The sequence below is a fragment of the Phoenix dactylifera genome, chromosome 2 (assembly GCF_009389715.1).
Source record: "Phoenix dactylifera cultivar Barhee BC4 chromosome 2, palm_55x_up_171113_PBpolish2nd_filt_p, whole genome shotgun sequence".
Taxonomy (NCBI): domain Eukaryota; kingdom Viridiplantae; phylum Streptophyta; class Magnoliopsida; order Arecales; family Arecaceae; genus Phoenix; species Phoenix dactylifera.
In genome coordinates, this window is record NC_052393.1 from 6,961,924 (window position 1) to 7,199,204 (window position 237,281).

The following is a 237,281-nucleotide window of genomic DNA, read 5'->3' on the forward strand; positions in this document are numbered from 1 at the left end:
CTGTGGGAATGAGACTCCCTCCAACCAACTGGCTGGAATGAGAGCCACTTATTCCTATTTTTATTATAGAGTCCAACTTTCTCCAACCAAATATGTTCTATAGTTAACGATGAAGTATAGAAGTCACTATAAGTCTGATCTCTAACCATGAAATTAATTATGAATCGAGGAACACATTTTGGAAAACATTTGAGAACTTAGATGAAAATGCAATAAGCAAAAAAGAAGAGTGGGGAAGGGGAATTAGACTGGTTCTGGGCAAATCTAATAGTTATACCGAGCTTTGCACATCTAAGAGCATCATCGATCCTGTGCCCATCTCCAAGCAAAGAGGAAGTGAGGTTCTCAAATTTTTCACTAGATCACAAAAAAGATAACAATGTGCGATCATTGTCCCTGCCCTGTTCTAGAAACTCTAGATTGTGATGTAAGAGATTGAACGAACCAGGTCAGTAAGACTTGGAAACAAAAAGATTTGGGTTGTAGCATCAAGCTGAAAGCTGAAGCACCAGACGTCCTGCTATGAAAATAGTATCTTATAAGCAGCTCAAATTGAAGCTGGAGGTTCTAACTGACATTTTTTAAATAGAAGAGAGTTCGTGGGGAGTTCTGTATAAATAGCTGAAGAGTTAGGGGGCTAACTGTAATTTTGTGAAAGTCGGTCCGCCTTGCGGATTTTATGTTGGACCTTGTACAAATTAACCGCTCCGGATCGCGCCAGCTTCGGTGCCGGCAAACCCAATATTTCGCTCCTCTCCCCTCGCACGTGCGACGGCTAGGGTTTCCAGCTCTCCTGAAGAAAAGTGAAACTAGGGTTTTATTCTCTCCCTCTAGCGCTCCTCGGCGTCTTGGATGGTTTCAGGTTGTCGGTTTTATTCCTATTTTTTCCCTCCTTAAATTACTCGAATATTACATTAATTTCTTGTCTGAGTTCTTATTACTTTAGAGTTCAGAAGAAAAAAATTCCGTCGATCCGACCCCTTCTTTTATTCTGATTGGAGTTTGCTACCCTCTCGCAGTTTGTTCGGAGATTAGTATCTGCTACGAAGAAAATGGCGGAGGTGGTCTCCATGGCCGATATAGAAGCAACTGCTCAGCGTCATGGAATCGATCTATCTTCTGTTGATTTGGATTCGATCCGACTACCCCCGGGAGAAGATTTCGGCATCAAAAGGTAATCTTGGCTCCGATATGAGAAAACCCTAGCCCGCTGTTATTTATATTGATTCAAATCTCATTCGCGACATTACTAAAAGTTGCCTCCTCTGTTGTTTACTGCGTAATATCAAAAGGTTTTTGTTAAAAAATTAAATTCGTCGCGATGGTGGGGAGGATGACTAGCCCTGTTTAACTAAACCCTAACCGTAACTCTAACCCTAATCCGCTGTTATTTGCATTTCTATCTAATTTGATTCGAAAAGTATTGGAAGCTGCATTCTCTCTTTTTTTTTCCCCGCTGGATGTTTATTAAACATTTTAATAAAAAATGAATTTTGCAGTGATGATGATGAGGATCCCCACCAGGAGGATCCTTTGGAATTTGAGGCTGGGTTTGGGAACACCATTGTGGTGGATAATCTGCCGGTGGTCCCTCCAGAGAAATTCGAGAAGCTTGAGGGTGTTGTCCGGAAGATATACAGTCAGATTGGCGTGATAAGAGAGGGAGGACTTTGGATGCCAATGAATCCGGAAACCCAAAAGACTCTAGGATATTGCTTCATCGAGTACAATACCCCTCAGGTAATCTATATTGAACCCTTGAAATGGTTTGTTATGTCTTTCTTAGACTTTTTAGATCATATGCACTCAGTACCTCTTTTCTGTTATTATGGTCATTGATTGTGAAGTACAAGGGACTGAAATACCATTATCCATTTGATTAAAATTGAGGAAAGAGGTGGATTTTGTTAACTATAATTTGTTAAGTTGTTTATTAGTCCCTTTACGTGATCATTTAACGGTGATTTTTTGTTGTTTTTATCTCTCTTTTGCCATGGTAACAGGAAGCAGAACTTGCAAGGGAAAAGACAAATGGTTATAAGTTGGACAAGTCACATATATTTGTGGTTAATTTGCTTGATGACTTTGAAAAGTACATGAAGGTTCCAGAAGAGTGGACCCCTGCTGAAATTAACCCATACACTCCTGGGGTAAGCTTCTTTAGCACTGCTTTGTTTTTTTGAGTTTATATTGAGGATCAGAAGGTAGTAATCTCTATTTCAATTTCTCGAGTAATAATTGTATTTTTCAGGAAGGCACACAGCCAAGATTCGCATGATTTGTTTTGTTTTTTATTGTCAATTGCTTTATAGGGATTGTCTGCATTGTTCACCCGTATCTCGATGTGCTTATGGTGATATTAAACTGGTATTTCTGCATAGAGGGAAGCCAATAAAGTTCACAGTTTGTAACTCATTATACACAACAACTGATGTTTTGCTGACATGATGCAAATTGGGAAACAATGAAAGCTTGTGGCAGGACATGCCGATGTAGAAGAGTGTAAACATGTGTTCATTCCCTCTTTGCTTCCCCCCTCTTCTATTTTAAGAATATTAAGTAACATAATAGTGTATCAAAAGATTTACTAATGCTTTCAGTCCTTAGCAATGGTAAATTTGAGCTTGATAGTGGTGAAAACTCGGCAAGATTTATTTAGAACATTTCCTACAAGAATAAGGTCTGCTACTTAGTTCTTAGTTAAACTGTGATGCAAATTGCACATGAACTAGATTTATCGTCCTTGTAGCATTTTATTGGTACACAAATGCACAAACATAGGTGCAACTTTTACACAATCAATGGATATAGGACTGATCCAGAAATAGTAGTAGCTACTCAAATCATGAGCCACCGTTGAAATGAATTTAGGTGCAAGAGTAGGGAAGAGGAAGTACTTAGGAAAAATACTATGTTTCTGATACTACAACTATAGTAGTGTATATTTAAAGAATTCAAGAAATCATGAAGCAATTAGCAGTACATTTACTGGCAAACTCATAATAATAGTAGTTAGAGTCAGCTTGAAGCTTGACTTCCCAGGCCTTAGTGCAAGATAGGCTTGGATGGGTGGGACCAGAAATATTATTTATATTACATAATATTACCATATGCATCATGCTTAGACATGGTAGATGGTATACCATATGAAGCACCTACAGTAATTCATATTGCCTTTTATCTTCCTTTCTCTCTATTTCTTTCTCTTTTTTCTTTCTCTCTCCTCATCTTTCTTGCCAGTCTTCTTGACTGATTAGATGATGGAATGCTGTATGACTGAGCCCAGCCAGTTAATTTAATCGACCCAATTGAGTGATCGTTCTCTTCTACCATATCTTAGATTCTGTTAAAATTGGTAAATGCTGTACTATATGCCACTGGTCTTTGACTTTTTCTGAAGTATTTGATATTGTTGGGTTTTAACTAATAAATTATTATATTAGTAGTCTATTTTAATGATAGAGGGGGCCTATTCATGCATAGCAAGTTCTTGGTTGCAATGTCATCAGTAGCATATTGCAAGTCATCAATTTTCTCACCTTCTCAGTAAGGCTCTCCATGGATCATTTACCTTGTTTTTCTGCATCCTGTTGATTTCATTTATAGTTTTGTTTCTAATTCTACTCTGATATGGCCTGATTGATTCTGTTCAGTTAAATGTCTATAAATGTTTTAAAAATTTTATGATATTTTTGTACATTTTATTAAAAATGAACATTTTTTTATTAAGAAATAAAAGAAAGCAATTTTCTTTCTGGTATTTCGTTTAGTCCAATGGCCATGTTGCATTGTTAGAAAGCTCTACAATGTCAGGGTTGCTAGGAAAAACATATAATCAAGAAACCATGATACTTCAGACTTAATTGATAAAGATGAACAATATGGATGAATTTTATGGATAATTTATAAAGATGGATGAAATTTAGACGTGTTATTTATCCATGAATGTAGTTGGTTCCCGATCAAATTCTCCATGATGCTCTAACCTTTTTTCTTTGGGGGGTGGGGGGTGGGGGGTGGGGATCCAGTATACAACTTTTATAAAGGTTATTTATTGTTTCAAGATATAAAAAGAAAGATGTGAAAGAAATATGAAAGATGAAATGCATGCTTTCAATATCTGAAATACGATTGGGATGAGGAAAAGATCATTGTTGTTACAGAATATTTAAATGGTGTTAAGCACAGAAGGTGAAATGCATTCTTTTGATCTTTGAAATATGATCAGGATGAGAAAAGAGTGGGTGATGATGTGGTAATCATTGATGCTTTCCATTGTGGAAATAGTACATTCCAATTTGGTTTGCACCTAGTGCCAAGTTGGACTGAGTAATTGATATTCAAGATAACTTTTTCCTCATCAGGAAGTTTAATTACCTCTATTTAGTGGGTAAGTTGTGTCCCCTATCATGACAAGTAGCAAGTGCGCCCTTGTCCATGTAACTATTCATAATCAAGTTTCTTTATTAAGGATACCATCTTGGTAACTTTAGAATTAAATATCAAGCTGGGTGCATGTTGATGCATCCTTAATTCAGAGTTCTTGATGAAGATATTATGGTGGCATTTCTAAACATGCAACTGCTATGTTACAGGAAAATCTACAGCAGTGGCTAACTGATGAGAAAGCTAGGGATCAATTTGCTATTCGTGCTGCTACATTTACTGAAGTTTTCTGGAATGACTCCAGGCAACTGATGCCCGACCTTGTTTATCGTCGTCAGGTAAGCATTTGTTCTACTCCCAAATTTTCTGTGCTGTGCCATTTCTTCCAAGGCAAGGAACTTATGTTTAAAAGAGAGTGACCATTTGATAGTATTGTGATCTTTTTGTGATTGCAAGAATCTTTTGAACTAAATTATCAGGGGCATGAGACGATTTTATCACTAAGAAACTCATTGCTGCTGATTTTCATGTGATGATCATGTGTTGTTGGTGCTTTTTTTCTTTATATGTGGTGGATTTATTATTTGCACTGAAAAACTTTAAGCATTGATTTCATATATGAGGAAATAATTCATCGTATGCATATATATACACATATATATGTATATATGTATTTGAGGATTCAACTGTCATTATATAATCTCTTACATCCATTGGAAATTTAGGAATTTGTTTGCCTGCTATCAGAAAGTTACTTTTCTTATTTTGTTTTAGTTTTTGCCTCTGTGCCCATTATAAGGCAATTAAGGATTGGTTCTTCTCTTCTCTTTTTGGCAGTACTGGACAGAGAGTTTTGTCCAGTGGTCTCCTCTTGGGACATACTTGGCAACAGTTCATAGGCAGGGTGCTGCTGTCTGGGGAGGTGCTACTACATTTAACCGTTTAATGCGTTTTGCCCATCCACAGGTTGTTCACTGCTGTTAGTTTTGCTTTTGTATTTACTAATTATTTGCTTATGTTGCGGCTGATACCCATATTTAACAGGTCAAACTGATTGATTTCTCTCCTGGGGAGAAATACTTGGTCACATACAGTAGCCATGAACCTAGCAATCCTCGTGACACACATGTGAGTATTTTATATCAGTCTTCTCCCTATTCTTCTATTCCCGGTTCCTCACTCTCTCTCCACAGTCAGTCATCTCTGATGTCCCCATGATTTTCTTTTAGAGAGTTGTACTAAATATTTTCGACGTGCGAACTGGAAAAGTGATGCGAGACTTCAAAGGAAATGCAGATGAATTTGCAGCTGGTGGAAGTGGTGGTGTTTCTGGAGTTTCATGGCCTATATTTAGGTCACTTCTAATTTTATTTGAGTTTGTCTCCATTCATCGTAGGCCCTCAATCGCTGGTCCTTACAAATGTCTTCCAATATTTCAGGTGGGGTGGTGGCAAGGAAGACAAATATTTTGCTAGAATCGGGAAGAATATTATTTCTGTTTATGAAACAGAGACTTTTACACTGATTGATAAGAAGTCTTTGAAAGTCGAAAATGTGATGGACTTCACTTGGTCTCCTACTGATCCTATAATAGCACTGTATGTTCCAGAGTTAGGGGGTGGAAACCAGCCTGCCAGGGTAACAAAGCTCTTCTTCAGATTATGTTGCTTACCATTTTTATGTAATCCAGTGAACTTTAGAGTTCTCATTTTGCTAACAGGTAAGCCTTGTTCAAATTCCTGGCAAAGAGGAACTAAGGCAGAAAAACCTTTTTAGTGTCAGTGATTGCAAAGTGTATTGGCAGAGCAACGGAGAGTATCTTGCTGTCAAGGTTGATAGATACACCAAAACAAAGAAGAGCACCTATACTGGCTTTGAGCTCTTCCGCATCAAGGAAAGAGATATCCCAATTGAGGTCCTTGAGCTTGAGAATAAGAATGACAAGATCGTTGCCTTCGCATGGGAGCCTAAAGGCCACAGGTTTGCAGTTATTCATGGTGATGGTCCTCGGCCTGACATAAGCTTCTATTCCATGAGAACTGCTCACAACACTGGCCGGGTCTCAAAGCTTACAACTCTCAAGGCCAAACAGGCTAATGCCCTGTATTGGTCTCCTGCTGGTCATTTCATTGTACTTGCGGGGTTGAAGGGTTTCAATGGCCAATTAGAGTTCTACAATGTTGATGAATTAGAGACTATGGCAACAGGCGAGCATTTTATGGCCACTGACATTGAGTGGGATCCTACGGGAAGGTAATTTTATAAGCAAGTCCATTTTGTTATGGATGCATTAACTAATTTTTTAGGATCCAGTTTCCTCTTGAGTGGATGTGGATTATGTGTTTAACTAGTTGCAACTGTGCAGGTATGTTGCAACCTCCGTCACTTCTGTCCATGAGATGGAAAATGGTTTTCATATATGGTCCTTCAATGGGAAGCTGCTATACAGAATTCCAAAGGATCATTTCTATCAGGTAAGGACTTCACTCCTAGTCCTAGGCATGAAATTTTAATTTGGCCTCTGATAGTTTGCATTCTGATGTTTTGGAATTCTTTTGTCCAATTAACTGAATGCAACAGTTCTTATGGCGTCCAAGGCCACCATCATTCTTGAGTGCTGAGAAAGAGGAAGAGATTGCCAAGAACCTGAAGAAGTACAGCAAGAAGTATGAAGCAGAGGACCAGGATATGTCCTTGCAATTGAGCGAGCAAGATAGGAAGAAGAGGAAGATGTTGCAGGAGGAATGGGAGGCATGGGTGGGCAAGTGGAAGCAGTTGCATGAGGAAGATAGGGAACTGAGGGTACAGTTGAGGGAGGGGGAGGCCAGCGATGAGGAGGAAGAATATGAAGCCAAAGAGGTGGAAGTTGAGGAGGTGTTAGAAGTTCAAGAAGAGGTTGTTGCATTTGATTTGGATGAGGATTGAGTCTTAAGAACAATTCTGGTGGTTTAAGTTTTAGACCCGTTTGTACTAAAAATTTTCACATAAACCAAAAGCTGTTAACAAAATCTATTTGACAATTTTATTTTCCAGCTACTTGCGAGTGCGTTACTTGAACAGTGGCTAGAGTATCGGAACTTGAGCTAAGTGGGGTTTGTGCTCAAAGGCAATTGGTGATGCTATCTTAATCTCATCATTTTTTTCTTAAATAAACAGTCTGTCAGTGGAACCAGGACCTGTGTAAGCCAAAGAAAGACGTTGCAGTGAGACTGTCAACAGGTTGATCATTTTAATTGCTTATGCTGCCGTGATAATCATATCAGGGTTGGAGTAGAAGTAATCAATATATTTTGAGACCCATTGTCGTCGAACAATTTGATTAGGGTGGTTGGGTTGTGATTTTAGCCCAAATTCTTTTCTTGCAGATAAATGATGTGATTGTTATACACGGTCAGACAGGTATAAATTCCATGATGACAGTAGTGGTAGAGTGTAAATTGAAATCTGCATCATTGAACTTTCAAGATAATTTGGATTGAAAAATGATAGAACACAATGTACCTCCATTCTTTTTGTTCAGATGAAAAGTAATGATGAAAACCAGTATAGGTACTTCTAAATTTTGATTTAATTATTTATGAGTGAAAGCATTCTCAACCAAACCTAACTTGATTTCAATTATTTTGTACATTTACAACTGGCATTCATTAAGATACAATTTGAAGTATTACGACTCGAGAGCTTGTTGGAGTGGTCGCGCTGTTGATGATTTTAGATTTGGTACCTTGTACCTCCAAAAATCTAGACTTAAATCAAGTTTTCCATCTGCATCAACATGTCCGCTTGCATTGGTACTGGGCACCAAACTGATATTTTTGATCTTTTTTTTAGTTGAATAAATTTTATTTATTAATAAATCTTGAAATCACGTTTAGATATAGTTCTTCATCTCGGATTTACTATGTTGATTGAGATTCTAATATCTTGGTTCGAAAATATCAGCCAAAATCTTGAAAAGTCTAAGCTCTCTCTCAAAACTCTCCTTATCATATCGATCAAGATAAACTAAGGTCTCAATTTATCTTGATTGCAGCCACTAATCGAGATAATTGATATATTAAGTTTTACAAACTTGGCTTCGATAATCTCATTTACTCTTTAAAAATAAAGATATTTCTTCACTTGTTATGTATACATGTCATCGGGCTCACAATCGACAACTCCATAATCAATTGGCATGTTGTATTTGATAACAAGTTTGTAAGTTGCACCAATCTCTTTTTATAAAGAATTGTTCATACATATGTAGTTGGTGCCGCATAGCATTGCTTAAAAAAGAAAACTAAATTAACTCAAAAAACCTCTCATCTGGTGTGTTGTAATGCCATTGCTAACTCCAAGCTAGCATCATGTTTGCCGCATAACAAAGAAAATTGATACCTGAAAGCAACTAGGGATTTTTTTGGGTGAAATTTCTAAGTTATCATTATCATTGCTAAAAAAATATAGATATTGCGGGGCATACACCCTTGAAGAGCGCAGAATGGGTTTAATGCCTCATTTTTGGTGGAACAAAAATCATATGGCGCAGGCACTAAAGAAGAAAATACAGGACATGATTTTTATTTTGCCACATTTTTTCTTTGCTCATATTAAAAAAAAATCAAAAGTTAAAGACTTTTTTTTTGCTAACAGAGTCGTTAGTGTCATGATTCAAAAAAGCCAAAAAAAAAAAAAAATCGTGTATGACATTCTCTTTGTTTTTCATTTCTAAAATATATTTTTTATCGGTATATACTATATTGCAAGATAATATTCATTAAGCAAAATAGTCATCTAGCAAACTAATACATACAACAAATCATGTACGGTTTGTAGAATATGGTGTTCACCTGTACATAGCACACACAGTCAAATGATATATACTTAGCAAATTAATCATCTAGCAACCTAATATACATCTTCAAACAAATTGATACACATTTTCTAAAATATTACATTCACTGTTACACACTAGGTAGCTAGGTAATATATACTGTCGACTTTCTATTATATATTGCAAGCTCTTTGATAAAGATCTATCAGTGATTCAATACATATTTTCAGATAAATTGATATATAATTTCTAAAACATACTTTTTACCAGTACACACTATATGGTTAAATGATACACACAAAACAAATTAGTTATCGAGCAAACTAATGCACACATCTAAATAAATCGACACATAGTCTTCAAAACATGATATTCATCAATACTAGTACACAATTTTCTAGTTTTGTCTAACATAAGAAATTTTATCTATATCTTTCTTAAATTTCATGAACGCTCGGGTGTGATCTAAGAAAAGAGAATTTAGAGGAGGAGAGAGGAGTAGAAAGATATCACAAATAAGAGAGCTCAAAGAAGAAAAATGATAGATGGAGAGGCTTGATGACAAAGAAAGAAGATATAGATAATATTTTTTCATGAACGGTCTTTTTTGGAATGCTTATTTTTTTTTTTATTTTATTACTTAGTTCTATCTCTATTGTACAGTGCCTGTCTTTTATGATTTTTGTTCTTGTTTAAAAAAAAGAAAAATCTTTCATACCCATCATTTCCCCGCGGGTTCAGTGGAGAACTCATTATTCATAAAATATATATTTCGACCCTCTCGGCCAAATCTAATTTTGGTTACGTGCACTCAGCCGGCTTATTTGATCAAATGGACCGCTCCGAAGCAACTGTGCCCAGCCGAAACCCATGTCCGTCGCACGTGCGTGTCCGTGCGCCGAAGACCGCAGTCGCCGAACCTATATATCGGTTTATATCCCATCACCGCGCGGTGAGAGGTTCGGGTCTACGGCCAAAGATTCCCTCAATATCACGCTCCAACGGCTGCAAGGGTTAATTCCTGGGAGCCCTAGCCTCCTCTCTCTCTCTCTCTCAGCCACCGCCCCGCCCCCTCGCTAAAACCCTAAAAACCCTGAAAAAAACAAGATTTTTACGTGAATAAAAGAAGAAGGAGAATGGGGATTCCCGCTTTCTATCGTTGGCTCGTGGATAGATACCCCCTCTCGGTCGTGCCGGTTGTAGAAGAATTTCCCAAGGTCATCAATGGCGTCCTAGTCCCTATAGATAGCAGCAGGCCGAACCCTAATGGCGTGGAGTTCGATAACCTCTATCTCGACATGAACGGTATCATCCATCCTTGTTTCCATCCGGAAGACCAGGTGAGACATAATCTCAAATTCTTCCGTTTGATCTCTCAACGGCAAGATTTTTCTTTTAAATTTCTTTTGTTGTTTTCCAAATTTTAGCCTGCTCCTAATTCGTATGAAGAGGTGTACAAGGCGGTGTTTAAGTACATAGATCACATCTTTTCCTTGATTCGGCCTCGGAAGCTTCTTTACATGGCAATCGGTGAGTGGGAGATATTAAAAAGGCTGAAAATGTAGCTTTTCAAATCCGAAGCTGATTTTTTTTTAATTTTTATTTTTATTTAGATGGGGTTGCGCCGCGAGCAAAGATGAATCAGCAACGAGCAAGGAGATTTAGATCTGCTAAAGATCTGGCTGATGCTGTGAGTTTAATGTGCAATTTTAGTATTACTGTTGTTTAATAATATATTCTTAGTGATCTTTGATGGGGTAAAATAATTTGCCAGGCGGCAGAAATAGAGAAGCTAAGAGATGAGATGGGGTCAGATAGTGAAAAATTAACGCAATCAGAGAACGCTAGCACACTGGATTCAAATGTCATAACACCTGGAACTGAGTTCATGGCCTCTTTGTCAGTGGCCCTTCGGTACTACATTCACTTAAGATTGAACAATGATCCTGGATGGCGGGGCATCAAGGTAGACCTCTGACTGTTGCCCTTGCTTCGCCTCATGTACTTTTTTATTTATATGGAGTGTTTGTGCAAAATTCCAAGGTCATCCTATCTGATGCTAATGTGCCGGGTGAAGGGGAGCACAAGATAGCGGCATATATCCGGGCACAGAGGAACCTGCCTGGATTTGACCCTAACACAAGACATTGCTTGTATGGGTTGGTAAAAATCTTCTTCCCTTTTTACTGTTCATATTTATTTCTTTCTTCCTTTTTATTCCCCCTGTTGGCTTTTGTTTCTTTTTTGATGTTAAAGGAACGTGATATTATACTATGCCTATGTTGTTTTAGGATGCTGACTTGATCATGCTTGCACTGGCAACACATGAATTACATTTCTCTATTCTTAGAGAGGTAAACACTTGATGGAGGTTTCACATAATTGTTGTATCTAATGAATTCTACCCACTGATGGTGATTGGACTTTATCATGCAGGATGTTCGTGTGGCACGCAATCGTGAAAAAGCTAAAAAATTTGGCAAGGATATTATACTTTCAGGTAAGGAAGAGAGGAAGGAGTTGAATCGGGATGTTAATGATGACATGCCAATAAAAAAATTCCAGGTAAATGGTTCTTTTTCCCCCTTATATGAGGCAATTGCTCAACCAGTATATGTTTTGCAACAGTTAAATTATTATTGAAATATTTGTCTGTTCTATGTATTTCTGCTAAAAATAGCATATTAAATGGATAATACTACCAAAAGTATCACACTCTAGCATATGAATACTATATATTATACTACTCTTCCGTGTTAGTGATTTTGAAATGTGCTTACCTTCCTCTGGATCCAATGCCTCATGAACTTGCAATTTGGAGGAGGGTTCTTCCATTTGTGTTCATCTGGTCAGTAATATTAAAGAAATATTTGTTGCTGGTATAAATTGTTGCTTTTGTTTGGGCTCATCTGATACATGAAAACAATATTGAGAAGGATCCATGGGGCAGACTATTTATACGAAAACTATAAGTGTACATTCCTTTCCTAGTATTTGAGATTGGCTTTATGGATCCCTATTCATTGCTTTATCTGACAGGTTAAGTTCCATATTATTGTGTGCTCTTTCATATGCTTTTTCTTGGCTTTCCTCCATGCTTTCTTCTTTTTAGATACTTCAACATAGATTCAGGCATTGCTATTTCATGGGGCTATTTAAATCTACATTGCAAATGCACATATTATCTAAAATGGGTTATATATTACTTTTCCCTTAATCGGTGCAACTCTCATGCATCGCTCATGCTATTCTTACAGCACATCCGTCTTGACATTTCATTTCTGTTATATTCTTGTTTTCCTGAGCTTCCTTTATTGCCCAAAGTTATGCGACAAGTAACATTGCAGGCCTCAAAACATTTCTTATATCATCAAGGAATATATCGGGTCATGTGGAACATCCCAAAATCAACTCTTTGCTTCATGCACCTAGCTTTAAATTTTTTGTACATATCGTAGTAAATCTCTCCATTCTTTTGTATAATATATTTAAGATAACAAACCACTCATACTATGGTGTCTTTTGACCATCAATTTACTTAGGGCCTTATTTTTATTTCCATTTTTTTAAACTGCATTTAAAACTTCTTTTTGTTGATTTTGAGGCTCTTATTCTCGCCAAGATTTCAATTTAGGATATAACTGTCTTATTGATAGCAGCTGTTTGTATTTAACATACACCAACATTATATCTTCTTGAATATTCGCAGTTAGTTTATTAATGAGAAATGTAAGCTTAGTGTTGACGTGGAAGGCAGAGATAGTGTTTTATTGCACAAAATGCACTATTGCTGAAGTATTACATGATTGCCTTGCTATTACAGCATCTTCATAAGTATATTTTATATTGTCACAGTCCTAAATATTATCCTGTTGTTTGCATATACTTCTCCAGCTTCAATTCTTACTGTTTGTTTCAATACTTATAATTGATCTTTTGGGAATTCTAAAATTTTGTTAAAGGTTACTTATTGGCTTATTGGATGTCTTGAAATATCCACTGATTTTCAGAAGGTTCTTTATAGCCAAGTTTGTTATGAAGAACTTATAAGAACAGCTTCTCCTTCAATTCTATCCGTGTTGGCTGCTTTCTATCTAGTTATTCTTTTTTTTTAATGGAAAGCTGATATTTTCATCAAAGACCATATGAATATGCAGTCTGGGAATTTCCAAAATCTGACCTTACTTTGAAAATATAAGTTATTTACTTGTTTCATGTTTTTCTGGCACCATCAGTTATTTGATTCTCTACCTTTTGTTATTTTTTCTAAGATTTTGCATTGTAGCACTTAAAAAGTGTGGAGTTCATATTGGGAGCTATCATCTTTTCAAATATTGCATAAGTTATACTATGGCAGTTACTTTAGAGCACAAGTTTTCATATATTAGTCTGCTTCACTTCTTTGCCAAATTGTCAGATCACAAATATATGTTTGCAATGTTGGTTCTTTTGCAGTTCCTCAACATTTGGGTTTTGAGAGAATACTTGGCGCACGACTTGAGAATATCTGATGCACCACTGAAGATGGATCTGGAGCGCTTTATTGATGATTTTGTCTTCATTTGTTTGTTTGTTGGAAACGATTTTCTTCCCCATGTTCCATCACTGGAAATTTCTGAGGTTTGCAGTGGCAGAATATTACTCTCCCCTCTCTTTTCTTTGCTATATTTGATATTAAACGTTGTCTGTGATGCATTTTTGGCAGAACATTACTCTTTACTTTAAGTTTTAACTGCTAAATTTTGTTAAACTCTTTAACATGTTATTGATGACTGAAACATGCTTTCATGTATTCTGTCTTCATGCAATCCACTTATTATTTACTGCTGATGTAGGGTGCAATTGATCTGCTAATGACGGTGTATAAAAAGGAGTTTGCTAGGATGGGTGGTTATTTGACCAACTCTTTTAAGGTTTGTTGTTAGATTTTGCTTTGATTGCTTAAGCTTTTAAAAACATTGCCTTATCCTCAATTTTTTTTACCATCCTTAGTTCTAAAATGTAATACTGCCGTCTGTCCTTATAATATAGTTACATTTTTTTGATTAGATGGTATATGCAGAAAAATTGTTCTTATTGATACCCCGAATATTATCTTTGTTGTCGGATAGTTGAATATCTACTAAGAGACTTGAAGCTTAAGTAGTTCATTCTGTATCTCTTCTATCAGTAGACTTCTCTGAATTGGACTTCATCAGCCATAACTTCATCTTCATTCAGCCAAATCAAAAGGTTAGGAAATAGTATCTTCAAAGGCAATCCTCCTAGCTATATGTTTTTGATCTCACATGTTAAAGTACCCCCATCTCCCATCTCCCACTTGGAATCCAATCTATTGAAAAAGAACCATAAGTTATGAGATTACTTTTCCAAAATGCCATTGCCACAAGTTTCAAGCTTCTCAAGTAAGTATGCTTTCTTCTTGTTCTTCTATAATATTTAGTCATAATTTACTTTAACTGAGGATGGTCTGGAGATTACAAGTCTCAACAACCACTTCACAAGATTGTTTTGGAGTCTTTTAAATGTCCGGTCCTCAGACCACCTTCTTAGATATACTGTAACCACTACTCGATATATAGTATAAGATCTGGTAGCCAACAGAGACGCACACATAAAGAGAGAGTGAGACTTTCTATCCCTCTGGTAGGATTGAGGCATCAATTGTACCTGTCAGTCTACATTCTAATTGAGGGATCCAGACCATCAATCATGATTTGTAGCATCAAAAACACCAAGAAACTACAGATCTTTTGTTCTGGAAGCCATATGCCTGTGTAAAGTGGTTCGAAAATAGACCGTTTAATGGCCGAATATGATATTTCCAATGATTTATGGTTTAGAAGCATTGTAATCTGTTGGATCTTGGTTCATACATGTTTTTTGATGCCTAGATCATGATCATCAGCTTGGGATATTAAATATATGCCTTATCCTATAGTTTAAGACAAAAGCACTCTAGCACTATTAGTTTTATGTGTCTACTTGGTGTTATGAGGAGGCCTGCAAAACACATAATTTTTGGTTTTTAAGTACCTTTCAATGATGTTGATTATTGTCCATAGATTATCTTTTTGGAAGAAGATCAGGCCCTCTGCGTGTGTGCATGCATGCGTGTAATATTGATCTTTTTGGAGATTTTTCTCTTTTTTGAAAAAAAAACATAATTTTTTGGAGATTGCAATGAATTTTGTGAGACTCAACCCCTCTGCAATTTTTTTTTGGTGCTACATGAAGTGCATGCGTGCTATTACATGGTCTATAGTTGTCATCCAAATTACACTTCCTCAAGCTAACAAAACTAAAATGTATGTATGGAAGAAGATACGTATAAACTTAAATAAAAATGTGTACGAAAACTGAAGTTTTTACATATCTGCTTCGAGGTTTAGGAACACTTGGAGCAAGCAAGGTATGTTACTTTGTCATGGATCAATGTGCAACCAAGTCATATCTTTACCTAATTTAGTTTTTACTATTTTCTTTCCTTTTTCGTTTTATAAAGGTAATTCGATGAAACATAAATTCTATTTCTTGAAGCTCATACTTTCCTTCTAAGTCTACAAATGCATGTACCTTTATACCTCTGACTCTGACTTGTTTTTGACATGTTGTCTATGCCTTCCCACCCCCCTCTTTTGTTTTATAGGTTGATTTGGAACGCGTTGAGCACTTCTTACAAAAAGTTGGGCCTCATGAAAGTGCCATCTTCAGAAGACGTAGCCAGGTAATTTCTTGTTGCTGATTCTCAGAAATTCAGTTTTTGACTTATGAAAAGTGTTAAGTGAATCAGTATTATTGCTGTTCAATATCTATTGTTTTAACTTCACAAGGGGTTGAAACCTTTACTTTAGGAATATTTATTGGTCTTACAGTTCCCTTATGCCTGGCAGAAAATTTGGAGGAGGGGTTTGACCCCAAAAATAATTATTTGTGTTTCCCTTGTTATCAACTATAAAAGATAACATGTTGTGAAAGCAATCATTACTAAGTTAAGCATAGCTGGATGATGGAGTTATTCCAAAGTAAGCTTATTTTGCAGCATGGGATGCAATGTGTCAAGGCACAGTTTGTACTAATATGCTTGTTATCATGAAGCACAATGGCTTTGAGTATGGAGATAACAGGATGGATACAACCAACTTCAATAAGATAAGGCTTGTTGGATATGGTTATGAGGACTTATTGGTTGCAATCAGGCTTGATACTAGAAGTTGGAACAAAATAAAATAAACAGAAGTGTACATTTTCAGGATATCTAGATATTTCTGTTCTAAAGTTTCTGCTTCAAAATGTATAATGATTGATTTGGCTGTTTCATTAGATGCTATGTCAAATTAATAATTGACGAGAGGCTTCATGCTGGAGCATAGTCCTACCTTCTATATTGTTTCCTTTTTTTAGACAATTATCGTATGCTTAAGAGAAATGGATGGATGGGGCTTACTTTTTCCAAAGTGAAAAAACTTTTCTAGCTGTTCCTATATGCGTGGAAACACAAAAAAGGCACATGTGAATATGTTAAAGAGAACAAAATAATACAAGAGGAATAAAATTCTATATGTCTTTTAAATCTTGTAATTCACAGCTGGACTTTGTTAAAGGTTCTTGGTTTTTTTAATGATAATGGCTGATAACACATTATTTTATATTCAATTATAAACCATCAACATGCTTGATAACAAGTATTTGCACAGTAAACATTGCAGATGTCAAGATACATTGTTGATCTCTTGAATAGTGTTTTCATGTCCCACACTGTAAGTTCTTTTAAGTTCACTCTAGTTAATTTGGAATTAAGTTTTTCAGTCAAATTGCTTTTTTTCAGGTACAGAAGGAAAGAGAGATTCAGTTTGGGGTAATTTCAACTATGATGGGGATTGAACAGAACAAAGCATCTGTAAGTTTTTGCTTTTTTGTTGTGAGTTCCTCTCCAACATCTTACGATTCAGAAATTATGGGCATGCTCTAGTCTGTTTTGCTCTAACAACTTTTGCTGATCTGAGATCTACTACTAATGAGAACCTTGTATTCATAATAATGTGAGAATCATACTGATGGAATTTTCTGTTAATGCTGCAGAGCTGGACTAGAAATCTTCAAAAATCCACAAAATTCTTCAGTAAAAACCTATTAAATAGTAAAAAATCTGATTTGGTAATTCATGATCAGGTTTGTTTGGAATCTTTTGTGAATTTGGTTCATTGCTAGTAAGTTACATAATTTTTCATTCCATTTGCTAATTTGAATACATGAAGTACAGGTAAAGTTGGGAGAAGAAGGGTGGAAGGAAAGGTACTATGCAGAGAAGTTTGAAGTCAAGACTGATGACAGCCGTGAGAAACTTAAAAAACATTCGGTGAGGAAATTTTATAAATGCAGTTCCATTTTTTAGTGGTTTTGTGCTTCATACTCAATAGTGAGCTGCATGGCTGTCTCTCATTTGTGTTACATACTGTTAGTCTTTGTGGAAGTAGCAATATGAATGCATTGACTGCTCTTGGTGTTCACTTCCAGATGGACCACTATTACATTAATTCCTTTTGGCCCTGTTTGGATACTGGCTAGGGGGGATGGCTATCCACTTAATCAGCCAAACAAGTGCAAAAAGATGATCTATTAATTTTATTTGGTGAAGACCTCAAAAGGTGGCCTAACCAGGTTAAGTTAATTTGATTGGGAAATGTGAAATAGATTTATCCACTGAAGCTCTCCCTTCTCTCTCTCGCTACTATTTCACTTTTTTCCACAACTTATCCTGCTAACCCTTGAATGTCAGCCAAACAACAAATAATTCTTTGTGGTGGTTAAAGGTATCTCAGCACTGAACCAAATAGGGCTTTTACGGTTAGTAGCTGCTTAAGAAAGAGCTCCAAGCTGAGCTGATACAACATCTGTATTTAAGACATAGACATTCTCTTCTTCCATGATGTACATACCATGTTCTTACCTTTCTCTTGTCTTGTTTTATATATTAAATCTTGTTATATCTGACTTGGTGCAAATCTGTTACTTGGTCTCGGACTAGGACCAAAATAATTCAGATGCCAACTCACATGTTTATAGTGCAGGTCTTGAAATATGTTGAAGGGATCTGCTGGGTCATGCACTATTACTACCAAGGAGTCTGCTCCTGGCAATGGTGTGTTCAAAATCCTACTTGATACTTTTTTTTGTGCTGGACATATTCTGATGGTTCATCAAATTGTTATTGTACTTTTCAAACATTCTCTGTTAATCTTATTTTTAATTATTAATCTACAAGTCTCCATGTCAAAACTGTGCATTTCCTTGCAGGTTTAAATTTAGCTTGTCCATGTTGTGAATGTGCTTCTGGTTATGTGAAAGCATTGTTTCTTTGATGATTATAATGATTTAATTTGCCTTGATGGTCTTCATGTTTTTCAGGTTTTATCCATATCATTATGCTCCGTTTGCTTCAGATTTTCTTGATTTGAAACACTTGGAAATTCGTTTCACACTTGGGGTTCCATTCAAGCCATTTGACCAATTAATGGGTGTACTGCCTGCAGCAAGGTTTTTTTTTGGCTTCATCCTGTCAAAGTGGAGAAGACTTTTCTTGCTTACTGTTTACTGTGACTATGTCAGTTGATTGTTCTCGCATTGTACCTTTTGCAGTGCACACGCACTGCCATTGTCTTACAGGAATTTGATGACTGATCCATCTTCAGCCATAATTGATTTTTATCCTGAAGGTTTGCCTGTACTGTGAATATGCACATTTCTACTACAGTTCTTTGGTGTTTTTGTTGTATTGAAGTTCTTATATGGTTTTATGATTTTGTCCAGATTTTGAGCTTGATTTGAATGGCAAGCGTTTCTCCTGGCAGGTAATGGAAGATGTCCTCCATTTTTTATCGCTGTGCTTCATATTTTCTTTTTCCTATTTCTTGTGGCCGAGCCTGGCATATTTCTTCTTAGCCACCTTTTTTTGGTGGTTCTTCCTGATCAAAGGGGTTGGTAGCTGGATTTATTTCCTTTTGGATGGTCTTGATGGTTAAAAACATTGTAGATGCATTTTCATGATCACTGTAAAAGATTTAAATCCTAATTTTTGGCATGTCTTCTTCATTACACTTCTGTTTTTTGCATTGTAAGATACCTACACATCCCTTAGGCAAACATAATCTCTGTTATTTTTTCCTCAAGTTTTCTCCAATTATTAACATGCCTGTTTCTCTTGGCTTGGTTAACAAGAAATGCAACTCCATGAGTACCCAAGACTTTTTTGGCAGTTGCATATTTACTCAACTTTGTTTTCTAATGCCATAGGAGATTTTGTATCCCATTTTTCACTTATCTTTGTTCCGATTGCAGGCTATCTGTAAACTACCATTTGTTCAGGAATCCCGCCTTCTTGCAGAACTCAAAAAAGTGGAACATACCTTAACAGTATGTGCTATTTGTTTATTACCGTCAAGTTGGCCATCATCACTGTCATTTGAAGTTCTCAAATCATCCTTGACCTCAATCTCTGCTCTCTAGGATGAAGAGAAGCAAAGGAACAGCTGGACATTGGATATGCTATTTGTTCACATTTCACATCCGCTAGCGTCAACAATTATTTCTATTTACAGGCGTAAAAAAGATCATCCAAAATTATCCAAGGCCAAACTCAAAAGAAAAATTGATCCAGAAATCAGGTTTGTTACTAAAAGCCATCTTTATTTCTATGAATGCATCGCACGATCCTAAGAAGCAAATGTTATGTATATATCCCTTTTTAATGAAAAAGTGCTTAACAAATTTAGTTGCTTGAAAATTGAAATATCAGCATCAATTTGGTATTTCTTTTAATTAATGTTGGGCAGGATTAGATGCATGTGATTGTATTAGTGCATGAATAATCCAAATTAGAATCACAAACATAGTTGGTCTTCTTTACATAGCGATCTATTAGTTAAAAAACACTCCCTTTGCAAATCTCTTTCTTTAAATAGTGTTATGAGACATAAAAAAGGAATTGCATTATGAGCAAATTGCAGGATGGGAAGTCAACTTTTGAATATATAAAAGGACGTATGACTTTGCAGTGATTGTGGAATTCAGGAGCCACGCAGGAGTTTGCACTGGAAACTGATGTGGCTGTTACCTTTCCTATGCTTATTATGATACAAGTTAACTAGTTTATTGAAGGGTCTACAGTTGCTTCATAGCTGGTTGGCGCTTGCTAGACTGAAATAAATTACATCGGGCTGTGGATTTCTATATTAGACTAGAATTTAGTTTAGAATTGACGTCATTGCTGAATTAAGATCTTAAACATTATTTCTATGCATTAATCATCCACAATCTTGATAACATGAATCAGGAGATCTTAGAGTGCATCATCTCTAGTTTCACATCCCTCACATAGGAAAGGATTGAACCATGGGACATCTTGGCCTTCAGATCCACTAAAAAGCAAAAGAGCTCATCAGAGAGGAGCAATCAGCGGGCAGAAGCAGTCTTCAAGAATCCTCAAACGTATAAGCTCTTCTGTGAACCCTTGAGTTCCATAATTAAACACTTACAAATGATCAAATGATTAGGGATTCCAAAGGTAAAGGAATACATGGTGTGAAATGTGAAACAAGAGACAGGAAGAGGTACTGATCAAAGAAAGGGGTGGGGAAGAACTCTTACCCACCAATATGGATGCAGGAAAGAAAGTGCAAGGGTGTTAGCACGTGAGAGAAAAAAAACAGGAGAGTGAGGAGGGTTGGTCAACTCGACTGGGGCTAGGAGAGGGGCCATATGGTTTCTCCTGATTAACTCAATCAATGTAGGCCCTTGTTTTTTTTTTATTTTCCTTTTAAATTTAGTGTTTTCATGCTCTGCATAATTGTATAGCCATGTCATCAGTCACATAAGTCATCATGTTTTTGACATGTATTGACTCAAGTGGTTAGGACATCCCCCACACAATTAGTAGATATGAATGAAAACTAGCTCAAATGAAGTCTGATTGATGCACCAAAAGTACATAGGATATTAAATACTCACTGAAAACCAAAGCTGCAAGTGTGATACAAAAGCAGGGCACATGAAAGTAACCTAAACCACCCTATGCCCTTAAGAAATCGCCCCAAAAAGTTGCTGATAAGAGTACAAGAAAGTACTCTGCAACAAAATACTAGGGACTTGCATGAACAAAAATAGCCAAAAAACACGTTCAGTTGAGAGAAGCCAAGCCCAAGTACACTGTCCCAGGTACAGGTTAACAAAATCATTTTGTTCAAATATCCTTAAATGTGGAGTTGGAGAAAACCCTCCAACCTCATTGCCCTGCAAAATCTTGAAAATGCTAGTGCAGTGATTTGCATGTTTTCTAGTCTCTTTCCATATCAAAATGAACTGCAATTACAAAATCTCACTTTTGAGGAGCTTTGAAGAGGAAGTTATGGTTGTTATGCCTCATTCTTCAATATGATGCTATTCTGGTGTACTATAAGTCACAAGGCCATGCTTATTGCCAACATTGTTAAATCTTGTCACCGGGACCCATATTGGTCAATTATAGTATTGCCACTCTCGTATAGCATGGTATTGATCAGCACTCGAAGAAAACAAAGAAAAGATAGGTGTTCCACCCTTTTTGACTCCACATCGGTCAATTCTAATGTTCTAGTAGTATTGTATTGCACCTGCTGGTGCAGGTTAATGCTGCTTGATGCTGAACAGTTCCCTTCTGTTTAGCCTGGTTTGTCTAGAATGGGATACTGGGTAGGTTTCCTGAATGCAGGTCCTTCACCATCTGGTCTTTGTTACAGCTGGTTCGGACCAGTATGTACTAGAATCCTTGCTCATTGCTAACTTGTAAGCTTCTCAGTGTAATTCATGAGGTTGTATCAAGAAAACATGTCATGATGCTTAGCTGTAGCCGATGCTTCATATAGTTAATATGTTGCATACTGTGATCACGGTGCTCATAGCGTGTTGGAGATTGTGTCCATTTTCAAGTGATTTAGTGGGCTTAATAAAATGATCATTGCCTGCAGCGGTGGAATGAATGGAGACATGTACATTTCTGATAAATCTGTTCACGCATTTGAAATCTATTCACCTCTTGGGGGCATGGAGACCATAACCAAGAATAAAACACTGTGAGTATCCTTATCCTTGCATTTTCTGTACTTTAGATGCATCAAGTAATTAGAATATTCTTTTACCATCTCCCACAACCTAGGAACAAGCATTTACTTAATTGTTCGCCTGCTCTCTTTCCCTGTATCATGAAAGAGGAGGGCCAGTATTTCTGTTGGAAATTATTTAATTAGTTTAATTTTAACAGATTTGTGTACTACAAGGTCCCACCAGTCCAGGAACACATCCCCAGATTGCCAGGAGGAGTGATCTTACCTAAAAAGGTATAATCTTTTTCCGTCACTTTACTATTTCAGTGATGCTTGTGGCCTTGAGTAAGTTACGTATGCTCTTTGTATGTAGTCAATTACCAAGCAAGATATGCAACCAGCCCCAGTATTGTGGCATGAGGTAACTGCATTACGCCGACGCATCTATTCTGAAAGGTGATTCTCCACTGCCCTTTCCATTCTTTCTCTAGTTAAGCATTCTTTTGGTTGGTGTCTCGTATTTCACCATTTCCTGGCACTTACGATGATAATTTTTCTTGCAATGGGTACACAGACTTATTTCTAATTCCATAGCTGGCCCTCACTTGTCAAAAATGGCTCGCCGACTTGTATCAAATTATTATCATGAACAGAAGCAACAAAGTGATGCTCATGTACTTGATGACCATGCTATGGGTGATTCATGTCACAGGAAAAAGAGGATCGTAGAACACAAGATTAACCATGACACAAACAGCAAGCACAACATCCTAGGGAAAAGGAAACGAGGGGGTCGCAACAACAGGAATAAAAGGATTTTAGAGCAGAACTGTGAAGTCAGCATCAATAATAGCAACCTAGGGAAAAGGAAACGCAGAGATCGTGGCCGCAGGAAAAAGAAGATCGCAGAACGAGAGAACTCTGAGAACCATGAGCACGAAAGCAACAACAGCAGAAGGAAATGCAAAGAGAACAGCCACAGGAAGACGACGACTGCAGAAGAGAAACAACATGGAGGTAGCAGTAATGCTAGCAACATAAAAGAAAACACAGCAGTAGCAAAGTCATGAGGGCAGAGAAGCAAATACAGCAAGGGGCAAGCGCTCTTTTTTGAGGTGTTCTTTTCAGTTGTTTTATTAGTTGGTAATTGGTTTTTAGTTGAGGAGTTGGAGTGAATGCTGGTCTTCTGGTGGCCATTTACCTGAGTCTGCTGTACTGGACTTTGTAGTTGTAACAAATGTAATAGATTATGAAGGGTAGATAACTATATATGCATCGTACTCAATTCGATTATACATAAAATATTCAAGCTATCTTTGGAAAGAAGCTGTCTGTTTTCTCGCTGCAAACTGGCTATTTGTTTCAAGTTTTTTGTAGATCTATTTTGCTAGAACTTGTTAACCAACAATTCTAAAACTTATTTGCTATTATTCGATACATAAACTTCCAAGCAACAGCTAACATAATATTTCAATGCATGCCATATTTCCCTTCGCTGTGCGCCTGTTGATCGAACATCTGAAGAGAAAAAAGAGCAAGAAGGGGAAGCGAAGTAGGTGCCTTCGTCGCCGGTCGCCGTCGCGGCTGGTGGTGAGCAGCCCTCGGAGGACTCTGAGCCTTCTGAAGGAGCGGCGGGCAGTGTCTATATTCAATCCTGTGGAGAAATCCCCGGGCTTTGACGAGGCGCATGGCCCCAAGCCCTCTGAGGTCTACGGGCTCGCCAGTTCCATTACAACCGGTGCCCCTCCTCCTATGCCTCTTCTCTCTCCCTGTTTCCATTATTATTCCTTTGAGTTGATGATAGGACTTCTTTGGATCCTTTCATTCTTTGATGCAGTTATCTTTTTGGTGTGGGCCGTTACCCCTGAATCCTGGTTACTTTATTTGGGGATCACCTATCATCCCATCAACTCAGTAATTACTCTCTTTAAATCTCATTCTTATATGATATTGCGGATTCTCGATTGCCACTTTCATTCTGTTGTTTAGCTTGGCATTATGTAAAACAGGTGACTGGCAATTTCATTGCAATTTGTGTCTTATCAGGGTTTTGTCATGCCTCAAGCCCAGAGCACGACAAACGCCGCACACCCACATGGCGGACCGTATAGGCATGCAATAAATTTTTAAAATTTATTTATTTATTCAATAATTTATTCAAAGCAAATTTTCAAAGCTTCAGCATAACATATATTAACACAAATCAAATGTTCTAGCTAGTCTAACTAAAATTTCAATAATTGAGCAAAATCTTCCAAAATGGTTCCTTCAAATCTGGGCAACTTAGATTTTCTCATGCCTTCATCTGGGTAATTATGGGAAAACATGAATGATATATGAAGAAACAAGGGAACCGTTTCTCAAGTTTTCTCATGCCTTCTTCTGTTTATTATAAGTTCTCATGCATTGAGGATGTTTTCCAACGATTTTTTTAGCTTCCACTTTATGTGCGGCTTGTCGCATCCATTTCTTATTGCGGCAACTCTGAATTAGGTTCTAAATCTGCATCTATGTAATAATTGGTGATTATTTAGTTATAAATACCTATGAGGACATAACAGCAGTTCCATTCACACACGCAAACATACACAGATAGAGAAAAACAGAAGATTCCAGTTTTGGAATGTTGCGAGTCCGGTTATATGTTCATTTGTCGACCATTTGGAGAATCTGAGGAAACAATGTGTATATGACCCAAATGTAGGCTCAAGGAAGCTGGATTTCCTTGATGATGGTAAATGTTTTCTCAAGTGAGTATTAATTGAAAAGCTCAGAACAATATTTCAATCTATCACTTAATTTTAAGCCCTACTTAAGCTCAAAGAATGCTTTACTTATAGCTAAATTATTGTATTTATGTCTCATATGCACTGCACGTTATACTTTGTAGTTGTTGATTTCTGCATCTTACTATAGCTTCCATTAACTTTTGTCTCTGAAAAGTATGAAGTAAAACTGTATCTATGTTTTGTGATCTGCCCTAGGTTTGGTATATGTTACTTTAGATCTTCTACCCTCTAAGAACTGTTTATTTCTTTGCGGTGCTTTGGTTTATCAATTGGAAGTCAAATTGCAAATGTCAATTTTATCTTTTATTATGATCTTCTCAGGTCAATTCCAAATTGGGCTTATAAAATTTGATATATCATTGTGGAGTATCCAGACCTGGTTTCTCACATTACAGAAGGAGCAGAGCTGATCACTCGAGTTGGATACCTACAGACTTCTTGCTAGCTTTCCTGCAGTTTACATTTCTGTGATGATATTTGCAGTTTGCTGATAAAAAGTGCTACCTTGTGAGATCGACAACGCCAGATCCGCGCATCATGGCATTTATTCCAGGTTAGTACATCAAGAGATTCTGTATATGTTACTAATATTTCCTGGTGGTTTGCTATGCTGTTATAGAAGCCATTCCCCAAGCTGTTTTAGTTGACACTTGCAATCTTAAATACTTAACAGGTCCATTTGGTGAATTTGATCTGATTTCATTTCTAATAGAACGACAATGGTAGTATCACTCTTTGGCATCATTAAATACATCTCGATAAACAGCTTGGTATTTCTTAAATACAGGTTATGATAAATTTATTTCTTAAATACAGCTTGGTCCTTCCGTTTGTTTTCTGGAAAGCAATCCTGGAGATAGGGTGCGGTACCCTGCAACAAGACGTTTATTCTATCTAAAACCAGCAGGCACCCAGCCGAAAAGAAGTGCACTAGGTAAATAAATACAACTCCAAATGAAGACCGGACCAATCTAAATTAGAATTACTGTGTCAGCTAACCAAATTACAAACATGAAATACTTTGAATGCTTACAAATTATGTACTGATAGCCACTCTTCTCACTTTGACCACAAATATTGAATCAGAAATAGGCACCAGCCTCTGGGCAAAGTCTCTACCAGCCATTACTAGTTTCTAGTTATTCTAGTTCTTTGGATAAGTGATACCAATTGCAATGTCTCCATACCAATTCCAAGGAGCAAACCCAATGCACTCATTATAAACAAGTACTCGAAAAATATGGTGTATAATTCTAACTACTGAAGGTTACGCGGAAAACCTATACTATACCATCTCTTCTAGGATTGTATAAAAGGCTATACAAATAATCCAATAACTCTAGAGACTTTCATGTACAACAGAAGCACAAATCACAAGAATTGCTTCTAACATAGAAACTTCAAAGATTCACACAATTTTTTCCCCTGCTCTTTCGATGCTCTTATTTGTTGCCAAGCCGTGCCCCGAATGATGTCTCATTTCTCCTCAATCTCAATATCAATGATGTCGGGCTCAGAAGTTTTTGCTGAAGATTCACCTCTTCCTCTTGAGAAGTCATCCCTTGGTTGCCATACAATGTTCCTGCAGCTGGTGCAACGGATGACCTGGTTGCGGTAGCCTACGAACCGCCTCTTACAAGCTGGGCAAGCACCCTGTGAAACATAGAAATAAGGTTTTATTCAGGATCTGAACATCATGGTTCAATGACAAGCTTGATTAACTTCAAGTATTATACAATTCAGGATAAAAGGAGAGGAAAAGGATGATAATCTGTAACTAATCCTTCTGGAGAAACAGAGACATAATATGAGAATCATCATAGCCCACGACATACCGAAAGTTCTGGACTACTGGTATGATACTTCAAAGCGCTGCAATTCATACCATGTTTTCAACGTTAGCCAGCTGCTTTAGGTGGGATAAATCCATTGCACTACTAAACTTACAAAACCATTGTCTTCGACAATCTGATTGTGCCATGATAATGAATTGTAGAGTGACAGCAGGTTGGCTAAAGGTACCACTTCATAAAACCTTCTGGTCATAGATTACACTACACAATTTACTAAGAATGTCATGATTAGATGAAATTACAACTTTGACCTATGATATTCAGTAGCATGGTTTGAAGTACTAGGTTTGGTACTCGTATTGGTACCATGCTGGTACGATGTCAGTATCAGTTGGTTTTTTGATACTAACACTCGGTATGCCCCCTATACTAAATATCAGTTATATATTCCGGTATTGAGAGTTACAGTTCAGTATGGAGAACCATCTTTACTAGTCTATAACATTAGACATTATTGAGAGGTCAATCACTTAAAAGGCAAAAACACCTGTGATCCATTGGTCCTTGCTCACAAGAAAAACTTCAGTTTTTTTTTGGATAGGTAGTAGCTTCATTATCAAAAATGTAAATAGGAAAAAAAGGGCATACATGGAAAATGATGTCCCAAGACAATGCTGTCGAGATCAGGATGAAGTAATGAATCTCAGGGGGACCATGTTGGCATCGATCATGATAAATTTAGAAAAACAAGAAGATACAGGAAAAGATGGAAAACATGAGCCAACTGAAAATTAGTTGAATGAAGAATAAAAGGCATTCATAAACATATGAACTTTAATTTCCACCACCATAAGCCCATATTTAACATGTCCAAAGTAACAAACATCTCTGGTTGTTGAATACATACAACATGTATGTATCTAAATTTGACCATTAAAAGAAAAAAATAGTTCCTAGACTAAATGATGCCGGACAGCAGGAAAAGAAAGAAAGAGAGAAGGAGAGAAGAGGAAGATGAGAGAGAGAAGAAGAAATAGAGAAGGAGAGAGGAGGGAAGAGGAAGAAAAAACTAGGCTTCGCACCTAGCCCTACTCAGGGTTTCACACGCCAGAGCTAAAAAAAGGAATTCAGAAATTTTATTCATAGCATGACCCTAAACGATGTATGGTCCAACATATTTATAAGACGCAGAAAATGCAAAAGACCCTTCAAAAAAAACTAATTCCACAAAAGACCCTCAAAATAACGAAATACCAAAATAAGCCCTAAAGGCTGTCAAATAACAAAATACCCTAATAAGCCTAAATAACATAAAATCACTCCAAAATAAAATCAAACTGGCTGGAGCATCCTCCTGCGGCGACCGTAGACCCGAGTGACGGGTGACCTAGCACTGGTGTCCGCACCAGGTCCTCTCGGGTGGAAAGAAGACCTCGACGAGCGCGATTCGGTATAGCTCTGGTAGTACTCCAACAGGTCTGGATTAATCTGCTGAAACTCCTTGCACGTGAGCCAAGTGGAGTCGGACGCTGGTCGTCCTCGCCAACGAACCAAGAAGCGTTGGATACCTCCATCACTGGTAAAAACTGTTTGATCGTCTAAAATAACATCAATGTACTCTTGTTGTGCTCGGTGGAGAGGTAAATGAATCGAAGCTGGTATGCAATAATAACAAGAGAATCATCGGGCTCAAGAGATGGCTCAACAAAAAGGTCATCGAGGATTATTTGTGGGCCCTTGTAAGTAACCAAATCTTCAACATTAAAAGTTGGGCTAATATCAAAATCAGAGGGGAGGTTAATAACATAGGCGTTGGTGCCTACCCTGTGCAACACCTTGAATGGCCCAGCACTATGAACCTGCAATTTCTTAACAGTTCCAGAAAGAAATCGCTCAGGCCGAATACGGATCATTACGTAATCCCTAGTTTGAAATTTCTTAGCATGAGAATCAGCTTGCATCTTGTATTGAGCAGTACGTGCATAAATGCGCTTGTAGATTTTCTAATGCAACTCATGAATGTGTTGTGCAAATGCATGTGCAGACTCAAAAATTCTAACATCGGATGACATGGGTAAGAGATCTTGAGGTTTTCTAGCTTTGTAACCATGCACTACCTCAAATGGACTCATGCTTATAGACCTGTTGACTGAATTATGGGGGTGAACTTTTTGGACAAATAGAGTGAATACCAAAGATTCGTTGAACACTTTCCGCTCAAATTCAGTAGGACGCAGGATGTGAAGATCTTTGTCCTTTGACACTTCTCTTCTCTTGTTCTTGTCAGGTGCCTTGGGCGGCAAAGGATTGATCTTAATCTTTTTGCCCTCGAACACGAAAGAACAAAAATTGGATCGACCAGAGATGGTGACATTAAGGTCGAACAACCAGGGTCTCCCTAAAATTAGATGTCCTACATCCATCGGAATTACGTCACACTATATGGTGTCTTTGTAAGAAAGGATGTGAATGGGCACAAGACATCTCTCTTTGATGTAAATAGAAGTTGTGTCAATCTAAGAGACCTTATAGGATTATGGTTAGGAAACGGAAGTCAAACCTAAGCGGGAGACGATGTTGAAGGATATTGCATTAATGCAACTCCTGCTATCAATGACGACCTTACAATCTTTCTCTCCGCACTTAATACAAGTATGAAAAATCGAAGTTCTTCTTAGTGATTAGTTTCCTCAGGTTGTGCGAGGGCACATCTGACTAAACTCATAGTGGACTGGTCAAACTCTCTCTCTGACTATGCAAATGATATAGGTGTAATGCGGATGCATCCTAGGGTATCAGGTCCTTCATCACACGCTTCTTCATCAATGTCCGGAATGTCATCGATGTTTGGTTCATAGATTTTCTCCTGCAAGTCATCTATATCACCTTCCTGCTCTTGTTGAGCAATAACGAGAGATTTGTTAGCGCATCGAGAGAAAACGTGACCAAAACCTTGGCATTTGTAGCACTGAATTCTGGAATATGGTTTGGGAGGCTCACCAAGGATTTCCTTGCCGTTGGTGTCTCGGCTTGGGACAGGGGTGGTAGAAGGGGTTTCAGGGGCAGAGGATCCCACAGAAGGTCTGGGCCCCGAAGAATGAGGATTAGTAGAAGTGCCGAATGTTAGGGCGCCTCACAAACATGGACTTGGAGACCTGCTCATAGTTTAGTACGAATGTATAGGCCTGGTCTAACGTTGACACCTCTCGAAGAACAAGTTTTTTTCTGAGTTCATCATTGAGACCTCTACGAAACCGGCTCAGGACCATTCTCTCATCCTCAATCACATTACATCGCATCATGTATTCATCAAATTGTGCGATGTAGTTAGTAGCTGATCGGGTGCCTTGTCTTAAGCTGTTCCATCGGTCAAGAAGATCATCTTGGTAGCTAAAGGGCAAGTATTTTTTTCTTAAGTTTTTTTCTTCATTTCTATCCAATCAGTTATGGCAAGCTAACGTCTCCTAGCTAGGAGTTGTTCAGTGTTTTGCCAAAAAAGCTTAGCTCGACTGATGAGCTTCCTTCTGGCAAACCGAACCTTCTTTTCTTCAGACAAATTATACTACTCAAAGAAGTGTATTTCGTGCAACCAGTCTGAGAAGACTTTTGGATCAAGACGACTATCAAAGGTGAGGACTTCAACCCGAATGCCTTTCGTCACATCTTCATCATGGACACAAGGCTCTCTAGGTTCTACATTGTGCCAATAACCCCAATCGACATTAGGGATTGAACCCGGTCCTTTGTGACGAGGGTAGGTTGGAGGGTGGCTTGGAAAATGATTAGGGTCAAAGTGGCCCTGTCGCACAGATCCTAGATGGTTTAGAGTTTCATCCTCGATCTCTGAGCCTTCCAAATAGGACGCACTACCTTCTTTGGATCTCATAATCCTCTGAAGGTTAGCCTCAGCTGAGTCTAGTCGGGCGCAGGCCTGGGGGGACACTGTGGTCAAGTCTTGGACAGCCTTTAGCAAGACTTCGATGTTGGGATCCATGGCAAGTTGGGATTCTAACTGGGAGACAACACGACCACTACGAAGGTGCATATAATGAGTGTGCAAAGTTATGCGTGGCCCTACAGTGCTACGACATTGATGGTTCCTAGGCAGACCTAATACATAAAAATGATGCCTAGAGCGTAATGTATATGCTCAATATAAACAAAAAGCTAATTTTTTTGCAAATGAAATCAAGCAGGGGATCACATAATTAGTGCAAACAAGTAATTGCAGTCAAATAGCGCTAGTCTTCTATGTGTTGCAGGGTATCACGGAGCCTCCAAGAACTTTCCAAAGAATAGGCAGCCCTATAATTAATGGCAAAGATGGGCCCCTACAAGGATTTTAGGGTTGTTTGGGGTGTATATGGTGAATTCACAGTAAGATAATTCAATAAAGCATACAAGAGTTTCTCGATGCTGAATGTAGACGAACAAAAAGATTTTTCAGAAAAAAAAGAAACTTGACCAGGGCTGGAGGACGACCAGAAGCGCGGTGCAGCAAATAGGCTCGTCGAATGGCACGAATCGAGTTTGATCACAGCAACTCAGATGGTTTGATCTCAACAACTCGTGGGGCCTAAGTGGCCTGCGAGTGGGCCGGTGTGTAATTGGCCTGATGGGCCTGATGGGCCCCAAATTAGGAGGCAGGAAGGGGGAGTGGTGTGGATCTGTATAAGACAAGGCCTGTTGGGCCCTTAAATTAAAGAAGGGGGAGTGGGGGTGAGTTGGGCCGGTGTGAAGGGTTGATGGCACGTGGGCTTGGGCCCATGAGAAGGGAGGATGGGACGTTCTGATGTGTTGGGCCCAAGGGCCTGTGAATGAAAAAGAAGTGAGTTTGGGGGGTGAAATTAGGGGTGCGGGCCAGATGGGCCCGTGAACAAGAAGGTGGGGTGGGCAGGGGTCTGTCTGGTGTGTAGTTGCGCTCGAAGAGTTATCGGGCTAGAAGGGAGTTGGGGTGTGTGTGTTGGGGGGGGGGGGGGAAGGCGGAGCTAGTGGGAAGAAGAGGAAGGGGACGAAGCGCGGCGGAAGGGGAGGAGAGGTGGCGGCGGAGCTTGGGCAGCGACAGGGAAGAAGCGGAAGAGGTGAAGGGGGAAGGGGTGGCAGTGGAGCTCGTGAGGCTGTGAGAGCCGAGCCGAAGCTCGGGCGGTTGCGTCCCCTAGGGCTCGGACGGCAGAGCTCGGACGGCTACGTCCCACCGTCCGACGCTGGAGGTGGTGACGAGTCGGCGGTGGCCAAGCGAACCACGCCGCCTGCGAACGCAGTGAAGGGGGAGCCGCAATGCAGCGGGGGGAAGAACCTCGAGGCCGAAGGTGAGTAGTGCCCCCTTTTTCCCTCTTTTTTTTCCTCTTGTTTTTCCTTTTTATTTCTTTTCTCCTTTTTTTCTTTTCTTTTTGGATTCCTACCGGGCTTAAGTTAACGAGCGCGGCTCGCTCCGCTAACCCTCTACAACCCGATGAACCTCTCGGGTTGTTGCCGGAGTAGGGCTCGGAGAAGGAAACATAGAGGCTACGACCGCGTGGACTTATGCTTTTCTGAACCCGGCACGCGGTGGCGTGGTTGCAAGCGGTGGCAATAGATCTAGTGCGCGTCGGCATGCAAGCAAGGGGATGGGAAGGGAGACATAGAGGTTGTTCATAGGAAGAACTTCTCTTCCTCTTTTTTGTGTGTGTTTTGGTGTTGCTTCCTTGTGAGGCCTGATCCCCATGGGACGACCACGGAGGAGAACTTGGCAGCACCGGCTTCAGAAGGAGGGAATGGGGCCCTTTCTCGGCTAAGGGAGTCGTCGCCCAAACCGCGTGAAGTCTGAGTCCTCACATGAAGAACGATGCCACAGTAGGCCAGAAAAGGTTTTGTTGCCTTGCTCTGATACCAACGCTGATGCCAGACAACAGAAAAAGAAAGAAAGAGAGAAAGAGAGGAGAGAAGAGGAAGAAGAGAGAGAAGAAGAAATAGAGGAGAGAGGAGGGAGGAGGCAGAAAGAACTAGGCTTCGCATCTATCTCTGCTTAGGGTTTCACACGCCAGAGCTAAAAAAAGGAATTCAAAAATTTTATTCATAACATGACCCTAAACGATGTACGGTCCAACATATTTATAAGACCCAGAAAATGTTAAAGACCCCTAAAAAGAAACTAATTTCACAAAAGACCCTCAAAATAACGAAATACCTAAATAAGCCCTAAAGGCTGTCAAATAACAAAATACCTTAATAAGCCCAAATAATATAAAATCACTCCAAAATAAAATTAAACAGGATGACCTGGCACTAGTGTCCGCACCACTAAATATAGTTGACAAACAATCATATCCCTCACGAACATTATCGGATTTGAATATCAGACCACCTTTTCTTTTGCTACTGAGGAATATTTTCTTCCTCAAATTATAGTCCAAGCCCATGGTTTTATAAGATTGAGTTTTCATGCTCCCAAGTCTATGGCATAAGAAAAGCCAAGTTTTGGATATGCTCATCAGAGCATAATTGACCATTCCAAATGTAGTAATTCTAATCACCCGTTCAAACAGACCATTGTAGGTGAAAGAAATTTTAACAAATGATAGCAGGAATATGAAGATCTGCCTCTAGTTTTTAGCTCCTCAAACTTTCAATTTTTTTCCCCCACCCATATAAGCTTCTAGTTTGTTAGTTGTATAGTGGTATAAGCTACTCATTAAAAAGTTGGGTAATATGTTATTTAAATGTATCCACTTGATTATGTTGGATACAATGATCAATGGGATCAGACAATCCATGATACAAATCTAGATCTTATAATCTTATCTAATCCAAATCCAAGCCCTAGATTATTTGTGACCAAGGTTTAAAATAACAGTACCGAGCCTTTTAATGGTCTTGCCCCATATCGTGATGCTACATCCTAGATCTTTGGATAGTCTAATATCCTGATATTGCACTGGGAGACCAATTTTTTATTATTTATTTTTTGTTTGTTCAATTTTTTTTATGTTGAACTTTTTTATCCTAAATGAGTATTTGAATGAACAATGATATGCTTTTTAAGTCAAGGATGGTGCTGGTATTGCCACCGACAACCATGGAGGAGACCACATTGTTGTAAGGGCAAGCTCCTTTTCTCTTTCTCTCTCTCTCTCCTCCTCTTTCTCTCTCCCTCTCTCTTTCTTGGTCTCTACCTGCACTGGCCCCACCTCCCTTGACTAAGCCAAAGAGAAAGAGAGCATGCCCGCCACTTCTCTCTGTCTTTTTTCTATTTTGAAATCAAGCAACCCGGTTGGGTTGTAGCTGATACTGGCCGAGTTGGCCTTGGTATCGGCCAATCCTAAATGGTTTCAAATGGGACGGGCGGGATGTCCCAACCCATTAGGAGATCAAAGCTCCATAGGTGTCCCAGTCTTGGTATCCTGTCAAAAAGGTATTATACTAACAATACTGTCCCATTCCGATGGGACTTAAATCATCGTCTTGAAACATTTTGAACTAGATCAAAAGATAATGAGAACGATGCCAGATGCAAAAGCATTTCCCTAGAAGTTTGTAAACCATCTCCACCTACTCTCTTACATGGTAAAGCAACATGTGGGAATTGTTACTCAAAAAATGTTCAGGTGCATTCAAAATTCATAAATGATGAAATGTCATACAGTTTCATGCCCAGCTAAAAGGGGATATTGTGTCAAACTTGAACTAATATAATATCATGGCCTAGAAAAAGGTCACAATTTGTCCTCCAGAAATTTATAACAAGCGCCTATCTTGGCATAATAAGTTTTCTTCAATTTGCATTATAGAGACAATATATCATACAAAAACAAGGGTTCCATTCTAAATGAATTGTAAATAGTAAGATTATTCAGTTTTTATAGAAATTAGATTAGAGGGGACAGATAAAATTCTATTTGCTAGTGTGCTCTAAAACCTAGATAGTCAAAGATAACATAGATAGACATAAAACTCCAATGAAAAATGTCTTCCAATCTTAAAAGTAATGCCTTTTTTGCATCTGATATGAGGCCCTAATCTGACAATTGACACGAAATAATAAAAAGGGGTGGTCTAGTGCACGAGCTCTTGCCTTTGCGGGATCTAGGAAGGGTTAGATATACATAGCCTTTTCCTGCCATCGCAGGGTCTAGAAAGGGTCTTAAAGGTAAAACAACATGTGGCATCTTTTACTCAAAATTATTCAGGTGCATTCAACATTCATATATGATGATATGTCATACAGTTTCATGCTCGACTAAAAGGGGATATCATGTCAGACCTGAACTAGTATGATATCATGGCCCCACAAAAAGGTGACAATTTGTCCTCCAGAAATTTATAACAAGCACCTATCTAGGCATAATAAGTTTTCTTCAATTTGCATTATAAAGTCAATATATCATACAAAAAACAAGAGTTCCAATCTAACTGAATTGTAAATAGTAAGATTATTCAGTTTTTATAGAATTATATTAGAGGAGGCAGATCAAATTCTATTTGCTAGTGCGCTCTAAAACCTAGAAAGTCAAGATAACATAGATAGACATAAAACTCCACTAAAAATAATCTTAAAATTAATGTCTTTCTTGCATCTGATATGAGACCATAATCCTACAATTGATACTAAATAATAAAAAGGAGCAGTCTAGTACACGAGGCTCCCGTCATTGTAGGGTCTAGAAAAGGACAAATATACACAGCCTTTCCCCCACATGGGGAGGGGTGGTTTCCGTATTTTAAACTCATGACCTCCAAGTCACAATGAAGCAGCCCTGCCAAGGCTCATCCTCTAATTCATACGACATAATATGATCAAATAATTCTTAGTTTTGTGTTTTGGATTTTGTCACATGATTCCCTGAAGTTTAGATACCATCTCCAATTCAACCTATCACACCTATCATTTTACGCAACTATGTGACTTGATGTGAAACAAAGACAATCTGACAACTTTGCTCAATACTCTGACTTCGAATGAGCATCCCATTATACCATTAGTTGCAATGGAAGTGTAGCCACATAGCATGTGAACTTGTGATCAAATAGGCATATACTTCTTAAGTCTGGAAAATCACACCAATAAGAAACACCAATAAAAGGGAGAAGTTTCACCTAAAATAATTAATTCATGAGGCTTAAGAAAAGAAAAATATGTTTCAAGACTGAATATTGAAAAGATGAATGTGAAATTCATTCCATCTGTTTGTGATCAGCAAAACAAGTCCTTCATCCTTCATGTTCAAGAGATACACAAAATGTAAGACAGCCATATCCAAGAAAACTTATCCCATCTATATAATATCACTTACAGGAAATCAGAAATAAAAAGAAAGAATATCAAATTTTGAACTAAAGAAAATAGTTCAGTTTTGGAGAAGAAATCATATACCTCAATAGCAAAGTTATTTGCAAATGTCCCAATGAGAAGAGGAGCAGCAAATGGTAGCACCCATATACCTAAAATGATAAACCTGAACATCCACCCAGATAATGCAAACCAAAGAAAGAAGATCGTCTACAAACAAGTAAATGTGTTAGGACATAAAGAACTAAAAGTAAGATGCAAGCAAAACCGAAATAAATACTTAAAGTTCTTGTGTCACATAAATAATTGATTAGGCTAAGAAAATGACACATGAGATCAGCACAGACGAAGCATATTTTTGTTAAGATAATCTGGATATTGTCATTTCCAATCATGCCATGCAAGTTCAAATTAGACAAGAAATTACTTCATGATAATGTACAATACGACTTGTTAAGAGTGGAAACTGTGCGTAATTGTAGCAAATATTTACCTATTTGTTCTTATGTCTTCCAAATACTAAGAACAAAATGCATCATCTATAGTTTGAGATTATCTATCATTTTTCTAACAAAGCTGGTCTAAACTCCAAACTAAAGATTATGATATCCTTGTCACCAAACTGAATAATGGGCCCTGAAGTTCATACAAGTTCGGTTATTGAATGCAGTTCATATATTGCCTCTAAGATCCTTTTCACAGAATGAGCACTCCTCCAGTTAAAAACAATGAAAAACAAGCAAATGCATCACCTATAGTTTGAGATTATCTATCATTTTTCTAACAAAGCTGGTCTAAACTCCAAACTACAGATCGTGATATCCTTGCCACCAAACTGAATAATGGGCCCTGAATTTCATACTATTTCAGTTATTGAATGTAGTTCATATATTGGCTCTAAGATCCTTTTCCCAGAATGAGCACTCTTCCAATTAAAAACAATACGCTGTAACTTCACTGGATTACTGAGAAGTCAGCATAAATGTATACCAAGCAAATATAACACGAACATTAATTTAAAGAAAAAAAAGCATGTAGAGCATTGGAAGAGTCTTGCTCAGCCACTTCTAATTTTTCCAACACTTCTGCAATGAAGCAAAGTACATCAAAAAGGACACTCGTGTTAGGATTTTTGATTATATATAAAGGAACTTCATTCCTGTTTCATCCATTACATTTAAGTTGTTGCCAAATCAGAATGATAACTAAATATAAAATCAAGAAGTGATCCAATTTCTTATAGTTCCTATATGCCTTCCTTAAATTAATTTCAAGAAAAAGGACTAGCAGTATCAGGAGCGGCCCAATACATTTGGAGGCCTAAGGCAGGTTCAGTGAATGAGGCCTTTTTTTTAATAATAAATTTTTTTAATAAATATAAAATATTTTAAAAAAGGATATGAAAATAGATAGCTATCAAGCACGTTATTTCGACAAAGATACATGAATGCAACAAAGACCGGCAAAAAGCTTTTTCAGTTTAATAAAATTTTTGAATAAAGGTACGAAATAGTAATTATGCTAAAGAAAGGCCCATAAAACTAATTAAATAACTGAGATAATGCTTGGCAGTACTGTTTACCATGTCAAGCAAGAGCAGAATAGGAAAAGGTTATCCTACGGCACTTCATGGTCAAGGTAAAGGAAAGAATTTGTCCAGAAAGGAACCTCTCTATAAGAGAAAGTAGGGGCATTATGGGAAATTCACTCCATCTAATTAATAAAAGTCCCATCCCACCATCTCCCCTTCGAGCGAGTAACCAAGCAGCAACTGCAACATCACGGCATAGCGGCCATTCAATCTCCAACCTCCCTCCTTTTCTCTCTCTACCAACCAAGAGGGGAGAAAAAACCGAGAGGAGAAAATTAAAAGAATCTCCACCCTCCAAGAAGTCCATCTCCAATCCCCATATCTTTCTTCCTGATGGCCCAGCTGGATCAGGAGTAATGTGAGGGAAGGAAAACCAAGACCAAAACCAAAAAAGACAAGGGATGAAAGATACGAGTTCAGACGTGTATCAAGCCAACCAAATCCCTCCTCTCTCTTTCTCTCCACCCAAAACAAAACTACTATCCCCAACTTCCCAAATTGCCCCTCTGCAGGCCAGGAAACTCTCTCCACGTCCCTTCCATCAGGGGGGAAGACTCGTAGCCAGCTCCTGTTCCCGTTTTATGTGGGGCCTTTGCTTCCTTTTGGTCATTGGCCCGGGGCCTTTGCTTCCTTGGCCATTGGCCCGAGGCCTTAGGCGGCCGCCTCGGTCGCCTAACGCTTGGGCCGGCTTTGAGCAGTATCATAATGGAATGTCAAGATGTTAAGGAACAAGATAGAAACAAATCACTACATATTCCCATCAGAATTGCAACAGCACAATTAACTCCAACTTTTTCCCAACAATCTATAGAGACATATCCCATAAAAATTTTCACCACAGCTAGAGAGGGAGAGGCCCAAAGAATCACAAGCCTAGTTTCAGAAAATTACTAACAGCATATGACTACTTTTCTGAACCTTCAGCATTTCTGCTAATAGTAGCAATGATGCAATCTTTCCCATCACTAGTGTGACAAAGATATAACAATCACCAGATAAGAAACGAATTTTCTTACAAAGAATGAAGTTTATTAGACTCCCATAGAAGTTATCTTTTGTCCCTTTGTCAAATCTTTGATTTTAAAATCAAGCAAATGCTTGAGATAAGGATTTAAATCTTTGCTAGTATACAACTCAAGCAATTAACCTTTCAAAGATACCAAAGAACTCAAAGTCTTGCTATGTTCAGATTCTGGAAACCAGCAGCCTCTCATTGTCTAGCAAGAAACTGATCCCTAGAAGACTGGCCAAGAAAAACTTCAGATCTTAAAGCAGCAATAGTTTGACTTCAGAAAGCATGTCACAAATCTCCACTCACCAAATTGTTCACTACACTTAGACACCCTACAGTATATATGTGGTACACAATCCTATAAGATCTTCAGACCAGTCTTTCATCTGCCTTGCTTCAGAAAATCCCAATCCTCAACATTCAACCCCATATATGGCCTTCAACATTCTATCCAACATCCTATTTCTTTGTCCCTCGAACACTCTACACTGATTTATAGCACAAATTTACTTACCTTCTTAGTTTCCTTTTGAAGCAAAAGAATTTGGACCCTCTCAATGTTTTAAAACACATTATCCTTTGCTACCTAGGCACCCACCTTAACGTTCTGCATCATGTTTGAATTAGTACTAAGTGTTGCTAAATTTGTACTTCCATTAAAATAATACATCATAATTTATATATTATATTCCATTTTTTGGATTAAAATTATTTTTAAATACATCCTCGGTTTTGCAAGTCTCTTTTGAATTGATTATTTGTGGATCACAACGTAGACACCTGTCTAATACCAAATTTTTTAAAATATTGTATCCTCTCCATCATTTCCACCATAATGGAGTATTTGAAGGAGTGCCAATAGGATGGTATAGTTGAGCCAAGACCAAGATTAGGCACTAGTGAGGCCAAGGCCAGGATTTGGCCTTGATGTAAAACCTTATGCTCGAGCCTAGCCTAGCTTAGATTTCTTAGGCCTATGAAAGACCTGGATAACAATGTTAGACTTGACCATGCCCAATCTCTATTTTAACCACCAGTGCTTTAAAGCAGCAGACCATGCACCACAGGGAAGACAAGCAAGTGTCCAACAAGATTACAATTAAAGTAATTCTCTATAAGATACAACATATAATGTCATACTTAAGCATCCAAGACACTTTCCATTTTACATGATCATAAGCTCCTTTTATAACAACCTTTTGAATCACAATACAATTTTCTATAGATTTGAAATTAATACAATTTTCCATTGATTTGAAATTCACACAATCCAGAAAATTGTAAATGTGTTAAATATATCTACGAAAGAAACTCAACCTTGCCATTAAGCTGCTTTCCAACTGCTTAGCGCATTTTTTCTCAAGCAAGAGGGAAAAATTAGTAAAAACCTCATCTTGTATTATGCCACCACAGAAATGTTATTACATTGAGCAAATCATGCAAATACAGCTAGTCGGTTACTACTAATTGGACACAAATATATTGATAGCATTACTCCAAAATAGATTTATGTTCCTAAAGGATGTTAATTTCATTATTAATTTATGGATTGCTATTTTATTATATGGTGTAGAATGCAGCTTCAAAATGATTTTTATCAAAATCATTGATAGAAAATAAAATAGTTTCTGATTACCTTATAAATATTCCAAATTAACAATATTCACCATAGTACAGCTAACAAAACGTCTATATGTAGTTTATGTATATTTTCAGAACCCTTTGATAATGTTCTACATCATTACATGAAAGAAAATAAGCACGATGTCCCACCATTTAGCATGATATACAAATTATGCCAAGCCCCTGTTAACATAAGCATGATATATTCCTTAGTTTTGCCCCTGCATCCATCCATCAACCAGTGTTCCCTTTGATGCCACTTTGGAGTGCATGTTAAAGGAGAATGTAGCTGGTCTGCATTTGTGATATTGGGCGCACATTATACAGATTATGTTGAGCCATAAATGGTGCAGCACGAGCACGTGTAGGAAGAGGTCCGCGATCGAACATGGGGATGTGAAGAGAGAGAGAAAGAGAGACTTACAAAGGAAGTGCAGGGGTGACGTGTAAAACCGAAAGTAGAAGTTTCCTATTAGAGTTGGTATACAAGAATGAAAGATTGGTCCTAGCAAATACAAATCAGCCTTGGCACAACATTCCCCATCTTGAACCTAACTGGAATGACATGTCCCTAGTTCAAGCCAGGCCAATTCATAGACCAATGTGCACCAATGCATCCCTATTTAAGATATGAGAAGAAATTTTTGATAATACGTTAAAGTAGCAAGATGATCTCAAGTATATATTATAGAGTCTTCATGCTAGGATGCGATTGTTGGACCGTTAGAGACAGAACAAACATGATAATGAAACCTCTAAGATGCTAAAAGTGGGCCCACCAATCCAGGACTTGCCCATCTTGTAAAAAAACCGGTGGTGAAAAGAGCCAAATATAGTGCATTTAATAGACATTTCTTTTTTGAATAATGAGATCAGGAAAAGTTCTTTAGAAAGCTACAGGAATGAGTAGTGTGCATGAAATCATTGTGTTTTCTAGGGGAAGTATTAGCAGCATATGATCTTTGTTCTATGATTCTCACCCTTTGTGAGATGAAGAACGTGACCTATAATCCTCCTTCCGAATAGAAAGTTTATATTTTGTCGGATATTCAAGTGCTAGCTATTTGGGCAGGGGAAAAAAACACATTGAAAAATAGATGATTACATACAACGACATTGTATAGAGCTCATGGGCTTAGTGTTAGTAGCAATGGTGCAAGCATTCAAGTTCTCCCTCCAATATCTAGTAGTGGGATTATTTTGTAAAGAAGCTTCTATATCTGCATGAGGACTGTAACTATGAGACCTTAGACACAAGATTAAGCAAACCTATGCCTCAGAGATTTGAAGGTAGAGGTCAAGGAGATTCAATTGTTCATGGAAGTCTATGGTTTGTTGTGCAAGTCATACAGGAAAGCATTGCCTAAGTTGTCATGGGCGTTGGTAGATGGACTAGTTTCTTGGATACTTAAATTTTGAACAGTTCAATGGTTTCTAGTTTGGAACCTTATGTGTAGAATGAAGGAGTTAGATAGTGTTTTCATGTTAGACCTGTTGGATCAATTTATTCAAAAAAAAAAAAAAAGCTCCCACAGACAGCCATTGAAAGGAAAAAAAAAGAAAAGACAAAGAAACATAAGAAAGATGAATGGTTTTAGGATACTAAATTTCTTTCTTGAATTATAATATATGCATGAGTCTGTGTTTTCAACTATTAAATCTAAAGAAAAAGAACGGATACTGCTGAGCTAACCTCCATTCCCAGTATATGCAAGCTTGTTCATATGCCTTTTCACAAGGACACATTAGATAGGTACCTTGACAGACAATGAAGTGTTCAAAAACCAATTAAACTTTTACGGTTTTACCTACGTGCTATGAAGGCAAAATAATGGGGAAACCAGAGAGCAGACCATACGAAGGCACAAGAAAGCCACAAAGCAAGTCGTCAGAAACAATTGCTGGTAAATCAAATCAGAATCAAGAAAAGCAACCCTAAATCAATGGAAGAAGGATCCGACACATATGTAGTTCAATATCACAACCAAGAAAATAGCAAAGATAAGTAACAGATAAATCGGACAAAAACTCACAACAAAACTTCTGCCGATAGGTGTCTCAATAAAATTATTCAGCTCTTTCCTGTACTGCAAAAAAAACGAAATTGAAAACAATAAGAATGACGGAAAACAAGAAAAGAGGGAGAAGGACCGATCAAGAAGGAGCGGGACCCTAACCCTAGGCCAGTTTCTTGAGAAATCCATGGAGAAGGAGCGCCACTGCCGACCGATCCCGAGCTCGCAGTCGAGTTCTCGGGCCCGGGCGGCGGCGGCGCGGGCGGCAGAGCCTACGCGCTGGGAGACAGTGAAGCGTCTGTCGAGTCGCTCGGCGGTCCGGCGGGCCTCGAAGACGAAAACCTCGAGGCCGTCGTTGACGCTCCGCCAGGCGTCCCGCAGTGCCTCGCCGGAGGCGACGCGCCTGGCGAAGCCGTCCAGATCGCTGCGGCGGAAGGCCTGCACGGGGGCTGCGGCGTGGTGGCGGCCGGCGAGGAGCGGCGCCAGCGAGGGGTGGGGCTTGGGATGGAGGAAGAGGGGGTGATGCCATCGCACGGTCGACGTCGCCATGGCCACGGCTGCGACGGGACGGGAAAAGATTCAGGTAGAAGCAGTAAAATAATGATGTGGGCTTGAGAAGAGGTGCTTGGCAAACCCCGGTTTGGGGTGTTGTGTGGCGCATGGCGGCCACAACGGGAAACGAAACGGATGGCAAAAATTTAGATACAAGAAGTTTGTAAAGCGGGAAACGGAAACGGTGTGTTTGCCTGCAACGAATAGGAGGAAATGCGTGAAAAATGGATTGAGGCGGTTGTGGAAAGGAAGCCGCCGACTCGTCTCATTCGCAAGAAAAATTTTACCTTATTAAAATATTCTTTTATAAAAATAATTCTGATGTACCTGGTTTATCATAGAAAAATGATATAGAAAATAAATTTTTTAAAATAATTTATATTTGATGGAGCATCAATTTTTTTGTTGCATAAAATATTTTTTACGTCCTAAATAAATTGACTATAAGAAAACAAAAAGGGCATAACCCGCTAGAATTAGGATCGGGAAAAAAAGAGTTTTTTGTGTGTGCATACCCTCTTAAATATTAGAATTTGCATAAATATCCTTCCAAAATTGATATTTGAATAAATATTTTTTTTTGTGCATATATAATCATGTCATCTAACGTCGTTAAGAAGTTAGCGGTTTAAAACTAAAATAAAGAAAACACCCTTAGCGGATAAACATGCAAAAAGAAACGTTAATAAGGGTATACGTGTAAATAGCAATTTTATATATTTAGAAGGATATACATGTAAAAAAAACTTATATTTTTGCATAAGTATCCTTCTAAATATTAGAATTGTATGAATGCCCTTCAAATTGATATTTAAGTGCATGCCCTTACAAAATACTATCTTTGATATGGTAATTTAGCTAACGTGATTAGCCAAAATTATATTTATTTAAATTAAAAGTAATTAAAATTATGAAAGAATTTTTTTTATTTTTAAAGTGGGTAGTAGGTTAATAGGTCTCACTGAAAACTAATATATTTACCTCTTCTGAGAAATTTTCCAATCTCTCTCAACCATCTCTTACACTTCTCCGTCCGGAATCAAAACCATTCCTCTCACTTCCTTCTCCACCATAGACAGCTCTTCCTTATATCCTATTTTTACATAAAGATGGTTGAGTTCTGCCGTGAGCTTTATAAATTATTTAAAAAAAAAGTGTAGTGAGATATTTGCAATATTTATCTTTTAGTATATGAGATTTGCAAAGTTTATCTTTTAGAGTTAGAAAATTTCTTATGTATAGGCTGGTGCCTGATTTAAAATTACTATAACAAGATGGGGCCCATACACTAGATCTTTTTTGTTTTTAAAAATTTGAAATTTTAAAAAAAAGTAGCTTAAGGTACGCAATGTAAGAAGTAGCCTTCTACTACATGGTCGCGGAGGTTGTTAGTAAGTGTAAAGGGTTCAAAGTCCTTCAATGACTTTATTTGAGAATGATTGATGTTATTCTTCCACCCATGAGCATAGCAATAGTAAAGAAGCTCGATCATTATAATCTATCGTGTATCTTTAAGAAATTCTAATCATTTTTTATCTTCTAATACATGCCCTCATATATGCATCTATAGCAATAAATATCATAAGCTATGTTTCGATGAAACAAGATATAGTAATTGTTATAAATAAAGAAAAATAAAGTAGAATAATCTCATGATTAGTAAAAACTTCTCTAACTCTTTTCGTTATCTAATCGTCGAATCAATCTTTTCTTAAGCAATATTTTTACGAAAAATATTAAGGAGCAGACATTAGACAAATCCAAGTGTTAAAACAGGTTGAAATAGAAAAAAATAAAATTAGAAATTTTTGCTTGGAAACCCTTCTACAAATACGAAATTATGTAAATATTCTCGCAAAGTATTATTTGTATATATACCCTTATAAATATTTCTTTTTGCATATCTGCCCATTAAAGATATTTCAATCATTTTTAATTTAAACTGTTAATTTTTTGACGACGTTAGATAGTGTGGGCATATATATAAAAGAAAAATAGAGGGTATATATATACCAAACAAGTGTTTTATAAGGGTATACATATAAATATTAATTTTAGGAGGATATTCATGCAAATTTTAATATTTAGAAAGATATGTACGTAAAAAATTTTAAAAAAATTATCTTAGTTCTAAGCTTAGCAGAAAGTAGGCTTTCCATATCCCACATAGTTTTCTATTTCCCACGAGAGATAGAAAACTTATTCCCATCTCTTTCATTTGAAACCTCCAGCCAAACATAAGCTACTTTGTCATTTTTCTGTTAACCATACTTTCCTCCTCCATCCCACGAACCAAACGAGTTCTGAGTGGTATGATACCACCTAGGCTTGGCATTTGTGGTTCAAGTTTAATTATTTTAAGTTCTAAATTCTAAGTTAAGACTTTCATCATATCGATCTGAAATTATTATTATTATTTTGCAATCCACTAGTTTTGATGTTTAGTTTGTTTATGGACCATGCTTTAAAATCTGTTTGAGCTTGATTTTTTTCTAATTGAGACGAGTCCTTGCCAGGTGCAGTCAAGCCTACTTCAAATTGCTTATGAGTAAGCCTTTTAGGGTTGTAAGAAGTTTTTGTGAGCTTTATGAAGATTGAAAAGCAAAGTGTGATATCCTCTCAAAAAATAGTAAAGTGCAGTCTCTTAAATTCATGCTTCTAACATGTTTTGCTATTTGGAGATGAGTTTGAAAAAGCAGCTTAAGCTGGCCAACTTGATTGGGATGTGATTCAACCCTTGATTTAGGTTAAATTGTGAAGATACATATATTACTTGGATCGCACTTGCATTTCAAATTCTCAACCCAATCTTGAAGTCGATTTGGTTCTAGGTTGAAAACTTGGGAACGAACCACTCCAAACTAATATAACTCAAATTGATATAAACTAGAGTAAATATTTACAGTCAAAATTCAGTTAACATTTATATGAACAAAATCTAAGGTCTAAACTAATTAAATTATGCTCGGATTTTAAATTTAGAGTTAGGTAGTCATAATACTTGGTGATTGAATCCAAATCAGGTAGGACCAACTTAAGGTCAAATATATATTATTACTTCGGTTATAAATTTGCTAGGTTTAATTTGATAGGTCCGGAATGGCCTTGGTTGCACCAAAATTAAGAAGGTCTATCGAAATTGATAAATTGAGTCAAACACCCTCATTCTTGTTTTTTTTTTTTGGGGTAATCCTGCAAGGGAAAAAGAAAAGTGTTCCATTTTGGTTGTTCTATTTTATTTATTTTATACTAGTCCAGAGACCAAATCGCAAGAAAGCATATCTGAGTGATTTCCATCTATAACCATTCTAACCAAAGTATCCCATGTTTAAAGATAATTAAACACCATAGGAAAATCTTCATTTGAAAAAAGGGTTATTCATTCAGCTTCTGTTCAATAAGGTAGTATACAAAGTGAGAACAAAATCTCATGATAGAACAATGTTATCTTATACTTCTCCAAAGTAGGAAAGGTTATAACAACAACAACAATAACAACAATGATAAGCATCAAAATTCAAAAAGCTCCTAATATCAGTATATCACAATATAAGAATCTAAGCATATTTTAGCCATAAGGTGTCAAAATTTATCCTTTTGAGATAAAGGCAAAAGTCTGAATGGTCACTTTCAGTCTTCTCTGAAAATAACATGCACTAGCTAAAAGCCACAAGAGACAAGTCCTTTAACTAGGAAAATTTCAAAACCAGATGGTTATCTCTGCTGTGAAACTCCTCTGAGAACCAATCGGTCCAGTGATTAACCTCCATTAGGCTACATTTTTTGTGGTAGGATTGTCCAAAGGGAGGAATAGAATTTTTTTAAAATTTTTTTTCCATGGAAGACCCTGAAATTGCTATAATATCTTTAAATACTAAATAAACTTTTTGAGCCTTCCTTAGAAAAAAAACAAACAAAAAAATTTCTTGAGTCACCCAATTAGTAGTATGTATAAGAAATTGGCATGCATTTATCAACATATTTAACTTACAGAATTAAACTCGAAAATTATCCATCCTTCCATGTCCACATGACATGCGTGCTCGATGCCAGCATAGATTAACACATCCATCGAAAGAACAATATCTTTGTTCAATAATATGAAATCAAAGTTTATTGGTCTATTACTAGAATAGTATTTATTCCAACAAGGCTTACATAATTAAAAGGCAAAACAACAGAAGGAATAATAACGAACACATTGATCAGTGTCATGATACAATAATTTTAGGTGTACTATCAGCATCTACTCCGCTTGTACTCCTGAATCATAGATTGCTCCAGCCGTCCAGTTTTGTGGTATATTGTTAGTTGGCACCATCCATGTCTCATCTGCATCATCTCCTCCGCTCAGTAGCATCCTTATAGACAGGGGTCCAGTTGGAGGAGAGACCACTGCCCACACGGCTCCATGGCTCCTCTCCAATAGCTTGCATGTTAAATTCACAGTCTGCATCCATTCATCCAAAGCTAAGTTCCTCATGCAGCAAAACTTAAAAGAAGTACAGATGCATCTATGAAGCAAGAGATGGTTATGAGGTAATACCTCACATAACTGAACAGCAGTAATGTCCTGATTTCCTTGCTGATACCATATTTCAAAGGCCAAGTAGTATGGGAAGTTGCTGCTCCCATCAATCTTGAAAGTGATGTTCTTATTTGGGTAGCTGCATGAAACTCTGGAAGTCCATAGCAACATGTCATTTATACTGCGTCCATGTCTCATTTAATTAATCACAATATATGAAGTAGTATAAGCACTGAATGACATGTTTATGAGATCCATTTGCTAAAAAAACAACTATAGAACTCATCATGAGAGAAGCACCAAGCTCACCTCCGGTACTCGATGCCGACCACGCCAAGAGCTAATAGAGAGGCTCCTGCATCAGCAGTCTGACCCATCTTAGCGAAAGCATGTTGGCTAAGAATGAAGTCGGCGCCGTCGCTCGCTCCTGAGTCTGTGATCACGATTGTTACACCATCGGTCGAGCAGTAGTTACTATTAGTACATCTCACCTAGCAAGGATATATGAAGAAGAGTTATATAGAGAGATAGAAAGAAGATCTCATGCTGGACTAATGGAGAAGTTTGTAGATTACCTGATAGCACGCACCACAACCTACACCATTCCTATAAAGATTGGATGCAGCCGAGACATCCCCACCATTGAGTGTTGCACCAAATGAGCCATAACCACATGCCCCATCTGAATTTGGATTGAACAAAACTTGGACGTTACGAGATTAGAAGTAAAAAAAAAAAAAAAAAGAGTTCAAGTGTCAAAACAAATTCTATTTCATGCAAGTGTTAGTGCTTTACTCTCGGTTCCCTCTTTGTCAGAGTTTGGGTAGTAAACTGCCCTCGATTGGGTGAAGCAGTTGCTGCATGTAGCTGCCGAGGCCAGAGATTGGAATAAGATGAGAGGGAAGAGGAGGAGGAGGAGGAGGAGGTGTTGAGAGGAGAAAGCCATTGAAGCAAGACAAAGTAGTTTTGAGTGCAAGGAAACGGAGAAGAGAAGATGGTGAGGAGGGGAGGCATGGGTGGGAGTCTATATAATGAAACTGGAGGTCACCTACCAAGTGGTAAAACTTTCAGATTTTGACCTTCTAATTAAAGATTTGCAAGGGAATGCCGTTGTTGACATTCAAATGGAAGGGTTTGTCCGCAGCCAAACACTTTAGGACTCGAGCAGTCTAGGTCGTTAAGAAACAGCAATTGTCTACTTAATTGGTCCCCCTACTTTATTTTATTTATGCGCACACATGGTGGTATCATGTGTCCACATTATAACCACCTTCTACATAGGGCACATATAAATTAATTTATAGTCCTTGAACTGTACCTTGCATGTCTAAAAGAGGTAACATTGTCTGATAACATTAGTACAAATAATGTGTTAGTACATGATGAGTACCGTATAATAGGTTTAATCTCATGTTCTCATTTCAACTATTTGGTGTAAACTTTACGAATACTTTGCCCAATTTGCTCCTTAAAAGTTCTGCTAGTTCTCTATGGTTGTTCTCATTTCTGACATCTTCCGTCCATTCTATTATAAGTTTATCATTGTACATGTCTATATTGTTTCGATGAGCTCTCTAGCTGCAACTCCTCTTAATTTGTAATCGTATATGCCACATTGTTTCAATGAGTTCTCTGCATCGATCGGTTCATATCATTGATTCGATAGAAGAGATTGGTTTTTGTCGACCATTTCGATTAGTGTCTAATAATGATTAACGGTTTCTGGAGTGTGGGAACATAGTTCATGTAGAGGCAATCACATGTGTAGATAAGAGACAACTTTGCTACATTGCGAGAAGATTCAGCGTGCAAGAGGCTTGCATTTTTGCATGCTGTATACTTAGTTTTCTAATTCAAAGTTATGATGAACAATGAATAATTATCGCATGATTAACATCGAAATATCGCTTATCTAAAATTTGACATACGCTCATCAAATTAATCTCTAGAATTTAAAACTTCGATGGAAGAGCTTCCAAAAGATGAGTTGGTAGAAAAATGCCAAAACCCAGTTGGAAAATCCCTGGTATTGGCTTGACCCAGACCTTGATGTTGGCAAAAGGTTGTTGGAAAAAGCCAAGTGCTTTTATACCAAGAAGAGGTAGAAAATTCTAAAGGTGGTATATACACATGGTATGCTTGATAAGGCTCATGTTAGGCAGATGCCTCACGAGCCATCCCTATAACCATTCCCACTTGTGCCTATAATCACTATAGGTTCTTTGAATTCATGGGTGAGGAAGGTGAGAGGAAACATCAGTTGTAGTCATATCAGATAACCATGATGTCCATATCTGCCTTTTCTCGCACGCCCATGGAGAAGATGAGTATCGACCAAATGGTTCCCGATAAGATTTATCATTTCGGTACCAGACTCCGTATCAGTGCCACACTAGCACAATATCAGTACGGTACGGTATGAAATTTTTTTGGACATATTAAGTATTAGCATGCCATCCGTATTGAATACCAGTACCTAATCGGTACGGTACGCTATGTACTGTGCGGTTCAGATCGATATGGCATATCTTAGTCTTACGCTAATTAGCTTTCTTTGATTAGGTACACTCTAAGAAGGCGATCAAATAAATATAAAAAGCCGTAGCTAATCTTTAGCCAATATGAACTAAATCGTAAGGTCTAAAATCCTTCAATCCGATCGAATCAGTTAGGCTGATCAAGCACATCGACGGTAGGCCATGGGAGAAGGACGCGACTCAGTCATGAGATGTTATTGCATCATGCGTGACAAGGATGGCATTATAAGGCTCGGTAGCATCATAGCACAGGAGCCAGAAATATCTCTAACCGATGGTAGGCCATAGCAATGATAACGTTGCTATACCCAGGCATGGAATTTATGTGCTGTTGTGGCCTCACTTGATTGGCGGAGAACAGGGTACATTTAGGAAAAAACAGAGTCTATGCGCAAAGGTCCGAGCCTGGAGTCCTTTATGCGTGGGAACATCATTTGCAGCCATTGCGAGTGCTCCTAGTTGGGCTTATTTTAATTAGCTAGACATAATCAACGCCAACTTCCATGTGTAGAAAAGGGTCGACATTTAAAGAGTAGAAGCAAGGATTAAGTGGACCCAAGCCACTTTACAAGGACTAATCCCAGCATGGGATTGCAATGGTGCTGCTCCTCTTTCTTTCCAATGTTTGGGGTCGGGGTCGTATCTTCCCCGCGAAAGAAGGATTCACCCGCCTTCCTTCCTTCGCACGAATTCACTATTAAATCATCTATTGGTCGTTTTGAGATATGTGTAGATGGATGAATGATCATTTGAAGTGTTTTGAGATTTGTGCGATGAGTTATTCAATGGTGGATTCGTGCGAAAGAAAGAAGGTGAATGCTTCTTTGCGCACGAAAGATGCAACCCAGTCCATGTTTGAGAGCATGCCTACTTTGAGTCCGGCTACTATGGCTGCATATAGAGCTATAACCTGATATTCTCTCTCAAATCAATCAATGATAAGTGGAGTGCATCCTAAGAAAGCCGGAGGACATTAATAAATCTCCAGTCATTTGTCATAGCTTAACCCTAACGTTGGTCGAAACCATTAGTTAAGAGAGTTTTCTACTGGAAAGACCCATATAACCACATCTTGATGATTGAATGAAACAGAAGCAAGCAGAATCTACTGGAAAACTGGGACCATAAGGCTAAGAGAGTTTTCTTTGATATAGTTAAAGCTGAGAGAGTTAACAATCTCAAAATTCCCTTCCTCAGGACAGAAGACCCCAAGCACATCCCTGTTATACCTCCACACAGCCCAAATTGCTAGTGAATAAGAGGACAAAAGCCCAAACCCCGCTGAACATGTCCAGAGGAAAAGGAACTCGAAAGCAAATACACTCCAATTTTATATTGGATGCAAGCTCCTTGTGATTATTTTTATTGATATAATAAACAAAGAGAACGAAGATGCATATATCAATTCCTGTGGGATTGATTAAAACAAACTCATGACATCAGGAGTAGAGCACCAATGACCCCAACCCAAGTTTGGCATTACAAATAAAGATTTATAATTTCTCTCAAAAGATGTAAAGATTTATAGTTTTCTTCTGTTAAAACTTCATCATCTCTTACTAGATACTCAGACAATTCTCGCATCTCTTTCCTCCCACTATACTGTGCATTGCTCTGGTACTAAAGCTATTGACAGTGTTGTTCCAATATAGTTAGACAACGTATCCCAAGTCATCATACTGAAGATAAGTTTCTTGCACAAGTCAGCAGTCCTTGGAGAGGACCAATTCTCCACCATCCACTTTTTCTATGTCATTTTTGTCAATCAATCTTCCAAGTTTGATGCGCTTGGATGCCTCCCAATTGCATATGCTTGCTCATTAATAGAAATATTCCATGAAAATGACAAATTTTATGTCTATATGTGCATTCGAGATATATTTTCTTTTTTTCATGCATCTAAGAGAACTTTTTTCTTATGCCAAGTTTATCGTTCGATCTTCCAAATTTGAGGTACTTGGATGACTCCTAATTACATTCGCTTCCTTATTAACTAGAAATATCATATGAAATTTTATCTATATGTGTATTCGAGATGGATTTTTTTTTTAATGCATTTGAGAAAAAATCTTTTTTTTATGCCAATTTTACCCATCCATCTTCCAAATTTGATGCACTTGGATGACTCCCAATTTCATTTGCTTGCTCATTAACTAGAAATATTCTATAAAAATAATATATTTTTTTATCTATGAGTGCGTTTGAGATGGATTTTCTTTTTTTAATTCATCCGAGAGAAAACTTAAAGACATTAATTTGCACATTTGTTATGAAAAAAAAAGTAAAAATCCTTTTTACAAAAACCAAAGACAAGCCATTATTTTCATAAACACAAATATAAAAATATAAATAAATTACATAGATTAAGATTTATGACCGAAGTTAACACTGCCACATGATTAACATACACCATGATGCTTGTTTTGCATTTATTTTATTTTATTGTTGTTTTTTTTTTACTCGAGATAGTCGGTCAAAATAAGCTCGGTGTATCATCCTGCAGGAGAACTTACTGAAGATGGTTGACTGTATTCTACAGGAGGAATTGGGGGTTTTCGATCATCCACTTCTAGAGAACGTCCAACGGTTACTGCATGAGTGTGATGTCTTTCAGGTTGACCATGTGTTTCGGAAGGCAAACAGAGCTGCTGCTTGGATCGCCTTCTTTGCTACTCATCATTTTGGAAAGATTTTTTGGATTTGATATGTTCCTGTCCCTCCACCGCTGTCGAGTATTTCGCGATCAAAGAGGGCATGCGCCACTCAAATTAATGCACCCTCGCTGCCTAAAACTGGGGGAAAACGTTGCGTATGGAACCTCGATTCTCTCGGGGAGAAAAAGAGAGGGGAAAAGTGGGGAGAGTCGCGGAGGAGATTCCACAAGTCTCTTCTTAACTCCACCTCCTCATCTCTCTCCTCACATGCTATCTTTTCTTTCCCTTCCCGTGTCCCACACCACAAGCACCACTAACCTCTTGTAAGAGTTAGAAGAGACCATCACCACATGACTAAAGATCCAATTGCGAACACCATTTCATGCAGGCCCACAGCTAAAAAGACGTCGACTGCATCCAGTTCCCACTCAGCGGAAAGGTATCGATCTTCCAAAAACTTTAGTCCCTTAAATTCTGAAACATTGACAAAAAAAAAAAAATCGTATTTGACAAATTGGATTCGATCTGTGCTCGTTTTCTAAGTCATTGTTTATTTTCTGTTGAGATTTTTTTTTAAAGAAAAAAGCAAAACGCTGGGTAGTCTACAGCACATTTCATTAGAGATGAAATGAGATCATATATGGGTGAGTTATTGCTTACTTTGCTGTTGAGATTCTACATGACTGGTCGATCCTACATTACAATTAAAATTCAATCCAGCCTTAATGATATTGTGCATGACGCATTCCATGTTACAGAGCCGATACAAAGTCATTGATGGTTACAGATGGATGTTATGGTAGTAGGTGTTGGTGTTAGAAAATAGAGGATCTTAAAATGAGAGGTAGCGGCTTACGTGAGCCTGCAACTAAGGATAAGTTATTGAACGATGCCAGTATGGAAAAATCTGATTTGATTTCACTTATGATACTTGGTTGATGATAAGTTGCAATGCTACAAACTGTGCAAGAAAATGGGAAATATAAGCTATGTTTATATTTTTCTTATGCTTGTGACTTCTATATGAATATTAGTTATGTAAAACTCGAGGGCTAGTCTACATAATGGAGCTAGTCTACGTAAAACTCGAGAGCTAGACTTCAATGAATCGTATACCCTTTGATAAGAATGATGATGGAAGCTTAATTTGTAAAATCTTAAAAAATTATCAGGTTATCTTGGTTTTGTTAGCAGATGATGTAATGTCCGGGCCCAGAACCTACTAGGCCCAATAAGAAATGGGCCCAGTTAAGGGTTGGGCCCAAATTTCACTGTGGGCAGTGCTGTTATCATATTTAAAAAAAAAAAAAGAAATAAAAACGAAGGGATAAGACCGACAGGGAGGGGTGACCCTCACCCCTGCTGACAGCCGCTGCCGGCGCGCCGGAGACAAGGGGGGGCGGCGGCCAGTCCCGAGGTATGGAGGAAAGGAGAGGATGGGACCTCTCAGAGGGGGGTTTCATCCTCTAAATAATCAATTAAGCCTCTGCCGGCAACCCCAAATCACAGACCCCCCTAAACACCGAACGAGAGAAAGAGAGAGAGGGTTTGCCAACCTACTTCCGTCGCCGGAGGAGAGGCTCGTGACTTCTTCCAAAAGCTAGGTAAGCCCCCTGCCTTCTCTCCTCCTGATTTATTCAAGATAATAAAGAAAGAAACAAAGACAGAAAAGAAAGGGGAAGAAACAGGGCTCACCGCGTGCGGCCGCTCCCTTGGTCTGCCAGCAGCCGACGCCCGCGCCGACGGGATCAGCCGCAGGCGCGGCCGTGGGCTCAGCCGCAGGCGCGGCCGTGGACGCCGCGAGCTCGGCGGTGGCACTGCCGACTGTGGCTCGGCCCTCCCAAACCCCCCTTCTTCCTTCACAGGGGAAAATGGAGAGAGGAAGAGAGAGGGTTTGGGAGTAAGAGAGAGAGAGAATATGGGGTGGTGCCGGAGGGGAAGGACCAAAGAAAAGAAAGAAAGAAAGAAAGAGAGAGGAGGAAGAGGCCGTAGATCCGGCCGGAGGAGAAGAAGAAGACCGGAGGACCGGCCGAAATGGCTAGGGCTTCCGATCGGAACCAAGGAGAGAGAGAGAAAGGAGAGGAGGAGGGGACTTGCCGTGTACGGCCGTGAGCGTCGCCGGTGCGGGCTCGGCCGGGGAAGCCGAGAGCTCGGCCGCGGGCTCGGCCGGGGAAGCCAAGAGCTCGGCCGCGGGCTCGGCCGGGGATGCCGCGGGGCTTGGCCGCGGACGCCGCCGGTCGTGGGCCGTCTCTCTCCGCTCGCCATCCTCCCCTCCGCTCGCCGTCCTGCCATCGTCGGAGAAGAGAGGAAGGGGGAGATCGGGAGAGAAGGAAGGAAAGAGAGGAGGAGGGGAGGAAGCTTCGGGAAGGAGAAGAAAAGAAACAGTGAAGAAAAAGAAAGAAAAAGAAAAAGAAAAAGAAAAGAAAAGAAAAAAAAATAAAAAAGAAAGAAAAGAAAAAGAAAAGATCCTATCGGGTTAGATCTGGGTTCGGGTCCGAAACCCGTTAAGCCTAATTGACCTATATGAACCCCATCTGGTTTTAAATCGAGCCCAAAGGTTCCAAATTGGGTAAATTGGACTTGGGCTAAATCCTTGGATGGGATCCAAGCAAGTAAATTCATAATATGATGAACTAAGAGATTTTATAATAAATAAATAGGGAATAATGTAATCCCTATTATGTTGTTTTAGGTGATTAAGGATTTGTCACCTGGACTTGAGCAATTTGGAAAGCGAATTGATGTAAGTAATCTGTCTTAATCTTATCGTGGATCTTGTATTACGTTTTATAAGATGAACCAGTGTTTTTCATACAATTTGAATTGTATACATGATTTGTGAAGAAAGTAAGTAACCTGTCCTAATCCTGTTATGGATCATGTCATGTTATTAATGTTTTCCTAAGCATTTATTTTAAGTATATATGTTTCATGCATGATATGTTACAATGCATAAGTAACTTGCATGATCCCAGAAGCTATGGCTATGTATGTGACATGATGATACTGATATTTTAATCATGCATGTAAGTTTGTAAAGCCTTAGCTAGCCCAGAGGCACTATAATGGGCTCAAAGATGCTACTGTGAATGACTGAGCCGCCAGTGGCTGAATAGTAACTGAGCTGCCCCGCCAGTGGCTGAATAGTAACTGAGCCGCCCCGCCAGTGGCTGAATTGGAATTGGGCCTGCCCCGCCAGTGGCTGAATAGTAACTGAGCTTGCCCCGCCAGTGGCTGAATAGTAACTGAGCCTGCCCGCCAGTGGCTGAATAGTAACTGAGCTGGCCCCGCCAGTGGTCGAGTCTGACTTCGCAGTAGCATCCAAGAGAAAAAGGACCACGGTATGCCGGTGGCACGATTTTTCCTACATGTGCATATTACATGATTCCTTGACATTGTAGGATACTGTTTTATTTACTCAGCATGGATATTTTATTGATTTAGTAGTATTTAAGAGCATGACCACGGTATGCCGGGGGCACGGTTTCATATGCATATTTATGAAAATGATATTTGAAGCATGGTCATGAGGCTCGTTTCAGAGATTGGGTATATGAGGCGGGTGCTTCCAAATCCTGCAGATGTATTTTTGGGGAGAAGCAAAATCGGTGAGGGGTGAAGGACGCTTGCGTGAAGCCCCGGAACCGGCCAACATCTGGCAGGGGAGCCCCGTGTTTCCTCCTCATGTGGGCCCGATAGTCACGTGCCCTGTGCAGGCGGGCCGTGACATTTATGAACGTGCCTGACCAAAGCATACATTGTTTTACAACGGGTTTTGAATATATCGTTATGAAATGTTGTATTTTGCTATAACCGATATCTCCTTTAAATTGCATACATATTATGCCATGAAGATGATTAGATAAATATGCATGTCAGCTTCTCAAACCCTGCATAAACATGGTTACCGTTATGTTCGATCCGGTAAGATTATGTATGATTACTTACTGAGCCGTGTAGCTCATATCCGTTCATTTACTTTTTCTTTCAGATCCTCACCACTGATAGCTGCCAGAGACACGTTAATTTGGTATCAGGGCTTCTGGGGTAAAGCAAGTATACTTTTGTGTACATAAACTATGTAGAAGCTCTGTATTTGGGTACTGACCAGCATGTTGTACTAAGAATGCTTTCATATGAAAAGATTCGGTTGGTTTGACTACCCTATTACCCAGGTATGAGGCTGCGTGCTATTGCGGGTAGTAGTCGGCAATAGCACGGCCGTGTCACGGATCCGGATCCGGGGCGTGACAATTTAGTGGTATCAGAGCAATAGGTTAACCATGAGTAAAAATTTTAAGCTTTAATAAGGAAATGGGTAGTTAAGTCTCATTTAGTGAGATTCCGCATAACCGGAAAGGAAAGAAAAGATTTTATTGGTCGTATCATCGGTCAGTCACGAAAATTGCTTGACACAAATATTTTGATAGGTGATAATGAGCAACAAAAAGAAAGAAGCTAGGGCTAATACAAAGCCATTCTAGGGGCATGGTTATGACAGGTATGGTATCAGAATTCAAGATTTAAGACTACCAAAAATTTTGGTGTTTTCAGACAGAATGGTAGCGAGCCATGCCAAAATAAGAAAAAGCTAGTTTGGAGATTTCTCGATGGAGTAATTTGTATTTTGGATTATGATTAAAGTATATTTTGACTGATATTAAGTGGAGTACTAGCTATGGAATATTAAAGTATATAGGTGATTTTTGGAAGTTTAACTTGATACCTGGTACTGTGGATGATACTTCTAGTTTGAAGTTAATTATTTTGATGGCAGGATAGGGTTTATTCATAAGTTGTTTCAGGCTTGGACAAGGAAAGATATTTTTAATATTCTTCGAGGATAAAATCTGTATGACAAATTATGCAGGCAACTATTATATAGAAAGAAAGTATATTTGAGAAATGAGATCTAAGAGTTTCCCCTTTGTTTACTTGGAATGTGACATATTAGATCTTTTCAAATTACAATGCAAGATTGGTATTTTGATTGGAAGTCATTTAGTAAATTCTGGAATAATTTCCAATCTTGAAGAATATTTTTGGCTCATTTTATATGAATGAAGTTGCTGAAAATGATCGGATTTTTTTTTGGGATATCGCTGTGCTACCTTTGATTCTCCAGTTTTATGACATGCTAAGAAATTCTTAGCATCTTGAGACATGAATTAATAGATCATCGATTTTTGATCTTGGATCAAGTTTTGAGGTGCCATGATTTTGCCAAAATCTTATCAGCAAGCATTTTAAGAGAGAGACTAAATGAGATCTCGAGGATGACTCAATGGTTGACTACTTTTAAAAAAAAAAACCAGAACCTAAGGTATGTTTAATTTCGAGGACGAAATTTATTTTAAGGGGGGTAGGATGTAATGTCCGGGCCCAGAACCTACTAGGCCCAATAAGAAATGGGCCCAGTTAAGGGTTGGGCCCAAATTTCACTGTGGGCAGTGCTGTTATCATATTTAAAAAAAAAAAAAGAAATAAAAACGAAGGGATAAGACCGACAGGGAGGGGTGACCCTCACCCCTGCTGACAGCCGCTGCCGGCGCGCCGGAGACAAGGGGGGGCGGCGGCCAGTCCCGAGGTATGGAGGAAAGGAGAGGATGGGACCTCTCAGAGGGGGGTTTCATCCTCTAAATAATCAATTAAGCCTCTGCCGGCAACCCCAAATCACAGACCCCCCTAAACACCGAACGAGAGAAAGAGAGAGAGGGTTTGCCAACCTACTTCCGTCGCCGGAGGAGAGGCTCGTGACTTCTTCCAAAAGCTAGGTAAGCCCCCTGCCTTCTCTCCTCCTGATTTATTCAAGATAATAAAGAAAGAAACAAAGACAGAAAAGAAAGGGGAAGAAACAGGGCTCACCGCGTGCGGCCGCTCCCTTGGTCTGCCAGCAGCCGACGCCCGCGCCGACGGGATCAGCCGCAGGCGCGGCCGTGGGCTCAGCCGCAGGCGCGGCCGTGGACGCCGCGAGCTCGGCGGTGGCACTGCCGACTGTGGCTCGGCCCTCCCAAACCCCCCTTCTTCCTTCACAGGGGAAAATGGAGAGAGGAAGAGAGAGGGTTTGGGAGTAAGAGAGAGAGAGAATATGGGGTGGTGCCGGAGGGGAAGGACCAAAGAAAAGAAAGAAAGAAAGAAAGAGAGAGGAGGAAGAGGCCGTAGATCCGGCCGGAGGAGAAGAAGAAGACCGGAGGACCGGCCGAAATGGCTAGGGCTTCCGATCGGAACCAAGGAGAGAGAGAGAAAGGAGAGGAGGAGGGGACTTGCCGTGTACGGCCGTGAGCGTCGCCGGTGCGGGCTCGGCCGGGGAAGCCGAGAGCTCGGCCGCGGGCTCGGCCGGGGAAGCCAAGAGCTCGGCCGCGGGCTCGGCCGGGGATGCCGCGGGGCTTGGCCGCGGACGCCGCCGGTCGTGGGCCGTCTCTCTCCGCTCGCCATCCTCCCCTCCGCTCGCCGTCCTGCCATCGTCGGAGAAGAGAGGAAGGGGGAGATCGGGAGAGAAGGAAGGAAAGAGAGGAGGAGGGGAGGAAGCTTCGGGAAGGAGAAGAAAAGAAACAGTGAAGAAAAAGAAAGAAAAAGAAAAAGAAAAAGAAAAGAAAAGAAAAAAAAATAAAAAAGAAAGAAAAGAAAAAGAAAAGATCCTATCGGGTTAGATCTGGGTTCGGGTCCGAAACCCGTTAAGCCTAATTGACCTATATGAACCCCATCTGGTTTTAAATCGAGCCCAAAGGTTCCAAATTGGGTAAATTGGACTTGGGCTAAATCCTTGGATGGGATCCAAGCAAGTAAATTCATAATATGATGAACTAAGAGATTTTATAATAAATAAATAGGGAATAATGTAATCCCTATTATGTTGTTTTAGGTGATTAAGGATTTGTCACCTGGACTTGAGCAATTTGGAAAGCGAATTGATGTAAGTAATCTGTCTTAATCTTATCGTGGATCTTGTATTACGTTTTATAAGATGAACCAGTGTTTTTCATACAATTTGAATTGTATACATGATTTGTGAAGAAAGTAAGTAACCTGTCCTAATCCTGTTATGGATCATGTCATGTTATTAATGTTTTCCTAAGCATTTATTTTAAGTATATATGTTTCATGCATGATATGTTACAATGCATAAGTAACTTGCATGATCCCAGAAGCTATGGCTATGTATGTGACATGATGATACTGATATTTTAATCATGCATGTAAGTTTGTAAAGCCTTAGCTAGCCCAGAGGCACTATAATGGGCTCAAAGATGCTACTGTGAATGACTGAGCCGCCAGTGGCTGAATAGTAACTGAGCTGCCCCGCCAGTGGCTGAATAGTAACTGAGCCGCCCCGCCAGTGGCTGAATTGGAATTGGGCCTGCCCCGCCAGTGGCTGAATAGTAACTGAGCTTGCCCCGCCAGTGGCTGAATAGTAACTGAGCCTGCCCGCCAGTGGCTGAATAGTAACTGAGCTGGCCCCGCCAGTGGTCGAGTCTGACTTCGCAGTAGCATCCAAGAGAAAAAGGACCACGGTATGCCGGTGGCACGATTTTTCCTACATGTGCATATTACATGATTCCTTGACATTGTAGGATACTGTTTTATTTACTCAGCATGGATATTTTATTGATTTAGTAGTATTTAAGAGCATGACCACGGTATGCCGGGGGCACGGTTTCATATGCATATTTATGAAAATGATATTTGAAGCATGGTCATGAGGCTCGTTTCAGAGATTGGGTATATGAGGCGGGTGCTTCCAAATCCTGCAGATGTATTTTTGGGGAGAAGCAAAATCGGTGAGGGGTGAAGGACGCTTGCGTGAAGCCCCGGAACCGGCCAACATCTGGCAGGGGAGCCCCGTGTTTCCTCCTCATGTGGGCCCGATAGTCACGTGCCCTGTGCAGGCGGGCCGTGACATTTATGAACGTGCCTGACCAAAGCATACATTGTTTTACAACGGGTTTTGAATATATCGTTATGAAATGTTGTATTTTGCTATAACCGATATCTCCTTTAAATTGCATACATATTATGCCATGAAGATGATTAGATAAATATGCATGTCAGCTTCTCAAACCCTGCATAAACATGGTTACCGTTATGTTCGATCCGGTAAGATTATGTATGATTACTTACTGAGCCGTGTAGCTCATATCCGTTCATTTACTTTTTCTTTCAGATCCTCACCACTGATAGCTGCCAGAGACACGTTAATTTGGTATCAGGGCTTCTGGGGTAAAGCAAGTATACTTTTGTGTACATAAACTATGTAGAAGCTCTGTATTTGGGTACTGACCAGCATGTTGTACTAAGAATGCTTTCATATGAAAAGATTCGGTTGGTTTGACTACCCTATTACCCAGGTATGAGGCTGCGTGCTATTGCGGGTAGTAGTCGGCAATAGCACGGCCGTGTCACGGATCCGGATCCGGGGCGTGACAATTTAGTGGTATCAGAGCAATAGGTTAACCATGAGTAAAAATTTTAAGCTTTAATAAGGAAATGGGTAGTTAAGTCTCATTTAGTGAGATTCCGCATAACCGGAAAGGAAAGAAAAGATTTTATTGGTCGTATCATCGGTCAGTCACGAAAATTGCTTGACACAAATATTTTGATAGGTGATAATGAGCAACAAAAAGAAAGAAGCTAGGGCTAATACAAAGCCATTCTAGGGGCATGGTTATGACAGGTATGGTATCAGAATTCAAGATTTAAGACTACCAAAAATTTTGGTGTTTTCAGACAGAATGGTAGCGAGCCATGCCAAAATAAGAAAAAGCTAGTTTGGAGATTTCTCGATGGAGTAATTTGTATTTTGGATTATGATTAAAGTATATTTTGACTGATATTAAGTGGAGTACTAGCTATGGAATATTAAAGTATATAGGTGATTTTTGGAAGTTTAACTTGATACCTGGTACTGTGGATGATACTTCTAGTTTGAAGTTAATTATTTTGATGGCAGGATAGGGTTTATTCATAAGTTGTTTCAGGCTTGGACAAGGAAAGATATTTTTAATATTCTTCGAGGATAAAATCTGTATGACAAATTATGCAGGCAACTATTATATAGAAAGAAAGTATATTTGAGAAATGAGATCTAAGAGTTTCCCCTTTGTTTACTTGGAATGTGACATATTAGATCTTTTCAAATTACAATGCAAGATTGGTATTTTGATTGGAAGTCATTTAGTAAATTCTGGAATAATTTCCAATCTTGAAGAATATTTTTGGCTCATTTTATATGAATGAAGTTGCTGAAAATGATCGGATTTTTTTTTGGGATATCGCTGTGCTACCTTTGATTCTCCAGTTTTATGACATGCTAAGAAATTCTTAGCATCTTGAGACATGAATTAATAGATCATCGATTTTTGATCTTGGATCAAGTTTTGAGGTGCCATGATTTTGCCAAAATCTTATCAGCAAGCATTTTAAGAGAGAGACTAAATGAGATCTCGAGGATGACTCAATGGTTGACTACTTTTAAAAAAAAAAAACAGAACCTAAGGTATGTTTAATTTCGAGGACGAAATTTATTTTAAGGGGGGTAGGATGTAATGTCCGGGCCCAGAACCTACTAGGCCCAATAAGAAATGGGCCCAGTTAAGGGTTGGGCCCAAATTTCACTGTGGGCAGTGCTGTTATCATATTTAAAAAAAAAAAAAGAAATAAAAACGAAGGGATAAGACCGACAGGGAGGGGTGACCCTCACCCCTGCTGACAGCCGCTGCCGGCGCGCCGGAGACAAGGGGGGGCGGCGGCCAGTCCCGAGGTATGGAGGAAAGGAGAGGATGGGACCTCTCAGAGGGGGGTTTCATCCTCTAAATAATCAATTAAGCCTCTGCCGGCAACCCCAAATCACAGACCCCCCTAAACACCGAACGAGAGAAAGAGAGAGAGGGTTTGCCAACCTACTTCCGTCGCCGGAGGAGAGGCTCGTGACTTCTTCCAAAAGCTAGGTAAGCCCCCTGCCTTCTCTCCTCCTGATTTATTCAAGATAATAAAGAAAGAAACAAAGACAGAAAAGAAAGGGGAAGAAACAGGGCTCACCGCGTGCGGCCGCTCCCTTGGTCTGCCAGCAGCCGACGCCCGCGCCGACGGGATCAGCCGCAGGCGCGGCCGTGGGCTCAGCCGCAGGCGCGGCCGTGGACGCCGCGAGCTCGGCGGTGGCACTGCCGACTGTGGCTCGGCCCTCCCAAACCCCCCTTCTTCCTTCACAGGGGAAAATGGAGAGAGGAAGAGAGAGGGTTTGGGAGTAAGAGAGAGAGAGAATATGGGGTGGTGCCGGAGGGGAAGGACCAAAGAAAAGAAAGAAAGAAAGAAAGAGAGAGGAGGAAGAGGCCGTAGATCCGGCCGGAGGAGAAGAAGAAGACCGGAGGACCGGCCGAAATGGCTAGGGCTTCCGATCGGAACCAAGGAGAGAGAGAGAAAGGAGAGGAGGAGGGGACTTGCCGTGTACGGCCGTGAGCGTCGCCGGTGCGGGCTCGGCCGGGGAAGCCGAGAGCTCGGCCGCGGGCTCGGCCGGGGAAGCCAAGAGCTCGGCCGCGGGCTCGGCCGGGGATGCCGCGGGGCTTGGCCGCGGACGCCGCCGGTCGTGGGCCGTCTCTCTCCGCTCGCCATCCTCCCCTCCGCTCGCCGTCCTGCCATCGTCGGAGAAGAGAGGAAGGGGGAGATCGGGAGAGAAGGAAGGAAAGAGAGGAGGAGGGGAGGAAGCTTCGGAAAGGAGAAGAAAAGAAACAGTGAAGAAAAAGAAAGAAAAAGAAAAAGAAAAAGAAAAGAAAAGAAAAAAAAATAAAAAAGAAAGAAAAGAAAAAGAAAAGATCCTATCGGGTTAGATCTGGGTTCGGGTCCGAAACCCGTTAAGCCTAATTGACCTATATGAACCCCATCTGGTTTTAAATCGAGCCCAAAGGTTCCAAATTGGGTAAATTGGACTTGGGCTAAATCCTTGGATGGGATCCAAGCAAGTAAATTCATAATATGATGAACTAAGAGATTTTATAATAAATAAATAGGGAATAATGTAATCCCTATTATGTTGTTTTAGGTGATTAAGGATTTGTCACCTGGACTTGAGCAATTTGGAAAGCGAATTGATGTAAGTAATCTGTCTTAATCTTATCGTGGATCTTGTATTACGTTTTATAAGATGAACCAGTGTTTTTCATACAATTTGAATTGTATACATGATTTGTGAAGAAAGTAAGTAACCTGTCCTAATCCTGTTATGGATCATGTCATGTTATTAATGTTTTCCTAAGCATTTATTTTAAGTATATATGTTTCATGCATGATATGTTACAATGCATAAGTAACTTGCATGATCCCAGAAGCTATGGCTATGTATGTGACATGATGATACTGATATTTTAATCATGCATGTAAGTTTGTAAAGCCTTAGCTAGCCCAGAGGCACTATAATGGGCTCAAAGATGCTACTGTGAATGACTGAGCCGCCAGTGGCTGAATAGTAACTGAGCTGCCCCGCCAGTGGCTGAATAGTAACTGAGCCGCCCCGCCAGTGGCTGAATTGGAATTGGGCCTGCCCCGCCAGTGGCTGAATAGTAACTGAGCTTGCCCCGCCAGTGGCTGAATAGTAACTGAGCCTGCCCGCCAGTGGCTGAATAGTAACTGAGCTGGCCCCGCCAGTGGTCGAGTCTGACTTCGCAGTAGCATCCAAGAGAAAAAGGACCACGGTATGCCGGTGGCACGATTTTTCCTACATGTGCATATTACATGATTCCTTGACATTGTAGGATACTGTTTTATTTACTCAGCATGGATATTTTATTGATTTAGTAGTATTTAAGAGCATGACCACGGTATGCCGGGGGCACGGTTTCATATGCATATTTATGAAAATGATATTTGAAGCATGGTCATGAGGCTCGTTTCAGAGATTGGGTATATGAGGCGGGTGCTTCCAAATCCTGCAGATGTATTTTTGGGGAGAAGCAAAATCGGTGAGGGGTGAAGGACGCTTGCGTGAAGCCCCGGAACCGGCCAACATCTGGCAGGGGAGCCCCGTGTTTCCTCCTCATGTGGGCCCGATAGTCACGTGCCCTGTGCAGGCGGGCCGTGACATTTATGAACGTGCCTGACCAAAGCATACATTGTTTTACAACGGGTTTTGAATATATCGTTATGAAATGTTGTATTTTGCTATAACCGATATCTCCTTTAAATTGCATACATATTATGCCATGAAGATGATTAGATAAATATGCATGTCAGCTTCTCAAACCCTGCATAAACATGGTTACCGTTATGTTCGATCCGGTAAGATTATGTATGATTACTTACTGAGCCGTGTAGCTCATATCCGTTCATTTACTTTTTCTTTCAGATCCTCACCACTGATAGCTGCCAGAGACACGTTAATTTGGTATCAGGGCTTCTGGGGTAAAGCAAGTATACTTTTGTGTACATAAACTATGTAGAAGCTCTGTATTTGGGTACTGACCAGCATGTTGTACTAAGAATGCTTTCATATGAAAAGATTCGGTTGGTTTGACTACCCTATTACCCAGGTATGAGGCTGCGTGCTATTGCGGGTAGTAGTCGGCAATAGCACGGCCGTGTCACGGATCCGGATCCGGGGCGTGACAGATGACAGATGAGATGTTCCCAGTTTAGCCTTGGTTGAATTCTACCGCCAATGCTGGACCGGCTACAAAAGCACAGACCAAGCAAAAGAGGTAGACATCAGTCACCAGGTAGTCAAAACTTTAAACTGAACCGTACTCAGATTTGCTTAAACACTTATTGATCAGACTCCTCGAGCAATCCGATAATAGAAGTAGCACCAGTTCATTCCTTCTTGGTTATAGTTCTAAAGAAAATTGCATTCGAAACAGTGAGCTAATGAACAATTGAAGTGACTGTGCACTAGTCTCTTAATATTAGAATCAACTTGTCTTGTTTTGATTGCTGAAATTGTTATCCAGAAGAGAATCTCCTGGCTCGTGGAAGTGATAATCTACTGGCCTCTTCTCCAATTGCACAAAGTATTGTACTTATTATTATTATTATTATTTGCAGCAAATGTTCATAGTCTGAGCTTGCTGCATTTGAAGCTAAACCATTTGATGTCAATGGCACCCTATGCCGACTCAGATCCTATTCATTACCATGCATTCCATGCGATGCTGCAAGAGGTATGGGCTCCTTTTTATGTGCAACTTAGCAATCACATGCATGCGCTTTTGCTCTTTATAGTGCAGGCAATTCATAGGAACCTGCAGTTTGTAACAAAGAATTCAATTGCTTGGAGATTGGTTTGAATCGCAATGTCCCCATAACCAAGGACCTTTATGTCTAGAACATCGGTAGCAAGCACAATGTAGATCTTGGCAGTTTATTTCCTGACTGGGATCATGAAAAGGCCAAGAATTTCATGGATGACAAAACTGAAGGCAATTCAGTGGAGATTATTTCTCCCAATACAGTTTGCCCTCTGAGAACTGAAGTAGTGAAACATACAGGTTGGCATCTCGGCAGTTGAAGGCAGTCAATGGCCTCCACTATCTATGCAATTGGATTGAGGATCATGGCTTGAAGCATACTACAATCATAATTTACAAGAATATTCTATAGTATTAGTATGAGGAGTATTAGTATGAGGAGAAGGGTTAAGGATTTACCGGTGTGAGATATCACATTGTCCAAGGAACCCTAGATGCTGTCAGAGCAAAGGAACATCTCAATGCTTGATCTCATGAATTCTTCCAACTTGTGGTGCTTGGAAGCGAATTTGATCGAGCCATACCATTTCCTGTTCCATACTTTAAAAGACTTTCGAGGATCTCCAGGTATCCCCTGAACACCTTTGTGTTTGAGGTTTGTCTTCCTACTTGGGCTGTTATCATGAGTAGTTGAGTACTAATAATTGTTCACGATTTTTGTTCATTCTCCTGCTTAAAATATCGCACTCTTCCCTTTTGGAAGGATTCTCCATCAGGGATAAAAGCTGATGTGGTGACTGGGATGCCTGTAGTAAGTCTGACAACAAGAAACCCGAAACAGTTACTAATGCATGCAGGAGCCACCTTCCTCATCAAAGATTAAGAAGATTCAAAGATCTTGGCAGCACTGGAAGAGTTGGAGAGAGCATCAGCAACTAAGAGAATGGGTAATACTTAAGAGTTAAGGTGGTATACTTATGCACTTGACTACTGTTTAAAAAAAAAAATAGTGCACTCCACTGGCCATAAGCATTAATAGGTTCATTTTTCATGTATATTTTAAAATTCTTTCTTTTATCCTATGAACTGTCTTTTAATTTGTGATTGCTTGCTATATCTCTCAAAATGGATATATGCATGTTGGAAAAGTATTTAGAGCTATATCAAACAATTTTAGCCACCAACCTACAATATTATTCATGTTGTACCTCCAATGCTGTGGGAAGCTATGAAGAATAGGATGCTCTCTCCACTCTTCCCTTTTGGAAGGATTCTGCATCAGGGATAAAAGCTGATGTGGTGACTGGGATGCCTGTAGTAAGTCTGACAACAAGAAACCCGAAGCAGTTACTAATGCATGCAGAAGCCACCTTCCTCATCAAAGATTAAGAAGATTCAAAGATCTTGGCAGCACGGAAGAGTTGGAGAGAGCATCAGCAACTAAGAGAATGGTTAATACTTAAGAGTTAAGGTGGTATACTTATGCACTTGACTACTGTTTAAAAAAAAAAATAGTGCACTCCACTGGCCATAAGCATTAATAGGTTCATTTTTCATGTATATTTTAAAATTCTTTCTTGTATCCTGTGGAATGTCTTTTAATTTGTGATTGCTTGCTATATCTCTCAAAATGGATATATGCATGTTGGAAAAGTATTTAGAGCTATATCAAACAATTTTAGCCACCAACCTACAATATTATTCATCATGTACCTCCAATGCTGTGGGAAGCCATGAAGAATGGGCAAAAGAATGACAATAGAAGAACTGAAAGAATGAGATAATTTACAATCTCAAGATTTTCAAGACGCTGCAGGTCATCATTTTATCATCGATTTTAGCATCACAAAGTTTCAAGAGTAAAGAGCAAATTACCTACACCAATCCTTCATGCTTCTCTCTTCCTTTCCTGAGAAATTACTTGATCAAATGTGAGATGACACGACGTCGAAAGTCAACCTGGCTGCTCTCTCTCCAAAGAAATCAGGGAGACTTACTGGGGGATGAGGTCATAGCATGGGGGCTTATTTGTCTCCAGACGGGTGCAATAAAAAGTCGAGGTCTTTACCAGAAAGGTATCAGTTATCAGTTCCCCATACTTCTCTCTTCCTTTGAATACGGTTATCTGCATCCAAGTAAATGTCAAGTCACAAGCCATTTATAATAACGAGTTGCAATCTCAATATCACCTGATAACTTCAGAAATAAGAGTGCCTGCTTCAACTGCTGGTGCATGCACATGTCCATGCTCCACCCAAGACAACCATTGTTAACCGTCAAGCACCCCAGATTCTCACACAGCAAAATTAAACATGGACGCCAAAACAAACTTGCTTCATGCATTTATATGCACATGCTAGTAAAGAATGATTCTACCCATGCTGGTCAATTAGATCCCCAAACTATTCTGAAGTAATCAAATTAATTATAAGCGATCACCCATGAATAGCAGCCACACTTATCATTTGCTATTTTTGCCCTTGCATGCCTATATATCGACAAATTGGTTAATTTATATCGTTTTTTATCTTTCCATTTTTAATAATCTGAATCCTTTGCTAGCCTTTTGTGAATGCTTCCATAAGTAGAATGCTACCCTTCAATCCAGGAATCAAAATAGAATGTTTTGTCATATAATATACAAGCTTTCTGTCACATAAGGAAAATGTAGGATGGGCAATATAACACTGATTGGCAAAGAAATGATATATGAAATTGCACAGCATGTATGTAACAAAACCAGTAATAGACAAAGAAAGGTTTTGAATAAAATCTCCACTTGCACTACCCCAATTATACAATATAAGGCAAATGTTACACCATTGACTCATCCTCATCTGGCCCACGATACTGCCTCAATTTCATCCCTTGCAGACTTATACAATTCAAGCCTCTTAGCACATTGCAGCCGGCGCTCCATCAATGCTGGATCCTCATCCAATAGCTGTGCAAGCTGCTTGCCCTGCATAAAAGAGCATAGTAATTATGCCAATTGAAGTGAAGGAAGTGGCTGTACATACAGGCAAGCATGGAAGAGAACCTCTTTTTTCCCCACTACTGTATAGAAATGATTGAGCAAAGATCGCTTAGCTTCTCGAACTTGACAATAGACCGCTGCCTTTGGAATGGAGTTCTTGAGCATTTCTGACACCATCCCTATGTAGGAGGAAACATTTGATGCTATCCTCCTGAAATGTCCATCAGTGTATCGATCAACAGTGGGTCCCGTAGGATTCCCTCCCTTCTCCACTTCCTGTGGGAGCTTCCGGAAGAAATCTACTGTTAAATATGACGACTCCATGTCAACCAACCGCAACACTGTTTTATGGCTATCTTCACGGAATCTTTCCAAGGCTTCATAAGACGCAGCTGCTAGTTCACTTTGGAGAGTGGGAAACCTTTTCAACTCCTGGTATTTAAAGAATTAGTGTGACATGTTTTTCAGAGTGACAATGATCAAGATGGTTGAATAAAAATGCTTAGCACTGACCTGGGTCTCTCCTATTGACTTCCTTACCAACTCCTTCAACACATAGTGCACCTGCAATAAGAATCAGGAATGCAGCTAGAATCAATTCCTAACCTGAGTACAAGACAAAATCATACAGAAATTGTAGAACTGATGCATCTTACAGCATCCACTGATGCTTCTGCTGGGCCACGAAAATAACTGAGTGCACTCTCAATTAGGCGACGGTAACCTTGCTCAGGAGCAATTAGATGTGGCTGATAACCATCTGCTTCTGAGACCACTTTCTTCACATTTTGAATAGAAAGATACCGGTCAAATGGAAGTTTCTTAAGGGCAACAGGGAGTTGATTGTCAAAAACTCCATATATTCTATCACCACCTGGTCGCCTGTGATTTGTATTGCATACATCTCAGAAGCCAATCATAAGTTGTATTTTTTGACTATCAAGTATTGATGATTATCACACAAACAATAAAACAATATTTAGTGAATTCTGAAAAAATCAACTAATTTCACATTTTAAAGCAAAGATTTTTTTTTTCTTTTTTTCTTTTGGCTCTTGCACAAGGATTTAAGTGTTGATGGCATGGGATATGATGGCCGCTGGCTGGAGCAAACCCTTCTATATGGTTTGAGGTTGAATGGTTCAACATATAAATCATGACTTACATGAATTTCAACAGTAAAACATATAAATTGTTTTTTTTCTTTCGAGAAACCTTCTCTATTATCGAGGTTTACAATTTGATTTTGTAAATCCACAAATACTGTAATGCAGCTTCCCTAACAACCAATCAAGCAAACATCATCCTAGGATCCATACATTGTCTTGGCAACCAAAACATGTCAATCTAAGCATTTCAAAGAAATGCAGCACCTGCCCAATAATGAAACTAAAGCAAGCAATTAGCTTGCTTCAAACATTGTGAATCATGAGTAGCATGATCAGTTCTTCCTCCATCCCTCCATCTAGACATGTGAACCACATCCGTGTGCCCATATCATGTGTCAAACCGTGTAGTCAGGACAGAGTCCAAACACAACTACAGAGCACGACATGCACAATACGTTTGTGTAAGACTTGCATGGCAAAAGCTCGTTAAAGCCAAATGTCAGAGAAAAGAATAAACAAATTTAAGGTCATTACCCTCCATCTAGATGCTCTTTGAATATTTTGTCAAATGCACGACAAAGTTCCAATATGGTGTACAATTGAGCCTGAAGAAAAAACATAAATGTGTATAATTCCAATAATAATATTTTAACTTCATCAAATTTCCAAACTCCAATAATTCATATGCATATAAATGCCTCACCCCTGCATCAACGGCAATGGGTCTACCAAGATGGTCCATCTCTGATTCTAGTTCATCAATGCTTTTATTTATCAAGGATGTGATACTTGGAATACGTGCCCTGATTGCAGACTCCAGATGCTGAAATTCAAGTCCATAATTAAGAATGATGCACTCTCCAAGATCTCAAACAAACATACACCTGTCAAAGTGAACAAGCCAAAATATGTTACCTTTGAAAGAAGTTTAGCAAGATACTCTGAACCCATTTTACTGGCCAAGTGTGAGTAGTCAGGACTAGTTGCAAAGTACTCCTTTTCCCTTCGCCTGGCGACTATCATGTTGACGTTCTTATTAATATCTGCTTGCGAACGGTTAACAATACCAACCCAAGGGTGCTGCAGCCTATAGGATCTTCCTTCAAGAACCTTTAAAGCAAGCAATAATGGGATTAGCAATGGTAAACACATGTTAAGGTTTACAGGAAAAACCATCGAGAAGCTCTATTCAAATTTATTTTCTCAATTTTTAAACGTTCTCAATTTTTAAATGTTCTCAATTGAGCACAAGGAAATTAAACCTACATCAAGTGCATTTGTCCCCTTATCCATCAGATCAAGCTTTGTCAACACTCCAAAAGTTCTTTCACCTAACCAAAGTTCAAATGAAGCCCATTACGGAAGAGAAAGACTGACTTTTCACAAAATGATTTCCACACACCATAAAAATGTATTATCATCATCAAATGTGCCAATTACAAAAATAATAGTAATAGCATCATGATCAGCATCATATTTGATACTGAATTTACCGTTTTTGCTGTTAAATGTTGCATTGTACCTGTCGGATCTACTTCCCGGGCAAGTTTAATGGCGTCAGATGTTGCAATGTCTTGATTGGCAGGAGATATTGCCAGTATAATGCAATTGGGCTGCAAAAGAAAACAAATACAATATTATGTAAAGTAATCATATTTTGCATTATTTAAGAAAGAGAAATCATTCAAAACTCAAATGATACCAAACATGCAAAGTTTTCATTAATAAATGAAGTCCGATATTTCAGAATATGTTTATCCATATTGAGGGTAATAACTTAGGAAATATGATTTTACATTACACAAACAGTTAAGCGAAAAGACAAGCTGTTATGTATATAATGCTGCATTTCTTTCACTATACATGATAAAAAAAAATAGATAAATCTTTACAATCTTATCCGTGATGATAAACATGATAGCCTGTCATTATCAATCAAAACAGACAGATATTAACAAGATATGAATTATGAAAATTATCCATTAACATAATTCAGGATTTCTATTGCAAAGGTACAACCACTGAAGTCAGAAATTTTAATTGATTCTTGTGCCTCGTCACTAAGCCGGACAGATACAAGGTTTCTTGGCTAGAAAACAAGTTCAGGGCAACAAAAACCACAAAACCACTTCTACCTACCCATCCCGCTTCCCTTAACAACCCAATAAAAAAATAGATATGTACATAATATTAAATCTATGAATGTATCCATGTATAAAAATCCATTATAGTATGTAGTCATGAAGTGTTATCTTGTCAATTTGGGGACTTAGTTAATATATGACTCGGATAGCTTAGTTCAAAAAAATAAAGAAAAAGCTGACTGCAAATGCAGATGAATGTGCCACCAACAACACATGATTTTTTTTTGAATCCCTCATGGCTGTCAAAAACCAGAAAATGAATTACTCTTAGAGGCAAAGAAGCAATATAATAATGACCAAGTTGATAAAACTTCTACTTTTGTGCACAAGGTGCATTAGTTAATTAGCTAAGTAGAACGTCACAGTCCTGACAACAGAAGCATAACTCAAACAACCTAAAAATTACTATTTGTACTTTTTCCAATGGGAATTATACATGTTATATCATGCATCTTCTGGTGATATGACATACCTTCTCAACATATAAGCGAACCATATTTTCAATCTCTTGAACAATGCTTTCAGGTTGCCCCTCTGCAAAAGACAACATTATCCATATTGACTACTGAAAAAATTAAGTTTTTTTATACATTAAAGACATAGCTAAGCCACAAGTATATATAGTATGTACCTACAGCAACCTTTGTCAGACCAGGTAGATCAATCAGTGTAAGGTTCACAACTGCCACAATCAAACTAATCATTAAATACTGCCAAGATCTGACATATATGGACCAAAAAATCTATAACAGACCCAGAGATCTGAACATGCATAAAACATAACAAAGATAAAACATACTACAAAGATTTATCATCAAGCAGAAAAACCTAATGCATAGATACAAGGAACAAAATCAACAGTATGCACAGAATATCTGCAGCATTCAATGATCAAGATCTACTTCAGTCAAGTTGGCAATATAAAAATCATGAGATTGAGATTTGAGCAATTCCTAGTTAATTATAGCTGTTTTAGTTTGTAAGGAAAGGTAACAAACTTAGTTTAGTAATTACCAAAGAAATTAGTTACTCACAAAGAGGGACACTGGCAAGGTTCGCCGTCTCGGTACCGGACCCATACCGGTAACACACTAGCACAGTATCTGTACAGTACGATATGAATTTTTTTTGTATTGTATATGAAATTTTTTTGGCGTACCAACGCTCGTTACACCACCTGTATCGGGTACCAGTACCGAATTAGTACGGTACAGTCTGTACTGCTAGGTTCAGACCAGTACGGCATACTATGGACACAGGGACATCCAGTTCAACTTCAACATGCAACTCACTCATGCTAAGAATACTACAAAATGTTCAACAATGACTATTGCTAGAATTATTGGTAGCCAGGCTGGTATGCAGGATCTTCATATGATTAATGTGGTAACAGTCTAGTAGATAGCTTTGAATGCTTTCACTAAGCCAGCAGAAATTGAATCACTGATTGCTTGCATCTTCTCTCAATTCTGAAGCATGAAAAGTGCAATTGCACAACTCTGTTCCCTATGGTTGTTCCTCTCTTTCTTGATAAGCACCATACATATGCCAATTGAAGAACTACTGCAACATTACATGCATAAAACACCTAAAATATTTACAACATAAGAAAGCTTCACCAAAAGCTTCTACAACATCAATCCAACAGCTGAAAACAAATAATTGCAGACTCATTTGGTTGCAGGAAGAGGAGGGGGGAAAGCATGGTCAACGAGAAAATGGAGAAAGGCCTCATGTTTGGTTTGAGTTTTCAAAAGAGAAAGATGGAAAAATAGCATTACTATGGGAATATAGTTTCCGCGTTTCAGAAAAAGAAAAACCCATGTGAGACATAGAAAAGTCCAATTCCCACCGATTGGGAATTGAGTTATTTTTTTTTCTAAATGTGCCCTTAAGCTTTTAAATAGAATGGGGTAAGATCTTTCCTTTATTAAGGATATAACAGATATTTACACAACTTTCACAGGAAATTTGATGCTCAACCAAACATAAGCCACTCGAATCTTATACCCAGGCATTAGCTTCTCAGAAGAAATATTCTAGTGATGAGAAATTCTTCCCGCGAACCAAATGAATCTTGCAAGTAATGAAAAGTAAGGATAAGAGCTTTCCAACCACAATTAATATATATACTTCAAGAAAAGCATCAGTTCCTAGCCAATGTCCCAAAGAGTTTATAAATAATTATATGACATCTTAATCTTAGCCAAGTTAATCGATGCAGAAAACAATACCTTATCACATTATTTAAGTTAAACATGATTAATGAAACAATGCTATAGTGCAAATAATAACACTGTCAGAAGATTGTCCAAAATTGAGGAAAGTACACCTGGAAATCAAAAAAAAAGGAAAAAAAAACTTAAACATATTCATTTTAATATTGAAATGTTGCTCCTGGTTCGCATGAGTTCAGACTGTATGCCCAATAAGGTCATGGTTCACATGAGCATTATATCATATACATTGCTAACCAAAAGGTACGTACCGATAAAGTAAAAGAAAATATTCGACAATGTCTATACCATTTGGTGAATAAATGCTGAGATGAATGGGAATAGGAGAAATTTGTTTCGTTTTGCCTGTAAGTCTATCAGTTTCATCTTGAATTTCCTTGCGCACAAGAGCTACAAAAAAAAGTAAATATTAGAAGACAATTTGATTTACATATGATTTATTAAGGGAAAACAAGAATTGCAGATAATGTTAAAATAATTCATATTGTGCTCTTGGCCGCACATTTGGAATTAGCCCAAATTTCTCATCAACTTACATATAATTAGAACCATACCATGAAATTTAGCAGTCCAAAGGGCGAGATATTTTAAATGTTCATGCAAGTCACATGTTATGTTTAAAGCTGCAAGTGAGTTAAGAAGATCAATGACATTGCAAGAAAGATTAGCCATCTCAATACCGAACCCCATATGGGTACCATCCTAATACAATATCAGTAAGCCCAATATCCAGGTTGGTTCGGTGTTCCAACAGCCGATACGCCTCCCATATCACATATCAGTTAGGCATCAACACAGTACAGTACGATTGGTATGTATCGGTATCGACTGGTATGGCATACCATGGTTGCAAGCTCCAGAAGTTTTGCACTTAAGCAAGACCAGAAATCCAGACCTAATATCTAGACTATTATTAAAACTAAGATGTAGACCTAATTTGATTAGGAATCAGTAAAATTCTAGCCCTACATAGTTGGATCTGAACTTATTCAAATTCAATTGGACATAATCCAAACTCAATATACAGAATCTCGGTTATACTAAAGCAGCTAGAAGCAATGGCAGAAAAAGAGTAAATTGGGCATTGAAGAGAGAGAAAGTAGTGTTCTCATGACATGATAGAGATTCAAAAAAAAAAAAAAAGAATGAATGTGAATACTGCTAGAAGGTAAATTATAGGAACAATCAAAAATTTACCTTAGCTTTTTGCATTGGCTATTTCCATATAGAACATGTGGCAAAAATGAAAGGAGCAATAATTAGTAAACACTGACTCAGAAAAACGTAACATAATAAGAGGTCTCCAAAACCATTATAACAACGAGCATATCATTATCATGGCTGTTATTTTAAAACCTGACTAAAGCAGTAACAAACATTAGAGGCTGGGCATAACCATAACATTATTTTGTCCTTTAGCTTTAAGTTCTGGATGTTCTTACTGTCATCAGTAAAAGAAAAGATTCTTGAATCTGGTTCAAGAATTTGTGTCACCCTTTTCTTATTCTATCTTACCCCACCCCACCCCACCCCACCCCACCCCCCCCAAAAAAAAACTACCTCAATTAATTTTAGATGGATAAACCAACAAAAGAAGGGGGAAAAAGGATCAGCCCCCGTTTTTCTACATTCTACTACAGTTATTCCAATCAGTATTTCCTCATCATTGAATGTATTTCACTGTACTCTAGCTTATTATAGACCTAATAAAATATGCTTCGATGCTGTACTTTCCAAGCATAAGCTGAATCGCGCCTTTTGGGCATATAGGTCTGCCACTTTCACTTATGAAACAATCATTATGTTGACAACAAAAATTATCAGTCTACAACGTTTAATATTCTTTTCTTTTTGATAAAAGGTGTTACCGCCCCACCCCCACCCAACCACTTGAGTGCAAGTAGGATTCAGACCCAGGTCACTGGGTACCATAGTCCAATGACTTGACCAACTATACTAGTTGGCACTCACACCTTACATGTTCATCTCGAGGACCAGATATGTGAGGTCATGTAGATGGTTGATCCTCCATTCACCTTCAGGTAGTGCTACCAAGTTTCCTTTGACTCCATGAAGTCAATTGCTAAGTAAGACTAGTGCTCCAAAAGACAGCTTAGGCAATCACATAGGCAATCCTTTAAGTGGTCACAAATTACTCTTGGCAGCATGTGCACATGGTAGTGTTACAAGCAACACCTAGCATGTCAAAATGTTGTAGAGATCAATTTAATTTTCAGACATTTTTCCCTCAGAAGGCCAGTTGTTTTAGTAAGTTCAATTCTCTGAAAAATTGCATAGATGGCTGCTTAGACACCCACTAATTGGTGCATAGATACCCCACAGACTGGGCACAGAGCACCTTAAATAGGACCTTGCATTCTACCTCGGCAGCTTCAACCCATTTAAACAAGCACTTAAACAATATCTCCTGATTTATCCAATGCAAAGATAAACTGATGTGGATTGATGTAGCTAAAAGTGGGACAAGTCCTAAGGATTTATAATCCTCTGATAAAACCAGGTACTACTTCTCCATAGTATATATAACAAATGCCATTAAAACTTCAACTTCTATCAGGTTCCAAAAGAAAACAGATCAAAAACATCTAATGCAGCAAAAGCACTAAATTTGAAATTAAAGGATAAGCTTTGGTGAAATACAACTAGGCAAGCATTGAACTGAAGCATTGTATGAATAGACTGATATGAATAAAAATACAAACAAGGCACATATGGAGGTACGACCTTGAAAAAAGAAGAAGAAGAAGAAGAAGAACTAAGAGTTGTGTTCAAAGGAACATGAAAATATTACGATAATGGAATAGGAAACTAAGGAAGAATGTGAAAATGTCAACTATAATTCAAAATCAAGATGCAAAAATGTAAATTATATGATTATAATTTATAAATTAAGAAAGAATGCAAAAAGTCACAATAAAGAAGGCTATGAAGCTGATGAATCCAAACCATTAGACCACATGCTAATGCAGAATGGCACATGATTCTGAATAATGTTTATGTCACCTCTACTTATGACTATTGATTGGAATCCGTTTAAACATCACATCACTGATGGCTGTTCCTATAAGCCAGATCCATTTAGTCTCTAAGACAAACAACTGGTCAATAATTACCGAATACCCGTTTTCTGGATTAGTAATCATCCAGAAGAAGTTATTGAATTACAGTTGCAGCACCAGAAAGAAAAAGACTGGCACTACTGCTCAAGGTTGAGCAAGACCATCAAAAAACTGCAAGCATGCTAATATCACAAGATGCCTCACACTTATGCATGGATTTTGAGCTTCAACCACTTTGTATCAATTCAGAGAGTCAATAATTTAAACACATCAATTCAAACAGTCAACAATTTTGCGGCTGCACTTTCTCTCAGACCATAAAGTTTTTTTTTAAAAAAAAACGCACTTTTATCTATGTAAAGCCTAAAACTGTCTAAGTCTAGCCAAACACTTCGAAATATCCCCATAAGCAATTCATATCAACGGGAACAAGATCAAGAAACTATAAAGCAGCTCTGACAGAATCTTCTCTTCGAGCAAAAGGAATCAGGTAGAAGTTCTTAGCAACGAATACAACTCACAGAAATCAGTGAACCTCCTTTTCGGCAAGTGAAGGAACTCCGCATACTCCGCCTTCCCTTCCTCCGTCTTATGTAGCTGGAGCACCAGAGGCCGCCTCGTCACAATCCCTTCAGCATGGGAAAAAAGAAGATAACGTCTTAAATTTTATACTTAAATCAGTAATTAGAAAATTAAAAGAGAGAAATTGAAGCGCACGAGAACCAAGATCCGAGGACTCTAACCAGATCCACGTGGAAGGAAATCGCGCCCGACAATGCTCTCCAAGACCGACGATTTCCCAGAGCTCTGAGCTCGAAGCGGACCAAGATCGAAGTCAGAAGAGTAAAAACGAACAGAAAGATCTGTGCCTACGCTATAGATCACTTGAGAAGAGAGTGATTTCTGAGGCAAAGAGCACCTGTCCTCCGACGACGGCGACGGAAGGGAGCGCCTCCCAGAGCGTAGGGAGGGCGCCGTCGGCGCCGCCGTGGTCGCCGAGGACCGTGCAGGCCCTCTGGATCCGGTTCACGAGACCGATCAAGCTCTCCATTGTCGCCATCTCCGAAGCCGAACCCTAATTCTAACCCTAGCCCTAACCCTAGAATTCGAAAGGGGAGAAGGAGAAGAAGGATTGAGAGAGAGAGAGAGCGTTCAGGTGGAAGGTCGCTTGCTGTGGCCGGTGGTGGAAAGTGTTGGTTTCTGTTCGTATCTCTAATTGCTTTAATTCCCACTCTCTTCTTGTATTTCCCGTTATGTCCCTTTCTCTTTACGGTACCTTCTGGATTTGAGGGAGATTTTGGGAAATTCGACGGTCTGTTAAAATATATAAGCCGGTGCGCCCGTGAGGGCTCGGGATGGATGGACGGGGCTTTCAAATGTTGTCAAATGGTTTCAAACGTGGTGGTGTTTTCAAATGTTTTCAAATTTCCACGTTGGGCCTTTGGGCCGGGGAAGGATTGTTCCCAAATCCCAGATTGGCTGCGGCTTCTTTACGCTCTCCGACGGCGGAGGCCGATGGAGCTGATCATTGCTGTACGGCCCAAAAGAATATTACCGAGCCCGTTAGTCTGATTTGGTTGATTCCATCGAAGCTTAGATCAACTTGACTTTCAAGTTGACTTTAATGCTAATTATATCCTAATATTAGTGTATATAAAATTTGAGGCCAGCTTCATTTGATTGTTTCCCCAAAGAAAAAGAATACGGAATCATGTACATGCTTTTTCCTTTTTACAAAAGAAAAAAAATCATGAGTTTCCATTTAAAGCTTAGACTCTAATAAATGTAAAAAAAGCTTACTTTGTGTGCGGATCAGTGCGGACGTGTGTTTAGTCCTATATCGGTTACTCGTTGGATAGATTTTAGGTATTTATACATGATCAAGGAACCCAAATAATACCTTTCGACTAGATATTTTGGGTGAGGTCCTGAGTTGTTACAAATGGTATCAGAGCGGACCTGGTCTATAACCTATGTGGACTAGGAGACACTGCAGCACGGATCTATTGGAGCTGACCATCGACCGATCATAGTATTTGTGATTAGATTTGAATGAATTTGAACCCTTAACATGACGAGGACTTCAAGACCTGAACGGATGGAGTATATGAGGATCCATATGGGCGTGTGTTTAGTCTCACATCGGTTATCTGCTGGGTAGATCTTGGGTACTTATACAAGATCAAGCAATCCAAATAATATCTTCTGACTAGCCATTTTGGATGAGGTCTTGAGTTGTGACACTTTGGAACGGTCCATTTTTGCATGAATCCATTATTAGATCATGCATTGATCATTTTTGAAATAAGTGAAAGCAGATACGTGCAGACAAATAAAAACAAAAGTCAGAATGCTTTGAGATCTAAGCAGTAGATAATCCAATGGTGGACAGCCACAAAAGAAGATGAATCGTTCTTTCGCCGAAAGATACAACCTTGGTCCTTTTAGAAGGTATATAATCCAATTTTGTATAACTTAGCCATCCTACCAAATAAAAAAAAAATCCAAACTAGTCAACCCATTAGCATTCAAAGCTCCATCAAGCGAAGGCTCATATTTCTTACATAACCATATTGCATCAATCGAAGTGAAGGCTCGATTTTCGTTAACTAGATCGACTTTCTACTCCAAAGATTTTGGCTTGATGCTCTCCAATCCATGGCTTAGATATAAAAGAGAAGACAAAAAAATTGGCGCTTACAAGAATCACATACTCTTGGAGTAATCTAATGCACGCATCCTCCTACATTTTCTTCATTCCACCTTTTTTTCCACCTTTTTTTCATCAAAGAAAGGGGTTTTGTACCAAAAAGAACAAAAAGAGAGAGACAGATACAGGGAGAAAAGGAGGTTAAAATTAAAGAAAGGTGTGGAGTGGATAGACAAAGGCTGAGTTGGTGACCTGTGATCTGCAAAGAAGTTGATGTCTGAGCCAAGTTGGAGAACACTATCCCTTGAAGAATAGTTTCATATGGGATAACTTCAGAAGCTCATCAATCTAATCAGACCCAATATAAAAATGGCTCCAGAATTTCTCAGTGCAAATCCGACCAAAGCGTGGGTTCTGTTGGCCCAGCCAACCAAGCCCAAACTGTGAGCTAGGACCTGGTTTCAGTCTGGCTTAACCCATCTAGACATCGTCCATCTGATTCAACCGGGAATATTTCATACAAGGACAAGATTAGATCACAGAGACGAATATATTCTCTTAGTTGATCGAGTACTTGGGGCTCAAACCCTATACGTATCACTACTTTGAATTCAAAATTCAAATAGAGATCAAGGCATTACTTGACAAGAGACAAAGCATGTGCTCTTATCATTCATGCCATCTACCGAGTGCTTCTAAATGACGCTCTCTAGGATGCATTCCTCTGCCTCTGGGCTCAGCATTTGGCTTGTAGAGCGAGCTTTGAGACAAACATTTTGGTTAAGGTTGAGGGTGCAATTGGGCTCATTTCTGGCCGAAGATATCCAATTCTTCTCGTAAGACAAGCCTTATAACAATATCATAAATTTAGGTCCACAAAACCAGCCAGCCCAATTGCATCGCTGGTCGAAGGTCGTATATCGCCCCCTGCGACATCTAGGGTTCTTATTTTATTTCCTTGATGGCAATCAAGAGGATAGCTGAGCTGGTGGTAGTTCGAAGCCCTTTGTTATATACTTATATCTACAAACCTCTTCTTCTTTTCTAACCCAATTTGATAATTTTGATTTCTCTGAAAAAATAATCGACAATTTTGGTTCGCGTGCTTCGTGCAGGTGAAGCCAGAGTCCCTCTTGCCCTCCGTCTCGTTTTATAGAGGATCCTGGAGAAACATTAAGCATTTGGGCCTGCCCTTGGGCTCTATGGGTTTCGGCCTTTTCTCTATATCTGGAACAAAGGAAAAGAAAAAGAAAAGCTATGGAAATGTAGAAGGTTTGCCTTAGGTTAGCCAATATTGTTATCAGCCCATCAGGCCCCAAGCTGCAAATTAGAAATTTACTTGCACAAAATTTTCAGCAGTTTGAGTTGGTTTCAAATTTCATGCTTGCATGTTTTAGTGAGACAGGCGATTAAGATAATGTGAACTATTGTATTTAGTTACTCAACGTACCGTCCTTTATAAATGATTCTGCCTGTTTCAATCAATAATATGTACCTTCTCAATGTTTCATACAATTACCGGCCCTTGTCTGATTGCAAAGCTCGTGTTCTTAGAACCAAATATCATATATATGGCAACTATGCAATGGCCATAGTGTATGTTGCTGCAGTAGCTTTTTATTTTTGCTGTTTCTGATAGAAAGGATTCGTACACAATAAGCTGCATGTTGGAGTGTGGCTCTTTCTCAAATACCTCTAACCATCAAGAATTTTATCAGCTTGATAACTTGGCACTTTGTCTCTTTTCCTTTTTTTTCCTTTTTTTTTTTTGGTGTTGGGGGGGGGGGGGGGGGGGGGGGGGGGGAGGAGGGGGCTAAGACGGAGGAATCACATTATTTTAATATAAATATGTCCAAAAAAATCAAAAAATAAAATATCATGAAGGGCCATCGAAGCTGATGTCAAGTCAGTCACAGCACCTCACCATAATGCTCGGCCATAAAGGAGACCACTCAGTCTGCAGTCCGTTTGCCTCACAGTAGACATATTTCGTGAAGAATGAAGTGCCTTCCCTCGCTAGTCTCCAAATGTCTAGCAAAAAAGGGTATGCGCATACCCCTCTCGCCGTTTCTGGATCCAACCAATCATCATAGTAGAGTCACCCTCAACATAAATGAAATCGATCCTCAAGACTCGCCGTGCATAGTTAACGCCTGCCTAAGCCGCCTTCAGTTCTGCTTCGAGGACTGAGGTATCAAAGATCGGACTCCCGCCGCCATTATGAGCTTAGAATCTAGGCTTCTAATCACAAACATTGCTTCACCTCTACTGCCACTATCAATCATAATGTCGTCAAAGTTGACTTTGATGAAACTCAAGATGGGGGCCCTCAAGTGATGAACACTATCCAGGTCATTGCAAGAGCTAAAGAGGAGTCTCAAATATCCCAAGCTGAGTCATAGGCCCTCCAACAACATGTGAGTAGGCGATTTCAACAGCTTGTACCAAAGCCCTCTCCAAAATGAATCTTGATGGCTGAATGCTATCTTCAAAATTTCGAGCATTCTTAGCCAGCTAAATATGATAGGCAACAAAGATAGCCCTAATGTGGGGAGGAAGAGAGAAGTATGGTGGAGGCCGGTAGATGACCGGTGAGCTGCGCAGAGAAGGTGGAGGGGCTCCACCTCTGGGAACCAAAGGCGGAGCCCCTCCTTTGCCGGGTTCTCCGGCCGGCCTCAACCTCTTTCTCTCTTTCTTCCTCTCTCTTTCTCTCCCTCCCCCCCCTCTCTCTCTCTCTCTCTTTTCTCTCCTTCATTCTCCTTCTCCCCATTGGTCACCGGTTTCTCATTTTGGTTGTCGGAACCGTCCCGATTCGCCGGCAGTACGGCTCGGTATGCTCCTTTCCGGGCAATTCGGGACGATTCTACCAACCATGGCTTGAGTTACACGGAAAAGATCAACGATGTATAGAATTAGGATAAAGAGGGGGTAAAAAATTCCACCAAACCTCAACTTTAATACCATGTTAATTAACTAATTGATCGGGAGGCATTGGGAACAAAAGATCAACATTGTATATCAAATTGAATATTAAAAAAGAGGTAGAAATTTAATATAAATATTCTACATAAATGACTTTCTATATATACATATAAGAGAGAGAGAGAGAGAAAGAGAGAGAGATCTTACATTATTTTATAAATGTTTATCAGATGTAAGGTTGTTCATGGAGGATGACTCAATCAAGAACTGGAGTACAGCAAAACACGATACTCATTTACGTATACTATTTCCATTATCAAACTTCAATTATTTATTCATGTAGATAAGCTGGAGAGGAAAAGAAAATATAACACCTGGACACATAGATTAATACAAACAACAGAAGACCGCCTTCAGCTCTTAATGATCAGATAAGAGGTGTGAAATGGTGGACTTCCAGAAACCATATTGCTTTTCTTCTTGAAACAGCACCTGAATGGCTCCCCCCGTGGTTGCAAGGGTTATCAAGTGGAAGCAGTTGCCATCCTTGGTGAAGGCACTATCTTTTATGCCCTCCATTGCATCAAATATCCTATCTGAAAAGAAAAATCTTAGGAACCAAAGAAAAAGAAGAAAAATAATCATAGTGGGACATATTATTAGAGGCAACCAGACTTGCCCACGGATTACAGGCATACAATATTACGTCCCTAAATAATTTCCAGAAAGTCATGTTACTTGCAGATTTCATGAAAACTCATGAACCTTGAATAAATTCTTCACAAACTATTAACAAAATTCTCACAACTTAAGAATAAAATACACTCAAACTATTGATGACGATGTCATTTGATGTGGCTTCTTCGTCTGCGATATTTACATTCAATATTTTTCTTTTTCGGTGATGATGCCACACTCTAGGTTTGAGCCCGAGACCTCTCACCAGTGGAGACGAGTGCCAACAGCTAGACTGAAGATACGAAGACTACATGCAGTGGTTATAAACATATCAAACTTTTTCTCCTAATTTTCTGTTCTATTTTATCAACTTCTTCCAAATTCAGGTTTTTTCTTTTTTTACTTAGTTCAAGTTGTTTCTGACTTTAATCTACTGAAGGAGATATTGTAGGAACTGTAGTTAATGCACTAATCATTAAGTAGCCATTCTTTCAAAAAAGAATAATAGTTATGTAACCATGAAAAATGCAGGCCAGAACCTGGATATAAGATGATGGATGTTTAGCTGTTGCTGCCAAAATTGTCATGGTATGAAATCAATCCTACTGTTATCTATGCTGATGCAAGTACTGGCTAAAATGACTATTTGATGATTAGTAATATGATATTCTTGAATTAGGTGATCAGCCCAGCCTCTTCAGAGTATTTATTTTGAGTAGAAAAAATACGGATAGCCTGGCCCAATTTGAATTCCAATGAAGAACAGGGGAAAAGAAAGAACCCTAGCTAGTCTCCAATGCTAAGTGACAGGAAATTACAAGCTAACATATAATTTACACCAATCATTACAGTACCTAATAGAGCGTTATGCACTAGAATCAAGAAGAGGAACATGACCTTACACTCCTTAAATCTTGTAAAAACTCCATGCAAATGCTTCTTTCCTAATCTCAGTGTGAGTTTATTATGCTTCAGGCAGACGCACACCATCCTAAGTTGAACCCTCCCTGCGTGAAGCCAAATCATATGAAAATTCAAACCTCCATAAGGTCTATTGAAGGTAAAGGAGTTTAGAGCGTGCAAAAAGTTAGATACTTGTAATATATTTTAAGGAACAAAATTTAACAAACGCTAAGGTACGTGCGAATAAGATACAAGAAAGCAAACGTTGTTACTAGCACCTACCAGAAGGCATAATAATTAAGAGTTCACTGCCTCTTGCAAGGATATTATGATCCTCTGATGAATTCGCATGAGCCACTGTTCTCAGCTTAAGTGTTGCAGCTCCTCTTAGACCTATACTCATCAGAGATATTAAGGCAAATTAAGATAGTTTTGATTGAGTTAAAAAGTACTGTTAAAAAGTAAGCTAAAGACCTATGAACTCCAAAAATTCAACTTAAAAACATGGATCATCTTCGAGACAATTTCTGGATATTAAAAAAAATGGATGCTTGTATTTGTAAATTTTCTGGCTTTCCGGGCAAAATCAGAAATTATCATGATTTTTCAGCAAAAAATAGAAAAGGCCAAAAAGTCTTCAAAACCTTGTTCATAACTCTAAGATTTGGTGCTTTGTCCTGAGCATAAAAAATACAGGATGCGTATAAATTAATCATGCTTATGCAATATAGCAATATGACATAACATATCTTAGAAATTAGCATTATTTCGTTGCTTGTCGATCTTGTGTTTGCGTTGTCATCTATCCAACTGTAGAGTATTACATGTTGCAGCAGTTGCAGTATGTGTGAGCATATCAGCGAATGTCCGAGTTGCCAGGCCTGTGCTGACGACCGATGCAACATGAGCTCTATTTGCACCCACAGACTCAGCTGCTTCAGCGCACACAGTCGCTACCAACGCTGCAGCAGAAGCAACCACTGTGCTCATCTCCTTACCCCAATCTCCTCCCCCACTGTGGATGCTCAGGTCCTTTGAATTACTTGGTTCGAAGCTGCAATTGGCCACAATTCCTGCGATGCCCGCGGCCAGCCTTGCGACAGATAAAGCTGCATGAACTTGAGCCACTTGAAGTCGCAGCTCCTCCTTCCTCTTCATTTTACTTCCTCTCAACAAGCTGCTGATAGGTTCGCCACCTAGCCATGCCTTTATAAATTTCACATTTGTCTGTGCCAAGGCACAAGGTTACAAGGTGGTCAGATCAAGAAGAGATTCTGAAATTTTTTGAAGCTTTTTTTTCTTACCCATTTTCTATAAATTCTATGTGTTTGAGGAGATGTTGGGGCAAGCTTTCCACTGGAAAGTACTGTCTGGAAAGATCAATAAAGCAAGAACATTATGCAGGTAGAGTTGGATGTATTTGGGACTTATATAACACTTGCTGCATGGTCTTCATACCCATATTTGGTCCACACTCCTAGTGCCTGTTCCTCCATTTAAATGGACCTTGTTCTCTGATTCTAGCTCCTCTAATTCTTCATCATGCTCCACTGGCCTACAGTCCTCGAGCCGTGGCACTAGGTTCTACATCAAAAATTAAGGCTGTCAATATGAATACCCCATCTCGACTATTTTTAGTAGTCACTGGATAATCTGTATTCTTCAGGTACTTCAGAATTTGTTGTCACTTGAAGGAGCAACTGCAAAATGTGGTCTGTGGTTCAAATATTCATATCTACTTAGACAACTGTAACACTGTATAGAGTTCTGAGATTATCTTTACGAAGTCAGTCGATAGACAGAAGCATAAACAAAACATTTTGAGAATGTGCAAGTAGCTTCATTGTGCTGGATTAAAGCTTCGATCTATGACTAACTGGAAACATAATGTGCGGTTAAGAAAGAACCAATAATATGGGAAACACCACATGGCATTACTTCATGTGCACTGCTCCTCTCCTAGGTTTTCTTGAGTCTTGTATCCCCCCCTTAAGCTTCGTAATTATTCTAATAGATATGAATATTTAATACGCTTGCAAGACTGCTGCTACAGAACAGTACCATACAGTACTCCGGAAGATATAATAAACAGAACTTCTTCACTTACATTTGATGAGAGTATTTGAAAGAAGTCAGAGGAAGATGGGCTCCAGGTTCTAGAGAGGAACTCCATAACCCGATGAGGACTTTTCGGGACCTCCAAGCGATGAAAGCAAGCCAACTGCTGCGATTTCTCTCTAGACAACCCCACAGCTTTGTGTTCACGTGTCTTCTCCATTCTCTCGTTCTACAGCACACCGAAAGCAGATTAAAGGCCAAAGAGCAAAGTAATTATTATTTTTCGTGGGATTTCCACACAACTGAAATGAAATCCTTCACCAGTCAATAACTTAATATCCTTTTATGCCTTCAGTTATTCAAGATAAATTCTCTTTTAACTGCAAATAAACTCCTCGTCGAAAGAAATACACTGAATCGGGTCTTAGAAATTATATATATATACACTTAAGCAATTGAACTAGAGTAGTAATCGAGAGACGTTAAATAACTATTATTGACATCCTCACCATCGGAGAAGGCAATGAAGAATGTCTCGAGAAAGAGACCTTTCCAAATTTTATTCCTCTTCTGGGTTCCTCCATGTGCGAACCAGTTAGACCTGTGGGAGTGCAAAAACTATGGAGCTGAAAGCTTGAACAACAACTAGCACATAGCATCATAAATTTCTTGAAGAAATTGATTAATAAATAATATGAAGTTCAGAATATCAAATTGATGCCATTACCCAACCCAATGCCTACATAGAGAACGTATGTTCTGTCAATAACCATTTCTTCTCGTATGGGTGGCCCATCCGCATTATATCGAAGCCACAAACAAATACGATGCCAACGCTCACCACTAAACATTTGCATGGGTAAAAGCAACAGGGAAAACGATTGGAGATCGAAAAAATATAGGGGGATGACATGTTGTTATGGGATTCTTTTCTCTGTTTGAAATAGCTTGTTGCATTAATCACGGCACAAGAAGTCAAGAACACAAGTAAAAAGAGGGACATGAAAGACTAAAGGGTTGGCGTCTGAAAATAACCATCCAGCAAATAAAAAACAGTGGCGGCAGCCCTCCACAAGCAAACCACCATGAAGACCAACACCACCACCCCATGGTTTCCTCAAAAGGAAGCTCATGAGCGTAAAAAACATGCTCTATAACGAGCTAATATTAAAGGAAGAAATCCATCATTCACAGTAGAAGAATAAAGAAAACTTACTCAAAATGGAAGTATCTAAGCATGCCAATGGACGGAGTACCTTCTTGCCCGACGCGTGCTCCTTGAATGGTCCTTATATACATTCTAAAAGAAGAAGGCACAGGGAAAGCACGAGACATGCTTACGTGAACCTTAATCGTACTAAGGCGTTGTTTATTACATCATGTTATCCAGCTCCTCTAAACTAAGTGAAGTAAATAACATCCCGGGGAGGTCGCTTTTTTTTTAAAAAAAAAAAATTTCTTTATGACAATTTGGGTTGTGTTACTTGTGTATCCACCCCTAGGCCAAGAGTTCCACTCCCACTCCTACTTCGTCTCTCATGAGACGTGCAGCAAGTATGCTGAATACCGGCACTACATAAACATCGATGCAGTCACCAAACCTTGTCCGGCCGGCAAGGTTTTAGATGCGCATAATTAATTTAGCAAACTTTTATTCATAATTGTTCAGAATCCAAACAATAATATGATTGGTGCAGAAATGCCATCACAAAATTAATTTGCTGTGCTGAAGTAGAGTAATATTGGATCAAAGATGACGGTCCCTGTGTCCCTCACAATATATTAATTGTATATTACTTGAGAGGAAACCTAAAACAAAGTCATGGCTAGCTATGACTTGCATGCAAGTTAAATTTGTTTTTTATTTTTTTTAAGCAAAACGGTGGGGAACGCACCACACGTCTCATCAGGAAAATGAAATGGGAAAGTTTAGCGATCTTCTTACGCTTTCGGTGCCGCTGATGAAGCACAACAGGATTGCAGAAAATAAGAAGCTTCAGTCAACTGCAACCCAGCTACAAGGATTCTTTAGTAGGCACGAGCTCGGTGGATGCACCTAACAAATACTGCTCGCCCAGCTTATTGGCATCATCCTCCAATCTGAAGTCGGCCACATGAACGACGAAAGCAACTAGGCAAGTGACGGGATGCGTGCGGAGTTAGTCTGGAACCAAATTTCCCAAATGAACTGTATTTAAATACGTAAATCATATGGATCGAGGCCTTCCCAGCTCAGTAATTGGAGCCAGACCACGTGCCCATGATCCCCAATGGACACCAGGCTCGACGCGCCATCAGGACTGGATCCTAGTTTCGCGTCGTCCGAGAGAGGGACCACTCCATTGTTTGATCGGCTGGCGAAGACCACTCTGCGGCCTATACCACTGAAAATTTTTAATCACCAAGGAAGCACCTCATTTTTATCATTGGAAAGACGAATTATTGGGGGACATTAACGATTGCCGTCTCCTCATATGAGAGAGATCCCTGCTGCGGTCTTGCCTTCAAGCTGGTATCCCAATTGTTTTCGCATAGATGGAAGTGTCTTTTAATGCAAGCCCTTTGCACCCTGCGCTGTCTTTTAATACCCTGCTGAGGATGAGCGAATCCGCTATGAACCGTAGGATATGTACACCTCTCCAACTCAAGCTGCCGGTCCAGTTATAACTCACAGAAACTCCAATCTCCATAGGAAACAATAAGGTTTTTGTTCACGCAATGGCAATTTAAGGTGCTGGACCAGTTATAGCTTACTGAAATTGCTCACAGATATGAACACTTCGTTGGATTTCTACATGGTCGATCGGAGAAGATATACAGTACAGCCTTCATGAAGTAACTCGGTGCGCTCCCCTGGAAATTTTCTTGAAATAATTTCTGAAGAGGACCATCCTGTGGCTCTAATCGGAAACAAGAGGAATAAGTGGGTCTAGCATCTCGAGATGGGCACGTGGTTTACACAAATCAGACGACTAGCCAATTAGCTTGAGACAAGCTTGGCTGAATAAAAGAGTGGTAAAACTAACATAAAAATCTCGCAGATTAGTACAGCACCTGAGCATACTTGATTTTAAAATGTTCCTCCTCTTATGAGCAGCCTGTCATATAAGCAAACTGGCGGCTAACGTGTAGTACAACCAGCATGTACCAGAAAAAAACAGAGTAGTACAACGAGTAATGCAAACAGAAGAGCTACAAATCATAATTATGCAACTTCTCCTTGCATATGATTTCTGTTTACACCTTTGTAGCTTTTAACATAAGCTTTCATAAATTTGGTTTTTGATAAAAATTATAAGTTACTTCCTCCCCATTTCGTATCTTCTTTCAGTTGTTCTCTCCTATAAAGAACAGATGCCAACCCTTAAACGCAGCAAGATTTTCATTGCAGTTTCATTATGCACAACTCTGACCTTCCAGAGAATCACAGCATTTTTCAACATTCTTTTAGTAAAGAGCATTTTTCGACACTAAATCACTTACAGGACTGACATGTGTGACATCTTTAAATCAGGCATACTTGCTAGGTCATGCCATTTCATCTGATGGAGACTCTTAAAAAAGTGAATATCTTTGGTCATGGCAGATGAGGCAAGCCCTGAGAGAATAATATTGCCTGTTTATCATAACCTATTGACAATCATTTTCTTGTTATTATAATTTGTTACACATCATGCTAATGGAGTGGGATGGGCGACACCCTGTGCAGAGCCTCACTAATTCGCTTGGAAGTTCGAGTTTTATAGCAGAACAGTTTACTGTTATGATAATCATCAAGGAATAGATATTACTTAGCTACATGTATGGCTGATCAATAATATAATTTCAGTTATCTACTAATGACTTTCTAATAAAAATAAATAGCAAAATCTCTTTTATAGGAGAATTGTTTTTATCATGGCAGCCTTCACTAATAATCAACAGAGAAGGTAATTTTATGCAAACTATTTTTATTGGTGACATGATTGAGCCCAGGATAGTATTAATCTTACTAGAGAACATCAAGCAAAAAAAGACAAAAGAATAATGACATCAAGAATATACAGAAATATTCTGGTTGTTGTTAAAAAAATTTACTCCAGAATAACGTTAATATGCTGGGGAAACGAGAGAGGTAACAAACAGCTGGATTCTCTGAAACTCATTTTTGAAATGAAAATACCAGTCGTATCCATCAGGGCATGGCCAGCAGCTTAAATTTTTGTACAAAGTGTCCTTTCAATCAAAATTAACTAAGAATCAAAGCTTGAGTGAGTAATACTGTAATACTGTTACGCCATCCATTTATGCATCCAACCCCTAAGATATGAGCTACAATAAAGTATAGAACAGAGTCCATTCTCATGGTACATTTCCTCGCGAACAAACATTCGATCAGTGCAGAGAAACAAAATGAAATAATGTCTCACATACAAATATCAGACTATAATAATTTTTTTGTCCACAAATCAAAGAAAAAAGTCCACAATCTATTTGGTCAGAATTAGAAAAATGATGGGTTTGTTCAATGTTTACGCAAGCCAATCAAAGCAAAATAGAATCAAAGTGGCAAAGATCTAAAATCAATGAGCTAACTCAATGAGTTTGCCTATTCAAATTCGGATGCTAGAGAATAAGTAATCCAGGCAAAAAAAAAAATCGGACTTCCAACTAAGTTTAGTATCACAACTCTCATGGCTGAAAAGAGAGGCTAAGGGCATAGAAATTACGTGAACATGACAGTACCTTCCTTCACTCACGCCTCTTGGCTCAAGCAACTGGTTTATGTTGGAAATATGAGATTAAAACAACAACCCTTTGGAAACCTTGCATCCTATCATATGCCAATAAGCAGGCATGCAAGCCCTCGACCTTGTATGCCCGATGAGCTCCATGACAAAGGATACTGCAACTGTGATAGACCTGACTAGAGAATAAAAGAAATCATGAATTAGTGGTTTCTCAGACTACGCCAATAAGGTATATAGATAAGGCTAACTATAAATGTGAGATTTCTTACCATAATGAGAAAAAAAATGCCTATTGAGAAGGCATGAAAATCATAATAGGTCTGCAATTTTTTTGATGATGCCTCATACTTGCCTGTTGACTCCAATTATAAAAAATAACTTAGGAAGAGAGATGGTGCTCAGTCCTTTCTGTAAACCAAGGTTGGATAGACTGGATTCCCCATGTTGTGTAACAACCCAGGACCTCACCCAAAATGGCTAGCCGAAAGGTATTATTTGGGTTCCTTGATCCTGTATAAGTACCCAATATCTACCCAGCAAATAACCGATGTGGGACTAAACACACGCCCACACGAGTCCTCACATACTCCACCCCATCAAGCTCTGACGTCCTCGTCAGGCTAAGGGTTCAAATCCATTCAAATCTAATCACAAGCACTACGAACAGTCCGCGGTCAGCCCCAATAGATCTATGCTGCAGTGTCCCTTAATTCACATAGGTTATGGGCCGGGTCCGCTCTAATACCATTTGTAACAATCCAGGACGTCACCCAAAATGGCTAGCCGGAAGATATTATTTGCGTTCCTTGATCCTGTATAAGTACCCAAGATCTACCCAGCAAATAACCAATGTGGGACTAAACGCACGCCCGCACGGATTCTCACATGTTATTTGTTACATTATGTTACAGTTTCCTCCTCCACATCGGTATTGATGTTAGAAAGAAAGCAAAATAACTTGAACTTACTGACAGGATTACAAACATCCATCACCAGGCATGAGCAAACAAGCCTTTAAATTAATATTGTAAGATGTACAACAAACCTGGATATTGGAGGGTATATGATACCCTCAAGAACCTCCTCTTCTTTCATATATGAAGCCAAGCTGTGAAAGGTTTCATGATTGAAGTAACAAAACGACATTTATACAATGAATCTTTGCAAGCAAATGAATAAAATTTTACGAAGAAAGGTTACTGAGAGTCTAATTCTGGCATGCCATCAGAGATAACCTGTGCATCAGACAAAAGGTTACCAAGGCCTATGCTGCATGACCATGTACATGATCATTCAGAAGGAAAAGTAAGCAAACTGACATGGTCAAAGGAGAAGAGGGAATATACGTAACCCAGGAAACAGATACATGTTATTTCTCTGGTTGGAGCAGCCAATCTTACCATATCCTACAAAAGGAAACCAGTTTATAAGCTTAAGAATTTAGCTTCTTAAAAATAATGATCAACAAGTTTACAGTGATATTTACAGAACAAAAAATATCCATGTACTCTAGCTCTCACTTGCTGATCTTTAGTAGCTGCTAATGTGATAGAAGGCAAACCATTGCTTCTATTAGAGGGACACCTGCCTATGGCCAATAGTTATCCAAAAAAACTAATGAAGCAATATTTCTCTTCTGACATCTTATAGATGGTCAAAATCACAGAAATATAAGAATTAAAAGAAAGATATCCAGCCAAATGAATAAATTACAATCATTAAATCCATATAATGCTCAGGCGTAAGCCCATCCACTAGGTGCTCCCACAATTGGCTACATGGAATTGACTGGTTGATTACCGACGGCAACAGAAACTAGGCAGTTTGAGATAGCCCAAATGCCTGAGTACTGAGATAGAGGTACCATCATATCTTTAACTCACAAGCTATGCTAGTAAAACAGCCCAACTTTTCATCTTCTAATAGAAGGATTTAGTGGGCAAGTGAAAAATACTCCAAGCATCACGTAATAACATCCTTTCAAGTTTTTCATACAGACAATCTAACACATCAAATCATCAACTTTCATTAGATTCTATCCAAAACTTGATTAATATAAGAATAAATTTTCAGCATGAACACTTCACTAGACATATTTGTTAAATGATTCATTGAAGGGTTAAAAAAAATGAAGGTGAAAGAAGACAACAAGAAATAAAAGGTGGGAAGAGGACAAAGAGATATTATTTACATCGAAGACAGGTTAACACACAATTATATTGATCCACTGATCTATCATTTAAATCCCCATGACAACTGAACTTAAAAAGACAATCATCAAATCTCATATCAAAATGACTACAGTATAAGATCAACTAATTTCAAGGGGCCCTGCTAACAAGTATAAATCTTGGGGAAGCAAACAACTTTGGCAAGTCATAATCCTTAAAAAATAATATTATCAACTTCCCTTCTGATTCTCTTTGAAACACTAAGATCTTTTTTTATCCATATTCCTACATCCCCTCCTAAAGTTGATTCTCATATTAATAATTTTTTCCCTTGCACATGTCTATATTCCACTTCGGCCTGTGTCTTGCATTTTTGCTTTCTACCAACTATTCTCTTTAGGCACAAGTTAACATATTTTTGGATGAGAAAATACAACCTAGAACTTATACTATTTTTTTAGGCTAACATTGTCAGCAGGCTTATAAGGGTACAAGTTAGCATTGCAAACAGCAAAACCACATTTTTCAGAGTATAGAGTCAATCAAAAACAAACTGTATTAACTCCTACTCTGATACCTAGAACTCATTTATCCATTTGCAACTCTTTTATTCCAGTATCTAATTCAAAAATTAAAAGAAATATCACGATGTTGCAAATCCTTGGACTTCATTATAGAACATGGAGAGCAGTTGATTGAAACTGGTGCCTTGTATATCATCAAATGGAAAGCCTGTGAGTAGACATGATGCAGGCCAAATTTTGCTAGGATGGCCTTGGATTTTTGACAAGAGAGGAGTGCATTTAATAAGGGAAATACTTTCATCTTTCTACACCAAACATGTCAAACTACACTTACACCAAAGAGAAAGAAGAGCACCAAGGAAAGATGTTTTCTTGGATGGTTTGGGCTAATTATCAGAGCTGAATTTCTCTCAGCAAAGCGAATTGATATAGTTAAATTGAAGATTTCATAGTGAAACAAAGGTTATTTGGGCAAAAGAAAGTCTAAAATTAAATATTTGCATTTTTTGTTTTTAGTTAGTTAAAGTCACATGTTTAAGTCATTAGGAAATGTCTAGTTTGTCAATTTTCTAGGAGATTGTCAGGCCTAATTTTGGGCCTATTTTGTAATCTGTTTTTGAGTCCTAGTTTAAGTAGGAATGTCATCCTAGTTGCATTAGAAAAAATTTAGAATCATCAAGATTGTAATTTGAAAAGATTTTCATGATCTTTTATGAAGGGTCCTATAGTGCAACGAATTTTACCATTTTAGGAAAGTGTTTTGGCTTTTCATTTTTTTGCTAGGAAAGTGTAGAAAAGAATCCTTCTTCTACAAGCCCTATTTTAGGAGTATTAGTGCAGTCTAGAGTTATAAAAGGGGGGTAGCTTGCCTAGTTGAATTCATTCTTGCATAGATTCATAAAAAAATTCAGAATTTTCATTCTTCTTCCTCTTTCTTTCTTTTCTTTCGACTTTTGGCTGGTTTCCTTTAGCTTGCAGCTTGTTCTTTGCCTCTGGAATGTCATCACATCCCATTGTGCAGGTTTTCTGCACCTTGTCTTGATGTTCTCAGATCCCATCCGAGAATACAGGTCGTACAATTGTCATGGGTCAGTCTTGGAAGGACCGATCTGCATCACATGGCAGGCATAAAATGCCTATTTTGTGTCATTTTACATTTAAACAATCCACATAAAGAGACGAATTTTGTTCTTCAGTGGCTATCACATAGAAAATTCTATTAAAAAAAATGTAAATTTAGGGCCTTGGACCCTCGAGTGATAGCTTTAACAGGTCTACGTTGTAATTTGCCTTCCTTTTTCTATCTTCTAAATACAGCGTATTACATGTTCTTGCCTGTCCATTAAGCATTTTCTACCTCTATTAATTTCAACATATAAACAATGCTCTTCTGACATTTATCACAAACAAGTAAACTTCTGAGGTTTCTTATATTTCTTATATTACTTCCTCATCTCCTGTTATCCGCATAATGAGACGAAGAATGATCGGGCAAGAGATTTTACTCCATGTCTGCCATGGATAAGAAGCAAAGGTTGCCAAATTATAGTGTTGATTTATTCCCTAACCACATGTTCTTTGCCATTTTGAATTTGAGCAAGCAAAATGTCATCATTCCCTTCACCAATTCTCATTTCAGCTCCTGATCTTAATATCTAAGTGTTAGACACTTAATTTGCATCCAAAGTTCTAGAATCTTGTCATGCAATAGTTTTTTCCCTCTCACACACCCATGAATTCACCAATGAGCTGTCATAAATCAAATCACTATAACACCGAATCAGTGAAAACGGAAAAAGATTATGCAAGCATTGTGATCTATGCCAGATGATCCGAACGAGGGAGATAGAATCACAAAGCCTTCGTTCTGATCGTTCAAATAGGAGAGAGAAATGTTTTTGGGACCAAGGGGTTATATTGGGAAGAGCTCCCATACACTTATGACTCTCTCTGTTACAGGTCTCCCCCCTACTACAGAGGCTATCTCTTCCTTTTTTAACTCCCAAGCTTCTTCCCCTACTCTCTCTTTCTCTCCCATAATCCCACGAACCCGACGTGGACCACCTCCTCTGGAGTGAGCAAGATGTCGAGTGGTTATGTGGTGCAACTGCATGGAACAAAGAACTGGCTTCCCATGCTACTCCCCCACATCCCACGTTCTCCCCAATAACCATGCATGGCTCAGAGGTACCTCAAAGCCTCCCGGGTCCCACGTTGCATGAGATTATGCCATGCAACAAAACAAGCGCGTCACGCGGGTTAGTTCGGAAAACTTCCCCCATCCCTTGTGCATAGTTCTTGAGGTGGGACCCAGGCGCGGATGCATGATGGCTCGGGAGTAGGCTTGGAACACGCATCCCACGCTCCTCACTCCCACGTCCATGCAATGGTTACCGTGCATGATGCGGGATGGCTCGGCTCGAGCTTCCTCCTGCTTGGCGAATGTATGGGACTCACCATCATCTTCACGTTGGGATGCTTTCTCCTCCTCGCATGGAACTCGGAACACACGTCGGGTATGGTTCTCCTCGCATGGAACTCGGAACGCGCTTCCTCCCGCGCGTCGTGTGATTCCACTGGCGTGGGGCTGAGACAACCAAGACACTCGTAAGTGCTAGAGATCGTCCCGGATCACGGCTCCCCTTCCTTAGGAGGAGCCAGCTCCTGCTGGTTCTAGAACCGAAGGTGGGGAAACTGGGATTGCCCAGTCTCCTTTGAGAACCATTTTGCCGCACTGGGTCGTTGGCCCTTTCGTCCAACTCGGAAGGACTCCCTAGTGCCGCGCCGGGTTGTGGTTGTCTTCCGTTCCAAGATAGCATCTTCTGCCAACACAGTTTCTTGTGCGGTAACCAAGTCCTCTACAGTCGGTAATGTCTCACCCGGCTCGTCGTCCAGCATTGACGGCTCAAAGGGCTTCAATTTTTCAATGTTAACAACCGAGTACATTTCCATATATACTGGCAGCTCTAGTTGGTAGGCATTGTCGCCGATCTTTCGAAGGATCTTAAAAGGTCCATAACGGATGGGTTTAAGCTTTTTCCCTTCACCTTTCAGTTGTTGCTTTCCCAGATGTAACCAAACAAGATCACCCACTTGGAAATTACCACTGACTCGGTGCCGATCATGACGTTCTTTGTATTTCCGCTGGGCCCTTTGTAACTGTTGTTCTACCTCTTGGTGAACCTTTCTGATGTTTTCCAAGAACTTTTGTGCCCTTGTCATATCACTTCCTTCTCTGGTTGTTCGTGGTGTAGGCCCGATCGTGAACTCCAAGTCAAAAGGGCTTTGTGGTAGAAAACCCAAGCAAACTTCGGCTGGAGCTTTGTTTGTCGAGCTGTGCACCGTGTGATTGATGGCAAATTGTAGGAAAGCAATGCTATCGTCCCAAGTTTTAGGATGCCGAGCATTGTAGCCCCGGAGAAGATGGACAATGGTCCGGTTGACAACCTCGGTCTGGCCATCCGTTTGTGGATGGAAGGCCGTGCTCCATTTAAGCTTTGTGTCCATCTTGGCCCACAGAGAACACCAGAATTTGCTTAGGAAACGACTGTCACGGTCGGAAACAATTGAGCTGGGAAGCCCGAAGATTTTCCACACATTCTCAAAAAAAAGCCGTGCCGCCTCTTCACCTGTGATACTCTTCTTGCAAGGCATGAGCACCACCATTTTTGAGAACCTATCGACCACAACAAATAGGTAGTCATGTCCCCGCCGTGTCTTTGGAAGGCCACCCAAGAAGTCCATTGAGACACTTTCCCATGGGCGTGTCGGAACAGGCAATGGAGTGTATAACCCGACTTTCCGATTGGCGGGTTTGGATGTGCTGCATAGCACGCAGCCCTTCACAAATCGGACCACGTCCTGCTGCATCCGCGGCCAGAAGACATATCGATGAAGATTCTGCAGAGTCTTGGTAACTCCAAAGTGACCTGCTACTTTTGAGGTGTGCGCCTCCCGTATCCAGCACACACGTTCGGCTGCTCGTGGTATGCATAGCAGCTCTCCTTTGTAGAGGAGTTTATCCCGTAGGACAAACTCGGTTGGCCTTCTTGCTTCAACATCTGCTAGTGCGCTTTGAAAATCAGGATCTTCTGAATACCAGCCGGCGTACTCCTCATGGGTGGTTGGCTGCACTTGCATAACCGCTGATAAGCACAGGGCTGCGGCTGGCGGTCTCGAGAGCATGTCAGCCATTTTGTTGTGTATGCCTTTCTTGTATTTGATCACCAGGTTGAACTGTTGGAGGTACGTCATCCATTTCATATGACGCGCCTGCTGCAACCTGGACTGAGTTTGCAGATATTGGAGCGGCCGGTGGTCGGTGTGCACCACTGTTTCCTTGCCCAAGAGATAGACTCGCCAGTGTTTTACCGCTTGATGTAGGGCAAGCAACTCCTTGTCGTACGTTGGGTAGTTTTTCTGAGCTCCTTGGAACATCTCAGAATGGTATGCCACGGGCCGCCCTTCTTGTAGTAGCACAGCTCCCATGGCGTACCCTGACGCATCTGCTTCAAGCTCGAATGGTCTCTGAAGATTGGGCAAAGCGAGAACAGGTGCTTCACTGATCTTCCTCTTTAATAGAAGGAAGGTATCCTCATGTCTCGAAGTCCATTCGAACTTTTGATTGGCTTTCGTTAACGCATGCAGCGAGGAGGCCAGAATAGAGAAGTTCCGGATGAATTTTCTTAGGTATTGACAAGCACCCATGAAGCTCCAGACCTCAGTTATAGACCGGGGCCTGGGCCAATCTCTGATTGCCTTCACTTTGTCCGGGTCGACTCGTAACTCCCCTTCGCCCACCACGAACCCAAGATACACCAAGGTTCGCTTCCCGAACTCGCATTTTTTTTGGTTCAGGCGCAGCTGATGTTTCTCCAGCAATTCGAACACCTTACGCACATGCGTCAAGTGCTCCTCCCATGTCCGGCTGTAGATCAGGATGTCGTCAAGGTATACAATGACGAAGTCGTCGATGTACGGCCGGAGAGCGTCGTTCATCAGCCGCATGAAGGTGGCGGGAGCATTACAGAGTCCGAATGGCATTACTAGCCATTCGAATAGCCCTTGCCATGTTTTGAATGCGGTCTTCCAGGTATCGTCGTCGCGGATCCGGACTTGATAATATCCAGATTTCAGGTCCAGCTTGGTGAAGACAGTGGCGTGCTTCAACTGGTCCAGCAAGTCATCAATGCGTGGAAGAGGGTACCGATTCTTAATAGTAATCTTGTTGAGAGCGCGGTAGTCAATACACATTCTCCACCCTCCATCTTTCTTCGGCACAAGCACTACCGGCGAGCCGCAGGGGGAGCTGCTCGGTTTGATGACACCACCTTCGAGCAGTTCATTCACCTGCCGCTTGATCTCCTCATTTTCCAACACCGAGTTGCGGTATATGCCAAGGTTAGGAAGCGTTGAGTCAGAAATAAGCTGGATTTCATGTTCCACTGCTCTCTTTGGTGGTAATCCGCAAGCCTCTTTAAAAAGGCCCGCATGCTCGCCGAGTAGCTTCCCCATCTGGCTCTCCAATTCCCTGCAAGACATGGTTAGTGCTGATACCTTGTTTTCAAACTCTATCGGGCGGATCATTACTAGCACAAACTTTTGGCAAGCATTCACCATCCTTCTTGCCTGACAGGCAGACACCAGATCAATAGCATGGCTGGTATTATCCTTGTTAATGATGTACTTCTTCCCATCCTTTTCAAACTGGTATTTCTGTGCTCGTCGGAAGTAGATGGCATCACGCTCCCAAAGATATGGGCTACCAAAAATCACCTGGCATATGTCGAGAGGAACTACTTCACATGTTACCTCATCGATGTACTGGTTGGTAATGGCAAAACGGAACTTGCACTGGCGGTTGATCCGAAGTTCCACATCCTTTTGTATCCATCCAAGTGGATACGGTCGTGGGTGTGGTGTTGTTTCCAATCCCAGTTTTTGAACTAAGCTGGTCGAGATCAGGTTCTTCTGGCTGCCGGTGTCGACAATGGCTTCTATCACCTCTTGTTTCACTTGGATCCGTAGGGTGAACAGCTCTTCCTTCTCTTCGGGTACGGTCGGCGGATTCGAGACTGTCTCCTTCGGCCTGACCATCAGAGACAGACTCTTATCCACACCTTCGACCCGCCCGAGTTCGACAGCTTCGGTGAAAACCGTCGTTGCCGCTGCGCGTTTGCTCTTGTCATCCTTCTTCCACTTTTTTGGGAATAGTTCCGGATGGAGTTTCCAGCACTTCCCCTTCTCATGTCCTGAAATTTTGCAATGTTCACAGAACTTGTCAACATTCGACGAAGAGGAAGGTTTACCTTTCCGAGTGTGCTTCTTGTCACGGAAATGGTTAGAAGTTCCTTTCTGGACGCCTTCGGAGGCCTTCTGTCCGCCGGGTTTGTTTTTTAACTCGATAGCCATGGCAATACCACTAGCACTCGAGACGTCAGTCGCATTGTACAGTCGTATCTCGTTCTGAATTTGTCGATGCAGACCAGCCACATATTTGGTGAAGACATCTTCATTGTCGAGGGAGATGCCCAGCGTCACCGCTAGACGCCGGAACTCGGTGGTGTATTCTTGCACGGTCTGGTTGTGGCGTTGTTTAAGGTTGTGCCAGCGGAACCATCGATCTTGTGAGTATCCCATTGGGTAGAATTCCTGGCGAAGGAGACGAGAGAATTCTCCCCATGTCACCTCCTTGTCACTGTTGTCCTTCAGGTACGAGTTCCACCAAGCCAATGCATGGCTTGATAGTTTGAGTCGTGCAAATGCGACTTTCTCGTGGCTACTAAACCCGTAAAGGGTGAAGTAAGTCTCCAGTTGATCGATCCAGGAATCTAAATTCTCCGCGTCGACGGTGCCATCGAACGTCGGGATGTCAATTCTAGCCTCGACTTTAAAAGGCCGAGACCTCTCTTCTACCAGCGTCGCGATGCTTGCACCATCAGGATAGTAGTCGTCATCCTCCTTCAAAACCGAGGTGCCCTCAGTCTTGTTTTTGGCAGCCATTACGCGCACCCTTGGGGAAGGAAAATCACCGTCATCCTCTTTGGCCCTTACTGGTGGTAAAGAAGATGTCCGGGTGTGGATCCACGCGATGACGGATTCCAGCTGACTGGACAGCCGATCAACCTTTGCAGTAAGGTCGAGCTGGTCCCGTTCCTGCTCATTGTCGGCGGACATCGCTGATGAAGGTTCAGTCTTCTTTATTGGCCGACGATGAACTTCCAAGACGGAGAAGGGTTCGCCGGTGGCCTGGTAGCCAGATTTGGTTAGAACCATGCACAGGCAAGAATCTAGTGCTCTGATACCAAAACTTGATCCGAACGAGGGAGATAGAATCACAAAGCCTTCGTTCTGATCGTTCAAATAGGAGAGAGAAATGTTTTTGGGACCAAGGGGTTATATTGGGAAGAGCTCCCATACACTTATGACTCTCTCTGTTACAGGTCTCCCCCCTACTACAGAGGCTATCTCTTCCTTTTTTAACTCCCAAGCTTCTTCCCCTACTCTCTCTTTCTCTCCCATAATCCCACGAACCCGACGTGGACCACCTCCTCTGGAGTGAGCAAGATGTGGAGTGGTTATGTGGTGCAACTGCATGGAACAAAGAACTGGCTTCCCATGCTACTCCCCCACATCCCACGTTCTCCCCAATAACCATGCATGGCTCAGAGGTACCTCAAAGCCTCCCGGGTCCCACGTTGCATGAGATTATGCCATGCAACAAAACAAGCGCGTCACGCGGGTTAGTTCGGAAAACTTCCCCCATCCCTTGTGCATAGTTCTTGAGGTGGGACCCAGGCGCGGATGCATGATGGCTCGGGAGTAGGCTTGGAACACGCATCCCACGCTCCTCACTCCCACGTCCATGCAATGGTTACCGTGCATGATGCGGGATGGCTCGGCTCGAGCTTCCTCCTGCTTGGCGAATGTATGGGACTCACCATCATCTTCACGTTGGGATGCTTTCTCCTCCTCGCATGGAACTCGGAACACACGTCGGGTATGGTTCTCCTCGCATGGAACTCGGAACGCGCTTCCTCCCGCGCGTCGTGTGATTCCACTGGCGTGGGGCTGAGACAACCAAGACACTCGTAAGTGCTAGAGATCGTCCCGGATCACCAGAGGATGAGGAGACCGAGCAAAGGTGGTTGAAAGGTATCAGCAAAACAAATAACACTCTTGCATCTTCACTTCACTTTGCGTCACATCCTAAAAAATATCAAGAATATCTGCATAGACCATATTAGTTCTTGGAATTTGTAGATGGTTCTTGGACATGTATAGTATATATGATTTTGGAGAGGAAGGGGCAGAGAAGAAAACACTTTCCATCTCGAAGAATTTTCTTCTTGAATCAAAAACACAAGCTGAATTAAATATCTAGACCTAATTTCAGACTAGTGAGATTTTTTTTTTTTTTGTTGGTTTGGGGGGGGGGGGGGGGGGGGGGGGGGGTGCTGTGTTCAAGGCACATGCATCCTGGAATTGATTAGCTTGCTAGCACACAAGAAACGGATAACTTGTGAATCAAGAATAACATACCGAAATATGTACCAGATTTCATCTGGTATAAAGGAGGCAGTAATCTAAACAAAAAAACTCCACAAATCAAACTTAAGTCAAATTCTTTTCACTGAAAAGGGGGTTTGCAGAAACTTAACTTACCGAGCGATCAATTTGCTTCTGCAATGTAATGACATTCGGGGGAAGAAGCGCACGAAGACCCAGCCGCTCCCGCTCCGCCTGAGAAAGCCGTGCCCTGACATCATCTTTTCAGCAAATCAAGAACCAATCAATCGATGAGCAGCAGCCCGTTCCTCCTACAAACCATCAACAGTTTCCTGAAAGAACTATCAACAAAATAAAATTGGAGGTGCGACGAGAACGGAGGTTTGTGCCTTATTGAACCAGGGATCATGAAGGATGTCGACGCTCCGCTTGTGGACGATGGTGGGCCGGGAGCCCTCGGTGGTGGTGAAGTATCTCGCCGCCGCCGCCTTAGACGCCGGGAGAGAAAGGATGAGAGGGGACGCCGGAGGTGCGGCCGCAACGGGAAGATCGCCATCTTCACCGGCCGTGGGTATTTTTCTGGGTGGGATTTGGGTTGGGGGCGGGGAGTGGAATGTGTGAAGAAGGGACCGGGTTAGTCGGGTCGGCATGAACACCCAAGTTACACTTAGCGCTAGTTTCTTGATCCTATCTAATACATGACTAATTAAATAAATAAATAATTAGGGACTAATCTTGATTTAGAGATCAGAGCATAAATTTCTTTGCTCAACGAATTCTTTCACAGTTGATTGCACCCCGATGGAACAAAATAAAAAATTATAATAATTATAACTAATGGTGGAATAATTTAAGAAAGAGAAGAAGAGAAATAACTAGCGAGATAATGGTGTCCGCCGGTCCAAGTAGTTCATATCTGGACATCAACTCACCAAATCAAAGAATCAGATGTTTAATTGGGATTGGGGTAACTTATGAGGTGTTGTTGTTGATAGATCCATGGATGACCGACGAAAACTGAGACGGAGGCTAGCACGATGAGTGGTTGTAGCAATACTAGTTCAGGACTCTCTATTGAGGTCAAGCTGTGATTCTCAATATAACAGTCTTGGACCCTCACTAGGTCCACTAAAATACAGTGAAAAAGAGACGGAGTGAAGAAGAGAGAGAGCAAGAAAGAGAAAACAAAGCATGAGAGAGAATATAGAGATTTTTCTCAAAGAAAGGAAGGGTGACATGGCTTGATCCAGACGAAGAAATCTTAGAGTGGTCGGAAGAGGTGGCAGGCGTTCGCCGAGGCATAGCCTCCACAAATGGATCCATGGACATTTTTCTTCCACTTGCCAATTCCAGACATAATTCCAAACATGATCCACAAACATATGCAACCTTGGAGAATAATCCACACTAATACGGTAATAGAAAACCTTTATTAGCCCATACCCTAAACAACTTCTTGCTGCTGTTTCTAAATTTTGCAACCAAATAATTAACAACGAAACTAAAAACATTATCAGTCTGCACCAACATCAAGTTTGGGATTCCAAGTCACAAGCCATCGTCGGCAGAGTCCAGCACCCTTTACGATTCAAGACTCGATTACTCAAGCAACTCTTGTTTGTCACGGACTTGTTCAAGCTATCACAAAGTGTCGTGGTTTCACCAAGTCCTTGAAAGTCTTTATCACACACTCCTTTTTCTCCATCAGCCACAAGAAACCTAGAGGAGCAGGCGTGGATTTTTCCATTGAAAGCTCACTTCTAATTTCTAGACTTTGGGAAATTATAATGGAAGTAAAAGTGTAACATGGCCAATATATATGGTCAGTGATAGTATAAAAATGCGCACAGGTTTAGTTTTATAATAGACTGTTTTGACATTGTAACGTAATCTCATGGAAACGTTTTATGTTGCTGTGAGATGGCAATGTCATACATGTATAAAAGAAAAAAGAAAAAAAAAGACAAAATTGTTATTTCATCTCTTAAAACGGCAACAAAAAAGACTCATAGCTTTTTATTGCAACTTGCTGAACAATTGGGTTGCATGGAGCTGCCTCACGCCAAACTCAGATTCAATCCTCAACCGTAGGTCTATGATGTTTGGCAACCATCTCTATTTTTTGATTTATTTCATCTATTCTATGGCTAAAACAAAGGAGGATACACGTTACACTTAGATGTAGCTACTTTTTTTTGATTACACCAGTGAAATCCCCCTTCATGTCATGCTATCACTGGTCGCAGTTTTAAAGTGCCACCATTTGGATTCAATTATATGACCTGATTGCATTCCTAGACGAGCAACCATTATGAGAGAATCCAGCAAAATTAGTCTTTCACCTGCTAGATGATTACGCAACATGTAAAGCTTAGTTATCACAAAATGTTTAGCAGTGGTGGTGGTGGTAGTGGCGGGTGCTGCAACATTATCATCTATATATGCAGAAAGAGAGATATTTTTGTAATATTTTGGATCTACGCTATTGAATTCGTGCACACATCCCAAACACCCACTCAACGAAAGAGATGCCTCATTGTTATATCATGCAATATCAAGAAAGAAAAAGTTCTTTTGAGGCAATGCAAATGGATCCATGACATGCATAAATATTCCAAATTCTAGCCATAAAAATATAACTATTTTTAGCGCCAACCACCAACAATCTAGTATTCTTAACCTTCACATTAAAGCAGTGCTGAAAGTGCCTACCCAGTAGAGACTAGCAAACAAGTTCGGGTTGCATTTTTCGTGTGAAAGAATGATCAATCTTCTTGCATAAATCTCAAAGCACTCCAAACTCTCTTTTTGCACAGATCCCAAAGCGATCATTGCGTAATCCAACGGTAGATTCGCGCAAAGGAAGATGAATCTTTTTTTTCTTCCCCAAAGACAACCCCTATCCCTAGCAAACTAGATGTGCGATGGAAGGAATCCGTCGATGTTGCATGAATTCCATCATCACATCCACTAAAAGATGTGGCTTTTTTATGAAGGCCAACTTCTAATAAAGCTCAAGCTTGAAAAGGTACTGACCGTTTGATCTACGTGCAAAATCCGCGCAGATCCAGGTTCATGACCCGTTATAATGGAGTTATGAAGTATCGTTTCATTATGATATTTTAAATGGCGTATATTATAACCCTAAAGGAAAAGAAGTTACAAGATAAAGTTACTAGATTCAATTGCTACGTAAAAGGATAAAAAACACAACTACCATACAAGGGGTAAGATCTCTAGCTAGGAATAGACTATCCCAATTTCCTAAAATCCGATTCAAATCACGAATCAAATATATCTGGAGACATGGCCATTTTGATTCTCATTCCAATCCCGTCATGAATCAAACATGCCCTAGAACTAGTAAGCAAGCATCAAATCACAAACGACTATAGATTCCAGTGGAGACTCTTGCATATTAATTTCGATAATGATAATGAGCCATTACATAATATTCATTGTTTCTTAGCATTATAGTGCTAGCAAGTATTTTAAAAATGCTAGCACAAGTTATCCATTTCATAGGGTCCCAGTTGGGCATTGTTGGGCTTGAATTTAATTTTTTTTTTTTGGTAAAAGATAGGAGGGGGGGAGAGAAAAATCTCACCCGCGTGGCAGCCCCTATTGGGCCCCCTTCCACAAAAAAATGTTCAATACAGGCCGTAAGTTGAGACTCTTGCATATTAATTTCGATAATGATAATGATCCATTACATAATATTCATTGTTTCTTAGCATTGTAGTGCTAGCAAGTATTTTAAAAATGCTAGCACAAGTTATCCATTTCATAGGGTCCCAGTTGGGCATTGTTGGGCTTGAATTTAATTTTTTTTTTTTGGTAAAAGATAGGAGGGGGGGAGAGAAAAATCTCACCCGCGTGGCAGCCCCTATTGGGCCTCCTTCCACAAAAAAATGTTCAATGCAGGTCGTAAGTTTCCGCATACCCTTTCCGACCCATGGATTCCCCTACTGGTTCATTACCCACGTGTGAGTGCGGAGGGCATTCGGTCCCCATATTTAATTGACGTCCACACGTTTCGAACCTGCGTCACTTTGGTGGAATTTAAGTTCCGTTCCAACTGTGCTACCATCTTGGTAGCAAGTTTAATTTTCTTTGAATATAGGCTTCCTTCAATGAATAGTTTTTATTGGCACAATTTATTTATTTAAGAATACTGACACGGACCTTGTTTAAACCCATACATAGACACCAAGAATCTCAAGTCATTTGACCTTTCCTTGCTTCGGCTGTGTTCCCTCGGACCTCTATGTTAACCTAAACCGGATAATCCCACTAATCACAGTCCCGACTCAAGAGTCCCTTTACCCATTAATTGTTTATCTTAAACTGTTCCAAAGGAGCACTCAAACGTATTTTCATAAATAAATCCCAGTAGTTCGTCGCGGGGTGGGAGGGAAAATTAAAACAAATTAAAAAAATGTAATCAGAAATAACAACGCCAACAAGAAAACCCCCAAACCTCTCCCTCCCCATCGGCTCTCTCGTAGAAACGAATTAACGAAATCGAAGAGGAGGAAGAAATCGAAGAGAACCAAACCCTAACCAACCCTCGGATTCGAATTCTTGGGTTTGATAGTTTCTTCTCTCGGATCTCTAATGGCGGATGTGAGGGGAGGGGAGTGGAGTCTGTGGAGATGAGGTGCCAGCGCCATCCCTACGAGAACGGCGTTGGCGTCTGTGCCCCCTGCCTCCACGAGCGCCTCCTCGCCCTCCTCGCCGACCAGCCCGACGACCCGCCGGACCACCGCCGGAATCCGGAGCCCCCGCACCGGCCGCCGCCCCTCCAATTCCCCCGGTCCGTCTCCCCCTACATTTCCCACCGCCGATCCGCCGACCCCGCTGCCCCTTCCCCTTGCCACCTCTCCCACCTCTTCCACAGCACTCCTCAGGTTGGCTCCGCCTCCGCCGCCGCCTGCGGCGGCGGGTGCCGTAGGAGGGGCTCCGGGAAGTCCTCGCTTCTAGCGTCCCTCTTTGGGTACTTCAGATCCGAGAAGGCCGATCCCGATCATGGGTTCTCGGAGGCGCCCTGGTCGAGTTCTTGGCTTTCGATTTTCCTCCACGGCCACCGGAAGAAGAAGAACTCGAGGCAGTTGGCGGCGGAGGAGGAGGCCGCGAGGAGGTCGTGCCGGGAGAGGGACCGGGGATTGTCGCCGGACACGGATTGCTCCGCATCGGGAGACGAGTGCGCCACGGAGTCGCCGGGCTGGTGGCGGAGACCGACTCCGTCGCCGATGCGGCGGCCGGCGGCGGCGGCGGCTTACCACCACCGCGTGGGTGGGCTCGCGGGCTTCGCCGTCTGCCTGAGCCCACTAGTGATGGCTAGTTCCATCCACCGTAGGAGCCAGGCGGCGGCGGAGGTGGGGTCCTCCGACGAGCTCCGGAGCACGCCAAATCATCCCAACCGTCGTCACGTTTCCGGCGGGGCCACCTCGCTCGGGCCGAACCGGTCAAGGAAGCTGGCGGACTTCGGTAGGTTCCGATGACGCTTTTGCCCCGGCCTTTCCTCCCTTTTTACCACGTTTACCCTTTAAATTTTTGCAAAAAAGGCCATATTTTATTTTTACTGGATTTGAATTGAATGGTCTCCGTATAAAAGGAACTTAATGGTGTATTAAATGCAATTTATTATATTTTCAGTGGTCGGATTGTCAGAAATCAATCATGGTTGTATATTTAAATTTTCTATTTTTTGACGTTCTCCCTCGATCTTAGTTCTCTAAATATTTCAGCAAAATATGTCATTGAATATTTTTTATATTGAGTTTTCTTTTACAATCAATGAGCATCGATACGGAAAGTCGACAGTCCCATTTATCCATTTTTACATTTTCTTTGATATAATAATTGAGCCTGGTAGTATACAATGTGAAGTGGGACCTACACCTTCCTTGGACTGTGTAAACGCCCATGCGCTTTCAAATTCGCGGTATTTATTTGAAAAATACCTCATTTGACTTTTTAATGTATTTTTTTCTACTTAAATAATAATATATTCATACTTTCGAAATGGACTTTTATAATTCTGAAAGCCCAATCAATCGAATGCCGACATGGTGGACATCGTTTTGGGGCAACTATCCTTTGTGGATAAGCGAATCCCACGCCATTGACTTTCATAAAGTCAACCAAAGTGCCTTTCATGTCCTCGTATTAGGTTGCTGTTGATTGGCTTGGCTATTCTCAATGCATTACTTTTAGGGGTGACCTTCCGCAAAGGACATCATAAAGAGTAATCTTTGAAAGATGGATGCAAAGGAAATGCTACACCACTAAAATGTAAAGAACTATTATAAGATATTATTTGGGGGAGCAGATCTGACTCATTATGCTAAATTAAAATAAATCAATAAAAGACTTGTTCAAATGGTTGAACAGTTACAGGGAGCTTTGGATGCTAACTCTCCAAAGCCGCAGTTTCTTGTGCTTAACATCAGTTTTGGAGAAAAATGCTTTGGGGCATCGATTATGTGGAGAGAGTTCCTCAAGCCTCCTTATGATCACTTGGTAATTTAACACCCAACCAGCCCACATGTTTGGAAATAAATCCTGTAACACTAATCTCTTGTATGACGTTGCTTAGAGGACTTTTGAGTGCATGAGAAAAAACAAGCTTTCCACAGCATAACTCAGATCTTGGAGAAGAGAATTTGGCAAAGCACAATTCATTCTGATAGCAAAAAGGAAACAAGGATGATAAGGACAACTATCTCTACCCAAATAGACAGAATAAAAGAATGGAAATCAGAATAGAAGAATGACGTTTTGGCCTTTTTTTTTTTTTTTTTTTTTTTATAAATTTAAACACCAATCAGAAAGTATTATTTGAGTTTCTTGATAGAGCGAATAACAGATGTGGTAATTAAGAAAAGCAATAACCCCCCCCCCCCCCCCCCCCTCCTTGAATGGGGCACATTTATCAAGATTGTCCTGTGGGTCATCTGTCCGTATCATAGGTTATTTTCTTTCCCTTTTATTTTTTTTCTTTTCGGGGGAAGCGCAGGCTACCTAGTTTTCAGGATGATTTAGTTCCCCATGGACATTAATTTGGTTATTCTGACATTATTAATGGACTGCAGAGGATTCTAAGCATCAAGCAACAAATGATGATAATTACATCAATTTTTTTTTTGCCCGAGCAACACAACTAATTCATGCCTATGCATTTGCAACAACTCCAACAGGGAATTTCTTCTATATTTTTCCTAATTTTTCACACTGCCTTCATGACCATCATCGTTGTTCGTGTTGCTCACGTCTCTCATTGGAGTGCCAAACCTCTTCGAACACCGAAACAATTTAGGAACCCCACCTTTCTAGCTTCAGGTATTGCGAATTAGGGAGAAAAGATTGGATTTTTATACGTTTTGATGTGTGAGTTTAATGATTTGAGTTGTGAGGATGCAGTGGCTGCACAGGAGTCCTTTGACCGGAAGCAGGAGGTACATTATGCTAAGAGTCCTTCTTAATCTGGTGGAGTTTTCTATTTAGAAGAATTTTATCTCCTGTGATGTATTTAAGTGGCGATAGATTTTTATTGCTTTTATATGTAAGTTTTGAATTCAATCAGGGATTCATTGTTTATCTGTATTTGCTGCAGCATTTGATTGCACCTCTAAAGTTTTCTTAAATCTCTTTCTTTTTCTTGTGTTCGGTTGTTCTGATGTTGTCACGATCAAATATAGTGATCAAATCTAGATAAGTGGAGATGGAAAAATTTTAGCATCAAAAAAGTTTAGGAACTTATTTGAAGCCCGAATGGATATTTTACTTCTCTTCTGCATGTATCTTCGTCATCTATATTGATGCAGGATAACTGCAGAAAGGAGAAGGAAGAGGGAAGAAGAGGAGGGGGAAGAAGAGGAAGAGGAGAAGAGGAGGGGGAGGAAGAAGAACCAGACTTCTTACCTAGCTCTGGCCATGACTTCACATTAGGGTTTCAGAAAGAAAAGAGGCTAATTTTCATTCATCATTCATCAAACCCTAAACACGAAGATGGACCCATATATATAGGGTTACAAAATTAACAAAAGACCCCTATAAGGCAAACAATCTCATAAAAGCCCTAGAATAACAATATGCAAACAAGCCCATAAAATAAAACAAAATAACCTAAAATCAATTTAAAATAACATCATAAGACTTGAACTGGCTGGACCCTGTGAACTGGCTGGATCCTGTGGCGACCGTAGACTCGAGTGATGGCTGATCTGGTACTGGTGTCCACACCATATATGAAGTAAGACACTCACAGAGTGTTTCGGGATATGAGAGAGAAACGTTGACTCTGGTCTCATTAAATATTTGTGTCTTTTTTTCAATTATACAGGATTCTTGTATCTTAGAGATTGAAGCTGAAGAATGTTTGGATCATTGCAGGTCTCAGTTTAGTTACCTGAATTTACACTTTCATGGCAAAGCCACCCGCTGAACTCCTTTTTTTTCTCGGTGGGAATTGGTAGATAGAATGCATATGGCTTTGTGCTTTTCTCACATACGTTCTCTCACGGTCATTACAATTTAGAAGTATGAATTCTAATGATCCACTAGTTAAAACTTTAACAGATCTGAATGCGGAAAATAGTATGTGAATATGTTGCTAATGGTCCTTCTCAAGTAGCAATAGCCCTTGCTACCTGGGCTGTATAAAAGGTCCAAGCAATATCGCCTTGAAATGGAGTGAATGAATGTCATCTGTTATAGTCTTATAAACCATCTGATTTTTTTCTCGTTTATACAGTAACTTATACCTCTATTTTAAGACCACTGGTAGTGCCTTGTCGGTATGCCTGAAGAGGAATGACAATGCAACCACCGAGGAACATCTGAGGAGGCATAGCCATTTAAATTTGATGCTTCTTGTATCAATCAACTCACGCAGAACATGAATACATGTGCACTTCATAAGATGGCTATTAAAACCAAATATATCCTCTGTTACTTTTGTGTTAAAAGAATTAATAAAAAGACTTTTTTTTGTATTGATCTATTGTTACTTTCTTAGATCTTGTTTCATTTTCTGGCTATGCTGATCCGTTTCTTTGAGGCTTTGGAGATACAGTAATCTTTAACTTTTACTGTGAATCATATATTCACAATTTGGTTGGTGTCAAAAATTATTTGTATATCATTCAGGCTCTTCTTCTGCCATTTCTGCCAACGTCGTGTTACATAGCATTGAAGCTGCTCGGTTGATGTATATCGATCAAAGCTGGGAAGTGGATTAGTCTTATTTAGCCTGTACTCAAAACAATTTTGGTTGCAATGAATGCTGCATTTGACAATGAAAACCTGGCCTCGAGTGGTGTAGTTGTCGTTATTCTCTCACTTCATCAATCGATTGCATTGACTTTGAAGCTGCCTTATTCTCTCACTTCATCAATCGATTGCATTGACTTTGAAGCTGCCAGTTTTATTTGCAACTTACTTTATCTTGAATTATTCCCAATGGTTGCTGCATTGACTATTCCTCTATGTGTTGCTGCGTTTTTTTATTAGGACAGCATAAAGAAACCCTTTAATAATTGATAGAGGAGAACATTCTAAGTGCTAGTTAGAATGGAACGTACACTGCCCTCTTTTATGAGATTAAGATGGGTTTCCCCATTTATTCATTTCATGATATATGGAAATGAATACACAGGTGATATGGAAAAGAAAAACAGTTAGGAGTAGCAGCAACAATAGAAAAAGTCCAGGTTCAAAGCAAATTTAGAAGAAGCAATGGAAGCCCAATCTTTCCAACATCTTGAAGTAACAGCAAGTAAATCTCTGAAAGTCCGTTTTCTTCCATTAAAGATGATATTATTTTTCAGGACCAGAATGCTCCACCCAAAACTGAACTGCTTAGGAACAGTAAAGTTGAACCAGTCAAAACCATAAAACTTAAGCAGTTCCAGGAAGAGAAGAAATATTTAATTTCAGACTAAGTTGCTGCCAGATTATCCTCGAGATTGAGCAGCCAACTATTAGAAGAGAAACTGTTTCTGCTTCCGAGGGTGTTCCATCCTCTCTTTCTTAGATTGTCAGCAGTGAGAACCTTGTTTCTAAACACTAGCCACCAAAAATCTTCCCTTTCTCTTAAGCAGGAACCTTCCAAAGTTTCACAATGCCTGGAGTCCTAATGCCTCCATAGTTCAAAAATTGATAGAATGATTTAACAGAAATGAACCTGAAGAATGCCATCTCCAAAGAGGAAAATCCAGTACATCGCAAGGGGGCAAGAGCAGATAGAGAGTTTAATAAGTCAAGTAAGTCGTATACCAAGGAAGAGTCAACATTTCTTCTGAAATTAATCTGCTAGGAATTAGAAGTACAGCCCCAATTATCTGCCACCATAGAGTTTAAATCACTGACAACAGAGAAAAGTTGGGAAATTGGTCCTTCAAAGGAATGTCACCACTCCATCTATCAACCAGAACTGAACTTAGGAACTAGAATGTCCAATGCATTCTGGGAATCACAAGGATGCATTCAATCTCTGATTTTGACTAGTTTTGTGAAATTTTGATATATAATTGCCAGAAATTGTGAGATTAGTTATTAGTCCTTTTGAGTGAATCACTCAGTAAAATTTTAAGTGATGCATGATTCTTCTTGCAAGTTAAAATTGATTGTTTAAACCTACTGTTAGGTTTCTCCATACCCTTAATTCTTGAATTAAGCTCCTGTTTGTTCTAAAGCTAGTGTTGATGGAGTGTCTAGGATGATTTTGACTTTATGGAGGCGAAAAGCATACGTGTCCGAATGCGTTTGGCTGTTGCAGGTAGCTGGTCTTAGATGGCCATCTATCTTCTATATTGAAAGCATTGCAAGAGTGAGGAAGCTCTCTTTAGCTGGACTGTTGCTTTACAAATTACACCGAGCCGATCAGTTAGTTGTGTAGTCCAGCTGAAGAAGAAATATCGCAGTCCCATGTCTGCTTCAAGTATTTCTGGCACTGATACTTCACCTATCTCCACATCTGATAATCACAACCTTTGAAATGTTTTCAGCTTCCTCAATGTGATTAGGACTGTACTCTGGAACTTTTCAATGTCCATGGTGTTTAGTGTTTACCGCAGAGGTGGGCATCTTTCTGCATATTGGATTTCCATGGATCCTATTCTTCCATGAGATTTTAATTCCAGAAAGAGTCAGGTGGACCATATCCAGCCTCAGCTTGTAGGAAATATTCTTCTTTCCTTCATAGCTTGGTGGCCAGTCATTGTACTTCTGCACAGTGAGCATCTTTACCTCTCTAATTGATGGGGACCTGTCTAATTGATGGCGGTCCCCATTATGCTCCAAACAGAAGAAACCTAGGAGCTTAATTATTTTTATGCAGTTAGACATGGTGTCTCTGTGAAGGATTTGTCCTGAGATCTTCCATCATGTGGTCCTTAGCTTAAAATTCTAAATATTTATCTCTTGGCCCCCTTAACCCCACTTCTGCATTGTTTCTGTCACCAATCTGTCCATTTTTGTAGTGCAAAGACCACCTGCACTAGTCATGATAGTGGATAGCTTATTCAACTGTTTGCTGTTGATATCTTCCAGATTCAGTGGATGCTTTGATGATTTATCTGCTGACATTTCTCATCATTCATTAAATTTGTTTTCGAATAATTTTTGTATTTTTAAGTGTGGATTTGCACTTTTGAGTGTGTTTTCATTTGCTTATGTTGGCACATATTCTTTCACCTAATCAAAGTTAAGAAAGACAAATCACAAACTATTGAAGCATATGATTGTAATTGGCATCTATCAAAGATTAAGTTAGAAATTTGCACCTAAATCATTTTTCATCATGCTTCATAAACAAGCAAATGCTGATTAGTAGTCTTTTTGTCTGAGTATTAATGGAACTGAGAATCATCCAGGCCTACTTTAGTGCTTGCTAGAACTAAAGAAAGGTTGTCAATACTATAAACTATATTGTGGTTGCTAATCCAAACAATTAATATGTTGGTAGAACTGAAATCATCAGCACTTCTGTTTTGTGTGGTTGATATATAGTACCTGCATACATGTTCCAACAAACAAAAAATGGCGCACATGAAGCATTAGCAATCTAAATCACTAAAATAATTGAAGTCGACTAAGATTTAGATGAATTTATTTGAAACAAAACAAACTGTTTTCAAGAGAAATTTTTACTAAATGAAATAATTAATGCTAAATTTATGTACCATACAAAATTTAGATGATTTTAAGTGAATAAGAAATCGGATTTTATTGAAGAACAGAGTTTTTGTATCCTTGAATCTTTCATCTGTCCATCGTCAGATGCTTAGCTTTGCTTGAATGCTTCCTTGCTGATTACTTTCAAACATAAAAACCCTTCACATATACACAAATATACACGGATCATTAATCTTCCATCTTTTTCTTTGATTTTTGCTTGAGGAGGTATTAGTTCATGCCACAAGTTTTTATTTGCAACATGAGAACATGAGACAAAGCCACCATAATATAGCATGAAGCCAGATGCTTAAGAGGTCATGCATATTAAGCAAGTGTTCATCCTCTCTTCCTTTTTCTTTGCTTCATATTCCAGCATCGTGTCTTCCCTTCTTTGCCATCCCTGATTCCAGAAACAAAAAAACACCTAGTCTCTCACACAGCACAAACCTCCTGAGACCTCTCCATCCTTCTTCTTGAACTTGCAATCGAGATAACGTTGGTAGAAGCAGGAGGCAAATCCAGACATAAAAAACGCCTAGTCTCTCACACAACACAAACCTCCTGAGACCTTCTTCTCTCCATCCTTCTTCTCGAACTTGCAATCGACATGACCTTGATAGAAGTAGGAGGCAAATCCCTATAGCGCCACTAGCAAGGATATCACTTTTAAATCGTCCATCACGGAAGAAAATTGCAGCAAAAAATGGGACAAACCCAAGGGAGCTGATCACATTAGAGAGGACATGGCCGTGCCATCATAAGGTAAACTGATGTGACCAATTATTTAAACAATCTTCTTTTGTCATGCCCCAGATCCGGAGCATACATGGCCTTGCTACCATAGGATATAGCTCACAATAACATAAAACCCATGATAAAAAAAAATCTTCATGAAAAAATTTATAGAATAATAAAATTAATCCAATTCTATTTTCTAAACAAAAAAAAGCAGGTACCGAGCATCTAAATCCAATATTTGAATATTAAAGGCTATATAACCCAAATTTTATAGTCATAACTACATTTATTGATAGAATGATTCTATGCGTCGAGCTTTATTATTTCATCTTTCATTCATTTATTTTTCCCTGCTCCTAGCGACCTTAATTATCTGAAAAAAAAATATGAGAGACAAATGAGTTTTACGGTTTAGTAAGTAACCACACACCACCTTATTGGATCAATCATAAATTTTTACATGATTTAATGCATCATTTGGAAAGTAAAATTATACTGTAAAATAAAATATTTCATAAACATACTAATAAACCGTATCGTAGCAAACCAATCATATATGCATAAATCATGCAAGTTCGAAAAGCTGAAAGTACAATTTAAAATATTCATAATTGTCCAATGTTTATCATTTATCCATACTTTTAATTAAAACAGTGCTCACAGATTTTTCACGTTAGGATTACTATAACTCGTGATAGGGTCATATTCGTAATTTATGAAATATCATAGCTTGTATTTGTTACCAACTTTAACCCATTGGCAGAGGGCCATTTTTGTTGGACGCTAGCTCCAGAGTGTCGATTGGCATCCATTTTTAAAGGTGGTCATAGATATCCAAAAGCTCGTAAAATATTTCATATTGTTCATAAATCATACCTTTATAAATAAGTTAAAAATGCTTAATAGCATTGCAAAATTTTAAAATACATAATCATGCCATATATATCGTTTTCATAGTAACATGCAATTTTTTATAATCATAATTCATACGTAAATTATTATTTATAATAAATTGATATTTTATATTAAATTTTAATTTATTCTAATCTAATTTTATTAGAATTAATATATTATTATTATTAATTTTATTATAATTATCATATTATTATATAATATCTTATAGCCGGTGATAAGCCGGAGGAAGGTGAGGATGACGTCAAGTCATCATGCCCCTTATGCCCTGGGCGACACACGTGCTACAATGGCCGGGACAAAGGGTCGCGATCCCGCGAGGGTGAGCTAACTCCAAAAACCCGGGATAAGAAACCCGGAGGGTTTCTTTTCCCGAAGCCGAAGATGACCGGCTATACTGGGATTGACCCTACAAAGGAAGACGGTAATCAACTTCTTTGACTATAGGCTGTGAGGTCAGACGTGTGTAGAAAGAAGAATTAAACGGATTTTACAATAAAGTATTCAATAACAATGCTATTTAGCCAAAAATTTGGAACATTTACAATTATATACATGATTCTAAATTTTTAAGAAAATGCAGGACCAATCATATCGAATATAATTTATAATTTCATACTTAAAATTGATCTGTAATTTTAAATTAATAAGCTTTGTGTCAGGGTCACTTATCTCTATTCGTCCAAAGATAAAAATCATTAGGTTCAATTGGGCAAATTCGTTGCATATAGAAAAACCGTTTAAGATAATTAAATTACTTACTATTCACTATTTAAAAATATAAATACAAATTAAAAAGTTTTGAGCAATCCGAAATGGACTTAGCAGGCTTCAAGTTCCGACTGGGTAAATCGGTCTAGAATCTACAAATCAAGTAGAGAGAGAAAAGTTGAACCAAGAATGAAACATCTCTCTTGATTCTCATTTACTTATTTATTTATTTAAATTTACTCTCTTTCTTCTTTTTTTGCCTTTTTTTCTCTTCTTTTCTTCTCTATCACTCTCCTCCCTTCATAGCGAAACACAGGTGGGTGGCGAGAGCCCACCCCACCAAGAGACAGGGGAGAGGAGGAGACATCAGCTACAGTCAAAGGACCGACGATTGCAGCCAAAGGAGTAGCCAGAGCATGGTTGACGCCTAGCAGGCAAGTGTTCTTCCTTTTTTTGTCTAAATCCGATGACCATTGCCGAGTTGATCGGAAAGGAAAAGAACGAGGGATGAGACGCAGACCTTACCTTGGCTCCAAGGAGGCACTGCGGCCACGATTCCGACAGCACGAAGATAGGGCACTCAGAAACTAGAGGGAGAGTGGAGGATTTCGGGCAACAATTCTCGCCGAGTTGGCATACCGGCCACTGAAGGAGGAAAGAGGAAGGAAGTGGGGAGATGAGCAGCGATGGGTCGATCGACGAAGAGGGGTTTAAATAGATGTTTTGGGGGAGAGCATAAACTCGGCCTAACAACGATAACACCAACCGTTCGCCGGTTGGCAGCGACCCTAATGCCCGGTTGTCGTTGGCACCAACATTGTGGAAGTGGCACTAGCCGTCCTCCGCGGCCTTATCTCCAACGAAAAGGAGATCGGGCAGAGGAACAGGGTTCCTCTGTTCCGATCCCAAAAATTTTGAATTTTTTCAATAAAAGTTGGTGGGCCTTGCTGAATTCAATCTGGGAAGGCCCAGTTAGGCTGGCTCTCACACCTTTTATCAGCTAGTAGGAGCTACGAGCCTCCTACCAACACAGCTTAAACTTGACCTTGGATCGTCGAGTGACGCAAACAATAGAAATCTCCTTGGCACTGCTAACACCCTTCTTGGCCTTGGGAGTTATCAAGATATTGTTGATAGAGGTAAGAAACGAATCTCCAAAAAGCAATCTGTAATAATCGAGGACCTCATCCAAAATGGCTAGCCGGAAGGTATTATTTGGGATCCTTGATCTTGTATAAGTACCCAAAATCTACCCAGTGAATAACCGAGGATCCTCATATACTCCTCCCGTTCAAGCCCTGACGTCCTTTTCAGGCTAAGGGTTCAAATCTATTCAAATCTAATCACAAACACCATGATCGACTCATGGTCAACCCCAATGAATCTGTGCTGCAGTGTCCTCTAGTCCATATAGGTTATGGGCCGGATCCGCTTTAATACCATTTGTAACAATCCAAGACCTCACCCAAAATGGCTAGCCGGAAGGTATTATTTGGGTTATTTGATTCTGTATAAGTACTCAAGATCTATCCAGTGAATAATCGATGTGGGACTAAACACATGCCCGCACGGTCCTTACACAATCAACATGGCCACCACTTTCACTCCATCCAACTTGTCATGGAAGAAGATTACTGCAAAGATTGGAACCACAGGCAGAGAAAGGGTGCTGATCACATTAGAGAACAATGAAGACACCACAAAGATCAGTCCCACGGTTGCAACAGAGGCTACTTGCCATGATACGGCAATCCAAACCAAAGTCATCACGTAGGACACCCTCCTACTGCCATAAACTTCCATTTCTCCCTTCAAGCTCCTCCACTCCCCACTAGCAAGAAGCCCAACCACTGAAACACATGCAACGACCGTGTTGCCATAAATCTGCATCTCTAATACAACTGCAAAGGTCTTCCTCTTCTGCACCTTTTGAAAAGTCAGTTGCATCAGGGAGAGAACGAGCGAGAAGGTGGCTGAAGCCCCCATTGTCAGTACAAAACCAAGTGCATAGTTGTGCTCGGATTCATCGGAGTACTTAGAGTTGGAACTTACTACGAGGAGAGCGGCAGAGAAGGTAAGGAGAACGACGGAGTTCAGTATCAAATCGGTGAACTTTTGCCAATTGAGAAAGTAGGAGGAGATAGCATGAAAGGCAAGCTGAGTGGCGCAAATGAGGGAGAAGGTGGAGACGAGGAGGTAAGATAGGCCATAGGAGTACATCAAGTCGTCGCATGCCATCATTAGCCCCAAAGAGAAGTAAATGAGGGTGATGCGAGCGAGGGAGGGAGTGGGACGCAAGAAGGAAAGGTCAGCAGAAGCTAAGTTTGTTTGATGAGGACATAGTTCTTGGAGCAATTTTTGTTTTTGAACAATTTCTTGTAAGAGTTTTCCAGTGTGTAGTTTGCAGGTGAAACCCAAGTAAAGAATGTTCAGAGAACAAATTATGCTCCTGTGGCTAAGCAGAGCTGAAATGGAATGGTGGCTTGATGAAAGCTCATGGTTGCTCATTGTTCACTTCCTTCAGCTGCATAGCTCGAGATCAATAAAACTTCCATCTACACAGAGCTAGAAGTCTCCTCTCAGCCTCCACCTAATTGTATCACAGATGTTCTTGCAAGGAAAAACGATAGTTTAAAAGGAATCTCTCTACCGAAAAGATGAAAGATCATACTATGGAAATAGAAATAAGCATGCAAGCCTGAAGGTTTGGCAGAGTCAGGTTCACAAGATCAGAGTTGGCTCTCTTGCTGGCTCAAGAGCCCTCTCTATTCCAAATTAAACAGTCACCTCAAAAAATATTTCAAATTAAACAGGGCATTTGATCTTGCCACCTGCAAGTTTCCAAGCTCTTCGGTATATAACTAGAGATATCATCACGCAGACCTCCTCAGCATGATCATTCCTGTCTCCAAGAAATTTTTCTATTTTAAGGCACTATTGTCAGAAGAATCAATTTTCTAATAATAATGCAGGTATTGGTCGATAGCAAACTCGAAAAGCGCAAACTTATGCTTATTTATTAACTGAACAACTAAATACTCTAGTTTCGCCTACAATAACCCTCTGTTAAATCTACAAGGTCCCTTGTCCAACTTTCTCAAGTGCACTTGTACCGCTTGAATCTATCCCAATCAACCCTCTCACTGTAAGGAGGTCCAGAAACATATCTACAAGACAAAACCAAAGATGTGGAAAATATGCAAGTGAAATGCGACTTTTTGGAGTATTCTGAGAATTACATGAACTTTAACTTTTAAAAATTGTACCATGACTGACGACTATGGCCGAAGTAAAGAAGCCATGACTCACACGAAATACAGAAACCAGCTTCTAATCTTCATCAAATGAGTCCGGATTCTGCAATGTATTCCTTTAGATTTCAGTGTTCCAGTCTAGACTTCACGTGTTTATGCCAAAAATCACACCTCAACTATGATAGTCACAAACTGTTTCCAGGTTCCTATGCATATGAGGTTCATCTAGACAAGTGAAACAAATAGCACCACCAAATGCAACTATACATAGTGGGAAATTGTTAAGCCATTTGTTTTCCTGCATCTACCTTTGAATGAGGAACAAGCTGTGTCATCAAAATTGAACAAATTATATTTGATGAAGGAAGCATAGGTGTGAAGCAGTCAATACATAAGACAATTAGAAACAACAGGGTACTCTGTCATCAAACAGTTGAAAAGCAGTAAAAAATAGCCATTAAAATGTAATCAATAAATAAATCTCCTCTTATATCTTTGCCATAGAAACCCCATAGTTGCAAAAATATAGCTTATACGTGGCTAGTTCCATCAAGGGACAGATTGACCACATCCCTCATGTGCATCCCTTACAGCCTTCTTAGCTTTGGAGTCATCAATATAGTGCTGATACAGGTAAGAAATGAACCCCCAGATTGCAATCAGCATGGACATAATCTTCACTCCATCCATCTTGTCATTAAAGATAATTGCAGCAAAGATTGGCACAATAGGAAGAGCTAAAGTGCTGATCACATTGGAGAAAAGTGATGATACCACAAAAATTAGTCCTACCACCCCAGCAGAACCCACCTGCCAAGAAACACCAGTCCAGACCAGAGTCAACACATAAGAAATCCTTCCTGTTCCATATCCTTCCATCTCCCCTCTCAAAGTCCTCCACTCCCCGCTTGCAAATAATCCGATAATAGCAGCGCAAGAAGCCACCAAAGATGTATATATCTGCATTTCCAACACAACCGAGAAGGTCTCCTTCTTAATAACCTTTTCGAAAGTCAGCTGCATCAGGGAGAGGATGAGTGAGTAGCTGGCTGATGCTCCCAATGTCAACATAAATCCGAGCACATACTTCCCCTTCGAGACATCTGTCGAGTCCCCAGAGTCCCCTCTGATGCCAAGGAGGGCGGCAGAGAAAGTGAGAAGGACAACAGAGTTGAAAATCATAGGCGTGAACTTCTGCGAATTGAGGAAGTAGGAGAAGACAGCATTGAAGGCAAGTTGACTGGCACATATGAGGGAGTAAGTTGAGACAGAGAGGTATAAGAGACCATAAGAGTACATCAAGTTGTCAACAGCTATCAGGATGCCTAATGCAACATAAATAGAAGAAACCTTAGCAAGAGGGGGACGAGGGGTGGGCTGGGTGGTAGGAGGGGTGTGACCTGAAGGAAAGAGGAGTAGAGGGAGGAAGAAAATGGGAAAGCCTGCAGTTTGGACAAGGGTGGCCATCCACTTGCTGTTGCCGCCTTTGTCGTAGTAGAACCTCCCTAGGAGCAAGGCAGTGGTTTGGCCAGCAAGGAGGAAGAAGATATTGAGGGCCACCACGAGCCACCATTGCCAGTGTCTAAGCACGGTAGGGGGTGGTGCTGGTTGGCTACTGGTAGCCGCATCTTTTGGTAGTCCTGCAGTTAGAATCCACGTGGAGCAAAACACCAACATCAGCTAAAATCAATACAATGCAAGCCATTCCATCCATTCCATAAGACAATAATTATAAATTACTCATTGTAGTGATCAGATACTTTTGCATGGTATCATTAACAGTTATATCTCATATTGGTTAATCTTATACTCTGGAGCATTTGGATTTAAGTGCAAGAAATGGGATATGTTACGGGGGAACTTAGCCACCATGCCCCACGTGACCGGCACGCGCGCCCAGGAAGACTACGGCTGCCCCTTGATCCAGCAATCCGACCTCGAGTCGGATATCTTCAGCTCCGCAGCCCGACCCCGAGTCGGCTGCCCCTTGATCCAGCAATCCGACCTCGAGTCGGATATCTTCAGCTCCGCAGCCCGACCCCGAGTCGGCTGCCCCTTGATCCAGCAATCCGACCTCGGGTCGGATATCTTCGGCTCCGCAGCCCGACCCCGAGTCGGCTGCCCCTTGATCCGGCAATCCGACCCCGGGTCGGATATCTTCGGCTCCGCAGCCCGACCCCGAGTCGGCTGCCCCTTGATCCAGCAATCCGACCCCGAGTCGGCAATCTCTCGACAACAACAGACTGTTCCTCTGAGGCACGCCGCGGCCCCCTGCTCCACTACTCCCTGTAACGGCCGTATCCGGCGCTGCCCCACGATCTCCTGTAACAGCCGTACAAAGCGGAGCTCCACTATGCCCTGCCATAGCTGTACCCAGCGCTGCCCCACGACGCCCTGTAACGGCCATGTCAGTGGCAGCCCCATCGTGCCACACGATGACGAATCCCCGGAAAAACCCCCCAGCCTGATATATATGAGGCTGGGGGGGAAGGGGGAGGGTAAGATATATCTTCCAGAGTATCATCTCACCTGCTACCTTCTCCTTCTCCTTCTCCTTTAATCTCCTCTGACTTGATCGTCGGAGGGCCCCCACTACCCCGGTGGTGGTGCGAGGCTTGCTTGCAGGTTTCACGGCGGAGGGCGGAGCGCAACCAAAGCAACTCAAAGGGAACCCCGTTCACACCGCTGTGCCAATCGTTCTCGGTTTGGACCACCAGCAACAGTTGGCGCTAGAGGAAGGGCCGGATCTCAGAGCGATCGTAATGGCACGGCGAGGTGGTCGTGGAGCTTCCAATGCTTCCGGTCGCGGGGCCTCTCGCGCCACTGGCCGGGAGGCCGCTGCATCTCCAACACGCTCTCAGCAACACTCCACCGCCCCACCGCCCATTCAGATGGTCGAAGCCGCCCAGTTCGACCAGCTAACCCAGCAGGTTCGCACCCTCGCGGAGGCGGTGCAGAATCTGCAGGGCGCGATGTCCCGGGCGCCACAGCGGGCTCAGGAGCCACTGCTCCCTGAGCGCTCGCCTGTCCTCCTCAACCCGCGCTCCTTCCTCTCCCATGGGGAGGAGCGCCGGCGCGAGGAGGATTCTCGAGCACGGTCTATTCTGCCGGGACCTTCCCATCGGAGCTGCGCGGGGTACGAGAGGCGGGCCCGGGCGCGTTCCCAGACCCCCCAGTCCTCGAGGAACCCGCGCTCCAGTCGGTCCCCCACTCGCCGCTCCTTGTCTCCCACCCACCGGTCGCGCTCCCTGGACCGGCGGGTGGACGATCTCCACCGACAACTCCAGGTCCTGAAGGGCCATTCCAAAGATCCCTTCGCCGACTTAGAGATCTCCTCCCAGCCGGCACTTGCCTCGAGGATCCTGCGAACTCCGAATCCCCCGGGGTTCAAAATGCCGGCGATCGAGCCCTATGACGGGGCGGCAGACCCGCGGGATCACGTCGAGAGTTTCAGGACCCTTATGCTCCTCCACGGAGCATCAGATCCCCTTCTCTGCAAGGCCTTCCCGGCAACCCTCCGTGGCCCGGCGAGGGCGTGGTTCGCCGGGCTGGAGGCTGACTCAATCCGGTCTTTCGACCAGTTCACTCGCCTCTTCATCACTCATTTCGCCGTCAGTAGCCGGCGGCGACTGGTCTCCGACTCCCTCTTTGACGTCCGGCAAAACGAGAGAGAAAGCCTGCGGGATTATCTTACCCGCTTCAACAGGGCTACGCTGGAGGTCCGGAACCTGAGTCAGGAGCTAGCTCTTTCAGCCCTGAAGCGTGGCTTCCGGAAGGGCAGGCTCACCTTCTCCCTGGACAAACGCCTGCCGCGGAGCTTCCCAGAGCTGTTGTCCCGGGCGAACCAGTATGCGGACGCCGAGGAGGCGGCCGCCCACCGGAGCAAGGAGGCTGCCGAGATCCCTCCAAAGCTTGGGAAGAAAAGGCGGAAAGAGGCACGCCAGAGGAGGAGCCCGACGCCCCAGCGTCGGCGCAGAAGCCCGTCGCCGGCGAAGAACCACGGCGCCCCACGCCCTCGTTCTCCGCCCCGACGTTTCAACCGGTACACCCCTCTCCTGACTCCCCGGGCCCAGATCCTTATGGAGATCAAGGGGCGGGAGGACCTTCCGGCCCCGAGACAGATACGAAGGATCCCTGGAAAGAGGCTCTCCCGGGCGTACTGTGAGTACCACCGAGACCACGGCCACGACACAGAGGACTGCTTCCAGCTTCGGGACGAGATCGAGGCTCTTATCCGTCGGGGGCGTCTCGGTCGATATGTGAGCGACCGACGTCCCCCCGCAGGCCCGCGTCCGGCCGACCCGGCTCCTCCGGAGCCTCGGGAGCAGAATCGACCCGTTGCGGGCGTGATCCACACTATCACTGGGGGCTGCTCTCGGCCCGTGAGGAACGCAGGGGGCTCGACGGAAGCGTCAGGGACGGCCGTCGTAAAGAGGCAGAGGGTCGGCAATGTAATCACCTTTTCTGATGAGGATGTAAAGGGGGTTCAGACTCCCCACGATGACGCCATGGTGATCTCCCTCACTATGGCAAACTATGATGTAAGGCGTGTTCTTGTGGATAGTGGAAGCTCAGCTGATATTTTGTTTTACGAGGCCTTCCAAAAGATGAGCTTGTCCAGACAGTTGTTGCACAAAATGTCCACCCCCCTCGTAGGATTCACCGGTGACGCTGTCCCGGCGGAAGGTGTCGTTGAGCTGCCTGTGACTGCGGGCATCGCACCCGCAGAAGCCACGGTGCGACTCGGGTTCTTGGTCGTCCGTGTTCCCTCGGCCTACAACGCTATCCTCGGGCGACCCGGGCTGAACGCCCTTCGCGCGGTGGTCTCCACGTACCACTTGCTCATGCGGTTTCCCACGGCGGTCGGGATCGGAGAGGTCCGAGGTGACCAACCGACCGCACGGCAATGTTTTCTAGCAACCCTCAAAGGGAAGAAGCCCGTGGAAGCCCTAAGCGTCGAGTCCCTTGATGCCAGAGACGAGGTGGCCTTGCGGCAGGGGGAGCCGGCCGAGGGTGTGGTCGAAGTCCCCCTCGAGGAAGGCCGCCCCGACCGGGCGGTCCGGGTCGGCGCCAATCTCGATCCGGGAGCTCGGGCCCGGTTGGTGGAATTCCTCCGAGCCAATACCGATGTATTTGCCTGGTCGGCGGCCGATGTACCTGGGATCGACCCGGAGGTCATTTCTCACGCCCTCAACGTCGACCCGACCCACCGACCAATAAAGCAGAAGAAGAGACACTGTGCCCCGGATCGGATCCGGGTGGTCGACCAGGAGGTAGACAAGCTCTTGGAGGCAGGATTCATAAGGGAGGTAAGCTACCCCGAGTGGCTGGCAAATGTTGTACTTGTCCGGAAGGCGAGCGGGAAGTGGAGGACGTGCGTCGACTATACCGACCTGAACAAGGCGTGCCCTAAGGATAGCTTTCCGCTTCCGCGAATAGACCAACTGGTCGACACGACTTCCGGATATCAGCTGCTGTCTTTCATGGACGCCTTCTCCGGTTACAACCAGATAATGATGGCCCCACAGGACGAGGAGAAAACTGCCTTTATAACAGACCGGGGGCTGTACTGCTACAAGGTAATGCCCTTCGGTCTGAAGAATGCTGGCGCCACTTACCAGCGCCTCGTCAACAAAATCTTCAAAGAGCAAATCGGCCGGAACATGGAGGTGTACGTGGACGATATGCTGGTGAAGAGCCGCCATGCAGACCAGCACATCGCGGATTTGGAGGAGACTTTCACCACCTTGCGGAAGTTCCGCATGAAGCTGAACCCAGCGAAGTGCGCCTTCGGCGCTTCGGCCGGGAGGTTCCTCGGTTTCATTGTTAACCAGCGGGGTATCGAAGCCAACCCGAACAAAATCAAGGCCATCCAAGGTATGTCCCCTCCGACTAAAGTAAAGGAGGTTCAGGAGCTCGCTGGAAGGGTCGCCGCGCTTGGACGATTTGTGGCAAAATCGGCCGAACGCTGCCAACCATTCTTCAAGGTGTTAAAACGCCCGAAAGACTTCCTCTGGACGGCCGAATGTCAAGCAGCCTTCGACCAGCTCAAGGAATACCTGGCGTCTCCTCCCCTACTGTCCAAGCCGCAAGAAGGGGAGATGCTCTACCTCTATCTGGCGGTCTCCTCAACCGCGGTCAGTGTGGTGCTGGTTCGGGAAGAGGCAAAGCTCCAGAAGCCCGTGTACTACATCAGCCGGGTCCTACGGGATGCCGAGACGCGGTATACGAAGGCTGAGAAGATCGCCTTCGCGCTGCTGACCGCGACCAGGAGACTCCGCCCCTATTTCCAGGCCGCATCCGCCTCGAAGAGCGCGCGTATCGCGGCCGCTTAACTGACACTCCTTGCAAGCAGCAACTAGCGATCCGATTTTCCAGGTAACGCCTCAATTAGCATTTAATATCCTTCTGGTGTTTCCCAGGCGACGCTTAGAGAATAGGAGAAACACGATCGTAGCTGGCCACGGAGAAATCCCGTCGAGCGGCAAGCGACAGGCGCGTGGCCAACGAGCGGAATTCCCCGAGGCTCGGCCCTCGGATGCCAGGCTAACCCGATGATCATCCCGGGAGCAGACTAGCCTGAAGCCCCGACCGGTCGCCTCGGCTTGCGCCAGCCTTGGCCGACCAACGAGCGGAATTCCCCGAGGCTCGGCCCTCGGATGCCAGGCTAACCCGATGATCATCCCGGGAGCAGACTAGCCTGAAGCCCCGACCGGTCGCCTCGGCTTGCGCCAGCCTTGGCCGACCAACGAGCGGAATTTTCCGAGGCTCGGCCCTCGGATGCCAGGCTAACCCGATGATCATCCCGGGAGCAGACTAGCCTGAAGCCCCGACCGGTCGCCTCGGCTTGCGCCAGCCTTGGCCGACCAACGAGCGGAATTCCCCGAGACTCGGCCCTCGGATGCCAGGCTAACCCGATGATCATCCCGGGAGCAGACTAGCCTGAAGCCCCGACCGGTCGCCTCGGCTTGCGCCAGCCTTGGCCGACCAACGAGCGGAATTTCTCGAGGCTCGGCCCTCGGATGCTAGGCTAACCCGATGATCATCCCGGGAGCAGACTAGCCTGAAGCCCCGACCGGTCGCCTCGGCTTGCGCCAGCCTTGGCCGACCAACGAGCGGAATTTCCCGAGGCTCGGCCCTCGGATGCCAGGCTAACCCGATGATCATCCCGGGAGCAGACTAGCCTGAAGCCCCGACCGGTCGCCTCGGCTTGCGCCAGCCTTGGCCGACCAATGAGCGGAATTTCCTGAGGCCTAACCCTCGGATGCCTGGCCTAGCGCCGGAAGAATTTCCTGAGGCCTAACCCTCGGACGCCTGGCCTAGCGCCGGAAGAATTTCCTGAGGCCTAACCCTCGGACGCCTGGCCTAGCGCCGGAAGAATTTCCTGAGGCCTAACCCTCGGACGCCTGGCCTAGCGCCGGAAGAATTTCCTGAGGCCTAACCCTCGGACGCCTGGCCTAGCGCCGGAAGAATTTCCTGAGGCCTAACCCTCGGATGCCTGGCCTAGTGCCGGAGGAACTTCAAGAGTCAGGAGTCGGCAAGACGCTGCCGAAAGTTTGTTCGCGCCCCAAAGGCGAATCGACGCCATTAAGGAAGGATGTCCGCCGAAATCCGCAGACCGTCAGATCAGCGACAACTGCCATACGCTATAAAGAAGGCGGGAAGCTTGGAGCGCGCGCGCCTTTCCGAGGGATGGCGGCAATCTCGAAGCATCACTCCCTTCACCCGTTCCCCTCCTGGTTCCAGGCTCGGGAGTGGGGGGCTACTGTTACGGGGGAACTTAGCCACCATGCCCCACGTGACCGGCACGCGCGCCCAGGAAGACTACGGCTGCCCCTTGATCCAGCAATCCGACCTCGAGTCGGATATCTTCAGCTCCGCAGCCCGACCCCGAGTCGGCTGCCCCTTGATCCAGCAATCCGACCTCGAGTCGGATATCTTCAGCTCCGCAGCCCGACCCCGAGTCGGCTGCCCCTTGATCTAGCAATCCGACCTCGGGTCGGATATCTTCAGCTCCGCAGCCCGACCCCGAGTCGGCTGCCCCTTGATCCGGCAATCCGACCCCGGGTCGGATATCTTCGGCTCCGCAGCCCGACCCCGAGTCGGCTGCCCCTTGATCCAGCAATCCGACCCCGAGTCGGCAATCTCTCGACAACAACAGACTGTTCCTCTGAGGCACGCCGCGGCCCCCTGCTCCACTACTCCCTGTAACGACCGTATCCGGCGCTGCCCCACGATCTCCTGTAACAGCCGTACAAAGCGAAGCTCCACTATGCCCTGCCATGGCTGTACCCAGCGCTGCCCCACGACGCCCTGTAACGGCCATGTCAGTGGCAGCCCCATCGTGCCACACGATGACGAATCCCCGAAAAAACCCCCCAGCCTGATATATATGAGGCTGGGGGGGAAGGGGGAGGGTAAGATATATCTTCCAGAGTATCATCTCACCTGCTACCTTCTCCTTCTCCTTCTCCTTCTCCTTTAATCTCCTCTGACTTGATCGTCGGAGGGCCCCCACTACCCCGGTGGTGGTGCGAGGCTTGCTTGCAGGTTTCACGGCGGAGGGCGGAGCGCAACCAAAGCAACTCAAAGGGAACCCCGTTCACACCACTGTGCCAATCGTTCTCGGTTTGGACCACCAGCAACAGGATAGAAATGTGATTTTTGACAGAACCATAAATGATTAAAAGAAGAATCAGAAGGATATGGTAGGCAAAATCTATCACCACTAACAACTGAACTAAGAAGAGTCAAGGAACTAGTGCAATGCCGTATGCACTGACTAGTCTTGCAAATGGGAACAATAGCATGTGATGTGTTCTGTAGGCACTGATCGACCATATGTATGGGACTCACGCAGTTGCATGATATGTTGAATTTAAACTAGAAGAGAAGTTGAGGTATGTGAGACTCATTAGATAGGTAGACTGCACTTCTGGTGATTCTAATTTCTAAACTGCATTGAGATGCATGCAGAAAGATCTTGAGACGCAGCATAAACTTTTAATGCACCAGTGCACATTTCAAGACAGTTTGTGTGCAGCATTTGAGTCACTTCTAGTCACAATGCTGATGGACTTGTAGACAAGAAAATTGAGAGACACCCAAATAACTAGAAGCTACATAAGACCAAAGCCCGAGCCACACCCAACCATGCAAGCGGGATGATAGTTAGTCTTTTATAAGGTGCAGAAATAATGCCACGGCAACTCAACAATCTCATAGAATAAAGTTAGACGAGGCCTAATTTTTGATTGCTCTATTAACTGACAACCTCTATGTTTATGCACTTGCTTTCGGCGAACCAAACAACGACAATGTCACAGGTTACACAATGCCCACCGCTTGAACCCCTCCTCCATGTGGAGAACGTTCTCAGTTTAAAGTTCAGACTTTGGGAGGTTTATTGTCGAGTGCTCGACCTCGGCGATTCTCAAATGGTTTCTTTTAAAGTAACGGGTGATGCCTTAATGTTTACTCTATGAAAAATATTAAAAAAACACGCCATTTTTTTATGTGCGATTTCTTTGTGGCGTGGGGGCATATGTCAAAGGAAAATCATGGACTCTCACTGAATACACACCGCAACCGATGGCGGCGGCCAAATCGCCGGGCTAGGGCTGACTTGGTCCACCGCCGACGCGTCGCCCACCAACGCTCCGCCTCTCTCTCTCTCGGAGAGATGGGATCATGGCCTACGGTCTTTCGGATTCTTATGGTATATAAAAAACGAGATTTTTATTAAGAAAAAGAAACGAAAGTTGGTACACCCACGGCGTTTGGGCGGACTCGATCGAATCTTTTAAAATCAAAAACGAAGAGGGGAGAAAAAAAAAAGAAGGGGAAGAAGCGAAATCTGACCTCCGGTGTGGTGTCGGACTCGTCGGCCGCCATCCATGTTCTTCTTCTGCCGTATCAGAGCGAGTGAGAGACCGGAAGGAGGAGAATAGGAGAGGAAAGGGGGCTGGATGGGATTCTTCGGTCTTGCTGGGAGGAGAGTCTTTCGGCTTAGCTGTTATTGCCGTTCGTGGAACGAAATTTTCCAAATCGTTTCCTTATAAAACTGGCCCCACCCAATGTAGGTCCTCGAGGACTTCCCCTGTTCTTTTTTTTCCCATCAGAATCACCAACCTAGCCCTTTCTTTTTTCTTTTTTTTTTTCTTTTGCCATAAATTCCCTCAAACATGCTTTAGGTTGTTAATGAGTCCTATCCCTAGGTTTGTTTGGGACAATTAGCTTGAGACTCTGATCAATGAAATGAAATATATTGTTGATATGCAACACCTCTTCACCATTTTACCATACTAAATATTACAATATGGACCAGAAAACCCAAAAATCATGTAACCCTCAAGAACATATTCTTTTTATTGGATAAGTGAGATCGTTATATATTGTTGGCATCCACTAGTTATGGTGCACAACAGGATTCATCATGTTATTTGTACTCATATCATCAAAAGGATAAGAAGTTGACCAATTTTGATTAACTTGATGACGGCACAAAATTTGCTAGCCAATCTGTGATTTGATTCACCCGTAAGTATCTATTAAAACAACATTTTGCTATCTTGCATTATAGGTCTAATTCTCGAGCCTTCGGTTTTTTTTTTCAAAAATTAAGAAGACTAAGTAGACCGCACTCTATCCTACGATTACTTACTTTAACTTACAGAAGCTGAAGAGCATAAATGACCCATAACTATAGATCTTCACACTAGCAAAGGCACAAGAGAAGTTTGTGCAAAAAAACTATATAATCTTAACAATTTATATAAGAACCTCTCATGCAAACAGATGATTTTTTTTTCGCAATGTCAACCAATTAATCGCACAATAGCCACTTCAAGATATATAAAGATGGATGGAAAAAAGAAATTAGAATTCTTTGAGATCTATAAAAAATATAATCTAATGGTTGAAGATGCAAAAAAAAAAAAAGCAAAAAAAAAAAAAGAAAAGAAAAAGAAGATCAACCATCCTTTCATGTAAAAGATACAGCCCAAAACCCTGTATATGATGCTAAGTGTATAAGCAATGCGATTAGCGGGCACGTTTTCAGATAAGAACAATTTGTATATAGTCTAAGTGCAAGGGTTCTAAGAATTTCTATTTTGAAGTCAGACTGAGGGGCTGCAAAAATATGCACAGACTGCGGACCATGGCCCGTGACAAACGTCTAAAAGCACTCATAGCTCATGAGCCTGACAACACTCAGAGAAGGTGTACGGATTGCACCACTAGTGATTTATATTGCAGCGTATATTATCTTTTATCTTGATTGTTTAATAGTTTTCATTTTTGAATTTTGTCAAATATTTTCTGCCATTCAAGGGAGAGGCAAATATTTATCAAATTTTCTCAAAATCATCTTTAAAAGTAATTTTACGATCCTAATTATTTTATTTAACAAAAAAAATAAAAGAAAAGATATTACCATTACTTTTCATTAATATCTGCTATTTGTTGTTATAGTACTATTATAACAGCCATTATTTTACTAATTACTTTAATATTAAAAATTTTAAAAATTACTTGATACGTCATGGCTATTATAGCCATTATAATGGTCAACAATAGTTTTAGTAAATCTTGATTAGAAGCACATCATTCTTTAAGAGAGTGTTTGATATGCATTGATCATTTCAAGAATAAAAGTGATATCAATAGAGATAATAAGATCATCATGATCATACGTAGTAACAATTCCAAATTAGCTCCACTTTTCAAATCACCTTCCAACCCAGTAATAAAAAATCTATCCTCGAGGTCGAATATCCAAAATCACCTCAAGACAATAATCTTAGACTGAAATTTTCGGACAAAAATACCTCTTAATTCAACAAAAGAAATTAGTATAACAATAAATAAATAAATAAATAAATATATATATATTATACCAATATTATATTATGTTATATTATAGAAATATACCGTACCATACTATTGTCATATTAATCCATAAAATACTCAGGGATCTTTAATCACTAGAACATAGCATACTAAATATGATCTTAGATCATCAAGGATCAGATTATTCCAAAATAAAGATCACCAACAATTTAAAATCATTTTAGTGAAACCATTTAGGTCACCGAGCAATAAAGCCATTCAACCTCAATTTCAGTCTCGACTCAACAATTGAAGACTGATGATGAGGCTTCTGTAAGCTTTGGTGGGTGCCCATTATGAAGGGATAACATGTTGCATCCTGAACTGAGTATTTGACTTGATGAATGGAATTTCTCTGACCAGATCTCGGAATCTAAAAAGCATAAGAAGCAATACAAATATTCAAAAAAATGTAATTAAGCATATAACTTTATTTGAAACATGTGTCAGGGCACCAACAGCAATAACAAATTCTCACTTTTAGCAACTACAGAATCGCCGCATTGCACTAGTAATTTAAATCAAAATTCTCTTTATTGCACTTGCTAGAATCTTGCACTGTGATGAGCAGCAGCACAGATCCAACACCTTCATATGGCAGTCCGGTGCCAGAACTTCCAGTAATGAATGCAACGATGCCACTACCAGCAATTCAGGTATAAATATGAAAATGTCCACAATGATCTGACTGCATATTTTCTATCTATACCCCCGAAGACAGGAATTAACTGCAGCACCTGTACCTACAATTGTTTTATATGTTTCTGATAGTCCCCTTAGTACCACTCTGCAATTACAATACTAAAAGATCTCTTCATGAACTAGCAATTATGTATGAATGTGCTAGAAATAACCTTTACTATGACAACAAATTGACGAGTGATTCACCCAGCACCACCTCAGTCACCCATTTCTTTTCTAAGTAGGTCCATGCAATTCTAAAAAGAAAGGTGATAAGTGCCGATGCGAACCTAGCTGAAGCAGTTGAAACTTGATAGCAGATCATGGATAAGTGTCAGCAATTGCATCCTCCAGATGGTCCCTGTGACTGGGATGAATTTACATTGGTAGCCTTCAAGTTCACATCAACCATGTCTTCCTGCTTTGTAGACGAGAGAGTCTCCATCCCCGGCAGTGCAGCAGCAATCTTCCGGAACAATGCCTGGAGACACAAAGCAGTTATTCATTGCCATTTTGGTGTAGGAAATAACGAGAAATAGTTGAAAAAAAATGCAAAAATGCACCTAAATAAAGTGGAAAAAAAAATCCTAACAAAACAAAAGGGAGAAACTCGGGAATTGGAAGCTAAAGGTTTCCCTTTTGCTCCTCATATATTTAGTGACAGTTTTTTCCTAGAAGTAAAACTCGTTTCTCAAGAAGAGCCCCTAATTGCATGAGCAATCCATATTGCTGCACATATCTGTCGCTTGTTGAACATAAAGTTCAAGAATTTTATTAAAAAAAATAATAATGTATTGAGAAGTTCATATTCCATCTTTGATACATCTTGATCAGACAGCACAAATTCTGTAAGCATGCCTCCAAAGCAGTTGAGTGTTGGAGGCAGTTTTAGGGAGCAGCATGCACTGAGGTTATGCAGCTCCTTGCTTGGATGCATACATCGCCAAAGTTTGCGGCAATGAGTTCTCTGATACAAAGCTGGCATCCTAGTCTGCATGCCAGACAGTCCACTCCAATGAAAGAGGCAAAAGCAATTTTGTGAGAGAAATGCACCTTTATGTTGAAGCCAGCTTTGGCACTTGTTTCAATAAACATGACACCAAGATCTCGAGCTTTGGCTTCTCCTTCCTCTATTGAGACTTGCCTGTTGCATCAACCACATAAGTATAGACAATTAAATAGTCACCAACAGTAGAGGTACCAGAGAGATTTTACAATGAAAACCACAGACCTTTTGTTGCACATACAAGATCTAATTCCTTGTAAAGTTGGACAGATAATTATTATATAAATGGAATGAAAAAGACAGGTGCAAAGACAAGCTCTGGTAAACCTGGATGATTAGATCAACATCCTAGCTTCCATATGAAAGCTTATGCCCCCCCCCCAACCCACAAACCAAAAAAAAAAAAATCATAATAATAATAATAATAATAATTAAATAAAGGAAAAGGTTTTAGAAAGAGATGATTCCATCCATCAAAATCCTAGCATTTTTACAATTAGCTTATACATGCATGCAGAATGATGTAAACAAACAGAACATATTGTTGGCAGTTACAAACGAGTTATCCTTGTCTGCCTCATAGAAGCTACTGTCAATCCATTAAAATAGTTAGCCGTGCAATGATCTAATCCTTAAGTGGACTATAATTATAAATCAATTCTTGTAATAAATGTTTTAATAGAAATCTAGAATATTTTTTCTTTTTGTCTTAATAGCAAAGCAAATTATAAATTTGAATAATTTTGTTTTGGAAAGTTCTAATCTTACTGGACCAACCTATCCATACTTAATCTGAGTAAAATTAGTGCCAGTTAAATGACCAACATGAGCTGGACAATTCTACCCTTTGTATGTGCTACTGGTCAAAATCTCTAACCAAGCACAATAAAGTGTGGAGAAAAAAAGTGCAAATACATTATTGCGTTATCCAAGAAACACATGACAATATTTCACAAATATTGTTTTTGATCATTTTTAGAACTTGCAGAAAATGCTTCAGACAAGTTGAATCATTTTCAAAACTTTTTAGTAGAAAAAGCTTGAGACAATTAACATGGATGTACCTCTCACATAACAAATTCTGAAATGTATTATGCAGCATGGATGATCAATGTTGCCACATACAAGCAACACCCAGAGGAATGTTGAAGTGCCACTCCGAATGTGGCTTAGGAGTAATTTAGCATTGAAAAAAATGAGAAACAACAAGGTAGTCCTGTGTCTATGAGATAAAAATGTTGCATAGCATCCAGTTCATTGCATCAGTTTACCATGCATATATGCTATTAAAGAAAGAACTAACTTGTTATAATCTATATGTCTAACAGACTACGAAAATTACTCCGTAAAATGATGTACATATCAGCTCTTTCAAAGGGAAACCAGGAGAGACAAAATTCCACTTAACATCCACAAACTACCACATTGTCTTTAATCATGTTCAATCCTTCCAAAAAGCTCATCATGCATGTAGGATCAACTGAATCATGAAGAGATGCAAGGATACACTGAATCTAAAATGTCAAATCATCAGGCAAGAACATCAGTTAACTCTGCAACATAAGAATGCTTCGGGAGAACCAACTCAACTCCTATGAAGGAATACATCTATCTGTCTAGTTTAGTTTAGTCTCTTGTATACAACAAAAACAAAACTCCTTCAAGAAAATAAGATGTACAATCGCCCGTCTTCTCAGGACTACCACATCATAAGTATCATAAAGAGTCAAAATTAGCCCTTGTTGCAAATTAGCTATTTCTCTCTCAACCGAGAAACCCATAGTTTTACCCATCCAATCTATGCCTAACTCAACTACATTTCTAATGTCCAGATAATTATACAAGCCCTTTTACCAATCCTGTGAACATGACATGATTGTTCAATTAGAGTTCCCACACTCAGATTCCCTTGTTGAAGGAACTCATGATACTGAAAAAAAAAAGCAAGGGAAGAAAAAAAGAGAGAAACCAAAACCTAACTGTAGCAATATGAAAAGATCACCAAACTCAAGTAAATATATAACAAGACAATCGTCGATCACCTCTTGTCAACAAGGTCTGTTTTGTTTCCAACAAGGACAATGATAACGTCACTACCCCTCTCTGTGCGAACCTCTTCAATCCACTTTGAAGTATTTAAGAAAGACTGTCTGCCTGCAATATTATTTTTTTAAAAAAAAAGAAGTAATCAATTAAAAGTTCCCATGCGCAAACCAGAATCTAATGTACTTATAGGAGAACATAATATACACTCTATCTTACATATGAGACTTGTTAATATAAGTTCTTAAGCATTCGAAATCAGATGAAACTAACAAGTAGCACTTCATTGCCCAAGATATTTTAAAACAATATAAATGCTCATTCTAAATTTATGAGACAAATTTGTCTGAAAATATAAATTGATTCTTTAAATGCGTTATAGTAGGGAACATACTTGCGACATCATACACAATGACAGCAACAGAAGAATCCCGAATGTAGCTCGGAATTAAGCTCCTAAATCTCTCCTGCCCAGCTGTATCCCTGTGTATGAAGAAAAGTAAGAGACAAGGATTGCTAAAAAAAAAAAGGGGTCATAATAGGGTACCATACCATATAGCTGTATAGAATAAAATGCCTAGAGTTTCCTATAGCATTCTGCTGTTTTTATCATTTTAGACCTGACCTGTTCACATTATGTTGCCTGTCTCATAATTAATTTACCCATTAATATTAATCATAATAAGTGTTTAGCCTATCTTCGTGGAAGTCATGCTAAAAGTTTAGAAGCAAATGTTCAGAAACTGAAGCTCTGAGTACTGCTTCAGTTTCAATTATAAAAGAAGTAAACAACACGAATACGGAGTCCTTTATGGAACTACCTATCACGAATTGCTAAGCTTGGCATGTTGCAATAGTAAGCTGGGGAACTGGAGAGGTAGAGGCCATATCAATTAACGAAAACACAATTACAAGAGAAGCATAGACATGAGACTAAAAACTGGACTTTCAACTGAATGCTCAAAATGTCAATGCCATTTTCTTTTTGAAATTAACATATGCTTCTTAAAGTTGATACAAAAGTGAAAGACCTTTTAACTTAAGAACTCACCGGACCTTCATTTGATGTAATATCATCTCTAACTGAATTTCATGTGGAATCAAGATCGGGCTGAATGCCCAGTAAATTAGCAGATCTTCAATGCATGAATGAACCAAAATCAGAGGAACAAAGTATGGCTAGAAGAATAAAACATCTCATAAAATTTTATAAAATCTCTTTCTAGATATCAAAATTCAAAAACAAAAAAACAACAGACCATGATGCAAAAGAAGGCAACTGAGGAGAGAAAAAATATTATCAATTGAAGGTCTTTATAATTGAAAGCAACAAAATGAGATAATAATATTTATTTTAACCAAAAGAATCTGTAATGGAGGAATTATAAGGGGTGTACAAAAGCCAAACTCAAGCAAGATGGGTAAGCTTAAGCATGGCTGGACACAGTACTAGGATAGCCGAAGCTCAAGTGCTATAGGGGCTCTAGCCCAACCGATCTTGCTTGATCGCAGCTTGATAGGCTTGTTTAGTATTGAGAGGGGGTGAACGAGAGGATCTAAGATCACATGGGAGGTGGTGGAGACCATGGTTGACCATACCGCCCCAAACCAGGGAACGAGAGGATCTAAGATCACATGGGAGGTGGTGGAGACCATGGTTGACCGTACCGCCCCAAACCGTCTGGTTTGGGGCGTATCGAATCTAAGCAACAGGGAACCAAGATGGTTCGCCCTGCCAACTCGGCAAATAGGCCAAACTAGCTCCAATTTTATTAAACCCTCTTAGCTTGGTAAGAAGGCCTCCTAGCTCAATTCATGATCCTTTGAGAGACTCCTTTCCCCAACAGCTTGTGATTGTAGCCCCCCCACCCCTGCAATCACAATCGCTTGGCGTTGGTCGCCCTCCCCCCCTCCGGAACATCACCAGTAAGAGTCCCCCCACCCACCCTTCTCCCTCTCTCTCTCTCTCTCTCTCTTGCTACACTAGGGTTAGGGTTTCCCTCGCCCCCCCTCCCCAATGACAACTGACAAGGACTTTCGAGCCCTCTATCTCTCGGCCTATGTCTCTCCCCCTCCCTCTCCCTCTCTCTCCCTCCTTTCCTCTCCCTCTCCCTCCCTCTATCCTTTCCTCTCTCTCCCTCCCCCTCCCCCTCCCCCTCCCCCTCCCTCTCCCTCTCCAGCTCTCCCTGTTTCAGTACGCCCCAAAATGGAATGGTATGAACTCATACCATGCCAAACTAGTTGTTAGCCAGTATGCCCTCTGGTACTGGTTCAATGAACCTTGGTGGAGACAGAGCAGCCAAGGGGCAGTGGGCTGGTAACTTAAGACAAGGGTGCTGGCCTGGAGGATCAAAGGACAACACCAACGTCAAAGTGGAACAACAATAGATTTTTCATCGCGCAGAGGAAAAGGCAGCAGTGTTGGTGTTGAGGCCAAAACAAACAAAGAAGCCAGATTTCAAGATCAATTAAAGGGATATGGTCGAGCTCAAGAGGATTAAGCTAGAACCAAAAATCCCGACCATAAGAATGAGAGAGAGCCAAAGGAGGAGGTACCACGAAAGAGAAGGAAGGAGTAGAGATAAGAATGTTCCTTTGAGATTAGAGGATTCACTAGAATTAGAGCTAGCATGGTTATGGCCATGTATCCTTACAAGTTAATAGCCAATCTCAGCCAAGATCTAGATATGCAGTGAGATAACTAATCTTCAAAGTAGTAGATTCAAAAGGAAAAAAGAGAAACATCTGTATAAATAAGTCACTAATCGATAATATATACACTTAATTTTATCTTTATAGGCTCGTCTAAGGTATGAAGGGAAGGAAAAAGTCGATGAGAGAGGGTTCTTTCGAGATTAGAGGATTCACCAGGTTAGGGGTAGTGGGCTTCTAGCCATGTATCCGTAGGAATTTATACCCCATCTCCACCCATTAGATTGAATCTGTGGCTGAGATAACTCGCTTAAGTATAGTAGATTCAAAAGGAAAGAGGAAAATGTTTTATATAAGTAAGTCATTAAATGATAATATATATATATATATATCTTTTTATATACTAATTTCAAGCCATATGGGACTTGAGTACAAGCAAATTGTCTTTAAATGATAACTCGTTTTCAGCTCGTTTATATTTTTGAGCTCTAAACTTGAGCTCATGCTCGGCTGACAAACTAATCAAGCAAATCCAATTCAAGCTGAATCTTGAGCCGAATATGAACTGTTCATGCACAGCTCATTCATTTGACAGCCCTAACCATTAAGACTGTAGTGAATGAAGCCCCTAATGAACTAACACAAACATAAATAGTAAAAACTTTAAGAAAAATAAAAAATGTTGATGTTTGTATGTAGCAAACAGAAAAACTGTATGCACGGCTAGCATGATAACATTATGCCTTTTTTGTCAAGATTGAAGCATTTTATTAGATATGAGTAACATGCAATGAAGCCATGGCCATACCAAAGTTGCAGTCTGACAGTTCGATCTTCAAGGTACATAGTCTTAGATAGAAAATCAATGCCAATTGTAGCCTGTTCACCAAGAACACTAGACGTGTAAAAACATCATATATTAAGAATAAAAACAAATATAATAAAGTAAATTAACTTCTTTTATTCTACAAGTATGGTAGAACATTGAAATGCTAATAAGAGCAAGAAAAGATGACAAAGACCGATTTGATCATTGACCAAAAAATTTAGTTGTACAACAAACTCCTGTCCTCATTTTCTGGGAATACAAAAGGAGATACATTCAGTTAACAGTTTCAAAGGAAATTCTCTGCTCATCTGTAATTTAACAGATGCCTGTTCATCTAAGATTTTTAGAAGAATATTAATGAGAACCATGATACAGCTAATTTCTAAAGACTGCACAGTCTGCCATCTCGTAGAACAGTTTGAAAGACCTCATATATATTCTTTAACATCAAGCCTATCCATCATCTTAAACAGTTTAATTTATACAATGCTGATCCTTACAATATAATGTATAAAACCATATGAAGAAGTAAAATTTGAATTAGCAAGAGCTGAATAGAAATGAGAAATGAACTAATACAATATGCATCAACATAAAAAGCTAATTTGAAATTAAAACATATGATGGATTTTCATCAGGTCACAGCAACTTAAAATCGAGATGCTGACTATCAAATTGAATAAGGAGTCATTGTTAGATGTTGGTTATCTGTTTCTTTCTAGAAATTCATTAGGTTGCATCGATATGAATAAAAGTTTTGGAAAGCAAATAGCAGATAATTCAACTCTGGTACAACATTCCAGTGATGGAGCCAGAGGGATGAGGGGAATTCAGCACACCCCCACCCCCACCCCCCACCCCCTCCTTCCAAAAAGATATGTCAAATTTATTCAAACATATAGTTAAAACTCTGACAATGGCCTCCATTAAATTATTTGCCCCCCACCCCCCACCCAAAAAAAAAAAAAAAGTTGCATGGAACCCCTCCTCTTATTAGTAATTTAAAGTTTGGAGGCAGCTCCTCCTTTTAATTAGGCAACCAACCTCCCATCTGCCTTTGATGAATAACTATTCTTATATTATAAACTGCTCCTACCACACATTTCTTGATATAAAATCTTACTTCAAATAAATCCTGAATGTATAACTAATCAAGCTAGTTTCATTTCACATTAGGAAATCTGTTTTCATAATAAAATTAAAATATTTTTTTACCATAGAAGGGAGTTTGCCACCTAATGTCATACACATAACTCATGCTGGCTACTCCATAACTCCCTACGAGCCTCTATCTCAACCTATCCTCTCATACTATATATGTTTAGGTCATTCTCTTTATGATTTTATTTATTCAAGTCTCTGCTTTTCATGGATCTGTAGACTGTCAAACTTTAAGTTATTCTTACCTAATATGTGATCAAGGATACCTATGTATTTTTCCCATCAAAATAGACCATTTTAATTGTTATTGTTGACTAACATGTTTCAATCTGTAATCAGCTTATAAGTCTTTGTCTGAAAAAAAAAATTTCACATATTAAGCGCATTTGGCCCCTCTTTCGAGAATAATGTAGCTCCACTGCTATTCTCACATCCTATGAAGTAACTCTAGGTATGCATGTGAACCAAGATTCGAAGTCCAAATCCTAAAACCAAACTCAAGTTTTGATCAGGTCAAGTTATTGGTTCAGGTTCAAGTAGAGTTAAGTCAAGAAGGTATTCCAAATTCTATAGAACATAAATTACATTTGGGTCAGGCCAGCAAGAAGATTCAGAAATGTGGATTACACATGGATTGAGTTAGTTAGAAGGTTTTGAAATATGAGCTATTTATAGGTCATGTAAGTTAGTAACCCATTCACGAAAAATTAGGTTTTGTTCAAGGTGGGTCAAGTTGCCTTGGTCTTCTAAACTAACCCAACTCAACTCAAAGATACCCAATTCAGATTTGATTTGCCTTGATAATTTATTCAACTAACCAAACTTGATACTGAATTGAAAATCTTCAACCCAAACTTTTGATTGGGCTAGACCAGGTTGAGTTATGTTGGTTTGAACGAGAACTAAGCCGGGTCAGGAAGGAAGTCCATGAAATGTCAATTACATTTGGCTTGAATAAGGTAAGAAAACCTAAAACTAAGGGCTAGATATGGTTAGATCAATTGGGAGCCGTATCATGGAGAACTAGGTTTAATTCAAGGTGGGGAAAGTTGCATAGCCTCAAGCCAATGCAACTTAAAATTGGGTCAACATTTTCACAACTCAGGCCCCAAATTAGGCATATAAGTTGGAAAGAGATCATATTCGATAGAAAGATTAAACATTGGTTGATCACGTTAGAAATACTAGAAATATGGGTTGGGCAAACTAGAAATTTAAGAAATATGGGTTGACTTAGTTAGAAGTTCAAGAAATATGGGCTAGAAACTGGTTGGCTTAGTTGAAGTTGGGCCTAAATTCAGGTCATACTAATCACATGGGGCTCCATCTTCAGTTGGATTGATCGAGATTAAATCAAACTATGATGATCACATATCTTTTCACACACGGATACAAAAGTAAATATGCATATTCATAATGTAAACATATGAAACACGTAAGATTGCTCTATTGTGATATGAAGGTCATGGGTTCGAAACATGTAAACGGCCTCTCCATGTGCAGGGACAAGACTACATACATATGACCTTCCCCCGACCCTGCAATGCTAGAGTCTCATGCACTAGGCTGCCCCTTATAACATAAAGGTATAAAACTTCACACAAGTCTAAGTGAATGTAATGTTTTCTATAAGTCAAAGAAGACATATATAATTCCGACCAACATTAATGCTTAAAATATATAATGTTTTCTTCAAGCTTGCTATGTTTAGATGGTTCTTAGTAATTACTTTCAATACAAGTATTATGCTTTTTGTGGACATAGAATTTATAACGGTTGCATCTTGCATGATTTGAAATCGATGCCAAGTCACATGGAGATTTTAAATTTGGGTTCGAGAACTCATAAGGACTGCAGGATAATTATTTTATTGTTATATCTATACTTGGGATTTTACCTTGACAATAATTTTTCCCTATATGTCATTAACACATATCTCTGTTTATTTTTTTATTTCTCTTTTTATTTAGTCTAGTTTTAATTTTCTGTTTTTTACCTTTTCTAACCTGCCATGTGCCACGGAGGTAGTTCACTTGTTCTCCATTATATAGATTTTTTAAATTTGTTTCCTAACGTTCCTCAATATTTAAAAATAAATAGCACAATGGTTAATGTTAAATTATGAGAGCCCTAATTAGCACCATCTAGCAAAAGAGCATGTATATATATAGTCAATCAGGGTTCATCTAATTGTTATTTTGAATACCATGTATTTTGCAGAAGCTAAAACACAAACAATCATGTCTAACTATAATTTTCATAATATCTTTCATACACAAATCCAGATCAAAGAGAATTATCAATTATCACCCACTAGCAACAGGAGAAAGGAATGTCCCTATACCTGCTGGTTTCCATCGCCCCCCCAAAATAATGACAGTATTCATCACATTCTGCACTGCTTAAATTTGATACAACTGGGTAAAGTATATTGGATGACAAATCTGGAACGATGGTTGGGTGTCCATGCCGTAAGTCAGTGCACAAAGGCATAGAAATATAAAAAAAATCCCCAAAAATAGTATTCAACTCCGCTCAAATCTTGCTATTCCCGTTTAGCTAATTAGGCGATGGCTTTTTCTTTCCCAAGGGTTATTAAAAAAAAAAAATCAAACCTCAGCTGATGTCATTCCAAGAATGGGCAATTCAAGAGGTATATCTCATATGTGCGACTGTCTATATTAAAAAACTAAGTAAAACATACAATGACCCCAACAGGATCCCCGAAACACGTGAATCAATCCGACTATAATCAATCGGGCAAACTCTAATTCAAAAATGCAGATCAAAACGGAAGAGATCAATCTCAATCCAACGCTTATCAGAATCACCAAACCCTATACGAAAAGACCGATTACTAAGAAAAAAAAAAAAAAAACAATGAGATCTACACTTCTACGGAGCCAAAAAAAAAATCATGAAGAAAATATAAAAGAAAAACGGAAACGATCAAACCCTAGATCCTGGATCGAGGAACGGGATCTACCTGGTAGGTGTTGTCGAACTTGTCGTACATGAATCTGGTGATGATGCTGGTCTTCCCCACCGATTGATCCCCCAAGAACACGAGCTTGTACTTCGCAAGGGCGGAGACCGGAGCCATCACCGAAACGAGAGAGATCTCTCGACCGAATGGAACCTGAAGGCGGAAGCGCGGAGAGGAGAATGAGGGGCGGCCGGCAACAAGTAGAGGTTTCTCTGTTTCTCCGCTAGTCCTTTTTATTTTTCTTTTTCTCAGTCCTTTTCTACTTTCAATTTGTTTTTTTGGCACCCATCTGGCTGCGCAGAGTGAACTGCGTGGTCCATACGCGTTTGATGTTCCGCCAGAACTGTTTAGCTCTAGAAAGCTGATTGCCTGGCTGGCTTTTTATTGGCTGGAAGATTTTATTCCGGAAACTGGCAGCTGATCTGTTTATGGGGCTGTCCTCCGAGTAAGAGACCACTTGGTTGGAGTCGCAAAAGGAAGGATGGACAGGTCGTGACGGCCTGACGGGTGAGTTTCTATAGATAAAATTATTTTTTATTAATTTTCGATAAAAAAAAATAATATTTTTTTATTTTTTAAAAAAATAATTTAATAAAATATCATACCAGTAGATCTACTCCTCCATTAATTCTTTCTATATTAAATAAAAAAATATATATTTCACCAAACATGCGAAGGAACAAAAAAATTTATTCATCTTTTTTTTCTTTATCTATCCTTCCTTCGTATGAAACAGAGCTTAAAGAATGACTTGTCACTTACATCAGAAAAAAAGAATAAAATTAAACGGATAGAATAGAATAAAATATTTCTTATGAAGAAAAAAATAGTTGATTGCCTAAGTGCATGGTGAGATCGATCGAATATAACTGCATCGTTGATTGCCTCCTTGTTACTAACTTTATGTCAACAATGCTGAGGTTGCTGCGCAAAGCTTTAATTTGTTCGACCACCAATTTTTTGATAAAAATATATGCCACTTCTTTGCAGAAATAAGAAGCAAAGTAACTTTTTATATGCAATTTTCTCTAATGAAGAGATGATAGATCTTGGTTTGCTTTGTCCTTCCATAAAATATATGATTTCTTATTAATTGGATAGCACTCTTATTATCATAATAAGAGAAACGATAGAATCAGTATTTTGACCTAAATCACTAGGCAACCTATAATACCCAACACTTTTAGTGAATTGGGCTTCGTCTGTTTGATCGACCCAGTTGAGAAAGGTTTGGCTTAGAGTATTTGGCCTAAAGAAGCTAGCTAAAAAAAAAATAACATGTGTTGTGCACATGCCTAGAAAGAACGGTCCTTTTCGTCTCCGAGTTGGTTGGATAGAATCTAATTTTGGATCAGATTTCGGTCGCGGCCGAGCTCTATTTAGAGCTCTATTTATAATCAGCTGTCAGTTGAGCATGCTGCTATTGGATTGAAGCTAATACAACTTAAGCATGGCTCCCCAATTGCTTAGTGATTTTTCTTTTCCCCTCTCTCTCTCTCTCTCTCTCTCTCTCTCTCTCTCTCTCTCTCTCTCTCTATTTTTTGGCTGCTTTTCTGCGGAAATGCATGGTGCTTGTGTTGCTTATGCTTGAATAGAAGCATACATCCAAAATTGTTAATGCTTCATCGGATTTTGACTCAATGAAGGCTATTTGAGCAGAATGGCAGGGAATAAACTACATTAGATTCCAGAATGTGCTAATTTTGTTCGATGATTCTCCTCTTTAAGGCATGCTTGGAAGTCCAGTTATTATGATGTGCTTGGAGTTCCAACCAGCTTATGGGTGTAAAATCTCCTGAGCAGTTGCATCAGCATATGTAACATCTACTCTTGGTTAATGATAATGTTACCTGGCTTGGGTTTACCTCTCTTAGAGGTTCATACACCTTTTGTGAAGCCAATGCTGTAGCTGATCAGTTTTGTGAAGAACATGGATACGGCGAGCAAACTTTCATACTGATGGTTACGCTGATACGAGCGAGACTTAGTACAACAGTAAAGTTGCTTCATTATGACTTGAAAATCACATGCTCGAAATTCTGGTGCCATGGTGGGAGTCTCATGTGCTAAGCCATTCATTTTTGTTTTTAAGCAGCCGATGCTATTGATGTACTTGTGTCAGGGAGGGAAAGGGTTTTTAACCCTTTTTGTATGCTCCAGAAAGGAAAAAGAAAAATAAATGAAAAGATGAACCAGCTTCTACCATTGATTGGCCGATTGGTTGATGATACTAAGAATTTTCAATGTATTTATGCAGTCAACTTTATTCATGCATTCATGTCTGATGAACGTTGGTCGTTTGGATAAAAAAATCAGCAGAAATATTCTCAATAGAAGTTGCATTATGACGACTCTAATGCTGGTTGATAGTTGAGTAGCATACCTCAACTGATGAGGTTATTGATCTCATGTTATATGATCAAGGCTGCTTCAAGCCAAGGCTGCTTCAAGCCAAGTAACTGCTAAATTTCAATCTCATGGTGGTCTTCGTCAGAGTTGGCTTGTCCCTCCACCAATACTCATCGATCACTGATTCAAAGTAATTCTCGATCAGTTTACTGGTTTTGATCATCTGAATTGATGTTTCTGAGAACAAATTTGGTCCAAGGTTGGGTTGGAGAGGCCTAGTCACAGGACCATGCATGATGGCCATGATTAAGCTTCACTGAATGCTATCCGTTGCTGCACAAAGACCCACTTAATCATGGCCATCTTTTGTTGCACCATATATGGATTGTTGTGATTGGCAGACCGGCCGACCATCTCCAGTCCAAACCCGGGGTACTGTAAAAAAAATTTCAGAAAAATAACACCATCAATTTGTAAAAAAAAGGGGGGTATAATTTACTGCACCAAGTGATTTGGGTTAGTACATGACTAATTACATTTCCCTCTCGTCCAGGAGCAAAACCCTCCAGTATGTAGCATCATATTTTTACACAAGAAAATAATACACTCTCCCGGCAGTGAGGTGCCTCTGAAAACTCGTGACCTTACCAAAGTCATTCTTCAGCTCTGGCAAGCAGTGTTCCCCTGTCGAAAAACCCTGTCGAGCATTTGAAAATGATATTTCAGATAAATGCTACCCTGCTCAGCATTTGTACAAAAGCACCATACACAAACATAAAAATCAATATTTCAGAGTGTAACTTGCCTTCCCAATTGGGATAATTCAGGCTCTTCGAAAAGCAACTCTTGAAGTGGTCTGGAGTCTTTTTTCCTGTCATCATCGAATTTATGAAAAATAATAGATTCAAAACCTCTGGGAAAGACAGCGCCTGAAGCTAAGTTGTGTGGTTTATCATCATAGTTTCATAAATAAAGGAATGTATCTGCTAGATTGCAGGAATGCAGAACTTGGGACTGAAATAAAAAGGCAAACCTATAATCAAGAGAAAGAAGCTTATGATGAAGCGTGGAATCAGCACCAACATAGGTGATAGCTAAGCTACCGGCATCTGGGTGGGGCCAGCTGCGAGAGGTTGGAAACCTGAGAACAAAGGTTCCAGGTCTCTGCAGTCCTCTGGAGCCATTAAGTGCAATCTCAGCTTCCTCCCTGGTAATTAATCCTTCTAGCCATTTGGGTGACAGGCACGCCCACAGAGTATTTATTTGTTCATTTGACAAAGCAAATGCTACAGGGTACAACCAGTACCACATTCTAGCAAATTCTTCATGGCCCAATTGATCGCCGCATCCAGCAATTCCTCGCAAAACCTCGAGGTCCTAAATCACAAGACAGAAAGGTCGTCATCCGAATTTGTTCAGGATTAAAGAATGTCTAAATAAGATGCCTAAATTAGAGGAAAAAATGGAAAATAGCTGCAACCTCTCCCGACAATCCCCTGTTAGAACAGGCAATATTCCTGAATCTTTTATCGATCTGAGGAACTGCGTCTGTCCAGAGAACATGGTGACTGTTCTGAGTAATTGAGTTCCAAGTATCAACACCCTCTTGGAGCAACTGCTTTGAAATCAATATTTGATACCTATGGAATTCACGCATGTTAAATGTGAAATACAGCTTTTTAACATATTAGAATTCTTATAACTATTAAAACTTGATAAGATTACCTGTGATGAGAACATCCAGCATACAGGCAAACTTGCTCTGCGAAATTGGTGATATCTTCATTACTAGAAGAAGTTATCATCTCTTTGAGTAACATCAACCGCTCATATGTGCCTTCCAAACAGTATTTAAAGATGACAGCATCTGAAATTGGGGTCATAACCTCTTTTGTCCATCTGGATTCATAGTTCCTAGCATCAGTGCTCTCAGAATCTGATAGTGCACCATCTGTTCCTTCAAAATTATTTGATCTTACTTCTAAGCTTGTCTTCAGTGACATCTCATCCTATAAAAGTGTCCAATGATTCAAAAAGTGAGTCAGCATTAAGATACACACGTGCAAATTGAATAGAAAATACGTTTGTCAACACATCTGTCAAATATAAATATTGTACGCTTGAATAATTAGCTATGGATGTGTTAATTGCATGCTTTATGTACCTTTTCCAAGATTCCATTAGTATCAATTGCTGAAGGTGATTTATCATTTTCTAGTTTAGAATGCTTTGATGGGGTATTACTTCTCAATACACTCTGATTCAACATGTCGAAGCGATCATCTCCATAGATATCATGATTTAATCCGGACCCATCATTGCCTTTGAGTGAATGAATCTCATCAAGAAGGGCTGTTGTGGAAGCCAATCTTTTCCCAAGAGCCAATGGCCGGTTACTGCGATTCCTTGAGATGCAACGGATTGGATGGGAATATGCTTCTAGAAATGGATATGTTTGAGCATGTGTTGTACGAAAACAAACACGGAATAGCCTATTGTCAGATTTAGAAGACAGCTGCAACAAAGACAGAAGAGAATTGACAGTGAAGCTTAAGAGGAATAGCAACCTGAGTCAAATGTTTGAACACAAATGTGTCTATGCAGCTTCATACTTCAAAGGAACAATACAGCTTAGAATTGATACTTAATATCAGCACCTAGAGATTTCTTAGCATATAAAACAAGCAACAAATAACAACTTAAAATTTCAAAGAAACAAACGCAGAGATGGACATGCATCAGCAATGCAAAATGTAAAGATGATAAGTGATGAAAGTAGGTTCACAAATAATGGACACATTGATGGGTTGCAGCTTCTTTTATGCAATGTATAAAGAACTCCAGATTCTACATGAGCCAAGCCTCTTTGGGAAGCACCTGAGATATCTTCAGTTTAAAGGTTGCACGTCCGCGAATAAGCGGAACTGGCCTATCTGTAGAAGGATGTTCAAGGCCATCATAGCTCGTCAGTAATGGAGCTTCCGCATCATCTCTGGTCTTTTCAACAGGGGTTCCATTGTCAGCATATACAAGTGAAGCAACAATCTGAAAAAACTACCAGATATCATTAGAAACAACTGAGCTATTTGGCCCAATCACAACTGGAGTCGAAGGAGAAATAAAGGAGAAAGCAAAAATTAACCTCCATCTCCTTGTTTACAGACCGACCAAAAGCATTTGCAAGAACAACATCAAGGCAAAAATTCCTGCGACAAGAAGCCTGCATTCAAAGTATCAGTTAAAAGAAAAGACAAGGATATTCTTTTAAAACTATATTCAATATACAATATAGTGGGTATTAAATTGAATGTCAGAGCAAACTTATCCCCTAATTTGCAGGTGATTTTTTGTAAAAAATAAATTGATGTGCACTATAAAAGTCACCAGGGTCCTGGGCATGTTTAGTTTACACAAAATTTTTCTTCATCAATCAAACAATATGATAATGAAATTGGACGTAATTAGTGTTTATATGGTTCATAGTTATTTTCTTCCATGACAATAACAGAGTCAATCAGCAATTTGGTTTAGTCCCTTCATGAAATTTAATATTGGAACATTACAATATATTATTTCTCTCCATGTCAGAAAGGAACTTCTCTGACTGCCACTTCAAATATTAAGCATATATCAATTGTTTCTCTACCCGTCCAATCTACAGTCACCAGGACTCCTATCTAACATTATCAAATTCTACTTGGCAAACTTCTGATCTGTGAATACTATGATATGATGATTTTGACTAGCTTTGGATTATTGTGTACTCATACTATGATATAACACAGTGACATGACTTGCTCAAGTGGACTATTTCATCAATAGTGGAATTACTGCATCTTTGTATCTCTCCACTAAAATTTCAAATTATAATATAATTATGGAGGACCTTGAGAAGACACAAATTGGTTCAACAATAGATGAAAGGAAAGAGATCATAAGAACATATGAGCTCTATCATTTCAACAACAATATTCTCTACCAGTTTAATCTCCCTACTAAGTCTCTAGAAAAAAGACCACTTTTGAGCTGATTTTTCACATATGAGAAGCAGGGAAAGGAATTCGACAAGCTTAGTTGATTGAGAAGAGTTTAAGGTGTACTAAAGAGGGTGCAAGACCCCGTTGAAAATCTTAAAAATACAAGGAAACAAAATAAAGTCCTTGGACATAATGTGTTGACATCATGTAACTCAGAAAGCATGACGACGGTGGGAAATTGGTAAGAATGATGGGGAATGCAAGTCTGCTCATGACCCTAAGTAGCTAGTGAACTGATATGCATAACAAAATTATACTTAACATTTTCATAATACATATAATATTAGTCATGTACTACTAGTTTGCTACTGATCAATATTCCTGAGTGCAGAGGATATATATATATATATAAAATAGCGTGTTCTCCTAAAAAAGGAAAAAAAACAAAAAACAAGTGCTCACAAGATTAAGCCAAAGATAAAAGTCTACAGTTAAGGCGTGTAAATGATAAATTGAAGCAAAGTGGAACTCATCTCTTCAGTGTTCATCACTGAAGAACGAGTTCTTGTGACAAGGATTAGATTGTTTCAACACCACATTTGCCATGCAAAAAAAAAAACTGATTGGAGATCAACTATTTGATTTTCAAGTGCTTATTCTTTATTTTGGCATTTTATTAGATGGAAATAATGCTTTAGATATGGAATTATAATTGTGGTGGTACTTAGCTTGGATTTTTTTTTTTGGTTGTGTTAGTTAATTTTTCACTAAGAGTAAAAAAAATAGGCCTTATGCTTGTCAAAGTAAGTTGGGAAAGAGAGATTCAGAATGGAAAATGAAGAGGGTTACCATTATATGCCTTTTAGTCAATACCTCATTGCCCATACCTAATGTTTCAAGAGTACCAGTCTAGCAGCTTAGTGATGAGATCAAGGAGAAATAAGAATTGCATTGGATCAACAGGCAAATGAGAAATTAGACAGTACTGGCAACATACAGCTGACTCATTGTAGGATGATATTGATGACATTCTGACAATGACAAAGAAATGCTTATGGAGCTCATCTTCTAATATATAATAACAAAGTCCAAACACCAAAGTCTGGCATACTGCTGGATTCAAGCTTTTCACGCATGGGGCCCACATCCCTTTTCCTCTGCTATGCCTGCAATATAACCCCTACAAACTTATTCAAGTCCTTTGGGCATACAATGTAACTGCTGATGGTAGTATTAGGGATCCATTCTCTGATCTTGGGGTTGGAGATGGTTATTGAAAAGTTGGGAAGCAGAAGTAGCATTATTATGATGCATCAGCAACTAAAAAGGCAAAATGAATAAAAAACATGTGTGTGAGAATTTTTCTGTTCGCTATCGAGTCCACTGATCAATTCAATAATGTCGTGGCAGTCAACAACTAGAAAATATGCCATGTCCATAGACTATGATCCCAAGCATATGAAACCATATATATGCTAGTATATCTACATAGGGGTGTAGATATATTTCAGTACAACCATCCTTCATGGACATTGGGATGTCTGTTCTCACTATTTGATGTTGCTTGGTTGTTGTATTTCTTACTTGAAAAATCACTATATCATAACTTGCATTGCATGATTTAATTTGTGCTTGAATATCCTTCATTGCATAGTAAGTGAGATCATTAGCTTGAATGCTCGTTACCTATTTTGTAGGAGAAATAAATAAGATGTTCTTATACTTCTTTTGATGTTCACCCCTCATTTTTTAGTCAGCAATTTTTTCACAATAGTGTTAATAATTTTTTGCAGTTCATCTTTTTTTTAAAAAAAAAAAATTAAGTTCAGATATAAATTTTCAAAAAGTTGAAAGGCTGAGTGAAATTGGCCAATTTAGTAGCAAGTCATTCTTAGTGATAAAAGCTATAGATCTCAATGTTAAATCAGACTTCTTTGCTTAGCAAGTTATGAAATGTTTCTATTATTGGACGAATGTTTAAACCATTATCTAGAGGTTTGAAACTTTGAAGTTTAAAATGTTTTGGAACAGTCCAACCAAACCTAATACTGATATCTCATGATACTGGTTTCCTAAGTCATTATAAAAACAATTATTCTTGAACTCAATGTGAAACCATCTAGGTGCATAATAATGAAAGAAGCATGATATCATAAGTGGCATTATTTTCCCCAATCAAAGTTTGAAACATGGTTTGGTTCCATAATGTGCTAATATGTTTCTTTTTCCAACAAAGTGCATTCAACAACAAAAATCACAATCACATTGCGTATCACAAAACTGCAACTTCACCAAGAGTGAAAAATTTCTCTAACCTTGCCACCAACAATGCTCCAGACACCATCCCCACCTTCTTCAACTCCATCAAAGATGGATGAACTATCAAGAGATAACTTTAGCGGTGGATTCTGCCATCACATGAATATGTTTATATGGTTATATGACGATAGAAGCAACACTGTGAAAATGCAAGGCATTAACAACTTTAAAAACTAGAATGCACCTTTACAAACTGATCTTTTATCGATGCTGATATAGCCAAAACTTGAACATGACAGACATAACCATCAAGATTCCCATCATTACCAGCTAAACTTATTCTCTTCAAATTGTTTCGAAAGTGATGCTCACTGGATAGGGATGTCAGAGGTTCCTCCCCGATCAGTTTTCCATCAATGTGAAGGCACATATGATTTGTTGCTACCTGGTGCCAGAATATCAATATGAAATAATTGGAAAAACTGCAGAAAGAGCTTGCTTAAACCAAGTTCAAGCAAGGGTACATTCAAACTAAAAATTCAAAATATTAAATAAACAACAATTCTTACACATGTTATGGATCTGAAAGCTAAATAAAAGGAAATAATCACATAAAGACAATCGAAATGAAGTGAATAAACTTTAATATGAAGCATCATGTATTGTTAAGAAAGATGATATGCTTCTTTCCTACTAATGCACTGGTATCAAACCTCAGAACTATAATTAAATAAACAGGAAGCTTTGATGAAGTTACTTGGAAGTGTAGCCTTTTCATTTCATAAAAACAAAAAAATTTAACATGGGAAGGGGAAAAGAAGCAAGCCAGGTAGACAACAAACAAACTTGATATTTTAACAGAATCATTTATTACTAATAAGGAGACAACCGTCTGGCTACCATCCTGCAAATTTGAAAGAGGAGATATTAGTAATTACTAATGTTTCTTTCATAATTCCATCAGCTTCCACATGTTACACGAGGATTAAAACATAGTCTCAGGAAGAACTTGATGTGATCAACAACTTCCAACTCTAAAATTTCACTTTTCCAAAAAACCAGTGCATATCTTGCATGCCAAAAATTTAATGTGCATAGGCACACCGATCTAAGCAAAATGAAAAAAAAGGAGAGATTTTTTTGAGGTTTTGTAATGTCATGCATGATTCATGTAAACCTATCCAATTTACAATATGATGGCCATTATCATGTACCAATGCAAATTAGAATTCTCCATTGTTCCAAAAATATGTTACTTATGCAATACCAACCAGGTAAGGATAGGTAAAAGTTGAACCTACTACCTACCTAAATAAATACAAATGACAATAAGCACCAGATCATAAAGTGTAACCAACAAAGAGTGCTCCAGTAAAAAAATCACCTTGCAACGTATGCCTTTTTGAAGTGGTTAATAATGAAGTAAATGCTAACTCTGTCATATTTGTAACAGAATGAAAGGCAACATAGCACAAAACATATACTAGTTCTGCAACGGTAGCCTAGGATGTTAGAGTTTACACCGTGGTTCACAGTACCGGTGCCATGCTGGTATAATATCAGTACAGGTCAGGTTTGTGGTATTGATACGATCTGTGTACCGTATGGTGCTCTGCTACCAGTAGGGTAAAGTGCCCAGTACGGGGCACCATGGACCAATATAGCGAACCATAGTTTAAACAACCCAACAATTTAATACCTCATACATTCAATATTATTGTTCCTGCCAGCACAGTAACTGCAAATAAGAAAAGCATATGCCCCTGAATTCATATAAAGTGTTAGATGACCAATGAACGGCTACTGAAGAAAGGGGCAGGCAGACAGAAATCTTTCACTATGAATATTCTTATTTATATGAATGAGAATTTTCATTTACAAAACCACATACCTCACACCCAACATGAACCCATTTCTCAAGTGGGCATTCAATCTCGGCAGATGCATGTAGCATGTCAGTCCATGGAAAGGAACTGCTAGTAGATGGAGCTTCTTTATGTAAGAACATTAAAGGAAAGAGCGTCAGTTTGTTCTCCTCGCTCAGAGCCAGAAAGGGAACTTCATCTTCATTTTCCGAAGTCATCTGAATGATTTAAAATGGTAAAAATGCATAGTTCATCCACCTTTCTACTGAAAAGGACTATACTAATTAACAACAGTAAATATTGGAAAAGAAAAAACTTGATTGTGATGCATTAAATTTGATACAAGAATATAAAGATGTATACTCCACTAAAACTGTCCAGACATCTTGGATCTATTTTATTTGGCATTTTGAATAGGATCAGAAGTCATATCACTTGCATCAGAGGGCTGTTTAATAGGACATTCAAAAATCATATGCAAATTGTTGACACTGTAGAGTCATGCGAGTTGGATTCCTCATTTCCACAGTGTCGACAAGTGTCATATTGCCTCATGTCAAAATATTCAAATGTGCTAGCCAAGGTTCGCCGTACCGGTGCCGCACTAGCATAGACGTACCGAGTGTCGGTACGGTACGGTACGCGGTATGCCAACCATACCGACACTGGCGTACCAATACCGGTACCCATCGGTACTGGTACGGTACCGACCGGTATAGCATACCATGACTGCTAGCAACTCGGTACTAATAAAGAAAATAATAAGCATAAGGTAAAGCAGCCAAGACTTCTAAACTCTGAGTTATTGGCCATCTGGTGGGTGACTAATAATGATATGAACTTAGATCTCGCTTTATCTCAGGCAAGATGGAAGGCAGCGAAAATTTAGAAAGAACTGAGTGAATGAAAATCTCACACAATATATAGGAATTGGGATATCAATGCCTCAGCCAACATAGTAAAACTGAGATTGGCTTCTGTTTTTTGCAACAATTTATTTATTTATGCTTTATCTCAGGCAAGATGGAGGGTGGCGAAAATTTAGAAAGAACCGAGTGATATGGAAATCTCACACAATACATAGGAACTGGGATATCAATGCCTCAGCCGACATAGTAAAATTGAGATTGGCTTCTGTTTTTTGCATCGATTTATTTATTTATTTGAAAAACCAAAATAAGTTAATAAAATAAAGACCAGAAAATTTCCACTGATATATTGATTTTTATACATCCAATATCTCAGGATATATCGGTTTATATTGGCAAAATTAGATGGAATTTGCATATTGGTGAATGGCTAATACCATTTAGATGTCTAGATTGAGATCTTGGCTAAGATGTAAACGTTGGACATATAGTGATAAAAAGAAAGAATGGAGTTTGCATATTCATTTTTATGAAATTGGTTAGATTAGACTAAGTACATGAATTTAGAAAAATAAGTGCATATGCATCACATAAACTATAGTAGTATGAAATCTTCCATTATTAGCGGGCATTATCAAAATAAAAGATGAAGGTAGACAAAAAAAGGAAAGCGCATTACTTAACCAAAACATAGATAATATTCTGCACTTCTTTTATTTACCAGGAAATGTATAATAGGGCCTTCTACTAGCAACTAGTCTTTGATTCGCCTTCAGCCCTCTAGATTTTATCTTCCAAGGTAAGGATATATGGGCAAAAGATCCACGAAAGATCATAAAAGGTTTGATTTGTCCAGGAGTAATACTACAGAGAACAACCCTTGTTAGCATGAAAAAAAAGAAGAGAAAAGAAAAGAAAAGTCTTGCATGGTGAGCATTCAATGTGGCATGAGGGGATTGGAGTGATTCAATGAGTAAATACAATTTACAGTAGGCTAAAGCACCAACCCTCCTGTGCCAAGTGTCATGCTGGCAGTGTGGAGCTATTTTTCGGTGATAGGGCTGGACATCCTAGCATTTCTCTTTGTCTAATATCTGAAGGAATAAGAGGAAGAACTGAAAAATCCTCAATGAATGTCATAAGACAGGACATTACTTGATTACAAAGTACATGGAAAATAGGAATATGTAGACAAGGTGGACGGTATGAAATGTACTTCAGTTCAAAAATTATTATCATGCATCTAAGGACGAGAAAAAAAATTCCACATTATATTACCAACAAATCTAATGAATGGAAACTAAGGATGTGCCCTTTGGTACTTGGAAAAATGAATAGCAAGTAATAATGGATAAAGCAAGCTGCAAGTACATGGTGTAAGGGTTGCTGGTAATGTTTATGATCTCAAAATATTTACAGATACAAACTAATATAGATGTTCGGTGATAGTAAATCATCGGTGCAGATGCCTGAGTTATACCATTGACAAAACTGTGAACCTTTTTGTTTACATACAATCAACAAAGGGATCGAAACGGAAACAGAAAAGGATATCTCAGTTCATAAAATAATTGACAGGGTGATGCTTGCAGAAAACAAAAACATATTTCTAGAAAGCTGAGAAAATTAAAATCGCAGTCAATATTTACATCCATCCACCGTAACGAAAAGAACACCAGTTGCAAGATAAAGCAAATAATTGATTCAGATGCCAAGAGATAAACGATGAATGCCTCTCATGCCAAAAAAAGGAAAAAGAAAAAAACATGTAGACCTCCCAACGATACAAGATTCAAAATTTACCCAAAATCAATAGCCAGAAACGAAGACATAAACACAACACTCAGCAGTCAGCAGGGAACAATCTTATTGCTCAGAAGGAAACGAACCGCGGAGGGAAAGATTAGCTGCCCTTTGGTACACAAAAACCTAAATTTCGTGTCATCTCTCAATAGATTTTATCTTAAAAAAAAAACGCAACAACCGATAAAAAAAAGGGGGAAGGCGCGTATTCCCATTGTAGCGACGAGAGACAAGAAGTGTCCTCTAAAGACCTAAAAAAAAAAATTCCAAACATTCCAAAGAAACATGTAACCAAAAAGAAAAATCAGTACGTTTGTAGGCGAATTCGAACCAAAATCACAACTTGAACAAAAAACCACGAGTTCTCGGCAACCACCAAAAAATATACCAAAAAACAAACAAATTTTTTTAAAAAAAAATCCTTTTACTCACTGAGGTAGCGGAAAAGAAGGATAAAAAACCTGACGAAGGATCACAGAAGAAGGACGAGCGGAGCTCGAGAGATAAAGCCAGAAGCAGAGCGAGAAGCCGCTGTCGCTATCGCCGTCCTCTTCTCCTCCTCCTTCGCCGCCTTCGTCTTCTCGATCGAGCCTGATGCGGAGATCTCTCAGCTGGGAGTAGCCTTCCTCACGGCATTGCTCGTCCGCCATGGTCTGCCGCGCGGGGGATTTGGGGGTTTTGGAGAGGGAGAAAGAAAGAAAACGAGAGAGCAGAACCCTTCTATTTTTCTTGGCCTTAGCTTAAGTTTTTTTTCTCTCTCTCTCTCTTTCTCGGTCAGACGTCAGTTAACGCAACGGTCTGCGATCTCTTCCACTGGAAGGTAGGTATTACGGGGAAGCGGCGAATTGATCCGGACCGTCCATGGCCGGGCGGAATCTTAATTGGATTAAGTGGTGGATTATCCTGGCCGCGCGATCATGGCTTTTGGTTCCTTCCGATGGCGAGAGGAATATTCGGGAATTGTGAATTTTTTTTTTGTGAAAGTAAAAATATTTGTTGGGCCCTTTTGATTTATGTATTTTTACAGATTAATCCCTCAATCTCAATATTTTCAGATTATATCTTTTTCATATTTACATAAAAACTATTATAATATTCTCCATTTATGCAAACCTATGCTTTCATCGGGTTTTCATTGACTAGATCCTAATGAAGGTGAACTAAGATTCTAGAAAGGTAAAAATATTCTCAATTTAGCAATAGATAAGCTTCCAGATTTGGCCTTTCTTGTTCACTTTACCGTCTTATCACTCAGAATTTGCCAATTAGGACCAATGGTGAAGGGATATGAGTTAAGGGGTTAGTTAATTTTGAGTACTGGAAGCAAAAAAATTTAGAAGATTTGAGGTTGATATAGTCAGAAAAGTATAAATAAAATATTCTATTATGATCTAGTTAATTTAACCTAAAAGATATACAAGCAATAAGTTTCAAGATTTTGAAAATTAAAATATAATTAAAAAAATAGAAATTAACATAAAAACATAAAAAAAATATCTTTGATTTGTTTGCTGGTTAACTAATTTATTCATCCACACAATGTCTACTAAAAAAAGGCTTTAGTGTATTATGTTTTCATTTTAAAGCAAATTATTTTGATATAACCACTTCAAAGCTCTTGGGTGCATAGTATAATCTAAAATTTACTAACTTAAGCAGCATTTTTTGAAATGAATTTGATTATTTATGCCTCATAGGGATAAGAAATTTTTATAGTAACCCGTTCTGGTTGATAATTTGTTTCTGTTTATCCAACCATGCATACAAACGCTCAAGTGACACATAATTAAGGATTTAAAAAAAATAGATTTTTTTAAATATTTTTTAGGTGCATGGGATTTTATCAATAATTTTGAAAATGGCTACAAACCACTTATACCTCATAGCCTAATGTACATTATATTAGTCATATTTTATATGTATATCAGCAGATACACCCCTATACCTAAATCTCTTGAGGAATGCTTGTACTTAGTGGCATGAGTGGCGGCAAACCAAGCCTTCTCATAATAAAATAAAAATAATCTATATCATCTTATTAAAAAAAAACTTTTTTTTGAAGTATCAGAAAATTAAGGAAAGTTTTTACTCCCATCCGTTACCCAAAAAAAAAAGTTATAGCATGATATTGAAGGGTCACATACAAATATGAGTGAAAGTTAGACTACTATATCATCTAACAATTATTTGAGAAGGAGAAATATGTATTCAACTCGTTTGCTAGAAATTTGTTTGTTAGTCACTCCCTCCTTTTTTTTTTCACGAGATAATTACTCATGCTCTACTTTCTAGGACAAGGTGAGCTGATAACAGCTACACAATGAAAACATCGCGAAGGAGCAAGGACTGAGCTAAAGAGGTCTTCCATTATTTCATCCATGGGAGAGAAAACAAGCAAGAAAGATATAGAAGGACTGGGAAAAAAAGAAATAATAGAGCTTGAGAGGTATACAAAAAGAGAGAAACCGTCACAGCCTTTTTCTCCTTCGCCTCCTCACTGATCAAAACTAACTTATAAAAATCTCAACTAAGACCAGTCTTGCAGGATTTTTCATTCGCGTTGGTTGGTGGTTTGGGAGAAAGAAGAGGATCCTCTTTGTTATTCTCCTTCCACTTGGGATTAGTAATTAGGTGGAGAAGCAGTGAAATGGTCCAAATAATCCATGACTATATTAGCTTCTCATCTTAATTTGATCGAGTGTTGGACCATTTTGATGTATGGTTGTGTTTCTTTTTTTTTTCTGATGAAAATTTTGCTGTATGGTTGCGGTGCTTAGTTAAATTTTTGCATTTACATAATTGCCATGCCCATTCAATTTATTCGTCAAAAATGCTTATCCTAGACAAATCTAGTGGAACATAACCATGATGACTTATGTTCTTCATAAATTACTTATATTCTCATACATGTCCCTTTAAGCTCTGAAGTTTGCAATATATATGCTATCGAAAAACTTAAACAGAGAATTCTTGAAATGGACTCGTTAAATTTGCCCTTATACTGCATAAAGTAAATAGGAAGAGCAAATATGTGAAATTACATAGTATTTTAGCCTAGCAGATACATTATTTTCCTTCATCCTGCCGGCTGTTTAATTGCAGTCTAAGATTAGGGATACAATATTAAATGGTACTAAGCTCATAAGGGATAACAGTAAAATGGCAAAGAATCATGCAGAGGTCCTAATTGGGTGGAACAAACAACAGCAATGATATTTCAATTGGTCCTTGTGCTCTTTAAGCTTCACAGACAACCTGAAGTAATCGCGAGAGAACAACAGTTTCTCCCAGACAGCAAACTTACATTAGACTAGAACTTATCACCTTCTACTACAAGCCACCTCATCATTTATTTTTGCACTTACAAGAGAATGCAAGCTTGCTATGCACATGCAATTTGGTAGATTAAGAATAAAATTTGTAATGTAATATTTATAGAATTCAAGATATGGTGAGATAAAAATATAATAATATATAATATATTTTTTATTTATTTTACTGACAGTGAATGGATCTTCATAAAGATGCCCGAGCAGTAGAATCTGAGGGTAGCTGGCAAAGGAGATCATTGAGGGATAGAAACAATACAGAGATTGAAAGCAATGGGAGGAGAAAGAGCTCGAGGCTAGTTGTGAGGATCCGTGCGGACGTGTGTTTAGTCCCATATCGGTTATTCGCTGGGTAGATTTTGAGTACTTATACAGAATCAAGAAACCCAAATAATACCTTTCGGCTAGCCATTTTGGGTGAGGTCCTGGACCATTACAAATGGTATCAAAGCGGATCTGGCCCATAACCTATGTGAACTAGGGGACACTGCAGTACGGTTCTATTGAGGCTGACCACGAGCCAATCATGGTGCTTTAGATTAGATTTGAATAGATTTGAACCCTTCGCCTGACGAGAACGTTAAGGCTTGAACGGAGGGAGTATGTAAAGATCCGTACGGGCGTGTGTTTAGTCCCACATCGGTTATTCGCTGGGTAGATCTTGGATACTTATACAGGATCAAGGAATCCAAATAATACCTTTCGGCTAGCCATTTTAGGTGAGGTCCTGAATTGTTACACTAGTAGGAGGAGAGGAGAAGAGTGAGGAGAGATGGCGTTGCGTCCCATGCAGCCATCCAACACTCCATCCCAAGCACTTGAAATCCACAAATCAATCTCCAAGCTGCCCGGTGGTAACAAACTGAAGATGTAGAGGAATAAGGAGCAAGGTTTATCACCCACCCCCCAAAAAAAAAGGAAAGTTTAAAGGAGGAAAAAACAACCTCTCTCTCTGTATTTCGTTCCCTGCTATTCTCTCCTCCATCCCAATCTCCGACACCAAGCATGTCACAAGATCATTATCTTGACGAGCTTTTAGCATTTAAACAGGAACGAGCTTTTAGCATTTAAACAGGAACGACCAAAATCTGAATCTGGACTCTTTGCTTTTAGCATATAAACACACCTCAAAATTGCTGACCGAGCACATGGATTGTATTGAAGCCCATAATCTTCTTCCAATAGTTCATAGGAAATATTCTCTGAGAGAATTGATCTCAACAATAATCCTAATTTATCAAATACAAGCTAAATAATGCCATTCTTGCCAATGACCAATATATCACAATCTCCGGTCTTCAATAGGAATTTTCCAAAACAAATCAAAACCATTGAATGGCAAGCAGCTAAGAAAAACTACCATATTTCCCTGCCATAAGATGGTAACAAAATAGAATGTTTGTCTACATTAAGTTTCTAAACAGGACAGCGTAATGACAACCTCCGATGATAGAACAGATAGCGAGAGAGTGCATGCAACAATGGAAGGCAACAACTTACATAGGAAATCGTGCATCATTAAGATCAGTTCGAATATAATTAAATTTAGGGTTGTGCACTAATCCATCCTTCACTATCAATATATGTTATATGGGTGAACTTCCTCAGCTCAGCAGGACTTGGTTTCTTCATCCACTTCACCCGTTGTGATGTATCTGACCCGGGTCCATGACAACCAGATTCCACAAAAGTTGTATCTTCTCTGTGGCATCATTACAAACGAAAATTAATCAATAGAAAGGTAAAGAGCACACAATTTTTTACATATTAAACTATGAAAGGCAGACTACAGAACAATTGCACATTATTAATCTACTAAAAGAAATAAAGGAGGAAGAACTTGGCAGCATCTTTGAGAAGAAACCGAGCGGCCAAGTATCTTATTAACCAATGAAGGCCAAGTAGTGATTGATATGACCTTTTTTGATGTGAAGACAAGGATGTCAAGGATCATATCACTCTTTGAAATATGTCATAAAAGCTAGGAGCCCCTAACAAAATCAATAAAACCCCTTGGATATGAGATACCCAACTTGTCTGATCCCACATTCTCCACCCTGAAGCGAGTGTTCCAGTCAGCAACTTGATTTTCTTTCTTCTTTTCTACAAGCAAAACGGTGGATAACTCCAAATTTCATAGAGTCGATGAGATGAGAATACAAGGGTAGAGAATTAACCCTTAGCCCAAAACCCCCAAGCAAGTTCCAGCAAGCAACCACGGAACAGTATTGGCTTCTCAGTTTCCTAGAACTTAGAAACTGGTTTTGAGAGGCAAAGGTAATAAACGCAAGAGCCCAAAGGAGCAAGTTATATCTATGTGGTGACTGCATAATTCCCACAAGTTAAAATGAACTTTTTCTTTCACAGGAAATTTAAAATGATGCATAAAAAATTCACAATGAAGCTGTAAAGGGCCTTCACGATAATTAACGAAACATAGTTCAGAAATCATATATGCAAATAATTATACCAAGAGTGATCAACTTACTCCTTGCCCCCCCAAGCATTCCACCCTTCAGGATCCACAATGTCTGACATGAAGGTTTTATAAAATATTACCCGTGCATAATTTCTCCATGCTCTCCCTAAACTGGCTTTGTGAGTCCCATTCACAACACAGCCCTTGAAGACAAACCCATTCTCGTCAGTAGGGCTCTCCCTTCCCTGAGCTGTCACAACACCAGCTCGTTGAACTGTATATATCAGGCTTTTCTGCATGATTTATAAAAGCAAATTAATTGTTATTGGACTTCAGTGATAAATCAAGAAGAACTATGCTTATTGTAGGTTGTTAGCGAAGCAAAATATAGGCTAGTTAGTTTCAGGTCTAGAATTTCGTGTATGAAATCGATGCAGCTAATCAGATTGGTGCACATGGCATGGTCGGCTTGAGGTCAGCCTAGGTAGGTCTTAACTCAAACTGTTTTTGCATTTAGAATTTGGATCTGAACCTGGCTTATCTATTCAACTAGGTTGCCAAAAACGAAAGATATTCCCTATTCTACATAGATCAATATTTGTTGTTCCGATATGGGCCCCCGTACCAGTTGTCCGGAGGCACGTGTCAATACGGCCCTGCGTCATGCCGTGCCGGCCCAGTATCGATACGGTAGAAGTGGGGGAGAGGAAGAACGGGAGAGAGGGAGAGAGAGAGAGAGAGAGGAAGGAAGTCAACAAACTTTTTGTGGGACTGGCCAGCACCCCCAAAGTTTTCTTTCCATACCTCATAGATAGATTGGCCACATCCAAATATGAAGTCAACCGCACCCTCAATATAGCATTCTTTGAAGTAGTGCAGTCCAAATTGATCATAAAGCGTGTCCTGGACGCCAATGAAGCCGCAGCCATAGAAAGCAGAATGATTCCCTTGTATCGAAGCTGCCACTGCTTGCCCTACATTTTGAGCACTATTCTGCAGAGTTTGAAATATAAACTTGTTTCAGACACCGTACAAAAGAAAGCAATAAAGGAGCAGCATGGTGTGGCTGAATCTACCATAGGCATCTCACGCACACATCTCGATATGCAATGCTGTATAAGACTATCAAATGATTTTTCAAGAATGTCCACACCCACCGCTCTTGTAAGGTTTCAACAAATATAGAGATAAATGCATAAATGAATAGCAAAAATTCACAACTCATATAACAGCTGTGGTCTAGCTATAAATGTTAAGGATTGTTATAAAAACCTTGAAAGTAATATACTTAGCAACAAAATTGTCTGCACTTGACGTGAAAGTCGCCGAGGTGATAGTAGTATGCTTCCCAGGATCGCTGGCATAGTCCCCCCACTCAATCACTGTTTGGTCACGCCCTTCACCTTCCAGTAGGATGAATTGTTGATCGTTTTGTATGTGCACCTTCTCCCTGCATGAAACTTAAACATAAATTAGTGTCCATTGGCAAGGAGCGTGAATTTTAATCAAGCCGATAATAAGAAGGTGTTACCTGTAGACTCCTGCCGAGACATGAATCCGTATCCATTGGTTGTTGTTAGCAGGCACTGAGTTGATGGCCTCTTGGATTGTCTTGAAATCTCCTTTACCATTGAGATCGACAATGATGCTCTTCACAATATTTGCAGCCCCACTGGCCTGATGAACATGTAAAGTGACAGAGACGAAGACTACAAGAAAGAAGAGAGAGAATGCCCACTTCATTCTGGCTAGATAGATGTAATACGACCAACTAGATAAAAATCAACTAGTGATTGAGGAAGATAATATGTATATATATAACAAAATGTTGGGTGGTCATTAACAGTCATTCATTATTAGACAAATCCTGTATGGCAGAAAAGGTACGGCAATAATACATTCCATTAGGATCCTTACAATTTAGCCTTCTCCTCCATATGTATATGTATATATGAGATTTTCATTGCAGGAATTAAGGGGATGATTGTAAGTATATCTTTATTGCAGACATTTAACCACGTAAGATAAAATCACATTCACATGAAAAAGAACATTTTCCCTGCAATTTCTCCCTGAAATCTTCAGGATTCAGGGAGAAAGCATGTGCCTCTGAATTCATATGAATTTTGTTCGATGACCAATGAATGGCTACTGAAGAAAGAGGCAGACAGGAACCTTTTCACATAGTGAAGATTCTAATTTATATAACGAGAACTTGCACTCATGAAACAACATACCTCACATCCAACATGAACCCATTTCCCCAGTGGGCATTAGATCTCTGCAGATGTGCGTGGCGTGTCACTGCCAGTAGATGGAGCTTCATTATGTAAGAACATCAAAGGAAAGAGTGTCAGCTTGTTCTCCTTGCTCGGAGCCAGAAAGGGAACTTCATTTTCATTTTCTGAATATATCTGCAAGATTTAAAATGGCAAAAATACATATTCATCCAGCTTTCCATTAGAAAAACACTATACTAGCTAACAACACAAAACGAGGAAAGAAAAGAAAAAACTTGATTTTGATGCACTATATTTGATATAGGAATATAAAGACGTATACTCCACTAAAACTGTCCAGAGAGCTTGGATATATTTTATTTGGTACTTTGAATAGTTAGAGGATCAAAAGTCATAGGACTTGCATCAGAAGGTTGTTTGATAGGACATCAAAAATCATGTGCAATGTTTTGACACTGCAGACTAATGTGATTTGGACTCCTTTTTTCCAAAGTGCCAACAAGTGTCAGCTTGCCTCATGTCAAAATGTTCAAAACTGCTGGCACTTGGTAGTAATAAAGAAAATAATAGGCATAAGGTAATGCATACAAGAGTTCCAAACTCTGAGATATCCATCGATAAATTGATTTTTATTCATCCATTATCTCAGATATGTTGCTTATATCGGCCGGTTTATGCTGGCCAAGATAACATGGACAAAATATTAGATATACCATATTTGTTAATGGCCCATACCAATTGGATGTCTTGATTGAGATCTTGGCTAAGATGTAAACTTTGGACATGCCTAATTGTGATAAAAAGAAAGAATGGAATTTGCATATTCATTTTTGTGAAATTGGCTTGATTAGACTAAGTACATGAATTTATAAAAATAAGCAATATGCATCACATTAACTATAGTAGTATAAAAATTTCCATTATTAGCGGGCATTATCAAAATAAAAGAAGGTAGACCAAAAAGGAAATTGCATTACTTAAAAAAATTATAGATAATATTCTACACAACTTTTATTACCAGGAAAAAAAATAGTAGGGTCTTCTACTAGCAACAAGTCATTGATTCACCTTCATCCCTCAAGGTTTTATCTTCCAAGGTAAGGATATATTATGCTGTATAGTCATGTGTGAAAGATCCATAACACTAAGAAAAAATATCTGTTGGATCCCGTTTTAATTAAACCCTGATCCCGTTTAATTAGAACCCACATTTGACAAGTGTCCCTTGAATTTCGTAAATTCTGATAATCTTAAAGGCATTAAGGTAATTCCATCGAAAAGTTACCTTGATGGGGGTGACTCTTCACGGATGTAACTAACTACGGCGTTTGATCCCTGAAAAAGGGTATAAATAGCCTGTTAGACTCCTTCTCTAATACATGCATTAAGAGCTTTCTCTTCAGAAAATCTCTTCCTAATTTTTGTCCAGATCAGAGCAAATCTCGGTTGGTCGCGGCTGCAGATCAGATTGCAGGCATCTCAAAGTTCAATTCATGATGAATTTAGTGAGTCAAGGTATGATTTATGATTCATTAAAATTAATTATTCCATCAATGGCATCAGAGCGGGTGGATTCTAAAATAAATTATACCCATTTGGTCTGTTGGATGAAATATTTTGGGAGCTCATGTTATTTAAAGATGTGAAGTATTTTTGGAATTTGCATATTCATTTTTTTGAAATTGGCTTGATTAGACTAAGTACATGAATTTATAAAAATAGGCAATATGCATCACGTTAAGTATAGTAGTATAAAAACTTCCATTATTAGCGAGCATTATCAAAATAAAAGAAGAAGGTAGACCAAAAAGGAAATTGCGGATAGTAAAATCCCAAATAAGATAGTAAAATAAACATCAGAAACTATCCATCGATATAATGATTTTTATTCATCCATTATCTCGGATATGTTGCTTATATCGGCCAAATCGTTTTACGCTGGCCAAGATAATACGGACAAAATTTTAGATATACCATATTTGTTAATGGCCCATATCAATTGGATGTCTTGATTGAGATCTTGGCTAAGATGTAAACTTTGGACGTGCCTAATTGTGATAAAAAGAAAGAATGGAATTTGCATATTCATTTTTTTTGAAATTGGCTTGATTAGCGGAAAAGAACAAATAAAGGGGAAAAAAAAGAGTCATCGATGTAGCGGAAAAGAAGGATAAAAGACCTGACGAAGGATCACAGAAGAAGGGCGAGCAGAGTTAGAGAGCGAGAAGCCGCTGTCGCTATCGCCGCCCTCTTCTCCTCCTCCTTTGCCGCCTTCGCCTCCTCGATCGAGGCCGATGCGGAGATCTCTCAGCTGGGAGTAGCCTCCCTCGCGGCATTGCTCGTCCGCCATGGTCGGCCCTGCGGGGGATTTGGGGAGTTTTGTATAGGGGGGGAGAGAGCGAGGGCGTCGAGCCCCTCGTTTCTTGGCCTTGGCCTAAACGGTTCGCGCTCTCTTCCACTTGAAGGTAGGTATTTGGGGGGAAGCGGTGAATTGATCCGGACCGTCCATGGCCGTGCGGACTTTCTCATCATTTTTTGAATAGGTGGTGGATTATTCTGGCCGCGAGATCATATTCTTGAAGTATGATTAGATTGAAATATTTGCTGAGCCTATTTGATTTATATGTTTTTACAGATTAGTCCCAAGACCTCAATATCTTCGATCATTTCTTTTCCAAATTTATTTGAATTGATGCTTTCACTAGTCCTCATTGGCCGGATCTTGAAATCTACAAGAAAAAAATTTTACTCATAAATTTGGATGACTTAAGAATGTTTTTGAAAAAAAAGACTTTAATTTTTAACTTGTAAAAAAGATACTTTTCTATATTTTCCAAAAAAATTTCTTTTCTATAAAATATGAAAATTTATTTTCATAAAAATACTAGTTTCCAATCTCTCTTTTTTGAAAACTCCAACTAAGAGACATTTTTTTTATTTTTTTTTTGTCAACCACACTTTTCTCCATCTTTTTTTAGGAACCAAACCAATACTAACTAAAAATTGTCGCTAGTACTTTTAATCCAATTGATTGCCAATACTCTCCTTGCCTTTTAAAGAGATGCGTATCGTGAGATTTACCTCACTTTGTTTATGTAATTTTTTCTATACCTCCATTTTAGTGACACTCTTCCTCAAGCAAGGCAGCCGATAAGTCATCGAAGGGTTTTTGGGGGGAGGTTTGTAAGAAAGTCATCTGGCTTTTCCGATGTAGCTAAGTTTCAAAAGCAAAGGTGAACAACCCCCTGTGCAGACTTCCTTTACCATTGAAGTTTTGGTTAGCATTTCCAGATTTGGGAGTGTTGACTGCAGAGCAGTATGGAATGGTAAGGGCGTTTATCATGGAGCGTGTACGTCCATCAAACTTCAATGAAGTTGAAATTGATCGGATTCGTACTTTCTATGGTGACGATGCAGATTGGTTCAGGTAGTATTCGGTTAAGTCCGTAGGGGGCTACCTATATGTTCTGATTCATTTACTACAAGAAACCCACTATTCCAAGCGCAGGTCCCGTACTTTTTTGATTAGAATTGCACCATGTATCATGATGCTCGAAAAGAAGATTTTTTTATAAACACAACCAATAATTAACCGAGTATTGAAGAAAGAAATAATTTACTGATCTACATCAGTGTTTCGCTCATAAATACCACTGCAGAAATAATTAAATCATCCAAAAAAAAAATCTCTCATTTTAGAGTAATCAAAGTATTTTCTGATTGAAGTAAAAGATCGAATCAAAGAATCTACTCTAGAATCTACTCTAGACCTAAGAACGGCAAAGTTTGAAATTTTTGTCTTAATCATTAATCCGTGAACATAAAGAAATAAAAGATTCTAAAGGGTAACAAGGATAGCAAGCAAGATTACCAGAGAACTAATAGTTTTTCAATCTACCTACCTGTACCTCTCTTCTTATGGGCTCGTTTGGTTCGCGGGAAGTATTTTCCCTCCTAAGAATATGATTCCTGGGAATCAGATTCCTAGGAAGAGGATACCTAGGAAAGTACTTTTGACATGTTTGGTTAACCATGGGAAAGTGACTAATTTCCAAAGTGCTTATGTTTGGTTGATCATCCACTTTCCTAGGAAAATTATGTATAATTCCTATTATGCCCTTAATAAAAATTAGGTCTTTAATGCCTCTTTAATGCTTCTTTAATGCTGAAGGGTCTTTTTGGGAAAAAAATAAAAAAGAGTGATTCCCACCTCATGGGAAAGTAACTTTCCCATGTTTCTCATGGAAAAGACTTTCCCATGAAATGTGGGAATCATATTCCCATGGGAATACAACTTTCCCATCTCTCTCCTTTGAAAACTCCAACCAAACAAGAGGCATTTCATTACTTTCCCGTTGACCATACTTTCCCCCCTCGTTTTCCTGCGAACCAAACGAGCCCTATCTGAATTAAAGGCCGGGTGGTAAATACCTTTCTTTACACTCTAAAAGAAAATAAAAACATTCTTATCGGCGTCGGTCTTTCTAAGCTCCGGCTATTTGTGAAAGCAGTAAAAATGCAGCTCACTCGCTGGTTTTAGATGTTGTCTTCAAACCGAAATAAACCTCAGCAACTTTTAAGTTTCAAAGACTCAATTGCTTGCCCATCATACCAACCATCAAATTTAATTCTTTTGGTAATAAATTCACAACATTTGGAGAAAAGGAGCTCTGGAGGAACATGCAAATTGTGAAGTAAAACAAACAGGAAAACAAGAATAAGCAATAAGATAAAATTTATATCAATTGCTCAATTTTAAGCTATCAATCATATACAAAGACAAAAAAAATCAAAGAAATGTTATGCATGGCATAGAAGCAAACAATTAAGTAGAAAGCTGATAATGAAAGAATTAAGAGAAAAATGGAGAAAAAGAAAGCTAGAACCATGGTACTTGAATAGAATCACTGTGCAGCTTATGCAGGCAGATCTGAGAGGCATTCCTAGAAAATTTTAATGCCACACCCGTCCGGCCGGGCGTGGAGGCGCACCCATGGCGTGCGGCGGCCAGACCAAACCAGCCCAGAGGGAACCAAGGTATCATCAAACAAAAAAAAAAAGTTCATGCACACACACATAAGCTTATACCTTAAAAATATTATTTATAATTTTTTATAATTATTATCTTTAGAGATGGCAATCTAAGAATAAAGATGACAATATAGGGACTTCCGGGCGAAAGAAGGATTATTTTGAGATCTTTGCGCAAATATACCGCAACATCATCTGCTAGTCGCTTTAAGATCTATGCAGGCTAATGAATGATGGTTTGGATCATTTTGAGATCTTTGTGGGGAGTGATCCAATGATGCAGTCGAGCGAAGGAAGGTGAATCCTTCTTTCGCAAGAACGATACAACCTCCTTCCACAATATAGATGACATGCCAAGCAACATATAGCATATTTGGGACTTGTTCAGTTTGCGGAATGAATTTTTTCCCCCTAAAATATTTTTTCTATCAAGCTAATGCCTGAAAAAGTTGTTTTTGCATATTTAGTTGAATATAGAAAAATGACACATTCTAGAGCGACTTATATTTGGTTGAACATTTATTTATGTAGGAAAGTTGTATAAAATACCTGTTATACCCTTAATAAAAGAAAAGATGTTACTCTAATCTATATAGAATCTTTAGGACATTTTTGAAAAAAAAATTATCCCAATTCTCATTCGGTGAGAATTGGACTTTTCTATTTTTCATATAGATTTTTCTTTGCAATGAAATATGTGAAACTTATTCATATAGAAAAGCTACTTTTCCATTCTTCTTCTTTTAAAACTGTGAGGATCCGTGCGAGCATGTGTTTAGTCCAACATCGGTTATTCGCTGCGTAGATCTTGGGTACTTATATAGGATCAAGGAACCCAAATGATAATTTCCGACTAGCCATTTTGGATAATCCTGGGTTGTTTCAAATGGTATCAGAGCGGACCCGGCCCATAACCTATGTGGATAAGGGACATTGCAGCACATATCCATTGGGGCTGACCACGGGCCAATCGTGGTGTTTGTGATTAGATTTGAATAGATTTGAACCCTTAGCCTGACGAGGATGTCAGGGCTTGAATGGGGGGACTATGTGAGGACCCATGCGAGCGTGTGTTTAGTCCCACATCGGTTATTCGCTGGGTAGATTTTGGGTACTTATACAGGATCAAGGAACCTAAATAATAACTTCCGGCTAGCCATTTTGGGTAAGATCCTGGGTTGTTTCAAAAACTCCAACCAAATACAAAGCATTTCTTTTTTTTTCGTTGACTCCACTCTTTCTCTTTCTTTTTCTATGAACCAAACGAGTCCTCAAGAAAAATTTAGGTAAACTTCTCTTGTCAAGTATCTCCATTTCAAAGAAAACTTTTCAATGGAAGGAGAACAAATTCTAGCTATTACTGTATAAATTATATTACACCTTAGATATGGGGCGGTAAAAAATATTAATAGCTTATTAATCTTTTGTCTATACTTAATACCAAATTATCAAGATTAAGAACCTTAAAAGCTTCGCCTCTGGCATGCTTTTCCACTAAGCAGCAATCATGCCGAGTTCGCTAACAGATGGAGCCGACCTGAGCGGCCACCGAACTGGCCGACGGCCAAATCTTAAGGGATGATATTACTCAGGACTCGAACCCAGATGGGCATGACTAGTAGGATGATGCTCGAGTCCTTTTTGCACCCATTCATACCTCGCCGAAATGAGGATAGATTCCCACCACTTTACACACACAAAAAAAATAATAATGCGAAAACTTTACATGGTAATACTATTCTATCAGATATGTTAATATTTCTTCTCTCTTTCTTAGTACTTAATCACTTTGCAAGATAGACATTTTTGGATTTTCTTAATAACTTAAAAGAAATTGCAGTTGGATGGAAACAACTAAATACATTCATAACTGCATTTGAGACCAGCTTCTTTTCAATTCATTGGGAAAGCATACATTGGGTTTACTTCAGGAATAAGTAGATTACAAATATTTCTTACAGGGAAATCACTAGTTATCCCATTCTTGATGGGCTAAAAATCTCTCTAATAAACCCAGGCTGGCGATGTTTTGCTCACCAAACAAGTTTTCTTTGAAATAATTATGCTTGCATTATTCCTAAATATTTTCTTAAGATCTATTTGGATGATTGGGCCAAAACTTCTATGGGATTCATGGGTTGGATCAGTACAACCAGTAAAATTATAGAATTACAGACCGACCTAGATCTATATTCATAAATATCCAGAATTAGCTTTGACGTGGGCCTATTTACCGAACTTGATCACGAAATCCCAATCCTCAACTTGGTCTGCCTAAGGGAGAGCTTAAGATGCCCGAGCGGCAGAACCGGATGGAAGCAGGCTGAGAAAAGACCGTTGAGGGTTGGAATACCATAGCGATTGCGGAAGAGAGAAAGAGGTCGAGGCCACGAGAAGCAAAGGAGAAAGAATCGCATTGAAGCCTATAATCTTCTTCCATAATAGTTCAGAGGATGCCAACAATGTTCTTGATTTATCAAATATAGCTAAATAACACCATTCTTGCCAACGACCAGTGTATCATAATCGTCGATCTTCAATAGTAATTTTCCAAAAAAAAAAAATCACGACCATTGAATGGCAAACAACTATGAAATAACTACCATATTTTCCTACTATAAGGTGATAACAAAATAGAAAGTTTGTCTTCATTAAGTTTCTAAACAGGACAGCGTAATCATAGCATCCCATGATATTACAGATAGGGAGAGAGTGCCTGCAACGATGTAAGGCAACAACTTTCATAGAAAGTCATGTTTTATTAAGATCAGTTCGAATATAATTAAATTTAGGGTTGTGCACCAACCCATCCTTCTCTATCAATATATGTTATATCGGTGTACTTCCTCAGATCAGAAAGTTCTTCTGGCCATGGGGCATGAGTGGTTTTGTGTGACTCAAGAAACTTTGAACCGGGAATAACCAAGCCAACTTCGCACGAGTCAAAACTTTTTGCAGGAATGGCCAGCACCCTAAAAGTTTTTTCTGTCCATGCCTCATTGATGGACAGCAAAGGTCTTCACAATATTTGGAGCTCCATTGACTTGATGAACATGTAAAGCGATAGAGGCGAAGACCACAAAGAAGAAGAGAGAGAATGGCAATATCATTCTAGCTAGATAGATGCAGTGCAGCCAATTGGACAAAAATTAACAAGTGTATGGGGAAGATATGCACATACATACATACATACATACATGCATACATACATACATGTAAGAAAATGATGGACCGCCATAAACTTTAATTCGTTATCATAAAAATCCAGTATGGCAGGGAAAAAATATGGTATATTTAATATCTTCCTTAATTTATAAGTCTTACAATTTAGCCTTCTCACATATACGTATATATATATGAGGTTTCCACTGTGGGAATTAAGGGCTCGTTTGGTTCGCAGTAAAAGAAGGGGGAAAGTGTGGTTAATGGAAAAGTAATGAGATGCCTCTTATTTGGTTGGAGTTTTCAAAGAAGAAAGATCGGAAAGTTGTATTCTCATGGAAATATGATTCTCACATTTCATGAAAAAGTCTTTCCTATGAAAAATATAGAAAAGTTACTTTCCCATGAGATGGGAATCACTCATTTTTTATTTTTTTCCAAAAAGACCCTTCAGCATTAAAGAAGCATTAATGAGGCATTAAAAACCTAATTTTTATTAAGGACATAATAGGAATTATACATAACTTTTCCAGAAAAGTAGATGAACAACCAAACATAAGCACTTTGAAAATTTGTCACTTTTCCATGGTCAACCAAACATACCAAAAGTAATTCTCTAGGTATCCTCTTCCTAAGAATCTGATTTTCAGAAATTATATTCGTAGGAGGGAAAATACTTCCCGCGAACCAAACGAGCCCTAAGGGGATTGAACTTAATTCACATTTACATGTCTAAGAACATCGTTGCTGCAATGTCTCCCAGAAATCTTCCTTATTCAACCAGAGAATTGTTTGAGATTTCCATTGAATGGCAAACAACTAAGAATAACTATCATATTTTCCTGCTATGTGATGAATACAAAATAGGATGCTTGAATTTATTTAATTTCAAATCAAGACAACATATTCATAAACTACAGCGGTAGAACAGATAGGGAGAGAGTACATGCAACAATGTAAGGAGACAAATTACATCAGATCGAAGTTGCGCATAATTAAGATCAATTCGAATAAAATTAAATTTCGCGGAGTGCACTAAGCCATCCTTGACGGTCAATATATGTCATATCAGTGAACTTCCTCAGCTCAGCACGACTTAGTTTCTTCATCCACTTCACCCGTTGTGATGTATTCGATCCGGGTCCATAGCAACCAGATTCCACAAAAGTTAATTCTTTTCTGGTGGATCATTACAAACAAAAATTAATCAATAGAAAGATAGAGAGCATACATATTCATACATATTAAAACTATGAGAAACAGACTCCAGAACAATGTCAACATGTTTCTATGCATATACATGATTGTTAATCTACTAACAGAAACAAAAAAGTAGAATTCTGCAGCATCTTAGAAAAGGAAAACCGAGGTAAGAAACTATATATCTTATTGACCGCTGAAGCCATGTAGTGATTGATATGACCTTTTTCGTTGTGAAGACAAGGATCAAATGTCACTCTTTGAAATTAGTCATAAAAGCTAGCTAGCAGCCCCTAACAAAATCAATAAAATCCCTTGGATGTATATGAGATGCCCAAGTTGTTCGATCCCACATTCTCGAAACTAATGCAAATGTTCTAGTCCGCTAGGCGACAATCGCAAGAACAATACTAATTCCTTTTCATCCTATCTGCAAACATCTTGATAATCTTGCATTCATGCATGAGCCCTCCGACGACACAGCTATTGTTGTGAATATGTGGATTTCTAGCATATTTATAGACCTACCATAAACTCACTCGACAAGTGGATACCTGATGGCAGCCTAGTTTCCGCAGGCCCCTCAAAATCCATCTTGATTGAAATTATTCTAAAGAACTATCACTACATTATCGAAGGAGTACTGGGTAATCAATATATTCCCATTTAGAGGGAGACTTGACAAGAGGTACTGCCATTTTTTTGTAACATAGGACAAAGACTGAAAAATGAAATGGCCATGGAAATCTAGTGCTTGAACATGTAATGGCTTTTCATCCTAGGGCCAAACCTCAATTCGTACGAGTTAAAGCGAACTTTTTTCTTCGACAGGAAATGTAAAATGATGCATGGAAAATTCACAATGAAGCTGGCACGAAGGCCCTTCATGATAATTATCGAAAACTAGTTCTGAAACCATGCATGTACGCGAATAATTATAACAAGGGTAATCGACTTACTCCTGCCCAAGCCAAGCAATCCACCCTTGAGGGTTCACAATGTCCGACATGATAGTTTCATAAAATATCACCCGTGCTTGACGTCCCCATGCTCTACCTAAAAAGACTTTCTGAGTCCCAGTCACATTACAATGCTTGAAGACGAACCCATTGTCCTCGGCAGGGCCTTGCCTTCCTTGAGCTGTCAGAAAGCCAGGTCGTAGAACCGTAAATAACGTGCATCCCTGCATGATTCATAAGATGCAAACTAATCGTTATTCGACTTCGATGATAAATTAATCAAGAAGAATGATGCTTATATATGGTAGGATGTTAGCTTCAGGTCTAGAAACTTTGACATAGTACAGTACCATAGTTGGTCGAACCAGGAATAACCCAGAGTTTTTTTTTTATTTTTCTTTCTTTCCATACCTCGTAGATAGATTGGCCGCTTCCAAATATGAAGTCAGTCGAGCCCTCAATGTAGCAGTCTTTGAAGTAGTGGAGTCCCTTTTGATCGTAAAGTGTGTCCTGGACGCCAATGAAGCCGCAGCCGTAGAAAGCAGAATGGTTCCCTCGTAACAAAGCTGCCACTGCTTGCCCTACAGGACCTGCACTATTCTGCATGGTTTGAAGTATAAATAAATATCCACGCTCGCCTGTCTTTGTATTGTTGCAACGAATATATATAGAGAGAAATGCATAGATAAATTGCAAAAATTCACAACTCTTGTAGCAGCTGTTCTTGTGACGAAAAACCTTGAAAGTAATATGTTTAGCGACAAAATAGTCTGCACGCGATGTGAAGGTCGCAGAGGTGAGGGTATTATGGTTCCCGGAGTCACCAGAATAGTCCCCCCACTCAATCACCGTCTTTTCACGCCCTTCCCCTTCCAGTAGGACGAACTCTTGATGGTCTTGTATGCACACCTTCTCCCTGCATGAAGTCACGTAACTTAGCATCCACTAGAGAAAAGGAGGTTGAGTTTTAATCGAGCTCATCATAAGATGGCATTACTTGTAGACTCCTGCCGAGACATGAATTCGTATCCATTGGCTGTTGTTAACAGGCACTGAATTTATGGCCTCTTGGATGGTCTTGAAATCTCCTGCTCCGTGGTGATTGACCTTGATGATCTTCGTAATGTTTGCATCTAATCCGCTGACTTGATGAACATGCAAAGCGACGGAGACAAGGACTGCAAGGAAGAAGGGAGAGAATGCCCTATTCATTCGAGCTAGAAATATGGAATACGGCCAATTGGACAAAAATTAACTAGTATATGTGGAAGATAGATAGATAGATAGATAGATAGATATATATATATAAGCAAACGTTGGGTTGCCAAAAACTTTTATTCATAATTAGCATAAAAACCCATTATGGCAGGGTAAAAATATGGTATATTTTCCTTTATAATCCTTACAATTTAGCTTTCTCCAAGATATGTATATTTGAGATTTCCATTGTGGAAATTAAGAAAATCGCAGGTAGATCTTTACTGTAGAAATTTGGCCAAGGGAGCTTAATTCACATGCAGATGGATCAGAATATTCCCACTGCAATTACACCCAGAAATCAAGCCAAAGATCTATTAACAAATATATGATTTGTCAAAGTTCAATGGTTTGGACGAATGCAAGTGTCGACCGAACATTGAAACAATACCATAATACAGTGATCAGTTACCATGCATCGTTTTGTTTTAATATATGCTACTCTTGGTGGAGCTTACAGTTATTTTTATTGCCAGATTTCATGCATAAATGCCCACGCTTCTTGTGTTTTGGCGCTTGTCTGTTATTTGGAATGTACACCACCTCGTCCCGGCTGGCTCAGACTTAATTTTGATGGCTCGATCGAAGCAAATGTTGTGGGAGGCGCAATCCTCGGAATTGGGATCACAGCATGTTTCCCTGGTTGGCTGGAGCAATAAATCAGCACAGTAGAATGGTAACAATGGCGGAACTACGTGCTTATAAGTATCGGGAATTTTCATCGCAAAAGTATCGGGCAAAGTGTCACCAAGGTTTGTTGCGGAATTTGCTTGAGCACAGGCTACAGAGATCAGGCTCACCCCCTCTTCAGATAAACTTTTAACAGCTCGGGACATATGGGGTTTCTTCTCTGCTCCGGCAGCTCCTCAGACGGTATTTTTCACTTGGGAGCCCCCACCCCCGAGCTTCTTCAAGGTTAACTTCGATGGGTCCGTGCTGGATGGCGGTACGCGGGTCGGTGCAGGCTTTGTTATATGGAACCCGTACTTCAGGGTGGTGGCAGTAGGTGGCTACCAGCTGTTTGATACGTCGGTTCCGAAGGCAAAGTTGCGAGCTGCCTGGGCGGGTCTTCCACATGTGCGGGTGATGCTGCAGGCCAGTTCAATCATTCTGGAGAGCAACTCGGCCACGATTATCGGGTGGATTTAGAGGGGGTCGAGGGGTGAGAGCACGGATCACCTCTTGATCCGAGACATAGGGATGATGGTGAGAGATGGGGGGGCCTTTCAGGCCAAGTATGTATTCAGAAAAGCCAATGAGGCGGCCGACTGGGTGGCTGCCTACGTGGCCCATCACTCAGGATACACCCTTTGGTTAGAGGGAGAGGAGCTGCCACTGGCACTTTGCGAGCTGTTGTATTTTGATTTTATTGAGTGCATTCGTACACGCACTGTATAAAGCACCCGCTTAAGCAAAAAAAAAAAAAAGCGTCGAGCAGATGGAAGTGGGATTTTTTCTTTTAAATGGACTCTGTGCTAACGCTTTTAAGCAAATGGTGTTTGATCGAATTGCCGACCCTCTGGTGCTTCCATGGATCACTCCTGCAGTCCTACCTATTGTGCGTTCAACAGCTTCTTCATAGCATCGCTCGGGTTCACATTTTCTAAATCTGTATCTATGTGAATGAGTTAAGGGGTCAGTTAAGTTTGAGTACTATGGGCAATAATATCCAGGAGACATATGATATTCATATAGTTGGGAAATATAAGCAGACTATTCTATTATAATCTAGTTAATTTAATTTGAGGAACATATAAGAAATAATTAGTTTCGAGACTCGGGAGGTGAAATATATTAAAATAGAGATTACTACATAAATATAAAAAAAATTCAGGGATTGATCTATATGAGACATTGATTAATTTGCCAGTTAACTAAAATATTCTTCTACAAAAAAGTCTGCTAAGAATGGCCTTACTGAATTATGTTTTTATTTTTAAAAAATTACTTCATATAAGTTCTTCTAAGCCATAATGAATTATGTTATTCATAAATCAGTCCTATTTTTCGTGCTAGTCCTTTTAAGCTCTCAAGTTTGCAAGATATTCTATTGAAAAAACTTACATAGAGCCTTCTTGAATTTGCTTAACCTTAGACTGCATAACATAAATAAGAAGATCAAAAATGTTAAATTATGTATTGTTTTAGTCCAATAGATACATTATTTTTCTCTATTTAGCCATGTCTTAAACTGCAGCCCAAGATTGTGAGATACACTACATGCGGCTCAACTCATGAGAGATATTCGGTAAAATGGCAAAGAAGAACACAGAGGTTCTTCTTTGATGGAACCAACAGCGGGCATGATATTTCAATTGATCCTTGTGCTCCTGAAGATTAGCAAAAATGGCCACCTCAAGAAATGGCTAGGAAACAAGAGTTTCTCCCGGACGTCAGACTTATGTTAGACTAGATCTTATCACCATGGATATCCCAAGCTACCTCATCATTTATTTTTGCAGTCATAAACACACCCTTAAAATTGCTACTCGGCATTCGGAAGGTATAAGAGATCGATATTCCTTGGCAATGCAGATCTCAACAATGATCCTAATTTATAAAATACAACTAAATAACACCATTCGTGTGGATGAATGATGGATCATAATTGTTGATCTTCAACAGGAATTGTTCAAAAAATCAAGATCATTGAATAGCAAACAACTAAGTGTAACTACCATATTTTTTCTTATTTATATGATGATTTCATAATAGAACGTTTGCTTTTATTAAATTTCTAGACAAGAAGATGTCATCATAACCTGCAGTGATCGATCGAACAAAGAGGGAGAGAGTACTTGCAACGACGTAAGGTGATAGCTTACATCAGACATATTCCATTTTAGATATCAGTTTGAATACAATTAAAATTAAGGCTGTGCGCTAATCCATCCTTCACTGTCAATATATGTTATGTCAGTAAATTTCTTCAGCTTTGCAGGACTTAATTTCTTCATCCAATTCACCCGGTGTGATGTATTTGATCCGGGTCCAGTGCATCTGAATTCCACAAAAGTTAAATCTTCCCTGCATCATTACAAATAAAAATTATTCAATTGAAAGGTAAAGAGCATATGTCTTTGTACATATTAAACTATGAAATACAGGTTATAGGATATAGTCAACATGTTTATGATGCATGTATACAAATGCTAATCTACTAGCAGAAATAAGGAAGTCAAAACTTTGCAGCATCTTGGAGAAGAAAACCAGGTAGCATACTATCTTAATGGCCATTGAAGCCAGTGTTGATTGATCTTACCAAAGCAAAAAAGAACTTTTTTACTTTGACAAGAAATGTAAAATGACTCATAAATCAGGTAATTGCAAAATGAAGCTGTGAAGGCCCTTCATGGCAATCAAATATGAAAAATAGTTTGGAAATTATACATGCAAATAACTGAACCAAGAGGGATTAACTTACTCCTTGGAGTTCCAAGCATTCCACCCTTCAGGATTCACAATGTCCGACATGAACGTTTCATAAAATATAACCCGCGCATAAGGTCCCCATGCTCTACCTAACTCGGCTTTCTGAGTCCCAGTCACATTACAGTACCTGAAGACAAACCCATTCCCCTCGGTAGGGCCTTGTCTTTGCTGAGCCGTCACAAAGCCAGATTGGTGTTTTGTATATATGGTGCATCCCTGCATGATTTATAACAAGCAAAATTAATTGTTAGCAGACCACATTATTTGCGGTAAGTTTCGGGTCAAGAATTTTGCATAACAAACGGTGAATCGAGCTAATTAGATTGGCTCAAATGGCATGGGTTGACTTAAGGTCTAGCCTAGCCAGGTCTCGACCCCTATGCCAACTTGACTCGTCGACATGGATCAGATAACAAACTGCCTAAATTTTGTCACTGTTGCTACTCAAACCCTAAATTTCTGGTACGAGTCTACCAAGTAATTAGGTCTATATTTTGAGTTAGGTTTCAAACTGACCCACAAAGATCCTTGGTAAAGCGTAAAGCCAACTTGGATTCATCAAACGGGTCTTGTTTAAATAATATATATACATAGAAAGTAAGAAATTTTTGGTTGAACCATGAATTACCAAGCCAATTTTACATGGGTCAACAAGGTTTTTTTCCTCCATACCTCATAGATAGATTGGCCGTCTCCAAATATGAAGTCAACTGCGCCCTCAATGTAGCAATCTTTGTAGTAGTGCAGTCCCCTTTGATCGTAAAGTGTGTCCTGGAGGCCAATGAAGCCACAGTCGTAGATAGCGGAATGGTTCCCTCGTATCATAGCTGCCACTGCTGGCCCTACAGCGCCTGCACTATTCTGCATGGTTTCAAATGTAAATTTGTTTCAGAGCAATAGCTGAAACTAGGACAACGCAAAATGCAATGGTGTGTTACGACTATCAAAGATTTTTCGACCAAAAATCTTATATTTTTGTAGCCAGAACAAGAATAAATATATAAATGAATGACAAGATTTCACAAATCTTATTGTGATGAAAAACCTTGAAAGTAATCTTTTTAGCGACAAAATTGTGGGCACGCGATGTGAAGGTGGCAGAGGAGACGGTATCATGCTTCTCGGCATCGCCGGCATAGTCCGCCCACTCAATCACTGTGTTCTCACGCCCATCCCCTTCCAGTAGGATGAACCCGCGATGTTCTTGTACGTACACCTTCTCCCTGCATGAAACCTACGCATGCATAACTTTGTATCCACTAGGAAAAAAAAAAGAAAGTTTGAATTTTAATCAAGCTCATCATAAGACGGGCATTACTTGTAGACTCCTGCCGAGATATGAATCCGTATCCATTCCCCATTGTTCGCAGGCACTGAACCAATGGCCTCTTGGATGGTCTTGAAATCTCCTGTACCATCGAGATTGACATTGATGGTCTTCGAAATTTTTGCATCTCCGCTGACTCGATGAACATGCAGAGCAATGGAGACGAAGACTGCAAGGAAGAAGAGAGAGAATGCCCACTTCATTCTAACCAGCAAGATGTATGTGGAAGATCTCCACAAACTATATATATATATATATATATATATATATATATATATATATATATATAAGCTTTTTGAGAGAAGCATGGATATCCACCAACTATTAATTATTTCACTACCATTTTGCATTCTTCTTCTTATCGTGAGGCATATGAAATTAAAATATATCTTAAAATAAAAGCCTACTCTAATTCAAACAAAAAGAAATGGAAATTTAAGGAAAGAAAGAAAATAAAGAAGTAGCTGATTGGGTGCAAAAACTTCGGCAATCATAGACTTTGAAGACATTCCAAAGTTGCCTTTCAACTTCCCAAATTGACTTTACATAGAAGCACAAAATCATTAGATTTTTTTCTCCTTACGTCAAATATCCTTATATCATATAATCCTGATGAATCAAATGCAAATCTGGAATCAGATCATTGTTTTCTTGTATGCTCTGGGACTTTCTTGTCATTTTCAGAGATACAGGGCAGAAGAGGCAGGATGGAGCTAAGAGCTGGCTGTTTTCCAACTGTTTAATGCATTACAAATTTCACCTGATGACCATGGATTTGGAAATTACTTCTGTGAGCTGTCTGTTTCAGGCACGTATTTATGAGGATTTGTAAGCTACAGAGGACACTACCCATATGTCATCCTCAACTAATATACTCCTAAGATGACCTATATATATATATATATATATATATATATATATATATATATAACCCTTACTAGCATCTTGGATTAGATTGCTGCTCTGGTTACATGTACTTGTGTAGTTAACCTTTTATAAGTATGCTATAATTTTGACTCTTGGAGCTTTGGATGAAGAAGAGGAGCAGGAAGATAGGGAGATATGGAAGGCCTCATTTTTTTTCCATAGCAATTCTGATGGTCTCCAGGAAAGAAGGGAGGAAATTTACAGTGGTCCGCTGTCAGATTGGTTTTGAATGATTTTTCACAATAACATATTTGATGAAATTAATTTTGGATAGATTTGGAAGCTTTCTTTTTTTCATTGTTACGTAAGAAGTAATGCACCATAAAAATAATTATAGCAATCAAGAACATTCGCAATATATTTGGAATTAGTTGGTCGGGCCATTTTAGTTAAATCAAGTGCCCAACAATGATATATGATGATCATTTATATATGAGTTCTTTTTTTCTTTTTTTTTAGGTAAAAAAAATGGAAAGAGGGGGGAGAGGAAGACCTCAACCGCATAGCAACTTCCACTTGGCTCCCTTTTCGTTGGAGAATGTTCGATACGGGTAGATAAGTTTTACTCATACCCTTCCCACTAGTGGGCTGCCCCACGTATAAGTACGTCGCACCAGCACCACCTAAGTACCGGCAGACCAGATAGCGACTCCACTGAGCAAATCAGGCGGGGGTATCCGGTCTCCGCATTTAATCGACGTCCGTGCGTTTCGAATTTGGGCCACTCCGGTGGAATCAAAGACCCGTTCCCACCGTGCTACCACCTTGGTGGTTACATGAGTTCTTTGGTACCTCATCCAAGGTCTATGTGAAGACCTTGCGGACGTATATTTAGTCCCACATCGGTTATTTACTGGGTAGATCTTGGGTATTTATATAGGATTAAGGAACCCAAATAATATTTTTTAGCCAATCATTTTGGATGAGATCTTGAATTGTTACAAATGATATCAGAGCGTATCGAACCCATAACCTATATGAACTAAGGAATACTGTAGCACAGATCTATTGGGGCTGACCACGGGCCGATTGAGGTGTTTGTGATTAGATTTGAATTAATTCAAATTTTTAGCCTGATGAGGACATCAAAACTTGAATGGAGAAAGTATGTGAGGACCTATGTGGATGTATGTTTAGTCTCACATCGATTATTCGTTGGGTAGATCTTAGGTACTTATACAATATCAATGAACCCAAAGAATACCTTCCAGCTAGCCATTTTAGGTGAAGTCTTAGGTTAAAAATTACAGTCTACACTAACAATCTTTATAATGTTAATGATCTATCTTCTGAGAGACCTCCCATTATATAATAAAAGTTATTCTAATATTTTATAATATAGCATTCCAATGTTAGAGTTTTTTCTAATGTAATTTGTTTGGATTTGTAACTAGTAGCGTCTAAAACCAGATTAAGGAGAAAAGGGTAGTCTCTGTTTCATTTTTCAAAATGTTTTCCTTCTACGTTGATTTATGAGCTAAATTTTGAAAGGAACAATGCATGATAAATAGATAACTTTATGATCTCCCGTTATGTGTTTTACAATATACCTGTTGTGGTTCAAATTCGGCCCAAGGGTGACCACGTCAGAGGAGTCGGGGGAGCTAACAATCATGATAGAATGGGGACGCCACTTCCTGCGTGCCGGCTGACCTGCACAAAGCCTCACCGGTGGACTTTCGGTGAGAGTCCTATGACAGAATTTGTTCTAATGAAGCATTCCCATGTTAGAATTTATTCTTTTGTAGTTTGTTTGGATTTGCAATTAGTAGGGTCTAAAACCAGATGAACTTGGTCTCTCTCACGCCAGAGGAAGACTCTGTAGAGTGGAAATGGAGCAAATCTAAAACGTTCTCGGTAAAACGGCGCTATAACTTCCTTGGTCATGGAGGCGTATCGTTGGCATTTGGAAAGAGAAATTGGAAACTGCTACTGCCAGAGAAGGTGAAAATTTTCAATTGGCTAACGTTCAGAAACAAAATTCTCACAACGGAAAATCTGAAGAAGAGAAACAGGAATTGCCCGCCAGCTTGCCCTCTTTGTGGAGTAGAGGATGAGACCACTGATCATAGTTTTCTGAAGTGTTCCTTTGCAAAATATCTTCTGCCCCTCTTCCTCCATCGATGGAGGAACTGTGGACTACCTGGAGAAACAGAGAAACTGATCAGAGGCAATGGATTGGGTGGGATTGCTTGGTCTCTGCCATCTGCTGGTGTATTTGGAAAGAGCGTAACAATAGGAGTATTCTGGTGCGCCAAAAAGCTTGCTTTCTCCTGCATGACTGGACAACCAACTAGGATGGAAAACTCAAAACAGTTACTAAAAGATTCCTGCAATACCCTTCTAACGGGAGAAGGCGCACAAAACACCAATGGAGCTACGGTGACATTTGGGCGATCGTGAGGATTAGAGGGATCTTTTAGGCTAAGCAGGTATACGGCGAAGCCAATACAGCTATGGATTGGATGGCTGCTTATGTAGCCTGTCACTCCAGCGATATTCTGTGGGTTGAAGATGGGGAGTTGCTCTTGACATTTCGAGGTATCCTATTTTTTGATTTTATTGGATGTATCCGTATTCGTCAGATATGATCCATCCATCCTAAAAAATAAAAAAATAAAAAAAAGAAGGTACGTTGGGGAGGCTGAAGAAACTGATGGATCGCAATTATAAATGCTCCAAGAAGAAGAAGTTAAAGAGCACCCAAGCGGTTCCATCCTTTCTCTCTCGAGTTGTTCTGCTCTTTAAGAATACCACTGCCAAAGGCCGGGATGCAAGGACCCTGGAAATCACGTTGCGTGGTCGTACCAACGTGGAAAACCCCAAGAGTGAATCCAACAGGCCAGCAGAAGCTATGTAAATAAATTCTGGCCTGGTAGCTTTGTGGGCCGTTCTCAACTTACTTCGATCATCATTGTAAAACACCTATATAAATAAATTCTGGGTGGGTCCACCTCCCGTTATCATCAAAAAATAATTTTTAAAAAAACAATCAACCCATATCTATATTCTGTTAAACAATTAAAGAGTGGTGCTAGTCTATATCTATTAAGTCATAATTCTTCTTTTTTTAATTTCCTAATAATGTTGGGACAAAATGAACCGACAAGAAAAAAAAAAGAAGAATATCTTCAACCTGCCGAACTCCAAAAACTCAAAGGATAATTAAAAAGAAATGAAAAAAATTCAAAAATAGGGTTTTGTATTCTTTTTTCTCTATTAACGATCCATCAACTATAAACTGAGGTACATAATTCTTATTTATAATAGTAGCGAAGTTATTTCTTGTATAATTATGATTCAATTTCTCTCCTAGTTTGAATAGAATAAGATTTCTAAAAATAAATATAACTAAATAAATTAATCATGAAAAAACTAAAAATTTGCTTGAGGAGATCTAGACTTCTATATCAACTTGTTCTTCTGTCGCTTTGCCTTATTTTTCACATATCGGAAGATACGCTAAATCAAGATTCTTTCCGAAAAAGAAACTTCTAGTTTGATCAACCTATTTCAAGACCCAAATAATGAAATTTTAACCCGTTTTAACCCTTAAAGGTGTTGTTGTAGATCTCGCAAAGCTATTCAATTTGAAGGAAAAGATCTGTTAGTATCCCTCATATGCCATGAAAATTTCGAAATAATTTTCAGATTGCAGCGGAAAAACATATGCGGGATCCGTTCATCGCATGAACGTATTTTAAAACCTTTCGTTTGTAGATAGATTAGAATTAAATTATTTTAAACCATTTTAAAATCATTAAGAAGATCAGATCTTCACCTTGTGCGGGTAGATGGTCTCCGCAAATCTGATTTACGTAGATTTGTAGAAGGTTCGATGGAAGCCGCACACGTGTCCGGCCTCTACGGATATCCACACGAGGTAGTGAGTCGATCGAAACCTTTGGATCTCCCCGGGATGCTAGCTCCCTTGCAGAGATGGCTTTAGATGGCTGAGGTCCTCTCCTTTGAATCAACCTTTGATTGGCTTGAGAGGAGGAAGAAGAAACAAAGGCTCTTCGCAGCCTTTTCTTTTTCTCCTACGCTGGACCCAAGGAAGAGGAAGAAGAAGGCCACCCCACCCTTTCTTTTTCTCCCTTTTCTCTTGCGGCTGGAAGGAGGAATGAGGGGAGGAGGGGTGCTGCCAAAATGCCTAGAGAAAGCATGAGAGGAGGGGCCGAAATCCCTCCTCTTTTTAAAGCACTAATGGATAAAGATAAGTTCCAATTTTTTAGGAACTCATCCTTATCCCATTATTTGAATAGCTAGGAGCGGCGTATGCCCCTCCTTCTTTCTCCACGCACACCCCAAAGGGAGGGGCGTGGGCCACTCCCTCAAATCTATTTAAATCTGCCATTTAAATAAATTAAAGGGTATTTTTAATTTGGGTCTATTGCATGAGTCCAATCCTAGTCAAAATAGGATTTATATGCACCCATTTCAATTTCCTCCAAATCCTAATCTAATTAGGATTTAATTGAACCATGACTCTATTCAACTCTTCAATCCTAATCCAATTAGGAGTCATGAAATTAATTAGATTAATTTTAAAATTAATTAGGACTTAAAATAATCCTAATCTAATTAGGACTTATTAAATTTCAGCCCTAAGACAATTAGGACTTTAGAAATCCTATTCCAAATAGGATTTTAATTTAATTTGAAATCCTAATCCAATTAGGACTCCATGAATCCTACTCCAAGTAGGACTCGTGATCAAGTCTAATTAATTAAATTCAATTAATTAAATTAAATTGCAATCCAATTGCAATTATTCCTTCTTCTAACCACTAACTCTTAGCGGGTTATCCATTTATTAATCTAATTGATTATTTGTGATTCCTAATCACATTCAACCATCGGATCGGTCCATACCTCTAATGTGTGTGACCCCATAAGTTCTATTCTGACTAGTAGTGAGATATATTACGATCTCTATCACAATATCATTGAAAACTCCTTTCAATGGGTTGAAACAATTCCAACTCAACTCACTAGGGATTATCGACCATCGAGATGATCCCTGTGAGTCTCACCATCCACCAGTGACACCTAGCAGTATATAGTGGCTACCCAGCAGAATAGAATGATGAACCTCTAGGTGTAGTTATCATATGATACAGTCCTTCTATCGTGGATCTTTACAGACCGGAGGTCATGGATAACTCGTCAAACCCCATCGTCTGTCATATGTCTAGATTTATTCGACTTGAGTTCGATAGTGGAAAACTCTTTCTCCACTTTATATTACTGCCCTGGCCAAGGTCTTAGAACTCAGTCTAATAAATCACATAGGATCACTCCTCATCTATCAAGGTCGATAGATTCTATGTAAGTGCATACCCTACTCCTACAGTGAACTTACTGCAGCCAATCTACACAACAAGGACCCATATGACTAGAGACCATGTATATGTGCAGTCAAACTACAATAACCTTACTGTGAATAGCCGAAGCACCGCAGGTCAAAGGACCAGTCACACTACTGCAACATCAAGTAAGTCACTGACGAGTGGATAGACATCCAAGTGACTTCTTGTCTTGGTCACGCTCAGTACCCTTGTTCTCTAACAAGCACCTGCACTATCACTTCAGTGTCCCTACACTGTGGACTCGAGTCTCGTCCATCCATAAGGAAAGCGATCTGTGCACTGATTGGATCGATCACCGTCCTCGTGATGATCCATTGATCAGGAGCATTTAGAAATTAATCACCAATGATACATGGCTCAAATTCTTAACTTTTGAGAATATGTATCATCATCTTATTAATTCCTTGGACGATTCATAGACACATAAACAATATGAATGAAAAGATGCCCATTTATTATTCAATAATAATAAAGTCAAGTACAAATTTATGTCCCAGAATTAATAATGTGTCCGCCAGATTGGCTTCTAGGGCATACATCTAACAAGATCATATCAAAAAATTATGACCTCCGAAAAATTAGCTTTTGGCTTGGCATCCAGATGTGGCAGATTTCGCTCCTGGCCAAAATAGTCCACATTTAGTATAGTGATCATTCTAGATATCCATAATAACTAAAATGATCCACATTAAGTTTGATGATTCTTCCAAAAATCCGTAGTGGTCAAAATGGTCTATATGAAGTTTGATTATTTTTTTGAGTACTTATAGTAGCCAAAGCAGTTCATATCAATTTTAGTTATCTTTATGAATACCTTTAATAATTAAAGTTATCCATACCGAATTTGGCAATTCTTCTGAATCACATAATCGTTCAAATTAGATTTCTAAGTTAGCATTAAATCATGCAAGTTAATTGTTCTCATCAGTTCGGTCCAAATGAATGGCGTTGTTTCAATTACATAAAATTTCCTGCCTCTTGGCAACCAAAGGTAGCAAATAAATATGCCCACCAACTCTGGGAGTACTATGAGGCCGCCGCTGTCATAAATTCTAGCTCCACCCAAGTATTCACGTGCGGCACACATGCATTTTCTCGTACAGAATTCTCATGTTTCGAGAATTGACGTCCAACCATGTGGTCCATGTCACGCAGCAAAGAAGCAAGCAGTGCACGGATAGAAGAGATTGTCGTGCCGTGTACTGTAAGCGTAAATGGCATTGAAATTTGCGGTGTGTAGAAAAGATGTGTTACTTTCTTGGCACCATTTCTTCTTCCCTGTGACTGGCCTTGTTTGGGTTCGCTTCTATAAGAAGAACTTGCTTTCCATCGTCTATTGCACTCTTTTTTTCTTTTTTTTTTAAATACTCATCTAAATATCAAATTTTACATAAATATCTTTTCAAAATTAATATTTGTATAGATATCCTCATGAAACACTTATTTTTGCCATTCTACTCTTATTTTATTTTTATTTTTGCATATGTATCCATGCTAGCTAACGATGTTAAAAAATTAACAGTTTCAAATTAAAATGACTAAAATACCCTTAATGAATAGACATGCAAATAGATTGTGATCTCGATAACGGGAGAAGAAGACATGGACAATAGCGTAATTTTAAAATTTTATTTTATTTTTAATTAATATAAATATGATTTTTCTTAATATCGTTAAAACAACCATTATATTACGGGCATTTGTATAATAACAGAATTTTACGAGGGTATACATGCAAATATCAATTTTGGAAGGGTATTCATGCAAAATTTGATATTTAGAAGGGTATCCATGCAAAAAACTCTTTTTAAAACTATGATAATTTTTTAGCGACATTGTTTTTCTAAATTACAGATTCATAATCATTAATTTTTTTTAAAAAAATTTATCGGCTAAGTATTAACAATCGAGGTAACATTGTACCTAGTCGACAATATTTGCATGAAGACGGACGATGCTATTTGGGTAGCATACAATCCATACTCATGGTCGAGATAAGTGGCTTCTCTTATAATATTTCTTTATATCTTTCAAATATAGTGAACTCATCCTCGTTTTACAATATAGGTTACTGAACTCTAAATATTTGACTTTTTTTTTATGCGAATCATTTGTTTAAAATGTACAAGCAACGCTGCATGCATGGTAGATATCTAAAAGCACTATCTCAAAAAAAAAAGAAAAAGGTGCATCATGATAGAACGCATATATCATACGATCAAGTTATATTTTGTGAGCAAAATCTAACTTAATATGACATTAAATATGAAAAATCTAACATGGATTTGGTAGCAAGAATTGTACAATTTAAACTAATGTTAAATGATTGTGAAAATGTTAGCTTAATGAGACTTTAAATATGACTTTCGAATCTAAACCTAAAATATGTTAATCATTCCAATCCTATATTTCGTGATTGATATACTTCTTTATGTCCCTACATCCAGCCTCAGCTATATTTGTAGTTAATTGATGATATGTATACGTGACACTTCATGACTAAAAAGGTTTTATGCAACCAAACAGCCTAGTGTTTGGCAAGTGGCCAAAATGAGACTTGTTTTTGACATACATGACATTAGATTAATTAATTATTTGGACATGCTGCATAATTATGCAAAAGCAATCTATTTGTCATATTCACCATTCTGGTCTGGGAATTGTTGTGCATCAATTGCTCAAATTTGACCTAGTATTGGCTAACCCCTGATCATCAAAAAGATTTCGGAAGCGTTGAACCCAAGCTAACTTCCTTCTTGTATCGTATCAAAGCATTAAACTGGTTTGTTGTGCGTCACACCTAAGCTAGGGTCAGATTTAACCGGGGGCTGAACCTTGTATTTAACCACGGTCTCCCGTGTCGGTCGCCCCTCCTCCGATCTGATTCCGGTATCTATAGATCTCCAAAATTACCGAACTCCCAATTAACTCCTCTTGTCGTTTTTCTCTGTCCTTGCCGGGCTAAACCCTAACCCTAGCTCCTCCCTCGCGCCATCCAGAAGGGGAGAGAGCGCCCCCCGCGGGAACCCTAACTGTGGGCATGGCGGCCGATTCGGTCGTCAACAACCTCTACGAGACGGCGTCGCAGCCCGACACGGGCGGCGACGCCTACACCTTCCTCGAGTTCAACACCCAGGGGGACGAGTACGACTACCCCGAGTTCCGAGAGCTCTCACAGCCCACCCGATCCCCAGCCTGGCCCCATCCGCCGGCGCCGGATGCCGTGCCGGACTCCCCCTCCGCCGATCGGCTGGCTCCCGAGGCCGGCGCGGGGTCGTCGGCTTCCGCCTCGTCGTCCAAGGGCAGGGGCGGGACCGGCAATCAGGCGGCGGCCGATGCCCTCGCGGCGGGGATGAGCGGGCTTAGCTTCGAGGAGACGGTGGAGGACGAGAATTACGAGTATGGGAAGGCGGATTTCTCAGAGCATGCGTGCCGGTATTGTGGGGTGCAGAATCCGGCATGTGTCGTGAGGTGCAACATCCCGTCGTGCCGGAAATGGTTCTGCAACTCGAGGGGAAATACATCGGGATCCCACATCGTCAATCACCTGGTGCGTGGTGAAAGATCCCTTGCCCTTCTGTATCTCTCTCTCTCTCTCTCGGATATTTCTTGCTATTGAAAACACATGAATTCTTGATTTCCTACAAAACTTAGCTGGTATCTTTTTTTTAACAATTCTTGATTTCTTCCTTTCTTTTCTCCTCTATCAATGTCATCTTATTGTAATTCTAATGTTAGAATGTATTTAAAATGCTAACATCTGTACGTCCAAGTTGTGATACTTTGTTTGGATTTGTAATTAGTATGGTCTAAAACCAGATGAAGGAGAAAGGGTTAGTTTCTGTTTCATTTTTTTAGAAAGTTCTTCTTTTATTCTAGTTGATTTGTGAGTTAAACTTTGAAAGGAACAATGCATAATCGGCAGTAATTTTATGATCTGTTGAATCTTAAAGTAGTCAGTCTGCCATTATCCGGTGCTTGTTGCGACATCTAGTTGGAACAAGATAACTGATATGGTCTGAAGGCCAGAGTTTCCTTGAACCAGTGGAGTTGTTATTATAATTGTGTTCAATTCAATCTTTGATAGGGACGTTTTCATAGTTTCCTGTTCTTTCTTGATGGTCAATGAACTCTTTTTAGTCTTGCATTGTTTTGTAGCTTTTGTGGAATTGTGAATAAAATTGATAATACTTGGGTTGTTTGAGAATTACCTGAGAAAGGCTATTATGATAGTGAAAGCCCTTTCTTGCAAGCCAGAAAATTAAGATGGACCGAATCAATGTTGATTGTGCATATATATGTAAAGAAACAAGAAATGATCCCAAAATGGTATTTGAAGACAAAAAAGTTTATAGAATCATTGGTCAAATACTGAATGGCTGAAACTAGACTGTTATTGATCAGCTTCCACTGAAATTGACTGAAATCCGAACCTAGTAGTTAGTTTTGGCATGGTCTCAGCTGATGCTAATCCATTTTAGCCAAAAACATAAACCTTGAATATTATTTAAAAAGTTAGATGTAATTATCATTGACACCAGAGATTTTGTTAAGATATTGTTCTCATTTGTCTTGTGCATATAGCATGAGATGAAACTTTTGAGAAAGAGGGTGCATGTGTGCATGGTGTGTTGGGGTGGGTTGGGTGGTGGGGTGCTTGAAGTGGTAGCTGGCAGAGATACTTTTATCCATCTTGTAGTGGTAGCTGTGTAAGAAATTTTGAAACAATCTTCCTTTTCTTATCCATTCATTAAAGATAACCAGTTCAAAGTTTCACGTGCACAGAATATCACCATTCTTATGTAACTCTATCTCTCACAACTCTCTGTTTCTCTTACTCTTGTGTTATTAAAATGCTTTTTGGTTGGATCGGGTGGGATTTGTAGGAAAAATGCTGGATTAAGTAGTAAAGAGAGAAGGGAAAGAATAACTCATGCTTACTTCCCTCATGAAATTTCTTTAATGCAGACATCTCATTTCTTCCCAATGGCTGTATCATAATATCCCTCAAAAAATTGAAGTTGATTATGTGGATAAATTATGTCTGTTAAATTGTCCAGAGCATATGTGTACTTGATATCCCTAGCACTTTTTTTGGGAAGATCTCTCTCTCTCTATATATACATATATATTGTTTGGTTAATAATATTAGTCATTAGATTTCACTTCACCTCTCTATGGAAGTATTTTTCACTTCAGTCTTCTGTAAGATGCTGAATGTTGTTTTGCAGTCCAGGTATGCACATTTAAGGTTGTTTTGAATTTAGGAAGCCTGTTATCAGAAGATAAGTTCTATCAGGTGTTTAAATTGAATGCTAGGAGCTCTTCCAGGAGAATTAACGTCATTTGTCATATTCATATGCTTATTTTTGGTCTGAGAATAGGAGACTGGAAACCTTATCTTTGCTTTGCAATTTAGGCTCATATAAATTAAGAGTATATCATAAAGCTATTCTCGACTTGGCAAAAGTTCAAGCAAGGAGAAAATAGGGGAAAATTTAGTATAGGGAACTGCACTCCTCTTTTGATTTATTTGGAAACAGATAATAATATTTAGAAGTGCTATACAAGCAAATTTGTCTCAATCATTTAGGCTTTTATCTTACTGAAGGATAGTAGTAGTCTTCTCATAACAGATTTCTATTCTTCTCTCCAGGTTCGAGCAAAACACAAGGAAGTTTGTCTCCACAAAGACAGCCCGTTAGGAGAAACAATTCTTGAATGCTATAACTGTGGCTGCCGCAATGTTTTCCTTCTTGGCTTTATCTCTGCGAAAACAGAGAGTGTTGTAGTGCTCTTGTGCAGAGAGCCTTGTTTGAGTGTCAATGCATTGAAAGACATGAATTGGGATCTCAGCCAATGGTGTCCACTCATTGACGATCGGTGTTTCCTTCCATGGCTTGTCAAGGTTTGCTAATCTTCATTTTCATCTTTTATGTGGGTATCACATTTCCCATAAGGTTCATAATTAATTGGGCTCTGTCTTCAGGTCCCTTCTGAGCAGGAACAGCTGAGAGCACGGCATATCAGTGCTCAGCAAATTAACAAAGTGGAAGAGCTGTGGAAGACAAACCCTGATGCTGCTCTAGAAGATCTTGAGAAGCCTGGAGTAGATGATGAGCCTCAGCCTGTAGCTTTGAAGTATGAAGACGCTTATCAGGTTCTGGATTCGACTTGTGCAAGTTTAACTTTGAAAATTTAAAACTGAAACTCTGTATGATGATAGTTTGTATCTGAATGTTTGTCTTAAAGCTTGTGTAAAGCTTTGATAGAATTGGTCTTCTTCAGTATTCTGTTTTGTCTCAGGAGGTTGATGATATTTTTTTGTTGTCCCCTCTTTCTTTTATCAGTATCAAAATGTCTTTGCACCACTCATCAAGCTTGAAGCTGATTATGATAAGGTATGCGTGCCATTTTTATGTTGCTATCCGAGGCATGGATCCAAATGTTGAATAGAAATCTATTGCATCTGGAAACTGTTTCTACTCTTACCAATTTATTATTATGGGCTATTATCATTGCTATGCATTGTCCTGAACTAAGTATTTAATCTTGTAATTAATTCTCTTGATTATGTTTTGTTGATGAACTCATTCTGTAGACGATGAAAGAGTCACAGAGTAAAGATAACGTGACAGTACGATGGGATATTGGCCTTAACAAGAAACGCGTTGCTTACTTCGTCTTCCCCAAGGTTGTTTTAAGTAATTCTTCTATTTATCTGGCATGTAGAAAATTTTGTTTTCATGTGATATTACTGCTTTATGTGTACGTACCTCTTGATTTTCAATCATTTTCTTTTAGCTGACATTTAGAGCAATATATAATCTTACAGGAAGACAATGAACTAAGGCTTGTCCCGGGAGATGAGTTGCGTTTGCGTTATTCAGGAGATGCAGCTCATCCTGCATGGCAGTCTGTGGGACATGTGGTATGGTTGTGAAGAAGATATAGAACGTATTTACAAGGATATGTTATCTAAGTTTGTGTATTCATTCTTTCAAGTTTTTATGGATATTGCTTGATTTTTTTTCTTGTTTTAGCCGCTTCATGTCACCCGATATTTACTATCTGTGCTCATATATTTGTAACAATGCCATCAGATCAAGCTAACTGCTCAGGAGGAGGTTGCACTTGAACTTCGTGCTAATCAGGTATGGCCATAAAATTAAATACATTAGTGTTCATTTTGACTTCTAGCTTTGTTTTACATGCTTGCCTTTTATGCTTATCAGGGAGTTCCTGTTGATGTGAACCACGGATTTAGTGTAGATTTTGTTTGGAAGAGTACCAGCTTTGATCGAATGCAAGGAGCAATGAAAACTTTTGCCGTGGATGAAACTAGTGCCAGTGGGTGAGTTTCTTGTCTGCTATTTAATAATTTCGATGAATAACTGTAATTTATATTTTTTTAATGTCATGTTTTCGTAAATGGTTCCATGTAAATGAAATGGCAACTGTGTCCACGAGCAGGAAAAACTTTTCTGCAAAGCTTGTGCCTACAAAATGCACTATGACTTGATGTTACAACATTTCATAATGCAGAATGACTAATGGTCCTGACATGTTTGGTCATGCCTTGGACTAAGCGTTACTGTCTCCATGTCTCCTAATAGGTGCAATTGGGCAATGCTGGGTCAAGGATTTGCAAATTCAATAGGGCCAACCTGGAAACCTGGCCTGAACAGTGTAATAGTTGGCCTGCAGGCTATCCCATTTGTGCCCTTATGTGGCCACCTTTTAGAACTATGTCGTATGCTAGTTGGATTATTGCAAGTTGAAGTGTGGCCACAGTAGTAGATTGTAGTTATTTGGTAACTGCATAGCTAGTTGTATATGCTAATTTCTTTCTCTGTACAGGTACATATACCATCACCTTTTAGGTCATGAAGTTGAACTTCAAATAGTTCGTAACACGCTACCCCGCCGCTTTGGTGCCCCTGGCTTACCAGAACTAAATGCATCCCAAGTATGTTTGTTTTTGACTTGATGTCTCTTTAGATTTCATAAAAATTGAAGAGATCTACGAATCAATTTGTTAAAGATTATTTTTTATGTCAAATTTATGCATGTCATTGTTGTATCTGCAGTATGTTCATGGAACATTTTCCTGAGAAATATATTTTTCATACCTGTGACTAATGTTCATTTTGAATTTCCCCCCTATGCAGGTTTTTGCTGTGAAAAGCGTCCTTCAGAAACCAATTAGTTTGATACAAGGCCCCCCTGGCACAGGGAAAACCGTCACATCTGCTGCAATTGTATACCACATGGCTAAACAAGGACAAGGGCAGGTAATTGATTTCATATGACTTGCAATGCTAATGTGACATTTTGAGATGGAGTGCATGCTCATCATATTTGATGTTTCGTTTAATTTCAGGTCCTGGTATGTGCTCCAAGTAATGTGGCTGTTGACCAACTGGCTGAGAAGATAAGTTCAACAGGATTGAAGGTTAAAATTCCTAACACATATTTACTAATTTATAATGCATCTCTTCTTCTACTCTTTGTTTTTGGCTGTGTTGTTTTCTTAATATATACTTATGTGAGTTTTCATATCATTTTTCCATGATTAAGAAATACACATTTGTTAATGGAATTGAAAATGATGATAATGCTAACATGTTGCCTTAAACAATGTATTTTAATTTTCATTTTGAATACTGCTATTTATTTTGCTTGTTCCATTCCATTCCTCTCTTTTATCTTTTGTCGAACTTGAAGACGATGGTGATGCTAGGATATCAACATAGCTAAAAAAAACATTTCTGAATATTAAGCTTGCGTTACATATCCATTTGATATTGTTTCTCATAGGATCATGATTTAGTAAGTTTTATTTTTCATGATTCCCAACAAAATTTGCATGTTATACAAATGCTTTTGTTCAAAATTGGTACAAATTGCTTTTTTGACTATTACTTTTGTCAGGAATGAACTGAGAATTCCTTTTTCTTTTGTATAATATTTATCTGTCAATTTTTTTTCATGCTCTCTGGGTACTTATAAACTTTCCCCTTTTCAAATGTGACCCTTGGCTTGTAACATTTACAGCCATCATTCAATATTTACAGTTCTATCTTATGTTGTATAAGATTAGTTCATCACAACCTATGTAAATTTAGGGGGTAAAATATTTTCGAATTTCTTGGTATTGGTGGCATTACCAGTAAGTTGTTATTTTTGTGGTAACGTTTATTTTCCTTTGACATTATGCAATAGGTGGTTAGGCTTTGTGCCAAATCAAGAGAAGCTGTTATGTCTCCTGTTGAGCATCTGACACTTCACTATCAGGTAAATTAGTTTGTATTTCTTTTTAAATAACTTTCACAAGGGGTTTGCAGGTAATATCGCTGATATTCTCTTCATATTGCAGGTTCGACATCTTGATACATCTGAAAAGAGTGAACTTCATAAGCTCCAACTGCTAAAGGATGAACAAGGTATTCCTTATTATTCACTGGAACGGAATCCCCTGTTGTCTTTTAGTTTGTCATTCTGTAGAATGTACTTGCAAAGTATTCCTTGTTATTCTTATAATGGAATGGAATCCCCTGTTGTCTTATCATCTTTCATTTCATCTTTTTCAAAAAGCTGCAATGAAAGGCATTCTCCAGCCATGGAATGGGTAGTTTCTTGGTGCCTTGTTTCAGAACATCAGGCGACCTGAGGATGCGGTTTTGAAATCTCAAGTTGGGCTATAACTATCTTGGACTTCTGACAAAATGACTGCCCCTTAACAAACCAAACCCTAGATAAAGCTTTTCTTCAAGAATCAATCTTTGCAGAAAGTCTCGTGTTAAGTGGCTAAAAGAGGTTGTCCTTCCCATCTAACCTTCCTCCTCTTAAACTAAGAGATCTTCTTGTTCTCCGGTTTATATTGGATTCCTAGAACCCTTGATGCTCGAATGAGTTTTATTTTGCGGTGCTATACTGAGGACAGAACCTGTTGGACCAAAAAGACCGATCTCTATGGCATCTCTTTTTTTCATTTTCTAACTGTTTCAGTTGTTTTTTAAGCACCTTTACCATTAACTTTTTCCATGCTTTTTCCTTGACTCCCTATTTTTTATTTTTGCTGGAAGCTCATTCTAGAGCATTTGTTGCCATTACGATCTTCTCGAAATGCCTTTCAGTAAAAAGAAGAGCACATTTTTAAATTTCCAATTCTCAAAGCATGGGATTATCTTGTACTGCCATGTGTTAATTTATAATAGGGGCAGCAGTATTCATGCCAGGATTAAATTATCTTACCTATGATGAGGAAGTGGGAAATGAAGTTATTTTGTGCCTTTACAGGTGAATTGTCGAGCAGTGATGAGAAAAAGTTTAAGGCATTGAAAAGGGCCACTGAGAGGGAGATATTACAGAATGCTGATGTCATTTGTTGCACCTGCGTTGGTGCTGGAGATCCTCGACTGGCAAATTTCCGATTCCGCCAGGTGGATTATGTTATGCTGAAATATTCAAGTTTCATGTCACAAATGATATAGAATTGTATGATAACCTGATACTGATTTCATTTTCAGGTTCTTATTGATGAGTCTACCCAAGCAACAGAACCTGAGTGTCTTATTCCCTTAGTTCTCGGGGTCAAACAGGTAGGTGATGATAGTAATTAATATTAGGATGCATTAATCTTCATAGACTTGTTTTCTGAACTGTTTTCAATATTTGAATTAGGTTGTTCTTGTCGGAGATCATTGTCAGCTTGGTCCGGTGATAATGTGTAAAAAGGCAGCTCGTGCTGGGTTAGCGCAGTCTCTTTTTGAGCGCCTTGTACTTCTTGGACTTAAACCATTCAGACTGCAGGTGAAACCTCTGTTCTTTATTTTAGGTTTTTTTGCACTTCAGGGAAGTGACTGCTGTTTCGCTGTTTAAGTGGGCATTGTCTTCTTTGATTAGGCCTGTGCATATCCAGTTCTATTTGTCATGAGTCATGACTCTATTTGTCATGACTCTTGACCACTGTTTCTGCCATGTGTTTGATATTGAGGTGCGAACAACAGAATCATTGAACAAGAAGATTTCTGGACCGATGAAGATTTTATAAAAGCATGGACAAAACCACTAGCAAAGACCTTTACATTTTTTGAACCTTTGACTTTTACTAGTAAAATTCTCAACTAATACTGGAAAGAAATTAGTTTTTTTCCCTTCCGAAAAATGCTGTAGTCATTTTTTGATATATCCCTTTTTCTTATCAAATCTTATAGAGTCTTTGTCTACTTGGTATATTAGATGGATTTTTAAGTTATGATGAGAAGCATGTAGTGTTTTTTCTGACTTTTTTGAAACAAGAGTTAAACCTATTTTTGCCCCAAAAGCCAGGCTGCTCCAAAAATACATATTATTCTTGCTTGCTGCCATTTTCCTTGTATGCTGCTGCCAAGGTCTATTCTTTGATGGGTGTTGGACTATATTTCAGGTTGTATCCCTGATCTGCTGTAGCGGGTTAGAACTGGAAACTTATTTTTGGTTACAACTGCATAATGTACTTTTTATCTTTATTTGTGAATTATGGTGTAACAGAACTGAATAATGTTACAGACCTACTATCAACTTTTGAACATCTGTTTCAATCAAATTAACTACTTAATTAACAAAATACCAACATGCTATATTTTAAATATTCAAAAATCGCTAAAGAACACTAGAAATATGTAAAATTCTTATGCATCTCTATCTCATATGGGACCCCTAATTTGGTTCTGTTAAAAGTGGTCCCATGCTGAATGCTTTCTGTACTCTGTTCCCATGTCTCATAGTTCTGCAATTCTTGTACTTTTAAACCAAAATGTCCATGTAGCATCTTTAAGGCAGAGCAGGCCCTTTTTCTTTTTCTGAGTAGAACAAACTTCTCCTCAAAGTCTTTCTGTTGCCCCTTTAATAAAATGTTGGGATTATAATTAGGTGGTACTAGATGCAAGGTGGAGCATGAACATGGAATGTTTTAGCAGTTTCTGCTTCCACGCTGACTGCTCATTTCCTTTATTTATTTGTCAGCTGATACTAAGTGTTGGGAAGAAATTGTTTACAAGGCTCCATTGCAGCTTCTTGCTGTGAGATAAAGCTTTTATTCTGGCAATACTTTAATAGTGAGAAATCTTATTGCTTTTGGATCCTTGTGCTGTTTATTTGTCTAAAAATCAAACAAGCTTCAAGTAATTTATTATTGTGCGGGAAGTTTTGTTGTCTATTATGCCTGCCAATTCCAGAGTAGACACATGTCTATGCTATGGTTATATAGTAGCTTTCTTATGTTATAAAGGCAGTAAGAATGATTTTGTTTGACCTGCTTTACATTTGCATATTTGAATGCATGCATGCATTCATGCATATGTACATACATTAGATGCTGTTATAATCTCCATCATAATGGTCTTAATTAAGGATCTATTTTTTTTTTCTTTTGTTGTTTACATCACCATGTCAACTCAGCATGTGCCATGGTTTAATTTTAAAATAGGTTTTTGTCGCCCAAGTTTCTGTCTCTTCATTAGAAATGTTGTTATTATTCATGATGGGTCAGGTGAATGCCTATTGTTTTGAATGTCCTTGTTGAAATTGTTCTTGATATGCATTCTTGTGGACCATTCTTAATTTCTTGTATTCCTTTTAAATTTCATCCCGAACATCTTTATCACTTTGCCTATTTTAATTCATACCGGGCATTCCTAAGAATGAAGTAGCAGACTTCACATGACACCGAAGAGATCAGAAATTGAGAGAAAAGAATTATCTAATTAAGCAGATGCTGAAGAATATTCTAAGACTTATTTTTTGAATTCCCTAGTATGCTCGTGGCGAGATGCACTCTTTGCAATTCTTTCCGCTGTTATTTGATGTAAATTAGTTTTCTATTCACTTGATCAGACCACTGCTTGCGGTCATATGTTTCTTGTTGTTCGACTCGGAGATTATTTATCGACTCCTAAGCTTGTTTGAATTTGCAGGTCCAATATCGGATGCATCCTTCCCTCTCAGAATTTCCTTCTAATAGCTTCTATGAGGGCACCCTTCAAAATGGAGTGACAATAAATGAAAGGCAATCATCTGGCATTGATTTTCCTTGGCCGGTCCCCAATCGTCCTATGTTCTTTTATGTCCAGGTATCTGATATCTTTGTTCCTAACGTCTTTGTTATCCATTTGTGCACTTTCAGCAATTTATGTTATGGAGGGTCTAGATTGGAAATTGCTAAAACTGCATCTTCTTTTCTAGATGGGACAAGAGGAGATAAGTGCAAGTGGAACATCTTACCTAAATAGAACCGAGGCTGCAAATGTTGAAAAAATTGTTACAACATTTTTGAGAAGTGGTGTCATTCCTAGTCAGGTGGTCAAGCTTCTCTGATACCTTTATACATAAATTTTACTATATCCTTGCCTTTATTGTTGATACTCATCTTCTTTGGAATCATGCAGATCGGTGTTATAACGCCATATGAAGGGCAAAGGGCGTATATCGTTAATTACATGTCAAGGAATGGTGCTCTTAGGCAACAGCTCTATAAGGAAATTGAGGTTAACATCAATCTTCACTGTGTTAGTTGCCCTTTAGATTGTTTTACTTCAACATGTATGTTCCTTGCAGGTTGCCAGTGTGGACTCCTTCCAGGGTAGAGAAAAAGATTACATTATTTTATCTTGCGTACGGAGCAATGAACATCAGGTTGATTTTTTTTCCTTAATTGTAATCTTTTTAGTGGATTCTTCAGGTATTATCTTATTTATTAGTTAATGGATCTGAAGGATTTGACCCTATTCTTGGACCATTCATTTGATTTGATAATTTACATAATTTGGTGCAATGGCCTTAACATGAACTGTAATCATAGTTTGGTCTTAAATCAGACATGCAATGAATGAGGAGGAATTTTCTACTCTGAAGTTTATGTACAGTGGATACTTGGAGCTTCTTGATTGATTTAGGCTATTAATTTATCAATCTCCATTTCATGAAGAAAATGCTTCAGAAAGGTTTTTTGTTCAGTTGATTCTGTCCATTGCTAATTGCACTTGATGCCATTGGATGACATTAGAGTAATGCTTGTCATAATAAGTTAATTATATGTTAATCTACTTAGTCATTTATCAAATATAATCTGCATTTAGATAATTTAGTTGGACATGTATGAGTAGGAGGCTACCTATAAGTTACAGTCTTTCCTAGCACATCTCTACTGAAGAAAGTAAAATCTCACTGGCTTGTTTGGGCCGAGCTTTCTTAAGAGCCGAAATTTTGAGCTGCTTTGGTAATTGCAAGGATATGTTGAATTTAAATCTCTTTTAACTAAGAAAATAAAATATGAGCACTGAAGGTGATCGATAATGCATCCATTTGCTGTACTTTGGTGAATCAGAAATTGCGTGTATCTACCTTTTATGGCAATTAATCGTTGGGTGACTTTTAAGGTACATTATTATATTTGAAGTATTTTTTATATTGAGATAATTGAATCAGACCTATTTGAATTGGAGCCTAGTTAATAAGCTATATGCTTTCCCTAATGTATCTACATTGCGTGATTTTTTTAATTCATCTAGTTTGTATCCCAAAAAGCTTCCAAACAGGCTAATTCTTGAGATAGTTTGGTGAGTGCAAGGATATAACAAGTTCACAGGCTTTTGACCAGGAAAACAAAATAGGTGATTGTCAGCCATTAGTTTGTCTTGTTGAATATGAGTTTGCACTTTGTCTAGCTTGTGTATTTGTGGAATGTATATTTTTCATACAAAAATATGGAAAATGTAGCTTGATGGTATTTGATACATTTCAATTAATGCAATTTTGCATGTTAGAAGTTAGAACTCAAACACATGTGAGCTTGCATGTGTTTGATATATGCCTTCTAGAGTTGAAAGAGAGAATCTGGTTTTCGAGGAGAGAGAAAAGGAATGCCTACTTACCAGGTACATCTTGTTCACAAATAGCTAGCATTTTTATAGTGGGTCTGTATATCAAGGTCTGAAAAGTTGATGAGGATAGGGAGTGGTGCGTAGTTGGAGTTGGATGCAGGGGGAACAAACAGGACCTGGAGTAGGGGTATGTCATATAAAAATTCTTAGCAGTCTGATGCCAGATTACCTATGCATTCATTGTGGAAAGAGTGACATATTTTGCTTCATCTATAGTTGACTTCAAGATTTGTACCAATATCTCAAAAGGCTTGAAAAGTTGAATGTTAAGATGTTGTGGAAGACCTTATATCATGGTTGGGAGGCCCAAATTGCTTTGAGAGATCTTGATAGTTGATTAGAATCTCAACATCGAACTTGTTTGTTTTTTTTACTTTTGTGATGATAGATGCCTTAACTTGGAGTTGGCATATTCTCAGTTAACATATCCAAAAACTATTAAAGTAATAAAAAAGAAAAAGGATCTTTAAATATGCCATTGTGCACCCAGATTTGAGTAGGAGCCAGACATCATCAAATATGTGAAAATAAATGGCTCTTTGTTCCAAATGGGAAAAACCACATTTAGTATGTGCCCTGCTGGATATCTCTTTTCCCTTACTACTGTCCAATTCTCCCTTTGTGGTTCCCTTCTTATAATTTTGCAGTTACGTCAAATCTTCTACAGTGTCTCATTAACCATCGTGTATAAAGTGCACATAAAGAATGATGAACTTTGAACATTAGGTTCACAACTTCAGGCCTTTGTGTAATAGCTAGAAAGTATTCAGATGAGCATAAATCACTTTTCTATAACACATTATATTATATTTTAGCATAAACTCTTCATATAGGTATCAAACTCTAACTTACTGTAACATTTGCATTGAAGAACATCTTGTGTGCGGTCACCAGTATTCTTTGGGACTCCTGGTTTCTAAGGCATATTGCCGGGCTGTATCTACAATATATTTGGATAAGAATGTAATTATTGATGGCTTGCAATATGCCTACATCATGCCTATGGTTAACACTTTCAACAATTCCAGCTAATAGGCTGGTAAAACATTTCTTGCACTGCCATATTTGAAATTTGCTCCAGATTGTAGCAACCTTGATAGGCTCTTGAAGATCAATAAGGTTATGCTGGTTGAAATCCCAAGATTAGTACTTGTCTTGCAGAGTTTGCAGTTAATGCTGTAGAACTTTTAGGATCAAGGAGGGACTCTGGATTTCTTGAATTTCATATCATCGGCTTTTCAATTTTACTAAAAAATCGTTTCTGTTTGGATAACTATATTTGCTATGGGTATGGCTGCTAGTTTATGTAATGTTAACATTTGAGATTGTTGGTGTTTGCTCCTTGTTTGTATTTTTTTCAGGGTATTGGATTTCTTAATGATCCTCGCAGATTGAATGTTGCACTAACTCGAGCTCGTTATGGCATTGTTATTTTGGGGAATCCGAAAGTCCTTAGCAAACAACCATTATGGAATAGCTTATTGACACATTACAAGGTACCTGTTCTCATATCCGTTTAGCTATATAATTATTACACAACCAGGAATATAGGCAAAAGAATAAAATATTTGATTGTGCTATTTATTTTTAAGATGCTTAGTTATGCCCAATTTGTTTATTCTTTTGCTGAAGGTTGCATATGCATGTCAAGCATATGTTTTAGGCTTGCATGACTGCCAATCTTGTGTTGAGTCATGACTTGCATCCTCCAAATGGATTGATTTTATATGAGCTAGCGATTACATGTTATATTATGAGCTTCATATGTCTATGCATTTTTTTAATACAGCATATTTGAATTTTAGGACTAATCATTTTTCACAAGTTTGTTTCTTGTTGATTTTTAATTTCTTTAATAACAACAATTTCTTGAAATACTCTAAGTCTAAACATTGACTACATCATTTTCATGATGAGATGAAGGTTCATAAGATTAAGTCACAAAATTCATTATATGAACTTTTGATTCCCTTGAATGCAATGTATTCCGTCTCGGTACCGAGCCCTGTACCGGTGTTGCACTATCACCGTGTTGATACGGTACAGTATGGGGCTGGTACAACGTACCGAGTGTCGGTACACCTCTCGTACCGTATACCGGCACCGAACTGGTATAATACGATATGCTTCATACTGTCCAATTTCATCTTCCATACCGATACTGAACTGGTATGGTATAGTATGTCCTGTACTGTCCGGTTTGGTACGGTACGACATACCATGCATGAATGAAATAAAAATGATGGGTGTGTTCCTTGTTGCATGTGCTATGTGTTGCATGCCTCTTTAGGTGCCCATGCGAAGCATGCAAAGCCACACCATCCCTTCTTTAAATTTGTTTCTACAGTTTTGTTTTCTCTAAGTTGCCCAACCCCATTATTTTTCACTAATGCTTAGGTTGTGTCGAATGAACTAAATCCAGCATGATTATAATTGGTCAAGGAGATTAAGAGTGCTTGGAGATGGGGTGTCCAGCTTTTTTCTTATTAGTGCTGATAGAAGTTCATGCAGTTTGTTTTCTTGGTGGGCTTTTACATGAACTTCGTATAATATAGTAAATAGAACAAGCTTGGTCCCTTGTTTATCTGGGCAGAGAGATATTCTTCTATGATGAGGGAAATCTTGGGCTCCTAAATTCCTGTTATATAGGGTAATGAAAACCATCTTTTCAATGGAATCTATTATCTCTAAAAAAGCAGGTTTCTGAGTGCTTGGAGGCCAACCAAACCTGTCCAGTGGTTCTTTCCATCGCACTATTGAGGTGGTGACAACTACCAATTGTAATTTACTGGTGGATGGATTATTCGGGCATCTAAAGAGGCTGTAAGTTTATCTCTTGCACTATGTATCAATTTTCTAGGAGGTGAATTCTCAATCTCAAGAACTTCAAACTTGTTAGTCTATTATGTGATGTCTAGGAAATTATAAGGTTATGATTGAGAGGTTGATGGAGAACTTGACATCCTTTCTGAGAAAGTGGGAGTGGTTTCACATGAGGTAGATGAAATAATGTTAATTTTCTCATTGCCTGTCAATGCATAATGAAAGCAACATTAACTTGGAAGATGCCTCTGCTATCGCGAATTTGGTTCTTCTCTCAGTCTTCGGGGCCAACTTGGGATTTAAGCAAAATTGATTAATTGGAACAAACACTATTACCATTGGTAGTTTCTCAGTGCTGATCAATTGTTCTTGTTAAGATAATTGGAGGACTGATTGGGATTCACTGTTGGTAAGTACCAATGATGTTTGGTTAAAACCAGTATTATAAAGAAAGTTGAGAATTTGAGATCTTTTTGTCAATTGGTGTTTGAAACCTGTTGGTCAAAGTCTACCGTACCAAGCGAAACTTCTCAATACCACCCATACCGCCCGGTTTTGGATGGTTGGAGTGGGAACAAAGTGTTGAAAGCCTATCTTGGTATAGGTGCATACCATACCGACAGTACGATAATCAGTAATTTATTGGTACAGTTACCGGTACTGATTTTGCGGACCTTGCTATTGGTTATAGGAGCTAGCTATGCAGAAACAATTAAAATATGCTCTATATATACATTTTTGATTATATTTGGGTTGAAATTATTGTTATCTGCTTAGGTGAATTCATACATCTATGTTCATAAGCTAGGATATTTTAGCATAGATTTCTGTAGTTGATAATTTTTCCCGTGGTGAACTCATTCATCTCACTAAATGTGTTAAACTTGCTTTCCAGAGGAGGGAAGCTCTTTGGAAAATTACTTTTGGGATGATGTGGTTCAACTATAGAATTCCCCTTGAAGGTGGTTTGCCTTCAGAATTATTTATGAAGACCCCTACTTATGAAGACTTTATGGACCTAAAGAAATGTTTAGCATGTAATTGCACCTTTAGGCTTATATGAAACGGTTTGCTTGGGACACCTTTGTAATATTTGGAGGATTGATCTTTGTGGATGCTTTGTAAACTGGAGTCATGTATCCAAGGAAAAGGTTGGATCTTTCTGACGCGACCAAGAACACCCTCAGAGTGCATTAAGAAATTCAGTGGAAGTCAAAATTACGAATCTGAAAATATTGATGCAGACAATTTGGTGGCATATAGTTTGGCTGTCGTCTGAAGAAAATAATATTGACAATGCTTAACCTTTTTTATTCTGGTTGGGCTGTCTTTATTGGTCATTTCACTGTCTTTTGTTTCACTAGACAATAATTTAGCCACAGTGAAAATTACCTTTGGAGCAGTGTTATTCATTTCATGAATTTGGTGGAGGTTGAACTAAAATTAAATGTTTTAACATAAATCATGAAGGAAATGCACCAGTTAGATTATTTATATAAATTTCTTCATCACTATTTGTTAACTAAGTGCCTATCAAAATTAGTGATGATTGAAGGTGTTTTTTTTTGTGGGTCTTCTAAATGGATTTTTTGGGATGCTGCCGTTGCTTGCCGAAGCCTTTGATTCAGTGCCGCATGGATTCTCATATCCAACCTGAATTTTCCCAGTCAATATGTATCTGCAAGTTTGCTGTGCCAGAAACTTCAGATGCTTATCAAATTCATTGATTTTATGGTTTATGGATTGGTACAATTGGGACAACAGAGTTCTTGTGTGCACTTTATAAGATCTCCTGAAAACTCACTTTTCTATGTACTCATTACAAAATGCCACAGTAAAACTATAAAATAATCATTTGGGAACAATTTGGAACTCAGAAACTAAGAAGCACTTTTTTGATTGTATGCAGAGGATGGACTGTTTTAAGAAATAGTTTGCATTAATTATCTTATCTTACAATATAAAAGAATCCATAAAAATCATGAATACAATATTATTGATATTGTTCTTTATTCTACATGTCCTGACCTAATTTTGTTCCTCTTGTCGAATTGGATTCTTGGTTATGTGTGGTGAGCAAACTCTCATGCCCATATCCACACAGAATTTAACTACTAAGCACATGCAGGTGCAGCCGACTCTTTCTAATAATTTTATGTTCACAGGAGCATGAATGCCTCGTAGAAGGGCCTCTGAACAACTTGAAGCAAAGTATGATACAATTTCAAAAGCCCAAAAAGGTTTGTTGCCCACACCCAAAGGATGTCTTATGGCATTTTCTTGACTTTCAATGCTCTTTTCAATTAGATCTGTATAGTGACATGTTATTTCTTGCTGAACCAGCATTTGATTGGAAATAATGTCCTAATCGCTATTTTTTTGATGCCCAACAGATTTACAGTGACCGTAGACTTTTCCTTGGGGGTGGTCCAGGGATCATGCATTCTGATAACTTTGGGTCCATCAGTTCTTCAGGCCCTAATGCTGACAGGAGGGGTGGACGCGGTAAAGGTATGCTATTTAAACCTGTTGGATGAGTAGATATGCTTCATATCTGATCCGAATTTCATTCACCAGAGGCTGAGCATTTTCATTACATTGTCTCAAACTTTTGTGTCTCTCATGTCAAGTATGCTGCTTTTATGAATGTATGAACAGGCTTTATTATCTTGCTATTTTGCTCTCCTAATTCTTCGACTTTTATGCAAATAAGGTCACTCTTATATGCCATTTGGTCCGCAAAATGGTACTCATAAGCCTGGTGTGCACCCAGCGGGATATCCTCTATCTCGAATCCCTGTTCCACCTTTCCCTGGAGGCCCCCACTCTCAGCCATATGCAATTCCAACTCGTGGAGCTATTCATGGACCTATCGGAGCTGTTTCACAGGTCCCGCAACCTGGGAATAGGGGTTTTGGGACCGGTCGTGGTCATGCTGGTGGCCCTATTGGTGGCCACCTTGCACATCAGCAAACCTCCCAACAAGCTTTGGGTGGTATCGGTTCTGCTTTTAATTTCCCTGCCTTGGACAATCCAAACAGTCAGCCTTCTGCTGGGGGTCCATTATCCCAGACAGGACTAATGACACAGGTTTCCCACCTTCTTTCCACTATCCAACATTCCAGTCGTAGATATTTGATTGCATTTTGAATTTGTGCTTACTTTCCTCCAGGTACCGGTTCAAGGTCTCAGTCAAACTTTTCGTGAAGGATTTTCTATGGGTGGCATGTCTCAGGTAGATGTGCACACACAGATTAGGCTTCTCTTTATTCTGGTTCTTTGTTAGTGTTGCCAAATGTTGGACTTACCCTTGTTTATCAGGATTTTTTGGCGGATGACTTTAAAAGTCAAGGATCACATGTTGCATATAATGTTACGGATTTCTCTACACAGGTATGTAATTATTCTGCATTTTTCTTTCTTTGGATTTCTAAAGGTCCATTAATAAATTCAATGTGAAATTTGAATGATAACTTATCTTAATGGAGGACAGGTTCCACTGTAATTTCTTTTTGTTATTTATCTATATCGCATGCAAGTTGCATGTGAGGAACGATGTGGGTTGCCGTGCATCTATGTTGGGCTTTCATCAACCAAAGCAACTCCATTTTTTTCTTTGAAGATGTTTACCTGCCCCTTTCATTGTTACGCCCCAAATCCGGAGCGCGATAGACGCCGCACAGCTATATAGTGGACCATACAGGCATGCAAAGCTGCAGATCATATCAAAACAAAAATTATTTCTGAAAATTTACGTAATCAACATCTTATTCAAATAAATTTTGCAATATCTCCAAGGTGACACAAGTCAACAATTGCTAACTACTAACATAATCCAAATAAAATATTCTAACTAGACCGACTAAAACTCTAATGACTGAAAGTATCTTCGAAAGAACTAGCGCACTCCCCAAGTCCCGAGCAATCATGTATCCGAATATGAAAAACAGAGACATAATAATAAGCTACACTAGTCTAGTAAGCAATATAATACCATAAAGTGGGGTTAAAGCATGCCAAATAATTTAGTTAAAAACACAATATTGATTGGAAAATAAATCATTGCTCAAATAATGCATATTGCTTTTGAAATATACTATAGCTTTCACAAGAAATGCCATAACAGAAATCAGAAGTCAGAAATCAAACTATGGCCACGTAACGTAGTGGCATGGGTCAGAATGCACAAAGTGCCAAAACCACTATTTTTAGTCACCGGTGGCGCGGTGTCGAAACCAGTTTCTCACAGATTATAAATCGACAGGGCCAACGAATAATTCCCATTAGCAGGGCCAGAACAGATCATAGCTGTGCTGATAATACATATTTATATAACAGATTTTTCACATTTTTCAGATTTCGAAACATAACACAGTATATTTTAAAATAATTACAATTTTAACATCAACATGTTTGACCTATTTAACTAAGTATAAAACAGATATCATAATCAATATTTAATCAAATAATTATCATATTACCAAAAATTCGAAAAACATACTTTGAAGCAAGGATTGCCAAATCGGGTCGTATCGCCCGATCAGACCGGGTCGGTTCGTGCATGGAAAACAGTTTCGGTCCTTATGAGGTTAGAACCACAGGAATTTCGGCTGATACAAGAGCGAACTGGATGGTTTCGTACGGTTCGGCCAGGACTCTGTGCAAACCAGTCGGTTTGCACCAAGTTCGGTTAATTTTGCTACAGAAAACATCAAAAAACATCATCTAGCTTAAACCGGGATCATAGAAACATCAGAAAGCATAAAAAACATCAAGAAAACAACAAAAAAATCAAATTAGACTTAAATTCATAGAAAAATTTTGAAAAGAGAGAACTTCCAAAAAAATAAAAATACGGCGTGCGGGTGTGTGAACCAGACCAAGGATTGCCGAACCAAGCCAACCGGTTTGGTTTGGTTCAGTTTGAACCGGTCCGAGCGCCGACCGGTACGGCATCTGGTACCGGTTCGGCAATTTTTGCTTTGAAGCATTAGATTTCTTATCTCTTATCACTTCAAAATTCCACTTTAGTTAGATGGGTCAGGTGCACCTTTTTTACATCATGAATTTCATCATCATTCCATAAGTCATGCAAAGTTAAAATCAAACACTACTGGAGAACGACCTCATGCCCTCAAATTAGGTCAGTTGTGTGGCAGTGCTCGACTGCTTAGGTCGGTCCGAGCAAGAAAGTTTCAACAGGTCAAGTGAAGATCAAAAGTGGCCAAATTAGCTGAGGTTGAGGTAATGGGCCGTTCTACTGCTTGTATGCCGGGGCAGTCTAGGATCTCCAAATTGGGTCGACTTAGATCCGAGCAACAAGAATAAGAATAACAAGGCCTGCACGAGGATCCCTGAGCCTGTCTAGAGGGAGAAAAAGGGAGAGGAGAGAGAATCTCAGCTCGGGTTCTGTCAGGGATCTGAATTTTGTTCGTCATAGTAGCATAAACCATCACAACATCTGACCATGGGCCAGGAAGAGCAATTAGTAATTTTAGGGAAGAACAACAGATGCCATATATTTATAGGGATTTAATAAATAAATAAAAGAATGGGAAGAAAAACAAATAAAAACAAAGAAGAAGAAGAAGTTGCGAAGGAAGAGAGGGAAAGGGGGAAGAGAGGAATTGGCCGGGGAAGAAGGTCTGGCAGCGGCCAAGCCTTGGTGGTCGACGACCATCCATTGACAGTAGCCGGCACCCGTCGGCAGCTTTGGCGTCCGACGAGGAGGGAAGACCGAGAGCAGTCTCGATTTAGCCTGAAACAGAGGAAGGGAAAATAGGCTCGATTCGGCTAAGAATCGAAAAGCAGAGGGAAGGGAGCTTACCGGCGACGGAGGTGGTGGATCTCATCCGAAAGCGGCTCGGTCCGGTGGCTAGCGGCGGCGGAGTTCGAAACAGGGGAAGATCTCGGAACAGAGGTAACGGAGCGCTCAGACAAAACCAGAGGGGAAAGGGGGCTTAAGGCGGTACTCTGTCGGGGTGGCAAGCTGGGCACCGAAGAAGGAGGGAGGAGAGGGAAGAGAAGGCTCAGCGAAGCTCAAAGGTGGATCAATTGCGGAGGAAGAGGGGAATTTATAGGAAAAAAAATTCTAAAGAGATAAGCCTGGGGCCATTGCTCCGCCACGAGAATCACGACGGATAGACTCGATCGGAGTGGAGGCTAGGCTTATCCTAGCCTCCGACAGTGTTTGCGGTGGAGGACTCTTCCTCCTCCGCATGGTTGAACAGGGCTCTGCCCTGTTCTGGGAAGAGGGCCTTCCCTTGGTGTCGGGTCGGGCCAACAGGCGGCCCAGTGAGGCTAGGCCTCACATCCATACTCTTGTTTTGTCTTCTAATCATGTGAAATCACATTTTATAATGTCGAATGTCGAAGACATACATGTAAGAGAGGTTGCACCCTCCGACCGAGGCCCAACATGCCTCAAAACACAACATGCTGTGGTTTGACTCGCAATCTTTATTATGCGAGACCACAATCGTTTATAGACCTCTCTAACTCTTCAATACAAGACCATTGGTCACAGCAATTCTAGGGATGGGCTGCTCGTTCCCTGATTATTTAGATCACAATAATTTGTTTTAATTTTCTTTTCAAATTGGGCTTATAATAAGTCAGGTTCTCATTAATGTACATGTTATTGGATGTCTTTTCAGTGGGACTTAGAGGTTGCTCCCGCAACCCCCTACGCCAGCCATTATGTTGGTTACCATGTCCCTGAAAGTTGGAACCTTTAAGGACCTGTTTGGATATTTGGATGAAAATTACCAAAGAATTAAAAAAAATGTAGGATTAGAATGATGCTGGAAGGGAAAACCAAGAAAGTTTTGACCATGGTATCTTTTGGTATTTGTTGTTTGGCTAATTCTAGGAAAATGTGCCAGAAAAAGTTATCATAATCAAAATTAGTCGAACACTGGACTATAATCTAGCTTGACTTGAAATTGGCTACTTAACTAGTCTTTCAGGTTAAAGCTTTCATCGTAGCTTAAAAGGGAAATTAAAAAGGAATCACTATAGTATCCTGAGAAATAAAACATATCGTGACAAGGATCAACAAGACTTTCGGCTGTTGAGTCCTGGTATTGAATTCTTTAGCAACCATATAATATGGTTAAAATTCAATTATTTATGCAAGAATCTCTAGGTCCAGTCTTACCACTTCAATCTAGTTTTATCTTCAATTTCTTTCTTTCTTTAAAAATAATGACAGGGCATACAAAATTATGTTAACCTAAAGAAAGTTTAGAAATCTTGAATATTTGAAAACAAGTCCAACACAACTATATTGCAAGCTGGTGCATCAAGTTTTCCAAACAAGAGAACAGCTAGCATTCTTTGTTGTCGAAGGGAAGCAATGAAGTTGAAATAGGAAAGTATATTCTTATTTCGAGCAAAACTCTTATCTCAAGGGGGGAAAGCACTAAAAACTTGAGCACCGTTCCTTCCCTAACCCATATAGCAATCACATGCAGATACATTGAAGAAATGGCCATTCCCAAAGAAAAGCCAAAAGGAGGTATGATGACAGATATCTCGGCACGTGGACACATCCAGAATATAACCCTCTCTTCGTCGTCTTCCTTTCTTTCTTATCTTATTTCTTCTTTAATTATCCATAAAAAACTTGTTTCTTCTTTGTTTCCTTTTTCATCCCACTTTAATTCCAATTATTTTTCCTTTTTCAACCCACCTTAATTCCAAACATGTTTTTGCCCCCTTTTTTCCACTTTTGTGGGGTGGGGGATTGGTAGGCTCATGCCTGCAAATCAGAAGCCGAAGTACCCATTTGAGTAAAAGATGGAAAGATTAGAGGGCAGATGAGGTAAGGATGGGCTGAGGGAGCATGCTGCTTGGCTTCAACTGGGTGTTGTTTTGTTTTGAGAAATAGTGGGATGCACCTTGCTCGCCAAATGTGGGAAATAAAAATCCAAAATGAGTGGATTTTATTTTTCTTGAGGAATCTGTTTCTTTCAATAGTTTTTTGGATCTTTAAAATCTTATTGTAACAGACTTGATTATTCTATTTCTGTGAGGTTGATGACTTCCATGGAAATACCCCAATCCCATGGAGAACCATGGGAATTGCATCCAAGCACGCCCTAAATGAAAAAACTTCCTGAAAACCCATCTTGATTCTTTGAATTTTTATATTGATACGTGTTCTTTCTATTTTTTATATTTGGACATTGTTCTCAAATTTGCTGATGGATAATACTAGATAGCAGATAGCCACCTCGGAGTTCAATATCGGCTGATCACACCCTGCCCTGCCCTGTGTACCTCTCACTTATTTCATTTTCTTTATTTGAATATGGTCTAATAAGAGTTGCATGGGATTTGAGGAGAAGAAGAAGAAGAAGGGTGCAGGATTGTTCTGTATTTCGTTATCATACCAGATGTTACCATTATATTTTTCAGGCATTTCTCATTGTTGTCTTTCTTTTTAATGTTTTCCCAGGCCCATTGTCCTTTTTGCTTTTGGGCTGTTTTTCAACTACAACAAGCTTTTGTTTTCATTTCACAATTTTCCATGTTTTCTTAAAATATTTTGATTCCTAATCTGGCTTGAACATACTATCTGGCCTTAGTATTGTGCACTTGTACCATTATAATTTTGAAGAAGCAATATTTGAACCATGTCGGACAAGTAACATTGCTCATCCCAGAAAATTTCTTTAGGTGGGTGAGTGCTTTGGAAGGGTTACAGTTCATGATTTTCCTAGGCACAAACATGCTGGAGCATTATCTTTAGCAAATTTATGATATGAGACGTGATAAAAGGAGTATTATACATACCCATGATAGTAGTAATTGTACCTTAATGTTGATAGTTCCTAATCATGGCATGGATATTCCAGCAGGCATTCAGCTGGTTTGCAATGCATATGTTTTCAATTAACCTGGAAATAGTGTAGCCTGTGTGTTGTGTATTTTAGAAATTTGGCAACTTGATTATGAGTTTCAATTTTTTTGCCTTGGGTGCATCTAGCAACTTTAGGTATGTCAGATCATATGTATTTGCTGCTTGATAATTAATACTTTGTTACATGCCATATAGATGTTCTTAGTACGACTTGTGAATGGTGCTGATTTTGGGTATGCCTACTTTAGATATGTCAGATCATTTGTATTTTCTGCTTGATAATTAATACCTGTTATATGTCTTATAAGCGTTCTTGGTATGACTTGTCAACAATGCTGGTTGCCTCATTTTTGATTCTCTCAGTAGAATTATGCTGGAACTTAGTGCGTGACTTGCCCTATGTTTTTAATCTGCAATGCGCTTCAGTCATGTTTGCCTGTACTGTGAAACTTTACCTTCATGTTCTACATATCTGATAATTATTCTTATATATGTTTTTTTTTCAGAGAATTTAGATGCTTTTTGTTCCTAGCATTTTGCAAGTTTTAGTGGATGATTTTTTTTTTTTTTTTGAAGTGCATATATCATGATATGATATGCTTATCTAGGACTTTCTATCATGCTGTTTGAGATGTGTATTTTTTGCATAAGTATGCAATGTTTCAAAATTTTTAAAACTGACTGTACCACAATATGAACTCCCCATATGGTGGTGTTCTGAGGGTGTAGATTGTACCATACCACGGTATTTCAAACATAGGATGAACCATGAGTAGATATCAAGGCACATTGCAGTTTGTACATTACCGAGACATGACACTACAGTATTTCATTTCAAACCTTGATCTCTGGTGACAACTTAGATTTGAGTGGTACTTTCTTCTAGGAGTTTAGGGGTGTTTTTGGTGCAGCTTCTGCTTTTTAAATTACTGTTGACAACAAAAGAAGTTAGAAGCTAGTTTTTTTTAGCTTTTCCTAGAACTACTGTTGACTTTCTTGTAGCAAAACACTTACTTTCAACAGGACGTACTTTGGCTTTTAAAAGTTACAGAAAGGACTTTTTTAGAAAGCAACATAAAACAAACCGGCTGTGGAGTGCTCATATTTAAATGACTTTATTGTGCTTTTCCCAAATGTCTGTTTTGAACGTGATGTTTCAATCAAATGACCTTTTATTTTACTCCTCTAGAAAGCCCTTGCAGCATTTATGTTGCTTGGATTCTAGATCGTGCTTCAAGTGAAACAATTTTCTGCTGCATTGTACAGGCTTCTCAGAGTGGTTATGGTGTTGATTATGTTGCTCAAGGACAGGCTGGATTCCCAGGGAGTTACTTGAACCAGAATTCACAGCCAGGATATTCCCATTTGGGCACCGGAAATGATTTCATATCGCAGGTAGGTGGACTCCAAAATCACTCCTCTGTTCCTGCCCAATTAAATGAGCTCCTGAAAAGAGTCTTGTGTTTTTATCCTTCATTTCTTGGCTGAATCTTCATTAATGTTTTATCCAGGACTACATGCCTCATGGGTCGCAAGGTCTTTTAACCCAAGCAGGAATCAATGACCCTTCACAGGATGAGTCGTCTCAGAGCCATTTTAGCATGACTGGACCTGGTCCTCTTCAATCGCAGGTGCTCATTTCTGGAATTCTTAATTTGTTTTCTTTGTAAATTATGAAGTCCTAATTATTTGAGTTGTTCAGGGCCTGATGAATCCTCTCTATTCTCAACCCTTCGCTCATTACAACACTCAGCCTCAAAATTTGCAACCTCCACATCCGCAAAGTCAGAGCTCGCCCAACCAGAAACTTCATTACAATGGCTGAGCTACAGGGGGATGTTATTTGTGATGGGATAAGTTCTTTGCGTCCGGCAACATGGTTGTGCTGACACATGCCTCTGCAGTCTTGTGCATGACAAACTGCAGGTTGGAGGGGTTTGCTTCTCACAATTACATCATGGCACACTAGTTATAAGGTGATTTTGATGGTGGGCATGAAGTTTGAGATGGCAATTGCCACTAGCGTCGGGCACAGCCAGCGCTGACGAAAGGATTACCCCATTTTTTCTTCCTGAAGCTATGTTAGTTGTGTTAATAGAAGTTGCGATTTGGAGGAAGCATCTTGTGCCTAGATGGAAGGGGTCATGGCAGTTCTTTCTGCCTATGTTGCAAATGGTGGAAATTCTGCTGGTGAGCGTTCATTGTGCATACATATCTCTGGAATCCTTGGGTAGGTTTTGTTGAAGATGAGCTGTCGTCCACCTGCATGATTTCAGGAATATCTGCAGAAAAATAGTGTGCAGCATTGCTGAAAGTTGTTGATCCTTTCCGATCATTTGCATGCTTACATGTTGATTACATTTACATAACGAATTTCATGGATGGGTTGTTTTATAATATTTACAAAGAATTGTTGTAAAGGGTCTACTGCTCCAAACATCAAACAAGCTTTCCTAATCAGAATTGCAGATGAATGGGTGGTTTGCTTCGCATTTTTCTTGTGAATCTCACTCTCGTTGCTTGTTTTGTTATGCCTGCCAGATCTCATTATTGTGAAAAATACTAGTTTTCATAGATTTGTCAGATTTTTTGAACACATAAAGAGCTCCAAGCCTCGAACATAGACAATTTTAGTCGTTATCATTGCCAAGAAGACTGGTCAAACAGTGCGAATGTTTTTTTTTTTTTAGCTGAAACAGTGCGAATGTTTTCGTGAACTGCCAGATTATCCTTTTCTTTTTCGCATCTCCGATGGATTTTGATACATAAATAGGCTGGATATTATTCTTGATTGCTTTTTTTTTTGCTACATCGGATGATTTATACACCATGTATATAGATGCACCCAATAAAATCAGAAAACAAAATATCACGGAGCTCCCGAGGAAGCTTTCCATCCTCCGTCCATAGAGTACTATTAGCATGGTTAGCCATATACATAGCTATCCAATCTGTAGCTTTGTTGGCTTCTTTAAACACGTGCTTCGTCTGGACCATCCCTTTGTCCCTCATCATTATTCAGATATCGCGAATTAAAGAATGGTCAGCAGCACCGGTCCTCGGATTTTTCTGGATTCAGCTGATGACTGTAGCCAAGTCATCCTCCAAAATGACTGAACTAGCTGAGAGCATACGCTGAGCGTGTCGAAGATCCCCCCAACTAGCTCTCAGCTCTGCTCCAAGAACCATGCAGTCAAATAACTGATAGCTTCCTGCTGCCACGACCCTGGAGTTCGGATCTTTAATGACGAAATCCGCTCCACCCTTTGTGCCACCATCCAGCATTTACTCATTAAAATTGACCTTGAGGAAGCTTGGGGGTGGGGGCTCCTAGGTGAAAAACACCGTACGAGAAGCTGCTAAGGCAGAATGGGAACCCCAGATATCTCGAGCTATCAAAAGTTCTTCTAAGGAGGAAACATGACTAATCTCTGCTGCCTGGGCGCTCTCCGCCACGAGCCTTGGCGACATGCTCTGCTCCCCGAAGGATCGAGCATTCTTTGCCAGCCATATCTGGTATGCTGTGCAGGTCGCTCTAACCGCCTCTTGGCGTGTCAATGGGTTGCCTGACTACCAACGGATGGTCGGTAAGAACTGGTCCCCCTAAGACCAACCCTCCCATAGCAGCCCTGCCGCATGCCACGCCGCCCTCGCCCATGTGCACTGAAACAGTGCATGGTCCACCGATTCATCGGCTTCGCATGCCCCGCACTCAGGGGGCATCCTCAATCCCCATCTGATAAGTACTGCTCTCGTCGGAAGCCGATCCCATACGACCTTCCATAAGAACAGTGCGACCCTCGGATGGAGGCCTAGGCGCCAGACCCAGGCACACTCCGGACCTAGCTCATGCTATGGCCGGAGCACTCGGGAGAGCTCCCCCACCCTCACTCCGGTCCTACATGACGTGCTCCACACCCGGGTATCCGGACCCGCATAGCCCGGAATCGGAAGGGACCGAACCCTCTCAGCTAGGTGTGACCCAAACTAGCCTTATCCCAAGCAGCCATGCCCGGGACAAAGAGGTCGCAGACCCGCAGTCCCTCCACTGCCTCAATATCAACCATAGTCAGCCATAGTCTCAAAGGTAGGGCACCCACCCATGGGTCTCTAACCACATCAATACTCCGTCCATCGCCTATCAACCATCTAGTATTCTCCACAACTGTGGGCAGGTATCTTGCGATCTCTCGCCACATAAATGAGCAACGACGCCTACTACGAATCGTCCCTACAGTGCTCGTCCGGCCATATCTGGCAGCCATGGTTTGACTCTAAAAACCTTGCAGCTCCAACATGAATCGAGCTGTATATCGGACAATCAGCGCCTTGTGCCTCTCCACAAGAGACAACACACCGAGGCCACCCTCCCTTACTGGTAGGCAGACACTCTCCCGTGCCACTAAGTGCGTCCCATGACCCCTTCCAAACGACCCCCACAGGAAGCTCCAAAGTAGCCGCTCGATCCTCATCAGCACTATTTTCGGAACTACTGTGTTTGCCATGAAGTGGATAGGTATGGAAGCTAGCACTGATCTAATCAGCATCAATCTACCCATCATAGAGAGCGAAGATGCCCTCCAGTCGGCTCTGAATCTTCTGCACCAGACCGAAGCACTCGGCCACCCGCAACCTCCTGCCCGTAATGGGTACTCCCAGATAGCTCCAGGTCCCATCCTGAACTGGCATCTCCAGTATCCCCCGAATCTCCTGTCGGACCCTATGCTCAGTGCCAGGGTTGAAAGAGATGGTTGACTTCTGGAGGTTTACCTTCTGCCTGACATTCCGCAGTACTCTGCTAATACTCTTCTAAGGACTCGTGCATCCGCTGCCCGCACCCTGGCCAGGAGTAGACAATCGTTTGCGAACAGTAAATGTGATATAGACCGAGACCCTGGGGTGGGAACAAACGCCTCCAGCTCTCGGTTAGAACAAGCACCCCGCAGAGCCTGAGATAGGACATCTAAACAGATGATGAACAAATATGGGGATAAAGGACATCCCTGTCTAAGCCCCATAGTAGACCTAAAGAAGGGGGAAGACAAGCTGTTGATCAAGATGGAAAACCTCGACCCCCGGACACACCCCAACACCCACTCAATCCAGATCTCATGAAAGCCAAAGCACTCCAAAGCGCGCCGCAAGAAGCTTCATCGAATTCTGTCGTAAGCCCGTTCCATGTCTAGTTTGACAGCCATCAGGCTTTGTCGCTTAGAGGCAAGCCAAAGATCCCACATCATTTCTTAGGCTAGCATGACATTATCAGAGATATTCCTACCTCCCACAAAGCACCTTGCTCCTAGCAGATGAGGCCTGGCAGCAGATGCTTCATCCTGCCTACCATTATCCTTGCCACAACTTTATAAAGGGTTATACACAAGCTGATAGGCCTAAAGTGGCTAAGCTCCCTCGCATCGTGGCACTTCAGTATCAACGTGACAAAGGTAGCTTTCCAGTCATCGGGCATTATTGCCTGACTGAAGAAATACCGCACTGCCTCCATCACCGCAACCCCGATGATGTCCCAATATCTCCTAAAGAAAAAAGTTAGAAAGCCATCTGGCCCTGGAGCCTTGTCCCCTGCCAGGGCCAGACCGCCTCTTGCACTTCCTTCCCTATCATAGGCCGCACCAAGAGTGCGTTCTATGACACTCCGAGTTGCGTGTCTTCCCTCGGGAGCTGGCCGACATCCCCAGAATCCCTATCCTCCATCCATCTGGACCGAAATATCAAGCAATACCTGACTGACCTCTGACTCCCCCTCCACTTGCCGACCTGTCCCATCTCGCAGGGAACGAATCGCGTTTCTCTGCCTTCTGATAACCGTCATCCGGTGGAAGAATCTGGTATTCCGATCTCCCTCTCTGACCCACTGGATCCTGAACTTTTGTCTCCAGAAGATCTCATGCTAGTGTAGTAACGAGGGATGATTAGCAAGTAGCCCCCGTAGGCGCATCATGTCAATCTCTGAAAGCTCACCCTCCTGATCTTCTCTAGTTTGAAGGTCGCTAATGGCGACCTTAACCACTTCCATCTTCCTAAAAATATCTTCCACCACCTCACGGTTCCAACAGCGGAGCCGCCTCTTAGTTAGCTCCAACTTTCGCGATACCCTCTGCATGGCATTGCCGTGCACCAGCAAAGTCCATGCCTCCTGAACAATGTTCCAGGATTGAGGGTAAGACAACCACACCTTCTCAATGTGGGATAAGTGTCTGACCTGATAGGTAAGAAATCGGATGATCCAATCAGGGGTCGCAGTAGCCCTGTCTATCCGCTCCCAAACCCTAGCCCTGCCAGACTGGTTATTACACCAGGTAAATCGCGGTCCAAAGAAACCTAGATCCACTAAGCCGTTCCGCGATAAAAAATCACAGAACTCTCTCTGGTCTATTGTATCGGTAAAGGGTCGTTCTCCTCTCTTTTCACTTGCATTCAGAATACAATTGAAGCCACCTACCACCGTAGTTGGAAAACCCTGGGCAACTAGATTAGTAATCTTGTCCCAGAGGACTCTCATATTCCTATGATTGGTGCTCGCATACACCCCACATAATACCCACGGAGCAGTATTAAGTTCTGTAACAATCATGATAACTTGTTGGGAACAGTTGTGGAAGACATCCACTGTCGCCACCCTCCATTTCCACAATACCAAAATACCCCCTGACAACCCTTGGGGGTCTATGGCATAGGACTCCCAGTCGGCATCCAAGCGGCGCTATACTCGATGAAGTCCGTTGCCGAACAACCACGTCTCACAAAGAAAGCAGATCTCTGAACTGTTGACCTACACTAACCTCCTGAATGACGGCATAAAAGACGGCTTGCGCGCCCCTCTACAATCCATGCTAGAATCTTCATGGGGAAAAATCTAAGAGGTCAGCCACAAGCTCATCCACCCCCGGGCCATCGGGTTCAGCGCTACCTCGGGATACGTCCCCCCACGCTGACCGTCATCCTCACTTGCTCCAGAAACAGCCCGCATAACTGACGCTTGGACTCTCTGTACCACCGTCGGATGATCCACCGCTGACCTACTAGTGGATCCTACGACCGCAATCCGGTCATCACTGCTCTCCCTACTGTCCCCCCGAGATACCACCTCCCGGGAGGCTTGAGCCAGCTACTCTGCCTCGGGGTGGCTGACCGTTGTCCGGTCCCCTGCCTCATGGGCCCCTCCGTACAGGTCACACTCGCCCGGGCCAGACTCCTGCGGAGGGCCTAATATGACTCCATAACCCGTCGGAGGGCTTTCTAACCTGGATCTCTCCCCTGCTTGGGGCGGAGAACCAAACTAGAACACTGTAGATGATCCTTGTGCTGGGTCTTCGATGGGGTCCGCCAGCCCAAGCACACTCAGTGCTCCTAATGGCCCGAACACCTGTAGTCCGTATGTCCCCGAGTCTGTCACATCGTGCCTACTTGCTGGGTTCGTCCCCCTGCAAGTGGGGCTAAATCGAAAGGGACCAAACCCGAAGACCGCGGGCCCGAGGTCCGCTGGCCCACCAGCAGGCCCGCTCGGAGCCTGCTGCTCGCGCGGCCTGGTGGGCGCGCTCGCTGGTTGAGGGGCAGGCGTCCCACTGTGGGCCTTCCTGCCCATCACACGCATGATGCGCGTACGTGCTGGGATTTATTATCAATATGTATGCAAGTATTAATTGATTTATTCTAACTATTAGGATATGGTGACCAAACCAAACTAGAGATTTACTCGTAGGTGCTGATGGCCAGTGTCCAATATTAATATGTAGATTTTCCTGTAAATTTTCCAGTAACGTAGAATAAATATTTATGGCAATAGGAACTGTTGGTACACCATATCCTCGCCAAGACTCTGGCTAACAAATCCAATGGAAGGTCATGGCAAATAAGATTCTTCTAGGTAGAGTAGAATAAATTTTTAATATAAAAATAATACTTGGATAAATAATTTTGTTCTTTATATTTTGAAGACTTGGAGCGAAAACGTGTAGGCTTTTAAAATACCATTGTATGTCATTTGTAATTAATTTTGACTAGCAAAATACTTGTATTATATTATTAAAATATTTTATACCCCTCAAGTTCTCAAAGGCACACAAGAAGCCTCACAGTTGATATGGTGAAAATGGAAAACACTTTGGGACCCAGAAGCTGCGCCAAACAAGAAGGTCCAGGGTTGTGTTAATAAGAGCATCGATGCCTCACACCGATCTTCCAGTGAATTCTCACATGGAAAGCCAGCTGTGAGGGGCTCTCTCTTCTTACCAAGATTTGTCCCTGTAGCATCACTCTGGTAAAAATATGCACAATATGTCGTAGGTAGGGAGATATCATAACAGCTGGAATAGCACCAGCCAGCAGTTATTAAAAAAACAATCATAAATTAAGCCGAAAGGCCTCAACATTTGAGAGTTCGTTGCATCTCATGCCTGCAGGCTAATATTACACCTAATCCAAACAAAGAGAGTATATTAATGAACTACTACTGAAGTGGTATAAATAAAGGTTCCTCGTTCCCAGAATCATTCTATAATCACTACAAATCTTCAGCATACTAACCCCCTCATATATCACACTAAATCTCAGAATTTATACTAAAACCCCCATGCCATGTGGAAGGAGGACCTTCCATATGCACAAGAATAGGATCCCATAGAATTGCACTTTTAGGTTATTACTTACTGTTGAAATATTTTCGGAAGAAAAGAAAAATAAGAGAAAAAGTGATTTTATTTCTCTGTTTCTCCATATTCGGTACATCTTAGGGGTTATATATACTCATGTATAGACTCCATACATAGAAAATAATATAGGCTGATATAGAATCTCACTAACAATGAAAAATATTATAAGTGATACAGGTTGTTATATGATCCCTAAAATCACTTTAACAAGATTATGCCAACAAAGAAAACTTATATGGGTTAACACAGAATCACGCTGGTAAAGAAAAATATTATGAGTGATGCAGGTTGTTGCGTGATTCCTAAAATTATTTTAACATCCTCCCTCAAACTTAAGATGGTACTATACGTGCCAACTTTAGTTTAGAAATTAGATCACGAATTGTACTCAAGTTAGAGTAATATGAACTGCAGTTTTTACCAAAAAAAAAAAAATTAGATCACGAATGTACCGAAAAACTGATGTACTAAATGAAGAGCTGGAGTAGTAGCTCAAAAGCTGGTGTAGCATATTTGGAGTTGACATAACAACTTAGAAATCGATATGGCAGACTTATTTGTCTGACTTACGTGACAGATTGACATGTCTATCGATGTGGCAGATTGGCTTGTCTGATGATACGGCGGCGAGAAGACACAAAGAAGATGATAGTTGCAGCGGGAACAGATCTTAAAGAGAAGAAAACCGAAGCTCGACAATGCTCGTAGACGAAAGCACCATAGAAGAAGAGTAAGAGACCTCGAACTGGGTGATGAAGGAGCCGAGGGCAACTCTAGTTCCGTCCCGGAGTTGAGGATACCACGATTACCCCGCCGGCCGGATCCAGTTGATGTGACGGAGTCCGAGCACTATCGCGCCCTAGATGAACCTGTAGACCAATGACAATGCCTCTATGATGGAGGCCTTCATGGCCACCACTACCAACCTCCACGGCTTCCCCTAGGCGTCGATGCCGGCCACCTCGAAGGAGGAACAGGAGCACTGGAAGCAGGTGTTTAGGGAGCTTAACTTCCTCATCTTCGGTGGCGTCGGTGTGTCCTTGCCCGAGAGGCTATAAAGAAGGAGGTCACTAATACGGAGGAACAGGAGTACCGAAAGTGGGTGCTCAGAAAGCTTAACCCCCTCATCTTTGATGGCGTTGGCGTGTCCTCACCAGATAAGGCTGTATAGGAGGAGGTCATCGACATGGAGGAATAGGAGTACCGGAAGTGGGTACTCATGGAGCTTAACTCCATCAAGCCGGCCAAGATCGGCGAAGAAAAACACCCCGCAGCATGATCGGTGATGATCCTGAAGCGAGGAGAGCCACTGGACGCTTTCAAAAAGCCAGAGGCGGCAGTGTTCAAGACGGGGAGGATGGGGTTGGACTCGAAGATGGTCTCGAAGTAGATCGGTGCTGGAGGTCTGAAGACTGCAACTGTAGTCGTGGCGGTGTACGCCGGGTCGGCCTTCTCGGTCTCGCCGTCGTCGAGTTTGCTGTCATTGTTGAGCTTTTCGGTGAAGGAGGAGGTACCGGCGATCGTAGACTATGCTGCCAAGGATCCATGGAGAACTCAAAGCAATGGACAAATTTGAGGGGTGGAATCAGATCGAAGAGAGGATGGGGAGTTAGGGATTCCTTATCTCCCCTCTCAAAGATGGGAAGTTAGGGATTCCCTATCTTCCCTCTCTATTTCTCCATCACTCGGAGGTGACGAGGTGGGCTTGGCTAGTGCGAGGCGTGTGGACTGCGAGGGAGACGTGTTCGAGGGCTGCCGCCATCGCAGCACTGCTAGAAAATGGTCCCGGCATGGGAAGAGAGCCATCCTAGGCAAGGGCGCAGCCAAGAGGGGCGACTGCAGTGCCTACACAGGCCAGGGTCGGCATCTCTTTTGGATTACAGTAAAGATGAAGAAAAAGAAAAGGCTAAATTTCTTTCAGATTTGAAGAAGAGGCTTAGAAAGCCACCAAGATCGGAGCCCCGACTATCCCCCAAATGAGACAGAAGAAACAGAGGATCTGCGAGCGACGACGACGACTATAATAAAGACAGAAGAGATGATTACAGCAGGTTACATGATCGGTAGCTCTGATACTATGTTAAAATATTTGGAGAAGAAGAGGAAAACAAAAGAAAAAGAGAGAGAAAAGTGATTTTATTTTTCAGTTCTTCCATATTCTGTACATCTCAGGGGTTATATATACTTGTGTACAGACTCTATACATAAAAAATAATATAATTTAATATAGGATCTCACTAACGATAAAAAATATTATAGGTGATACAGTAGTCATATGATCCCTAAAATTACTCTAATAAAATTATGCTAATAAAAAAAACTAATATAGGTTGACACAGAATTATGCTGATAAAGAAAAATATTATGAGTGATGCAGGTTGTTATGTGATCTCTAAAATTATTCTCACACTTACATTGATGACTTTTTAGAAAGATCGAGAATGATGACCTTCTCAAAGAACTTACGAGCATGAAGTTCGAGGAGGTTTTTCTTCTGGTCGAAGAAGTTGGAGAAGATTTTGATTAGTTACTTGGATGAAGTTGACCAAGTAAACACTACCGTCTGAAATTTGAAGTTTAAGTTGTGTCCTGGTGATTCGAATGAAGGGCTTAATGTCAGCGGAGCATCCCCCATCCTTCGCTGGGAGCACGAAGCCAATTGCCGAACTCAGCAAGTCTTGAACCTAGAAGACGTGATGGCATTATCGCTTGCAATTCGTGTGCTCCAGTATGCCACTTGACAACTATCAAATTTTTATTAAACTAGAAGTCCATGCTCACTCTCCTGTCTCCTTCCCCTATAAATGAGCTTAAAGACATGCCATGGTCTCACAAATCGCATCACTCTCCTCGCCGACCAAGATGAAGTCTTCCATGCTCGCCGCCATCCTCCTTGCTCTTATAATGCTAAAACTCAGCACCACCTGTCACGGCGCGCTGCAATGGGGATTCTACAAAGGAAAATGCGGCCGGAGTGACGTCGAGGCCATCATCCGAGGCGTTGTCACCGCTCGGTTCAGGAGAGACCCCACCATCGTCGCTGCTCTCCTCCGAATGCAGTTCCATGACTGCTTTGTTAACGTAAGTCTTTATTCTCTCTACTTGGTTTTTAACGAGAGAATTAATAGAAACTAGGCTGAACTACTAGAATTTATCCTGGATGGAAACTATATATTGCTGAATAAGGATTTATAAAGGTGATCGCATACAGCTGGAACAAGTTGGCGGTTTATTGCATGAACTAGGCCAGCTCTGCCGGCTTTATATGCAAGAGATTTTCAGACTAAGCCTAGATTACCACCGGTTGCAAGCTAGTGGTGTGCTAATATTCCTTTATGTACTGTGCTTTTGCACCGAATCAAGCTAATTTTTTATGGATATTTTATGAGTGAAGGGGTGTGATGCATCGATACTTTTGGATGGACGCTCGAGTGAGAAGACTGCGCCTCCAAACCTGAGTGTAAGGGGCTACGACATCGTCGACGAAGCTAAGGCTGCATTGGAGAAGGCCTGCCCTGGTGTAGTTTCATGTGCGGATATCATTGTCGCAGCGACAAGGGATGCAGTTGCATTGGTAATTAAGCTGTGCAAACATGCCAAGCTAATGAGGTAATTTCTTTTTCTTATCAAGGTAATGAAATTATTGTTGTTGGATTATTTGTGACATTAGGGTGGAGGGTTGCGGTATGAATTACCGACGGGAAGGAGGGATGGAAAGGTCTCGCTTGCCGGTAACGTGAATCTCCCATCTCCTTCAGCAACAGTGGCGCAGGCGATCGACGCATTTAAAAGGAAGGGACTCGGTACAGTTGAAATGGTTCTTCTATTAGGTACTCTTCTTCTGCATTAGAGATCATTAAACAATCATGCAGTCTAGGTAACAAGTGGGATCAGATATACAAGCTTCGCACATCTTGTCTACTTGAATAGAAAACTCGTGAGGGCAGGGTACATAGGCCTTGCCGATCTATTTGCATTGCTAGATTCTAGAGTGGCATCCACTGTAGGATGTGGCTTTGTTTTATTGGCTTGGACCTCATGAGGCCTACTTTGCAGGGTGGGACCTGACTCAAGCTGCGTAGTAGAAGAGAACCAAATCCAAATCCTAAGGTGGATGTGATCCAAATTTCTTGTGTTATTACCCTTGATCATTGAATGAAAAATTAGTTCGTGAGAACTTTCAAATCACTTTGGTCTAATGTTATTTCTTATTTTCACCTTCAGTTCTCACCCACAAGCATATCACATATTCAAAAGAACTTCTCAACCATATTGCTACTTTTGTTGTCAGATAGGTTCTTACATATGCTTCTTTTGTGTGTATATGTGTGTGATTTCTAATTTTATTTCTTCAATTATACTTTGTATCTCTGTCTCAGCAATTAAACTGTGTATCTTGCTCGAGTACTCTAAATAATAACTCACATCTTATTTATGACTCAAGCATCAAATGATAATTGAAAGCTATTATAGGTGGTCATACTGTTGGAGTCACTCATTGTGCATTTGTCATGAATCGCCTCTACAATTTCAATGGAACGAATAAAGCTGATCCTACCATGAATCCTGCCCTAGTTATGGCGCTGAAACTTAGATGCCCTGCGAATGGAGCATCAGGGAATAGCACGATCAACCTCGATCAGAACTGGTCCAGTGCAAACAAAGTGGACAACAGTTACTACAAGCAACTCATGATGAAGAAAGGCATCCTTGAAATCGACCAAAAGTTGACTTTGGACTCTGCAACCAAATACATAGTTTCATGGCAAGCTAATGGATCCAACTTCCCAACCCTATTCAACTACGCCATGGTCAAGATGGGCACCATCCAAGTCCTTACTGGAACGCAAGGAGAAATAAGGAAATCCTGCCGAGCTATCAACAAGCGTTAATTGTTAGTGTGAAGTTTGCGTTCTTGTTCCAATATTTTCTGTTGTTACATTTATCTCTGATTTTCCTTTTTCTTGAATTGTCAGCACATTCAAGTTCGAGTTTCTGAGAGAAGAATTTTCGTGTTTGAGTTTGAGGGTTGTTTCTTTGAATCTATACAAATGTCAATGTTGGTGGACTAACCATCAGCAATATTTGTTTGTTTGAACCTTAATAAATGACAACTTCATGAAGCAACCATCAAAATGATTCTCACCATTGTTCTCTAATTTTGATGAGGTGAGATTTGTATGGTAAGAAAGCACATTGCAATTAATCTTATGCGCATTTCTTGCTTAGACTAATCTGGCTCCAATTTGGTGACACCATCTATAGATAAAAAAGACTCTTTCACCTAATGCTGTTCCAAATAAGGAGAGCAATTAATCATCTCATTATAGATCGTCTAGTGTTCTGTTGCGTAATGGAATTTTTGATTTGGCCAGCTGATTTCACATCTGGCCTTATGGCACTCTTGATGAGACATCCTGAGGGAAGGTGGTCTACCATTATAATGATATTGAACTAGGCTTTGCTGCAGCTCAGCAGTAAGTCATTCTCAAGCAGCTCAACTTATTAAGGCTTGTCGGAACTGGGAACTGGCAACTGGCAACTTCTATTTGTCCAGTTCAGATAGAAAACTTAGTTGTGGTCCAACCATGTCTGTCTTTCTCGCTGATGCATCGAGCTTTCCTGCAGCAAAAAAGTCATGACACAACCCCCTTAAACTTAGCTTCGAATTTCACTAAACTAATACTTACAGAGGATAGGTGGAATGTGTGATCTTAGACGTGAAGTATTCTCTCATGATAGTATTCTGATCTTTCTATGGTGATCAAAATTTTATATCAAGTGAAAGGTTGCTTTTGCCATTGGATAGGATTCCAATAGCCACGAGAATCTGTTGCTATCTGGTTCGACTGGAATCAGGAATCAGTCGGCTCCACCACTCATAGAGCTTTTCCCTTGATGGGTTGCATCTACCAAAATTGCTACCAAGTCCCTAATTCAATTCATTAGTTCTTTTTCTACTTCTTTTGTTGTCGTCCATATGAACGAACGGTGCCTTCTGCTGCCACAGCATAGAGTTATAATTGAATAATGATCGAGATACTTGATTCAACCCGTCCAACCCCCTATGATTGAGAGCTTAATGCAGGATCCATTTAGTCCTTTGTAATTTTGTTTCCACAATCCCAAGGTCCCTAAAACTATCTAGAAACTGACATTGCTATAAATCTAACCTGTAAGGGCTCGTTGTCTGTCCGAAAGAGAGAAGACTCAGCAGCTGTCACCCACCTCAGGTCATAGCTTGCAGGACTCCAAAGAGTTTGGATCAGACCAGTTTCATCAAATCCCTACAGAACTACCGTAGAGCTTTATTAACATAACATCATGTAATGTTATGCTGAATGCATGGATTTATTGTGAAGAAGCCACTACAAACCACCACTCTCTGATTCAGAGGCTTACACCACCAAAAAATTATGGTCATTGGCAAGCTTAAACCAGGTCCGCACATGAATTTTTCAAGCTGATCTAATCACCATGTGCACCACAAACAGGCTCAAAAATCCAAAAAAAAAACACAAAAATTAAAAAGAACAAGCCAGCCTGCACTAGCACTTGCAAGTGGATTGAACAAACACAAGCATTTCTAGACATTGTTATGCTCACTGATAAATAATTTGTGCTGCAGCATTTAACAGTTGATTAGAAACAGCTGCAAGTGACAATGCAGCAGAACCAAATTGGGCTGCCAAAATTTGCCAGTGAATTTCATAACTAAGGACATGCATAATGAACCACACGCTCCCCAACAATAAGTGACCCCAAAAGAAGAAAAATGCCCCATGCCGTTGCAAGGCAGAACTGCCTATAAGAAATTTGCTAAAAAACTATTCAACCACAGCTAGAAGATCACCCGCTCGACAGAAGCAATGCTTCACATCTGCTCCTAGATCCACCTGCACGCACATATCAGAGGCAATTAGAGCCCAAGTATTCAGCTGCCATGGGTATAAATTCTAGTTCATTTGTAATAGGCAGTCTACCGAAACAAAGATCTGTTACTGTGAACGCTTAATGATATCTATTTCTGACTGTTTATTTGTGCAGTACTTTCCCTTCTGCATAAAGAATTAGAGCTACAAAATTTTCTTGCTTCAGAACAGGGCTCTAATCCGCATGTTGACCAGTGGTAGAAAACTTAATGTTAGATTTTTCTTTTTGTCAGAATATTAACTAGCCCATAAGTCCAGGATATCATTATATTCACGAAATTTCTCCGCAAAAAATTGAAACTGCAGTTCATATTTATACAGGATACGAGCATCAAGGACAACTTTTAATTAGATCAGCAACAAGTTTTAATTAGAACAGCAAAAATAATCCAAAGACTGGGGATGACTTGTATAAAGAGACCTGCTTTACAGGCAGGATTTCTAATTTTAAGAAAATTTGATTTTTTTTTTTTTGATGAAGAAGAAAATTTTGAATTTTAAATATTCAAGAATTGCCTATTAGCGACACTAAAGATACCTAGGTGTGAATGGGCATGTACAGAATCCAACTATGAACCACCACATAAAAATGTGGCCAACGCATCTCTATCTAACCCTATACTTGTGAGTTGGAGAAAATACAGGTTTGGCCGACGAGCAATGCCTCGTTCCACAAGTTTCCGGCCACAACTTAAAATTCGAGTAAACAAGTCATCAATCTGAATGCTACATTACTTGCAGGCTGCAGCACTTAGCTGCATGTCTGCTAGATATTTGCATTCAATAAAAACATGAGATACACAACAAAGGAATGCCTTTCTTTGCAGCAATAACACTTACCTCATATGCATTGATATTCGAGAAAAGGACCTGCAGTAAAAAGAGCATTAGCCACACACCAGTCAAAATAAAATATCACAGGCAAAGCAGAAAGGACACAACCAGGACACGAAAGAAGCATTCACAATAAAAATGAAAGATCCAAGGAAATTACAAGAGACCTTCTTGAGTAACAGGCAGCATACAGAAGCATTATAAAGCAGGTAAGCTAGATGCAGCTAATAAAAATTCCAACAAGAACACAGCTTCCTCTAAGGAAATATACTCTTTTGAGTATATATTTTATGTAACATCAGCAATACTTGATACTGCAAGTTCTATCTTATGGCATAAGCAGCCAATTAACTGGATTCATTTGCACAAATAAAATATTTTGCCTTGAGTAACAGTCCTAGTCACCTTAATCTTATGGCATAAGCAGCCAATTAACTGGATTCTTCTACTAACCAACTCTCCTGAAAAAGGACAGAACGTGACACCTTGAACTTTTCAAGAGACAAAAACACTCCAGCATACCGAAAACCAAGGTGACCAACCATCGTGAAGGACATGGCTAATCAGTGCGACATACCAAGGCATCTTGATTTTTTTTTAAAAAAAATGGAGCTTTCTCACAATTTTGGCCATATTCACCAATGTCCACCTCCCTCCTACATGCAAAGCATGCCAGTGACAACTTTTTTTTATTCAAAAGATCCAACATACAAATTTGTCGATGGGAAGCCATGATAACACTGACAATACTCAACTCAAGACCAGGCTAAAGGATTTCAAGTAATGAAAAACCAGGGCTTCACAATCATAACGAACAATCAGGGTTTCACAGTTATATTCTCTCGTAAAAGCTTGTTATGAGCAGACATAATCATCCTACCCTCAAAGCCTTGCTTTTTTAACCCTCCTCGATATGCAAATGCAATACCAGAAACTGACATGAATTGCCACTTCAGTCACAGAAGTACTGCCTACAGAGAGTATATGCATTGACATATTCGAGTATTCTTCCACCTCTGATTCGGTGAATATATGGCAACGCCAAAATTGCAGTTTCAAAGGAAGCTTTCCATTTCAAGCTCTTACAGAAATCAATTTGCTACACCCAATCACCCAAAAACTACTACTTTGTGGAAATCAACTGATAATGCCTCATGTACCTTTCTAAAGAGATATTTATTCTTTGTGGAAAACTACTACCCAAGGTCTGCGGCACCGATAGTACCGATGAAGACCGATTTTGGTACGGTACCAGTTCGGTCCGGTCGAGATAGGAAAAAAAAACACGGGTCCGATGCGTGGACGCGCACGCGCCCACGCGTTACCATAGAGTGGCATTGTGCGGCATTTCAAGCCCACGCGGGGCAGCCTGCATGGGCTCGCTGCCCCGCGCGGCGAGCTCGTGAGGGGAATCGAGGCAGCGCGGGGAATCACGTGCGGGCATGGTTCCCTGCGAGTGGGCGCGAGCAAGCTCGTAGTTTTCCACTCGTGCCTGATTCCCCACTCAGCCCCGCACGCGGGGTTTTTTTTCTCCCTTTATTTTTTTTCCCTCCCCTTCTTCTTCTTCTCGAACCCTTCTTCCCCTCTCTCTTCTCTTCCTCTCTTTCCCGGTTCCCCCCCGTTCTCCCGCGAGCAAGGAAGGAAGAAAGGTCCCGCCCACGAGCAAGGAAGAGAGGTCCTCCTTTTTTCGGTACTTACCTTCTCTTCTTTCCCGCTTCTTCTTATATTCTTTCTTCTTCTTCTTCCCCTCTTCTTCTTCTCTTCTTTCTTCCTCTTCTTCCTCCTCTTCTTCCCCGCTTCTACCGGTGCCGGTCGCACCAGTTTCGGTTCAGTACCAATTTTCACAGCCGAACCATACCAGTAGTTGTCGGCACCTATTCGAGATAGCCTGAACCGACCGGTTCCGATCAGTTCGGCAGACCATGCTACTACCCATCCCGTAAACAAAATCAAGCCCTTCTATATGCTCGCTACTTGTTCCTTCCCGATGTATGCTTTCAGCAGTTGACTGAAACATTGCTTATAACTTTAAACCTCCTTTATTCCATCTAATTAGAGAGTTCAAATATACTTTCAAAGGCAGCTCAGAGCTTGCAAGACACTAGCAAGCACTAAAACACCATGCTAAGAAGGTGGAATTATTTAGAAAGAAATTGTGATTTTTCTGACAAATGCAACAAACAGGTTGAGTTGTTTTCTGGAAGCATTGTACCAATGGATCTCCTTTTAGGCAGGCGAAATGACTCTAATTGATTCTATGTTATTCAAGTTCTTTAACCAAATGACAGTTATGTACATCAAAAACAAGCCCCCATCTTTTTTTCCCCATCCTAGTACTCCAATATGAACTTAAAGTTTAACCTAGCAAGCAGCTTAGTGGCCAGTTCCCAATCCATTAAATATGCTTTCATCATGTATATGGCATCAATGTTCAAAATCTTAGATTTCTTAAGAGTTTTTCAATTAAAAAAAAAGGAAAAGAAGAAACTTCACAAACTCCCCACTATCATAGCACAGGATGTCATGTGAATATCGCAATTCTTAAAAACAGAATAGCAGTTCCAGGTCAATGCATATGAACGGCGATTCAGCAATGGAGTTACCATTAAGAGGACAAAACAGATGTTTGATCGGACATATCTAGTACATAAGTGCCAGCAAAGGATGAAAGGTGAAACAAAATTTCATACTTCGGTAGTATGCATGTGTTATAAAAATATGAAGAAATTGAGCTTCAAGGGGTGCAAAATCATTCCAAATTAAACTTCTCGAGCATTTTTAATTTATGAAAATTTGAAAATTGATGGCTTATTCATGTAATTTATGGTCTTATCAAAAAACTGTTAAAGCAACAAACTACTAAAAGGCATGCTCTTGTGAAAAAACTTGGGAGAAGAAGACAGTTAAAACTTTACGAGATGGACATAACACGAAAATTAAAAATAGCTTTTGTTTTCTTTAAGAAACAAACATCTACAAGATCATAGGTGCATGGACAACAGATGAAGTCCTAATCTTAATCAAGGATGCTGCGTTACAGCACAACAGCATGACCCTTCATAGCAAATCTTGACAAAACAACAAAACTGCTTAACCATGGTGAAATCATTTGATCAGCTATGCATCAACAGCCAAAGAATCAATAATTGTACCTTCTTTCCAGCTTCCACTTGGGCAACATCAGCACCCACCGACAGAATCTGTCAAAAAGAAATGTGACATTGATGATTGATCATTTATGCTGGTGGCTTACAGAAATGTAACTCGATGCTTCTTTTGTTCCTCACCTCACCCATTAGATACCGTTCAAATTTAACAGCTGATTTTGGCAGCAAGACTCCACCTGCAGATTTCTGTACCAAATAATTTGTTCTATTATTTTATATATTGACCAAAAAATAAAGAATGTTTCAGTCGAATATATTGAGTGATATCATGGAGAACAAACACATTACTCTAAGTTCACTTCAGAACTTGCATAATTCATATCTTGTTTGCAACCTGACACAGGGCTGACAACTTAGTTGGATGGACTTTGGTAGTTCAACTTCTAGAGCAGAAGTTTTATAGTCTAATTACTACAAGCAGGTTTCAGCATAGCTGAGAATAGAGTTTGCTTCCCCCCCTTCTGCCGCCCCCCTTGAAGGAGACAACTTGGAAAAAAAATCCATCCATTGATGGTTAAGAATCTTTAGCATATAAGCAAAAGCTTTCAATCAAAATCATGCTCAGATTGACACAATTATAATCGGAACCTGAAACATGTAAAGCTATTATAGTTGGACTTATGTAGAACCTGGACAAGGTCAAGTTCATTTTTAATCAAAAGGTTTACTCTTCTTCTGAAGCATCTTGCACCAATAGTTTCCTTCAAGTTGCCAGCCATAAATGCATCTTGACTGAAGGAAAGTAATCCTTACTCCACACTCCCAAGCACCATGCACAGGATAACGAGAACATTAGTATTTAGAGCTCATAGTAGACCACAAGCTGGTGGTTGATTAGGTTGGAGAGATAAAAAGGTTTAACCTTGAGGTTAGGTACATCTTTCGGATATTCCAGTTTCAGGTCAGGTATGACTATGGGCTGTTGTTCATCTGCCCACGCACAACAAATACTCCAAACCTTAAAGCAAACAAATTCTACATTATTTAACTCGGGGTTATTATATGGTAGATTAAAAATCTTGCAGGTCCATATATCTCCAATTTAGTAGGATATATAACTCAACAGCAATGTAGCTAACAAAAGCTACCATGAGAATACATGGTGGATTAAACATATTGCTACACCAATAAGACATGTCACTGAATTGTAAACAGAGCTGTATTGAGAATAATAAGATTCTAAATGCATAAATGCACAAAAATTCGAGTTTGGTTATCAAAATGAAGCCATGACTAATAAAGCATCAACCAAGAAACATTATATGTTGGAATTTTATAATGTGTAATTTCTGATTCCAATTTTCTAGTGATTCAAAATTTTAATTATTTTATTTTTTGTTGATTTTAACATGGGGATGTCCCGAGGAGATGCATCTCGTGGTGAATAGTAGTTATTCTACAAATAGATGCATCCTTTCTTCTTGAGGCCATTCTTAATGAATGGGTATGCCTTTCATTAAAAGAGTTGCATGGAGGGATGCTTCTTAAGCATCAAATTTTTTGTCTCTCACCCTTCTGAAACCTATAAATAGATGATCATAGTGTAGCATCGGAGGCCAATTCGAGATGAGAAGTATGAGAAGAATGAGAGAATTCCCATCACATTCATCCCCTATATTTTAGAATGCTATACGATATTATTTCCTTCTGCATTTGGACTCAGACTAGTTCGGATTCGCCCTTGTTTCATCTTGTTGAAGTGTACCTTAAGACGATCGCGAAAGAGTAGACCGCCATCAACTGTTTTCATGGACGATTTCTACTCTAAAGGATACTCATTATGTTGTCTTTTACGATAGAAAACACGAATTTTTCCCACATTAGAAACATCCTTGGCGTATTTGTCGCCTACCCATTAGCAGGATAACATGTGATTACTGCAAAAGAAAAAAAATGAAAGAAATAATAGGAAAATACGGAGATATAATACGATATTAGAGAAAAGGGGAACCTCGGGGAGCTCCTCCAGGCGGATGAGAACTCTATCAGCTTGCGGAACGACCTGGGCTCAAAAAAGAATGCATAAGCGAAGACAGTCAAACTGAGAGGAAATGGAATGAAACAAGAAGAGGAGGATGGGGGGGGCGGTGGGGGCGGGGGGGTTGGAATACAGACCTTGGAGGGCTCCCATTTCTGGGCGGCGACCCTAAGAGCGGCCCTTCGCGAGGAAGGGAGCCTCCAGTTAGAGGTAGGGCAAGCGCGAAGAGGAAGGGGAGGAGGGGTCTGAGGGTGAGACGGGTGGAGAAAAGACTTGGCGGCTGAGAGGAGGGACGACGCCATGGACGGGGCGCTGGGAGAAGAATGGGAGAGTAGCTTGAGATGCTATGATTGGATTTGAGTATCTGGAGGCTGCGAGGGCCGGTGACTTCCGAATGCCGATTTATTGGGATTTCAAGAAAGATCCCGGCGGTTCTAGATAGTTCGACACGTGAGGAATGATAATGGGCCGGGCTAGGCCGGGCCCAGAATTAGCAAGGTTTCAGGCTGGGGAGCATACCTCAGAATACTGGGCCGGGCTAGTTATGGACTGAGCTCTATAGTTGAATTATTTGGGGATTAATATTATAACAATAATAGCCCACATTTGCAATCATGATTAGAAATAATGAATGATTATTTAAAAAATATTATCCGTCTGATTAATTGTTCATCATACATCATTTGCTCCAAATAACTTTAAAATATTTGAACTTTAAAAAATGTATATTGCGGTAAATATTGTAAGTTTTAAATAACTACTGCTATTTTCACTACATGACTGTCCCTATAATTGAATAAGTTGCATCGCGATAATCAGCTTTATATGATTTTTCATTATCAATGCCTATGATGAATTGAACCATCCTGGTTGCAAAACCATTAAGATGTTGATTATAAACTTTATGATCCTTATAATATTTGGATAATTTTAATTAAAATACTTAAATGAGAAGTAATTTATTCAAAAAGGCAAATCTTTGTTTTAAATTAGATGAAACTATTCAAGAGAGGAGGAAGAATAATATTCATGCACCCCCTTCAATAAAAAGGAAAAATAGAAAGTAAAGAAGTCTTACCTTTAAATGAAAGCAGCAAAAAACCTACCAACTCATTGGAAAAAGGTTGTCCACATCTTGATTGGCATGTTTTAGTTGCACTTAATATAGAGAAACTATATTAAAGATAATATTATACATTTTCATGCCACTGTAATGCTCAGTCCCAATTCTAGTTGCATCTCATACAATCAACCAAAGAAAGGGCCATATCTATATTGGTTATACATGATTAACGAATCACCGGAAAAAAAAATCACAATCAATACATTGCGGCCTGTCATTGCATTCGTCTTCTATAGTTGAGAGAGCAAGTAGTAATGTTGGAAATGCAAAAACCTCTATTCTATTTATCAGGACAGGATGTGCTCTCTCTCTCTATCAAGATACTCTCTTCAATTGCAAAGGACCAAATAATGCCTCCATATTCACTCCTAGCATTAACAAGAAAGAAGCGAAAGCACATAAACTAGGGAGGTAAATACACCAATCAAATTAAACATTAATAGTACAGATTGCATCTGATGCACATGCTTAAAATAAACACTACATGGATTCTTGTCACTCTATTCTGATTTCCACATAACAAGGTATGAAAATGGTTAGACTTTAGTGCCTAATCTTTTCTCAGCACCCAAATGAAATTTACTTTTATAACGAGCATGACTCCCAATTTTTGCCAAAGATGACCTGCAAAGCTCCAAAAAAA

General features: G+C 39.8%; 17 protein-coding genes and 1 pseudogene across 27 annotated transcripts; 6 read left to right on the plus strand and 12 right to left on the minus strand.

The window, feature by feature from the left end:
- Nucleotides 1-710: 710 nt before the first annotated feature.
- LOC103703565 (eukaryotic translation initiation factor 3 subunit B-like) lies at nucleotides 711-7,535 on the plus strand. The gene is made up of 12 exons (XM_008786463.4): nucleotides 711-862; nucleotides 1,020-1,174; nucleotides 1,500-1,740; nucleotides 2,004-2,150; nucleotides 4,596-4,724; nucleotides 5,224-5,352; nucleotides 5,431-5,514; nucleotides 5,616-5,740; nucleotides 5,826-6,024; nucleotides 6,107-6,639; nucleotides 6,752-6,860; nucleotides 6,967-7,535. Exons 2-12 carry the CDS (start codon nucleotides 1,053-1,055, stop codon nucleotides 7,309-7,311), a joined length of 2,163 nt encoding a protein of 720 aa, XP_008784685.2. The 5' UTR covers nucleotides 711-862; nucleotides 1,020-1,052; the 3' UTR covers nucleotides 7,312-7,535.
- A 2,626-nt stretch (nucleotides 7,536-10,161) lies between these two features.
- On the plus strand, nucleotides 10,162-23,604 carry LOC103703566 (5'-3' exoribonuclease 4-like). 3 transcript variants are annotated; one of them, XM_008786464.4, is made up of 23 exons: nucleotides 10,162-10,542; nucleotides 10,630-10,732; nucleotides 10,816-10,892; nucleotides 10,977-11,168; nucleotides 11,246-11,365; nucleotides 11,494-11,556; nucleotides 11,639-11,767; nucleotides 13,658-13,822; nucleotides 14,038-14,115; nucleotides 15,852-15,929; nucleotides 17,031-17,102; nucleotides 17,285-17,374; nucleotides 17,466-17,561; nucleotides 18,274-18,344; nucleotides 18,611-18,739; nucleotides 18,842-18,918; nucleotides 19,013-19,053; nucleotides 19,541-19,615; nucleotides 19,709-19,866; nucleotides 22,204-22,308; nucleotides 22,497-22,572; nucleotides 22,652-22,734; nucleotides 22,853-23,604. In XM_008786464.4, the coding sequence occupies exons 1-23, from the start codon at nucleotides 10,339-10,341 to the stop codon at nucleotides 23,346-23,348; spliced, it is 2,778 nt and encodes a 925-aa protein (XP_008784686.2). In that variant the 5' UTR covers nucleotides 10,162-10,338; the 3' UTR covers nucleotides 23,349-23,604. The 3 variants fall into 3 exon arrangements, with proteins under 3 accessions (XP_008784686.2, XP_008784687.2, XP_026658974.2); XM_008786465.4 differs by having other exon boundaries at nucleotides 22,991-23,604; XM_026803173.2 differs by lacking the exons at nucleotides 10,162-10,542; nucleotides 10,630-10,732; nucleotides 10,816-10,892 and having other exon boundaries at nucleotides 11,280-11,365.
- A 2,647-nt stretch (nucleotides 23,605-26,251) lies between these two features.
- On the minus strand, nucleotides 26,252-42,994 carry LOC103703568. Its single transcript, XM_008786466.4, has 4 exons — nucleotides 42,529-42,994; nucleotides 42,385-42,438; nucleotides 36,210-36,335; nucleotides 26,252-26,720 (listed from the first exon to the last, which is right to left on the minus strand). Exons 1-4 carry the CDS (start codon nucleotides 42,913-42,915, stop codon nucleotides 26,544-26,546), a joined length of 744 nt encoding a protein of 247 aa, XP_008784688.2. The 5' UTR covers nucleotides 42,916-42,994; the 3' UTR covers nucleotides 26,252-26,543.
- A 4,011-nt stretch (nucleotides 42,995-47,005) lies between these two features.
- Nucleotides 47,006-48,448, minus strand: LOC103703569 (expansin-like B1). Its single transcript, XM_008786467.3, has 5 exons — nucleotides 48,242-48,448; nucleotides 48,022-48,128; nucleotides 47,756-47,937; nucleotides 47,465-47,597; nucleotides 47,006-47,368 (listed from the first exon to the last, which is right to left on the minus strand). Exons 1-5 carry the CDS (start codon nucleotides 48,390-48,392, stop codon nucleotides 47,165-47,167), a joined length of 777 nt encoding a protein of 258 aa, XP_008784689.2. The 5' UTR covers nucleotides 48,393-48,448; the 3' UTR covers nucleotides 47,006-47,164.
- Nucleotides 48,449-64,435: 15,987 nt separating this feature from the next.
- Nucleotides 64,436-67,556, plus strand: LOC108511159 (annotated as a pseudogene).
- An 855-nt stretch (nucleotides 67,557-68,411) lies between these two features.
- Nucleotides 68,412-78,588, minus strand: LOC103703570 (dynamin-related protein 1E-like). Its single transcript, XM_008786468.4, has 15 exons — nucleotides 78,273-78,588; nucleotides 78,097-78,160; nucleotides 77,875-77,982; nucleotides 74,562-74,663; nucleotides 72,668-72,718; nucleotides 72,509-72,570; nucleotides 71,415-71,505; nucleotides 71,159-71,223; nucleotides 70,808-71,002; nucleotides 70,596-70,715; nucleotides 70,427-70,497; nucleotides 69,440-69,665; nucleotides 69,297-69,347; nucleotides 68,847-69,215; nucleotides 68,412-68,768 (listed from the first exon to the last, which is right to left on the minus strand). Exons 1-15 carry the CDS (start codon nucleotides 78,411-78,413, stop codon nucleotides 68,640-68,642), a joined length of 1,845 nt encoding a protein of 614 aa, XP_008784690.1. The 5' UTR covers nucleotides 78,414-78,588; the 3' UTR covers nucleotides 68,412-68,639.
- A 4,636-nt stretch (nucleotides 78,589-83,224) lies between these two features.
- LOC120103798 (VAN3-binding protein-like) lies at nucleotides 83,225-102,808 on the minus strand. 2 transcript variants are annotated; one of them, XM_039119347.1, is made up of 10 exons: nucleotides 102,654-102,808; nucleotides 88,510-91,466; nucleotides 87,074-87,165; nucleotides 86,614-86,793; nucleotides 85,965-86,090; nucleotides 85,811-85,876; nucleotides 85,331-85,733; nucleotides 84,789-84,899; nucleotides 84,506-84,610; nucleotides 83,225-83,521 (listed from the first exon to the last, which is right to left on the minus strand). In XM_039119347.1, the coding sequence occupies exons 3-10, from the start codon at nucleotides 87,146-87,148 to the stop codon at nucleotides 83,346-83,348; spliced, it is 1,242 nt and encodes a 413-aa protein (XP_038975275.1). In that variant the 5' UTR covers nucleotides 87,149-87,165; nucleotides 88,510-91,466; nucleotides 102,654-102,808; the 3' UTR covers nucleotides 83,225-83,345. The 2 variants fall into 2 exon arrangements, with proteins under 2 accessions (XP_038975275.1, XP_017697396.3); XM_017841907.3 differs by lacking the exon at nucleotides 102,654-102,808 and having other exon boundaries at nucleotides 83,403-83,521; nucleotides 84,501-84,610; nucleotides 88,510-90,673.
- Nucleotides 102,809-106,935: 4,127 nt separating this feature from the next.
- LOC103703604 lies at nucleotides 106,936-108,359 on the plus strand. The gene has a single exon (XM_008786513.4). The coding sequence runs from the start codon at nucleotides 107,153-107,155 to the stop codon at nucleotides 107,999-108,001; it is 849 nt and encodes a 282-aa protein (XP_008784735.2). The 5' UTR covers nucleotides 106,936-107,152; the 3' UTR covers nucleotides 108,002-108,359.
- A 10,238-nt stretch (nucleotides 108,360-118,597) lies between these two features.
- LOC103698770 (probable purine permease 11) lies at nucleotides 118,598-120,142 on the minus strand. The gene has a single exon (XM_026801704.2). It carries the CDS (start codon nucleotides 119,547-119,549, stop codon nucleotides 118,617-118,619), a length of 933 nt encoding a protein of 310 aa, XP_026657505.2. The 5' UTR covers nucleotides 119,550-120,142; the 3' UTR covers nucleotides 118,598-118,616.
- A 484-nt stretch (nucleotides 120,143-120,626) lies between these two features.
- On the minus strand, nucleotides 120,627-130,367 carry LOC103698769 (probable purine permease 11). The gene is made up of 2 exons (XM_008780813.4): nucleotides 130,157-130,367; nucleotides 120,627-121,935 (listed from the first exon to the last, which is right to left on the minus strand). The coding sequence occupies exons 1-2, from the start codon at nucleotides 130,191-130,193 to the stop codon at nucleotides 120,845-120,847; spliced, it is 1,128 nt and encodes a 375-aa protein (XP_008779035.2). The 5' UTR covers nucleotides 130,194-130,367; the 3' UTR covers nucleotides 120,627-120,844.
- A 1,939-nt stretch (nucleotides 130,368-132,306) lies between these two features.
- On the minus strand, nucleotides 132,307-143,799 carry LOC103703574 (ras-related protein RABH1b). 2 transcript variants are annotated; one of them, XM_039119389.1, is made up of 7 exons: nucleotides 143,546-143,799; nucleotides 139,378-139,448; nucleotides 136,312-136,400; nucleotides 135,917-136,028; nucleotides 133,922-134,012; nucleotides 133,159-133,349; nucleotides 132,307-132,560 (listed from the first exon to the last, which is right to left on the minus strand). In XM_039119389.1, the coding sequence occupies exons 1-6, from the start codon at nucleotides 143,660-143,662 to the stop codon at nucleotides 133,203-133,205; spliced, it is 627 nt and encodes a 208-aa protein (XP_038975317.1). In that variant the 5' UTR covers nucleotides 143,663-143,799; the 3' UTR covers nucleotides 132,307-132,560; nucleotides 133,159-133,202. The 2 variants fall into 2 exon arrangements, with proteins under 2 accessions (XP_038975317.1, XP_038975315.1); XM_039119387.1 differs by lacking the exon at nucleotides 132,307-132,560 and having other exon boundaries at nucleotides 132,587-133,349.
- A 147-nt stretch (nucleotides 143,800-143,946) lies between these two features.
- LOC103703575 (SH2 domain-containing protein A-like) lies at nucleotides 143,947-157,425 on the minus strand. 7 transcript variants are annotated; one of them, XR_005508536.1, is made up of 14 exons: nucleotides 157,129-157,425; nucleotides 154,022-154,213; nucleotides 152,375-152,575; nucleotides 152,187-152,279; nucleotides 149,037-149,114; nucleotides 148,772-148,939; nucleotides 148,059-148,409; nucleotides 147,620-147,903; nucleotides 147,375-147,534; nucleotides 146,928-147,271; nucleotides 146,700-146,765; nucleotides 146,419-146,591; nucleotides 145,929-146,329; nucleotides 143,947-144,060 (listed from the first exon to the last, which is right to left on the minus strand). XR_005508536.1 is itself a non-coding variant. In XM_039119373.1 (12 exons), exons 1-12 carry the CDS (start codon nucleotides 157,315-157,317, stop codon nucleotides 146,555-146,557), a joined length of 2,163 nt encoding a protein of 720 aa, XP_038975301.1. In that variant the 5' UTR covers nucleotides 157,318-157,425; the 3' UTR covers nucleotides 146,370-146,554. The 7 variants fall into 7 exon arrangements, 1 of the variants encoding a protein (XP_038975301.1); XR_005508537.1 differs by lacking the exon at nucleotides 143,947-144,060 and having other exon boundaries at nucleotides 145,726-146,329; nucleotides 146,431-146,591; XR_005508540.1 differs by lacking the exon at nucleotides 143,947-144,060 and having other exon boundaries at nucleotides 145,726-146,074.
- Nucleotides 157,426-161,379: 3,954 nt separating this feature from the next.
- On the minus strand, nucleotides 161,380-167,072 carry LOC113462500 (putative pectinesterase 10). The gene is made up of 6 exons (XM_026803184.2): nucleotides 166,835-167,072; nucleotides 163,947-164,829; nucleotides 163,688-163,865; nucleotides 163,220-163,408; nucleotides 162,485-162,708; nucleotides 161,380-161,698 (listed from the first exon to the last, which is right to left on the minus strand). The coding sequence occupies exons 2-6, from the start codon at nucleotides 164,156-164,158 to the stop codon at nucleotides 161,542-161,544; spliced, it is 960 nt and encodes a 319-aa protein (XP_026658985.2). The 5' UTR covers nucleotides 164,159-164,829; nucleotides 166,835-167,072; the 3' UTR covers nucleotides 161,380-161,541.
- Nucleotides 167,073-175,003: 7,931 nt separating this feature from the next.
- Nucleotides 175,004-176,219, minus strand: LOC113462501 (probable pectinesterase 53). Its single transcript, XM_039115972.1, has 3 exons — nucleotides 176,005-176,219; nucleotides 175,419-175,923; nucleotides 175,004-175,231 (listed from the first exon to the last, which is right to left on the minus strand). Exons 1-3 carry the CDS (start codon nucleotides 176,217-176,219, stop codon nucleotides 175,004-175,006), a joined length of 948 nt encoding a protein of 315 aa, XP_038971900.1.
- A 2,754-nt stretch (nucleotides 176,220-178,973) lies between these two features.
- Nucleotides 178,974-181,226, minus strand: LOC103703607 (putative pectinesterase 10). Its single transcript, XM_039115985.1, has 5 exons — nucleotides 181,023-181,226; nucleotides 180,742-180,930; nucleotides 180,369-180,557; nucleotides 179,689-179,912; nucleotides 178,974-179,291 (listed from the first exon to the last, which is right to left on the minus strand). Exons 1-5 carry the CDS (start codon nucleotides 181,224-181,226, stop codon nucleotides 179,135-179,137), a joined length of 963 nt encoding a protein of 320 aa, XP_038971913.1. The 3' UTR covers nucleotides 178,974-179,134.
- An 8,979-nt stretch (nucleotides 181,227-190,205) lies between these two features.
- LOC103703577 (regulator of nonsense transcripts 1 homolog) lies at nucleotides 190,206-216,429 on the plus strand. Its single transcript, XM_008786484.4, has 29 exons — nucleotides 190,206-190,872; nucleotides 192,979-193,230; nucleotides 193,312-193,482; nucleotides 193,673-193,723; nucleotides 193,924-194,016; nucleotides 194,158-194,253; nucleotides 194,426-194,476; nucleotides 194,558-194,676; nucleotides 195,183-195,291; nucleotides 195,494-195,616; nucleotides 195,706-195,777; nucleotides 196,548-196,619; nucleotides 196,702-196,768; nucleotides 197,625-197,767; nucleotides 197,855-197,926; nucleotides 198,009-198,137; nucleotides 200,282-200,437; nucleotides 200,550-200,663; nucleotides 200,753-200,851; nucleotides 200,922-200,999; nucleotides 203,608-203,742; nucleotides 207,235-207,309; nucleotides 207,463-207,580; nucleotides 207,783-208,159; nucleotides 208,242-208,304; nucleotides 208,391-208,462; nucleotides 215,202-215,330; nucleotides 215,447-215,566; nucleotides 215,638-216,429. The coding sequence occupies exons 1-29, from the start codon at nucleotides 190,363-190,365 to the stop codon at nucleotides 215,758-215,760; spliced, it is 3,789 nt and encodes a 1,262-aa protein (XP_008784706.2). The 5' UTR covers nucleotides 190,206-190,362; the 3' UTR covers nucleotides 215,761-216,429.
- Nucleotides 216,430-225,451: 9,022 nt separating this feature from the next.
- On the plus strand, nucleotides 225,452-229,371 carry LOC103703609 (peroxidase 60). The gene is made up of 4 exons (XM_039119404.1): nucleotides 225,452-225,685; nucleotides 225,999-226,178; nucleotides 226,275-226,434; nucleotides 227,078-229,371. Exons 1-4 carry the CDS (start codon nucleotides 225,467-225,469, stop codon nucleotides 227,494-227,496), a joined length of 978 nt encoding a protein of 325 aa, XP_038975332.1. The 5' UTR covers nucleotides 225,452-225,466; the 3' UTR covers nucleotides 227,497-229,371.
- On the minus strand, nucleotides 229,169-235,902 carry LOC103703578 (10 kDa chaperonin 1, chloroplastic-like). Its single transcript, XM_008786485.3, has 6 exons — nucleotides 235,653-235,902; nucleotides 235,489-235,539; nucleotides 233,658-233,723; nucleotides 233,523-233,570; nucleotides 230,377-230,406; nucleotides 229,169-229,500 (listed from the first exon to the last, which is right to left on the minus strand). The coding sequence occupies exons 1-6, from the start codon at nucleotides 235,815-235,817 to the stop codon at nucleotides 229,432-229,434; spliced, it is 429 nt and encodes a 142-aa protein (XP_008784707.2). The 5' UTR covers nucleotides 235,818-235,902; the 3' UTR covers nucleotides 229,169-229,431.
- Between the last annotated feature and the right edge of the window lie 1,379 nt (nucleotides 235,903-237,281).

Excerpts from the sequence above, each read along its gene's own strand:
- LOC103703565 (XM_008786463.4), top strand. The coding sequence starts at position 1,053 with ATGGCGGAGGTGGTCTCCATGGCCGATATAGAAGCAACTGCTCAGCGT. Across the intron at positions 5,353-5,430 it reads TGCGTTTTGCCCATCCACAG|GTCAAACTGATTGATTTCTC; the intron begins GTTGTTCACTGC and ends CATATTTAACAG. Across the intron at positions 6,640-6,751 it reads GAGTGGGATCCTACGGGAAG|GTATGTTGCAACCTCCGTCA; the intron begins GTAATTTTATAA and ends GCAACTGTGCAG.
- LOC103703566 (XM_008786464.4), top strand. The coding sequence starts at position 10,339 with ATGGGGATTCCCGCTTTCTATCGTTGGCTCGTGGATAGATACCCCCTC. Across the intron at positions 18,919-19,012 it reads AATTGATTTTTATCCTGAAG|ATTTTGAGCTTGATTTGAAT; the intron begins GTTTGCCTGTAC and ends GATTTTGTCCAG. Across the intron at positions 19,054-19,540 it reads GCAAGCGTTTCTCCTGGCAG|GCTATCTGTAAACTACCATT; the intron begins GTAATGGAAGAT and ends TTCCGATTGCAG.
- LOC103703568 (XM_008786466.4), bottom strand. The coding sequence starts at position 42,915 with ATGGCGACGTCGACCGTGCGATGGCATCACCCCCTCTTCCTCCATCCC. Across the intron at positions 36,336-42,384 it reads CTATCGGCAGAAGTTTTGTT|ACGATCTTCTTTCTTTGGTT; the intron begins GTGAGTTTTTGT and ends ACTTGTTTGTAG. Across the intron at positions 26,721-36,209 it reads CAAATAACTTTGCTATTGAG|GGTGCTTGCCCAGCTTGTAA; the intron begins GTATATGATTTC and ends TATGTTTCACAG.
- LOC103703569 (XM_008786467.3), bottom strand. The coding sequence starts at position 48,392 with ATGGCTTTCTCCTCTCAACACCTCCTCCTCCTCCTCCTCCTCTTCCCT. Across the intron at positions 48,129-48,241 it reads TGACAAAGAGGGAACCGAGA|ATGGGGCATGTGGTTATGGC; the intron begins GTAAAGCACTAA and ends ATCCAAATTCAG. Across the intron at positions 47,938-48,021 it reads GTTGTGGTGCGTGCTATCAG|GTGAGATGTACTAATAGTAA; the intron begins GTAATCTACAAA and ends TATCCTTGCTAG.
- LOC103703570 (XM_008786468.4), bottom strand. The coding sequence starts at position 78,413 with ATGGCGACAATGGAGAGCTTGATCGGTCTCGTGAACCGGATCCAGAGG. Across the intron at positions 72,571-72,667 it reads TCTGACAAAGGTTGCTGTAG|AGGGGCAACCTGAAAGCATT; the intron begins GTACATACTATA and ends TGTCTTTTGCAG. Across the intron at positions 70,716-70,807 it reads TTGCTAAACTTCTTTCAAAG|CATCTGGAGTCTGCAATCAG; the intron begins GTAACATATTTT and ends CTTGAATTTCAG.
- LOC120103798 (XM_039119347.1), bottom strand. The coding sequence starts at position 87,148 with ATGGAGGAACCCAGAAGAGGAATAAAATTTGGAAAGGTCTCTTTCTCG. Across the intron at positions 86,794-87,073 it reads CTTCATTGCCTTCTCCGATG|AACGAGAGAATGGAGAAGAC; the intron begins GTGAGGATGTCA and ends GGTGTGCTGTAG. Across the intron at positions 84,900-85,330 it reads TACTGCAACTGCTGCAACAT|GTCTAAGAGGAGCTGCAACA; the intron begins GTAATACTCTAC and ends TGATGAGTATAG.
- LOC103703604 (XM_008786513.4), top strand. The coding sequence starts at position 107,153 with ATGAGGTGCCAGCGCCATCCCTACGAGAACGGCGTTGGCGTCTGTGCC.
- LOC103698770 (XM_026801704.2), bottom strand. The coding sequence starts at position 119,549 with ATGAGCAACCATGAGCTTTCATCAAGCCACCATTCCATTTCAGCTCTG.
- LOC103698769 (XM_008780813.4), bottom strand. The coding sequence starts at position 130,193 with ATGGATGGCGGCCGACGAGTCCGACACCACACCGGAG. Across the intron at positions 121,936-130,156 it reads AGTCCGACACCACACCGGAG|GACTACCAAAAGATGCGGCT; the intron begins GTCAGATTTCGC and ends TTCTAACTGCAG.
- LOC103703574 (XM_039119389.1), bottom strand. The coding sequence starts at position 143,662 with ATGGCTCCGGTCTCCGCCCTTGCGAAGTACAAGCTCGTGTTCTTGGGG. Across the intron at positions 136,029-136,311 it reads CATTGTGTATGATGTCGCAA|GCAGACAGTCTTTCTTAAAT; the intron begins GTATGTTCCCTA and ends ATAATATTGCAG. Across the intron at positions 133,350-133,921 it reads AAGCTGGCTTCAACATAAAG|GCATTGTTCCGGAAGATTGC; the intron begins GTGCATTTCTCT and ends TTGTGTCTCCAG.
- LOC103703575 (XM_039119373.1), bottom strand. The coding sequence starts at position 157,317 with ATGGCGGACGAGCAATGCCGTGAGGAAGGCTACTCCCAGCTGAGAGAT. Across the intron at positions 154,214-157,128 it reads CTTCTGTGATCCTTCGTCAG|ATGACTTCGGAAAATGAAGA; the intron begins GTTTTTTATCCT and ends TAAATCATTCAG. Across the intron at positions 148,940-149,036 it reads CTGTAAACAAGGAGATGGAG|ATTGTTGCTTCACTTGTATA; the intron begins GTTAATTTTTGC and ends TAGTTTTTTCAG.
- LOC113462500 (XM_026803184.2), bottom strand. The coding sequence starts at position 164,158 with ATGAAGTGGGCATTCTCTCTCTTCTTTCTTGTAGTCTTCGTCTCTGTC. Across the intron at positions 163,409-163,687 it reads CTAAGTATATTACTTTCAAG|AATAGTGCTCAAAATGTAGG; the intron begins GTTTTTATAACA and ends CAAACTCTGCAG. Across the intron at positions 161,699-162,484 it reads AATGCTTGGGGGGGCAAGGA|AGAAGATACAACTTTTGTGG; the intron begins GTAAGTTGATCA and ends ATGATGCCACAG.
- LOC113462501 (XM_039115972.1), bottom strand. The coding sequence starts at position 176,219 with ATGAATAGGGCATTCTCTCCCTTCTTCCTTGCAGTCCTTGTCTCCGTC. Across the intron at positions 175,924-176,004 it reads GTCTCGGCAGGAGTCTACAA|GGAGAAGGTGTGCATACAAG; the intron begins GTAATGCCATCT and ends GACTTCATGCAG. Across the intron at positions 175,232-175,418 it reads GCGGCCAATCTATCTACGAG|GGATGCACGTTATTTACGGT; the intron begins GTATGGAAAGAA and ends TGAATCATGCAG.
- LOC103703607 (XM_039115985.1), bottom strand. The coding sequence starts at position 181,226 with ATGAAGTGGGCATTCTCTCTCTTCTTCCTTGCAGTCTTCGTCTCCATT. Across the intron at positions 180,558-180,741 it reads CTAAAAAGATTACTTTCAAG|AATAGTGCAGGCGCTGTAGG; the intron begins GTTTTTCATCAC and ends GAAACCATGCAG. Across the intron at positions 179,292-179,688 it reads AATGCTTGGAACTCCAAGGA|GGAAGATTTAACTTTTGTGG; the intron begins GTAAGTTAATCC and ends GTAATGATGCAG.
- LOC103703577 (XM_008786484.4), top strand. The coding sequence starts at position 190,363 with ATGGCGGCCGATTCGGTCGTCAACAACCTCTACGAGACGGCGTCGCAG. Across the intron at positions 194,254-194,425 it reads GGCAGTCTGTGGGACATGTG|ATCAAGCTAACTGCTCAGGA; the intron begins GTATGGTTGTGA and ends CAATGCCATCAG. Across the intron at positions 195,292-195,493 it reads CAGAACTAAATGCATCCCAA|GTTTTTGCTGTGAAAAGCGT; the intron begins GTATGTTTGTTT and ends CCCCCTATGCAG.
- LOC103703609 (XM_039119404.1), top strand. The coding sequence starts at position 225,467 with ATGAAGTCTTCCATGCTCGCCGCCATCCTCCTTGCTCTTATAATGCTA. Across the intron at positions 226,179-226,274 it reads CAAGGGATGCAGTTGCATTG|GGTGGAGGGTTGCGGTATGA; the intron begins GTAATTAAGCTG and ends TTGTGACATTAG. Across the intron at positions 226,435-227,077 it reads TGAAATGGTTCTTCTATTAG|GTGGTCATACTGTTGGAGTC; the intron begins GTACTCTTCTTC and ends AAGCTATTATAG.
- LOC103703578 (XM_008786485.3), bottom strand. The coding sequence starts at position 235,817 with ATGGCGTCGTCCCTCCTCTCAGCCGCCAAGTCTTTTCTCCACCCGTCT. Across the intron at positions 233,724-235,488 it reads GCCTGGAGGAGCTCCCCGAG|AAATCTGCAGGTGGAGTCTT; the intron begins GTTCCCCTTTTC and ends TATTTGGTACAG. Across the intron at positions 230,407-233,522 it reads AAGTGGAAGCTGGAAAGAAG|GTCCTTTTCTCGAATATCAA; the intron begins GTACAATTATTG and ends TTTTTACTGCAG.